The sequence below is a fragment of the Oncorhynchus masou genome, chromosome 22 (assembly GCF_036934945.1).
Source record: "Oncorhynchus masou masou isolate Uvic2021 chromosome 22, UVic_Omas_1.1, whole genome shotgun sequence".
Lineage (NCBI taxonomy): Eukaryota > Metazoa > Chordata > Actinopteri > Salmoniformes > Salmonidae > Oncorhynchus > Oncorhynchus masou.
Window position 1 is genome coordinate 17,027,777 of NC_088233.1, and position 288,358 is coordinate 17,316,134.

Sequence of the window (288,358 nt, forward strand, 5' to 3'; positions counted from 1 at the left end):
GGCTTAGGAAGTCCACCAAAAATTCTGAAATTTCCATCCCCAATTACAACATTTTCCGTCAAGATAGAACTGCTAAAGGGGCAGAGTTGCAATCTACTGTAGAGAGCCTGCAGTTCTGTTATACTATCGAGGTCTATGCCCAAACAGTTTGAGCTTCTACTTTTAAATATCCATCTCTCCAGAAATAAGTCCCTCACTGTTGCCGCTTGTTATAGACCCCCCTCAGCTCCCAGCTGTGCCCTGGACACCATATGTGAATTGATTGTCCCCCATCTATCGTCAGAGTTCCTACTGTTAGGTGACCTAAACTGGGATATGCTTAACACCCTGGCCATCCTACAATCTAAGCTAGATGCCCTCAATTTCACACAAATTATCATGGAACCTAACAGGTGCAACCCCAAATCCGTAAACATGGGCACCCTCATAGATATCATCCTGACCAACTTTCCCTCTAAATACACCTCTGCTGTTTTCAACCAGGATCTCAGCTATCACTGCCTCATTGCCTGCGTCCGTTATGGGTCCGCGGTCAAACGCTCCCTAAAACACTTCAGCGAGCAGGCCTTTCTAATCGACTTGGCCTGGGTATCCTCGAAGGATATTGACCTCATCCCATCAGTAGAGGATGTCTGGTTATTCTTTAAAAGTGCTTTCCTCACCATCTTAAATAAGCATGCCCCTTTCAAAAAATGTTGAACTAAGCCCTTGGTTCACTCCAGACTTGACTGCCCTTGACCAGCACAAAAACATCCTGTGGCGTACAGCACTAGCTTCAAATAGTCCCCGTGATATGCAACTTTTCAGGGAGGTCAGGAACCAATATACACAGTCAGTTAGGAAAGCTAAGGCTAGCTTTTTCAAATAGACATTTGCATCCTGCAGCACTAATTCCAAAAAGTCTTGGGACACTGTAAAGTCCATGGAGAATAAGAGCACCTCCTCCGAGCTGCCCACTGCACTGAGACTAGGAAACACCGTTACCACCGATAAATCCACGATAATCGAGAATTTCAATAAGCATTTCTCTACGGCTGGCCATGCTTTCCACCTGGCTACCCCAACCCCGGCCAACAGCTCTGCACCTCCCGCAGCAGCTTCTCCTTCACCCAAATCCAGAAAGCTGATGTTCTGATAGAGCTGCAAAATCTAGATCCCTATAAATCAGCTGGGATAGACAATCCGGACCCTCTCTTCCTAAAATTATCCACTGCCATTGTTGCAACCCCTATTACTAGTCTGTTCAACCTGCTGTGGGTGACTCTCTGATCCACCTCTACTGAGATGACACCATTCTGTATACATCTAGCCCCTCTTTGGTAACTGTGTTAACAAACCTCCAAACAAGCTTCAATGCCATACACACTCCTTCTGTGGCCTCCAACTGCTCTTAAATGCTAGTAAAAGGAAATACATATTCTTCAACTGATTGCTGCCCGCACCCGCCCGACTAGCATCACTACTCTGGAAGGTTCTGACCTAGAATATGTGGACAACTATAAATACCTAGGTGTCTGGCTAGACTGTAATCTCTCCTTCCAGACTCACATTAGGCATCTCCAATCCAAAATGAAATCTAGAATCGGTTTCTTATTTCGCAACAAAGCCTTTTTCACTCATGCTGCCAACATACCCTCGTAAAACTGACTATTCTATCGATCCCTGACTTCGGCGATGTAATTTACAAAATAGCCTCCAACAATCTACTCAGCAAATTGGATGCAGTCTGTCACAGTGCCATCTGTTTTGTCACCAAAACCCATATACTACCCACCACTGTGACCTGTATTCTCTCGTTGGCTGGTCCTTGCTATATATTCATCACAAAACCCACTGGCGACAGGTCATTTATAAGTCTTTGCTAGGTAAAGCTCCGCCTTGTCTCAACTCACTGGTCAGCATAGCAACACCCACCCATAGCACGCACTCCAGCAGGTATATTTCACTGGTCATCCCCAAAGCCATCACCTCTTTGGTCGCCTTTCCTTCCAGATCTCTGCTGGCAATGACTGGAATGAATTGCAAAAATCACTGAAGTTGGAGACTTATATCTCCCTCTCTAACTTTAAGCATCAGCTGACAGAGCAGCTTACTGATTGATGGAGCTGAACACAGCCCATCTGTAAATAGTCCATCCACCCAACTTCCTACCTCATCCCCATATTTGTTTTTGTTTTTCTGCTCTTTTGCACACCAGTATTTCTACTTGCACATCCTCATCTGCACATCTATCACTCCAGTGTTCATTTGCTAAATTGTAATTACTTAGCCACTATGGCTTATTTATTGCCTTACCTCCTTACTTCATTTGCACACACTGTATACAGATTTACTATTGTGTTATTGACTGTACGTTTGTTTATGTGTAACTCTGTGTTGTTGTTTTTGTCGCACTGCTTTTCTTTATCTTGGTCAGGTCGCAGTTGGAAATGAGAACTTGTTCTCAACTGGCCTACTTGGTTAAATAAAGGAGAAATAAAATATATATATACTCATTTCATACAGTCTTTTTTGCTCATCATTTTGGACTGTATACACACAGCTAAAGTGGGAAGTTTACATACACTTAGGTTGGAGTCATTAAAACTCATTTTTCAACCACTCCATAAAATTCTTGTTAACAAACTATAGTTTTGGCAAGTCGGTCAGGACATCTACTTTGTGCATGACACAAGTCATTTTTCAAAAAATGGTTTACAGACAGATTATTTAACTTATAATTCATTCATACACTAAGTTGACTGTGCCCTTAAACAGCTTGGAAAATTCCATAAAATGTCATGGCTTTAGAAGCTTCTGATAGGCTAATTGACGTAATTTGAGTGAATTGGAGGTGTACCTGTGGATGTATTTCAAGGCCTACCTTCAAACTCAGTGCCTCTTTGTTTGACATCATGGGAAAATCAAAAGAAATCAGCCAAAACCTCAAAAAAAATGTAGACCTTCACAAGTCAGGTTCATCCTTGAGGGCAATTTCAAAATGACTGAAGGTACCATGTTCATCTGTACAAACAATAGTACGCAAGTATAAACACCATGGGACCACGGAGCCGTCATACCTCTCAGGAAGGAGACGTGTTCTGTCTCCTAGAGATGAACATACTTTGGTGCGAAAAGTGCAAATCAATCCCAGAACAGCAGCAAAGGACCTTGTGAGGATGCTGGAGGAAACAGGTACAAAAGTATCTATATCCACAGTAAAACGAGTCACATATCGACATAACCTGAAAGGCTGCTTAGAAAGGAAGAAGCCACTGCTCCAAAACCGCCATAAAAAAGCCAGACAATGGTTTGCAACTGCACATGGGGACAAATATTGTACTTTTTGGAGAAATGTCCTTTGGTCTGATGAAACAAAAATAGAACTGTTTGGCCATAATGACCATCATTATGTTTGGAGGAAAAGGGGGAGGCTTGCAAGCCGAAGAACACCATCCCAACCATGAAGCACGGGGATGGCAGCATCGTGTTGTGGGGTGCTTTGCTGCAGGAGGGACTGTTGCACTTCACAAAATACATGGCATCATGGAGAGGGAAAATTATGTGGATATATTGAAGCAACATCTCAAGACATCAGTCAGGAAGTTAAAGCTTGGTCGCAAATGGGTCTTCCAAATGTACAATGACACCAAGCATACTTCCAAAGTTGTGGCAAAATGGCTTAAGGACAACAAATTCAAGGTATTGGAGTGGCCATCACAAAGCCCTGACCTCAATCTTATAGAAAATCTGTGGGCAGAACTGAAAAAGCATGTGTGAGCAAGGAGGTCTACAAACCTGACTTAGTTACACCAGCTCTGACAGCAGGAATGGGCCAAAATTCACCCAATTATTGTGGGATCCTTGAGGAAGACTACCCGAAAAGTTAAGCAATTTAAAGGCAATGCTACCAAATACTAATTGAGTGTATATAAACTTCTGACCCACTGGGAATGTGATGAAAGAAATAAAAGCTGAAATAAATAATTCTCTCTATTATTATTCAGACATAAAACATTCTTAAAATAAAGTGGAGATCCTAACTGACATAAGACAGGGAATTTTTACTCAGATTAAATGTCAGGAATTGTGAAAAACTTAGTTTAAATGTATTTTGCTATGGTGTATGTAAACATCCGACTTCAACTGTATATATACATATGTACGGTATGTGGGTGGTGTGACAGGGTCTACTTTCTCAGTACTGACGAGGGTTCTAGCAATGGTAGTGCAGGCCTCACATTGTAACTAACAATGACCTTCCAGCCACATGCACAGTCAAAGGCAGGAGCGATCTGTCAGTTTCCACGCAAGCATGCACGCACACACTGACACGCACATGCGCGCGTGCACACGCACACGCACACACACACGCACACATACATACATACAGTAGAAGAATGTAAGTCATTCTGCAGTCTTACATTCTGTCTTCAGTCAGCAGTCTTAGCAGTCTCTCCTTACAGTGTATGTCAGTGGTAGAAAAAACAACAAATTGTCATTCTTGAGTAAAAGTATATATACCTTAATAGAAAGTTACTCAAGTAAAAGTCAAAGTCACCCAGTAAAATACTACTTGAGTAATATTCTAAAAGTATTTGGTTCTAAATATACTTAAGTATCAAAAGGAAATGTATTCGCTAAAATATACTTAATTATCTAAAGTAAAAGCATAAATCATTTCAAATTCCTTCTATTACGTAAGCAAAGCAGGCAGCAACATTTTATTGTTTAAAAAATGTATGGATAGAAGGGGCACACTCCAACACTCAGACATCATCTACAAAAGATGCATTTGTGTCTGCACCGATTTGTAAGTCGCTCTGGATAAGAGCGTCTGCCAAATGACGTAAATGTAAATGTAAATGTAAATGTTTAGTGAGTCCGCCAGATCAGAAGTCAGAAGGGATGACCCTGTGCTGTCTTGATAAGTGTGTGAATTGGACCATTTTCCGGTCCTGCTAAGCATTCGAAATGTAACGAGTACTTTTGGGTGTCAGGTAAAATGTATGGAGTAAAATGTATATTATTTTTCTTTAGGAATGTAGTGAAGTAAAAGTAAAAGTAGTCAAAAATATACATAGTAAAGTAAAGTGCAGATACCCCAGCCCTGGTCAGGGCTCATCTGGATAATGCTGACTCAGATCGATACAAACCACTGTTTAATTGCATTTAATGAAGCCTGGCTCTATCAGGAGGGCTGTAGGTAGCACATAGCATATCAAACTTGTCGTTATGAAAACTGGTGTATTTTAACACCAATAAACCCATCCGTTTAAAAATGAATTCAGTATATGTCTATCTAGCAAACCAGGCAACTAAAAGCAACTTTCTAAACACTGTTTTGGTTAGCTAGCAACTTAGAGTTAGTTAGCTGGCTAGCCAGTCTAAATAATGACCATATCATATAGCTGACAACATCGAAGCTTTAGCTAATTTGTATTCATAAACGGAATAAATAAATAGGATCTTTATTTATAAGTTAATGGCGAGCTAATTACAGAAAATAGCTTACGGTTGTGAGTGTGACTATATAGAAACAGGGAATTCTACCAGAGAATTGTAGAACTTGGACACGGTCTCATTGGCTTAACGTTATATCCTAATTTGACTTTGGTGAAGGTCATGTTTTTCTTTTGTCTCTGGTCAACACACACTATATCAAATAAAATCTAAGTTTATTTGTCACATGCACAGGAAGGTGTAAACGGTTAATTGAAATGGCTACTTGCATAGTGGAGTCTTTTCGACTCCTTCCCCATATTTGCAATTAAACACCAGAATTTTCTCCATCTCCTTAGCTATCATACTCTGCTTCCACCGCACATTCCACTGATTTCAAAACTAAGTCCTCCAGAAAGTGGAGCGCATTAGCAACACTTTTGTAGTTCTTTGTGATATCTTTAAAAAAAGCAGAATTAGAAAAGATTACCTACACTAGCTCATGTTATAGACAGAAGCATGCTACATGGCAGACCAATCTAAACTCACCTATCGGCATGTCCAGCCTATCCATTATCTCAACCAATCATGGCTAGCGGGATCGTTTCTGTCTTTTTCTGTGTCTAAGCGATCTAAGCCCGTAATTTAACAATTGTATTCATATTTACAGATGGCATACATATTTGTTATTAAGGCACATGAACAGTCACAAGTTCCAGAAGTATTGATAAACAATACATTTTTATGTTCAAATGCCAAGAGTGTGCAAAGCTGTCATCAAGGCAAAGGGTGGCTACTGAAGAATCTCAGATGTAAAATAAATTTGGATTTGTTTAACACTTTTTTGGTTACTACATGATTCCATATGTGTTATTTCATAGTTTGTCTTCACTATTATTATTTAATGTAGAAAATAGTCAAAATAAAGAAAAACCCTTGAATGAGTAGGTGTCCAAACGTTTGACTGGTAGTGTATGTCGGCTATTCCTTTTGAAATACCATTTGGAATACGACTTGACATCTCCGCACAATGATTGCTGTCGCCACCGAAGAACTATATTCAATGTGTGTCAGGGGGAAGAAAAGTTAAAACGCCTTGTCAAAATGAGCTAACAAATTCAAAACGTTCCAGCCAGGGGATACATGACTGATTTGGTACTTTGGTTGCAATGCATCGCATCAAATGACACAAGACGCATCGCCCAGTCATTAATCTGACAGCTATACCTTTCCTCCTTTTATCCCTCTCTTCATATCTTTTATCCCTCTCTTTTATCTCTCGTTCATCTGGGAGGTCTAGCTACCACAGAGAGGCCTGCTGCTGTCACAGCTATTGGAGATGTAGAGGAGGAAGGAAATAGATACTGTGTCTGCTGGCAGAGAAAAACAGTCTAGATGGGCCTATTTGACCAGTCAAAATGTTGTTATAACCATGACAAGAGAGGAAGCTATGTCAGATGACTTCTTGGGAAATGTGCAACACAATGTCTATTTTCTATTTTAATGTCAATTGGGCAATTCTAGTGATTAGATTAATTGTCAGTTGTGGCATAGTGGCTGAAAGGTTATGCGCTACAACATTGAAACACAGGTTTGTCTAGTGGTTGTGAAAGAATTATGCAAAATATAGAAAATGCATGCGTTTGAGTTGACATACAGATCTTTGGTGGAACATTTACCACACTGAAGAGTGACGTATTGCTTTGTTGCTCCTTTGACATTTAGAGCTGTTTAAACGGAATCCGTCCTCCAAAGAGAATTCTTGAGGACTAGGCAGTAAAGAGTTGTACTGTGCTTCAGGGCTGTTGGTGATGTGTTTACCCATTACTTTTATTTTGGAGTTGAGAAACCTCAGAAATCAGGAGAGAAGGCTACTGTGTTCTAAGCATCTCAGTGGTGCGGTTCGACAAAGATTCATTTTGTTGTCTGCCACCTACTCTCCAGATAACAAGATCATACAATTTATATGTTGTTAAAGGAATAGTGGTTTAAAGCAATAATGGTAGGAGAAAGGCATAGCAAAGCTGGGATGTTGATGATCTATTAGGCTGCTATCGAGTCTTGCCAGTATTGTGTGATGTTTGAATCGCCTATAATGCAAGCACACAACAACTAAACAAAGTGACATAGCCACACAATGACCAATTCTGGGATTATAATCGTTAGTCATTATCAAGAATGAGAAATTGCCAAAAGTGAAAGACTAGCATTTAACAAATGCTTTGCTCTCCAATTAATGGGGGTAAATGGAAAGCCTGTGCAACTGAATAGACCTCGACCTGTGATAATTTATAACCATGGGCCTGAAGGTGACATGCATCTTCCATGTGTAATAAAGTGTGGAGAACCCCCCCCCCCAGGGGAAAGTTGACCGATGAGCTTTAATGCGCCTGACAGGCTACACAAGGAGGTCGGGCTGCAGGGATAAGAGCTAATATGATTCACTGCTCCTTAATTTCACATCGAACTTTATGTGTACAAAGCCATTTTTGCTGGGGCTGTCCGATGCCGGTCTGGTGTCCATCATAGGCTTAGGTTTGTGTCCAGTTTGGTGACTTTAGAGCTGTACTTTAGGCCTAGCTACTTTTACAGCTGCAGTTGCACTTCATTTTGATAGTCTCCCATTGATATATATATACTGTTCCTCTTATCTAATATGCACGATAAGATGTTATTTCACATTGAGAGATTTTTCACCTAGTCAGCTCAGGGATTTGAACCAGCAGCCTTTCGGTGACTGGCCAAACACTCCTAACCGCTAGGCTACCTGCCGTCCAGTCTGTCAAGACTAATTTTGGAGCTAGCCAGTTTTATTTGTCCTGTCTGCAAAGACTAACGCTGGAGCTAGACAGTTTAATTTGTCCTGTCTGCCAAGACTAACGCTGGAGCTAGACAGTTGTATTTGTCCTGTCTGCCAAGACTAATGGTGGAGCTAGACAGTTTAATTTGTCCTGTCTGCCAAGACTAACGCTGGAGCTAGACAGTTGTATTTGTCCTGTCTGCCAAGACTAATGGTGGAGCTAGACAGTTTAATTTGTCCTGTCTGCCAAGACTAACACTGGAGCTAGACAGTTGTATTTGTCCTGTCTGCCAAGAATTATGCTGGAGCTAGACAGTTATACTTGTGCTGTCTGCCAAGACTAATACTGGAGCTGGCCTGTTTCATTTGTCCTGTCTGTTAAGACTAATACTGGAGCTGGCCTGTTTTATTTGTCCTGTCTGTTAAGACTAATACTGGAGCTGGCCTGTTTCATTTGTCCTGTCTGTTAAGACTAATACTGGAGCTGGCCTGTTTCATTTGTCCTGTCTGTTAAGACTAATACTGGAGCTGGCCTGTTTTATTTGTCCTGTCTGTTAAGACTAATACTGGAGCTGGCCTGTTTTATTTGTCCTGTCTGTTAAGACTAATACTGGAGCTGGCCTGTTTTATTTGTCCTGTCTGTTAAGACTAATACTGGAGCTGGCCTGTTTCATTTGTCCTGTCTGTTAAGACTAATACTGGAGCTGGCCTGTTTTATTTGTCCTGTCTGTTAAGACTAATACTGGAGCTGGCCTGTTTTATTTGTCCTGTCTGTTAAGACTAATACTGGAGCTGGCCTGTTTTATTTGTCCTGTCTGTAAAGACTAATACTGGAGCTGGCCTGTTTCATTTGTCCTGTCTGTTAAGACTAATACTGGAGCTGGCCTGTTTCATTTGTCCTGTCTGTTAAGACTAATACTGGAGCTGGCCTGTTTTATTTGTCCTGTCTGTTAAGACTAATACTGGAGCTGGCCTGTTTTATTTGTCCTGTCTGTTAAGACTAATACTGGAGCTGGCCTGTTTTATTTGTCCTGTCTGTTAAGACTAATACTGGAGCTGGCCTGTTTTATTTGTCCTGTCTGTTAAGACTAATACTGGAGCTGGCCTGTTTTATTTGTCCTGTCTGTTAAGACTAATACTGGAGCTGGCCTGTTTTATTTGTCCTGTCTGTTAAGACTAATACTGGAGCTGGCCTGTTTTATTTGTCCTGTCTGTTAAGACTAATACTGGAGCTGGCCTGTTTTATTTGTCCTGTCTGTTAAGACTAATACTGGAGCTGGCCTGTTTTATTTGTCCTGTCTGTAAAGACTAATACTGGAGCTGGCCTGTTTTATTTGTCCTGTCTGTTAAGACTAATACTGGAGCTGGCCTGTTTTATTTGTCCTGTCTGTTAAGACTAATACTGGAGCTGGCCTGTTTTATTTGTCCTGTCTGTTAAGACTAATACTGGAGCTGGCCTGTTTTATTTGTCCTGTCTGTTAAGACTAATACTGGAGCTGGCCTGTTTCATTTGTCCTGTCTGTAAAGACTAATACTGGAGCTGGCCTGTTTTATTTGTCCTGTCTGTAAAGACTAATACTGGAGCTGGCCTGTTTTATTTGTCCTGTCTGTTAAGACTAATACTGGAGCTGGCCTGTTTTATTTGTCCTGTCTGTTAAGACTAATACTGGAGCTGGCCTGTTTTATTTGTCCTGTCTGTTAAGACTAATACTGGAGCTGGCCTGTTTTATTTGTCCTGTCTGTTAAGACTAATACTGGAGCTGGCCTGTTTTATTTGTCCTGTCTGTAAAGACTAATACTGGAGCTGGCCTGTTTTATTTGTCCTGTCTGTAAAGACTAATACTGGAGCTGGCCTGTTTTATTTGTCCTGTCTGTAAAGACTAATACTGGAGCTGGCCTGTTTTATTTGTCCTGTCTGTTAAGACTAATACTGGAGCTGGCCTGTTTTATTTGTCCTGTCTGTTAAGACTAATACTGGAGCTGGCCTGTTTTATTTGTCCTGTCTGTTAAGACTAATACTGGAGCTGGCCTGTTTTATTTGTCCTGTCTGTAAAGACTAATACTGGAGCTGGCCTGTTTTATTTGTCCTGTCTGTAAAGACTAATACTGGAGCTGGCCTGTTTTATTTGTCCTGTCTGTAAAGACTAATACTGGAGCTGGCCTGTTTTAAGACTAATACTGGAGCTGGCCTGTTTTATTTGTCCTGTCTGTTAAGACTAATACTGGAGCTGGCCTGTTTTATTTGTCCTGTCTGTTAAGACTAATACTGGAGCTGGCCTGTTTTATTTGTCCTGTCTGTAAAGACTAATACTGGAGCTGGCCTGTTTTATTTGTCCTGTCTGTAAAGACTAATACTGGAGCTGGCCTGTTTTATTTGTCCTGTCTGTTAAGACTAATACTGGAGCTGGCCTGTTTTATTTGTCCTGTCTGTTAAGACTAATACTGGAGCTGGCCTGTTTTAAAGACTAATACTGGAGCTGGCCTGTTTTATTTGTCCTGTCTGTAAAGACTAATACTGGAGCTGGCCTGTTTTATTTGTCCTGTCTGTAAAGACTAATACTGGAGCTGGCCTGTTTTATTTGTCCTGTCTGTAAAGACTAATACTGGAGCTGGCCTGTTTTATTTGTCCTGTCTGTTAAGACTAATACTGGAGCTGGCCTGTTTTATTTGTCCTGTCTGTTAAGACTAATACTGGAGCTGGCCTGTTTTATTTGTCCTGTCTGTAAAGACTAATACTGGAGCTGGCCTGTTTTATTTGTCCTGTCTTTTAAGACTAATACTGGAGCTGGCCTGTTTCATTTGTCCTGTCTGTTAAGACTAATACTGGAGCTGGCCTGTTTCATTTGTCCTGTCTGTTAAGACTAATACTGGAGCTGGCCTGTTTTATTTGTCCTGTCTGTTAAGACTAATACTGGAGCTGGCCTGTTTTATTTGTCCTGTCTGTTAAGACTAATACTGGAGCTGGCCTGTTTTATTTGTCCTGTCTGTTAAGACTAATACTGGAGCTGGCCTGTTTTATTTCCTGTCTGTTAAGACTGTCTGTTTTATTTGTCCTGTCTGTTAAGACTAATACTGGAGCTGGCCTGTTTTATTTGTCCTGTCTGTTAAGACTAATACTGGAGCTGGCCTGTTTTATTTGTCCTGTCTGTTAAGACTAATACTGGAGCTGGCCTGTTTTATTTGTCCTGTCTGTTAAGACTAATACTGGAGCTGGCCTGTTTTATTTGTCCTGTCTGTTAAGACTAATACTGGAGCTGGCCTGTTTTATTTGTCCTGTCTGTTAAGACTAATACTGGAGCTAAAGACTAATACTGGAGCTGGCCTGTTTTATTTGTCCTGTCTGTTAAGACTAATACTGGAGCTGGCCTGTTTTATTTGTCCTGTCTGTTAAGACTAATACTGGAGCTGGCCTGTTTTATTTGTCCTGTCTGTTAAGACTAATACTGGAGCTGGCCTGTTTTATTTGTCCTGTCTGTTAAGACTTTTAAGACTAATACTGGAGCTGGCCTGTTTCATTTGTCCTGTCTGTTAAGACTAATACTGGAGCTGGCCTGTTTCATTTGTCCTGTCTGTTAAGACTAATACTGGAGCTGGCCTGTTTTATTTGTCCTGTCTGTTAAGACTAATACTGGAGCTGGCCTGTTTTATTTGTCCTGTCTGTTAAGACTAATACTGGAGCTGGCCTGTTTTATTTGTCCTGTCTGTTAAGACTAATACTGGAGCTGGCCTGTTTTATTTGTCCTGTCTGTTAAGACTAATACTGGAGCTGGCCTGTTTTATTTGTCCTGTCTGTTAAGACTAATACTGGAGCTGGCCTGTTTTATTTGTCCTGTCTGTTAAGACTAATACTGGAGCTGGCCTGTTTTATTTGTCCTGTCTGTTAAGACTAATACTGGAGCTGGCCTGTTTTATTTGTCCTGTCTGTTAAGACTAATACTGGAGCTGGCCTGTTTTATTTGTCTAATACTGGAGCTGGCCTGTTTTATTTGTCCTGTCTGTAAAGACTAATACTGGAGCTGGCCTGTTTTATTTGTCCTGTCTGTTAAGACTAATACTGCCTGTTTTATTTGTCCTGTCTGTTAAGACTAATACTGGAGCTGGCCTGTTTTATTTGTCCTGTCTGTTAAGACTAATACTGGAGCTGGCCTGTTTTATTTGTCCTGTCTGTTAAGACTAATACTGGAGCTGGCCTGTTTTATTTGTCCTGTCTGTTAAGACTAATACTGGAGCTGGCCTGTTTTATTTGTCCTGTCTGTTAAGACTAATACTGGAGCTGGCCTGTTTTATTTGTCCTGTCTGTTAAGACTAATACTGGAGCTGGCCTGTTTTATTTGTCCTGTCTGTAAAGACTAATACTGGAGCTGGCCTGTTTTATTTGTCCTGTCTGTAAAGACTAATACTGGAGCTGGCCTGTTTTATTTGTCCTGTCTGTAAAGACTAATACTGGAGCTGGCCTGTTTTATTTGTCCTGTCTGTAAAGACTAATACTGGAGCTGGCCTGTTTTATTTGTCCTGTCTGTAAAGACTAATACTGGAGCTGGCCTGTTTTATTTGTCCTGTCTGTTAAGACTAATACTGGAGCTGGCCTGTTTTATTTGTCCTGTCTGTTAAGACTAATACTGGAGCTGGCCTGTTTTATTTGTCCTGTCTGTTAAGACTAATACTGGAGCTGGCCTGTTTCATTTGTCCTGTCTGTAAAGACTAATACTGGAGCTGGCCTGTTTTATTTGTCCTGTCTGTAAAGACTAATACTGGAGCTGGCCTGTTTTATTTGTCCTGTCTGTTAAGACTAATACTGGAGCTGGCCTGTTTTATTTGTCCTGTCTGTTAAGACTAATACTGGAGCTGGCCTGTTTTATTTGTCCTGTCTGTTAAGACTAATACTGGAGCTGGCCTGTCCTTTCTCCAACACTGCCAGGGTCGCATTTGCACAAGGCTGTAGACGAGGACTAAAACATCCAATATGGGTCTGGAGTTAGCGATAACATTCTTATACCTTGCACGACTTATCTGAAATCGCTATCGCTGAAGGTTTGGAAAGGTCAATGCTTCAATCTAAAATAAAACAATCGATTTACACCCTCTAACAGATAACATTTAGAAGCGGGATGAAACATAAACCATGTGGTCACAGGTGCAGAGTGGCAGACACTGATTACAGCATATTTGAGATTTGGCCGGTACCTCCGCAGTCTCTTTGAGAAGCATCAGCGAGCCCAGTCTAAGCCATAGAGCTGCAGGCAAAAGGTCTGAAAGATGGTGTGGTTAGTCTATGGGTCTACATGATGTATGGTCCTGTATCAACATCTGGCATCATTTGTAATATGTCATTCATCACAATAGTGTTTTGATTTTAGGATGATTCAGAGTTATTGCAGTCTCTTCTATGAAATAAAACACAATCCGTTCAAGTGAATTTACTCTATGATTGTACATGAATTATATAACCAAATTGAGTCATAACCATTGTTTAATTGTACACAAATCCAGCACAAAATGTTTCAGCAAAGTTAAAACTGCCTCTGTTCTCCGAGTGACATTTAAACAATGTCAGTAATTCATCACTCTTACGAAAATGCTTGTTACGAGAAACTACATGTGAATGAAATATTGATTTAAGCAGTTGAACCCTCAAGTACTTAAAAGTAAAATCCCAGCTAATACAGATTTATGGAGGGCACTGTGTCCGTTCCAGAAGTCAGGGAATAATGATGTCATGTTCTTTGCCAAGAAAGCCATCATCCAGATGGACTGGCAGCGTTTACTCAAACGTAGATTCTTGTAATCTCTGCGTATTATTGGAACTCGTTACAGTTTTCCGTGATAGTTTTCTATCAGTCACCAACAAATCCTTCATAAGTTAAACAGACTGGACAGTGTGGCCTTCAAAGGAAGATTCTTTTGTAGTCCCAGTACAGTGGCTGCATGGATAAAATCCCAACCACAATGACCTATCTGCAAACTTTGGTTCCCATTCTCTCTCCCACACACAGGTGTATATACATACAGCAGGGTCTGAAAAGATTGGCACCCCTGATGAAGATGATCAAAATGACTAGAAAATAAATCATACAAATACTGAGCTATAAACAAAACAAATGTTGAAAATTATATCATTTTATATTAATACGATTGCTTAGAGAAAAATATTTTTGTCACCCCCTGTTTTCAATACATATTTTCATGTCATCTGACCATTTCACGAGTTCCAATCCAAGTGCCAGTGAGGTTAAACAAACTCCAGACATTTATATTTGTTGGATGACATGAAAGACATGGATGACATGGCCACGGACACCAGTGGAAGCCTTAGCATCGAAATAAGGACGCATAAGCATGAAAATAACCCTTTACCCACTGTAAAAAATGGTGGTGGATCTGTTATGGGGCTATTTTTTCTCAGTGTCATTATCCTTGCAAGGTGAGAAATTAAACGATATTGATAACAGGGTGACAATATTCTGACTCCAATCTTCTTGAGAGAAAAACATATTACTTAAACAAAATCTATTTCTCAGAACAATTGTATTAGTATAAAATAATGTTGTTTCCAATTTTTCTGAGCATACAATATAGCTCAGTATTGTATTATTCATTTTATAGTATTTTTTGCTCATGTGCCAATAACTTCAGACCTAACTGTACATTCTGTACATCTCTGCCTGACTCATCATGCTACCAGCTTTTCTGCCTCTCAAAGGACTTCGGAAATATTCCCCCCCTCAAAATCCAATCCAATGCCAACTTTAGGAAAGTTTTGCACAGTTTTTTGTTCTGTTTGTCAGAATAACAGACAGGTTTCATTTATGTTCTTTCTCTCTTCTCAGTCTCCCTGAACTTGAAAGAACACGTTGCATGTGTTTTTATTTTTGGTTCGCATCACTCCTGAGAGAGAGAGAGAGAGAGGGAGAGAGAGTGGTTGTGTTTTGGTTGCATAAACCAGGCATACTTTAGAACTGATTATATACAGATGAACATTGTGAGGCAATTTAACTCACTGACGTTTAGCCATCACAATCAGATTGCATAATGTTGCAAAGTTCTTAGTTCCTGCCTTTACTTAACTGCTCGTTTTGTCGTGTGTGCCTCACTGAACACCCTGTGAGTAGAGGCCTAATCCTTCTTAGTTTTAGAGCAATTCTACGCAAGACTGGCTATGTCGGTTCATTTTTTCTGTGCATGTATGGGCCAGAAATGTATCTCTCTCTTCAGTCTCAACCATTGTGTTTCCTCTTTCTTTCAAGCCTATCTCATGATCCTTATACTGCACACAGTCCGTCATTTCAGAGTGGGTTGTAGTTTAGATAAGGAATACAACAAGGAAGGGATGATTCATCAAACGTGTTTTTCTTTGTTTTCAGACTGAAGCAGAACAAATCTGTTTATTTTAATTCCTTCTTAGTTTTTATTATAGTTTCCACAGATTACCCATGCGTGGGCTAAGTGATCTGAGAATGTTTGTTCAGAGTGTAGCAGTCTGGAGAAGTGCTGTGTACAGCAAGCATAGTTTGCTACGGAGATAGTGTGTGAACAGGGCATAGTGTGTATCACTGTATGTCAACTGGTGAGGTGAGTGTGAAACGATGCTCTCATTGCTGTAATTTAGTCTGAGTTCATGGACTTGATGCATCTCTCTAGTATGGTATCACCTTGCAGGGTCAGGTGGTTGCTGAGTGGGTGGAGGGATAGCCTGTCAATAGGTAGAAAACAGCCAGTGAGGGTGAGGTGGAGTAGGATGAAGGCTCTGGCGCTCACCCCTTTTTGGAATTGTGTGCATAAATCCGATAAACTCACTCTCTCACTTAAGTCCCTGCCAGCCAGGTCATGTTTTTAGAAGGCTGAAAATTAGCCTGATAATGAGTAGTAACGTGCTCATTTGAAACTGACATGGTGTAGGGAATTTGAATTCAAATTTATTCACTTTTGTTTTTCTTATTAAGTTATTTTCAATGTCTTTTTTAAACATATATGTTTTATATATATATTTTTATTTTACCCCTTTTTCTTCCCAATTTCGTGGTATCCAATTGTTTTAGTAGCTACTATCTTGTCTCATCGCTACAACTCCCGTACGGGCTCGGGAGAGACGAAGGTTGAAAGTCATGCGTCCTCCGATACACAACCCAACCAAGCCGCACTGCTTCTTAACACAGCACGCATCCAACCCGGAAGCCAGCTGCACCAATGTGTCAGAGGAAACACCGTGCACCTGGCAACCTTGGTTAGCACACACTGCGCCTGGCCCGCCACAGGAGTCGCTGGTGCGCGATGAGACAAGGACATCCCTACAGGCCAAGCCCTCCCTAACCCGGACGACGCTAGGCCAATTGTGCGTCGCCCCACAGACCTCCCAGTTGCGGCCGGTTACGACAGAGCCTGGGCGCAAACCCAGAGTCTCTGATGGCGCAGCTGGCGCTGCAGTACAGCGCCCTTAACCACTGCGCCACCCGGGAGGCTCCTGTTATTTTCAATGTCATGTAATATTTTCACTTGATTGACAGGCATGAACCATACATTTCTATCTATGTTTAGCAGCCAGTCTCACTTTGCAGGATTCTGTTTTCAAATCGGGAGAGAGACAGAGGGAGTCTGACAGATCCATGTGAAAGGATCCAGGTCACTGGGTTCACAGTTTGATAGTCCTGAAGCATTGCAGTTTGATAGTCCTGAAGCGCTACAGTTTGATAGTCCAGAAGCGCTACAGTTTGATAGTCCTGAAGCGCTACAGTTTGATAGTCCTGAAGCGCTACAGTTTGATAGTCCTGAAGCGCTACAGTTTGATAGTCCCGAAGCGATACAGTTTGATAGTCCTGAAGCACTACAGTTTGATAGTCCCGAAGCGATACAGTTTGATAGTCCTGAAGCGCTACAGTTTGATAGTCCTGAAGCGCTACAGTTTGATAGTCCTGAAGCGATACAGTTTGATAGTCCTGAAGCGATACAGTTTGATAGTCCTGAAGCGCTACAGTTTGATAGTCCTGAAGCGATACAGTTTGATAGTCCTGAAGCATTGCAGTTTGATAGTCCTGAAGCGCTACAGTTTGATAGTCCTGAAGCGATACAGTTTGATAGTCCTGAAGCATTGCAGTTTGATAGTCCTGAAGCGCTACAGTTTGATAGTCCTGAAGCGATACAGTTTGATAGTCCTGAAGCATTGCAGTTTGATAGTCCTGAAGCGCTACAGTTTGATAGTCCTGAAGCGATACAGTTTGATAGTCCTGATGCATTGCAGTTTGATAGTCCCGAAGCGATACAGTTTGATAGTCCTGAAGCGCTACAGTTTGATAGTCCTGAAGCGCTACAGTTTGATAGTCCTGAAGCGATACAGTTTGATAGTCCTGAAGCATTGCAGTTTGATAGTCCTGAAGCGCTACAGTTTGATAGTCCTGAAGCGCTACAGTTTGATAGTCCTGAAGCGCTACAGTTTGATAGTCCTGAAGCGCTACAGTTTGATAGTCCTGAAGCGCTACAGTTTGATAGTCCTGAAGCGCTACAGTTTGATAGTTCTGAAGCGCTACAGTTTGATAGTCCTGAAGCGCTACAGTTTGATAGTTCTGAAGCGCTACAGTTTGATAGTCCTGAAGCGCTACAGTTTGATAGTCCTGAAGCGCTACAGTTTGATAGTCCTGAAGCGCTACAGTTTGATAGTCCTGAAGCGCTACAGTTTGATAGTCCTGAAGCGCTACAGTTTGATAGTCCTGAAGCGCTACAGTTTGATAGTCCTGAAGCGCTACAGTTTGATAGTCCTGAAGCGCTACAGTTTGATAGTCCTGATGCGCTACAGTTTGATAGTCCTGAAGCGCTACAGTTTGATAGTCCTGAAGCGCTACAGTTTGATAGTCCTGAAGTGCTACAGTTTGATAGTCCTGAAGTGCTACAGTTTGATAGTCCTGAAGCGCTACAGTTTGATAGTCCTGAAGCGCTACAGTTTGATAGTCCTGAAGCGCTACAGTTTGATAGTCCTGATGCGCTACAGTTTGATAGTCCTGAAGCGCTACAGTTTGATAGTTCTGAAGCGCTACAGTTTGATAGTCCTGAAACGCTACAGTTTGATAGTCCTGAAGCGCTACAGTTTGATAGTCCTGAAGCGCTACAGTTTGATAGTCCTGAAGCGCTACAGTTTGATAGTCCTGAAGCGCTACAGTTTGATAGTCCTGAAGCGCTACAGTTTGATAGTCCTGAAGTGCTACAGTTTGATAGTCCTGAAGCGATACAGTTTGATAGTCCTGAAGCGCTACAGTTTCTTCCACAAAATCCTTTTTCCTTGATAGAGCAAAGCAATGAGGAGGGTGAGTGGAAAAGTAAGTGAATTATACATACTTGTGTTGTGGTTGCCTGAGCCAGTCTCATGGGAGCCAGTCTCATGGGAGCCAGTCTCATGGGAGCCAGTCTCATGGGAGCCAGTCTCATGGGAGCCAGTCTCATGGGGCCTCATAAGTGACCTAATGCCTTTCCGCCCCCCTAACAGGCTCTGATTGACGGTTGTCATTTGTTTCAGAGACCCTGTGTTATTACAGCTGTGTACTGTGAAAATAGCCCTGCGCCCGTTTGAGTTAGAAGGGGCCATAATTGTTGCCATGGAAATGAAACACACACATCTGTGCTAAATAAGAAGCGAGGGATTCAACAACTTGGCCTCTGGGTAAATCTGCCTGTCTCCGTTTTCAGACAGTAAAGAGAGAGTCCAGATATTTCCAGGCGATAGAGCTCACTTCATTCACATTGTTAAACAAAATAATAGATGGTAGGCCAACATTGTGATCTCCATTGTAGTATAAAGCAATTAAACATTTTTTCTGAATTATATGTGCTAAAAGCATTTTAATATATGACTGTTTAGAGAAGTATTTAAGGCCTACTGTACACACCTCCAATGAGCATGAGTTGGTGTGTTAGATATCCACCAGGCTGGGCTAACTGCACAGTAAAGTTTAAAGTCTACAAAGCCAATGTCTTGTTTCAGTGACAGCTTCATTTGTTCCGTCCTCACTAGTTTACACTAGTGACCATATCCCCCGCACATCCCGCAAAGGCGGAGGTGTTGCTAATATTTATGCCAGCAAATTTGGAAAAAAAAGACTTTTCTTCTTTCGATCTTCTAGTCATGAAATCTATGCAGCCTACTCAATCATGTGTTACTACTGTTTACGGGCCTCCTGGGTTGTATACAGCGTTCCTCACTGAGTTCTCGGAATTCCTACCGGACGTTGTAGACGTGGCAGATAAATACTCATATTTTTGGTGACTTTAATATTCACATGGAAAAGTCCACAGACCCACTCCAAAATACTTTCTGAGCCATCATCGAGTCAGTGGGTTTTGTCCAACATGTCTCCGGACCTACTCATTGCCACAGTCATACCCTGGATCTAGTTTTGTCCCATGGAATAAATATTGTGGATCTAAATATTTTTCCTCATAATCCTTGGTCTATTGGACCTCTTTGAATCTGCGTATTCCTCCAAAGCTCAGTTGTCCTGAGTCTGCATAGAACTGCCAGGACCTAGGATCAATGGAGAAACTTTTTTAATCCTGTATCTCTTGACACATTTGTGAAAATAGTCATTGTCTCTAAACCATCAATCAGCATGCTGGAACCTATTACAACTTAACTACTGAAAGAGCTATGCCCTCTTAGGTTGAACATAATAAATGGCTCCCTATCCACCGGATGTGTACCAAACTCACTAAAAGTGGCAGTAATAAAGCCTCTCTTGAAAAAGCCAAACCTTGACCTGGAAAATTCTAATCTCCCATTCCTTTCAAAAATTTCTGAAAAAGTTGTTGCGTAGCAACTCACGGCCTTCCTGAAGACAAAATAATGTATACAAAATGCTTCAGTCTGGTTTTAGACCCCATCATAGCACTGAGACTGCACCCGTGAAGGTGGTAAATTACCCTTTAATGGAGTCAGACCAAGACTCTGCATCTGTTCTCGTGCTCCCAGACCTTAGTGCTGCTTTTGACACCATCGATCTCCACATTCCTTTGGAGAGATTAGAAACCCTAATTGGTCTACACTGACAAGCTCTTGACTGGTTTAGATCTTACCTGTCAGCAAGACATCAGTTAGTCTCTGTAGATGGTTTGTCCTCTGACAAATCAGTTGTAAGCTTTGGCATTCCTCAATGTTCTGTTTTACTTAACACTATTATTTTCACTATATATTCTACCTCTAACAACTTTCACAGCTATGCAGATAACACTCAGCTGTACACTTTGATGAAACATGGTGAAGCCCCAAAATTGCCTACACTGGAAGCCTGTGTTTCAGAAGTGGATGGCGGCAAACAGAGATGCTAGTTTTATGTCCCAAGAAACAAAGAGATCTGCTGTTGGATCTGACAATTGATCTTGATGGTTGTACAGTCGTTTCAAATAAAACTAACTTCAGTTAGTGCTCAACACGGCTGCTAGGATCCTGACTAGAACCAAAATGTGATCATATTACTCCTGTGCTATCTGGCTTCCTGTTAAGGCTAGAGTTGATTTCAAGGTTTTACTTGCATACCTACGCGTACGCTACGTTCACAAGACCCCGGCGTCCTTATTGTCCCTAGAATTTCTAAGCAAACCATTTTTGTGGAATGGCCTGCCTATCCATGTGAGAGACGCAGACTCGGTCTCAACTTTTAAATTATTACTGAAAACTCATCTCTTCAGTAGGTCCAATGATTTTGTGTACTGTAGTCTGGCCCAGGGGTGCGAAGGTGAACGGCCTGGCCGACTCCCCTGTCACCACTGGGATTCTCTGCCTCTGACCCTATTACGTGGGCTTAGTCACTAGCTTACTAGTGCTCTTCCATACCATCCCTAGGAGGGGTGCGCCACCTCGGGCTCGTGGGTGGAGGAGATCTTCGTGGGCTATACTCAGCCTTGTCTCAGGCTAGTAAGTTGGTGGTCTATTGATATCACTCTAGTGGTGTGGGGGCTGTGCTTTGGCAAAGTGGTTGTGGTTATTTCCTGCCTGGTTGGCAGAGGAGGTATCGTCAGACGGGGCCACAGTGTCCCCTGACCTACCCCTGTCTCGGTCTTCAGTATCTATGCTGCAATATTCTATGTGCCGGGGGCTAGGGTCATTCTGTTATATTTGGTGCAATTCTCCTGTCTCTGGTGTCCTGTGTGAATTTAAGTGTGCACCCTCTTATCTCTCTCTCTCCCTCTCTTCCTCCCCTCCCGCAGGACCTGATCCCTAGGATCATGCCTCAGGACTACCTGGCCTGATTACTCCTGGCTGTCCCCAGTCCACCTGGTCGTACTGCTGTTCCAGTTTCAACTGTTCTGCCTGCCGCTAGGGAACCCGGACCAGCACCAGATGTGCTGCCTTGTCCCGCACCTGCTGTCTTGACCTCTGAATGCTCAACTATGAAAAGACATAAGACATTTAACCCTGTTGCACCCTCTACAACCACTGATTATTATTTGACCCTGTTGGTCATCTATGAACGCTTGAACATCTTGAAGAACAATCTGGCCTTAAATGGCAATGTACTCTTATAATCTCAACCCAGCACAGCCAGAAGAGGACGTGCCACCCCTCAGAGCCTGGTTCCTCTCTACCCAGCACAACCAGAAGAGGACTGGCCACCCACCAGAGCCTGGTTCCTCTCTACCCTGCACAGCCAGAAGAAGACTGGCCACTGCTCAGAGCCTTGTTCCTCTCTACCCAGCACAGCCAGAAGAGGACTGGTCACCCCTCAGAGCATGGTTCCTCTCTAGGTTTCTCCCTAGCCACACTGCTTCTACATCTGCATTGCTTGCCATTTGAAGGTTTAGGCTGGGATTATAATATACAATACAGAACTAAGATTGAATCGTACTACACCGGCTCCGACGCTCGTCGGATGTGACCGGGCCTGCAAACTATTACAGACTACAACGGGAAGCACAGCCACGAGCTGCCCAGTGACACAAGCCTACCAGACCTGCTAAATCACTTCTATGCTTGCTTCGAGGCAAGCAACACTGAGGCATGCATGAGAGCATCAGCTGTTCCAGATGACTGTGTGATCACGCTCTCCGTAGCCGACATGAGTAATACCTTCAACTTCTTGATGCACCCATCCTGTTAGCGGGATCATTTTCGTCAACATCCGCTGAATTGCAAAGCGCCAAATTCAAATTAAATTACTAAAAATATTTAATTTTCATGAAATCACAAGTGCAATATAGCAAAACACAGCTTAGCTTGTTGTTAATCCACCTGGCATGTCAGATTTCAAAAAAGCTTTTCGGCGAAGCATACCAAGCGTTTATGTAAGGACATCTCTCTCAGCAGACAAAACATTGCGAACAGCTAGCGGCCAAGTAGATTGGTCAAGAAAGTCATAAAAGCAATAAAATGAATCGCTTACCTTTGATGATCTTCGGATGTTTGCACTCACAAGACTCCCAGTTACACAATAAATGTTCCTTTTGTTCCACAAAGATTATTTTTATATCCAAAATACCTCCATTTGGTTGGCGCGTTACGTTCAGAAATGCACAGGCTCGAGCGGTCACGACCGGGCAGACGAAAATTCCAAATAGTATCCGTAAAGTTTGTAGAAACATGTCAAATGTTTTTTATAATCAATCCTCAGGTTGCTTTTACAATATATAATCGATAATATTTCAACCGGACTGTAGCTTCTTCAATAGGAGAGAGAGAGAAAATGTCTGCTCCAAGCTGTTGCGCATGCAAAATGCTGCTGGCACCCAGCGATGTGATCTTTCTCGCTCATTTTTTCAAAATAAAAGTCTGAAACTATGTCTAAAGACTGTTCACAACATGTGGAAGCCATAGGAAAGGAATCTGGTTGATATCCCTTTAAATGGAGTGAAGGCAGGAAATGGAACAGAGAGCTTTCAGGAAAAACAGCACCTCCGTGTTGGATTATCCTCAGGTTTACGCCTGCAATATCAGTTCTGTTATACTCAGACAATATTTTGACAGTTTTGGAAACTTTAGAGTGTTTTCCATCCTAATCTGACAATTATATGGATATTCTAGATTCTGGGCCTGAGAAATAAGCAGTTTTTCATCCAAACATATAATTACTTCCACCTACACTCAACAGGTTAAACAGGTCAACATTCACAAGGCCGCTGGGCCAGCCGGATTAACAGGACGTGTGCTCCGGGCATGTGCTGACCAACTGGCAGGTGTCTTCACTGACATTTTCAACATGTCCCTGATTAAGTCTGTAATACCAACATGTTTCAAGCAGACCACCATACTCCCTGTGCCCAAGAGCACTAAGGTAATCTGCCTAAATCACTACAGGCCCATAGCACTCGTGTCTATAGCCATTAAGTGCTGTGAAAGGCTGGTAATGGCTCATATTAACACTATTATCACAGAAAACCTAGACCCACTCCAATTTGCACACCGCTTAAACAGATCCACAAAGATGCAATCTCTATTGCACTCCACACTGCCCTTTCCCACCTGGACAAATGGAACACCTACGTGAGAATGCTATTAATTGACTACAGCTCAGTGTTCAACACCATAGTGCTCTCAAAGCTCGCTCTGCAACTGGATCCTGGACTTCCTGACGGGCCGCCCCCCCCCCCCCCCCACTAGTGAGGGTAGGTAGCAACAGATCTGCCACGCTGATCCTCAACACTGGAGCCCCTCAGGGGTGCGAGCTCAATCCCCTCCTGTTCTCCCTGTTCACCCACGACTGCATGGCCAGGCACGACTCCAACACCATCATTAAGTGTGCAGACGACACGACAGTGGTAGGCCTGATCACAGACAACAATGAGACAGCCTACAGGGAGGAGGTCAGAGACCTGGCCGGGTGGTGCCAGAATAACAACCTATCCCTCAACGTAATAATGACAAAGGAGATGATTGTGGACTAAAGGAAAAGGAGGACTGAGCATGCCCCCATTCTCATCGACAGGGCTGTAGTGGAGCAGATTGAGAGCTTCAACTTCCTTGGTGTCCACATCACCAACAAACTAGAATGGTCCAAACACACCAAGACAGTCGTGAAAAGGGCACGACAAAACCTATTCCTCCTCAGGAGACTGAAAAGATTTAGCATGGGTCCTGAGATCCTCAAAAGGTTCTACAGCTGCACCATCGAGAGCATACTGACTGGTTGCATCACTGCCTGGTACAACAACTGCTCGGCCTCCAACCGAAAGGCACTACAGAGGGTAGTGCATACGGTCCATATTGACACTGGGGCAAAGCTTACTGCCATCCAGGACCTCTACACCGGGCGGTGTCAGACAAAGGACCTAAAAATTGTCAAAGACCCCAGCCACCCCAGTCATAGACTGTTCTCTCTGCTACCGCATGGCAAGGGGTACCGAGGCGTCAAGTCTAGGACCAAAAGTATTTTACCCCCAAGCCATAAGACTCCTGAACAGGTAATCAAATGGCTACCCGGACTATTTGCATTGCATTGCAAGCGCTCCTGGACCATTTTCCTCTATTCACATACTATTGTATTTGAGTACGAGGTGATTGTTATGTATGCTTTGTGGCAGTGTGGCAGTGGCAGGGATCTTCTGATACTCATCTTCTGTCCCTATCATCACTCATCCGCAGGGACTTTCTGACGGAGAAAGAGTCATTCAGTCAGACCCCATGGAACACAGCTATTAAGATAGTGGTAAAAATGATAACTGTCAAAAAAATACTATTTCTATTATTTTTACAAAACAACAAAATGATTGTATTTACTGATGGAAAGCCAAGAGCCTCGATGTACCTTTACCTTAACAACTGTTGGAAGGGAATTTGCGAGCAGCTTTTAGAAATAGTGGATTGGAGACTTGGAGACATGCTTTACACAATCCTGGTGTGGAGCTACCTCAATTCCTATCTCATTAAAAAGCATGATTTTGCCATTTCATAAAACATTCTCTATTATGATGCAGTGTTGACCTGCTTAGATAGCTGATATCAAATCAAATTGTATATGGTACATTTGTCATATTTGCATTGCCTTATTCTCCATACCAAGCAATTTTTGAGTCCCCCCCTCCACAGATTAGCTATAAAGCTAAACATTTTTCTCTGTCTCATGGCAAAATGTGTAGAATAACAGGAAATTACTTTTAAAAATGCAAAATTCTCTGCACTTCATTGCAAAATGTATAGAATAGCATTATATTAGCTATAAAACTGCACATTTGTCTCTGCCCCATGGCAATATGTGTAGAAGAATTGCAGAAAATGTTGGTTAAAACAGCAACATTTTCTCTCAGCCTGTTAGCAAAATGTGTAGAATACCATGAGATCAGCTATAAAACTGCAAATTTTTATCTTTGCCCCATGGTCAAATGTGTAGAATTGTAGGAATTAGAAAGGGGCCCTTGCTCAGACCTTGCGCGGGTCCCCCGCGATTCTGCGTTACGCCACTGACAATAGTACAATTATAATAGAGTATTACTGTGGAATGTCCCTGTTTCAATATGTATATGAAGCATATATCAATGGTCACTAGTGGCAGAGCTACATGCGAAGTGAGTTTTAAAAAAGTAGCTGAAAGGTCAGGCTGACACAAACAATTACTGCTGAGACTGAGGCTGTCCTAATATGGACACCGTACACTCTGCCTGGGTCAATGTATCGCTAGATTATTGATCTCATAAAGTATTGATCTTGTCAATACCTGGGAATTGACATGGATCTGTAAACTTTCTCAAAGAGAACTGCTTTCCTTTGACTATATTTGCTCTCTACTCCACCTCTTATGAATCTATCTCAATATAAGGAAATGGGTCCTCTGTGATTGGTCTGTCCGCACAAGGTGGGGGTTTGGGGGGTGGGTAATCATTTCTTTATCGATTTATTAGGAAGAGTTTGGGACAGACTTGAAAATGCTGGCATTTCAGCGTTATAAGCCTTATGAATTTTTTAAACAATGGTGATTTTATCAGGGACTGGAATTCAATCAAATGTCAGAGCCACTCTCTCATAGCGACATGTCAAAGTAGTCAAAGGCTGGAAGGTTTTAAGTGAATTAACTTTTAGTTTCGGTTTGGCTCAGGAAATAGCTGTAGTGAATACATGATGTGGACACTCAATTTCATAGTACTGAGCATTGAGCATGGTGTAGATTTGAGTGGGAGTCTGTGGATTTAGTCTGTGGATTTTCTCAAAAGCATATTAAATCACAATAGAAAATTAATTAAAACCCTTTCCTGCAGTCAAATGACCAAATTGCCCCCCAGCGGCCTCATGGATGGAATGTTATTAATATTTTTCATCATGTACTCATTAAAAAATACTACTTCAAAAATCCTGCTTAAAATCCAGTGTTTCTATGTTAAAATAGATTTGTTTAAGACTACCAAGAAACGCTTAGTGTGACCTGATTTAGCCCACTGCAGTAAAAGGTTAATAGCACATTAATTCACAGGCACCCATTGAACTTTTATTCTTTATGAGACAGTAAAGAAGGCACTAGCTACCTACAATGTAATATCTATGCTTTTAATTTATTTATTTATTTGTACTCTACCGGTCAAAAGTTTTAGAACACCTACTCATTCAAGGGTTTTCTTTAATTTGACTATTTTCAACATTGTAGAATACATCAAAACTATGAAATAACACATACGGAATCGTGTAGTAACCAAAAAAGTGTTAAACAAATCAAAATATATTCTTCAAATAGCCACCTTTTGCCTTGATAACAGCTTAGCACACCTCTAGGACTGTGATGCAGTACCTTAGGCCACTGTGCCACTCGGGAGTCCTTTCTTTGGAACTTTGGAAGTGAAAAACAAATGTGATGAATTGGCTATGTATGCATTTGATAGATAAACAGGTCAAGTCCTCTAGTGTGTGTGCATTCAAGCGACTCATCAGAAGGCTCAGTTGGGTTCTCACCTTGATGCTGTCTTCTTCTCAGGCTATCAACATACAGGCCACAGCATGGAGCAGGAACCAATGTGAACAGGATATGACATCAGCACCACAGGCCAGGAGACACAAATGATAACACAGGTTTGATCTGTTTCTTTCAATACCATCCCAAAAATATAGCAAATCTTTTCACCTATGCAAAGACCATGTGAAGTATAGCATTGTGGTGAGTTAGCCAATGTTTTTCAATGGAGAAGGAAGTTCACCTAAAACAACGATAGACTGCATAAACATAGCTATGACAGGTTTGATTGAATATGGCAATGTGCCTTTACTTGCTGTGATCTTTTACATTCATTTTGAACTTGTCAGGCTTTAATTATGTAATTTAGATAAACCAGCGCACACCCAGCAATTTCCCTGAAAGTTTAAAAAGCCTAAGGGTTCCAGATGTATCTGTGGGGTTTTGGGATTGTGGGTCAGCAATCTTTTATAGCTGACAGAAAGCACATTCCCAGCCGCTAACCAAATCAACACATCATGACATTTACATTTCCCTTAATCAGTGGTGTAAAGTACTGTCACGGACATCGTAAGAAGTGGACCAAAGTGCAGCGTGGTGAGCGTACATATTCCTTTTATTTATAGATGTAGCCAACAAAACAAGGAAATGACCGTGAAGCTTAACTTCGGCATTAATGCCTCTAACAAAGTCAACTACCCACAAAACTAGGGAAAGAAGGCTGCCTAAGTATGATTCCCAATCAGAGACAACGATAGACAGCTGTCCCTGATTGAGAACCATACCCGGCCAAAACAGAGAAATACAAAAACATAGAAAATAGAACATAGAATGCCCACCCGAATCACACCCTGACCTAACCAAAATAGAGGCATTAAAAGGCTCTTTCGGGTCAAAGCGTGACAGTATCCCCCCCCCCCGCCCCAAAGGTGGGGACTCCGGCCGCAAAACCTGAACCTATAGGGGAGGGTCCGGGTGGGCATCTATCCGCGGTGGCGGCTCTGGTGCGGGACGTAGACGCCGCTCCACCTCTGGCTCACCCCACTTTGGTAGCGCCTCTGGTATGGTAACCCTCGCTGCGGGCCCCCGGACTGGGCACCTTCGCTGCGGGCCCCGGGCTGGGGGCCCGCAGAGAGGGTCTCCAGTCCGGGGTCGATAGCGAGGGTCCACACACCAAGTACTTACGTAAAAATACTTTAAAGTACTACTTCAGTAGTGTTTTGGGGTATCTTTACTTAACCTTTTATATTTTTGGTGACTTTTACTTTTACTTCACTACATTCCTAAAGAAAATAATGCACTTTTTACTCCATACATTTTCGCTGACACCCAAAAGAACTTGTTACATTTTGACAGGAAAATGGTCCAATTCACACACTTATCAAGTGAACATCCCTGGTCATCTGCCTCTGATCTGGCAGACTCAATAAACACAAATGATTTGTTCGTAAATTATGTCTGAGTGTTGCAAATGTGCCCTTGGCTATCTGTCAATAAAAAAAGCTAGAAAATTCTTGTCTGGTTTGTTGAAGTAACTTGAAAGGATTTATACTTTTACTTTTGAGACTTAAGTATATTTCAAACCAAATAATTTTAGAGTTTTACTCAAGTATTATTTTACTGGCTGACTTTCACTTTTACTTGAGTCATTTTCTATTAAAGGTGTCTTTAGTTTTACTCAAGTACGGCAAATGAGTACTTTTTCCACCACTGCCCATAATGATGCTTCACAGTGAACCCAAAATGGTTCTGTTATTGGACAAAAAAAGTATTTGGATAACTGGATGACTTTAGGGACCCTCCTTTAGGATTTCCTGTTTAGGATGGTTTTCCTTTCAGGAGATGAATAATGGTTTCAGCCCATGTTTCTGACACTACCTCAAATCTCCTATCTGTCTGGATCTGCCTGAGCTGATGGCTGTGACAGACTAATACCAATTGGATGCAGCTCAAGATTCCCTCGTTCCTTCTTAGTATAGCTGACCTTTCCTCTGGGATGGCTCCTGAGAAGAGCTGTGATGTAGCAGAAAGAACAGTCTATGAATATGTTGGCTAGGTTGGCTGGAGTCTTTGGTAATGTTTAGGGCCTTCCTCTGACACCGCCTGGTATAGAGGTTCTGGATGGCAGGAAGCTTAGCAGTGACGTACTGGGCCATACGCACTACCCTCTGTAGCGCCTTGTGGTCAGAGGCCGAACAGTTGCCATACCAGGTGGTGATGCTGTCGATGGTGCAGCTGTCAAACCTTTTCAGAATCTGAGAGCCCATGGCAAATCTTTTCAGTCTACTGAGGGGGAATAGACATTGTCGTGTCCTCTTCATGACTGTCTTGGTGTGTTTGGACCATGATAGTTGGTTGGTGATGTGGACACCAAGGAACTTGAAGCTCTTAACCTGCTCCACTACAGCCCTGTCGATGAGAATGGGGGTGTGCTCAGCCCTCCTTTTCCTGCAGTCCACGATCATCTACTTTGTCTTGATCACGTTCAGGAAGAGGTTGTGGGCCTGGCACCACACTGCCAGGTCTCTGACCTCCTCTCTATAGGCTGTCACATCGTTCTTGGTGATCAGCCCTACCACCATTGTGTCGTCGGAAAACGTAATGTGTTGGAGTCGAGCTTGGCCACGCAGTCATGTGTGAACATGGGGTACAGGAGGGGGCTGAGCACATAGCCCTGAGGGGCCAACGTATTGAGGATCAGCGTGGCAAATGTGTTGTTGCCTACCCTTACCACCTAGGGGTGGCCCGTCAGGCTGTCCAGGATCCAGTTGCAGAGGAAGGTGTTTAGTCCTAGAGTCCTTAGCCTAGTGATGAGCTTTGAGGGCATTATGGTGTTGAACACTGAGCTGTAGTCAATGAACAGCATTCTCACATAGGTGTTCCTTTTGTCCAGGTGGGAAAGTCCGTGTGGAGTGCAATAGAGATTGTGTCATCTGTGGATCTGTTTGGGCATAGCTATTACAGACTCTGTCAGGGATAGGTTGAAAATGTCAGTGAAGAAACTTGCCAGTTGGTCAGCGCATGCTCGGAGTACACGTCCTGGTAATCCGTATGGCCCTGCGGCCTCGTGATTGTTGCTCTGTTTAAAGGTCTTACTCACATCGGCTACGGAGGGCGTGATCACACAGTTGTCCGGAACAGCTGGTGCTCTCAGGTATGCTTCAGTGTTGCTTGACTCGAAGCGCACATATAAGTCATTTAGCTCATCTGGTAGACTCGTGTAACTGGGCAACTCGCGGCTGTGTTTCCCTTTGTAGTCCGTAATTGTTTGCAAGCCCTGCCACATCCGACGAGCGTCGGAGACTGTGTTGTAGGATTCAATCTTAGTCCTGTATTGACTCTTTGCCTGTTTTATGGTTTGTCACAGGGCATAGCGGGATTTCTTATAAGCTTCAGGGTCCCGCTCCTTGAAAGTGGCAGCTCTATCCTTTCGCTCAGTGCGGATGTTGCCTGTAGTCCATGACTTCTGATCATTCCTCTGAGATGGCTGCTGAAGGTCGTTTTGTGCTTCTGTATGTAATGGGGCAGATACTACATCCATATAAACAGAAATCGAATGACTTCTATGACCACACCACCCTACTGTAAGCTTGACCAAAGAGCATAGAGCTCTTTGATACTCATTACTTTTAGGCTACTTGATTGTGATTTCATTAGGATCTCTTGTAGTCCTCATTTTTTCATTAGCATCTATTTTAGTCCTCATTTTTCATTAGGATCTCTTTAAGTCCTCTCTTTTAGTCCCCTTTGTCCTCATTACTTATTACAGATAGACTTCCATTCAGCATTTCAGCACTTTTTTCTCAACACTATGTTTCCATGATCGTTATGACAGCTCAGTTATGAATTCATAAGCATTCATTTTTAGGAACAAAATGTACAATCTAAGAAAATATCTTCAACAAGTTCCAAGTGAGATTAATAATTTATTGCCCTCAGCTTTTATAGTTTCCAATTTACTGGCTCTTCTGTTGCCTGATATCATTAGTTTTTTGAAGCCAGAGGAGCACCTTACTACGATGAATAGGATGAAAATGTGATAGGTTAACAAATGTCAGAGATTCTCTGTGAAAAAACTGTCAGGTTACAATTGATTTTCTATTTATTTAGAGCGCTCTGTGGCTATATGGTAATTTACTGCACTTTGAAGATCAACATAGAATATTTCAAAGCACTGCTAAAAGTGAGAATATTGCTGTGATATCTGGAAAATTAACAGAATTCATCACTATTTGTCAAAGCAGCCTCGAGTGTTTGAAGGTAAAAGTGTTCTAAAAAAGCCTAAAACATTTTTTTATTTTAATTGCACTCAGGTACAAAGATGGTTCTTTCGATTCGTCATATCTTTGTCTACTTATACTACGCCACATCGTGTGAAACTACAGACTTAATCCTAAATTCGGATTTCACCCATATGCAAATCAATATTTTCTACATTTTCAATTTTAATCTGGTCATCAACAGATAAAGATCCCTTTCAATGCTCCAAGTAGATGTCTGTTTGTTTGGCAGGCTCACATGGTGATTGTTCCTACAGATAGAAACATCTATGTATACTTTACCCCTACCTACAGTATATGTACATATTATCTCAGTTACCTTGACTAACCTGTACCCCCGCACATTGACTCTGTACTGCTAACCCCTGTATAGCCTCATTATTAATATTTTATTGTGTACATTTATTACTTACATTAGTTTATTTTATTACTGGTATTTTTTTGATAAATGTTTTTTACTTTCAAAAAAATCTGCATTGTTGTTTAAGGGCTTGTAATTAAAGATTTATTCTGCGCATGTGACAAATGAAATTGGATGAGATTTGAAACAGAGGGTTGGCTTGGGCATACGAGCTGTTAGACATTTGCTCGCAGACTGTTCCTGCTGCACCTTTGCTTATCACTTCTCTTATTAATTAGAGTCCTAATGGACAGTTTCTCAGTTGTATTAGGTGCCAAAGAGCGTGGTAGACTAGCAGATAACAGTAGACGTTCTGGACTGTGTATCCTCCACCCCTATTCCTTATGGCGTACTCTCACTCACACAGTGGAAGCCAGTAATGCTTTTCTGATCTTACATTTAATCACTTCAATTGGGATTCTCCCTATTCAAGTAGTGGGTGCTTTAGGAATGGGAGGTTCGGGAGGATGGGGTTTAGCGGGGCAGATTAGAAAGCATGGAGAAATACATTAATTACTGATTGGAATTATTATACCCAATCGACCTTGGCAATGTTCAAGATGGTGAAGTGGCAATAATTAGAGCAGCGAACTATGGCGGATTCATCACAAGGATTATAAATCAAAATGGTGTATTTAATACATCCTGTAATAAAAGATGTTGGAGGCTTGTGCGACACGCCCAGTGGCTCCAAGATTAAAACTAATGTCAGAGGGTTGTGCAGGAAATGTAACAATCTGTGGCTGTTTCCTGTAACCTCTACCATACCAATTTAATTAGGTCATTAAAAAAACTATTAGATGCAACCACTCTATAATTTGTATCGCTGCAATAGGCTTATGCTTCACTCAAATTGCTTTTCCAAAGTAGCTTGCATCGCTAAGGGAACTGTGAGCAGGTTCAAAGACTGTATTGATGTTATTGATTCCCGGCCTGTTAGCCCTTCTGTTAGGTAACTGTTCACACAGCTGGCTCTGTTAGGTAACTGTTCACACAGCTGGCTCTGTTAGGTAACTGTTCACACAGCTGGCTCTGTTAGGAAACTGTTCACACAGCTGGCTTTGTTAGGTAACAGTTCACACAGCTGGCTCTGTTAGGTAACTGATCACCCAGCTGGCTCTGTTAGGTAACTGTTCACACAGCTGGCTCTGTTAGGTAACTGATCACCCAGCTGGCTCTGTTAGGTAACTGTTCACCCAGCTGGCTCTGTTAGGTAACTGATCACCCAGCTGGCTCTATTAGGTAGCTGATCACCCAGCTGGCTTTGTTAGGTAACTGTTCACACAGCTGGCTCTGTTAGGTAACTGTTCACACAGCTGGCTCTGTTAGGTAACTGATCACACAGCTGGCTTTGTTATGTAACTGTTCACACATCTGGCTCTGTTAGGTAACTGTTCACACAGCTGGCTGTGTGTGTCTCTGTTCTTTGTCTCTTAGTCTCAGGTAGTGGGAATGGAGCTGAAATGAGCAACAAGGTATCACAGCCTCATTTCAGTATTCAATGTTTGATGTGATAGCTACTCTTCCTGTGGTCCACTTAAAACATGATACATGACATAATACAGAACATTAATAGACAAGAACATCTTAAGGGTAGAACTACATGAATGTAAAAACTGCACACATAGCCTACATATCGATACACATAAAATATCTAGGTCAAATAGAGGAGAGGCGTTGTGCAGTGTGGTGTTGCTTTATCTGTTTTTTTTAAACCAGGTTTGCTGTTCATTTGAGCAACATGAGATGGAAGGGAGTTCCATGCAATAATGGCTCTATATAACACTCTACGTTTTCTTGAATTTGTTCTGGATATAGGGACTGTGAAAAGACCCCTGGTGGCATGTCTGGTGGGGTAAGTGTGTGTCGGAGCTGTGTGTTAGTTGATTATGCAAACATCTTGGAATTTTAAACACAATGTTTCTCATTAAAAGAAGAAGTGGGCCTCCCGGGTGGTGCAATGGTTTAAGGGCGCTGTACTGCAGTGCCAGCTGTGCCATCAGAGACCCTGGGTTCACGCCCAGGCTCTGTTGCAACCGGCCGCGACCGGGAGGTCCGTGGGGTGACGCACAATTGGCCTAGTGTCGTCCGGGTTAGGAAGGGCTTGGCCGGTAGGGATATCCTTGTCTCATCGTGCACCAGCGACTCCTGTGGCGGGCCGGGCGCAGTGCACGCTAACCAAGGTTGCCAGGTGAACAGTGTTTCCTCTGACACATTGGTGCGGCTGGCTTCCGGGTTGGATGCGTGCTGTGTTAAGAAGCAGTGCGGCTTGGTTGGGTTGTGTATCGGGGACGCATGACTTTCAACCTCTCCAGAGCCCGTACGGGAGTTGTAGCAATGAGACAAGATAGTAGCTACTAAAACAATTGGGTACCACGAAATTGGGGAGAAAAAGGGGTAAAATTAAATTTAAAAAAAAAAGAAGTGGTACAGTCTCTCTCCACAACTCTTAGTCAAGAGAGACAGGCATGCATAGTATTTATATCAGCCCTCTGATTACAATGAAGAGCAAGACGTGCCAATGTGTTCTGGGCCAGCTGCAGCCTAACTCGGTCTAGAGCTTAGGGAATGATGTGTGCCAAATGCAATGCTCTTCGTTTTTAGAGATGTTCAGGACCCGTTTCACCCATTCCAAAACTGACCACAACTGATTGTTAAGGGTTTCAGTGACTTGATAAGCTGTGGTTGCTGACACCGTACAGGTCAACGGTTTTAGAACACCTACTGAGTCAAGGGTTTTTCTTTATTTTTACTATTTTCTACATTGTCGAATAATACTGAAGACAGCACAACTATGAAATAGCATGTATGAAATCATGTAGTATCCCAAAAAGTGTCAAACAAATCAAAATATATTTATATTTGAGATTCTTCAAATAGCCACACTTTGCCTTGATGACAGTTTGCACAAGCTTGAGTCCAATGGCAGCGAGCTTTACACCACTCCAGCTGATGCTTGGCATTGCGCATGGTGATCTTAGGCTTGTGTGCAGCTGCTCGGCCATGGAAACCCCTCATTTCATGAAGCTCCCGACAAACAGTTATTGTGCTGACGTTGCTTCCAGAGACCGTTTGGAATTTGGTAGTAAGTATTGCAACCACTTCAGCTAAGCGTTTCAGCACTTGGCGTTCCCGTTCTGTGAGCTTGTGTGACTTACGACTTCGCAGCTGAGTCGTTACGACTTCGCAGCTGAGACGTTTCCACTTCACAATAACAGCATTTAAAGTTGACCTATGACGGTGCCACGTTGAAAGTCACTGAGCTCTTCAGTAAGGCCATTCTTCTGACAATGTTTGTCTATGGAGATTGCATGGCGGTGTGCTGCCCGAGCCGCCCGTCAGTCAGGAGATGCCAGAGCCGCCCTTCACTCCGGCGCTGCCAGAGTCGCCCTTCACTCCGGCGCTGCCAGAGTCGCCCTTCACTCCGGCGCTGCCAGAGTCGCCCTTCACTCCGGCGCTGCCAGAGTCGCCCTTCACTCCGGCGCTGCCAGAGTCGCCCTTCACTCCGGCGCTGCCAGAATCGCCATTCACTCCGCCGCTGCCAGAGTCTCCCGTCTATTCGGGGCCCGCTGAAAGGGTCCCCAGTCCGGGGTTGGCGGCGAGGGTCGCCCCTCCAAAGGCGCCACCTAAGTGGGCCCAGACTAAGGTGGAGTGGGGTCCACGTCCTACGCCAGAGCCGCCCCCGCGGACAGATGCCCACCCAGACCCTCCCCTATGGGTTTAGGTTTTGCGGCCGGAGTCCGCACCTTTGGAGGTGGGGGTACTGTCACATCCTGACCTTAGTTCCTTTTTTTATGTCTCTGTTTTGTTCTATGTTTGTATTTCTATGTGTTTGGCCTGGTATGGTTCCGAATCAGAGGCAGCTGAAAATCGTTGTCTCTGATTGAGAACCATACTTAGGCAGCCTGTTTTCCCACTATGATTTGTGGGTAGTTGTTTTCTGTCTCTGTGTCTGCACGAGACAGAACTGTATCGTGTTGGTCTATTTTTGTTATTTTGTTCTTAGTGTTCTGAGTTATAATAAATATGAACATGGAAAGTTACCACGCTGCATATTGGTCCGATCCTTCCTACTCCTCCTCAGACGAAGACAACAGTCGTTACAGTTCCCCTTTCCTTTGCTCAGCTCTTTGTCTGTACTATGTTTTATAATAAATGTTTTATGACTAAGAGTCCATATAAACTGAGCTCTCCCAGCATGAAGCATTAACATTCATTAATAAGCAGTCCTCCTAATGCATACAAATGGATACATCATGATCATGGAGTTTAAGTGAGGAATATGTCTTTCAGCTCTTTTCCAATTCCCACAGTTTATCAAGGACTACACTAGTGAGGATACTAAAGGTGTTGTTGATGATTAAAGTGGTGGTGATAATGACATAGGATGTTACTCTGTCCATTGATAAAAGCACACTTTCTCTCCTTCTCTCCACTAAAGGAGCGCTATGTCATCCCAGAGAGGGAAAGGTGGAGCCAGGCAGATGTTGACTTACTGCTCAGCATCTCCTGCCAGGGTGGCCCATTGCCAGAGAAAGGGATCAATCCCACATTCAATGTCTGTCTCTTCAGTAATAAAAAAAGAGAAATACGATGAGGTTGATTAATTAACATGAGTCCGTGAACTGCAACTCCTTTCATCCAACCTTTCTACAAGTCTTCCAGCAAACTTCATCAAAGTATAAGGATGTTCAGTGTCAACTTCAAAAGTATTTATTCATTTCGGGATGTGTGTGTGTGTATGTGAGTGCATGTGTGTGTGTGTGTGTATGTGTGTGACCGTACTTGTACAACAGTCGTTTGTACGACGCACACACGCACAGACACACATACACACACACATGCACACAAACACACACACTGCAAAGAGGATTAAACCATACCAGACATTTTCAAAGTGAGCCTGTGGGATTTCCATAGAAGCTTACTGCAATTCTTAAGATAAAGAGAGAATTTAATTGCCCTATTGGTTTCTAAGCTGGGAACCTGCTGGATTAGGAGAAGATACTCATAGCAGTGTTGAAATGTAGCGTCACTACAAAAACACAGACAACGCAGCTGAATCACGAAGCATGCTATCTGTCTCAACTTCGAATTTCACTGAATACCTCCCACCGGCTATAGAATTACAGAAAGATCTTCTTTGAAAAGTGATGACAATTACTCCAGGGAATGGGAAATTTCCCTTTACAAATAGGAAGTATCCCCAAGTTCTTTTTTTGGAAAGGTCCTTTAAATTGTATTACTTATTACTTTGGAAGTTGTTTTTGGTTTAGCCTTGTCACAGCCGGGCAGAAGCCTCAGACTGTGATCATGCTGGCCAAAGCTGCCAGAGCACAGTATTTACCCAACCAGGTGCTGCAAAGACACTCAGCCATCAACCAAGGTGGAGTTATCACCAATCACATGAGTAATGCCTGTTGGCACTACCTGAGAGGCGCTTTCAGACGAACCGTGTTCAGCTGCTTACAACAACCATCAATGTGCTGACTGTGCTCCCAAGCTGCAGGAGACTTAGGCTTATCAGGCCAGAACAACTCCCACTGGTTCACAGTGGCGTGATCAGGCACTCAGGGCTGGTTACTGCTACTTATCATTGTTTAAACAGCCAGTTCATTCAAGATTGACTTCGAAATTGCACGTCTGTCCATGTCTTGAGGACGTCGGGAAATGTATTTAAAACTGGCCACTAGGCGCAACAGTAAGCACTCTTAAATCAAATCATACGTTATTTGGTACATGCTCCGAATACAACAGGTGTAGACCTTACAGTGAAACCTTACAAGCCCTTAACAACAATGCATTTTCAAGAAAATCCCAAAAAAAAGTAAGAGAGAAGAATACCAAATAATTAAAGAGCAGCAGTAAATAACAGTAGTGGGGCTAAATACAGGGGGTACCGGTACAGAGACAATGTGCGGGGGGCACCAGTGTCGAGGTAATTATGTACATGTAGGTAGGGTTGTTAAAGTGATTATGCATAGATCATAACAGAGAGTAGCAGCAGTGGGTGGGGGGGTGGACAATGCAAAACGTCTGTGTAGCCATTTGATTAGCTGTTCAGGAGTCTTATGGCTTGGTGTAGAGGCCGAGCAGTTGCCATACCAGGCAGTGATGCAACCCATCAGGATGTTCTCAATGGTGCAGCTGTAGAACCTTTTGAGGATATGAGGACCTATGCCAAATCTTTTCAGTCTCCTGAGGGTGAATAGGTTTTGTCGTGCCCTCATCACAACTGTCTTGGTGTGCTTGGACCATGTTAGTTTGTTGGGGATGTGGATGCCAAGGAACTTGAAGCTCTCAACCTGCTTCACTACAGCCCCATGTGGGTGTGCTCGGTCTTCCTTTTCCTGTAGTCCACAATCATCTCCTTTGTCTCGATCACATTGAGGGAGAGGTTGTTGTCCTGGTACCACACTGTCAGGTCTAAGACCTCCTCCCTATAGGCTGTCTCATCGTTGTCGGTGATCAGGCCTACCACTGTTGTGTCGTCTGCAAACTTAATGATGATGTTGGAGTCGTGCCTGGCCGTGCAGTCATGAGTGAACAGGGAGTACAGGAGGGGACTGAGCACACACCCCAGAGGGGTCCCAGTGTTGAGGATCAGTGTGGCAGTTGTGTTGTTGCCTACCCTTACCACCTGGGCCCGTCAGGAAGTCCAGGATCCAGTTGCAGAGGGAGGTGTTTAGTGCCAGGGTCCTTACCTTAGTGATGAGATTTGAGGGAACTATGGTGTTGAACGCTGAGCTGCAGTCAATGAATAGCAATCTCACATAAGTGTTCCTATTGTCCAGGTGGAAAGGGCAGTGTGGAGTGCAACAGAGATTGCATCATCTGTGGATCTGTTGGTGTGGTATGCAAATTAAAGTGGGTCTAGTGTTTCTGTGATAATGGTGTTGATGTGAGCCATGAAAAGCATTTCAAAGCATTTCATGGCTACAGACGTGAGTGCTATGGGTCGGTAGTCCTTTTGCCGGGTTACGGGTTAGTGTTCTTGGGCATAGGGTGGTCTGCTTGAAACATGTTGGTATTACAGACTCTGACAGAGAGAGGTTAAAAATGTCAGTGAAGACACCTGCTAGTTGGTCAGCGCATGCTCGGAGTACACGTCCTGGCATTCCGTCTGGCCCTGCGGCCTTGTGAATGTTGACCTGTTTAAAGGTCTTACTCACATCGGCTGAGGAGAGCGTGATCACGCAGTCGTCCGGAACAGCTGATGCTCTCATGCGTGTTTCAGTGTTACTTGCCTCGAAGCGAACACAGACGTTATTTAGCTTGTGTCACTGGGCAGCTATTGGCTGTCTTCCCTTTGTAGTCTGTGAAAGTTTGCAAGCCCTGCAACATTCAAAGAGTCTCGGAGATGGTGTAGTACGATTCGATCTTAGTCCTGTTTTGACGCTTTGCCTGTTTGACGGTTCGTCTGAGGGATTAGCGAGATTTCTTGAAAGCTTCCAGGTGAGAGACCCGCTCCTTGAAAGTGGCAACTCTACCCTTTAGCTCAGTGCGAATGTTGCCTGTAATCAATGGTATCTGGTTGGAGTATGTCACTGTGCGGACAATGTCCACAATGCGCTTATTGATGAAGCCAGTGACTGATGTGGTGTACTCCTCAATGCCATCGTAGGAATCCTGGATCGTATTCCAGTCGGTCCTAGCAAAACAGTCCTGTAGCTTAGCATCTGCTTCAGAGCAGGAATCAGGATGATAGAATTATGGTCAGATTTGCCAAATGGGGGCGAGGGAGAGCTTTGTACACGTCTCTGTGTATGGAGTAAAAGTGGTCTAGAATTTCTTTCCCTCTGGTTGCACATTTACCATGCTGATAGAAATTAGGCAAAACGTATTTAAATTTCCCTACATTAAAGTCCCCAGCCACTAGGAACGTCGCCTCTGGATGAGCGTTTTCCTGTTTGATTTTGGTGGAATACAGCTCATTAAGTGCTGTTTTACTGCCAGCTTCGTTATGTGGTGGTATGTAGACAGCTACGAGAAATATAGATTAGAACTCTCTAGTTAGATAGTGTTGTCTACAGCTTATCATGAGATACTCTGAGACTTCCTTAGATATCGTGCACCAGCTATTGTTTACAAATATGCATAGGCCCCCGCCCCGTGTCTTACCAGAGGCTGCTGTTCTGTACTGCCGATAGGGTGTATAACCCACCAGCTGTATGTTATTAATGTCTTTGTTCAGCCACGACTCAGTGAAACATAAGATATTACAGTTTCTAATGTCCCGTTGGAAGGATATACGTGCTTTTGGTTCATCCCATTTATTTTACAGCAATTGAAAATTAGCTAGCAGTTCGGAAGGCAAGGGCAAATTAGCCACCTGTCGCCTGATCCTCACAAGGCATCCTGATCTATTACCTACGTTTCCCTTTTCAGCGAATCATGGGGATCTGGGCCTGTCCAGGTGTCCTTAGTATATCCCTCGCATCTGACTCATTGAAGAAGAGCACCTCATCCAATTTGAAGTGAGTCATAAGAGACGGTAGCAGCAACATTATGTACAAAACAAGTTACAAACAACGCAAAAAAACAAAAAAAATAGCACGGCTGGTTAAGATCCAATAAGATGGTAGGCCTACCCTCCGGCGCCATCTTCTTACCATCAAGTAGACTTGGGTTTTGCTAGGGAGTTGTGGACATGGGTGGCGGATGGGTGTAATCCCAGCCCGGACTCCGGATCTGAATGTTGCATGTACTTGATTTTTTTACCCCTTTTTTCTCCCCAATATCGATTTTGTCTCGTCGCTGCAACCGGCTCGGGAGGTGAAGGTCAAGTCATGCGTCCTCCGAAACATAACACACCAAACAGTGCATTTTAACACACCGCCCATTTAACACGGAAGCCAGCCACACCAATGTGTTGGAGGAAACAGGCTGACGACCAAGGTCAGCCTGCAGGTGCCCAGCCCGCCACAAAGAGTCACTAGAGCGCAATGAGCCAAGTAAATCTCCCTTGGCGAAACCCTCCCCTAAACCAGACGACGCTGGGCCCATTGCGCGCCTCCCTATGGAACTCCCAATCACGGCCGGTTTTGATACAGCCTGGAATCTAACCAGGATCTGTAGTGATGCCTCTAGCACTGCCTCTAGCTCCACTCGGGAGGCCCTAGTTGTTTTGTTTTAACCCTTAACTTAACAATTTGTAATGAATGCCTAAACTACATTGTTTAACACTAACACTAAGTAAATCATTTATTTTTGATGTAAATGTATTTTTTTAATTTTACCTTTATTTAACTTGGCAAGTCAGTTAAGAACAAATTCTTATTTACAATGACGGCTTACCCCAGCCAAACCCTAATCTGGATGACGCTGGGCCAATTGTGAGCAGCCCTATCGGACTCCCAATCATGGCTGGTTTTAATACAGCCTGGAATCGAACCAGGGTCTGTAATGATGTCTCTAGTACTGAGATGCAGTGCCTTAGACCAATGCGCCACTCGGCCTAGAATGGTCCAGACACTATGTGATTTGTCTTGGCTTTGAGAAACTTACACCAGCCACGATTCGATTCCCCATTGCTCGTTGTGCAGTATCAGGGCACTCAAAAGAAATGAACAAAAGCTTTAAAAAAACACCCAAATATGTACTTTAAAGAAGGAAAAGCTCTCAGTATAGTGATGTAGGTCTTTAGATGTTGTAGACATTTACATATATGTTTTTTTTATTTACTTCAGAAATAGGAAAATTCTCCTTTAACCCTTAAGCTTGTATGGTTGTGTAATATGTTCGCTCTCTTTTGTCAATCGACTAACAAAGCTCTGTATCACTGCCACACTTTTCCACTCTCAATTAAATGACCAGTTCTCTCTCTCTCTCTCCTCCTCTTTCTCATAAACACTGCAAGTGCATTGAGCAGTAGTTTCAAATGTTATCATTACCAAATGCATTAGGGTGAAATGCCCTACTAATGCACTCTCTCCATCTCTCCCTTGTCCCCTTCCTCCCCTCTCTGACATCTCTCTTGCTCTGTATAGAACTCACACACAACACATAAATACTCTCCCACAAACATACACAGATGGTTGGTTTAGATATGCTCTAAGTGAATTGGAAAGCATCAGCTGTAAGCAGAGTCATGTTGTATGAATCCTTGTAACAGGAAATGGGTGTGTGTGTGTGTGTGTGTGTGTGTGTGTGTGTGTGTGTGTGTGTGTGTGTGTGTGTGTGTGTGTGTGTGTGTGTGTGTGTGTGTGTGTGTGTGTGTGTGTGTGTGTGTGTGTGTGTGTGTGTGTGTGTGTGTGTGTGTGAGAGAATGGAGCAGGAACAACCCAGGGTGTAAAAAGCACTTCGAAATTTGACATTTGGAGCAACTTCGAAATTTGATGTTTGGACAAAAGTGCAAAAACGTATAATTCTGCAGTGTGACTGTGAGAGCTTGTGTGTGTGTTTAGAACAATTAATGTACTGAGTGGATCATTACATACCAGACTGGTGCTTCCACATGCCTACATCCCAACTTGTGTCTAACAGACTCTCTGTAGAGGATTGTCATTTTGGTAAAGAGGCTGGGCAAACAAATGCTTGGCTATGAGGAGTGCATGCAGCCAGCCTCCATCTGGTGGGTGTTTGCTTAGAGCCTCAGACACGCTGGTGTGGGACTCATTGGGGAACATGTGGAGAAGAGTGGGATGGATGAACCAGGAGAGAGTCTTCCTCCATACATGTATCAATGATACAACATTTTGTTTATTTTGTCTTCGGAATTAATTTTATCAAGTGCATATTACAGAGATAATGTTTGATTAAAAATAATAAAATAAAATTGTATTGGTCATGTTAATCATGTATACATATTTTGCAGATGTTATCGCAGGTGCAGTGGAATGCTTATGCTTCATGTGTCACGACTTCCGCCGAAGTTGGCTCTTCTGCCCATTCGGGTGGCGCTCGGCGGTCGTCGTCACCGTCCTATTAGCCACTACTGATCCTTTTTTCGTGTATCTGTTGGTTTTGTCTAATTGGTTTCACCTGTGTGTTGTTTAGTTAATTAGTATCTGTATTTATGTAGGTTGCCCCGCCCTTGTGTTTTGTGCGGGATTGTTATTTTGTCATTTCGTTTTGTCTGTCGGTGTTTGCTGTTTGTTTTTCTCCCGGTTATATCTTTTCCCTGTTTTGGAGTTTTTCACCCTGTCTTGCTTTTGGGTTGCCTGTTGTTTGTACACCGGAGAATAAACTTTATTATTCGCATTTCTGCTCTCTGCCCCTGATTCCACCCACCTTGACCAGACGTGACATCATGCTCCACCATTGCAGTAATACCGAACATTACAAAATAATTCGCAGAAAACTCCCAAAAAATGTAACAGAAAGAAATCAAGAAATACTAGAACGAGCGATGTCAGAGTCTGGAATATAAATATATGTGCATATGATGGTGTGTATACACAGTATGGACAGTATATGAATAGAAAAGGTGTGTACAGCAATAGTTATGGGATGAGCCATGACTAGAATATAGTATATACATATGATCAGTGGTGGGAAAAGCACTCAATTGTCATACTTGAGTAAAAGTAAAGATACCTTTATAGAAACGACTCAAGTAAAAGTGAAAGTTACCCAATAAAATACTACTTGAGTGAAAGTATAAAAGTATTTGGTTTTGAATATACTTAAGTATCAAAACTATCATAAATCCTTTCAAGTTCCTTATGCAAACCAGATGACACAATTTGTATTTTTTATTGACGGATAGCTATCGGGCACACTCCAACCCTCAGACATAATTTACAAACAAAGCATTTGTGTTTAGTGAGTCTGCCAGATCAGAGGCAGTAGAGATGACCAGGGATGTTCACTTGATAAGTGTGTGAATTGGACCATTTTCCTGTCAAAATGTAACAAGTACTTTTGGGTTTCGGGGAAAATGTATGGAGTAAAAAGTGCATTATTTTCTTTGGGAATGTAGTGAAGTAATGGTAAAAGTTGACAAAAATATAAAGTAAAGTACAGTAAAGTAAAGTACAGATACCCCAAAAAACTACTTAAGTAGTACTTTAAAGTATTTTTTACTTAAGTACTTTACACCACGGCATATGATGTGGGTAAACCACATCATTATAAAGATAATGTTTATGAAAATGCATCAACATTACAGAGATAATGTGTACCCGGTAAAGAAAATGTATCAACATTTCAGAGATAATGTTTACCTGATAAAGATAATGCATCAACATTACAGAGATAATGTATACCTGGTAAAGAAAATGCATCAACATTACAGAGATAATGTGTACCTGGTAAAGAAAATGCATCAACATTACAGAGATTATGTGTGCCTGGTAAAGATAATGTATCAACATTACAGAGATAATGTGTACCTGGTAAAGAAAATGCATCAACATTACAGAGATAACGTGTACCTGGTAAAGAAAATGCATCATGTCAGAGATAATGTTTACCAGGTAAAGATAATGTATCAACATTTCAGAGATAATGTTTACCTGGTAAAGAAAATGCATCAACACTACAGAGATAATGTGTACCTGGCAAAGAAAATGCATCAACAATACAGAGATAATGTGTACCCGGCAAAGAAAATGCATCAACATTACAGAGATAATGTGTACCTGGCAAAGAAAATGCATCAACATTACAGAGATAATGTGTACCCGGTAAAGAAAATGCATCAACATTACAGAGATAATGTTTACCCGGTAAAGAAAATGCATCAACATTTCAGAGATAATGTGTACCTGGCAAAGAAAATGCATCAACATTACAGAGATAATGTGTACCCGGTAAAGAAAATGCATCAACATTTCAGAGATAATGTGTACCTGGTAAAGATAATGCATCAACATTACGGAGATAATGTGTACCCGGTAAAGAAAATGCATCAACATTACAGAGATAATGTTTACCCGGTAAAGAAAATGCATCAACATTACAGAGATAATGTGTACCCGGTAAAGAAAATGCATCAACATTTCAGAGATAATGTTTACCCGGTAAAGATAATGTATCAACATTTCAGAGATAATGTTTACCTGGTAAAGATAATGTAACAATACTTTTTTCTGTATGAATACTTTCCTGTAATTTCCATCAAGGGATGAGTTAATGAAAGTTCACGATCCAAAAAAGCACTTTGTAATGCTTTGTTGATTTACACCACCATTACATACTCGAAGCAGTAGACTCCATCATATTCAAAATGAGACAATTCCCCCTCACCAAAAAAAAAAGAAAAGGGAATGAGATAAATGGTTTATTTCAATCAATAACTGTTCCCTCAATCTTCATTATAACTCCCTTTGAGATGAGGAGGTGCCATATTAACTTCATAAATTGCCTTGATTGTGGCCTTGATGTTCTTGCTGGTGAAATAGGCTTGCAGCTGCGAGTGTAGAAAATGAGCCCATTTTGGATAGTGATATAATAATTGTGAAATTGAGACTTGGTGGAATAATGGAGGAGCTAATCAGTCTGTATTCTGTTGCAAGACGAGGAATACCGACAGCCACCTTTCAGACAGACAATATAAGATCATTATGTCTTAGCCTCAGTTCCTGGGTGGACACATTGCAAGTGATGGAGATTGCGGTGATGTTGTCATGCAGAGATGTTGGGGAAGAAGATGAGTGGTCACACTGTCCCAGAGAAAACATGTTTTCTACCCAGATATTCCACTCACAGCCTGAGCCCAAAATATCCTGCATTATACATGCAAATGTATTGTTTGTGTTTATAGACAACAACAGCAAGCCTGGGAAGTAATGATAAAGTCTCCAAATACTCAAGTACTTTTTTCCTATTTGAGATGTGTTCTTTGATTTCCATTATTCCACACCACTCTCTGGAGTCCCAGTGGCTGACTGTTCCCACTGAATGGAAAGGCTGAGGTCATTCTGGCTCTAGTGGCAATTAGGTAAAACACCTATTTCAAACTAACACTTACTGGCATTTAGTTTTAAGGTATATTGATCGGTTTCTTTGTCATTTCCCCTGAAATTCATTAAATGCAAAGTCACGTCTCTAGATGCCCTTTATGTTCCTGTTGTCAACTCTGACAACAGACACTCATACATTCTTCACAGCAATGAGAGTTGTTTAAAACAAATACACTGCTTGAATTGCTATTCACAGTGAACGCATACTGAGCTGTGACCATAATTATGATGATATTACTGTAGTCAGGAGAGTATAAAACCATAATTTTAACATGTCATCTGACTCTCTGACCCCAATCATCATCTTTTATTGATATAGCATAGTGTGGCAACACTTTCACCTTTTAAGGTTTGTGAACAAACAGTATACTGGCCATGATTAGGAATTGAAATGACTTTAATTGGCAATGAGATACTTTTTAACCTGGTAAAGCTTTGTGGCACCTTTTTGTTTTATTTATTTATTTATTTCACCTTTATTTAACCAGGTAGGCTAGTTGAGAACAAGTTCTCATTTACAACTGCGACCTGGCCAAGATAAAGCATAGCAGTGTGAACAGACAACACAGAGTTACACATGGAGTAAACAATTAACAAGTCAATAACACAGTAGGAAAAAAGAAAAAAAGAGAGTCTATGTACATTGTGTGCAAATGGCATGAGGAGGTAGGCGAATAATTAAAATTTTGCAGATTAACACTGGAGTGATAAATGATTAGATGGTCATGTACAGGTAGAGATACTGGTGTGCAAAAGAGCAGAAAAGTAAATAAATATAAACAGTATGGGGATGAGGTAGGTAAAATTGGGTGGGCTATTTACCGATAGTCTATGTACAGCTGCAGCGATCGGTTAGCTGCTCAGATAGCAGATGTTTGAAGTTGGTGAGGGAGATAAAAGTCTCCAACTTCAGCGATTTTTGCAATTCGTTCCAGTCACAGGCAGCAGAGAACTGGAATGAAAGGCGGCCAAATGAGGTGTTCGCTTTAGGGATGAGCAGTGAGATACACCTGCTGGAGCGCGTACTATGGGTGGGTGTTGCCATCGTGACCAGTGAACTGAGATAAGGCGGAGCTTTACCTAGCATGGACTTGTAGATGACCTGGAGCCAGTGGGTCTGGCGGCGAATATGTAGCGAGGGCCAGCCGACTAGAGCATACAGGTCGCAGTGGTGGGTGGTATAAGGTGCTTTAGTAACAAAACGGATGGCACTGTGATAAACTGCATCCAGTTTGCTGAGTAAAGTATTGGAAGCTATTTTATGCAATTAAAATGCAATTTAATTACTTAAAAATCATACAATGTGATTTTCTGGATTTTTGTTTTAGATTCCGTCTCTCACAGTTGAAGTGTACCTATGATAACAACTACAGACCTCTACATGCTTTGTAAGTGGGAAAACCTGTAAAATCGGCAATGTAACAAATACTTGTTCTCCCCACTGTCTATGTTATCAATCATTTTATCCAAACTGCTCGCACGCGTCAATGAGTGTTTGCGTAGCCAGGCGTTAAAATAGAACTTGGAATAGAACTTGGATCTATTTGTGATGTTTGACACGCTGCAAGTCCAGCCTTTCCCATCTACTAATTGTTTTTTACAAGCATACTAACCCACGTGGGTGATTGAAAGACAAACAAGGTCCACAATCCAGTCCAGTTGGTGGCGGTAATGCACCTTAAAGTTGGTTGTCACCCGCCATGTAAAATCCACCAAAGAAAATCAATGTTGAACGAGGAGATATTGATAATAGAAAACTAAAAACTAACTCGGTTTCCCCTTTTTCTGTGGATTAGTTGTCGGAGTAGTGAACGCGCAATTTTGTATGACTCAAAATGGATAAAAAATTATACAAAGATCCAGCCAAAAAAGTACCATATGCATTTTACATAACATAACAACCAAATCTCTCAGGAAAAAAATGCTAGCAACAGCAAACTAGGTAAATGTCCATGAATGTTTAATGTGTGTTTTGACCTGTCCCAAAATGAATATAGTTGGTTCACAGTTTGTTTTGGTATTTTAATCAGTGTGCCGTGAACGTATCTGGTGGGTATAGACAACATGCGCACACACAGAGTCGGTTTTGTCAGCATGTTAGGGGTTAGATTTAGGGTTAGCAATAGGGTTAGTGTTAGAATTAGGGTTTGGTTTGGAGTTAGGGATTTGGGGTTAGGGTTAGGTTAAGGGTTAGGGTTAGGGTTAGTGTTAGGGTTAGGGGTTTGGTTTGGAGTTAGGGATTTGGGGTTAGGGTTAGGTTAAGGGTTAGGGTTAGGGTTAGGGTTAGGGTTAGGGTTAGGGTTAGGGGTTTGGTTTGGAGTTAGGGATTTGGGGTTAGGGTTAGGTTAAGGGTTACAGGCTAGGGAAAATAGGGTTTTGAATGGGATATACACTGAACATAAATATAAATGCAACATGCAACGTTACAGTTCATATCGCCCCTTTTGTATGAATTTCACATGACTGGGAATACCGATATATCGGTTGGTCACAGAAACATTAATAAAAAGGTAGGGGTGTGGATCAGAAAATCAGTCAGTATCTGGTGTGACCCCCATTTGCCTCATGCAATGCAACACGTCCTTCGAATGGAGTTGACCAGGCTGTTGTTTGTGGTCTGTGAAATGTTGTCCCACTCCTCTTCAATGGCTGTGCAAAGTTGCTGGATATTGGTGGGATCTGGAACATACTGTCGTACACATCGATCCAGAGCATCCCAAACATGCCATGTCTGGTGAGTTTGCAGGCCATTGAAAAACTGGCAAATGTTCAGCTTCCAGGAATTGTGTACACATCCTTATGACAGGGGGCTGTGCATTATCATGCTGAATCATGAAGTGATGGCGGCGGATGAATGGCACGACGATGGCCTCAGGATCTTGTCATGGTAACTCTGTGTATTAAAATTGCCATTGATAAAATGCAACCAAGATTCATCCGTGAAGAGCACACTTCTCCAGTGTGCCAGTGGCCATCGAAGGTGAGCATTTGCCCACTAAGGTCGGTTACAAGGCAAAACAGCAGTCAGGTCACGACCCTGGTGAGGACACCGAGTACGCAAATGAGCTTCCCTAAAACATTTGACAGTTTGTGTAGAAATTCTTCGGTTGTGCAAACCCACAATTTCATCAGCAGTCCAGGTTGCTAGTCTCAGACAATTGGGTGAAGAAGCCGGATGAGGTCCTGGGCTGGTCTGCGGTTGTGAGGCCGGTTGGACGTACAGCCAAATTCTCTAAAACAACGTTGGAGGTGGCTTATGAAGATACATTTAAATTCCATTCTCTGGCAACAGCTCTGGTGGACATTCCTGCAGTCAGCATGCTAATTGCACACTCCCTCAAAAATTGAGACATCTGTGTCATTGTCTTGTGTGACAAAATGGCACATTCTAGAGTGGCATTTTATTGTCCCCAGCACCTGTGTAATAATCATGCTGTTAAAGCAGCTTCTTGATATGCCAAACCTGTCAGGTGTAGACCTTACAGTGAAATGCTTACTTTCAGGCTCTAACGAATAGTGCAAAAAAAGGTATTAGGTGAACAATAGGTAGATACAGAAATAAAACAACAGTAAAAAGACAGGCTATATACAGTAGCGAGGCTTTAAAAGTAGCAAGGCTACATACAGACACCGGTTAGTCAGGCTGACTGAGGTAGTATGTACATGAATGTATAGTTAAAGTGACTATGCATATATGATAAACAGAGAGTAGCAGCAGCATAAAAAGAGGAGTTTTGGGGGGCACATAATGCAAATAGTCCGGGTAGCCATTTGATTACCTGTTCAGGAGTCTTATGGCATTGGGGTAAAAACTGTTGAGAAGCCTTTTGGTCCTAGACTTGACGCTCCTGTACCCCTTGCCATGCGGTAGTAGAGAGAACAGTCTATGACTTGGGCAGCTGGGGTCTTTGACAATTTTTAGGTCCTTCCTCTGACACCGCCTGGTGTAGACGTCGTGGATGGCAGGCAGCTTTGCCCCAGTGATGTACTGGGCCGTACGCACTACCCTCTGAAGTGCCTTGTGGTCGGAGGTCGAGCAATTGCCATACCAGGCAGTGATTCAACCAGTCAGGATGCTCTCGATGTTGCAGCTGTAGATCCTTTTGAGGATCTGAGGACCCATGTCAAATCTTTTTAGTTTCCTTAGAGGAATAGGCTTTGTCGTGTCCTCTTCACGACTGTCTTGGTGTGTTTGGACCATGATAGTTTGTTGGTGATGTGGACACCAAGGAACTTGAAGCTCTCAACCTGCTCCACTACAGCCCTGTCGATGAGAATAGGGGCATGCGCGGTCCTCCTTTTCCTGTAGTCCACAATCATCTCCTTAGTCTTGGTTACATTGAGGGATAGGTTGTTATTCTGGCACCACCCGGCCAGGTCTCTGACCTCCTCCCTATAGGCTGTCTCGTCGTTGTCGGTGATCAGGCCTACCACTGTTGTGTTGTCTGCAAACTTAATGATGGTGTTGGAGTCATGCCTGGCCATGCAGTCGTGGGTGAACAGGGAGTACAGGAGGGGACTGAGCACACACCCCTGTGGAGCTCCAGTGTTAAGGATCAGTGTGGCAGATGTGTTGCTACCTACCCTCACCACCTGGGGATGGCCGTCAGGAAGTCCAGGATCCAGTTGCAGAGGGAGGTGTTTATTCCCAGGATCCTTAGCTTAGTGATGAGCTTTGAGGGTACTATGGTGTTGAACGCTGAGCTGTAGTCAATGAATAGCAATCTCACGTAAATGTTCCTTTTGTCCAGGTGGGAAAGGGCAGTGTGGAGTACAATAGAGTTTGCATCAATCAATCAGGGACATTTTGAAAATGTCAGTGAAGACACCTGCCAGTTGGTCAGCACATGCCCGGAGCACACGTCCTGGTAATCTGTCTGGCCTCGCAGCCTTATATATGTTGTCCTGTTTAAACGTCTTACTCACGTCGGCTACGGAGAGTGTGGTCACAAAGTCGTCCGGAACAGCTGATGCTCTCATGCATGTCTCAGTGTTGCTTGCCTCGAAGCGAGCATAGAAATGATTTAGCTCGTCTGGAAGGCTTGTGTCACTGGGCAGCTCGCGGCTGTTCTTCCCTTTGTAGTCCGTAATAGTTTGCAAGCCCTGCCACATTCGACGAGCGTTGGAGCCAGTGTAGTATGTTTCAATCTTAGTCCTGTATTGGCGCTTTGCCTGTTTGATGGTTCGTCGGAGGGCCTAGCAGGATTTCTTGTAAGCTTCAGTTGTTAGAGTCCCGCACCTTGAAAGCGGCAGCGCTACCCTTTAGCTCAGTGCGAATGTTGCCTGTAATCCATGGCTTATGGTCTGTGATAGCAAAACAGTCCTGTGGTTTAGCATCTGCTTCATCTGATCACTTTTTTATAGACCGAGTCACTGGTGCTTCCTGCTTAAAGTTTTGCTTGTAAGCAGGAATCAGGAGGATAGAGTTGTGGTCGGATTTACCAAATGAAGGGCGAGGGAGAGCTTTGTACACGTCTCTGTGTGGAGTACAGGTAATCTAGATTGTTTTCCCTCTGGTTGCACATTTAACATGTTGATAGAAATTTGGTAGAACTGATTTAAGTTTCCCTGCATTAAAGTCTCCGGCCACTAGGAGCGCCGCCTCTGGGTGAGTGGTTTCCTGTTTGCTTATTTCCTTATACAGCTGACTGAGTGCAGTCTTAGTGCCAGCATCTGTCTGTGGTGGTAAATAAACAGCCACGAAAAGTATAGCTGAAAACTCTCTAGGCAAGTAGTGTGGCCTGCAATTTATCAGAATATACTCTACTTCAGGCAAGCAAAATCTAGAGACTTCCTTAGATTTCATACACCAGCTGTTGTTTACAAATACGCACAGACCAGCCCCACCCTCGTCTTACCGGAGTGTGCTGTTCTATCTTGCCGATGCAGCGTATATCCCCCAAGCTGAATATCCATCTCGCCATTCAGCCACGATTCCGTGAAACTTAAGATAATTCAGTTTTGATGTCCCGTTGGTAGGATATTAGTGATCGTACCTGATCTAGTTTATTGTCCATTGACTGCACGTTGGCGAGTAGTATTGATGGTAATGGCAGCTTTGCCACTCGCCTTTTCCGGGTCCTGACCAAGCATCTGGCTCTTTGTCCTCTGTACCTGTGTCGCTTCCTCTTGCAAATAACGGGGATGTTGGCCCTGTCGGGTTTTGGAGAATGTCCCGTGCGTCTTTTTTTTCCAAATCAAATTTTATTTGTCACATACACATGGTTAGCAGATGTTAATGTGAGTGTAGCGAAATGCTTGTGCTTCTAGTTCCGACAATGCAGTAATAACCAATGAGTAATCTAGCTAACAATTCCAAAACTACTAACTTATACACACAAGTGTAAAGGGATAAAGAATATGTACATAGAGATATATGAATGAGTGATGGTACAGAGCGGCATAGGCAAGATGCAGTAGATGGTATCGAGTACAGTATATACATATGAGATGAGTATGTAAACAAAGTGGCATAGTTTAATGTGGCTAGTGATACATGTATTACATAAAGATGCAGTAGATGATATAGAGTACAGTATATACGTATACATATGAAATAAATAATGTACGGTATGTAAACATTATACTAAGTAGCATTGTTTAAAGTGGCTAGTGATATATTTTACATCAATTCCCATCAATTCCCATTATTAAAGTGGCTGGAGTTGAGTCAGTGTGTTGGCAGCAGCCACTCAATGTTAGTGGTGGCTGTTTAAAACCTGTTAAGGCTCGGGACAATACTGCCCCCTTTGGCTGAATTGCGTGCCCATAGTAAACTGGAGAAAAATCTGTCCAAAATTGCTAATATATGCATATAATAATAATTATTGAATAGAAAACACTCTAAAGCTTCTAAAACCGTTTGAATTATGTATGTATGTATGTATGTATAGCAGAACTCACAGGGCAGCCAATCTCCCAAACTAGTTTTCTCATTCAGAAAGTTGGGCCAACTTTGACGTAATCGCCCCCACCCTTCCCAACAAGTGATGGATCTGGGAACAGTTTCTATGTCTTCCGCGAGATGTCTTCTTTCAGTAGAGCGTTTAATTGTGCGAATCCCGTGAGCTTTGATCCTTTGGCAGGCAAAATTCTGGGTGTCGCGAGAAAATAGATGCGCATTCTGGCGCAAATTGTACACAGTCATTCCTCCATTCCAGATTGTCTGAGAGGAATTGCTTTTGTCCGGTTGAATCGCCAATTGTTTTGTACGTTAATAACATGCTAAAGCTTGATTCTGCACTTAGTTTGACCAGTTTAGTCGACATATAATATGTAATTTTGAAGTTTTGATGCGCAACTGTTCGGGACCAGAAGTAATTTTGGATGCATTTCAGCTGGAACTTGTCGCATATGCTAATACAAAGACACACGACTTGAAACCAAACAATGTTTTGGGTAAGTATGACTCCTTCCACTACATTCTGTTCGAAGACCATCAAAGGCAAGGGAATATTTATGTTGTAATTTTGTGTTTCTGTTGACTCCAACATAGCGGAGAAATATTGCTTATGTCTGAGCGCCGTCTCAGATTATTGGATAGTAAACGATTTCTGTAACGTTAAAAAGAAATTTGACAAAGCGATTGCATTAGGAAGCAGTGTATCTTTCTAACTATATGTTGAACATGTATATTTAGTCAAAGTTTATGATGTGTATTGCTGTTATCTGGCATTATCTGGCGGAGTTATCTATAATTTCTCCGGACATTTTTTAGCATTGTCTGAACATGGCGTCAATGTAAACAGAGATTTATGGATATAAATTGCATATTATTGAAAAAAAACATATATGTACTGTGTAACATGTCCTATTACTGTCATCTGATGAAGATTTTCAAAAGGTTAATGAATTATTTTTCTTTTAATCCTGCGTTTGTGATTGAATCTTTTGTTCGACAAAATGGCTACATATCGTATGTGTCTTTATGGTGGTTTGACATACATATGTGCTATGTTTTTGCCGTAAAACATTTTAGAAATCTGACTCACTGGGTAGATGAACAAGGTGTTTATCTTTCATTTGAGCCATTGGACTTGTTAATGTGTGGAGGTTAAATATTTCTAAGAATATTTTTGCATTCTGTGCGCCACTTTTTGAGTTGAGGGGGTGGGTGCCCTTGGGGAACGTGTAGCCTGAACACGTTACAGTCTGATGGCCTTGAGATAGAAGCTGTTTTTCAGTCTCTCGGTCCCAGCTTTGATGCACCTGTACTGACCTCGCCTTCTGGATGATAGCGGGGTGAACAGGCAGTGGCTCGGGTGGTTGTTGTCCTTGATGATCTTTATGGCCTTCCTGTGACATTGGCTGGTGTAGGTGTCCTGGAGGACAGGTAGCTTGCCCCCGGTGATGCGTTGTGCAGATCTCACTACCCTCTGGAGAGCCTTACGGTTGTGGGCGGAGCAGTTGCCGTACCAGGCGGTGATACAGCCTTGTGATACAGTTTGTGAGTGCTTTTGGTGAGAAGCCAAATTTCTTCAGCCTCCTGAGGTTGAAGAGGCGCTGCTGCGCCTTCTTCACGATGCTGTCTGTGTGGGTGGACCAATTAAAACTTACTACCCTCTCCACTACTGTGGATAGGGGGGTGTTCCCTCTGCTGTTTCCTGAAGTCCACCATCATCTCCTTAGTTTTGTTGACGTTGAGTGTGAGGTTATTTTCCTGACACCACACTCCGAGGGCCCTCACCTTCTCCCTGTAGGCCGTCTCGTCATTGTTGGTAATCAAGCCTACCACTGTTGTGTCGTCCGCAAACTTGATGATTGAGTTGGAGGCGTGCATGGCCACGCAGTCGTGGGTGAACAGCGGGTACAGGAGAGGGCTCAGAACGCACCCTTGTGGGGCCGCAGTGTTGAGGATCATCGGGGTGGAGATGTTGTTACCTACCCTCACCACCTGGGGCGGCCCGTCAGGAAGTCCAGTACCCAGTTGCACAGGGCGGGGTCGAGACCCTCGAACTTGATGACGAGTTTGGAGGGTACTATGGTGTTAAATGCCAAGCTGTAGTCGATGAACAGCATTCTCACATAAGTATTCCTCTTGTCCAGATAGGTTAGGGCAGTGTGCAGTGTGGTTGAGGTTGCGTCGTCTGTGGACCTATTTGAGCGGTAAGCAAATTGGAGTGGGTCTAGGGTGTCAGGTAGGGTGGAGGTGATATGGTCCTTGACTATTCTCTCAAAGCACTTCATGATGAGGGAAGTCGACCCTGTAGCCGTTTAGCTCAGTTACCTTAGCTTTCTTGGGAACAGGAACAATGGTGGCCCTCTTGAAGCATGTGGGAACAGCAGACTGGGATAGGGATTGATTGAATATGTCCGTAAACACTCCAGCCAGTGTGTGAGAAAGATATACATATAGGGAGGAACATAATACTGTAACATAAGAGAAAGATACACTTAGAGTGCATTTGCCAATCTGGTAAAAATCATTGGCTATTGTATAGGACAGGAGGCCAGAGTAAGGCCATGAGAGCATAGGACAGCTGGACATACCAAGGTCAGAGGGACATACAAAGGAGGGGGTCAGCCAAATGACCAACTGATGGACTATAGACATAGGCCATATATTTTTAGGACATGAAGATGCTGAAGGAATGTCAGAAGAGACACATAGTCTACGAGTCCTAATAAGGACAGACAAACCAAAGAACACACCAGGCTGAACGTAAGGGGGCCCATAGCATAAGATGGGCATGTATTATTTTTGGGACATGATGAGGTCCTGTCACCATTATAACTTGACTGAAAGCAGATATGGGCGTTATCGAGCTGAACATGCAGGATGCACAGATTGGGATATAATGGTGGCAGATGGACTGAGGGAAGTAACTTCATTTGCATGTGGGATGGACTCATATGTTGTATGTGTATAAATCAGAGCCAGTGCTCTGGACAAGTGTGTGTTCCGCGGACCAGCTAGGCTTCTGATATGTTTGTATTAAAAGCCTATATTGAATTCACAAGTTCTTGTAAGTGTTACATTTTGTTAAGATTCTCCACGACACCAGCTGGTCTGCGCATGCTCCAAGGGCGCGGCTGGGGATGCCGTCTGGGCCTGCAGCCTTGCGAGGGTTAACACGTTTAAATGTTTTACTCATCTTGGCTGCAGTGAAGGAGAGTCTGCATGTTTTGGTTGCGGGCCGGGCCGTGTCAGTGGCAATGAATTGTCCTCAAAGCGGGCAAAAAAGTTATTTAGTCTGCCTGGGAGCAAGGCATCCTGGTCCGTGACTGGGCTGGTTTTCTTTTTGTAATCCGTGATTGACTGCAGACCCTGCCACATATCTCTTGTGTCTGAGCCGTTGAATTGCGATTCTACTTTGTCTCTATACTGACGCTTAGCTTGTTTGATTGCCTTTCGGAGGGAATAGTTACACTGTTTGTATTCGGTCATGTTTCCGGTCACCTTGCCCTGATTAAAGCATGTTGCTTGTTGAATAAAAAATCTTTGTCTAATCCAAGGTGAGTGATCGCTGTCCTGATATCCAGAAGCTCTTTTTTGCCATAAGGTACTGTTGCAGAAACATTATGGTAAAAATAAGTTACAAATAACGCAACAAAAACACATAATAGCACAACAATTGGTTGGGCGCCAGTAAAACTGCTGCCATTTCTTCCGGCACCAATTTGTGAACAAAATATGAGGGAAAGAATCTTTTTGTGCGTATGGAACATTTCTTGGATCTTTTATTTCAGCTTATGTTACATGGGACCAACACTTTATATTTTGCGTTCATATTTTTGTTCACTATTACTAGATATAGCCTTTATATACGTCCTGAGTTAGATGATGTGTTAGCCTTCAGACAGACTTAAACGAGTTCCCCACGAGGCACCAGCCATAGCCAATGTGTTTGCACGAGCAGTGGTGAGTTTGTTTCCGCTGCAACGTTCGCAAGAAAATATAACGAGTTGCAGTATTGCTTCGCTGTGTGTGAGTGCGTGCCTGTCTACACCGTGTGTTATTTAACCTCCTCATCCAGGTGGTCTACAAACATAGGAGTCACTGAACACACCAGAGTCATGTCTCATAGATCTGCAACACTCTGTGTCTGCCAGTGCCATGGGGCTACAAGCTTATAGACTGGGTCTGACCTGCACACATCATGTCACAATCTCCCATTGACTTCCCTTCACCCCTGGCATCTGTGATGTAGAGTCTGCCAGGGACTCCAACCGCCCAACCATTTGGACTAGCTAGTCATCGTTATGGATTCGCTTTCTCTTTTGTTACAAACCTGAATAGAGCTGAAACAGATTCAGGGGCCTGTTCAAAATGTTATAGTGATCGTCAAATTTTTCTGTGGATAATTGCATAGGCCTTTAAAAATCACATCTATAATTACTGTTTCAATGAAAGGGCTTTGACAGTGTATATATGTAAACAAATTACAGATCAGCATTGTGGTGTGTGTGTGAGAGAGAGAGGGGGCGAGAGAGAGAGAGCCCTGGACTGTGATCCTGTATGAGCAAGAATGTGAGATTGCCTTGCCGATGGATGACATCATAAAGCACAGGCCTCCATACGCCGCAATGCCACGCAGCACCACAATACATGTCTCTTTTGTTGGGTTGTTGGTTGGGATTGAGCTCTCACACAGATACGGCCCAGGCCAGATATCTGTTTCTCACCATGTCAGCACTTTCAAACCTGGTAATCTTCCTCCCAAAAACACAGCAAAGAGGTAGTATTTTATTATAGATGAAATACTCTGTCGATTAATATTTGTGGCGCTATCCCTTTTATTGAGCGGCTCACATCTCAATATAATGGGAATTTCTGCTATTCCAGCACTAATGTACAGTGTAACTCAAAGCCATGGCAGTCTCATTATTTTGGACAGAGTACATCATAGCTGGGAACTAAAGAGTCGAGGCTGGCCCAGACCATAAAGAACAAGGCCCATTAGACTTCTATTAGAGTGGATGTGTTCATCCTCTCACTGTGTTCAATCAGTGATGTGTTTAACCTGGGAACTTGGTCAGGGTTAACTCATTGAACAGTTTGTCTGTCCAATCAGCATCAGGCACCCTCAAAGCAGGCTAGGAAATATGGACCTATTTAGAATAATTACATTGGATTTATGGGCCTTGCAAATTGCTTGCAGCTGGTACATTGTGATCTGCAGTACCCTAAAAAGCATCGTTAAAGAATAACAAAAATAACATTGGACAGGAAGTCACATTTTGTGCTGTTTTTATTTCCTGATAGGAGCAGCTAATTGAATGTCTTAACTAGGCAGATGTGATTTCGTTATTTGTGGAAGAGTTTACATGTCAGTAATAGCACCACCCACTGTATATGTTTTTCTATTTATTTGTTCTGAAGGATGATGTCATAGTTTCAGCAAAGCATGGTCTTTCTTTCTTTCACTTCACTGTTTCCTTTCTATAACACAGTTTGACCTTCTACACATTAAGGATGCTTGCAAGCATATCTAGAGCTAATCGCTGGAAGATGTGTTGATAGCTGTTCCCAACGTGCCCTCAATAAACAGTCAAAAATAACATGTTGCATACAACATGGCCTACATAAACAAGTTAACAAGAAACAAGAAGTTTTACAACATGATCTATTTAATAACTGATTTAAATTAAATAACACAAATTAAATTGCACAAGAGTTCTTATTGACCTCTTTATTGCACAAGAGTTTTTCCAGCACCTCTTCTAACGTCAGGTCTTCAACTTGAAAACATTTGGCAGTGGAGGACCTCATTCCTCTTTGCTATTTAACTAATTGGATTGACCTTATCTAGTGCCCACATTGTACCTCTAGAAACCACTACTCACTTACTGGCTGAGTGCTATATTCATTAAAACATTCCTGTCAAACACTTAAGAAAAACAAAAAAAAGGACAAATGCATGCATCACCCTCTCTCGTAGTTGAGTGGAGAACTATTCTGGAAGCTTGGTGTGACCTCAACCTGTGAGAGGAGATGACACCTACAGATGTAGAATCTTAATTTGACCTTTATTGTCACATCAAAATAATCCTGCAGCAACAGGATTTGAATGTTTAGTCCATAATGTTGCTTGAACAGTGGTTATGGCTATTAGCTGGGTAAAAGTAGGATTCATGAAAAGTGCTCTTAATATAACCGTGGGTTAGTGTGGGTTTTCAGTGAATTTTTGTAAATCACGAAGCTCCTCTGCATTTCCTGCGATGCGGGAAACCTCTCAGCAACAAAAGAGTGATCAAATTCAGATATTACACATGTATGATGATATCGCTGTTTCCATGTCAGAAAGCGTTAGTCGAGGCCTCTCATACAGTTGAATGTGAAATAATCAGCCCTTTTTTACAAGCTGTAGGCAGGGGATAACACGTAGGTATTCATTCATTATGGTCCCTTGTCCCTGCTACCATCCATGTTCACTTATCAATCAGAAGACTATAACAGGCTACTGGGCTTGTTGATTGACTGAAGTGCGTGTCTTGATCTGTTTGTCTTTGACATCCCTCGCTGAGAGGTACACAAAGAAACAATCAGTCATCATTCTCCACAGCCAATTTCGCTGGTATGAATCACCAGCGAAAACATATGCACATGAAAGAACCTACACATGCAGCAAGGGTGTGGTCACACAAAATAATTATATTCTATTGAGTGTTTTTCATGGCTCATAAACAATCATTAATCAAGCTGTTTTTCAAAGGTAATTTCCTGTCACAGAGAGGGGCAAATTTCTTTGCTGTGTGGAGCATTCTTCTCTCTTAAGCACATGCACAGTCTCACATTGGAAGGAGTTTTCAATGTCCAATTATGAAATAGTTTCGACATGGATTTGTTTGCTTTGCTTGTCAGATCTCATCTCTGCTGAAGCTGGACCTTGCATGATTCAACAGGCACTGCAGGTAGAGTGGAATATATTTTACACATCCTACTACGTCATCATGATCACACAATACTACAGACACCTCTACACCATGTTTTAGGTCTATAACATCTTGTTAACCTGCTCATTCTTGCCCAGACAGTGTGTGTGAATAGGAGAGTTGACTCAACTGTTTCAAGATCAATATCTGGATTTGTCCAGATACACCGCTGTAGTGTCTATTTGGTCTCAAACAAACAACAAGTACAGATATGAGCCAGTCTCTGCAAGGTTTCCACATCATTTCAACCGAAGACATCTATGTGATGATGTTAAATCAACTTGAAAAACTGATTGGATTGCGAAAGTCATCAACTTAAAGGCGCAATCAGCAGTTGCTACATCCATTTTCGGACTTATAAATTAATGATATATATACCTATTTAAGAATATTACTTATCAATGACACATAAGCTTAGTTCAACTGTTGTACCCCATCAGAACCCAAAATACAAGCTTGATTTACTCCAATGTTTGTACATGTGAAGTACATGTAAACAAACAAAGGTATTGCATATTAAACATGCTTAAAACTACAATTTTGATATCATAGATGTTCAGTCCTAGCATCCATAGCTCTGTCTATGAATTTGAGTGTTTACATTTCTCCAGCCCCATCCCTTTGCTATATACCGAAACAGCGGTGGGGAAGACGCATTGTTAATGTTTATACTGCAGATTGACACTTTAAGGACATGTATTTTCTTTCCACCCAACATTTAACCTAAATCCAATGACATGGTGAAATGTTGCATTGAATTCACGTTAGCTGACAACTCAACAAAATATAAATCAGAACTAGTGGTTGTCCAGTGGGTACAGTCAGTGGACTGCACCATGAGAAAGAGAATGCAAGAGTAAGATGTATGACTCATCCATGTTGAAAAACTGTTGTTATTACATGCTATAGTGATTGTTATGTCCTCTCACTCGCCACACACTCTCAACCTTTATAAGAGAGGGCAGAGATGAGATGAGATGGGATGAGGAATGGAGGGATAGATGGGAGGAGGAGGGAGGAGGATAGAAACTTGAAGGAGAGGCTGATTTAAAAGAGTTGGAGGAGGTCAGGCAGAGAAAGGCTATTACAGGAGAAGGACAAGAGACTCCTCTATTCCTCTATATTTCATCTCTCTTTCACTCTCTCACTCTCTCACTCTCGCTTTCTCAGTGGTGTGAAGTACTTAAGCAAAAAATACTTTAAAGTACTACTCTTGAGTGTAGGGGGCAGCATTTTGATGTTTAGATGAAAAACGTACCAAAATGAAACTGCCTATTTCTCAGGATCAGAATCTAGAATATGCATATAAGTGTAAGATTAGGAAAGAAAACACTCTAATGTTTCCAAAACGGTCAAAATATTGTCTGTGAGTATAACAGAACTGATATTGCAGGCGAAAACCTGAGAAAAACACAACCAGGAAGTGCTGTTTTTCCTGAAACCTCTCTGTTCCATTGCATGCCTTCCCTCGATTTAAAGGGATATCAACCATATTCCTTTTTCCTATGGCTTCCACATGGTGTGAACAGTTTTTAGACATAGTTTCAGGATTTTATTCTGAAAAATTAGCGAGAAAGATCACATCGCGTCAGTGGATTGCTGGGTGCCAGCAGAGTTTTGCATGCGCGAGCAGCTGGGAGCAGACATTTTCTCTCTCAGTCCTATTGAAAAAGCTACAGTCCGGTTGAAATATTATTGATTATTTACTGTAAAAACAACCTGAGGAGTGATTGTGAAAAACTTTTGACATGTTTCTACGAACTTTACGGATACTATTTGAAATTTTGCCCCGTCGTGACCGCTTGAGCCTGTGGATTTCTGAACATAACACGCAAACCAAATTTAAGTATTTTGGATTTTAAAATAATCTTTATGGAACAAAAGGAACATTTATTGTGTAACTGGGAGTCTCGTGAGTGCAAACATCCGAAAATCATCAAAGGTAAGCGATTCATATTGTTGCTTTTCTGACTTTTGTGTCCAATCTACTTTGCTGCTAGCTGTTTGTAATGTTTTGTCTGCTGAGAGAGATGTCCTAACATCATTTGCCGAGAAGTTAAGTCTTTTTTGGGGTATCTGTACTTTACTTTGCTATTTATATTTTTTACAACTTTTACTTCACTACTTTCCCAATGAAAATAATGTACTTTTTACTCCTTACATTTGACCTGACACCCAAAAGTACTAGCAACATTTTGAATGCTTTGCAGGACAGGAAAATTCTCTCTCTCTCTCTCTCTCTCTCTCTCTCTCTCTCTCTCTCTCTCTCTCTCTCTCTCTCTCTCTCTCTCTCTCTCTCTCTCTCTCTCTCGTAGTAGTAGTAGTAGTAGTAGATGTGCTTTGTTCGAGCTCCGCTCTATTTTGAAACAAATTAGTATTTATCTTAACCTCTCATAAACTGTAACTTCAAACAAATATGACAAAGGGAAAAGGCACCAAAAAAGGGGGCGCTAAACAAGATAATTTGAATGAGATAGACAACGAACCAATTTCAACGTCGCCAACCCACGAGGAGTTAGCTGAAGAGGCTAGCTTCCAAGAGTACCCCACAGAGCCTACTCAAAGTGACATACTGGCTGCCATAAACTCACTAAGCAAGAAGGTGGACACAAGGTTGACTGATATCTCAAAGAGTATTGGGACTTTGGCCGAAACTGTGAAGGCAACTAAGGGAAGGGTGCATGAGGTTGAGCAGACGACAGTTGATCACGAGGCCAGGCTACAGGACATAGAGAAACAGTGCGCAACGTTCAAAAATGACAACAAAACCCTGAAAGCCCGACTGGAAATGCTCGAGTCGCATTCAAGACGCCAGAACATCCGAATATGTGGGATCCAGGAGGACACAGAGAAAGGGAAACCCACTGAATTTGTCTCGGAGCTGATACTGGCATTGCTGGGGAGTGAACACTTCAAAACGGCCATCCTGATCGACCTCGCACACAGATCTCAGCCAACGAGGCCGGCCAAGGGCGGGCCAGCAAGGCCATTCATTGTACGGCTGCATTATCCCCAGACCAGGGATCTCATCCTCAAGCTGGCTAGTCAAAGGTTCCCCCTTAACCTCAACGGAGCCAGGGTGGCTTTCTACCCAGATCTTACCTTGGAGGTGAGGAACCAACGGAAAGAGTATGATGAGGTACGCAACAAATGCAGGGCGGCCAACATCAGATATGGATTCCTCTTCCCAGCCCGGTTTAAGGTGACAGTCGAGGGATCAACACGTAGGTTTGACAACCCAAAAGAGGCCGATCTGTCCTTGACAAGCAAGCTCTCTGGCTGAGGATACAGAACGGCTGTGTCAGCCGGCTAATTGGCCAAATACAGGCCAGGAATGTGTTTGAATTTCCGGCCTATGTCTTTTCCATCAGAAGATCAGAATTTGGGACTTATATGATTGGTGAGATGTTCATCATGTTTTAGCGCCACTCACCCCCTAATGTGAGAGTTAAGTGTTATTTAATATTACTTTATATGCAGGGCATGTATAGACGACGAGTTAGTTCAAGCTGTATGTCTAGACACCCTAAGGTTTGTGTGTTAGCTAAGGAGTGCTTTGTTTGGGGAAGTCACTCAGTAAAGGGACGGGAGGGGCGATGGGGTCTGTGTTTTATGTTCACGTTTATTATTAGTACAGGTGGCATGACAAGCTCCCGCACGGCGGGACGTTCTTCTTCTGGGTTTTGTATGACAGCAACAATTTGCTCTAAAATAAGAAATGCCACATAGTGACAGAGCACAGAGTAGACCAGGTGGAATAAAGATAGTCAGCTGGAACTGTAATGGCTTAGGGCATGTGGTGAAACGAGCTAAGGCTTTTTCTCATCTTAAATCACTGGGTGCTGCTGACATAGTGCATCTTCAAGAAACTCATGTTAAACGCTCCGCTCAGGCCAAGCTACGAGTCGGCTGGATCGGTCAGATATACCAGTCTAACTTTGATGCAAAGCGAGAGGGGTAGCAATCCTGATAAGGAAAAACATTCCTTTTGTTTACTCATCCTCCATTTCAGATCCTAATTGTTGGTATATTATTGTGGCTGGTACACTGAATTCGAAACCAGTAACCTTGGTCAATTTATATGGACCCAACTTCGATGATCCATTATTTTTTCAAAGGGTATTTAAGGCCATACCAAATATCTCGGATACAAGTGTTATTGTGGGAGTGTCACGTTCTGACCTTTATTTCCTTTGTTTTGAATTTATTTAGTATGGTCAGGGCGTGAGTTGGGTGGGCAGTCTATGTTTGATTTTCTATGATTTGGGATTTCTATGTTTCGGCCTAGTATGGTTCTCAATCAGAGGCAGGTGTCATTAGTTGTCTCTGATTGAGAATCATACTTTGGTAGCCTGGGTTGCACTGTTTGTTTGTGGGTGATTGTCTATGTTAGTGGCTTGTGTCAGCACAGGTCTCATTTGTAGCGTCACGGTTGTATTTGGTTTGTTTTTTGTTACTCTTTTGTATAGTGTTCAGTGTTCTCTTTATTAAAATTCACAATGAACACATACCACGCCGCATATTGGTCCTCTGATCCTTCTCGCCTCTCCTCTTCAGATGAAGAGGAGGAAGACCGTGACAGGGAGGTGACTTTAACTGTACATTAGGTCCTCTTTTAGATAAACAGCTATCAAGGTCACTTCAACAATCAAATGCCAGTGTCTGTCTAAATACATTGATGACAAATCATAACATTGTCGATATTTGGAGACTGACGCACCCAGCAGACAGGGATTATTCTTTCTTTTCATCAGTTCATAAATCATATTCCAGAATTGACTATTTTTTTGTTGGACTCCAAACTAATTTCAGCAGCTGAGTCGGTTACCCATCACCCTATTTTAATTACGGACCACTCTCCTGTGTCCATGGTTCTGAAACTGAAACTCGACAATACGTCGACAGGTCGGCGACCGTGGCGCTTAGACGCATACCTGTTGAAAGATGAGGTTTTTTGTCAGTATTTGAAGGAGCAGATTGCCTTTTTCCTCTGAACTAACAACACGGGGGATGTTGACGACTCCACACTTTGGGAATCTCTAAAGGTTGTGATTAGAGGTTACATTATTTGTTATACATCAGAGAGGAAGAAACGCGCCAATACTAGGCTAAGAGAAATTGAAAGAGTTAGGGGAACAGGAGAACGTCTTTAGGACGAATTCCTCATATACAGTCCTTGAGAAGATCACAAAGTTAAAATATGAATACAAAACCATCCTTTCGAAACGGGTGGGCTCTTTACTTGCTAGAACGCAACAAAGTTATTTTGAACTGGGTGACAAATTATTAGCAAGACAGCTAAGGCATGTACCTCTTCAAGGAATACCTAGGATAGGATAAGTAATCCTTCTCACCACCCCCCCCCCCCCCTTAATGATTTAGATGCACTATTGTAAAGTGGCTGTTCCACTGGATGTCAGAAGGTGAATTCACCAATTTGTAAGTCGCTCTGGATAAGAGCGTCTGCTAAATGACTTAAATGTTAAATGTTAAATGTACAGGCATCTAGAGCTATTCACAAAATAAAAGACAAGAAGGGTAAAATAGTAACAGATCCGCAGGATATTAATAAATGCTTTGCGCAGTTTTACTCAGAGCTATACCAATCAAAATGCGATGCTACTGATCCACAAACTATGGAACGCTTTCTCGCTGAATGTGAACTTCCTAAACTAGACAGGGGGGCAGCTGCTGCACTCGATGCAGGGATAACTTTAGAGGAAATTAACACAGCGACAGCGCAATTTCCATACAGCAAGGCCCCTGGGCCCCGATGGATATGTAATAGAATTCTATAAGACTGGCGCAGTACTTCTATCTCCACTTATGTTGCGAATGTTGAAACACTCCAAAGAAAATGCCAAACTCCCACAAACACTGTCTGAGGCTACAATAGCACTGATCTTGAAAAAAAGATAGAGATTCCATGGAGATGTCGTCTTGTTGCCCGTGTCGTTACTCCCCATAGAAAACACGATGTTGACAAAGATATTGGCAAACCGATTGAAAATATATATTTCGACATCATACACCCTGACCAGACATGTTTTATCCCGGGCCGACATATATACTACAATTTGAGGCGCCTTTTCAACGTAATGTATCCTGATCATAAGGTTGAGGCAGTGGCAATAGCTCTTGATGCAGAGAAGGCGTTTGATCAGCTTGAGTGGAAGTATATGATGTCGGTTCTGGAGCACCTCGGGTTTGGAAAGGAATTTATTAATTGGATAATTATTTATGCACACCCAATAGCGTCCGTTGTAACCAGTCAGGAAATGTCGCAGTCATTCCGCCTGTTCAAGGGGAGCCGACAGGGGTGTCCTATTTTGCCTGCTCTCATCGCTATAGCCATGGAACCCCTTGCTACTCGCATTCGGGCATGTGCCGTTATAGCTTCTGTTAAAATAAAAGACACACAGCACAAAATGTCCCTATATGCAGACAATGTTCTTTTGTCTATGTCCACTTCTATTCCACCCTTACTTAACTTGATAAACACATTCGGCTCCTTCTCTGGCTACAAGATAAACTGGCAAAAAAGTGAGTTGATGCCAATATCACGGCCTGTGGATATGCAATTTCTGCAATCTACCCCGTTTAGAACAGTGAGGGACAAGTTCACAAGCCTCGGCATTGTCTTGACAAGAGACCTTGATCAGCTATTGAAAGCGAATTGGGACAAGAAAATATATCAGCTTAAACAAAATATAGATGTTTGGAAAACTCTACCTATTTCCTTGGTTGGTCGTATAAACGCTATTAAAATGGTTGTCCTACCCAGGTTTCTTTACCTCTTCCAAAGTCTACCCAATTTCATACCACAAAGCTATTTTAAGAAACTGGATTCAATAGTAACACCATGTTTATGGGATAACAAGGCAGCCAGAATTTCAAAGAAGCATTTATGCAAGTACAAGATAGAGGGGGGCTTTGGCCTTCCTCACTTTAAACTGTATTATTGGGCTGCTAATCTGAACATTGTGTCTTTCTGGAGGGAAAGTTCACCTGCAATGAGACAGAAGGATATGCCTGCATGGCTTTTGATTGAGCAGGCCTCCTGTCAACGTTCCTCACTCCCTGCACTTGTTAATAGTCCAGCATATGTGAAAAAAGACACTTATGACTCTAATCCAGTCATTTGTCATACTCTTAGGATCTGGAAACAGATGAGGTATTTTCTTAACATACCCACTGTATACATTGACAGCCCAATTTGCCCGAATCATGCTTTCCACCCCGCATTGGATGATGTGGTGTTTTCACAGTGGAGGGAGAAGGGGCTCACAACAATTGGTAATCTATACATAGATGGTCAGTTAGCTTCATTTCAACAATTACAGGGAAAGTTCAACATGGCAACACATTTTTTCAGATACCTCCAAATCAGGAATTTCGTATATATTTAAACCTACATAAATGTAGCATGTACAGTACTCTATATATTTAAACCTACGTAATTGTAGTGTGTACAGTACTCTATATATTTTGTACCAATTGAGAACTTTGGTCTAGTTTCCTGACATCTGGATCTTCTCTGGAAAATCATTATTTTAGTCTTTTTGGGGTTTACTGTCAGGGTCCAGGTCTGGCAGTACTGCTCTAGCAGGTCCAGGCTCTGCTGTAGGCCATGTGCTGTGGGTGACAGCAGGCATAGGTCCTATCTGCAAAGAGTAGGCACTGAGTAGGCAAAGAGTAGGCACTTCTGAATTGTGGAGACTAACACCAGGGGCTGAGGATTTTTCTAGATTAGTGGCCAATTCGTTAATGTAAATATTGAAGAGTGTAGGGCTCAGATTGCAACCCTGGCGAAGGCCCCACCCCTGGTTAAAGAATTCTGCTCTTTTCTTACCAATTTTAATGCTGCACGTATTGCCAGTATACATTGATTTAATTATGTCATATGTTTTACCCCCTACACCATTTTCAATAACTTTGTAGAACAGTCCTGTATACCAAATAGAATCAAATGCTTTTTGGAAGTCGATAAAGCAAGCGTATATTTTGGTATTATTTTGGTGGACATGTTTATCTATCAGGGTGTATGGTGTAAATATGATCAGCTGTGCGATGTTTTGGTATAAATCCAATTTGGGTTTTACTCAAGACTTTGTGCTTATTAAGGAAGTTTAGAACTCTTACATTTATAATACTACAGAAAACCTTCCTCAGGTTATTTTTCACACAAATGCCTCTTATTGTTAGGGTCAAATGAGTCTCCGTTCTTAAAGATTGGTGTTATGAGTCCTTGATTCCAAATAACCTACACTCAGGATCAAATTAAACAGTTTTAATATAGCCAATTGAAATTTTGCACTAGTGAGTTTGAGCATCTCATTTAGGATGCCATCAGGTCCGCATGCCTTTTTAAATTTGAGAGCCTGAAGTTTCTTATAAAGCTCCTGGTCAGTATTGGGGAGTCCAGTGGATTTTGATTGTCCTTTATAGCTTTTTCTAATCCATTCAACTTCTCATGAATTTGGCGTTGTTCTGTGTTTGTGTCAATTTGAACGGTGTTTTAAAATGGTCACCATTTTATGTCACCATTTTGTATCGCTAATTCCTCTTGTTTAGATTTTTTATTTTTTTTTATCCAATTTGCCAGAAGTTGTGTGTGTTTATGGACTCCTCAATTAGTGTCAGCTGCTTGCTGTTGTACTGTGCTTTTTTTGGTTCTGAGTGTACGTTTATAGAGTTTTAAAGTCTCACAGTAATGAAGGCGTAGTTCTCTGTGCTTTTGGTTGGATAGTGTTCTAAGATTTTACCCTATAATTTTAGTCTGCATCAAACCAGTTGTCATCTGTGGTCTTTTTTATTTTGTTTTTTTATCAATTTCGATTGTGCTTCTTTTGCAGTTTGCCTGAATATATAGTTGATGTTTTGTACTGCCAGATTGATGCCTTCTTTACTGTGAGTGAATGTGGTATCCAGAAAGTTATCTAAGAGTGTTTGGATATTTTGGTTCCAGGTTGCTTTCTGTGCTGTTTTGGGCGAGTCTGTATGAATTTCTGATCTTGTACAGCTTACTGGGCTGTGAATGTGTGGTTGTTTCCATGTCGTGCAGATGCTCTGGGTTGATTGTTGGGTGGTGAGCAACGTGTACGTTCGGGAATAGGCCACACCCTCTGGTGATGTCAGCTTTGACGTTCTGAATGGTACGGGGATGAAAGTCTTTGCGGGGCAGCAGAGTGGAGATGGTGATGTGGGAGTTGGGGAACCACTCAGAGGCCCTCTCTGCTACTCTGTTGGCCAATAATGTGGCCTGGTGTGCCAAAGTCAGGCTGGGACAGGATGTGGAGTGCATCCTGTGTTTTTGGGGAAGAGTTTATCATCTTGGATGAATTTCCCATTTGAGTCAATGAGGATGGCCACCTCAGTGGGTTTTACCAGAGTAGTGGGTTTACGGTCTGGGGCTGGAGTACACATGGTCTGTGTACATGGAGGGGTGTGTGTGGGGGTGTCAGGGGCGGGCAGAGAGCTTCTCTCTGTAGTAGGTGTCTCCATGTGAGCCTCCTTGTTGACTGGGGGTGTGGGTAAAGTGTTGCCGGTATGGGGGGGGGGGTTGTGGGTAAAGGTGGGTCAGTGGGGTTGTTAGGGGTGTTGAGGGGCTGCAGCTTCTCTCTGGGAGTCTCTACAGTCTTATCTGTGCTGTAGCATCCTCTTGATGACAGACAACTCCTTTGCCATCTCCTTTACCTGCACCAGCTCTCCTCCTCATGGTGGCCTTTACCTCCTCAAGCGCTGTGGTAAGGTTCTCTCTCAGCTCCTGGACAGAGTTCTTCAGCTGGGTCCTGCACTGGTTGATCTGGTCCTGTAGAAGCTCTGTGTCTGGGCTGGTGGTGCTGTAGCTGAGCTCCTTCAGCTCGGCAACCCATACCTCTATCACAGCCAGCCTGTCTCTCAGCAGGCTGCTGGTAGTGTGGTCTTGGCTCTGGTGGTTGTAGGCGGGCAGGGGAGACGATGGCCCTGCTGTTGGGGTGCCTGAGGTGAGGGGAGAGGTCGGGGTGCTGTCCTTTTCTTTTTTGCTTTCCGCCATCTTCGTTAGGGTGGGGAAGTCCTGCACATCAGAGCTGAGTGCAGCTTCACTGCCCTGGACCATGACAGTGCCGTTCTGATTTATGTTTACCGTCAGAAACCTGTTTTCCTGGTCCTTATCGCTGTCCACAAAATTGTGGATTTGCCTTCCCTTCCAGATGCCTTTCTTTGTGGTGTAGCTGAAATCCCCGGTTACAGCTGTATGCCAGGCAGTAGTGTGATCTGTGTAAAATAACAGGTTTGTAACAGTCCTGTTTTGTGACCAGTCGGCAAACAAAGTTTCTGGGTTTTCCCTCAGAATTCTGTGTTTAAAATGGATTCTTCCCTTCTCTGATTTGATTTCTGCTGGGTATTCAAAAAAAGGGGGGGAAAGTCTCTCAGTCTCTGCTGCTGCTGGCGCTGCATCAGTGGCCATGTTGCTATGGTTACCACCAGTAAACAGTTGGAGCTAGACGGTAAGCTAGCTGACAGATTTGAATTTGGCTAGCTAGCACAATGAAAATTGGTCTTTTAACTCACTCTCTTGTTGTCATATTGCATATTTATCATCCTAATGCATGCTTTACCTGCATGGAGCTGCTTCTCCCATAGGACAGCTGTGGTACTCCGGAGGGTGGAGGCCAGTTGGCTTCCCTCCTAGCCCTCCACCCCAGGCCCCTGGAAACCCACCCTGGCCTCCATCACAGGCCTCTGGGACCCACACTGGCAGACTGCGAGTGTCCCTCCACGGCCTCAGCCTTGAATTATAAATGAGTGAGCTCACCAGCACCCCGCGACACGATGACACCAACCGTTTGTCAGAGCTTTGGATCCAGCAACGATTAGAAAAACATTCAAATTTGACAAATCACATCGGACATTATCAGGTACAGAACAAACCCCAATGACCTGCAGATTTCCCCTGCTTTATCATTCTCTAATTTGTCACCTTACCATTAGTGTATTATTCCTTTGTTTTGATCTGATGTCTCTAATAGACTTTGGGGCTGGGTGAAGTGAGGTAAAGTGGGGTTGGGTATCTTGTACATTACCTGGCAATGTTACCATCGTCATTTATTAATCATTGGTTCTGATAATTATTTATTTACTTTAACTTTGAAATCCCTGGTTGTTGTCTTTAATCAGGACGGCACTACTTTACTTTTATCCTTCTGTTTTCATCTCTGGAGCCTCTGGAACTGACCCTGAGGGAGCAACCCAATGTTTGGCATTCCTCAGCAGGCCTGTAAGACACATCCTGTTGAGGTTGGACTATCTGAAGTCGAAATGAAGTGTCCATTAAAGAGAGGAGGAGGAGCTTCAGTCTATTTGCTTCAGCGGCTTCTCTCTCTCTTGTTTCTCTCTCTCTCTTGTCTCTCGTCTCTCGTTCGCCTTAGGGGTTAACAGAATTCACATCACTGTCCAACCATCACAGCAGCATATGGTTCTGTCTTACTAGTTCAGCTGATGTAATGCATGTTCTCATTAGAGTCCATGTAATCTCCTGTCCAGCCCAACTCCAATGATTTACAGACATTTACTATCCTCTTTCTTTGACCGACCCAGCTATCAGCAATCTTAATTTATTGTGAATCCTCCGAGAGAATGTGAGATTGATGATCAAAGAAACTCTATCAGGTCCAGGTCTTTGCAGGTCATCAGCTGGCACACATCATAACCTTACGGTGCATACCACTTTTCGGCTCACTTGTTTCATTGCTAAAAGAGCCATGAGGTATAAACATACCTTTATGTTCATATCGAGTGAGAATGGTGATGGTGAAAAGAAGTTCATCTGGAATTACCCCCACTGCTTTCAACTGACAAATCTTTGCTTGGTCAGCAAAAAAGTCCCTACCTTCTCTGTCAGATGTCAGTCAGGTTGGGGATTCACTAATCTCTGTGTGCTTCAACTCACATCCACCGCCTTAAGCAGCCAGCACAGGGAGCTGACAGTGGGTTGTTGCAAATGCTGAGCAGAAAATAAAAAGCCTGTAAAAATGGACATGTAAGAAACTTAGCTTAAATAATCTTCTTGGGCCCTCGGGTCCTCTAAGGTCCCGGACTCCATGTTCAGAGAAGTCTGCTGATGCTACAATACATTAACATATATATGAGAACGTTTTCCCACCTGAGATTTCACAGTGGGTAGAGTGAACTCGTAAAGGGAGACCATGGTAATGGGTTACTGAAATTAGATGTGGTGCCTCCTGTTTGTCTTCACTGTATTAGGGACAGAGATCCATTACTGCACAATCCTCACTCACAATACGAAAATAAATGCAACAAAAGGTGTGGCTCAGAGTGAACATTCAGCTGTTAGGGCATTTAATTTGATAAAAATGGCATCATGTAAAATAATTGTAACCATGATTTTAACCAAAATCATTTTAACCAAAATCAATTTATGGCCTGATCTAAAACTGTTCCCTCATGTTCTATACATCCCAGTACTCGAAAAGGCTACCTGAAACTGATGAGCACACTATCTGTACCAAAGGTAGGCCAACATGTAGCCAAACACACTGGGAATAGAGACAGAGCCAAGGGAAGGGAGAGTGCCCATTCAGCTGATAGTCAGCACACTAAGAGGGAGCCAGCCTCTGAGATTGTGTAACACACATCTTAAGGCAACTGTGAGATTGGTTCATTTAAAGGGATTGAACAGGATCTTAAGCACTTACAAATTCGTAACATATTGTACGAATATGAACTCATAATATATACGAATAGCAGGAACATGTATTTTGCATTTTTTGTTGCAGTACGTAACATAACATATGAAATGGATAACATTGCGCATAATTTTCACTGATCTGTTTTGGCTTGTGGGCGCTACTTTCAAAACGACTGGCTGCAATTATACAAAACCTTTGAAACACAGCTTTAAGTCTTCACTGCAGCCTAGACTTAAAGTGCTTTTTCTGTACTGATTTGTCTTTGTATCTACTGTAGGCCTATACCAGAGCACTGTGTGGGAACTATTTATTTATTCACCTTTATTCAACCAGGTAGGCCAGTTGAGAACAAGTTCTCATTTACATCTGTGATCTGACCAAGGTAAAGCAAAGCAGTGTGACAAAAACAACAACACAGAGTTACACATGGAATAAACAAACGTACAGTCAATAACACAATAGAAACATCTGTATACAGTGTGAGCAAATGAAGTAAGGAGGTAAGGCAATAAATAGGCCATAGTGGCGAAGTAATTACAATTTAGCAATTAACACTATAGTGATAGATTTGCAGTTAAGGATGTGCAAGTAGAGATACTGGTGTGCAAAAGAGCAGAAAAACAAATATGGGGATGAGGTAGTTAGTTGGTTGGTTGGATGGATGAACTATTTACAGATGGGCTGTGTACAGCTGCAGCGATCAGTAAGCTGCTCTGACAGCTGATGATTAAAGTTAGAGAGGGAGATATATAAGTCTCCAACTTCAGTGATTTTTGCAATTTGTTCCAGTCATTGGCAACAGAGAACTGGAAGGAAAGGCGGCCAAATGAGTTGCTGGATTTGGGGATGACCAGTGAAATTTACCTGCTGGAATGCGTGCTACGGGTGGGTGTTGCTATGGTGACTAGTGAGCTGAGATAAGGTGGAGCTTTACCTAGCAAAGACTTATAGATGACCTGGAGCCAGTGGGTTTGGCTACGAATATGTAGCGAGGACCAACCAACGAGAGCATACAGGTCGTAGTGGTGGGTAGTATATGGGGCTTTAATGATAAAACAGATGGCACTGTGATAAACTGCATCCAATTTGCTGAGTAGAATGTTGGAGGCTATTTTGTAAATGACATCACCTAAGTCGAGGATCGGTAGGATAGTCAGTTTTACTAGGGTAAGTTTGGCAGCATAAGTGAAGGAGGCTTTGTTGCGAAATAGGAAACCGATTCTAGATTTAATTTTGGATTGGAGATGCTTAATATGAGTCTGGAAGGAGAGATTACAGTCTAGCCAGACACCTAGGTATTTACAGTTGTCCACATATTCTAAGTCAGAACCGTCCAGAGTAGTGATGCTAGTCATGTGGGTGGGTGCAGGAAGCGATCGGTTGAAGAGCATGCACTTTGTTTTACTAGCATTTAAAATCATTCACCCCCTTGGCATTTTTCCTATTTTGTTGCCTTACAACCTGGAATTAAAAGAGATTTTTTGGGGGATTTGTATCATTTGATTTACACAACATGCCTACCACTTTGAAGATGCAAAATATTTTTTATTGTGAAACAAACAAGAAATATCTGTCATGTTCTGACCTTAGTTCCTTTGTTTTTGTCTTTGTTTTAGTATGGTCAGAGCGTGAGATGGGGTGAGCAGTCTGTTTGTTTTTCTATGTTGGTTTTTGAGTTCGGCCCAGTATGGTTCTCAATCAGAGGCAGCTGTCAATTGTTGTCCCTGATTGAGAATCATACTTAGGTAGCCTGGGTTTCACTTTTGGTTTGTGGGTGTTTGTTTCCGTGTGAGTGTTTGGGCCACACGGTACTGTTTCGGTTTTGGTAAATTCACGTTGTCATTTATTGTTTAGTCTTCTGAGTTTTAATTAAACATCATCATGAACATTTACCACGCTGCGCTTTTGTCCTCCTCTCTTTCTCCCGAAGACATCCCTTACAATAACACAAAAAACAGAAACCTTGAGCGTGCATAACTATTCACCCCCCCAAAGTCAATACTTTGTAAAGCCACCTTTTGCAGCATTTGCAGCTGCAAGTCTCTTGGGGTATGTCTCTATAAGCTTGGCACATCTAGCCACTGAGATTTTTGCCCATTCTTCAAGGCAAAACTGCTCCAGCTCCTTCAAGCTGAATGGGTTCCGCTGGTGTACAGCAATCTTCAAGTCATACCACTGATTCTCAATTGGACTGAGGTCTGGGCTTTGACTAGGCCATTCCAAGACATTTAAATGTTTCCCCTTAAACCACTCAAGTGTTGCTTTAACAATATAATTAGGGTCATTGGATGGAAGGTGAATCTCCGTACCAGTCTTAAATCCCAGACTGAAACAGGTTTCCCTCAAGAATTTCCCTGTATTTAGCACCATCCATCATTCCTTCAATTCTGACCAGTTTTCCAGTCCCTGCCAATGAAAAACATCCCCAGAGCATGATGCTGCCACCACCATGCTTCATTGTGGGGATGGTGTTCTTGGGGTGATGAGAGGTGTTGGGTTTGCACCAGACAGTTTTTTCCTTGATGGCCATAAAGCTCAATTTTAGTCTCATCTGACCAGAGTACAGTCTTCCATATGTTTGGGGAGTCTCCCACATGCCTTTTGGGGAACACAAAACATGTTTGCTTATTTTCTTCTTTAAGCAATGGCTTTTTTCTGGCCACTCTTCCGTAAAGCCCAGCTCTCTGGAGTGTACGGCTTTAAGTGGTCCTATGGACAGATACTTCAATCTCCGCTGTGGAGCTTTGCAGCTCCTTCATGGTTATCTTTGGTCTCTTTGTTGCCTCTCGGATTAATGCCCTCCTTGCCTGGTCCATTAGTGTTGGTGGGTGGCCCTCTTTTGGCATGTTTGTTGTGGTGCCATATTCTTTCCATTTTTTAATAATGGATTTAATGGTGCTCCGTGGGATGTTCAAAGGTTTGGAATGTTTTTTCTAACCCAACCCTGATCTGTACTTCTCCACAACTTTGTCCCTGACCTTATACAAACGTAAAACAAGAAGGGGTCTAGTCCCCCTTGAGGTTCTTGAGAGAGCAGCCAAGGAAGTGAGAGAAGGAAAAAGTCCATTAAGCAGCAGCAAGAGATGAAGAAATGGACTGAATGACACATGTACGTGTGTGAAAGCTTTCTAAACATATGCAGACTTTCTCCGACCAGTTTCATGGTGTCCCTTTTTTCTATATGCGAAGGAGAGTCAGACCAAAATGCGGCGTGGCTATTGAGATTCATGTTTAATGAAAAAACACACTAAACACAAACACTACAAAACAATAAACGTAACGAAAACCGAAACAGCCTAATACTGGTGCAAACTAATACACGACAGACATAAGGACAGGAAAAGGAACAAAAGGACAATCACCCACGAAACACTCAAAGAATATGGCTGCCTAAATATGGTTCCCAATCAGAGACAACGATAAACACCTGCCTCTGATTGAGAACCACTTCAGACAGCCATAGATTCACCTAGAACACCCCACTAAGCTACCATCCCAATACATTTGAAAAAACCCCAATACAAAACACACCACATACAAAAACCCATGCCACACCCTGGCCTGACCAAATAAATGAAGAAAACACAAAATACTAAGACCAGGGCATGACACATGGGCTTAGTAGCCTCAAATGCAGAGAACTTGGCTACGAATTGGTACATCGAAACAACATCCCTTTCCCAGACAACTGGCCAAGAAATGGAAGGGTAAGTGATATTGAACAGATACTGAAGTTATACAGTATATCTGAATGTAGGCATCCATAACCCACTGTCACAGGACACCATCACTCACTTAAACCCAAAGTGGCTCAATTTACCCCATACCCAGAGTAAATTCATCAAAATTTGATTATACCGCATCAGCAAAACAACAGTACAGTAACATTTTGTACCCCATGATTTGCATTTTTGTGTCCGAATGCCAAGTTACATAATTTTTGCAAAGTCATAACTTTGTATTCTATATTTTTCAAGAATACAGCACCTCATAGGTTTATGTGATTTTTAAAAAATTGAACACCTTACTGTTACTGCAATTCTACAGTGCCTTGCAAAAGTATTCATCTCCCTTGGCGTTTTTCCTATTTCGTTGCATTACAACCTATAATTTAAATGGATCTTTATTTGGATTTCATGTAAAATAGTCCAAATTGGTGAAGTGAAATGAAAAAATTACTTTTAAATTTAAAAAATTAAATTTAAGAAATGGAAAAGTGGTGCGTGCATAGGTATTCACCCACTTTACTATGAAGCCCCTAAATAAGATCTGGTGCAACCAATTACCTTCAGAAGTCACATAATTAGTTATTTAAAGTCCACCTGTGTGCAATCTAAGTGTCACATGATCTCAGTATATATACACCTGCTCCGAAAGGCCCCAGAGTCTGCAACACCACCAAGCAAGAGGCACCATGAAGACAAAGGAGCTCTCCAAACTTGAGTACATACGCATAACACATTGCAACTATGCAAACTATGCATAAAACTGACTAAATGTAATCATCATTTGTATGGGGTATTGTGGACATTGGCTCAACTTACAGTACCCCAAGGCAAACATTTTGACTATATTAGCCCACACAGCAACAAGGATGCACTTTCATGCTAGGTTTAGGATCTCATATTGTAGCTTATAGAGACCCGACTGATGTATACTGAACAAAAATATAAAACACAACATGCAACAATTTCAAAGATTTTACTGAGTTACAGTTCATAAAGAAATCAGTCTATTGAAATAAATTCATCAGGCTCTAATCTATGGATTTGACATGACTGGGAATACAGATATGCATATAGTGGCCACAGATACCTTTATAAAGTAGGGGCGTGACACATCTCCTTCACATACTGTTGATCAGCCTGTTGATTGTGGCCAGTGTAATGTTGTCCCACTCCTCTTCAATGGCTGTGCGAAGTTGCTGAACATTGGCGGGAATTGAAACAAGCTGTCATACACGTCAATCCAGATCATCCCAAACATGCTCAATGGGTGACATGTCTGGTGAGTATGCACACCATGGAAGAACTGAGACATTTTTAAGCTTCCAGGAATTGTGTACAGATCGTTGTGACATGGGGCTGTGCATTATCATGCTGAAATATGAGGTGATGGCGGTGGATGAATCGCACGACAATGGGCCTCAGGATCTCATCACGGTATCTCTGTGCATTCAAATTGCCATCGATAAAAGGCAACTGTGTTCGTTGTTCAAAGCTTATACCTACCCATACCATAACCCCACCGTCCCCATGGGGCACTCTGGTAACAACATTGACATCAGCAAACCGCTAAGCCCACATGTGTCATCAAATCAAATTTGACTTGATTTGATGACACCATACACATGGTCTGTGGTTGTGAGGCTGGTTGGTCATACTGCCAAATTATCTAAAAGAATGTTGGAGAGGTAGAGAAATTACATTCAATTCTCTGGCAAAAGCTCTGGTGGACATTCTTGCAGTCAGCATGCCAATTGCACGCTCCCTCAAAACTTGATACATCTGTGGCATTGTGTTGTGTGACAAAACTGCGCATTTTAAAGTAGCCTTTTATTGTCCTCAGCACAAGATGCACCTATGTAATGATAATGCTGTTTAATCAGCTTCTTGATATGCCACATCTGTCAGGTGGATGGATTATCTTGGCAAAGGAAAAATGATCGCTAACAGGGATGTAAACAGATTTGTACACAAAATTAGACAGAAATAAGCTTTTTTGAGCATATGGAACATTTTGGGGATCTTTTATTTGAGCTTATGTAACATGGGACCAACAATTTACATTTGTATTTTTTATATTTTATTTTTGTTCAGTGTATAAAACAATCTGGACCTAACTTGCTTACCACTTTTTCCATGTGGTTTCTTCCTTCCCACACTCCATGAAATGATGACCTCTTCCTAAATATTTGGTCACATTGATTAATTTTGTGTATGATTTTTTAGAAACAAAAGATGGCTCAACTAACCCTTTGGCTCAATTTACCCCACTCTCTCCTACTTCCCCTACTTTATCTCTCACTCAAATCTTAGAGACAGAATACCTGCAATACGAGACAACCATTAAGAAGAATTTCAAGACGTTGTCCATATTTGAATACCTTCGTCACTGACAAACAGTAACACTTTTGTTCACCCACGTCCATCCTTAAAGCTCTGACTATGATGCTTTGCTATAGAGCTTATGTTAGTGCTTGCATGTCCTCACAACCAGGATAGAATTGTACTCACCACCCAACACTCTACATTCACACACACACACACACTTCCTCCTCCTACCTAGGAGTGTGTTCTGATTATGTTTGATGTGAAGTGTTGATAGGCACATGTCAGATGCCGCTCCCCTTATCTACTCCCTGATAAGATAACTTCCGTTGGCTCCTGTGTTTGACAATGATGTCCTCAGGAAAGACATGACCACAATAGTTGGATTTCACCTACAGAGAGATAACAAATGAAACAGTGTTCAAGGAATGTAATAGAATTAGGTGATTCACACATGGTTACAGGCTTTTAGAAATCAATAATCAACATATTTCTCCTACCTTATTTACTGGAGCGATGGGTAGCTACAGCAATTTTTACCATTATCTATGACATACTACACTACTGTGCTCCCGAGTGGTGCAGCGGTCTAGAAGCATCACTATAGGCTGTATCACACCCGGCTGTGATACAGCCTGGAATCGAACCAGGGTCTATCACAACCGGCTGTGATTGGGAGTCCCATAGGGCGATGCACAATTTGCCCAGCGGGGTGGGCCGTCATTGTAAATAAGAATTTGTTCTTAAATGACTTGCCAGTTAAATAAAGGTTAAAGAAAAATAACAAAAATTAAATCAAATCAGCTAAGCATCACTGCATTAACATGGAGTATAATTGAAGGGTTATTTGGGGTATGATATCCTCTCAGTCAGCGAGAAACACCGCAACTACCTGGGGAAGCACATTTCGATTCAGAGTTGTCTGTCTTGACTCACTGTAATTGCATCTGATGGCCTCCAAATGTTCACGATATTTCAGCAGGGTGTTTAAATGGACAATCTGAACCGATTACCTCCCAACTTCCATCAAGGTGCACAAAGTACAGTTCTAGGGAAGCAGGTCAGACTGACACAACACATGCCTGCTGAGAGATAAACACTTTCTAGTCTACTACACATTATAAATAGATTTATATAAATAGATGTATACAGAACATGGTATATGATATTTACCATTTTCACACTATCGTGCCGACCCAAATCGAGCTGCGCAGGCTCAGATATATTTACAAATGGTCCTCTTCAGCACGGTTCCAGCGACCATGGGGGATACGTATCCAGGCCAGCTCACTACAGCTTGGTTCAGCTTGGCTCGGCTCAGTAGTGTGAACCACCATATATTATTGTTTATGTCCGGCACAACAGGTACGTTGGAAGGTTGAGACGTCCATGTAGACATCTGTGTGTTTATGAAGCAGTAAAATATAAATGTACCATTGGGAAATAGTATTGCCAGTAGTAAACAGCCACGCAGGCCGCTAGATGGGAAACAGCCCAAAGTACAGCGGTGGGCTTCCTCAGACAACGTCATGGTGGATGCAGAGTAACCACCTCCAGCCTCAGGTACTGTTCTCCTCTGTGTTGTTACCACTGCCACATGGGTCTCACTCCCAGTTCCACACCACCTTTCCCCTCCATTCAGACCAAACAACCACCATTATTCAATAATGCATGTGTAGTGATGTTTATTTGATCTTACTAGGGGAAATGTTTTCATAGCAGCGCATAGATTGGTTTGCTTCAATGGAGGTTTTAGTGAATGGCAGCTAGGAAGCATTTTGGCAGACATCCACACAGCTAATACACTCCTGTTGTCTTCAATACAGACCAGACCACCACAAACTCACATTGGCGGGCACAGTGTCCATACGATACAGAAGGATTTGCGTAGGTGGAAGACAGTGGATGGAGAGTGGTAGTGTGGAGAGTTTCAAATTCTATCCTTTTGAGCGGCTCATAAAAAAAGGTGGAATAAGTGAGACACTTTTCAGATGATGAAAGGATATGCCAATTGGTCTCAGATATGTTTATGCAAATATTTGAGGCACATTTACATAAAACAAATAAAACTGTTAGAAGATGACACAGTGAAACATCACAGTAGGCTGTCTCAATCAAAAGTGAGATTTCCTATAGTTTGTAATACTTTATTATACAATTTCATCAGTGTTTTAATATATTGGATATGGACCTTATAGACTTTATATGCTACTGTATATCTCATTAGTAAATATTTATTGATATGAAATGGAACAGTCTGCCTAAATGATTTATTACAGCTACCTCCATTGATTCACTTCCAGATAGCCTGTCTCACATGTGCTTTTTATGCATGAGGTGAATGTAATTCAATTACATCCCAGTACCCCCCAAAAAATCCTCCCATTTGCTATTTTCCACTTTCCTACGCCCAAGGCTATACATTCCTACCGCCAGCGGTCGAGTGGAGTTCGCCGTTCAAGACGTGATTTGCATCTCTGGCAGGTGTGACCCCCACTCATAGGAACTTATAAACCCTTGGCAGGCTGCTTTTGTATCTCTGGCATTTAGGCTCCACTCAGAGGACAGCTATAAGCCCTAGGCAAGCCATCTAGACATGAATTAATTTGAAAGACAATAGCAAGGAATTTCTCTAATCTCAAATTCATCCTGCCACCTTCTAGCTAACCACAGCCAGCCAGAGGCTGCAAGCTGTTTTTGCTGTTTCTATAAATAGCTTACATTTGTTGTGATTTGATTTACCAATGCAATAGTTATGTCACCTTACTCCACTACTAATGTATATGTTTCATATAATTATATGCTACTTTTGCACTTTATTCCACTCACTATGCACATGGCAAATAAGGTCCATACTATATCCTTATAGGCTATGTTTAAAAATCTTATTTTCATTTATATTTTATTTTATCTGCATGCCTATTGTACTTGATTTAGTTTATTTAGTATTTGTATTAGTACGTTGCACTGTAGATTTACAATGTAACTTCTTTGATTGCTTTCCTATGTTACTTATTTGTCACTTTTGTCACCATTGCACTGTGTGAGAAGCCTGCAAGTACATGACAATACATTTTGCTTAATTTCCTTACAAAAATAGGCATATTTTTCTGCATATCTAATACCTATAGAGCTGGTTATATCCTCCTGACCGTACCTTCTTTTTTTTAAAGAAACAAATTTATGCTTCTCTGCACCTCTGCTATAATCTGGGTAAAAGATTCAAAGAAATGTGAGTCTTATTCAGTACATTTAGTTATTACTTCCTTTTCTAAAGTCTACTAACCTTGCCAGCAGGCATGCCAGCTAAAATGGTTAGACAAGCTCGGTACTCAAACTTGATTGATAGTCTGAAATGGCTTCTTGGTAGCTCTTGAAAACTCTAGGCGTAATTCTGTTTCTCCATCCGAAGAAACTACATTTGCACTCCACTTCCTGAGTTACGCTTACACAGAGGTGTTCAGAGCATGCTAGATCGCTAATTAGCACAGATGGTTGCCTCTTCTTCCGTCTGTTTTCTGTAAACAAGCGTTGTAGCATGGAGATATTGCGGTGTGGTGGAACTAACCTTAACCCTATCAATTTAACATTTAGCTTTTTGAAAAGGATTTCTCGCTGATATGAATCAAATCAAACTATCAAAATCTGGGATTCAACTAAATAAGGTCCTTATGCTTCCTTATGACCTAGCACATTTATGAAGGTGGCTTTAGCCGAGATAGGTTAGCAATCTCCCAACCTCATACCTAGCTACCAAGAAGCTAACCTTTGATCATGACTCTCAGTTCCATTACATGATCATGACTCTCAGTTCCATTACATGATCATGACTCTCAGTTCCATTACATGATCATGACTCTCAGTTCCATTACATGATCATGACACTCAGTTCAAAAACATGATCATGACTCTCAGTTCCATTACATGATCATGACACTCAGTTCAAAAACATGATCATGACTCTCAGTTCCATTACATGATCATGACACTCAGTTCAAAAACATGATCAAGACTCTCAGTTCCATTACATGATCAAGACTCTCAGTTCCATTACATGATCAAGACTCTCAGTTCCATTACATGATCATGACACTCACTTCCATTACATGATCATGACTCTCAGTTCCATTACATGATTGAGACTCTCAGTTCCATTACATGATCAAGACTCTCAGTTCCATTACATGATCAAGACACTCAGTTCCATTACATGATCATGACACTCACTTCCATTACATGATCATGACTCTCAGTTCCATTACATGATTGAGACTCTCAGTTCCATTACATGATCGAGACTCTCAGTTCCATTACATGATCAAGACACTCAGTTCCATTACATGATTGAGACTCTCAGTTCCATTACATGATCATGACTCTCAGTTCCATTACATGATCGAGATTCTCAGTTCCATTACATGATCGAGACTCTCAGTTCCATTACATGATCATGACTCTCAGTTCCATTACATGATCGAGACTCTCAGTTCCATTACATGATCATGACACTCAGTTCCATTATGTTACGCAATGGAACTGAGAGTCATGATCAAGGGCTAGCTTGTTGGCAGCTAGTTATGAGGTTGGGAGATCAAATCGTATGAATCACATGCGCTGAATGAAACAGGTGTAGACCTTACTGATGAGCCCCTAACCAACAATGCAGTGAACAAAATGTTTAAATACAAATAAGAATAATAAATAAAAGTAACAAGTAATTAAAGAGCAGCAGTAAAATAACAATAGCGAGACTATATACAGAGGGGTACCGGTACAGTGGCAATGTGCTGGGGCACCGGTTAGTTGAGGTAATATGTACATATGTACAGAGTTATTAAAGTGACTATGCATAGATGATAACAGAGAGTAGCAGCGGTGTAAAAGAAGGGGGGGGCAATGCAAATAGTCTGGGTAGCCATTTGATTGGATGTTCAGGAGTCTTATGGCTTGGGGGTAGAAGCTGTTTAGATTGGGAACCTATCTGGGCTAAAAACAACTACAAAAATTACTAGGTGGTTAGTAATATTGCAGAGAAAAAACAACTACAAAAATTACATTAAAAAAAAAAAACATGACAAATCTAAGGGGACAAGTGTCCCTGTGCCCCCAATGGGCATGAAGACTGACAGGACTGACCTCATTATCTGATATATTTTGCACACATAATAACTTACAATACTTTTCCACAAACCTTTTTCAATGCCATCCAATGTATATTAAATAATAAAAATCAATAAACATATATTTTTTTTTAAAGTGGCGACAGGGAGTAGGCATGGCGCTGGCTTGACACAGAAACATATTATTACTTCCAATTGGCAGCTGTAGTGTCACAGGTCAGGAGAAGGACGAGTGGGCTGTGAGAGGAAAACGCCATGTGAGAACGACGGTCGCGGGAGTCCGGTGAATGCAGCTGGTGGGCAAAAAAGCTATCGCACCGCACTCCACCACTCTGGAGGGACGCCGGTCACTCATTGTTAATCGGGAAGAAAACGTCACGCAAATAATTTTGCACTATATAAACGGTAAAATTGTATAATCGTCAAAAGTAAATAATTGAGAATACACCAAACATTTGCTTTGCCATTACCATTAATACAAGAAAAGGCGCATTATTGTTATGAGCGCCCTGCTATATTCTAATTGACTTATGAAATAGCTGTGTAAACATTGGCTGACAGTTTTCCTGCGTCTCACCAAGAATGTCAAATGCACCTCTCGGTCACAGGGGTGATTAGGAATGTCTGGGTTTTGTTTATACTCTGCTGCCTTCATCGCTACAATCTAGTTATTCCCTAGTTGTCGGGGACAGCTGTGCTGCTGCGCTTCGCTATTTCCCGGACCCTGAGAATTACTCCGTTAACTCAACACTCAAGCTTCCTATCACCGCTTTCCTCTCAGATCAGTGTAACTGTATGCTGAAGCAGTGCCATCGAACTTCGAAACCCGCTCTGTCTGGGATGGATTCACCGCGGTTTCTCTCACCATTTATTACCAAGTGTCAGGGCTAATAGTTTGCAGGAATTCCGTAGTTGGGGACTGTGGGGAGATAATACATCCTCTATTTTGTTTCCTTTGTAGAGGTGGAATACAGAACTTCCCACCACACCATCAATAATGGGAATATATCTGAATTTGCTGCTTTTGCAGTATTTTGTCTCCAATTGTGTGTGCAATGCTCTCACGTTCGTCGAGGAACCAACAGATAAGCAAGCGAAGTCGGATGGATATTGCGGCAGGATTTTACGGGCACAGACACAGGGTACACGGAGAGATGGCTACAATGAGTTTCGGCTAAGAGTCGAGGGGGACCCAGAAAATTACCAACCTGCAAGCACATACAGAGGTATACAACAATAAGAGCACATTTTACGTATCGTTACTTGCTTGGCTTTGCATATATCAACCAAATTGGAGTGACTTTGAAAAGGACAACTCTCAGAAAGTATAACCTACTTCAGTTGTCTAACACACTAAGTCAAGTTTAGATTCCGTGCGCAAGTCACTTCCATTGCGTAATTGTGACAAATGTAGCTAACGAGAGCTACTAATCACACCTCAATATGACACCCGAAGACAAGTGCAATACTTGTATGAAAACAATTGCATCTGCACTGAACAAACATATTAGTGAAAGTAACACATTATGCGTTTGGCACTCTCAGGAAAGATGTCAATATGCCATGCACTCTTGGGGGAAAAAAGGTGCTATCTAGAGCCTAAAAGGGTTATTTGGCTGTCCCCATAGAATACCCCTTTGAAGAACCTTTTTAGTTCCAGGTAGAACCTTTTTGGGGTTAGAATCATTTCCACAGAGGGTTCTACATGGAAACCAGAAGGGTTCTACCTGGAACCAATAAGGGTGCTCCTATGGGGACAGCGAAGAACCAATTTTTTCTTAGAGAGAGAGAGAGAGAGAGAGAGGGGAGGGGGGGGGCGATTTATGCTGGTAAAGTCAAACGTCACAACACGTTCTACACCGCTTTGGTGACAAACATTGATTTCCTTGTTTCCATTCGTCCACATGGCTGTGCTTTGTTTACACCGAAAATAGCGTGAAGATTGCCCATTTACTTTATTTTTGTAAGGACCCAAAAAACAGAGGCAGTGGAATAACCTATTCAAGTAAGTAAATACATGTTTAAATGTTTTTTTTAAAACTGTATTATTAGCTAGCTAGCTATGTGGCTACCGTTCGCCACTTTGTATGCGAACTCAACTGAGCTGCTGGCCAAATGGCCAACATTGCACACCGTTTAGCTAAGTGAATTAAATGGCACCAGCTAGCTAATTTTCTATTTGCTAGAAATATTTGTGTAATCATTCTAAATTAAAAACAGTCTCCAAATACATTTGTAGATAACAGCCATGGAAAAGGGTGAAATTGCAGCTCGAGCTGTCAGTAAAGGGAGATTGTAGGCTACTAGATTGGGCATTTAATTTTGTGGGAGGACGACATGAAAATATTCTCCAGTTCCAGACCCAAGAGGGAAAAACCATAAGGCCAGAGATAATAGCAACATAATATTCAGTGCTGTCTAATTTTATTATAATGAAGTCTTTGTGAAAAAAAAGTTTTTTATTATAATGTTTCTTTGTGACGTTTTCTGTCCTCAGATATCGACAACTGAAAGCCTGTTTGCAGATTAAAAGAGGTCCCAATGAATGTCACATAAGACTAAGGGTATATCCTATATGCCATGGGTCATATGTGTAGGCCTGCTTATGTTGCCAAATACATAATACAGATAAACATCACACACAATGTATAAACCTATTACAATCAGAGCAGGCCAACCTTGCTGGAAGTCTGCTGGGTGTGCAGGGTTCTGTTTTAGCCCAGTAATAACACACTTCATTGAACTTATCAAATATAATGAGTTGACAATCAAGTGTGCTATTGTTGGGCTGGAATAGAAGTCTGCTCACCCAGTAGATCAGGGATCACTGGAGCAAGTTTGGCCACTGCTAGTATGGAGTTGTTTTTGTTCCCCTGAAATGATGATTTAGTAATAATAACGTACAATTATCTATTGATGTTTAGTCTAAGATGTCTAATCTTTACATACAGGTAATCTTATTTGTACATTTTGAAGTGACAAAGTGTTGATTCTTTGAAGTGAAGTTTTTAAACTTATTTTAATTATTAAACTATTATTCAAAATGAACTAGTATCAATGTTGATTAATCATATCACAATCCTGCAATAAAGAGAAGGAGTTCCGTGTCTGTGTTTCTGTAATGAACATTGCATTTTTGTGTAATTGTAAGATCTCAAGTCAGTTTTATTTGATTTTCACTCTCTCAGTATATCAGCTATGTGAATACATTTTGCAGCTTATTTTATTTATACCTTTATTTAACTAGGCAAGTCAGTTAAGAACAAATTCTTATTTTCAATGACGGCATAGGACGACAGGGGCAGAACGACAGATTTGTACCTTGTCAGCTCGCGGGTTTGAACTTGCAACCTTCGGGTTACTAGTCCAACGCTCTAACCACTAGGCTAGCCATTGCCAATGGAGTCACAGGCCTACAGTATGATGGCATTACTGGCCTTATGGGCACCTGAAGCAGAGCGTAACTCAACTCAGACATTGTTTAAACGTTGAGCTATATGTTCTCAATTTAAAATGATACCAGTAGACAATGTATGAGGGAAACCATATACCAGATTTTGTACATGCCTTTTAAGTGCTGACATAAAATTTTTAGTGCATATTCACTCCTTGTAAATTTAGGTACATTTAAAAAAATAGGTAGACCACAATTAGGCTACAGGAGATGATCATTACAGGTAACAATTAGGCTACAGGAGATGAGCATTACAGGTAACAATTAGGCTACAGGAGATGAGCATTACAGGTAACAATTAGGCTACAGGAGATGATCATTACAGGTAACAATTAGGCTACAGGAGATGAGCATTACAGGTAACAATTAGGCTACAGGTGGTGAGCATTACAGGTAACATTTTATGGGGTTCATTAGATTTTTCTTCATTCATTTTAGCAACGTTGCTTGCAAAATGACTGCAGTTGTCCCCATAGATAAACAGTACATGGTTGCCGTAAAATATTGACACGGCCAGCATTGTAGACCATTTCAGCAGCTTTTGCTCACCTTGAAATAACAGAGAAATGCTGTGAAAACCGGCGTGCTGCAAACGTTGTCAACTGTGCCTGTTTTGATGATATTTTTAGTCCTCACACACTGTTGCTCCTAGGGCACTAATCTGGTGAGCATCATTGTAGCTCCGCCCAAGCAAGGCATTTGATTGGTTTGATGTGTCAAATTCCACTCCTATTTAGTTGATTTCTGCCATGGAACTTTCCCAGGCTTCCTGTTAGCCTGTTTTTCGACGAGGCTTGGTATGCCATACCCCACCTCTAGACCAAACATTTTAAGTAGTCAAAAAAGTGGTCGAAAACGTACTCAATTGTTATACTTGAGTAAAAGTAAAGATACCTTAATAGAAAATGACTCAAGTAAAAGTGAAAGTCACCCAGTAAAATACTACCCGAGTGAAAGTCTATTTGGTTTTAAATATACTTAAGTGTTAAAAGTAAGTGGAATTGCAATTGTCTTTTTTTTTACATTTACAGATAGCCAGAGGCATACTCCAAAACTCAGTCATAATGTATAAACAAAGAATTTGAGTTGAGTGAGTCCGCCGGATCAGATGCAGTAGGAATGACCAGGGATGTTCTCTTGAGAAGTCTGTCAATTGGACCACTTTCTTGTCAAAATGTAAGGTGTGCTTTTGGGTGTCAGGGAAAATGTGTGGAGCAAAATTATTTAATTTAGGAATATAGTGAAGTGAAAGTAAACGTTGGCCTAAATATAGTTAAGTACAGAAATACCAAAAACTACTTAAGTAGTAGACTACTTCAAAGTATTTTGACTGAAGTACTTTACACCACTGGTAAAGAAACAAAAAACAAAAACAGACTAAATAATTCCAATCCCGATTGAAATACAACAGCTGTTTAGTGTACAGAGGAGGTGGCTTTAGGACCATGCGGAGCATCCCTCAGAGAGCAGCTGCCCACCTGCGTGCCTTTTGTCTCATTTTAGAAAGCAGAGTGCAGACAGTGCCAGTTTGCTTTGATGGTCAGAGAATCAGGCATTGAGTGGATTGCTTTGAATTTGATATAGGCATTTGAACTCGGCCTTGATTTCCTTGTTGTAATCTGATAACCAGGGGTTAATTGAATTGGGAAGTGGGGGAGCCTGCTTTTTTGGTGACCATTCTAAACCAAAAGCTGTTTTATTGCTATTAAAATATAGGTTGTGATAGCTGTATGCCTAATTTAAATGTTCATTCATTCGCCCAGTAGGCTAGCGCAATGTTTGTTTCATGTATTGGTATGAAAATAAACACAACTGAACAACTTGCTATTTATTTTTTTATTTAACCTTTATTTAACCAGGTAGGCCAGTTGAGAACAAGTTCTCATTTACAACTGCAAATGTAGAAGATTAGGGAGGCAAGGCAATAAATTGGACATAGAGGCGATATCATTTCAACTTAGCGTTATCACTGGAGTGATACATGTGCAGATGATGATGTGCAAGTTGAGAAATTGGGGTGCAAAAGAGCAAAAAGATAAATAACAATATGGGGATGAGGTAGTTGGGAGTGATATTTACAGATTGGCTGTGTACAGGTACAGTGATCGGTAAGCTGCAGCTTACAGCTGATGCTTAAAGTTAGAGAGGGAGATATAAGTCTCCAGCTTCAGTGATTTTTGCAATTCGTTCCAGTCATTGGCAACAGAGAACTGGAAGGAAAGGCGGTCAAGGGGGGTGCTGGCTTTGGGGATGACCAGTGAAATATACCTGCTGGAGCGTGTGATATGGGTAGGTGTTGCTATAGTGACCAGTGAGCTGAGATAAGGCGGGGCTTTACCTAACAAAGACTTATAGATGACCTGGAGCCAGTGGGTTTGGCGACGAATATGTAGCAAGGGCCAGCCAATGAGATCATACAGGTCGCAGGGGTGGGTAGTATATGGGGCTTTGGTCACAAAATGGATGGCACTGTGATAGACTACTTCCAGTTTGCGGAGTAGAGTATTGGAGGATATTTTGTAAATGATGAAGTCAAGAAAGTAAAGGATCGGTAGGATAGTCAGTTTTACGAGGGTATGTTTGGCAGCATGAGTGAATGAGGCTTTGTTGCGAAATTCTAGATTTAATTAATGAAGCCGATAAGAGATTTAATTTTGGATTGGATATGCTTAATGTGAGTCTGGAAGGAGAGTCTAAAGTCTAAACAGACACTGAGGTATTTGTAATTGTCCACATATTCTAAGTCAGAACCGTCTAGAGTAATGATGCTAGTCGGGCAGGCTGGTGCAGGCAGCAATCAGTTGAAGAGCATGCATTTAGTTTTACTAACATTTAAAAGCAGATGGGGGCCACAGAAGGAGTGTTGTATGGCATTGAAGCTTGTTTGGATGTTTGTTAACACAGTGTCCAAAGAAGGGCCAGATGTATACAGAATGGTATCGTCTGCGTGGAGGTGGGTCAGAGAATCACCAGCAGCAAGAGCGACATCATTGATATATACAGAGAAAAGAGTTGGCCAGAGAATTGAACTCTGTGGCACCCCCATAGAGACTTCCAGAGGTCTGGACAACAGGCCCTCCGATTTGACACACTGAACTCTATCTGAGAAGTAGTTGGTGAACCAGGCGTGGCAGTCATTTGAGAAACCAAGGCTATTGAGTGCTGATAAGAATACGGTGATTGACAGAGTCGAAAGCCTTGGCCAGGTCGATGAAGATGGCTGCACAGTACTGTCTTTTATTGATGGCGGTTATGATATCGTTTAGGACCTTGAGCGTGGTTGAGGTGCACCCATGACCAGCTCGGGAAACCAGATTGCGTAGTGGAGAAGGTACGGTGGGATTCGAAATGGTCGGTGATCTGTTTGTTAACTTGGCTTTAGAAGATTTTAGAAAGGCAGGGCAGGATGGATATGGGTCTATAACAGTTTGGGTCTAGAGTGTCTCCACCTTTGTAGACGGGGATGACTGCGGCAGGGCAAGTTGCTGCAGGGGGTGCAGAGCTGTTGGCCGGGGTAGGGGTAGCCAGGTGGAAAGCTTGGCCAGCCGTAGAAAAATGCTTTATTTATTGGTGGTGACAGTGTTTCCTAGCCTCAGTGCAGTGGGCAGCTGGGAGAAGGTGCTCAATGACTTTACAGTGTCCAAAAACTTTTTGGAATCGCGGGGGCTATTCGATGCTAATGCAAAACGCCACACGATGTTTTTGTGCTGGTCAAGGGCAGTTAGGACTGGAGAGAACCAAGGGCTATATCTGTTCTTAGTTCTACATTTTTTGAATGGGGCATTCTTATTTAAGTTGGTGAGGAAAGCACTTTTAAAGAGCAACCAGGCATTCTCTACTGACGGGATGAGGTCAATATCCTTCCAGGGTACCTGGGCCAGGTAGATTAGAAAGGCCTGCTCGCTAAAGAATTTAAGGAAGCATTTGACAGTGATGAGGGGTGGTCATTTGACCGCAGACCCATTACGGACACAGACAATGAGGCAGTGATCGCTGAGATCCTGGTTGAAGACAGTAGAGGTGTATTTAGAGGGAAAGTTGGTCAGGATGATATCTAAGAGGGTGCCCATGGCTACGGATTTAGGGTTGTACCTGGTATAATTTGTGTGAGATTGAGGGCACCTATCTTAGATCGTAGGACAGCCGGGGTGTTAATAAGCATATCCCAGTTTAGCTCACCTACTCTGAAGATATATGGCTGGCAATCAATTCACATATGGAGCCCAGGGCACAGCTGGGGGCTGAGGGGGGTGTATAACAAGTGGCAATGTTGAGAGACTTGTTTCTAGAATTATGGATTTTTAAAAGTAGATGCCCAAATTATTTGGGCACAGACCTGGATAGTGTGACAGAACTCTGCAGGCTATCTCTGCAGTAGATTGCAGATTGCAACTCCACCCCCTTTGGCAGTTCTATCTTGTCTGAAAATGTTGTAGTTGGGGATGGAAATTTCCAAATTTTTGGTGGCCTTCCTAAGCCAGGATTCAGACACGGCTCGGACATCAGGGTTGGCGGAGTGTGCTAAAGCCGTGAATAAAACAAGCTAAGGGAGGAGGATTCTGATGTTAACATGCATGAAACCAAGGCTTTTACGGTTACAGAAGTCATCAAAAGAGAGCGCCTGGGGAATAGGAGTGGTGCTGGGGGCTGCAGGGCCTGGGTTAACCTCTACATCACCAGAGGAACAGAGGTGGAGTAGGATAAGGGTACGGCTAAAGGCTATAAGAACTGGTCGTCTAGTGCGTACGGAACAGAGCGTAAAAGGAGCAGTTTTCTGGGCGTGGTAGAATCGATTCAAGGCATAATGTACAGACAAGGGTATGGTAGAATGTGAGTAGAGTGGAGGTAAACCTAGGCAATGAGTGACGATGAGAGAGGTTTTGTTATTAGAGGCACCAGTTAAGCCAGGTGAGGTCACCACGTGTGTGTTTTCGTCGTTCTTTAGTCGAGTTTGTTTGTCTTCTTGCGTACCTGTCGAGGCCTAAGTAAATCCTTTGATGTGTGCATTTTATTTCAATGCATGTGTAGGATTTATCTGGAATAGTTTGCATTCACGATCAGCTGTTTTATGCTCTGGTTACTTTCACATTAATGTCGGCATTTGAAGTCGGCCTTGTTGTGACTTGATAGATGCATGTATGAACTGTTCTACAAGTAAATTAGTCAATTTATGATATGGTGTAGTAGTGGTTGACATTGTACACATGGTCCACAGACCTTTAAACCTAATATTGTGGTGATAATTAATGGCAGGGCTCATTTTTGTATTTTTAAAAAGAGAAAATTGCCCACCCCACTTTGCTTAAAACAATGTTTATTAAAAAACATTTTTTTCACATTTTACAAACATAATAGATGAATGAATATAAATACAAATTTGTTTTAACACCCATACCCTAGGTTTAGCTGAACTGACACCCCTAGGGGGATGCAAGGTTATAACCTTCAGGTGTTCATTGGCCTGTGATAAGTGGCTCATTATCACATTATAATTCACTGTCGTGTGATTGTAAGCAGCATTTTTCCCCTTGGAAAAATAAACCAGGTGTGCTTTTGACTGAGCTATGCTGGTCAGTAGTGTGCAATTAGTAAATACAATTATATTATTACATTCTTCATAACTCTCTCATCAAAGTTTCCGATACAGGTGTCTGAATATCATATAACTGCTCCCAGTGACCCTACATTAATACTAATTATGTTCACTTAAAAATGAATTACATTATTATCTAACACGTGTAAATACATCTAACAATGTTTATCTTTTATAATGTACCCGATACAGCCCAAGGAGGATGCATTGTGTGTTGTCAGTTTTCAGGGAAACCATAAGCTAATATTGTTAGTAAAGCTGACTTTTCAAAGATAAATCTTTTACCACACGTTACATTTGACCCTGTTGAAATCACTGACTGGAAAACAATCAAACAGCAGGCAACTAATAATGAGCTGCTCGCAGCGCATACCTTTATACCACATTCTGTAGTAGGCTCCTCCAGCTGACTTTGTTGCTCTCTCAACAGTGCCTGGGATGGGGCTACATTACATTATCTTTCATCTTTGATAGGATCTTAATTTGATCACTTGTTTGATGCTGAGAATTTTCTTGCACCACAGGAAATTCAGATGAGCTTCACGATTTACATAAATTCTCAGAATCGTCTAGAATGTCATTGTATGCGGTAGCGTTAAGATTTAAGTGGCTAGCCTGAACCATGAAAAACATCCCCAGACCATTATGCCGGCTCCACCAAACTTTACAGGTGGCACTATACATTGGGGCAGGTAGCGTTCTTCTGGCATTTATCTGTCGGACTGCCAAATGGTCCGTGGGACTGCCAGATTGCCAGAATGCGTTTCCACTGCCCCAGAGTCCAATGGCGGTGAGCTTTACACCACTCCATCCTACACTTGGCATTGCGCATGGTGATCTTAGGCTTGTGTGCGGCTGCTCTGCCATGGAAACCCATTTCATGAAGCTCCCGACGAACAGTTCTTGTGCTGACGTTGCTTCCAGAGGCAGTTTGGAACTTGGTAGTTGGTGTTGCAACCGAAGACAGACGATTTTTATGCGCTTCAGCACTAGGTGGTGCCGTTCTGTGAGCTTGTGTGGCCTACCACTTACCGTTGACCGGGGCAGCTCTAGCATGGCAGACATTTGACGAACTGACTTGTTAGAAAGGTGGCATCCAATGACGAAGCCATGTTGAAAGTCACTGAGCTCTTCAGTAAGGCCATTCTACTACCAATATTTGTCTATGGAGATTGCATGGCTGTCAGCAACGGCGTGGCTGAAATAGCCAAATCTACTAATTTGAAGGCGTATCCACATACTTTTGTATATATAGTGTATATTGACAGTATTGTACTTTTCATGTAGCCTAATTTTGGCCAGGTAATAGCCTAACTACAGATCAAGCAACATTAACATTCAAATCCTGTTGAGCAGGATTATTTTGCTGCGGCAATACTGATCAAATTAAGATCTAACATCTGTATATTCCCTAAACTCCCCTCCTGTCCTGTTTCCAGTGACTCTGCACGCCTCCAGTCCCTCCTATTTCAGAGGCTTTACCCTTATCGCTCTGAAGGAGGGGAAGGAAGGAACCACAGATGACCACTACGCTGGCAAATTCCAGGTAATGTACTATGCATGTATATTGTGGCCATATTTCAGTAATTGTCTTCAAAATCACTTTCCTCAAGACTAAATGCGTATTCCCTAACGTCTCCATCAGAGCAGCTCCTTTGCTCAGCTCATGATAATAATACGCAACCTACTGTGTGAGAGTGCTCTACAGCAGTGAGAACACACTTCCTTACCTGACAATTACCTGACAACATAAAAAGGAATAAACACTCCCACAACCTGTCTGCCCAGCCTCAGCCCACACTTCGCGCTCTGCATCCTTCGGTTCCCAGAGTGTGTAACCCTTTTTTAGTCTCAAGATTCTCATCCTGTTTTCATTTGGCCTCTTCAAATTACCATTGTGTCACACATAATAGATAATCAAACACATTCAATATGCATTATGGTTCTGTTGTTAAGAACATGGTTATATTACAATGTCATTACTACTGTAGGTCTTTGTATTGTAAAGAGGGACTGATTGTCATCACTTAATTGGACAAATAATTGACAAATGATTCAATGAGATCAGAATGATACAGCTAAATTAAGAGAAAGAGACGGAGATATCGGGGATGTAGGTCGGGGTGCCTTGTAAGGATCCGACGGCGAGTGGGTAATCTGCCTGTACCATCAGTCCTATTAGCCAATGTACAATCGTTGGATAACAGTATAGATGAACTATGATCACATACAGTTGAAGTCGGAAGTTTACATACACTTAGGTTGGAGTCATTAAGACTCGTTTCTCAACCACTTCACACATTTCTTGTTAACAAACTATAGTTTTGGCAAGTCGGTTAGGACATCTACTTTGTGCATGACACAAGTAATTTTTCCAAAAATTGTTTACAGACAGATTATTTCACTTACAGTATAATTCACCGTATCACAATTCCAATGGGTCAGAAGTTTACATGCACTAAGTTGACTGTGCCTTTAAACAGCTTGGAAAATTCCATAAGATGATGTCATGGCTTTAGAAGCTTCTGATAGGCTAATTGATAGGCTAATTTGCGTCAATTGGAGGTGTACCTGTTTATGTATTTCAAGGCCTACCTTCAAACTCAGTGCCTCTTTGCTTGACATCATGGGAAAATCAAAAGAAATAAGCCAAGACCTCAGAAAACAAATTGTAGACCTCCACAAGTCTGGTTCATCCTTGGGAGCAATTTCAAAAGGCCTGAACGTACCACGTTCATCTGTACAAACAATAGTACGCAAGTATAAACACCATGGGACCACGCAGCCGTCATACCGCTCAGGAAGGAGATGTGTTCTGTCCCCTAGAGATTAACGTACTTTGGTGCAAAAAGTGCAAATCAATTCCAGAACAACAGCAAAGGATCTTGTGAAGATGCTGGAGGAAAGAGGTACAAAAGTATCTATATCTTTTGTACCTGTAAAACGAGTCCTATATCGACATAACCTGAAAGGCCGCTCAGCAAGGAAGAAGCCACTGCTCCAAAACCCCCATAACAAAGCCTGACTACGGTTTGCAACTGCACATGGGGACAAAGATCGTACTTTTTGGAGAAATGTCCTCTGGTCTGATGAAACAAAAATAGAACTGTTTGGCCATAATGACCATTGTAATTTTCTGAGGAAAAAGGCCTTGGCTTGCAAGCCGAAGAACTCAATCAAAACCGTGAAGCACGGGGTGGCAGCATCATGTTGTGGGGGTGCTTTGCTGCAGGAGGGACTGGTGGACTTCACAAAATAGATGTCATCATGAGGCTGAAAATTATGTGGATATATTGAAGCAACATCTCAAGACATCGGTCAGGAAGTTAAAGCTTGGTCGCAAATGGGTCTTCCAAATGGACAATGACCCCAAGCATGCTTCCAAAGTTGTGGCAAAATGGCTTAAGGACAACAAAGTCAAGGTATTTGAGTGGTCATCATAAGCCCTGACCTCAATCCTATAGAAAATGTGTGGGCAGAACTGAAAAAGCATGTGCGTGCAAGGACTCAGTTACACCAGCTCTTTCAGGAGGAATGGGCCAAAATTCACCCAACTTATTGTGGGAAGCTTGTGGAAGGGTACCCTTTAAACAACTTAAAGGCAATGCTACCAAATACTAATTGAATGTATGTAAACGTCTGACCCACTGGGAATGTGATGAAAGAAATAAAAGCTGAAATAAATAATTCTCTCTACTATTAGACTGTATGTATACACCCCAACCAGAAGCCATGGATTACAGCCAACATCCACACTGAGCTAAAGGGTAGAGCTGCCACTTTCAAGGAGTGGGACACTAACCCGGAAGCTTATAAGAAATCCCACTCTGTCCTCCGACGAACCATCAAACAGACAAATGTCAATACAACTCTAAGATTGAATCATACTACACCGGCTTCGATGCTTGTCGGATGTGGCAGGGCTTGCAAACTATTACAGACTACAAAGTCAAGCACACCCACGAGCTGCCCAGGGACATGAGCCTACCAGACAAGCTAAATTACTTCTATGCTCATTTCAGACAAGCAACACTGAAGCATGCATGAGAGCATTACACTGTGTGGTCATGCTCTCCGTAGCCGATGTGAGTAAGACCTTTAAACAGGTCAACATTCACAAGGCCGCAGGGCCAGATGGATTACCAGGACGTGTTCTCCGAGCATGTGCTGACCAACTGGTAAGTGTCTTCGCTGACATTTTCAACCTGTCCCTGACTGAGTCAGTAATACCAACATGTTTCAATCAGACCACCATATTCCCTGTGCCCAAGAACACTAAGGTAACCTGCCTAAATGACTATAGACCCATAGCACTCATGTCTGTAGCTATGAAGTGCTTTGAAATTATGGTCATGGCTCACATCAACACCATTATCACACTGCCCTCAATAGCTTCCTGGTTGCATCACTGCCTGGTATGGCAACCGCTCGGCCTTCAACTGCAAGGCACTACAGAGGGTAGTGTGTACGGCCCTGTACATCACTGGGACCAAGCTTCCTGCCATCTAGGACCTCTATACCATCTAGGACCTCTATACCAAAAATGGACAAAGACTCCAGCCACCCTAGTCATAGACTATTCTCTCTGCTACCAAACATCAAGCGGTAACGGAGCGCCAAGTCTAGGTCCAAAAGGCTTCTTAACAGCTTCTAACCCCAATCCATAAGACTCCTGAACAGCTAATCAAATGGCTACCTGGACTATTTGCATTGCCTCTCCCCATCCCTTTTTTACACTGCTGCTACTCTCTGTTTATTATCTATGCATAGTCACTTTAACTCTACCTACATGTACATATTATCTCAATTACCCCGACTAACCGGTGCCCCTGCACATTGACTGTGTACCAGTTCCCGTGTATGTAGCCTTACTGTAAGGTCTACACCTGTTGTATTCTGCGCATGTGACAAATACAATTTGATTTGATTTGACTAAGCCCAAAACATATGGGATGGCGTATCACTGCAGAATGCTGTGGTATCTGTGCTGGTTTAGTGTGCCTTCATTTCTTTATAAATCACTGACAGTGTCACCAGCAAGCCACCATCACACCTCCTCCTCCATGCTTTACGGTGGGAAATACACATGTGGAGATCATCCGTTCATCCACATCGCATTTTACAAAGACACGGTGGTTAGAACCAAAAATCTCCAATTTGTACTCCAGACCAAAGGACAGATTTCCACTGGTCTAATGTCCATTGCTCATGTTTCTTGGCCGAAGCAGGTCTCTTCTTCCTATTGGTGTCCTTTAGTAGTGGTTTCTTTGCAGCAATTTGACCATGAAGGCCTGATTCATGCAGTCTCCTCTGAACAGTTGATGCTGTGATGTGTCTGACACTTGAACTCTGTGAAACATTTATTTGGGCTGTAATTTCTGAGGCTAGTCACTCTAATTAACGTATCCTCTGCAGCAGAGGTAACTGGGTCTTTCATTTCTGTGACGGTTCTCATGAGAGCCAGTTTCATTATAGTGCTTGATGCTTGAAGAAACTTTCAAAGTTCTTGACATTTTCTGTATTGAATGACCTTCATGTCTTAAAGTAATGATGGACATTTCTTTTTGCTTATTTGAGCTGTTCTTGCCATATGGACTTGGTCTTTTACCAAATAGGGCTATCTTCTGTATTCTGAAATTCCACAAATTAACTTTTAAGAAGGCACACCTGTTAATTGAAATGCATTCCAGGTGACTACCTCATGAAGCTGGTTGAGAGAATGCCAAGAGTGTGCAAAGCTGTCATCAAGGTAAACGGTGGAAATTGAAAGTATATTTTGATTTGTTTAACACATTTTTTAATTACCACATGATTCCATATGTGTTATTTCATAGTTTTGATGTCTTCACTATTATTCTACAATGTAGAAAATAGTAAAATTAAAGAAAAACCCTTGAGTGAGTAGATGTTCTAAAACTTTTGACCTGTGGTGTATATATTCTTTATCCCCTTACACTGTGTATAAGACAGTAGATTAGGAATTGTTAGGTAGATTACTTGTTGGTTATTACTGCATTGTCGGAACTAGAAGCACAAGCATTTCGCTACACTCGCATTAACATCTGCTAACCATGTGTATGTGACAAATAAAATTTGATTTGATTTGATGTGCTGATTGTAACGGCGTTCTTCGTTTGTTGAAAGAGAGTCGGACCGAAATGCAGCGTGGTGGTTACTCATGTCTTTAATGTAGAAGATAGCGATACATGAAATAACTTAAATAAATACAAAACAACAAACGGAACGTGAAAACTAATTACAGCCTATCTGGTGAACACTACACAGAGACAGGAACAATCACCCACGAAATACAAAGTGAAACCCAGGCTACCTAAATACGGTTCCCAATCAGAGACAACGAGAATCACCTGACTCTGATTGAGAACCGCCTCAGGCAGCCAAGCCTATGCAACACCCCTACTCAGCCGCAATCCCAATAACTACAAAACCCCAATACGAAATACAACAACATAAACCCATGTCACACCCTGGCCTGACCAACTAATTAACGAAAAACACAAAATACTAAGACCAAGGCGTGACAGAACCCCCCCCTCCCTAAGGTGCGGACTCCCGGACGCACCTCAAAACCATAGGGAGGGTCCGGGTGGGCGTCTGTGCATGGTGGCGGTTCCGGTTCGGGACATGGACACCACTCCATAAATGTCATAGTTCCTCCCCTTCGCGTCCTAGGATTGTCCACCCTCGCCGCCGACCATGGCCTAGTAGTCCTCACCCAGAACCCTACTGGATAGAGGGGCAGCTCAAGGCAGCTCGGGGCAGAGGGGCAGCTCGGGGCAGAGGGGCAGCTCAGCACTGAGAGGAAGCCCAGCACTGAGAGGAAGCCCAGCACTGAGAGGAAGCCCAGCCAGGCAGTTGAATCCGGCAGATCCTGGCTGGCTGGCGGTTCTGGCAGATCCTGGCTGGCTGGCGGTTCCGGAAGAGTCTGGCTGACTGGCAGATCCGGAAGAGTCTGGCTGACTGGCAGATCCGGAAGAGTCTGGCTGACTGGCAGATCCAGAAGAGTCTGGCTGACTGGCAGATCCGGAAGAGTCTGGCTGACTGGCAGATCCGGAAGAGTCTGGCTGACTGGCAGATCCGGAAGAGTCTGGCTGACTGGCAGATCCGGAAGAGTCTGGCGGCTTCTTGCAGACTGACAGCTCTGGCTGCTCCATGCAGACTGACAGCTCTGGCAGCTCCTTGCAGACTGGCAGCTCCTTGCAGACTGGCAGCTCCTTGCAGACTGGCAGCTCCATGCAGACTGGCAGCTCCATGCAGACTGGCAGCTCCATGCAGACTGGCAGCTCCATGCAGACTGGCAGCTCTGGCTGCTCCATGCAGACTGGCAGCTCTGGCTGCTCCATGCAGACTGGCAGCTCTGGCTGCTCCATGCAGACTGGCAGCTCCTTGCAGACTGGTCGCTTAGGCTAATTTGCGTCAATTGGAGGTGTACCTGTGGATGTATTTCAAGGCCTACCTTCAAACTCAGTGCCTCTTTGCTTGACATCATGGGAAAATCAAAAGAAATAAGCCAAGACCTCAGAAAACAAATTGTAGACCTCCACAAGTCTGGTTCATCCTTGGGAGCAATTTCAAAAGGCCTGAACGTACCACGTTCATCTGTACAAACAATAGCTCCTTGCAGACTGGCAGCTTCTTGCAGACTGGCAGCTCCATGCAGACTGGCAGCTCTGGCTGCTCCATGCAGACTGGCAGCTCTGGCTGCTCCATGCAGACTGGCAGCTCCATGCAGACTGGCAGCTCCATGCAGACTGGCTGCTCCATGCAGACTGGCAGCTCTGGCTGCTCCATGCAGACTGGCAGCTCTGGCTGCTCCATGCAGACTGGCAGCTCTGGCTGCTCCATGCAGACTGGCAGCTCTGGCAGCTCCTTGCAGACTGGTAGCTCCTTGCAGACTGGCAGCTTCTTGCAGACTGGCAGCTCCATGCAGACTGGCAGCTCCATGCAGACTGGCAGCTCCATGCAGACTGGCAGCTCTGGCTGCTCCAAGCAGACTGGCAGCTCTGGCTGCTCCATGCAGACTGGCAGCTCTGGCTGCTCCATGCAGACTGGCAGCTCTGGCTGCTCCATGCAGACTGGCAGCTCTGGCTGCTTCATGCAGACTGGCAGCTCTGGCTGCTTCATGCAGACTGGCAGCTCTGGCTGCTCCATGCAGACTGGCAGCTCTGGCTGCTCCATGCAGACTGGCAGCTCTGGCTGCTCCATGCAGACTGGCAGCTCTGGCTGCTCCATGCAGACTGGCAGCTCTGGCTGCTCCATGCAGACTGGCAGCTCTGGCTGCGCTAAACGGGCAGGAGAATCCGGCAACGCTGTAGAGGCGGAAGGCTCTGGCAGCGCTAAACAGGCGGGAGACTCCGGCAGCGCAGAAGAGGAGGAAGGCTCCAACAGCGCTGAACAGGCGGGAGGCTCCGGGAGCGCAGGAGAGGCGAGGCGCACTGTAGGCCTGATGCGTGGTGCTGGCACTGATGGTACTGGGCCGAGGACACGCACAGGAAGCCTGGAGCGGGGAGCTGCCACCGGAGGGCTGGTGTGTGGAGGTGGCACAGGATGGGCTAGACCGTGATGGCGTACTGGAGATCTTGAGAGCAGTGTTGGCACAGGACGTGCAAGGCTAGGGATGTTCACAGGAGGCCTGGTGTGTGAGGCTGGCACCAACTTCACCAGCCGACTAACACGCACCTCAGGACGAGTATGGAGCGCTGACCCAGGTGCCATCAAATCCCTGACACGTTCCGTCGGGCGAATTCCATGCAAAAAGCACCAACACAGCAACTCCCTCATTTCTCTCTCTTCCAATTTCCCCATTAACTCCTTCACAGTCTCTGCTTCGCTCACCTCCAACACCGGTTCTGGTCTCCTCCTTGGCTCCTCACGATAAACAGGGAGAGTGAGCTCAGGTCCGACTCCTGACTCTGCCACACTCTCCCTGAGCCCCCCCCCCCCCCAATAAATTTTTGGGGCTAACTCTCGGGCTTCCATCCACGTCGCCGCGCTGCCTCCTCATACCAGCGCCTCTCCGCTTTAGCCGCCTCTAGTTCCTCCTTGGGGAGGCGATATTCACCAGGCTGAGCCCAGGGTCCTTTTCCGTTCAGTTCTTCCTCCCATGTCCAATTCTCCAAGTGGTGCAGCCTCTCCCACTGAAGCTGCTTCTGTTGCCTCTCCTGTGGCTCCCGCCTGTTAACACGCTGCTCGGTCCGTGTGTGGTGGGTGATTCTGTAACGGCGTTCTTCGTTTGTTGAAAGAGAGTCGGACCGAAATGCAGCGTGGTGGTTACTCATGTCTTTAATGTAGAAGATAGCGATACATGAAATAACTTAAATAAATACAAAACAACAAACGGAACGTGAAAACTAATTACAGCCTATCTGGTGAACACTACACAGAGACAGGAACAATCACCCACGAAATACAAAGTGAAACCCAGGCTACCTAAATACGGTTCCCAATCAGAGACAACGAGAATCACCTGACTCTGATTGAGAACCGCCTCAGGCAGCCAAGCCTATGCAACACCCCTACTCAGCCGCAATCCCAATAACTACAAAACCCCAATACGAAATACAACAACATAAACCCATGTCACACCCTGGCCTGACCAACTAATTAACGAAAAACACAAAATACTAAGACCAAGGCGTGACACTGATTGTAACGAGGTTCTTCTAACTCCTCCTCTGACGAAGAGGTGGAACAAGGATCGGACCAAAATGTAGCGTGGTTCGTTCGATACATCTTTAATGATGAAAAAACACGAACAATACAAAACAACAAACGTCCAAAACCGAAACAGCCCTGACTGGTGCAACAAACACAGAGACAGGAACAATCACCCACAAACACACAGTGAAACCCAGGCTACCTAAATATGGTTCCCAATCAGAGACAACGATAATCACCTGACTCTGATTGAGAACCGCCTCAGGCAGCCATAGACTAATCTATACACCCCACACAACCCCAAGACGAAACACACTACAAATAAACCCATGTCACACCCTGGCCTGACCCAATAAATGAAGATAACATAAATAAATATAGACCAGGTGTCACGCCTTGGTCTTAGTATTGTGTGTTTTAGTTTATTAGTTAGTCAGACCAGGGTGTGACATGGGGTTATTTTGTATTGTATTTTCTTATTGGGGTTTTGTAGTAGTTGGGATTGTAGCTGGTTAGGGGTGTGTGTGTGTGTGTGTTATTTAGGTTGGCTGCCTGAGGCGGTTCTCAATCAGAGTCAGGTGCTTCTCGTTGTCGCTGATTGGGAACCATATTTAGGTAGCCTGTTTTTCGCTTTGCATTTCGTGGGTGATTGTTCCTGTCTCTGTGTTAGTTTCACCAGTCAGGCTGTATTAGGTTTCGTTCTGTTTGTTGTTTCTTTTGTATTTATTAGTTATTCGTGTTAGTTCGTTTTGTCTTCAGTCAATAAACATGAGTAACTTACACGCTGCATTTCGGTCCGACTCTCCTTCAACTAAACAAGAACGCCGTTACAGAATCACCCACCAAACTCGGACCGAGCAGCGTGTCAACAGGCAGGAGCAGCGCAAAGAAGAGCCGCGCAAAGAGGAGCCTCGTTTTAAGGATTTCTGGACATGGGAGGAAATCCTGGACGGAAGAAGACCCTGGGCTAAACCAGAAGAGTGTAGCCGCCCTAAAGCGCAGCAGGCGAAGAGTAAACAGGAGCAGCGTGTCAACAGGCAGGAGCAGCGCGTCAACAGGCAGGAGCAGCGCAAACGGGAGCTACACGAGAAACAACAGAAGCAGCTTCAGTGGGAGAGGCTACACCATTTGGAGAATTGGACATGGGAGGAGGAACTGGACGGAAAAGGACCCTGGGCTCAGCCTGGTGATTATCGCCTCCCCAAGGAAGAATTAGAAGCGGCTAAAGCGGAGAGGCGCAAATATGAGGAGGCAGCACGGCGATGTGGATGGAAGCCCGAAAAGCAGCCCCAAATTTTTTTTGGGGGGCTATCAGGGGAGTGGCTGAGTCAGGAGATAGACCTGAGTCAACTCTCCTGTTTATTGTGAAGAGCCAAGGAGGAGGTCAGAACCAGTGTTGGAGGTGAGCGAAGCAGAGACTGTGAAGGAGTTAATGGGAAAATTGGAGGAGAGTCTAATGAGGGAGTTGCTAGTTTGGTGCTTTAGATATAATATTCGGCCGACGGAGCGTGTCGGGGATTTGATGGCACCTGGGTCAGCACTCCATACTAGTCCTGAGGTGCGTGTTAGTCGGCTGGTGGAAAGTGTGCCAGCCTCACGCACTAAGCCTCCTGAGTACCAGCCTAGCCTTGCACGTCCTGTGCCAGTCCTGCATTCAGGCTCTTCAGTACTCCTTCACGGTCCAGTCCATCCTGTGCCACCTTCACACACCAGTCCTCCGGTAGTAGCTCCTCACACCAGGCTTCCTGTGCCTGTCCTTTATCCAGAACCACCTCCACACCCCAGCCCTCCAGTAGCAGCTCCCCGCACTAGGCTTCCTGTGCGTGTCCTCGGCCAAATACCACCAGTGCCAGAACCACGCATCAGGCCTTCAGTGCGCCTCGCCTGTTCAGCGTTTTCTCCCTCTCCTGCGCTGTCGGAGTCTCCCGTTTATTCAGCGGTTCTAGAGCCTTCCTCCTCTACAGCGCTGCTGGAGTCTCCTGTCTGTTCAGCGCAGCCAGCGCTTTCTCCCTCTCCTGCGCTGTCGGAGTCTCCCGTCTGTTCAGCGGTTCTAGAGCCTTCCTCCTCTACAGCGCTGCTGGAGTCTCCTGTCTGTTCAGCGCAGCCAGCGCTTTCTCCTCTCCTGCGCTGTCGGAGTCTCCCGTCTGTTCAGCGGTTCTAGAGCCTTCCTCCTCTACAGCGCTGCCGGAGCCTCCTGTTTGTATAGAGCAGCCTGAGCTGCCAGTCTACATTAAGCAGCCAGAGCTGTCAGTTTGTATAGAGCAGCCTGAGCTGTCAGTCTACATTGAGCAGCCAGAGCTGTCAGTTTGCATAGAGCAGCCTGAGCTGCCAGTCTACCTTGAGCAGCCAGAGCTGTCAGTTTGCATAGATCAGCCTGAGCTGCTAGTCTGCATGGAGCAGCTAGTCTGCATGGAGCAGCCAGAGCTGCCAGTCTGCAAAGAGCTGCCAGTCTGCATGGAGTTGCCAGTCTGCATGGAGCTGCCAAGCTGCAAGAAGCCGCCAGAGCTGTCAATCTGCATGGAGCAGCCTGAGCCGTCAGTCAGCATGAAGCAGCCAGATCTGCCAGTCAGCCAGACTCTTCCAGATCTGCCAGTCAGCCAGACCATTCCAGTCAGCCAGACTCTTCCAGATCTGCCAGTCAACCAGACTCTTCCAGATCTGCCAGTCAACCAGACTCTTCCAGAACTGCCAGTCAGCCAGACTCTTCCAGATCTGCCAGTCATCCAGACTCTTCCAGATCTGCCAGTCATCCAGACTCTTCCAGATCTGCCAGTCATCCAGACTCTTCCAGATCTGCCAGTCAACCAGACCCTTCCAGATCTGCCAGTCAGCCAGACTCTTCCAGATCTGCCAGTCATCCAGACTCTTCCAGATCTGCCAGTCATCCAGACTCTTCCAGATCTGCCAGTCATCCAGACTCTTCCAGATCTGCTAGTCAGCCAGGATCCGCCAGTAAACCAGGATCTGCCAGTCAGCCAGGATCCGCCAGTAAACCAGGATCTGCCAGTCAGCCAGGATCTGCCAGTCAGCCAGGATCCGCCAGTCAGCCAGGATCCGCCAGTCAGCCAGGATCCGCCAGTCAGCCAGGATCCGCCAGTCAGCCAGGATCCGCCAGTCAGCCTGGATCTGCCGGATTCAACTTCCTGGCTGGGCTTCATCTCAGTACTGGGCTTTTTCTCAGTGATGGGCTGCCTCTCAGTGCTGAGCTGCCCCTCAGTGCTGAGCTGCCCCTCAGTCCTGAGCTGCCACTCTGTCCCGAGCTGCCCCTCTGTCCCGAGCTGCCCCTCTGTCCCGAGCTGCCCCTCTGTCCCGAGCTGCCCCTCAGTCCCGAGCTGTTCCTCAGTCGCGAGCTGCCTCAGTCCCGAGCTGCCCCTCAGTCACGAGCTGCTCTTCTATTATGTAGGGTTCTGGGTGAGGACTATTCGGCCATGGTCGGCGGTTAGGGTGGATTATCTATGGACGCGAAGGGGAAGAATATTGACATTTATGAAGTGGGGTCCACGTCCGGAGCCGGAACCGCCACCATGGACAGACGCCCACCCGGACCCTCCCTATGGTTTTGAGGTGCGTTCGGGAGTCCGCACCTTAGTGGGGGGGTTCTGTCACGCCTTGGTCTTAGTATTGTGTGTTTTAGTTTATTAGTTAGTCAGACCAGGGTGTGACATGGGGTTATTTTGAATTGTATTTTCTTATTGGGGTTTTGTAGTAGTTGGGATTGTAGCTGGTTAGGGGTGTGTGTGTGTGTTATTTAGGTTGGCTGCCTGAGGCGGTTCTCAATCAGAGTCAGGTGCTTCTCGTTGTCGCTGATTGGGAACCATATTTAGGTAGCCTGTTTTTCGCTTTGCATTTCGTGGGTGATTGTTCCTGTCTCTGTGTTAGTTTCACCAGTCAGGCTGTATTAGGTTTCGTTCTGTTTGTTGTTTCTTTTGTATTTATTAGTTATTCGTGTTAGTTCGTTTTGTCTTCAGTCAATAAACATGAGTAACTTACACGCTGCATTTCGGTCCGACTCTCCTTCAACTAAACAAGAACGCCGTTACAGAATCACCCACCAAACTCGGACCGAGCAGCGTGTCAACAGGCAGGAGCAGCGCAAAGAAGAGCCGCGCAAAGAGGAGCCTCGTTTTAAGGATTTCTGGACATGGGAGGAAATCCTGGACGGAAGAAGACCCTGGGCTAAACCAGAAGAGTGTAGCCGCCCTAAAGCGCAGCAGGCGAAGAGTAAACAGGAGCAGCGTGTCAACAGGCAGGAGCAGCGCGTCAACAGGCAGGAGCAGCGCAAACGGGAGCTACACGAGAAACAACAGAAGCAGCTTCAGTGGGAGAGGCTACACCATTTGGAGAATTGGACATGGGAGGAGGAACTGGACGGAAAAGGACCCTGGGCTCAGCCTGGTGATTATCGCCTCCCCAAGGAAGAATTAGAAGCGGCTAAAGCGGAGAGGCGCAAATATGAGGAGGCAGCACGGCGATGTGGATGGAAGCCCGAAAAGCAGCCCCAAATTTTTTTTTGGGGGGGGCTATCAGGGGGAGTGGCTGAGTCAGGAGATAGACCTGAGTCAACTCTCCCTGTTTATTGTGAAGAGCCAAGGAGGAGGTCAGAACCAGTGTTGGAGGTGAGCGAAGCAGAGACTGTGAAGGAGTTAATGGGAAAATTGGAGGAGAGTCTAATGAGGGAGTTGCTAGTTTGGTGCTTTAGATATAATATTCGGCCGACGGAGCGTGTCGGGGATTTGATGGCACCTGGGTCAGCACTCCATACTAGTCCTGAGGTGCGTGTTAGTCGGCTGGTGGAAAGTGTGCCAGCCTCACGCACTAAGCCTCCTGAGTACCAGCCTAGCCTTGCACGTCCTGTGCCAGTCCTGCATTCAGGCTCTTCAGTACTCCTTCACGGTCCAGTCCATCCTGTGCCACCTTCACACACCAGTCCTCCGGTAGTAGCTCCTCACACCAGGCTTCCTGTGCCTGTCCTTTATCCAGAACCACCTCCACACCCCAGCCCTCCAGTAGCAGCTCCCCGCACTAGGCTTCCTGTGCGTGTCCTCGGCCAAATACCACCAGTGCCAGAACCACGCATCAGGCCTTCAGTGCGCCTCGCCTGTTCAGCGTTTTCTCCCTCTCCTGCGCTGTCGGAGTCTCCCGTTTATTCAGCGGTTCTAGAGCCTTCCTCCTCTACAGCGCTGCTGGAGTCTCCTGTCTGTTCAGCGCAGCCAGCGCTTTCTCCCTCTCCTGCGCTGTCGGAGTCTCCCGTCTGTTCAGCGGTTCTAGAGCCTTCCTCCTCTACAGCGCTGCTGGAGTCTCCTGTCTGTTCAGCGCAGCCAGCGCTTTCTCCCTCTCCTGCGCTGTCGGAGTCTCCCGTCTGTTCAGCGGTTCTAGAGCCTTCCTCCTCTACAGCGCTGCCGGAGCCTCCTGTTTGTATAGAGCAGCCTGAGCTGCCAGTCTACATTAAGCAGCCAGAGCTGTCAGTTTGTATAGAGCAGCCTGAGCTGTCAGTCTACATTGAGCAGCCAGAGCTGTCAGTTTGCATAGAGCAGCCTGAGCTGCCAGTCTACCTTGAGCAGCCAGAGCTGTCAGTTTGCATAGATCAGCCTGAGCTGCTAGTCTGCATGGAGCAGCTAGTCTGCATGGAGCAGCCAGAGCTGCCAGTCTGCAAAGAGCTGCCAGTCTGCATGGAGTTGCCAGTCTGCATGGAGCTGCCAAGCTGCAAGAAGCCGCCAGAGCTGTCAATCTGCATGGAGCAGCCTGAGCCGTCAGTCAGCATGAAGCAGCCAGATCTGCCAGTCAGCCAGACTCTTCCAGATCTGCCAGTCAGCCAGACCATTCCAGTCAGCCAGACTCTTCCAGATCTGCCAGTCAACCAGACTCTTCCAGATCTGCCAGTCAACCAGACTCTTCCAGAACTGCCAGTCAGCCAGACTCTTCCAGATCTGCCAGTCATCCAGACTCTTCCAGATCTGCCAGTCATCCAGACTCTTCCAGATCTGCCAGTCATCCAGACTCTTCCAGATCTGCCAGTCATCCAGACCCTTCCAGATCTGCCAGTCAGCCAGACTCTTCCAGATCTGCCAGTCAGCCAGACTCTTCCAGATCTGCCAGTCATCCAGACTCTTCCAGATCTGCCAGTCATCCAGACTCTTCCAGATCTGCTAGTCAGCCAGGATCCGCCAGTAAACCAGGATCTGCCAGTCAGCCAGGATCCGCCAGTAAACCAGGATCTGCCAGTCAGCCAGGATCTGCCAGTCAGCCAGGATCCGCCAGTCAGCCAGGATCCGCCAGTCAGCCAGGATCCGCCAGTCAGCCAGGATCCGCCAGTCAGCCAGGATCCGCCAGTCAGCCAGGATCCGCCAGTCAGCCTGGATCTGCCGGATTCAACTTCCTGGCTGGGCTTCATCTCAGTACTGGGCTTTTTCTCAGTGATGGGCTGCCTCTCAGTGCTGAGCTGCCCCTCAGTGCTGAGCTGCCCCTCAGTCCTGAGCTGCCACTCTGTCCCGAGCTGCCCCTCTGTCCCGAGCTGCCCCTCTGTCCCGAGCTGCCCCTCTGTCCCGAGCTGCCCCTCTGTCCCGAGCTGCCCCTCAGTCCCGAGCTGTTCCTCAGTCGCGAGCTGCCTCAGTCCCGAGCTGCCCCTCAGTCACGAGCTGCTCTTCTATTATGTAGGGTTCTGGGTGAGGACTATTCGGCCATGGTCGGCGGTTAGGGTGGATTATCTATGGACGCGAAGGGGAAGAATATTGACATTTATGAAGTGGGGTCCACGTCCGGAGCCGGAACCGCCACCATGGACAGACGCCCACCCGGACCCTCCCTATGGTTTTGAGGTGCGTTCGGGAGTCCGCACCTTAGTGGGGGTTCTGTCACGCCTTGGTCTTAGTATTGTGTGTTTTAGTTTATTAGTTAGTCAGACCAGGGTGTGACATGGGGTTATTTTGAATTGTATTTTCTTATTGGGGTTTTGTAGTAGTTGGGATTGTAGCTGGTTAGGGGTGTGTGTGTGTGTTATTTAGGTTGGCTGCCTGAGGCGGTTCTCAATCAGAGTCAGGTGCTTCTCGTTGTCGCTGATTGGGAACCATATTTAGGTAGCCTGTTTTTCGCTTTGCATTTCGTGGGTGATTGTTCCTGTCTCTGTGTTAGTTTCACCAGTCAGGCTGTATTAGGTTTCGTTCTGTTTGTTGTTTCTTTTGTATTTATTAGTTATTCGTGTTAGTTCGTTCGTTTTGTCTTCACTCAATAAACATGAGTAACTTACACGCTGCATTTCGGTCCGACTCTCCTTCAACTAAACAAGAACGCCGTTACACCAGGGCGTGACACTGATAAAGTTTGCATAATACTTTTCCAAATGAAATGAAAGGATGATGGACATTTGAAGAAAAGATTTACTATAAAAATGAAGCGTGGTAAATGCACAATATCCTCCAGCAAATAATCCGTGTTGTTGGCTCCTCTCCTGGAATGTGCCTGGCGTCCATTTCTAAACATGTATAACCTCCAGGAGTCATACTGCTTTTATGTTTAGAACACATTGTCTTTCTCTTCACACGTTACCATGAGACCCCCATTTGTGCCTTTGGCCTCAGAGAAAGCCCCGCAGATTTTCTAACTCTCCTCATTCTTATTTATTTAGGCCAGAGACATGCTATTACCCAGGGAAGCAAACTAAGTTTATTTGGAGAGACAAGATGAGCCCAGATTAGATAGGATCTTGTGTTTACAGAGATTAAAAGCATCACTTTGTTTCTGGGTTGCCATGGATAGACAGACAAGCTGACTCGGTTAGATGTCTTCTCGTTAGGTCAATGGCTGCAAGTACATTAAACACAGCAGGGCAAATACAAATGAGTGGTGGATGATCTACAGAGGCTGACTTCTTAGAGAAGAGCTATTACATCACAGCAGGATATGACATGGTGAGGGGAGGTAGTCAACAGGTCAGGGGAAATATATGGAAACTTTGACCAAGTTTCAGTGACGTCATGACAGTGGCTTCTGCTTTAAGTCTGTTCTTGCTGTGTTGATTCTGATGTATTGAAAGACCACTCATATTCTCACATTTAAGAAGCAGAACTCAACTTCACACCTTTTAAAAGGCAAAACATCTGGCCTGGTTTCTTTACAGCGCCGTAATGTTAGTTCTTCACTCATTTTACGGCAGCTGCTCTTAAGAGTGTCTTTTCTATCCAAGTAATAGACATGTCTCCTGTGTAAAAGTTTTTCTCACTAACCCAGCGGGCGCTAAAAGCTTTCAGGGATTGGAACAGGAGGAGTGTCTTCCATGACTTCCTCTGGGATCTCAGCCCCTGTATACTGTATGTAAAGAGCACCGTTCATCATTGGCGTTTTTGTTTGGGCCAGAGATTGCCCGCGACAGTTATTTAGTAGCATCCTTGAGCTAGCTCTCCAGGCTGAAGCTCGCTGCAGCATTACAGACTAAAGGAAATGCCCAGGGAGGCTTGGACCTTTACTATAAATACTGTTAAGCCAAGAATGACCAAGTGATGTATGAAGAAGAAACATGGCAGTGGCTGTTACAGATATCTTGTTAAATAAAGCTAATGAACTATAGAAATGAATTATAGTTCATTGAGTTTTTAAAATGTAAAACCAATCTGTTAATGCAGTATATATTAATATAGACAGTATACATCCATATATGGATACTCTGAGGAAGAATAGCATACTCTTAGGATAACAGGATAACCTTATTGGTTCCAGGGAGAACCCTTTTAGGTTCCACGTAGAACCCTCTGTGGAAAGGGTCCTACATGGAACCCAAAAGGGTTCTACCTGGAACCAAAAAGGGTTCTTCAAAGGGTTCTCTAATGGGGACAGCCGAATAACAATTTTAGGTTCTAGACAGAAACAAAAGGTGCTAAGAGTGCAGATAATTTCACTGTTTGAAAAATATATAATAAGATTTAATATCAGAGATTTATATGGGTTTCTGTAGTAATACAATTATTTGATTGGTAGGAGGCTCAAGGCAAATGTTAGTGCTCTTGAGTCCAGAGATTTCCATTGAGATGGGAAGAAACCTGTTACTTTTAAATCACATGTTGATGTGACATTTGCGTCGTGTCAGAAAGTTACATCCGCCCCGAGTCTCTTGCCAAACTATCATCTATTCCATGTCTTGCTTTTCCAAGGGGGCTTCAAACTTCTACTCAGCCCAAAATAAATACTGTCCATCTGTGTCTCCTTGAAAATACACATTTACTTTAGCAGGCACTGCAAAACATCAGTGTTTGCTGTGTCACCAGGGAGAGAATGACTATGAAAACAGAAGTATTCAGCTGCTCCTCCAGACCCAGACCCTGCCTCCCAAGGCAGCCCCAGAGGAGCTCTGAGGAGAGCTGGGCCACTGAGCCAAGCCAAGCCAGGAGCCACAATTAAAACCAACGCTCCACTTTCCCAGCTCCTCCGTCCTCCTGACGGCTCTGCTGCTTGGCTGCAGTTCAACCCCGATCTGACAGCCACTTAGATTCTGTTTTGAGAGGAAACTACAGCGCTGGCCTCCCAGGGGGGGATAGTGGGTTTACAAGACAATGGACCTCCCTCCCTCCCTCCCTCCCTCGCTCCCTCGCTCCCTCGCTCCCTCGCTCCCTCCCTCCCACAGCGTGATAAAATAGATATGCGCTGGGTGTACTGTAAGAAATGCACAGTTTCCAAAGTAACTAAACTCCAAGTTCAGCCTCCTATCAATTGGTTGTTTTCCTGTGCACTGTCAGTTGTTTGCAGTTGTCTGTGACTGACAGGATATCAATGGTGAAGAGGCAAAAAAAAGTCATTATTTCAGTATGAGTATAATGAGGCCTAAGGTATTGTATGCAGGAACCCTGGTTGAGCAGGGAGCATATGAGTCAGAGAGAGAAGAAGAGAGAAAGCTAGAGATGGAGCCAAGTTACAGTGAGGGAAGAAATGTCTCACCAGGGTTCCTTAGACAATCATCAGCATCAATGAAGAGTCTTTTATTTTTCTAAAAGACCTCTACAGAAAATTCTTCCTCTTACTTTCTATCACGTGTGAAGCATCTGGCTGTTAGGTCAATGTTATGGTGGAGTCATAGCAGCTGGCAAACAGGGGGCCAGAGGTCATCTTTGTGTGAGGCTGCTGCTCGTCATGCCAGGTTGTCATTCCTCTCTCACAGCCATGAAATAGAGGGGGACTGGGCTGGACACGCCATGGACTCACAACACTTTTATTACACTGTCTCATTGCACAACGTGGAGTATTATTTTTGTTACAGTCCCACTTTACTGCGCCAAAGATAGGTGAAGGAACGTTATGCACTGTACAGTCAGCTCTCAATCAACCAGTCATGTGCAAAGAGATGAGGTGAAACAGAACTACAATGTCTTATTTTGAACTTAAGACATGTGTGAGTTTCATTCCGTTTTGAGAGGATCGTTCACATAACGTAGACAGAACTGTCTGCTATACTACATGTAATGACAGCATTGGCATCTGAAAAGGATTCCATTTGAAAACATTCCGCCACGTGTGACGTTGAAATACACTATTGATCCTGGTATTGGGAAGTACTAGTGGAGTGTGTCGCAGCAAAGAGGTGATTACAAAACACATATTACAGCCTGTCTCAGACACTAAACCATCGGTTTATTACAGGAGCCCTGAATTATAGCACCCATTAAATGCAACCAAACATGCATAGCAGAACATATTGCTCAGCAATGAAAATGAATCATAAGTCTCAGGCCAGAGTTGTGATAATTAAAAGTTGGCAGGCACCACGGTTGAAAGTTAGTATTTTCTCAAAAATGATTTTTTAACTATAAAAATAACAAAAAGTTAATTGACTCAATTACTTTCTTTCAGCTAATATGTGTTTGTTTTACAAAAAACTGAATTGTTTTTGCCAAAAAGTGAGGTTGGTGAGAAATTGTGTAGTTGTGACTGACTGGTTTTCTGTGTCTCCTAGATCATAGATGAGGAAGACACCCAGTTCATGACCAACTGTCCCCCGGCTGTGACGGAGAGCACCCCCCGCAGGAGGACCAGGATACAAGTGTTCTGGACAGCACCCTCTTCTGGAAGCGGCTGTGTCATCCTCAAGTGGGTACCTTTAATACTGCTGCTACTACCACTACTATAGCTATGGAAATATGGTTTGGGTTGGGGGGGGGGTGCTGAGGAGTATGTTTGTCCACTCACACAGGAGTAATAAAGCTCTACTTCACACAGGAGTAATAAAGCCCGGCTTCACACAGGAGTAATAAAGCTCGGCTTCACACAGGAGTAATAAAGCCCTCCTTCACACAGGAGTAATAAAGCCCTCCTTCACACAGGAGTAATAAAGCCCTACTTCACACAGGGGTAATAAAGCCCTACTTCACACAGGAGTAATAAAGCCCTAGTTCACACAGGAGTAATAAAGCCCTAGTTCACACAGGAGTAATAAAGCCCTAGTTCACACAGGGGTAATTAAGCCCTAGTTCACACAGGAGTAATAAAGCCCTAGTTCACACAGGAGTAATAAAGCCCTAATTCACACAGGAGTAATAAAGCCCGGCTTCACACAGGAGTAATAAAGCCCGGCTTCACACAGGCGTAATAAAGCCCTCCTTCACACAGGAGTAATAAAGCCCTACTTCACACAGGGGTAATAAAGCCCTACTTCACACAGGAGTAATAAAGCCCTAGTTCACACAGGAGTAATAAAGCCCTAGTTCACACAGGGGTAATTAAGCCCTAGTTCACACAGGAGTAATAAAGCCCTAGTTCACACAGGAGTAATAAAGCCCTAGTTCACACAGGAGTAATAAAGCCCTAATTCACACAGGAGTAATAAAGCCCTAATTCACACAGGAGTAATAAAGCCCTAGTTCACACAGGAGTAATAAAGCCCTAGTTCACACAGGAGTAATAAAGCCCTAGTTCACACAGGAGTAATAAAGCCCTAGTTCACACAGGAGTAATAAAGCCCTGCTTCACACAGGAGTAATAAAGCCCTGCTTCACACAGGAGTAATAAAGCCCGGCTTCACACAGGAGTAATAAAGCCCGGCTTCACACAGGAGTAATAAAGCCCTCCTTCACACAGGAGTAATAAAGCCCTACTTCACACAGGGGTAATAAAGCCCTACTTCACACAGGAGTAATAAAGCCCTAGTTCACACAGGAGTAATAAAGCCCTAGTTCACACAGGAGTAATAAAGCCCTAGTTCACACAGGGGTAATTAAGCCCTAGTTCACACAGGAGTAATAAAGCCATAGTTCACACAGGAGTAATAAAGCCCTAATTCACACAGGAGTAATAAAGCCCTAATTCACACAGGAGTAATAAAGCCCTAGTTCACACAGGAGTAATAAAGCCCTAATTCACACAGGAGTAATAAAGCCCTAGTTCACACAGGAGTAATAAAGCCCTACTTCACACGGGAGTAATAAAGCCCAAATTCACACGGGAGTAATAAAGCCCTAGTTCACACGGGAGTAATAAAGCCCTACTTCACACGGGAGTAATAAAGCCCTAGTTCACACAGGAGTAATAAAGCCCTACTTCACACAGGAGTATTAAAGCCCTACTTCACACGGGAGTATTAAAGCCCTAGTTCACACGGGAGTAATAAAGCCCAAATTCACACGGGAGTAATAAAGCCCTAGTTCACACGGGAGTAATAAAGTCCTACTTCACACGGGAGTAATAAAGCCCTAGTTCACACAGGAGTATTAAAGCCCTAGTTCACACAGGAGTAATAAAGCCCTACTTCACACGGGAGTATTAAAGCCCTACTCCACACGGGAGTATTAAAGCCCTAGTTCACACGGGAGTAATAAAGCCCTACTTCACACGGGAGTAATAAAGCCCTACTTCACACGGGAGTAATAAAGCCCTAGTTCACACGGGAGTAATAAAGCCCTACTTCACACGGGAGTATTAAAGCCCTAGTTCACACGGGAGTAATAAAGCCCTACTTCACACGGGAGTAATAAAGCCCTACTTCACACGGGAGTATTAAAGCCCTAGTTCACACAGGAGTAATAAAGCCCTAGTTCACACAGGAGTAATAAAGCCCTACTTCACACAGGAGTAATAAAGCCCTACTTCACACAGGAGCATTAAAGCCCTAGTTCACACAGGAGTAATAAAGCCCTACTTCACACAGGAGTAATAAAGCCCTAGTTCACACAGGAGTAATAAGTCCCTACTTCACACAGGAGTAATAAAGCCCTACTTCACACAGGAGTATTAAAGCCTAGTTCACACAGGAGTAATAAAGCCCTAGTTCACACAGGAGTAATAAAGCCCTAGTTCACACAGGAGTATTAAAGCCCTACTTCACACAGGAGTAATAAAGCCCTACTTCACACAGGAGTATTAAAGCCCTACTTCACACAGGAGTAATAAATTCCTACTTCACACAGGAGTATTAAAGCCCTAGTTCACACAGGAGTAATAAAGCCCTAGTTCACACAGGAGTAATAAAGCCCTACTTCACACAGGAGTAATAAAGCCCTACTTCACACAGGAGCATTAAAGCCCTAGTTCACACAGGAGTAATAAAGCCCTACTTCACACAGGAGTAATAAAGCCCTAGTTCACACAGGAGTAATAAGTCCCTACTTCACACAGGAGTAATAAAGCCCTAGTTCACACAGGAGTAATAAAGCCCTAGTTCACACAGGAGTAATAAAGCCCTGCTTCACACAGGAGTAATAAAGCCCGGCTTCACACAGGAGTAATAAAGCCCGGCTTCACACAGGAGTAATAAAGCCCTCCTTCACACAGGAGTAATAAAGCCCTACTTCACACAGGGGTAATAAAGCCCTACTTCACACAGGAGTAATAAAGCCCTAGTTCACACAGGAGTAATAAAGCCCTAGTTCACACAGGAGTAATAAAGCCCTAGTTCACACAGGGGTAATTAAGCCCTAGTTCACACAGGAGTAATAAAGCCCTAGTTCACACAGGAGTAATAAAGCCCTAATTCACACAGGAGTAATAAAGCCCTAATTCACACAGGAGTAATAAAGCCCTAGTTCACACAGGAGTAATAAAGCCCTAATTCACACAGGAGTAATAAAGCCCTAGTTCACACAGGAGTAATAAAGCCCTACTTCACACAGGAGTAATAAAGCCCAAATTCACACGGGAGTAATAAAGCCCTAGTTCACACGGGAGTAATAAAGCCCTACTTCACACGGGAGTAATAAAGCCCTAGTTCACACAGGAGTAATAAAGCCCTACTTCACACAGGAGTATTAAAGCCCTACTTCACACGGGAGTATTAAAGCCCTAGTTCACACGGGAGTAATAAAGCCCAAATTCACACGGGAGTAATAAAGCCCTAGTTCACACGGGAGTAATAAAGTCCTACTTCACACGGGAGTAATAAAGCCCTAGTTCACACAGGAGTATTAAAGCCCTAGTTCACACAGGAGTAATAAAGCCCTACTTCACACAGGAGTATTAAAGCCCTACTTCACACGGAGTATTAAAGCCCTAGTTCACACGGGAGTAATAAAGCCCTACTTCACACGGGAGTAATAAAGCCCTACTTCACACGGAGTAATAAAGCCCTAGTTCACACGGGAGTAATAAAGCCCTACTTCACACAGGAGTATTAAAGCCCTAGTTCACACGGGAGTAATAAAGCCCTACTTCACACGGGAGTAATAAAGCCCTACTTCACACGGGAGTATTAAAGCCCTAGTTCACACAGGAGTAATAAAGCCCTAGTTCACACAGGAGTAATAAAGCCCTACTTCACACAGGAGTAATAAAGCCCTACTTCACACAGGAGCATTAAAGCCCTAGTTCACACAGGAGTAATAAAGCCCTACTTCACACAGGAGTAATAAAGCCCTAGTTCACACAGGAGTAATAAGTCCCTACTTCACACAGGAGTAATAAAGCCCTACTTCACACAGGAGTATTAAAGCCCTAGTTCACACAGGAGTAATAAAGCCCTAGTTCACACAGGAGTAATAAAGCCCTAGTTCACACAGGAGTATTAAAGCCCTACTTCACACAGGAGTAATAAAGCCCTACTTCACACAGGAGTATTAAAGCCCTACTTCACACAGGAGTAATAAATTCCTACTTCACACAGGAGTATTAAAGCCCTAGTTCACACAGGAGTAATAAAGCCCTAGTTCACACAGGAGTAATAAAGCCCTACTTCACACAGGAGTAATAAAGCCCTACTTCACACAGGAGCATTAAAGCCCTAGTTCACACAGGAGTAATAAAGCCCTACTTCACACAGGAGTAATAAATCCCTAGTTCACACAGGAGTAATAAGTCCCTACTTCACACAGGAGTAATAAAGCCCTACTTCACACAGGAGTATTAAAGCCCTAGTTCACACAGGAGTAATAAAGCCCTAGTTCACACAGGAGTAATAAAGCCCTAGTTCACACAGGAGTATTAAAGCCCTACTTCACACAGGAGTAATAAAGCCCTACTTCACACAGGAGTATTAAAGCCCTAGTTCACACAGGAGTAATAAATTCCTACTTCACACAGGAGTATTAAAGCCCTAGTTCACACAGGAGTAATAAAGCCCTAGTTCACACAGGGGTAATAAAGCCCTAGTTCACACAGGAGTAATAAAGCCCTAGTTCACACAGGAGTAATAAAGCCCTAATTCACACAGGAGTAATAAAGCCCTAATTCACACAGGAGTAATAAAGCCCTAGTTCACACAGGAGTAATAAAGCCCTAGTTCACACAGGAGTAATAAAGCCCTAGTTCACACAGGAGTAATAAAGCCCTAGTTCACACAGGAGTAATAAAGCCCTGCTTCACACAGGAGTAATAAAGCCCGGCTTCACACAGGAGTAATAAAGCCCGGCTTCACACAGGAGTAATAAAGCCCTCCTTCACACAGGAGTAATAAAGCCCTACTTCACACAGGGGTAATAAAGCCCTACTTCACACAGGAGTAATAAAGCCCTAGTTCACACAGGAGTAATAAAGCCCTAGTTCACACAGGAGTAATAAAGCCCTAGTTCACACAGGGGTAATTAAGCCCTAGTTCACACAGGAGTAATAAAGCCCTAGTTCACACAGGAGTAATAAAGCCCTAATTCACACAGGAGTAATAAAGCCCTAATTCACACAGGAGTAATAAAGCCTAGTTCACACAGGAGTAATAAAGCCCTAATTCACACAGGAGTAATAAAGCCCTAGTTCACACAGGAGTAATAAAGCCCTACTTCACACAGGAGTAATAAAGCCCAAATTCACACGGAGTAATAAAGCCCTAGTTCACACGGGAGTAATAAAGCCCTACTTCACACGGGAGTAATAAAGCCCTAGTTCACACAGGAGTAATAAAGCCCTACTTCACACAGGAGTATTAAAGCCCTACTTCACACGGGAGTATTAAAGCCCTAGTTCACACGGGAGTAATAAAGCCCAAATTCACACGGGAGTAATAAAGCCCTAGTTCACACGGGAGTAATAAAGACCTACTTCACACGGGAGTAATAAAGCCCTAGTTCACACAGGAGTATTAAAGCCCTAGTTCACACAGGAGTAATAAAGCCCTACTTCACACAGGAGTATTAAAGCCCTACTTCACACGGGAGTATTAAAGCCCTAGTTCACACGGGAGTAATAAAGCCCTACTTCACACGGGAGTAATAAAGCCCTAGTTCACACAGGAGTAATAAAGCCCTACTTCACACAGGAGTATTAAAGCCCTACTTCACACGGGAGTATTAAAGCCCTAGTTCACACGGGAGTAATAAAGCCCAAATTCACACGGGAGTAATAAAGCCCTACTTCACACAGGAGTAATAAAGCCCTGCTTCACACAGGAGTAATAAAGCCCGGCTTCACACAGGAGTAATAAAGCCCGGCTTCACACAGGAGTAATAAAGCCCTCCTTCACACAGGAGTAATAAAGCCCTACTTCACACAGGGGTAATAAAGCCCTACTTCACACAGGGGTAATAAAGCCCTACTTCACACAGGAGTAATAAAGCCCTAGTTCACACAGGAGTAATAAAGCCCTAGTTCACACAGGGGTAATTAAGCCCTAGTTCACACAGGAGTAATAAAGCCCTAGTTCACACAGGAGTAATAAAGCCCTAATTCACACAGGAGTAATAAAGCCCGGCTTCACACAGGAGTAATAAAGCCCGGCTTCACACAGGCGTAATAAAGCCCTCCTTCACACAGGAGTAATAAAGCCCTACTTCACACAGGGGTAATAAAGCCCTACTTCACACAGGAGTAATAAAGCCCTAGTTCACACAGGAGTAATAAAGCCCTAGTTCACACAGGGGTAATAAAGCCCTAGTTCACACAGGAGTAATAAAGCCCTAATTCACACAGGAGTAATAAAGCCCTAATTCACACAGGATTAATAAAGCCCTAGTTCACACAGGAGTAATAAAGCCCTAGTTCACACAGGAGTAATAAAGCCCTAGTTCACACAGGAGTAATAAAGCCCTAGTTCACACAGGAGTAATAAAGCCCTAATTCACACAGGAGTAATAAAGCCCTAATTCACACAGGATTAATAAAGCCCTAGTTCACACAGGAGTAATAAAGCCCTAGTTCACACAGGAGTAATAAAGCCCTAGTTCACACAGGAGTATTAAAGCCCTAGTTCACACAGGAGTAATAAAGCCCTGCTTCACACAGGAGTAATAAAGCCCGGCTTCACACAGGAGTAATAAAGCCCGGCTTCACACAGGAGTAATAAAGCCCTCCTTCACACAGGAGTAATAAAGCCCTACTTCACACAGGGGTAATAAAGCCCTAGTTCACACAGGAGTAATAAAGCCCTAGTTCACACAGGAGTAATAAAGCCCTGCTTCACACAGGAGTAATAAAGCCCGGCTTCACACAGGAGTAATAAAGCCCGGCTTCACACAGGAGTAATAAAGCCCTCCTTCACACAGGGGTAATTAAGCCCTAGTTCACACAGGAGTAATAAGGCCCTACTTCACACAGGAGTAATAAATCCCTAATTCACACAGGAGTAATAAAGCCCTAGTTCACACAGGAGTAATAAAGCCCTAATTCACACAGGAGTAATAAAGCCCTAGTTCACACAGGAGTAATAAAGCCCTACTTCACACAGGAGTAATAAAGCCCAAATTCACACGGGAGTAATAAAGCCCTAGTTCACACGGGAGTAATAAAGCCCTACTTCACACGGGAGTAATAAAGCCCTAGTTCACACAGGAGTAATAAAGCCCTACTTCACACAGGAGTATTAAAGCCCTACTTCACACGGGAGTATTAAAGCCCTAGTTCACACGGGAGTAATAAAGCCCAAATTCACACGGGAGTAATAAAGCCCTAGTTCACACGGGAGTAATAAAGTCCTACTTCACACGGGAGTAATAAAGCCCTAGTTCACACAGGAGTATTAAAGCCCTAGTTCACACAGGAGTAATAAAGCCCTACTTCACACAGGAGTATTAAAGCCCTAGTTCACACGGGAGTATTAAAGCCCTAGTTCACACGGGAGTAATAAAGCCCTACTTCACACGGGAGTAATAAAGCCCTACTTCACACGGGAGTAATAAAGCCCTAGTTCACACGGGAGTAATAAAGCCCTACTTCACACAGGAGTATTAAAGCCCTACTTCACACAGGAGTAATAAAGCCCTAGTTCACACAGGAGTAATAAAGCCCTAGTTCACACAGGAGTATTAAAGCCCTAGTTCACACAGGAGTATTAAAGCCCTACTTCACACAGAAGTAATAAAGCCCTAGTTCACACAGGAGTAATAAAGCCCTAGTTCACACAGGAGTAATAAAGCCCTAGTTCACACAGGAGTAATAAAGCCCTAGTTCACACAGGAGTAATAAAGCCCTAGTTCACACAGGAGTAATAAAGCCCTGCTTCACACAGGAGTAATAAAGCCCGGCTTCACACAGGAGTAATAAAGCCCGGCTTCACACAGGAGTAATAAAGCCCGGCTTCACACAGGAGTAATAAAGCCCGGCTTCACACAGGAGTAATAAAGCCCTGCTTCACACGGGAGTAATAAAGCCCTGCTTCACACGGGAGTATTAAAGCCCTACTTCACATGGGAGTAATAAAGCCCTACTTCACACGGGAGTATTAAAGCCCTAGTTCACACGGGAGTAATAAAGCCCTACTTCACACGGGAGTAATAAAGCCCTACTTCACACAGGAGCATTAAAGCCCTAGTTCACACAGGAGTAATAAAGCCCTACTTCACACAGGAGTAATAAAGCCCTAGTTCACACAGGAGTAATAAGTCCCTACTTCACACAGGAGTAATAAAGCCCTACTTCACACAGGAGTATTAAAGCCCTAGTTCACACAGGAGTAATAAAGCCCTAGTTCACACAGGAGTAATAAAGCCCTAATTCACACAGGAGTAATAAAGCCCGGCTTCACACAGGAGTAATAAAGCCCGGCTTCACACAGGCGTAATAAAGCCCTCCTTCACACAGGAGTAATAAAGCCCTACTTCACACAGGGTAATAAAGCCCTACTTCACACAGGAGTAATAAAGCCCTAGTTCACACAGGAGTAATAAAGCCTAGTTCACACAGGGGTAATAAAGCCCTAGTTCACACAGGAGTAATAAAGCCCTAATTCACACAGGAGTAATAAAGCCCTAATTCACACAGGATTAATAAAGCCCTAGTTCACACAGGAGTAATAAAGCCCTAGTTCACACAGGAGTAATAAAGCCCTAGTTCACACAGGAGTAATAAAGCCCTAGTTCACACAGGAGTAATAAAGCCCTAATTCACACAGGAGTAATAAAGCCCTAATTCACACAGGATTAATAAAGCCCTAGTTCACACAGGAGTAATAAAGCCTAGTTCACACAGGAGTAATAAAGCCCTAGTTCACACAGGAGTAATAAAGCCCTAGTTCACACAGGAGTAATAAAGCCCTAGTTCACACGGGAGTAATAAAGCCCTACTTCACACGGGAGTAATAAAGCCCTAGTTCACACAGGAGTAATAAAGCCCTACTTCACACAGGAGTATTAAAGCCCTACTTCACACGGGAGTATTAAAGCCCTAGTTCACACGGGAGTAATAAAGCCCAAATTCACACGGGAGTAATAAAGCCCTAGTTCACACGGGAGTAATAAAGTCCTACTTCACACGGGAGTAATAAAGCCCTAGTTCACACAGGGGTAATAAAGCCCTAGTTCACACAGGAGTAATAAAGCCCTAGTTCACACAGGAGTAATAAAGCCCTAGTTCACACGGGAGTATTAAAGCCCTAGTTCACACGGGAGTAATAAAGCCCTACTTCACACGGGAGTAATAAAGCCCTACTTCACACGGGAGTAATAAAGCCCTAGTTCACACGGGAGTAATAAAGCCCTACTTCACACAGGAGTATTAAAGCCCTAGTTCACACAGGAGTAATAAAGCCCTAGTTCACACAGGAGTAATAAAGCCCTAGTTCACACAGGAGTATTAAAGCCCTAGTTCACACAGGAGTATTAAAGCCCTACTTCACACAGAAGTAATAAAGCCCTAGTTCACACAGAAGTAATAAAGCCCTAGTTCACACAGGAGTAATAAAGCCTAGTTCACACAGGAGTAATAAAGCCCTAGTTCACACAGGGGTAATAAAGCCCTAGTTCACACAGGAGTAATAAAGCCCTAGTTCACACAGGAGTAATAAAGCCCTGCTTCACACAGGAGTAATAAAGCCCGGCTTCACACAGGAGTAATAAAGCCCGGCTTCACACAGGAGTAATAAAGCCCGGCTTCACACAGGAGTAATAAAGCCCGGCTTCACACAGGAGTAATAAAGCCCTGCTTCACACGGGAGTAATAAAGCCCTGCTTCACACGGGAGTATTAAAGCCCTACTTCACATGGGAGTAATAAAGCCCTACTTCACACGGGAGTATTAAAGCCCTAGTTCACACGGGAGTAATAAAGCCCTACTTCACACGGGAGTAATAAAGCCCTACTTCACACAGGAGCATTAAAGCCCTAGTTCACACAGGAGTTCCCTACTTCACACAGGAGTAATAAAGCCCTAGTTCACACAGGAGTAATAAGTCCCTACTTCACACAGGAGTAATAAAGCCCTACTTCACACAGGAGTATTAAAGCCCTAGTTCACACAGGAGTAATAAAGCCCTAGTTCACACAGGAGTAATAAAGCCCTAATTCACACAGGAGTAATAAAGCCCGGCTTCACACAGGAGTAATAAAGCCCGGCTTCACACAGGCGTAATAAAGCCCTCCTTCACACAGGAGTAATAAAGCCCTACTTCACACAGGGGTAATAAAGCCCTACTTCACACAGGAGTAATAAAGCCCTAGTTCACACAGGAGTAATAAAGCCCTAGTTCACACAGGGTAATAAAGCCCTAGTTCACACAGGAGTAATAAAGCCCTAATTCACACAGGAGTAATAAAGCCCTAATTCACACAGGATTAATAAAGCCCTAGTTCACACAGGAGTAATAAAGCCCTAGTTCACACAGGAGTAATAAAGCCCTAGTTCACACAGGAGTAATAAAGCCCTAGTTCACACAGGAGTAATAAAGCCCTAATTCACACAGGAGTAATAAAGCCCTAATTCACACAGGATTAATAAAGCCCTAGTTCACACAGGAGTAATAAAGCCCTAGTTCACACAGGAGTAATAAAGCCCTAGTTCACACAGGAGTAATAAAGCCCTAGTTCACACAGGAGTAATAAAGCCCTGCTTCACACAGGAGTAATAATGCCCGGCTTCACACAGGAGTAATAAAGCCCGGCTTCACACAGGAGTAATAAAGCCCTCCTTCACACAGGAGTAATAAAGCCCTACTTCACACAGGGGTAATAAAGCCCTAGTTCACACAGGAGTAATAAAGCCCTAGTTCACACAGGAGTAATAAAGCCCTGCTTCACACAGGAGTAATAAAGCCCGGCTTCACACAGGAGTAATAAAGCCCGGCTTCACACAGGAGTAATAAAGCCCTCCTTCACACAGGGGTAATTAAGCCCTAGTTCACACAGGAGTAATAAGGCCCTACTTCACACAGGAGTAATAAAGCCCTAATTCACACAGGAGTAATAAAGCCCTAGTTCACACAGGAGTAATAAAGCCCTAATTCACACAGGAGTAATAAAGCCCTAGTTCACACAGGAGTAATAAAGCCCTACTTCACACAGGAGTAATAAAGCCCAAATTCACACGGGAGTAATAAAGCCCTAGTTCACACGGGAGTAATAAAGCCCTACTTCACACGGGAGTAATAAAGCCCTAGTTCACACAGGAGTAATAAAGCCCTACTTCACACAGGAGTATTAAAGCCCTACTTCACACGGGAGTATTAAAGCCCTAGTTCACACGGGAGTAATAAAGCCCAAATTCACACGGGAGTAATAAAGCCCTAGTTCACACGGGAGTAATAAAGTCCTACTTCACACGGGAGTAATAAAGCCCTAGTTCACACAGGAGTATTAAAGCCCTAGTTCACACAGGAGTAATAAAGCCCTACTTCACACAGGAGTATTAAAGCCCTACTTCACACGGGAGTATTAAAGCCCTAGTTCACACGGGAGTAATAAAGCCCTACTTCACACGGGAGTAATAAAGCCCTACTTCACACGGGAGTAATAAAGCCCTAGTTCACACGGGAGTAATAAAGCCCTACTTCACACAGGAGTATTAAAGCCCTACTTCACACAGGAGTAATAAAGCCCTAGTTCACACAGGAGTAATAAAGCCCTAGTTCACACAGGAGTATTAAAGCCCTAGTTCACACAGGAGTATTAAAGCCCTACTTCACACAGAAGTAATAAAGCCCTAGTTCACACAGGAGTAATAAAGCCCTAGTTCACACAGGAGTAATAAAGCCCTAGTTCACACAGGAGTAATAAAGCCCTAGTTCACACAGGAGTAATAAAGCCCTAGTTCACACAGGAGTAATAAAGCCCTGCTTCACACAGGAGTAATAAAGCCCGGCTTCACACAGGAGTAATAAAGCCCTACTTCACACAGGAGTAATAAAGCCCGGCTTCACACAGGAGTAATAAAGCCCGGCTTCACACAGGAGTAATAAAGCCCGGCTTCACACAGGAGTAATAAAGCCCGGCTTCACACAGGAGTAATAAAGCCCTGCTTCACACGGGAGTAATAAAGCCCTGCTTCACACGGGAGTATTAAAGCCCTACTTCACACGGGAGTAATAAAGCCCTACTTCACACGGGAGTATTAAAGCCCTAGTTCACACGGGAGTAATAAAGCCCTACTTCACACGGGAGTAATAAAGCCCTACTTCACACGGGAGTATTAAAGCCCTAGTTCACACAGGAGTAATAAAGCCCTAGTTCACACAGGAGTAATAAAGCCCTACTTCACACAGGAGTAATAAAGCCCTACTTCACACAGGAGCATTAAAGCCCTAGTTCACACAGGAGTAATAAAGCCCTACTTCACACAGGAGTAATAAAGCCCTAGTTCACACAGGAGTAATAAGTCCCTACTTCACACAGGAGTAATAAAGCCCTACTTCACACAGGAGTATTAAAGCCCTAGTTCACACAGGAGTAATAAAGCCTAGTTCACACAGGAGTAATAAAGCCCTAGTTCACACAGGAGTATTAAAGCCCTACTTCACACAGGAGTAATAAAGCCCTACTTCACACAGGAGTATTAAAGCCCTAGTTCACACAGGAGTAATAAATTCCTACTTCACACAGGAGTATTAAAGCCCTAGTTCACACAGGAGTAATAAAGCCCTACTTCACACAGGAGTAATAAAGCCCTAGTTCACACAGGAGTAATAAGGCCCTACTTCATACAGGAGTAATAAAGCCCTAGTTCACACAGGAGTAATAAAGCCCTAGTTCACACAGGAGTAATAAGGCCCTACTTCACACAGGAGTAATAAAGCCCTACTTCACACAGGAGTAATAAAGCCCTAGTTCACACAGGAGTAATAAAGCCCTACTTCACACAGGAGTATTAAAGCCCTAGTTCACACAGGAGTAATAAAGCCCTACTTCACACAGGAGTATTAAAGCCCTAGTTCACACAGGAGTAATAAAGCCCTAGTTCACACAATAATAAGGCCCTACTTCACACAGGAGTAATAAAGCCCTAGTTCACACAGGAGTAATAAAGCCCTACTTCACACAGGAGTAATAAAGCCCTAGTTCACACAGGAGTATTAAAGCCCTACTTCACACAGGAGTATTAAAGCCCTAGTTCACACAGGAATAATAAAGCCCTACTTCACACAGGAGTAATAAATCCATAGTTCACACAGGGGTAATAAAGCCCTACTTCACACAGGGGTAATAAAGCCCTACTTCACACAGGGGTAATAAAGCCCTACTTCACACAGGAGTAATAAAGCCCTACTTCACACAGGAGTAATAAAGCCCTAATTCACACATGAGCAATAAAGCCCTAGTTCATACAGGGGTAATAAAGCCCTAGTTCACACAGGAGTATTAAAGCCCTAGTTCACACAGGAGTAAGAAAGCCCTACTTCACACAGGGGTAATAAAGCCCTAGTTCACACAGGAGTAATAAAGCCCTACTTCACACAGGAGTAATAAAGCCCTACTTCACACAGGAGTAATAAAGCCCTAGTTCACACAGGGGTAATAAAGCCCTAGTTCACACAGGGGTAATAAAGCCCTACGTCACACAGGGGTAATAAAGCCCTACTTCACACTTGAGTAATAAAGCCCTACTTCACACAGGAGTATTAAAGCCCTACTTCACACAGGGGTAATAAAGCCCTACTTCACACAGGGGTAATAAAGCCCTACTTCACACAGGAGTAATAAAGCCCTACTTCACACAGGGGTAATAAAGCCCCACTTCACACAGGGGTAATAAAGCCCCACTTCACACAGGGGTAATAAAGCCCTACTTCACACAGGATTAATAAAGCCCTACTTCACACATGAGTAATAAAGCCCTACTTCACACAGGAGTAATAAAGCCCTACTTCACACAGGGGTAATAAAGCCCTGCTTCACACAGGGGTAATAAAGCCCTACTTCACACAGGGGTAATAAAGCCCTACTTCACGCAGGGGTAATAAAGCCCCACTTCACACAGGGATAATAAAGCCCTACTTCACACAGGAGTAATAAAGCCCTACTTCACACAGGAGTAATATAATTTTGTGATTTATATTATAACTTTTTTTATGTCTATTTATCAAAGGCACTGTCATAACCACTGTTACTGTAACTGTTAATGCTAACAATCATTTGTTTCTGAATACCATTTGTCATTATTGATACAGGTGTGGTTAAATATATTAGCACATATTCACTATTTCTTCTCAAATAAGATGAAATTGAAAAAACATTTGGTGTTCACATGTGTTCATTGTGTTTGATTCACAACCGCACTGGACCAAGAAGAAAAAGCTATCAAAACTGAAATTGAGATTTTTCACTTCAAAGTAAAGAAAAATGGGCTGATTTCTTCAACATTCAAATCTATTTGTTATTTAGGCAAGCTGTTCTAGGCACCATGTCTTTTCAGTGAACTACTTATGGGTTGCCAGAGAGCACGGTCATGCTGATTAGTGGTCTGAAGAAGCAGGTGTGACTACAGACCATAGCATTGTAATGTCCCAGATCAACACCCCTCCCTCCATGGTTATAGTACTGAATTTAGTCTTACGTGATAACATTGTTTAGGAAGTAGATTGGGAGTAAAGTTTTCATGATGATAAGCTTGGTGTAAAAGTTTTGGAGAATTTATAACCTTTTATGTAAAGTCTCACGACATAAAAAGTGTCAGGATTGTAAATAACATTGTGTTTCTTACTCCTGGCGAGGAGCGCTGATAGTCACCGATCAAGTTGAGTCGTCTTGCTCTGTTAGAGCGACGTGTGGGTTAAACTCATCCCAAGGCAAATCCTATTTGACTTTGATTGCTGCCCAAAGAAGTGAGCCCTGATGTGTCTGTGTAATTCCTTGACAGTCATGAAGCGTGAGACAAATTCATCCCAAAAGCTGCTCTTTGACAGGAATTGTAGCACTTCCAGAAGTGTTGGAATGAAACAAAATTGACAAACATTAACACACACAGGTAGACACAAACAATTGTTCGTTGTTGTGACAAAATCCTTGTACAATGTGTGGTCGACACACATACCATACTGTGAATGCGTGCCAGTGCGCACACACACCTGTACAAAGTTGCATGATTAGCATAAAATGGAGAATAGGCAGCTTGGCCCTAATAAATCTCAAAATTGGTTGCAATTGGGTGTTAAATAACTATTACAATGGCATATTGCTTGGTCACCTGAAAGCCATTTCTTATGTCAAGAAATGTGAAATTGAGGTGAGGTCGAATTTGGCAATGAATATTGAACAATTAAAGGTAGACTCAGCGAAAGGACGTTGCCACGGGCAGCACCTTAGATATTGAGATGAATGAAATGCAGTGAGATGAGTGAGATGAGTGAGATGCAGTGAGATGAGTGAGAAGCAGTGAGATGCAGTGAGATGCAGTGAGATGCAGTGAGATGAGTAAGATGCAGTGAGTTACACTGCACTCTGTTACATCTTGGTAGTCAGGGCACCAAAACAGTGAAGTTGAGCTTCGCACTTGAATGTTCTTAGTTGTTGCGTAAATTGACCCACAATGCTGTTTACTTTCTGCATCTACTTCATATCGCTGAGCCTGCCTTTAAGTTCTGCTATATACAGTGCCTTTGGAAAGTTTTCAGACCCCAATACTTTTTCCACATTTTGTTAGGTTACATGCTTATTCTAATATTTATTAAAATTGTTTTTTTCCCCTCATCAATCTACACACCATAATGACGAAGCAAAAACATTTTTTTAGGAATTTTTGCAAATTTATTAAGAATAAAAAAAACTGAAATATAACATTTACATAATTATTCAGACCCTTTACTTGGGCCTGTGCCCCCCAGCACTGAAGGATTTTATGAGGCGCGCCGACACTCAGGATGGGCTAGGTCGTGGCACACCACCACTGACATCCTCTCTTCCTCTGTTCACTGAAGTTTACAGAAGGAACGTAAGTAGCAGGAAGAGCCACTGACAAAGAATGCCAGTGGACCAAGAAGGAGTGGACGGTTTTAATGATCTGACCTCTGCAAGCGCAGGCTTATTTCAGTCTGTGACATTCAAAACAGCTGTAGGAGTAACATTAAATTCTATTCATCTTACTACTACCGCCGATTGTCCTCCTGCTGGTGCGTTAGTATATAATGAGGCCATGGCTTATCACTCTACTGGTCACTCCGGCAGCAATTGTGATTACCTAGCGTTTTCTGAGAGCTCAGTGCAATCTATCAACATAAGAGCCATGACAGCAAATCAATTAGAATAGGCCAAGGAGCCATGAGAGAGAGAGAAAGAGAGAGAACTAGGGTTTTACATGATTGTATTCCCAATTTTCTCTTTATGTAGATGAGCAAGAGGTGAAAAACCCATTGTGGTATTAAAAGTACTTTGTTGAAGCATCTTTGGCAGTGATTACAGCCTTGGATGGGGAGTGTTGCTGCACAGCTTTTTTCAGGTCTCCAGAGCTGTTAGATCGGGTTCAGGTCCGGGCTCTGGCTGAGCCGCTAAAGGAATTTCAGAGACTTGTCCCGAAGCCACTCATGCGTTTCTTGGCTGTGTGCTTAGGGTCGTTGTCCTGTTGGAAGGTGAACCTTCGCCCCAGTCTGAGGTCCTCAGTGCTCTGGAGCAGGTTTTCATCAAGGATCTCTCTGTACTTTGCTCCGTTCCTCTTTCCCTCAATCCTGACTAGTCTCCCCGTCCCTGCTGCTGAAAAACATCCCCACAGTATGATGCTGCCACCACCATGCTTCACCGTAAGGATGGTGGCAGGTTTCCTCCAGACGTGATGCTTGTCATTCAGGCCAAAGAGTTCAATCTTGGTTTCATCAGACCTGAGAATCTTGTTTCTCATGGTCTGAGAGTCTTTAGGTTCCTTTTGACAAACTCCAAACGGGCTCCTTTTAATGAGGAATAGCTTCCGTCTGGCCACTCTACAAGAAAGGCCTGATTGGTAGAGTGCTGCAGAGATGGTTGTCCTTCTGGAAGGTTCTCTCATCTCCACAGAGGAACTCTAGACATCTGTCAGAGTGACCATCAGGTTCTTGGTCACCTCCCTGACCAAGGCCCTTCTCCCCCGATTGCTCAGTTTGGCCGGGCGGACAGCTCTCGGAAGAGTCTTGGTGGTTCCAAACTTCTTCTGTGATCTTGGGGACCTTCAATGCTGCAGAAATGTTTTGGTACCCTTCCCAATAGACAGAATCCTGCCACAGAGCTCTATGGGCAATTCCTTCAACCTAATGGAATGGTTTGTGCTCTGACATACACTGTCAGCTGTGGGACCTTATATAGACAGATATGTGCCTTTCCAAATCATGTCCAATCAATTGAATTTACCACAGGTGGACTCCAATCAAGTTGTAGAAACATCTCAAGGATGCGCAATGGAAACAGGATGTACCTGAGCTCAATATCGAGTCTCATATCAAAGGGTCTGAATACTTATGTAAATGAGGTATTTCTGTTTTTTATTTGTAATACGTTTGCAAAAATGTCAAAATGTTTTCACTTTGTTATTATGGGGTATTGTGTGTAGATTGCTGAGGATTTTTATTATACAACATGTGGAAAAAGTCAAGGGGTCTGAATACTTTCCGAAGGCACTGTAGATATTTAAGAGATCCTTTTCCCTAACACATCAAATAAAATAAAATGTCTTTATAAAGCCCTTCTTACATCAGCTGATATATCAAAGTGCTGTACAGAAACCCAGCATAAAACCCTAAACAGCAAGCAATGCAGGTGTAGAAGCACGGTGGCTAGGAAAAACTCCAGAGAAAGGCCAAAACCTAGGAAGAAACCTAGAGAGGAACTAGGCTCTGAGGGGTGGCCAGTCCTCTTCTCGCTATGCCGGGTGGAGATTATAACAGAACATGGCCAAGATATTCAAATGTTCATAGATGACCAGCAGGGTCAAATAATAATAATCACAGTAGTTGTTGAGGGTGCAGTAAGTCAGCACCTCAGGAGTAAATGTCAGTTGGCTTTTCATAGCCGATCATTCAGAGTATCTCTATTGCTTCTACTGTCTCTAGATAGTTTAAAACAGCAGGTCTGGGACAGGTAGCACGTCCGGTGAACAGGTCAGGGTTCCATAGCCGCAGGCAGAACAGTTGAAACCGGAGTAGCAGCACGGCCAGGTGGACTGGGGACAGCAAGGAGTCATCAGGCCAGGTAGTCCTGAGGAATGGTCCAAGGGCTCAGGTCCTCCGAAAGAGAGAATTTAAAGAGAGAGCATACTTAAGTTCACCCAGGACACCGGATAAGACTGTCTCTCGTTCCACTGGCCTGTATTTACACAGAAAATAGTGCTGCCATTCACTGACTGAGTGCTGGATGTAACTCAGTCCACAATAGTAACTTTTAATTGATATTCCTGTCCCATACAACAGATAGCTTAAAGAGGTCCAAGTGTTATTCTAATAAATGTTGCGCTGAGAAACATCTGCTATGCAAATCTCACCGTATTGCTTTCACTTTGTCTTTGCCAGTCAAAGTAAAGATAGAGCTCTCTACCTTGTACCGGAGCAGGGGGCTGCCTGCCAGACAAAGTAAAGATAGAGCTCTCTACCTCGTACCGGAGCAGGGGGCTGCCTGCCAGACAAAGTAAAGATAGAGCTCTCTACCTCGTACCGGAGCAGGGGGCTGCCTGCCAGACAAAGTAAAGATAGAGCTCTCTACCTCGTACCGGAGCAGGGGGCTGCCTGCCAGACAAAGTAAAGATAGAGCTCTCTACCTCGTACCGGAGCAGGGGGCTGACTGCCAGACAAAGTAAAGATAGAGCTCTCTACCTCGTACCGGAGCAGGGGGCTGACTGCCAGACAAAGTAAAGATAGAGCTCTCTACCTCGTACCGGAGCAGGGGGCTGCCTGCCTGTCAAAGTAAAGATAGAGCTCTCTACCTCGTACCGGAGCAGGGAGCTGACTGCCAGACAAAGTAAATATAGAGCTCTCTACCTCGTACCGGAGCAGGGGGCTGCCTGCCAGACAAAGTAAAGATAGAGCTCTCTACCTCGTATCGGAGCAGGGGGCTGCCTGCCAGACAAAGGCCAATAAATACGGTTGCCAACTCTGTCCACCGAACATCAAATAAAACTCCAATTACTGCTAGGAGAGGTCTAATCATTCTCCCACTGAATCTCATAAAGGATATCACAGCAGAGATCCCAGAACGATGCTCCTCCTCCTACACTACAGAGTCCTGTCATTGGTGATACGTTATCTTCTATACTAAAGTGTCAAAGGCTGTTATGTCACAGGGCACTGCACGTAGAGCTCTTGGAGGTTTGAAGAGAATAGCAGAACTGGAGAGAGAATCTCAGAGTACACAAACACAAAAGACGCAGTGACTCATTGAGATGAAGAAGGTCGAAATGGAGCTCCTGCCCTCCATAGCCATCCTCTCCTGTGCTCTATAGCCATCCTCTCCTGTGCTCTATAGCCATCCTCTCCTGCTCTCCATAGCCATCCTCTCCTGCGCTCTATAGCCATCCTCTCCTGTGCTCTATAGCCATCCTCTCCTGTGCTCTATAGCCATCCTCTCCTGTGCTCTATAGCCATCCTCTCCTGCGCTCTATAGCCATCCTCTCCTGCGCTCTATAGCCATCCTCTCCTGTGCTCTATAGCCATCCTCTCCTGTGCGCTATAGCCATCCTCTCCTGCTCTCCATAGCCATCCTCTCCTGCGCTCTATAGCCATCATCTCCTGTGCTCTATAGCCATCCTCTCCTGCTCTCCATAGCCATCCTCCCCTGTGCGCTATAGCCATCCTCTCCTGTGGTCTATAGCCATCCTCTCCTGTGGTCTATAGCCATCCTATCCTGTGCTCTATAGCCATCCTCCCCTGTGCGCTATAGCCATCCTCTCCTGTGGTCTATAGCCATCCTCTCCTGTGCTCTATAGCCATCCTATCCTGTGCTCTATAGCCATCCTCCCTGTGCGCTATAGCCATCCTCTCCTGTGCTCTATAGCCATCCTCTCCTGTGCTCTATATTCATCCTCTCCTGTGCTCTATAGCCATCCTCTCCTGTGCTCTATAGCCATCCTATCCTGCTCTCTATAGCCATCCTCTCCTGTGCTCTATAGCCATCCTCTCCTGTGCTCTATAGCCATCCTCTCCTGTGCACTATAGCCATCCTCTCCTGCTCTCTATAGCCATCCTCTCCTGTGCTCTACAGCCATCCTCTCCTGTGCACTATAGCCATCCTCTCCTGCTCTCCATAGCCATCCTCTCCTGTGCTCTATAGCCATCATCTCCTGCGCTCTATAGCCATCATCTCCTGCGCTCTATAGCCATCATCTCCTGTGCTCTGTAGCCACCCTCTCCTGTGCTCTATAGCCATCCTCTCCTGCTCTCCATAGCCATCCTCTCCTGTGCGCTATAGACATCCTCTCCTGTGGTCTATAGCCATCCTCTCCTGCTCTCCATAGCCATCCTCTCCTGCTCTCCATAGCCATCATCTCCTGTGCTCTATAGCCATCCTCTCCTGCTCTCCATAGCCATCATCTCCTGTGCTCTATAGCCATCATCTCCTGCGCTCTATAGCCATCATCTCCTGCTCTCCATAGCCATCATCTCCTGTGCTCTATAGCCATCCTCTCCTGTGCTCTATAGCCATCATCTCCTGTGAATAATAATAAGGCAGAACAGTTGAAACTGGAGCAGCAGCACGGCCAGGTGGACTGGGGACAGCAAGGAGTCATCATGTCAGGTAGTCTTGGGGCATGGTCCTAGGGCTCAGGTCCTCCGGAAGAGAGAAAAAAAGAGAGAAGGAGAGAATTAGAGAACACACACTTAGATTCACACAGGACACCGAATAGGACAGGACAAGTACTACAGATATAACAAACTGACCCTAGCCCCCCAACACATAAACTACTGCAGCATAAATACTGGAGGCTGAGACAGGAGAGGTCAGGAGACACTGTGGACCCATCCAAGGACAACGCAGTAATAACCAACAAGTAATCTAACTAACAATTCCAAAACTACTGTCTTATACACACAAGTGTAAGGGGATGAAGAATATGTACATAAAGATATATGAATGAGTGATGGTACAGAACAGCAAAGGCAAGATACAGTAGATGGTATCGAGTACAGTATATACATATGAGATGAGTATGTAAACAAAGTGGCATAGTTAAAGTGGCTAGTGATACATGTATTACATAAAGATGCAGTAGATGATATAGAGTACAGTATATGCGTATACATATGAGATGATTAATGTAGGGTATGTAAACATTATATTAGGTAGCCACCCAGCCACCCACTCCTGTTCTCTATAGCCACCCTCTCTGGGCTTTCTATAGCCACCCTCTCCGGGCTCTCTATAGCCACCCTCTCATGCTCTCTATAGCCACCCTCTCATGCTCTCTATAGCCACCCTCCCCTGCTCTCTATAGCCACCCTCCCCTGCTTTCTATAGCCACCCTCTCATTCTCTCTATAGCCACCCTCCCCTGCTTTCTATAGCCACCCTCTAATGCTCTCTATAGCCACCCTCCCCTGCTTTCTATAGCCACCCTCCCATGCTCTCGATAGCCACCCTCCCCTGCTCTCTATAGCCACCCTCCCTGCTCTCTATAGCCACCCTCCCCTGCTTTCTGTAGCCACCCTCTCCTGCTCTCTATAGCCAGACTCCCCTGCTTTCTATAGCCACCCTCTCATGCTCTCTATAGCCACCCTCCCCTGCTCTCTATAGCCACCCTCCCCAGCTTTCTATAGCCACCCTCTCATGCTCTCAATAGCCACCCTCCCCTGCTTTCTATAGCCACCCTCTCATGCTCTCTATAGCCACCCTCCCCTGCTTTCTATAGCCACCCTCTCATGCTCTCTATAGCCACCAACCCTTGCTCTCTATAGCCACCCTCTCCTACTCTCTCTAGCCACCCTTTCCTATTCTCTATAGCCACCCTCTCATGCTCTCTATAGCCACCCTCCCCTGCTTTCTATAGCCACCCTCTCATGCTCTCTATAGCCACCAACCCTTGCTCTCTATAGCCACCCCCTCCTACTCTCTCTAGCCACCCTTTCCTACTCTCTATAGCCACCCTCTCCTGCACTCTATAGCCACCCTCTCCTGCTGTCTTCAGCCATCCTCTCCTGCTGTCTTTAAACATCTTCTCCTGCTCTCTATAGCCACCCGCTCCTTCTCTCTATAGCCACCCTCTCCTGCTCTCTATAGCCATCCTCTCCTGCTCTCTATAGCCACCCTATCCTGCTCTCTACAGCCATCCTCTCCTGCTCTTTGTTAGCATCCTCTCCTGCTCTCTACAGCCACCCTCTCCTGCTCTCTATAGCCACCCTCTCCTACTCTCTATAGCCACCCTCTCCTGCTCTCTATAGCCACCCTCTCCTGCTCTCTATAGCCACCCTCTCCTGCTCTCTATAGCCACCCTCTCCTGCTCTCTATAGCCACCCTCTCCTACTCTCTATAGCCACCCTCTCCTACTCTCTATAGCCACCCTCTCCTGCTCTCTATAGCCACCCTATCCTGTTCTTTATAGCCACCCTCTCCTGTTCTTTATAGCCACCCTCTCCTGTTCTTTATAGCCACCCTCTCCTGTTCTTTATAGCCACCCTCTCCTGTTCTTTATAGCCACCCTCTCCTGTTCTTTATAGCCACCCTCTCCTGTTCTTTATAGCCACCCTCTCCTGTTCTTTATAGCCACCCTCTCCTGTTCTTTATAGCCACCCTCTCCTGTTCTTTATAGCCACCCTCTCCTGTTCTTTATAGCCACCCTCTCCTGTTCTTTATAGCCACCCTCTCCTGTTCTTTATAGCCACCCTCTCCTGTTCTTTATAGCCACCCTCTCCTGTTCTTTATAGCCACCCTCTCCTGTTCTTTATAGCCACCCTCTCCTGTTCTTTATAGCCACCCTCTCCTGTTCTTTATAGCCACCCTCTCCTGTTCTTTATAGCCACCCTCTCCTGTTCTTTATAGCCACCCTCTCCTGTTCTTTATAGCCACCCTCTCCTGTTCTTTATAGCCACCCTCTCCTGTTCTTTATCGCCACCCTCTCCTGTTCTTTATCGCCACCCTCTCCTTCTCTCTATAGCCACCCTCTCCTGCTCTCTATAGCCATCCTCTCCTGCTCTCTATAGCCACCCTATCCTGCTCTCTACAGCGATCCTCTCCTGCTCTTTGTTAGCATCCTCTCCTGCTCTCTACAGCCATCCCTCTCCTGTTCTTTATAGCCACCCTCTCCTGTTCTTTATAGCCACCCTCTCCTGTTCTTTATAGCCACCCTCTCCTGCTCTCTATAGCCACCCTCTCCTGTTCTTTATAGCCACCCTCTCCTGCTCTCTATAGCCACCCTCTCCTGCTCTCTATAGCCACCCTCTCCTACTCTCTATAGCCACCCTCTCCTGTTCTTTATAGCCACCCTCTCCTGCTCTTTATAGCCACCCTCTCCTGCTCTCTATAGCCACCCTCTCCTGCTCTCTATAGCCACCCTCTCCTGCTCTTTATAGCCACCCTCTCCTGCTCTCTATAGCCACCCTCTCCTGTTCTTTATAGCCACCCTCTCCTGTTCTTTATAGCCACCCTCTCCTGTTCTTTATAGCCACCCTCTCCTGTTCTTTATAGCCACCCTCTCCTGTTCTTTATAGCCACCCTCTCCTGTTCTTTATAGCCACCCTCTCCCGTTCTTTATAGCCACCCTCTCCTGTTCTTTATCGCCACCCTCTCCTGTTCTTTATAGCCACCCTCTCCTGTTCTTTATAGCCACCCTCTCCTGTTCTTTATAGCCACCCTCTCCTGTTCTTTATAGCCACCCTCTCCTGTTCTATATAGCCACCCTCTCCTGTTCTTTATAGCCACCCTCTCCTGTTCTTTATAGCCTCCCTCTCCTGTTCTTTATAGCCACCCTCTCCTGTTCTTTATAGCCACCCTCTCCTGTTCTTTATAGCCACCCTCTCCTGTTCTTTATAGCCACCCTCTCCTGTTCTTTATAGCCACCCTCTCCTGTTCTTTATAGCCACCCTCTCCTGTTCTTTATAGCCACACTCTCCTGTTCTTTATAGCCACACTCTCCTGTTCTTTATAGCCACACTCTCCTGTTCTTTATAGCCACACTCTCCTGTTCTTTATAGCCACACTCTCCTGTTCTTTATAGCCACACTCTCCTGTTCTTTATAGCCACCCTCTCCTGTTCTTTATAGCCACCCTCTCCTGTTCTTTATAGCCACCCTCTCCTGTTCTTTATAGCCACCCTCTCCTGTTCTTTATAGCCACCCTCTCCTGTTCTTTATAGCCACCCTCTCCTGTTCTTTATAGCCACCCTCTCCTGTTCTTTATAGCCACCCTCTCCTGTTCTTTATAGCCACCCTCTCCTGTTCTTTATAGCCACCCTCTCCTGTTCTTTATAGCCACCCTCTCCTGTTCTATATAGCCACCCTCTCCTGTTCTTTATAGCCACCCTCTCCTGTTCTTTATAGCCACCCTCTCCTGTTCTTTATAGCCACCCTCTCCTGTTCTTTATAGCCACCCTCTCCTGTTCTTTATAGCCACCCTCTCCTGTTCTTTATAGCCACCCTCTCCTGTTCTTTATAGCCACCCTCTCCTGTTCTTTATAGCCACCCTCTCCTGTTCTTTATAGCCACCCTCTCCTGTTCTTTATAGCCACCCTCTCCTGTTCTTTATAGCCACCCTCTCCTGTTCTTTATAGCCACCCTCTCCTGTTCTTTATAGCCACCCTCTCCTGTTCTTTATAGCCACCCTCTCCTGTTCTTTATAGCCACCCTCTCCTGTTCTTTATAGCCACCCTCTCCTGTTCTTTATAGCCACCCTCTCCTGTTCTTTATAGCCACCCTCTCCTGTTCTCCCTGTTATAGCCACCACCCTCTCCTGTTCTTTATAGCCACACTCTCCTGTTCTTTATAGCCACCCTCTCCTGTTCTTTATAGCCACACTCTCCTGTTCTTTATAGCCACCCTCTCCTGTTCTTTATAGCCACCCTCTCCTGTTCTTTATAGCCACCCTCTCCTGTTCTTTATAGCCACCCTCTCCTGTTCTTTATAGCCACCCTCTCCTGTTCTTTATAGCCACCCTCTCCTGTTCTTTATAGCCACCCTCTCCTGTTCTTTATAGCCACCCTCTCCTGTTCTTTATAGCCACCCTCTCCTGTTCTTTATAGCCACCCTCTCCTGTTCTTTATAGCCACACTCTCCTGTTCTTTATAGCCACCCTCTCCTGTTCTTTATAGCCACCCTCTCCTGTTCTTTATAGCCACCCTCTCCTGTTCTTTATAGCCACCCTCTCCTGTTCTTTATAGCCACCCTCTCCTGTTCTTTATAGCCACCCTCTCCTGTTCTTTATAGCCACCCTCTCCTGTTCTTTATAGCCACCCTCTCCTGTTCTTTATAGCCACCCTCTCCTGTTCTTTATAGCCACCCTCTCCTGTTCTTTATATAGCCACCCTCTCCTGTTCTTTATCGCCACCCTCTCCTGTTCTTTATAGCCACCCTCTCCTGTTCTTTATAGCCACCCTCTCCTGTTCTTTATAGCCACCCTCTCCTGTTCTTTATAGCCACCCTCTCCTGTTCTTTATCGCCACCATCTCCTGTTCTTTATAGCCACCCTCTCCTGTTCTTTATAGCCACCCTCTCCTGTTCTTTATAGCCACCCTCTCCTGTTCTTTATAGCCACCCTCTCCTGTTCTTTATAGCCACCCTCTCCTGTTCTTTATAGCCACCCTCTCCTGTTCTTTATAGCCACCCTCTCCTTTTCTATATAGCCACCCTCTCCTGTTCTTTATAGCCACACTCACCTGTTCTTTATAGCCACACTCTCCTGTTCTTTATAGCCACCCTCTCCTGTTCTTTATAGCCACCCTCTCCTGTTCTTTATAGCCACCCTCTCCTGTTCTTTATAGCCACCCTCTCCTGTTCTTTATAGCCACCCTCTCCTGTTCTTTATAGCCACCCTCTCCTGTTCTTTATAGCCACCCTCTCCTGTTCTTTATAGCCACCCTCTCCTGTTCTTTATAGCCACCCTCTCCTGCTCTCTATAGCCACCCTCTCCTGCTCTCTATAGCCACCCTCTCCTGCTCTCTTTAAAACATCCTCTCCTGCTCTCTTTAAACATCCTCTCCTGCTCTTTATAACCATCCTCTCCTGCTCTCTACAGCCATCCTCTCCTGCTCTCTTTAAACATCCTCTCCTGCTCTCTACAGCCATCCTCTCCTGCTCTTTATAAACATCCTCCCCTGCTCTCTACAGCCATCCTCTCCTGCTCTCTTTAAACATCCTCTCCTGCTCTCTATAGCCATCCTCTCCTGCTCTCTTTAAACATCCTCTCCTGCTCTATTTAAACATCCTCTCCTGCTCTCTTTAAACATCCTCTCCTGCTCTATTTAAACATCCTCTCCTGCTCTCTTTAAACATCCTCCCCTGCTCTCTACAAACATCCTCTCCTGCTCTCTATAGCCATCCTCTCCTGCTCTCTTTAAACATCCTCTCCTGCTCTATTTAAACATCCTCTCCTGCTCTCTTTAAACATCCTCTCCTGCTCTCTTTAAACATCCTCTCCCGCTCTCTACAGACATCCTCTCCTGCTCTCTTTAAACATCCTCTCCTGCTCTCTACAGACATCCTCTCATGCTATCTTTAAACATCCACCTCTCCTGTTCTTTATAGCCATCATCTCCTGCTCTCTTTAAACATCCTCTCCTGTCTTTACAGCCATCCTCTCCTGCTCTTATAGCCACCCTCTCCTGCTCTCTTTAAACATCCTCTTCTGCTCACTTTTCTTTAAACATCCTCTCCTGCTCTCTACCGACATCCTCTCCTGCTCTCTTTAAACATCCTCTCCTGCTCTCTTTAAACATCCTCTCCTGCTCTCTACAGACATCCTCTCCTGCTCTCTTTAAACATCCTCTCCTGCTCTCTTTAAACATCCTCTCCTGCTCTCTACAGACATCCTCTCCTGCTCTCTTTAAACATCCTCTCCTGTTCTTTATAGCCACCCTCTCCTGTTCTTTATAGCCACCCTCTCCTGTTCTTTATCGCCACCCTCTCCTGTTCTTTATCGCCACCCTCTCCTGTTCTTTATAGCCACCCTCTCCTGTTCTTTATAACCACCCTCTCCTGTTCTTTATAGCCACCCTCTCCTGTTCTTTATCGCCACCATCTCCTGTTCTTTATAGCCACCCTCTCCTGTTCTTTATAGCCACCCTCTCCTGTTCTTTATAGCCACCCTATCCTGTTCTTTATAGCCACCCTCTCCTGTTCTTTATAGCCACCCTCTCCTGTTCTTTATAGCCACCCTCTCCTGTACTTTATAGCCACCCTCTCCTGTTCTTTATAGCCACCCTCTCCTGTTCTTTATAGCCACCCTCTCCTGTTCTTTATAGCCACCCTCTCCTGTTCGCTTCAGCCACCCTCTCCTGCTCTTTATAGCCACCCTCTCCTGCTCTCTACAGCCACCCTCTCCTGCTCTCTTTAAACATCCTCTCCTGCTCTCTTTAAACATCCTCTCCTGCTCTTTATAACCATCCTCTCCTGCTCTCTACAGCCATCCTCTCCTGCTCTCTTTAAACATCCTCTCCTGCTCTCTACAGCCATCCTCTCCTGCTCTTTATAAACATCCTCCCCTGCTCTCTACAGCCATCATCTCCTGCTCTCTTTAAACATCCTCTCCTGCTCTCTATAGCCATCCTCTCCTGCTCTCTTTAAACATCCTCTCCTGCTCTATTTAAACATCCTCTCCTGCTCTCTTTAAACATCCTCTCCTGCTCTATTTAAACATCCTCTCCTGCTCTCTTTAAACATCCTCTCCTGCTCTTTACAGCCATCCTTTCCTGCTCTCTTTAAACATCCTCTCCCGCTCTCTACAGCCATCCTCTCCTGCTCTCTTTAAACATCCTCTCCTGCTCTCTACAGCCATCCTCTCCTGCTCTTTATAAACATCCTCCCCTGCTCTCTACAAACATCCTCTCCTGCTCTCTATAGCCATCCTCTCCTGCTCTCTTTAAACATCCTCTCCTGCTCTATTTAAACATCCTCTCCTGCTCTCTTTAAACATCCTCTCCTGCTCTCTTTAAACATCCTCTCCCGCTCTCTACAGACATCCTCTCCTGCTCTCTTTAAACATCCTCTCCTGCTCTCTACAGACATCCTCTCCTGCTCTCTTTAAACATCCTCTCCTGCTCTCTATAGCCATCATCTCCTGCTCTCTTTAAACATCCTCTCCTGCTCTCTACAGCCATCCGCTCCTGCTCTCTATAGCCACCCTCTCCTGCTCTCTTTAAACATCCTCTTCTGCTCACTTTAAACATCCTCTCCTGCTCTCTACAGACATCCTCTCCTGCTCTCTTTAAACATCCTCTCCTGCTCTCTTTAAACATCCTCTCCTGCTCTCTACAGACATCCTCTCCTGCTCTCTTTAAACATCCTCTCCTGCTCTCTTTAAACATCCTCTCCTGCTCTATTTAAACATCCTCTCCTGCTCTCTTTAAACATCCTCTCCTGCTCTCTACAGCCATCCTCTCATGCTCTCTATAGCCACGCTCCCCTGCTTTCTATAGCCACCCTCTCATGCTCTCTATAGCCACCAACCCTTGCTCTCTATAGCCACCCCCTCCTACTCTCTCTAGCCACCCTTTCCTACTCTCTATAGCCACCCTCTCATGCTCTCTATAGCCACCCTCCCCTGCTTTCTATAGCCACCCTCTCATGCTCTCTATAGCCACCAACCCTTGCTCTCTATAGCCACCCCCTCCTACTCTCTCTAGCCACCCTTTCCTACTCTCTATAGCCACCCTCTCCTGCTCTCTATAGCCACCCTCTCCTGCTGTCTTCAGCCATCCTCTCCTGCTGTCTTTAAACATCTTCTCCTGCTCTCTACAGCCACCCTCTGCTACTCTATAGCCAACCTCTCCTGCTCTCTATAGCCACCCTCTCCTACTCTCTATAGCCACCCTCTCCTGCTCTCTATAGCCACCCTCTCCTGCTCTCTATAGCCACCCGCTCCTTCTCTCTATAGCCACCCTCTCCTGCTTTCTATAGCCATCCTCTCCTGCTCTCTATAGCCACCCTATCCTGCTCTCTACAGCCATCCTCTCCTGCTCTTTGTTAGCATCCTCTCCTGCTCTCTACAGCCATCCTCTCCTGCTCTCTATAGGCACCATCTCCTGCTCTCTATAGGCACCATCTCCTGCTCTCTACAGCCACCCTCTCCTGCTCTCTGTAGCCACCCTCTCCTGCTCTCTGTAGCCACCCTCTCCTGCTCTCTGTAGCCACCCTCTCCTGCTCTCTATAGCCACCCTCTCCTACTCTCTATAGCCACCCTCTCCTGCTCACTATAGGCACCGTCTCCTGCTCTCTACAGCCACCCTCTCCTGCTCTCTGTAGCCACCCTCTCCTGCTCTCTATAGCCACCCTCTCCTGCTCTCTATAGCCACCCTATCCTACTCTCTATAGCCACCCTCTCCTTCTCTCTATAGCCACCCTCTCCTGTTCTTTATAGCCACCCTCTCCTGTTCTTTATAGCCACCCTCTCCCGTTCTTTATAGCCACCCTCTCCCGTTCTTTATAGCCACCCTCTCCCGTTCTTTATAGCCACCCTCTCCTGTTCTTTATCGCCACCCTCTCCTGTTCTTTATCGCCACCCTCTCCTGTTCTTTATAGCCACCCTCTCCTGTTCTTTATAGCCACCCTCTCCTGTTCTTTATAGCCACCCTCTCCTGTTCTTTATAGCCACCCTCTCCTGTTCTTTATAGCCACCCTATCCTGTTCTTTATAGCCACCCTCTCCTGTTCTTTATAGCCACCCTCTCCTGTTCTTTATAGCCACCCTATCCTGTTCTTTATAGCCACCCTCTCCTGTTCTTTATAGCCACCCTCTCCTGTTCTTTATAGCCACCCTCTCCTGTTCTTTATAGCCACCCTCTCCTGTTCTTTATAGCCACCCTCTCCTGTTCTTTATAGCCACCCTCTCCTGTTCTTTATCGCCACCCTCTCCTGTTCTTTATAGCCACCCTCTCCTGTTCTTTATAGCCACCCTCTCCTGTTCTTTATAGCCACCCTCTCCTGTTCTTTATAGCCACCCTCTCCTGTTCTTTATAGCCACCCTCTCCTGTTCTTTATAGCCACCCTCTCCTGTTCTTTATAGCCACCCTCTCCTGTTCTTTATCGCCACCCTCTCCTGTTCTTTATAGCCACCCTCTCCTGTTCTTTATAGCCACCCTCTCCTGTTCTTTATAGCCACCCTCTCCTGTTCTTTATAGCCACCCTCTCCTGTTCTTTATAGCCACCCTCTCCTGTTCTTTATAGCCACCCTCTCCTGTTCTTTATAGCCACCCTCTCCTGTTCTTTATAGCCACCCTCTCCTGTTCTTTATAGCCACCACCCTCTCCTGTTCTTTATAGCCACCCTCTCCTGTTCTTTATAGCCACCCTCTCCTGTTCTTTATAGCCACCCTCTCCTGTTCTTTATAGCCACCCTCTCCTGTTCTTTATAGCCACCCTCTCCTGTTCTTTATAGCCACCCTCTCCTGTTCTTTATAGCCACCCTCTCCTGTTCTTTATAGCCACCCTCTCCTGTTCTTTATAGCCACCCTCTCCTGTTCTTTATAGCCACCCTCTCCTGTTCTTTATAGCCACCCTCTCCTGTTCTTTATAGCCACCCTCTCCTGTTCTTTATAGCCACCCTCTCCTGTTCTTTATAGCCACCCTCTCCTGTTCTTTATAGCCACCCTCTCCTGTTCTTTATAGCCACCCTCTCCTGTTCTTTATAGCCACCCTCTCCTGTTCTTTATAGCCACCCTCTCCTGTTCTTTATAGCCACCCTCTCCTGTTCTTTATAGCCACCCTCTCCTGTTCTTTATAGCCACCCTCTCCTGTTCTTTATAGCCACCCTCTCCTGTTCTTTATAGCCACCCTATCCTGTTCTTTATAGCCACCCTCTCCTGTTCTTTATAGCCACCCTCTCCTGTTCTTTATAGCCACCCTATCCTGTTCTTTATAGCCACCCTCTCCTGTTCTTTATAGCCACCCTCTCCTGTTCTTTATAGCCACCCTCTCCTGTTCTTTATAGCCACCCTCTCCTGTTCTTTATAGCCACCCTCTCCTGTTCTTTATAGCCACCCTCTCCTGTTCTTTATCGCCACCCTCTCCTGTTCTTTATAGCCACCCTCTCCTGTTCTTTATAGCCACCCTCTCCTGTTCTTTATAGCCACCCTCTCCTGTTCTTTATAGCCACCCTCTCCTGTTCTTTATAGCCACCCTCTCCTGTTCTTTATAGCCACCCTCTCCTGTTCTTTATCGCCACCCTCTCCTGTTCTTTATAGCCACCCTCTCCTGTTCTTTATAGCCACCCTCTCCTGTTCTTTATAGCCACCCTCTCCTGTTCTTTATCGCCACCCTCTCCTGTTCTTTATAGCCACCCTCTCCTGTTCGCTTCAGCCACCCTCTCCTGCTCTTTATAGCCACCCTCTCCTGCTCTCTACAGCCACCCTCTCCTGCTCTCTTTAAACATCCTCTCCTGCTCTCTTTAAACATCCTCTCCTGCTCTTTATAAACATCCTCCCCTGCTCTCTACAGCCATCCTCTCCTGCTCTCTTTAAACATCCTCTCCTGCTCTCTATAGCCATCCTCTCCTGCTCTCTTTAAACATCCTCTCCTGCTCTATTTAAACATCCTCTCCTGCTCTCTTTAAACATCCTCTCCTGCTCTTTACAGCCATCCTTTCCTGCTCTCTTTAAACATCCTCTCCTGCTCTCTACAGCCATCCTCTCCTGCTCTCTTTAAACATCCTCTCCTGCTCTCTACAGCCATCCTCTCCTGCTCTTTATAAACATCCTCCCCTGCTCTCTACAAACATCCTCTCCTGCTCTCTATAGCCATCCTCTCCTGCTCTCTTTAAACATCCTCTCCTCCTCTATTTAAACATCCTCTCCTGCTCTCTTTAAACATCCTCTCCTGCTCTCTTTAAACATCCTCTCCCGCTCTCTACAGACATCCTCTCCCGCTCTCTTTAAACATCCTCTCCTGCTGTCTACAGACATCCTCTCCTGCTCTCTTTAAACATCCTCTCCTGCTCTCTATAGCCATCATCTCCTGCTCTCTTTAAACATCCTCTCCTGCTCTCTACAGCCATCCACTCCTGCTCTCTATAGCCACCCTCTCCTGCTCTCTTTAAACATCCTCTTCTGCTCACTTTAAACATCCTCTCCTGCTCTCTACAGACATCCTCTCCTGCTCTCTTTAAACATCCTCTCCTGCTCTCTTTAAACATCCTCTCCTGCTCTCTACAGACATCCTCTCCTGCTCTCTTTAAACAACCTCTCCTGCTCTCTTTAAACATCCTCTCCTGCTCTCTACAGACATCCTCTCCTGCTCTCTTTAAACATCCTCTCCTGCTCTCTATAGCCATCCTCTCCTGCTCTCTTTAAACATCCTCTCCTGCTCTATTTAAACATCCTCTCCTGCTCTCTTTAAACATCCTCTCCTGCTCTATTTAAACATCCTCTCCTGCTCTTTATAGCCATCCTTTCCTGCTCTCTTTAAACATCCTCTCCTGTTCTTTATAGCCACCCTCTCCTGCTCTTTATACCCATCCTCTCCTGCTCTCTTTAAACATCCTCTCCTGCTCTCTATAGCCATCATCTCCTGCTCTCTTTAAACATCCTCTCCTGCTCTCTACAGCCATCCGCCCCTGCTCTTTATAACCATCCTCTCCTGCTTTCTACAGCCACCCTCTCCTGCTCTCTTTAAATATCCTCTCCTGTTCTTTATAGCCACCCTCTCCTGTTCGCTTCAGCCACCCTCTCCTGCTCTCTACAGCCACCCTCTCCTGCTCTCTTTAAACATCCTCTCCTGCTCTTTATAGCCATCCTTTCCTGCTCTCTTTAAACATCCTCTCCTGTTCTTTATAGCCACCCTCTCCTGCTCTTTATAGCCATCCTCTCCTGCTCTCTTTAAACATCCTCTCCTGCTCTCTATAGCCATCATCTCCTGCTCTCTTTAACTTCTTGAAACTCCCCATCCCGGATCCGGGATCGTGACTAAAGCCTCAGGCTCATTAGCATAACGCAACGTTAACGATTTCTGAAAATCGCAAATAAAATTAAAATAATGCGTCTGCTCTCAAGCTTAGCCTTTTCTTAACAACACTGTCCTCTCAGATTTTCAAAATATGCTTTTGAACCATAGAAATTGACTAATTTGTGTAAGAGTATGCAAAGCTAGCATAGCATTTTGTGTAGCATGTAGCACGCAACATTTTCACAAAAACCAGCCATCCTCTCCTGCTCTCTTTAAACATCCTCTCCTGCTCTCTTTAAACATCCTCTCCTGCTCTCTACAGCCATCCTCTCCTGCTTTTTAAACATCCTCCCCTGCTCTCTACAGCCATCCTCTCCTGCTCTCTTTAAACATCCTCTCCTGCTCTCTATAGCCATCCTCTCCTGCTCTCTTTAAACATCCTCTCCTGCTCTATTTAAACATCCTCTCCTGCTCTCTTTAAACATCCTCTCCTGCTCTATTTAAACATCCTCTCCTGCTCTCTTTAAACATCCTCTCCTGCTTTTTACAGCCATCCTTTCCTGCTCTCTTTAAACATCCTCTCCTGCTCTCTACAGCCATCCTCTCCTGCTCTCTTTAAACATCCTCTCCTGCTCTCTACAGCCATCCTCTCCTGCTCTTTATAAACATCCTCCCCTGCTCTCTACAAACATCCTCTCCTGCTCTCTATAGCCATCCTCTCCTGCTCTCTTTAAACATCCTCTCCTGCTCTATTTAAACATCCTCTCCTGCTCTCTTTAAACATCCTCTCCTGCTCTCTTTAAACATCCTCTTTATAGCCATCTTCTCTTTATAGCCATCCTTTCCTGCTCTCTTTAAACATCCTCTCCTGTTCTTTATAGCCACCCTCTCCTGCTCTTTATACCCATCCTCTCCTGCTCTCTTTAAACATCCTCTCCTGCTCTCTATAGCCATCATCTCCTGCTCTCTTTAAACATCCTCTCCTGCTCTCTACAGCCATCCACCCCTGCTCTTTATAACAATCCTCTCCTGCTTTCTACAGCCACCCTCTCCTGCTCTCTTTAAACATCCTCTCCTGTTCTTTATAGCCACCCTCTCCTGTTCTTTTCAGCCACCCTCTCCTGCTCTTTATAGCCACCCTCACCTGCTCTCTACAGCCACCCTCTCCTGCTCTCTTTAAACATCCTCTCCTGTTCTTTATAGCCACCCTCTCCTGCTCTTTATAGCCATCCTCTCCTGCTCTCTTTAAACATCCTCTCCTGCTCTCTATAGCCATCATCTCCTGCTCTCTTTAACTTCTTGAAACTCCCCATCCCGGATCCGGGATCGTGACTAAAGCCTCAGGCTCATTAGCATAATGCAACGTTAACGATTTCTGAAAATCGCAAATAAAATTAAAATAATGCGTCTGCTCTCAAGCTTAGCCTTTTCTTAACAACACTGTCCTCTCAGATTTTCAAAATATGCTTTTGAACCATAGAAATTGACTAATTTGTGTAAGAGTATGCAAAGCTAGCATAGCATTTTGTGTAGCATGTAGCACGCAACATTTTCACAAAAACCAGCCATCCTCTCCTGCTCTCTTTAAACATCCTCTCCTGCTCTCTTTAAACATCCTCTCCTGCTCTCTACAGCCATCCTCTCCTGCTTTTTATAAACATCCTCCCCTGCTCTCTACAGCCATCCTCTCCTGCTCTCTTTAAACATCCTCTCCTGCTCTCTATAGCCATCCTCTCCTGCTCTCTTTAAACATCCTCTCCTGCTCTATTTAAACATCCTCTCCTGCTCTCTTTAAACATCCTCTCCTGCTCTATTTAAACATCCTCTCCTGCTCTCTTTAAACATCCTCTCCTGCTTTTTACAGCCATCCTTTCCTGCTCTCTTTAAACATCCTCTCCTGCTCTCTACAGCCATCCTCTCCTGCTCTCTTTAAACATCCTCTCCTGCTCTCTACAGCCATCCTCTCCTGCTCTTTATAAACATCCTCCCCTGCTCTCTACAAACATCCTCTCCTGCTCTCTATAGCCATCCTCTCCTGCTCTCTTTAAACATCCTCTCCTGCTCTATTTAAACATCCTCTCCTGCTCTCTTTAAACATCCTCTCCTGCTCTCTTTAAACATCCTCTCCTTCTCTTTATAGCCATCCTTTCCTGCTCTCTTTAAACATCCTCTCCTGTTCTTTATAGCCACCCTCTCCTGCTCTTTATACCCATCCTCTCCTGCTCTCTTTAAACATCCTCTCCTGCTCTCTATAGCCATCATCTCCTGCTCTCTTTAAACATCCTCTCCTGCTCTCTACAGCCATCCACCCCTGCTCTTTATAACAATCCTCTCCTGCTTTCTACAGCCACCCTCTCCTGCTCTCTTTAAACATCCTCTCCTGTTCTTTATAGCCACCCTCTCCTGTTCGCTTCAGCCACCCTCTCCTGCTCTTTATAGCCACCCTCACCTGCTCTCTACAGCCACCCTCTCCTGCTCTCTTTAAACATCCTCTCCTGTTCTTTATAGCCACCCTCTCCTGCTCTTTATAGCCATCCTCTCCTGCTCTCTTTAAACATCCTCTCCTGCTCTCTATAGCCATCATCTCCTGCTCTCTTTAACTTCTTGAAACTCCCCATCCCGGATCCGGGATCGTGACTAAAGCCTCAGGCTCATTAGCATAACGCAACGTTAACGATTTCTGAAAATCGCAAATAAAATTAAAATAATGCGTCTGCTCTCAAGCTTAGCCTTTTCTTAACAACACTGTCATCTCAGATTTTCAAAATATGCTTTTGAACCATAGAAATTGACTAATTTGTGTAAGAGTATGCAAAGCTAGCATAGCATTTTGTGTAGCATGTAGCACGCAACATTTTCACAAAAACCAGCCATCCTCTCCTGCTCTCTTTAAACATCCTCTCCTGCTCTCTTTAAACATCCTCTCCTGCTCTCTACAGCCATCCTCTCCTGCTCTTTATAAACATCCTCCCCTGCTCTCTACAGCCATCCTCTCCTGCTCTCTTTAAACATCCTTTCCTGCTCTCTATAGCCATCCTCTCCTGCTCTCTTTAAACATCCTCTCCTGCTCTATTTAAACATCCTCTCCTGCTCTCTTTAAACATCCTCTCCTGCTCTATTTAAACATCCTCTCCTGCTCTCTTTAAACATCCTCTCCTGCTCTTTACAGCCATCCTTTCCTGCTCTCTTTAAACATCCTCTCCTGCTCTCTACAGCCATCCTCTCCTGCTCTCTTTAAACATCCCCTCCTGCTCTCTACAGCCATCCTCTCCTGCTCTTTATAAACATCCTCCCCTGCTCTCTACAAACATCCTCTCCTGCTCTCTATAGCCATCCTCTCCTGCTCTCTTTAAACATCCTCTCCTGCTCTATTTAAACATCCTCTCCTGCTCTCTTTAAACATCCTCTCCTGCTCTCTTTAAACATCCTCTCCCGCTCTCTACAGACATCCTCTCCTGCTCTCTTTAAACATCCTCTCCTGCTCTCTACAGACATCCTCTCCTGCTCTCTTTAAACATCCTCTCCTGCTCTCTATAGCCATCATCTCCTGCTCTCTTTAAACATCCTCTCCTGCTCTCTACAGCCATCCACTCCTGCTCTCTATAGCCACCCTCTCCTGCTCTCTTTAAACATCCTCTTCTGCTCACTTTAAACATCCTCTCCTGCTCTCTACAGACATCCTCTCCTGCTCTTTATAAACATCCTCCCCTGCTCTCTACAGCCATCCTCTCCTGCTCTCTTTAAACATCCTTTCCTGCTCTCTATAGCCATCCTCTCCTGCTCTCTTTAAACATCTTCTCCTGCTCTATTTAAACCCTCTCCTGCTCTCTTTAAACATCCTCTCCTGCTCTATTTAAACATCCTCTCCTGCTTCTTTAAACATCCTCTCCTGCATCCTTTCCTGCCTCTTTAAACATCCTCTCCTGCCTGCCATCTCTCCTGCTCTCTTTAAAGCTCATCCTCTCCTGCTCTTTATAAATCCTCTCCTGCTCTTTAACATCCTCTCCTGCTCTGCTCTTTATAGCCATCCTCTCCTGCTCTCTTTAAACATCCTCTCCTGCTCTCTTTAAACATCCTCTCCTGCTCTCTTTAAACATCCTCTCCTGCTCTCTATAGCCATCCATCTCTCCTGCTCTCTTTAAACATCCTCTCCTGCTCTATTTAAACATCCTCTCCTGCTCTCTTTAAACATCCTCTCCTGCTCTCTTTAAACATCCTCTCCCGCTCTACAGCATCTCTCCTGCTCTCTTTAAACATCCTCTCCTGCTCTCTACAGACATCCTCTCCTGCTCTCTTTAAACATCCTCTCCTGCTCTCTATAGCCATCATCTCCTGCTCTCTTTAAACATCCTCTCCTGCTCTCTACAGCCATCCACTCCTGCTCATAGCCACCCTCTCCTGCTCTCTTTAAACATCCTCTTCTGCTCACTTTAAACATCCTCTCCTGCTCTCTACAGACATCCTCTCCTGCTCTTTATAAACATCCTCCCCTGCTCTCTACAGCCATCCTCTCCTGCTCTCTTTAAACATCCTTTCCTGCTCTCTATAGCCATCCTCTCCTGCTCTCTTTAAACATCTTCTCCTGCTCTATTTAAACATCCTCTCCTGCTCTCTTTAAACATCCTCTCCTGCTCTATTTAAACATCCTCTCCTGCTCTCTTTAAACATCCTCTCCTGCTCTTTACAGCCATCCTTTCCTGCTCTCTTTAAACATCCTCTCCTGCTCTCTACAGCCATCCTCTCCTGCTCTCTTTAAACATCCCCTCCTGCTCTCTACAGCCATCCTCTCCTGCTCTTTATAAACATCCTCCCCTGCTCTCTACAAACATCCTCTCCTGCTCTCTATAGCCATCCTCTCCTGCTCTCTTTAAACATCCTCTCCTGCTCTATTTAAACATCCTCTCCTGCTCTCTTTAAACATCCTCTCCTGCTCTCTTTAAACATCCTCTCCCGCTCTCTACAGACATCCTCTCCTGCTCTCTTTAAACATCCTCTCCTGCTCTCTACAGACATCCTCTCCTGCTCTCTTTAAACATCCTCTCCTGCTCTCTACAGCCATCCACTCCTGCTCTCTATAGCCACCCTCTCCTGCTCTCTTTAAACATCCTCTTCTGCTCACTTTAAACATCCTCTCCTGCTCTCTACAGACATCCTCTCCTGCTCTCTTTAAACATCCTCTCCTGCTCTCTTTAAACATCCTCTCCTGCTCTCTACAGACATCCTCTCCTGCTCTCTTTAAACATCCTCTCCTGCTCTCTTTAAACATCCTCTCCTGCTCTCTACAGACATCCTCTCCTGCTCTCTTTAAACATCCTCTCCTGCTCTCTATAGCCATCCTCTCCTGCTCTCTTTAAAGATCCTCTCCTGCTCTATTTAAACATCCTCTCCTGCTCTCTTTAAACATCCTCTCCTGCTCTTTATAGCCATCCTTTCCTGCTCTCTTTAAACATCCTCTCCTGTTCTTTATAGCCACCCTCTCCTGCTCTTTATACCCATCCTCTCCTGCTCTCTTTAAACATCCTCTCCTGCTCTCTATAGCCATCATCTCCTGCTCTCTTTAAACATCCTCTCCTGCTCTCTACAGCCATCCGCCCCTGCTCTTTATAACCATCCTCTCCTGCTTTCTACAGCCACCCTCTCCTGCTCTCTTTAAACATCCTCTCCTGTTCTTTATAGCCACGCTCTCCTGTTCGCTTCAGCCACCCTCTCCTGCTCTTTATAGCCACCCTCTCCTGCTCTCTACAGCCACCCTCTCCTGCTCTCTTTAAACATCCTCTCCTGCTCTTTATAGCCATCCTTTCCTGCTCTCTTTAAACATCCTCTCCTGTTCTTTATAGCCACCCTCTCCTGCTCTTTATAGCCATCCTCTCCTGCTCTCTTTAAACATCCTCTCCTGCTCTCTATAGCCATCATCTCCTGCTCTCTTTAAACATCCTCTCCTGCTCTCTACAGCCATCCGCTCCTGCTCTCTATAGCCACCCTCTCCTGCTCTCTTTAAACATCCTCTCCTGCTCTCTTTAAACATCCTCTCCTGCTCTCTACAGCCATCCTCTCCTGCTCTCTATAGCCATCCTCTCCTGCTCTGTTTAAACATCCTCTTCTGCTCTCTTTAAACATCCTCTCCTGCTCTCTTTAAGCATCCTCTCCTGCTCTCTTTAAACATCCTCTCCTGCTCTTTATAGCCACCCTCTCCTGCTCTCTACAGCCATCCTCTCCTGCTCTTTATAACCATCCTCTCCTGCTTTCTACAGCCATCCTCTCCTGTTCTTTATAGCCACCCTCTCCTGCTCTCTTTAAACATCCTCTCATGTTCTTTATAGCCACCCTCTCCTGTTTGCTTCAGCCACCCTCTCCTGCTCTTTATAGCCACCCTCTCCTGCTCTCTACAGCCACCCTCTCCTGCTCTCTTTAAACATCCTCTCCTGCTCTCTACAGCCATCCTCTCCTGCTCTCTTTAAACATCCTCTCCTGTTCTTTATAGCCACCCTCTCCTGTTCTTTATAGCCATCGTCTCCTGCTCTCTTTAAACATCCTCTCCTGCTCTCTATAGCCATCATCTCCTGCTCTCTTTAAACATCCTCTCCTGCTCTCTACAGCCATCCGCTCCTGCTCTCTATAGCCACCCTCTCCTGCTCTCTTTAAACATCCTCTTCTGCTCACTTTAAACATCCTCTCCTGCTCTCTACAGACATCCTCTCCTGCTCTCTTTAAACATCCTCTCCTGCTCTTTATAACCATCCTCTCCTGCTTTCTACAGCCATCCTCTCCTGTTCTTTATAGCCACCCTCTCCTGCTCTCTTTAAACATCCTCTCATGTTCTTTATAGCCACCCTCTCCTGTTTGCTTCAGCCACCCTCTCCTGCTCTTTATAGCCACCCTCTCCTGCTCTCTACAGCCACCCTCTCCTGCTCTCTTTAAACATCCTCTCCTGCTCTCTTTAAACATCCTCTCCTGCTCTCTACAGCCATCCTCTCCTGCTCTCTTTAAACATCCTCTCCTGTTCTTTATAGCCACCCTCTCCTGTTCTTTATAGCCATCGTCTCCTGCTCTCTTTAAACATCCTCTCCTGCTCTCTATAGCCATCATCTCCTGCTCTCTTTAAACATCCTCTCCTGCTCTCTACAGCCATCCGCTCCTGCTCTCTATAGCCACCCTCTCCTGCTCTCTTTAAACATCCTCTTCTGCTCACTTTAAACATCCTCTCCTGCTCTCTACAGACATCCTCTCCTGCTCTCTTTAAACATCCTCTCCTGCTCTCTTTAAACATCCTCTCCCGCTCTCTACAGACATCCTCTCCTGCTCTCTTTAAACATCCTCTCCTGCTCTCTACAGACATCCTCTCCTGCTCTCTTTAAACATCCTCTCCTGCTCTCTATAGCCATCATCTCCTGCTCTCTTTAAACATCCTCTCCTGCTCTCTACAGCCATCCGCTCCTGCTCTCTATAGCCACCCTCTCCTGCTCTCTTTAAACATCCTCTTCTGCTCACTTTAAACATCCTCTCCTGCTCTCTACAGACATCCTCTCCTGCTCTCTTTAAACATCCTCTCCTGCTCTCTTTAAACATCCTCTCCTGCTCTCTACAGACATCCTCTCCTGCTCTCTTTAAACATCCTCTCCTGCTCTCTTTAAACATCCTCTCCTGCTCTCTACAGACATCCTCTCCTGCTCTCTTTAAACATCCTCTCCTGCTCTCTACAGACATCCTCTCCTGCTCTCTTTAAACATCCTCTCCTGCTCTCTATAGCCACCCTCTCCTGCTCTCTACAGACATCCTCTCCTGCTCTCTATAGCCACCCTCTCTCCTCAGCCTCACTGAGGTTGCAGGCTTGCAGCAGCACTGGAGACATGCAGCCCCAGCTCAAAGCCAGGGCCCATGTGCCTGGGTGTGGAACCACAACTAAAGGATCCTAAACTCTCCCACTGGAACTATTGGTCTGGACAGAAGCCTGGCCCAACCATTGGAGTGAAGAACATAACCATGGGAGAGAGCCATGCAAGTCATGGGTTAGTCAGGGATATTTTACCCAACTGCTACTGGATCCCATTGCTGAAAACAAATGTTAAGATTATTGACATTGGGTTAAACTGATCTTTTTACAGAGTTTGTCCTCATCTGAAACGTAATAACTTGATGCGTCTAATTTTAATCAATTACTGTGTCATATTTTAAAGTGAAATGATAAATGAAATGTATTATCAAGTTGCTTTATAACAAAGTCCCTGCTGAGCTCCATACAATGTAACTGAGGGCTTCAGAACAGCTGCATGGCTGAGGATGTATCCACAGCTTCCGTTTCCATCTACTGTGGAAAACAGTTTGGGCTGGACCTTGTCTATTTGGCTCCCGGTCACTTAGATCCGGCTGTTTGATGAGTCCAGCACCATTTGATATTTTATCTTCAACCCCCAGATGCCAATGTTCTTCCCTGGGAGATGAGCTTTAGAGAGTGCATTCATACTGGTCACCGTGTTGATGGGCTGTCCTGTGGATCAGTCTCAGTCTGGACTCCTGGCTCTCTGTACGTTGGTATTCTGCAGAGGTTGATGGGGAGCAGGTCTGGCAGTGCCTCTGGGGTGGTCTCTGACGGGGTGGTCTTACCACCTCTCCTCAGAGGAAACAGACACTCCTTACGCACTACAAGAGAGAGAAAGAGGAGCATTCTAATGGCCGGGCGTTGCTATTGGCACACAGTTTTTGTTGCGTGTACATGTTTATGGCTCTCGGCAGTGTGTGTGTCTGTGGATGCCCCTAGACGTTGTGTGCTAACACGAGTGCTGTATTTTTGTTGTGCTGTCAGTGAATAAAAGGACTGCTGTTCCTTCTCCTCTGCAGGGCCAGCATTGTGCAGAAGAGGATCATATACTTCCAGGATGAAGGCTCCCTTACCGTCAGATTGTGTGAGAAAGGTACAGCATATCTGTCCAATACCAATGTTACTTCTCACAGAACAGCCCTTTTCATATGACCTGTTACCGTAGATTATAATGGACATTCTGTATGGAGTCATATTCTTCAACTATTCTATTAGACCAAGCAACATCACCATTATTATCCATTCTTTGTGCGTGTGTGTGTGTATGCCTTTCAGAGGCTGTGTTTGGGGAGACCACAGAAAAGCCCCCTCTGGAATGCTGTGCCTGTGGGACGGCCAAGTACAGAGTCACCTTCTTTGGGAACTGGTCGGAGAAGATTCACCCTAAAGACTACCCCAGTAAGTCCCTGACTGGGGTCATACAGTATATCTACACTCCCACATGACTGTACAACCTCCCACCTGTTGCTCCTCTGTCCGTTTTCTATGGCGTGTGAAAGGATCTGCATTACAATAATGAAGCAAGACATTGTGGTTGGGGAAGAAACACAAGAAGGTGACATTTTACCCTGGACATATTTAGACTGTCTGTTGACTCGAGTAACATGCTTATATTTTAGCAGATACTCTTATCCAGAGCGACTCACAGTAGTGAGTGCATACATTTTTTATACTGGTCCCCCGTGGTAAATGAAACCCACAGTCCTGGCATTGCGAGGGCAACGCTCTACCAACTGAGCCACACAGGACATACTGCATGTCCTAAAGCAGCACACTGTGGTTTAGAGGATTCCTCTCCAATTCTTTGTGTTTTGTTGGGATTTAAACAAAGAATGTTCAGTCAACGTAGGTCAGTAAAACAGTATCAAAGCTGTTATGACACTGTGGCTCTTTGGAGCTGACGATCTGAACCACAGCCGTATTCCTTGCAGTCAGCGTTATGTAGAGTCACAGCTTACGAAAGGAATCTCTATAAATCATTTGAGACAGGAAGAGGCTGTTTTGGCAGGAAATAAGAAAACAGGTTTTGGTACATTATAGCACATCACAGGGCTTCGCTATGGGCCTGATGGGTTTAAACAGATGAACTGTATAGTTTGCCTTTCCCTCCAGCGGTATATAGAATCTTTCACAAATAGTTACGTATCATGGAAAAACATAATTACATTCAAGGGTTTCTGAGGAGAGCGCTGAGGGACCATAGTACCAAGCATCAATTGTCTTTTGATAGAGTTATATATACAGTACCGTACAGTCACGTCCAAAATGATTGGCACCCTTGGTCAAGAGTGTGTGCAACTGGTGAACTGGAGTCAGGTGCAGGAGAGCAGAGACGGGTGAACACACTTTATTTGGCAGAAGGAAAACAGTCGGACGCCGACTATAGTGAAAACGACACTCCCACCAAAGGCAAAAGCGAATAGCGCACAAATAATACCACGGGTTCCAAACAAGACCCGGCGAGAAACCAGCATGAAGTGTCACACATGACACGGAACGAACAATTACACACACAGACATGGGGGGGAACAGAGGATAATATACAAGTAGAGTAATGAGGGGATGTAAAACAGGTGTGCGGGAAAACAAGACAAAACAAATGGAAAATGAAAGGTGGAGCGGCGATGGCTTGAAGACCGGTGACGTCGACCGCCGAGCGCCGCCCGAACAAGGAGAGGAGCCGACCTTGGCGGGAGTCATGACACCCTTGATAAAGATGAGCAAAAAGACTGTATAAAATAATACAAATACTGAGCTATGCAAAAACAATGTAATACTAATACAATTGCTCACAAAAAAAATAATTTAATCACTATTTTTTTTCTTCTAAAAGATTGAGTCAAATTTATTGCCACCCCTGTTTTCTATACCCTTCAATATCTCACCTTGCGACGAGAAGGGCACTGAGCCTTTTTACTAAATGTTTTATGAGATTGAAAAACACATTGGGAGGGAGGGATCTTAGTCTTAATTATTTGTTTTTACTAGTTTTTACAAAATGTCTTTCTCTGAGCAATTGTATTAGTATAAAATAATACAATCATGTTTTTAAATATTGAGCATACAATATAGCTCATTGTATTATTGTTTTTATACAGTCTTTTTTGCTGATTTTTATCAAGGATGCTAATCATTTTGGACCTGAATGACCTGACTGTACACATATATATGTGGTGTGACAGGGTCTATTCCAGCCTCAACTCTCTCAGTAATGATGAGGGCTCCAGCAATGGTAGTGCAGGCCTCACATTGTAACTAACAATGACCTTCCAGCCACATGCACAGTCAAAAGCAGGAGCGATCTGTCAGCCTCTACACACGCTGGCACGCACGCACGCACGCACGTACACACACACACACACACACACACACACACACACACACACACACACACACACACACACACACACACACACACACACACACACACACACACACACACACACACACACACACACACACACACTTTATTTCTTTGTCAAATTGTCTCTTTGTTTCCCCCCCTATACAGGACGTGCCAATCATTGGTCAGCCCTCATCGGGGCGTCCCACTCCAGGAGCTATGTCCTGTGGGAGTACAGGGGCTTCGCCAGTGAAGGTGTGAAACAGGTGGCAGAGCTGGGGTCTCCAGTTAAGATGGAGGAAGAGATTAGACAGAAGGTGAGCTTGGTGAGACTATGATAGAAGAGAGATGCAGATTGTACAGTCAGGAGGTAAAACCAAACATCATGGATTCAGGCTACAGGAGGCCAGAGGGAGGAGCTATAGGAGAATGGTCTCATTATAATGGCTGGAGTGGGAGTCAAACCTGTGGTTTCCATATGTTTGATGTGTTTGAAACCATTCTATTTATTCCATTACAATGAGCCCATCCTTTAGAATCTCCTCCCACCAGCCTCCTCTGGTTCAGACCTGTTCATGTACGCTGATCAGCTATATCTCCAATCTCGGATGTCTTGATATTTCTATTCTTTCAGCTGAGTCTTTTCTGTGCAGACCTTCGTAGTCATATCTCCTACCTGTCTCCGCCTCTGAAACAGGATGTAAAAGGTTGATCAGCTAATGGAAGGTCCTCCCTGACATCTTAATGAAACACTTTAGTCTGTATATTGGCTGATCTGCACCACTCTGCTGTTTAACATTCATTTCCTGCTATTGGGTGACATGGCAACAATAGAGTGTTGAGCCCAGGGACAAATGAGATGCTGAGGGGCATTATGGGATGGCTGTGGAGGAGAGGGGGCATAGCTAATGGAGGGAGAAGTGAGAGAGGACGGCCACATCACAGAGAATCTTAAAGAAGAACTGAACTCGAGAACTAACTTCTCTCGTTGAAAACGGCAAATGAGACATTGAAATCAGTCTGAAGCATTTATTCCAGTGCTAAAATTGACCAAAAAAAGTGCAAGTAGGTTAATTTTGGTCGTAAAGTCAGTATCTTCCAGAACAGAGTTTCTTGAGATTTGAGTAAAAGAGTTCGTCATGACTTATTTGAGGGTTGGGTAATGAATTCGACAATGGCCACTTGCTCCCACTAACATGGGATAAACAGCTGAGGTGAATGTGTACAGCAGAACACAGTTGTACAGCAGAACACACTGACAGTGAGACAGACCTGCCCAGCAGCACAGCAGATTGGACTTTGTTTACATGCTGTCAGACAGCATGTGGCGTATTTCTTTACTTGAGAAATACTAAAACCTCCTTGGCAAATACATCTAAATGAAATACAGATTCCTTGAGTCATCTTAGATTCTGAATATTTTGAGGAAGTGATGCTGGCTTTGTTCCTATGGTGTCTCATGGTGTTACATGCCTCCTTGAAGGAGGGAGGTGCAGGAATCAGGAGCAGGAGAGCAAGGAAGTCCCAGTGGCACAATACTTCATTAGAAGTCCCAACTCAAACACAACATGGGGGGGAATATGCCCAAACGAGGTCGCCACACAGGGAAATAAATGTCGTACACGGAGGAGAAACCTCTACTCCTAAACACATACCAAAAACGGTACAACTGCCACGTGAAAGAAAACCCTGTGGTGCAGATACGCACCCCTAACAAAGCAACTACAGAAAACAATCCCGCACAAAGACTAGCAGGCAGCGGAGGTACATAAACCCACCGAAATCAACTACTAGGACCTCTGAGCACCGCCAGAACAGGGAGAGGAGCCCCCTTCGGTGGAAGTCGTGACACATGGGGGACAAACATCAGTAACTGCTACATCGAACCCCCTGAAACTTGAAACAATTTTATTCTTAATTAGCAACAGAAAAAAACCATGCAGAATCGGTGTGTTCAGGAAAAAGCTTGTAACCCACGTGGGATCCTTTGTCTTTCCTGCAATGCTGTGAGGGCTGACAGATCATAGGGAATGTTAACCCTTTTTCAGATGGATGATAGAGCGCTATGTTCTGTTCGACCTCTGTCACTTGTAAATATATGATTGGTTGTCACATATTCTGGATACGGGCCACAATCACCTGTGGCAGTGCTCCCACTTTCAACTCGCCTATTTTTATGTTTCAAACACTGAAACAAGTTGAATGATTGAATGTTGTTGTTGTAAGGCATGGGTGTGATATCAAAGTATAATTCAAACCACAGGAATGAGCATAAGTATTACGCTATTAGTATTAAAATCGAAACACTCTTGCAAAAGTTATATTACTCATTGAAATTAGTTATGAAACTAAATAGTGATAGAATTACATTGGACACAGATTAGTAATGGTCTTTACTGTATAGGATGCAGATGCTTCCAGAATTCAAAGAGCAGTCTGGTGGTGGTGCTATGACTGTTTGTGAATGTGACAGTGACCAGTGTTCTCACAGCCCCCTGTCATCCATCCACTGCAGTGCACTGGCCTGTCAACACACAGTCTACACCATTCATCACACCTGTCGTCCATCCACTGCAGTGCACTGGCCTGTCAACACACAGTCTACACCATTCATCACACCTGTCGTCCATCCACTGCAGTGCACTGGCCTGTCAACACACAGTCTACACCATTCATCACACCTGTCGTCCATCCACTGCAGTGCACTGGCCTGTCAACACACAGTCTACACCATTCATCACACCTGTCGTCCATCCACTGCAGTGCACTGGCCTGTCAACACACAGTCTACACCATTCATCACACCTGTCATCTGTTTGCTTTGGAATGCCGTCTCCTGTATTATAGACGGGTTGGTTGTTGAGCAACACAACCGGCTTAGATTGTTGTTAACATGTAAACTATATTTAGTCTCTAATGTTTTTAAAAACATCAATACACTTGTTGTCTCTCAAATATGTCGTTACAGTTGTTGGTTAGCTACCTAGTGAATCTTAGCCATGTTAGCATTTACATGAATCAGTTCATAAAAAACCTCAAAACAAGACATGGCATCAAGAACAAGATGAAACTGTCTGAAGCGAGTCACGATTCCCCACATGGAAGTTTATTATCATTGTTGGTAGCTATCTAGCGATCCAGAATCAACTTGTGCGCATCGTTTTCGTGATGTTGTCAGCTAACCAATTTATATCATACATCAATGTGGCCATCAGAGATATTGTTTTTTTATGTGTTCCTACGTAGGCCATTTATATAATGGCTTACATACTGCAAATATCTAACTATACATCCTTATCTATACACACCTGGTTTCACCTTGTGTTGAAGTGTCCATTTCTCTCTGAAGATGTGGACGTAACAGGGAGATATTTAGAGTGAAATCATAGATATGGCAGCAGTGTTTTGGCATCTGTGAGTGTCTCTCCGACAACATGACTGTTTGTGGGTTCCCTGTCACTCCTGCTATCTGGGCTTTGGAGCAGCTTTTTCTTGTCAGAGAGATTGTCAGTCTTTTCCACCTGCAAATTTGTATTTTTATAATCAGTATTTTGTATCCTGTGATTTAAAAGTCATTGCTAATAGAAAATAGAATGTAAAGTGGCTGCACACACATGCTTTCTTTGTCAAAGCTCACACAATCATTGATCAACTTCCTGATGTTTGCTCTTAAATAGGCAATCTACAGTTTTGGTAAACAGCTGAGGGATGGGCCTGGGGAAATGTAACCACTCGGAAATTCATAGACAGCGCTCTGGATGCAAGGACGGACCATCCATGGGATAAATAAATGACACTTTTAACCATGTTTTGAGACTATGAAGTGTTTGACTACAATTACATTGTTTTCAAACAATGGAGTACAACATGCTTACAGTTTTGTATTTATTATAGTAGCAATAGAGGATTGCCCCTTTTAGACAGCCAGGAATGCTTAATGCTGTATAGGGATAAATGCCGCTCTAAGCCACAGCAATTGCTTCTATTCTGTTGAATTGAGAAACTGGCTATTGGCTGTTGTAGTATGTGCTTTCATTCTCACATGATAAGGGTAGATTATAACATTGTCATCATCATTTGACAATGTCGCGGGAAGAAATATTGTCCAGTTTCGGCGGTGATTACATTCTCTAATTCTGCTGCTGACCTTGGGAAATGCTACTGAAGGAGCCCAGAATCCATTTCTAGCCAGGGAAGGGAAATAGTTTCTGCTGAACACTGAAGCACTGGTACATAACAGTAGACTCAAGATAAGGCAGGGAAAACATGGATTCATCTGAATTAACAGACACCATAGGACAGGAGCTCGAGGTGAAACTCAATGTTAATCTCCATGCTCTGGTATTTACATTAAGTAAAGACAGAATCTAAATAAATGGTTCTGAAGTCTTCATTACAATGTTACGCTGTACATTTCAATTTGTGTAAATAATAACTGAAGATTATTTCTCAACATAATATCATTCGTTGTTTTTAGTAATGAGCTGAATGAGCAAATTCTGATTTGTATCATTTGTATCGCCTTCTGTACACATAGAGAAGAGTTATTTGGCTGTCCCCATAGGAGAACCCTTTTTGGTTCCTTCTAGGTAGAACCCTTTTTGGTTCCAGGTAGAACTCATTTGGGTTCCATGTGGAATTCTCTTTGTAAAGGGTTCTACATGGAACCCTAAAGGGTTCTACCTGGAACCAAAGGGTTCTACCTGGAACAAAAAGGGTTCTTCAAAGGGTTATCCTATGTGGATGTCCGAATAACCCTTTTAGGTTCTAGATAGCACCTTTTTTCTAAGAGTGTCCTGTTATTCTGGAAGTTATTTTCAATGTTTATTAATGGTCCCATTCTGGCTCTGGTAGCCATGACTTATACAGGCATTTGTTGAAGTGCTGTGGACTGTGGAGATTATTGTCCTTGAGCTCAACCAACTGTCATCTTGTATAGAGGGGCTGTGGAACCGATGAGAGGACAATTGAAGAGAGTAAGGGTGTCAAACATGATGATTACATATTGATGAGGTTCAAGTGAGGGGGCCATACTCATAGCAAAGGTAGAAAGCAATACAGCATTTCAGTGAAGAAGTTATTGAAAAGATTGCCCCTTTAAGTAGTCTGTTCTTTTGAAAATGTACAGTAGGACCTTGGTACAGATGTAAGCTCCTTGCCAAGGATTTATATTCCAGATATAATTATTATTGGGTGTTTTATGATGATCCCCATCATGATAACATGTGTATTGTGCTAACTATTACCAATTCACAGTATGAAGTTAATGACAACTCGGCTTATGCTATAATGTTGTCCTCTAACCAAGGCGATGTGGTGAGTGCCTTCAGTGTTCTCTGATGTAACAGTGAATGTTGTCCTCTAACCAAGGCGATGTGGTGAGTGCCTTCAGTGTTCTCTGATGGAACAGTGAATGTTGTCCTCTAACCAAGGCGATGTGGTGAGTGCCTTCAGTGTTCTCTGATGGAACAGTGAATGTTGTCCTCTAACCAAGGCGATGTGGTGAGTGCCTTCAGTGTTCTCTGATGGAACAGTGAATGTTGTCCTCTAACCAAGGCGATGTGGTGAGTGCCTTCAGTGTTCTCTGATGGAACAGTGAATGTTGTCCTCTAACCAAGGCGATGTGGTGAGTGCCTTCAGTGTTCTCTGATGTAACAGTGAATGTTGTCCTCTAACCAAGGCGATGTGGTGAGTACCTTCAGTGTTCTCTGATGGAACAGTGAATGTTGTCCTCTAACCAAGGCGATGTGGTGAGTGCCTTCAGTGTTCTCTGATGGAACAGTGAATGTTGTCCTCTAACCAAGGCGATGTGGTGAGTGCCTTCAGTGTTCTCTGATGGAACAGTGAATGTTGTCCTCTAACCAAGGCGATGTGGTGAGTGCCTTCAGTGTTCTCTGATGGAACAGTGAATGTTGTCCTCTAACCAAGGCGATGTGGTGAGTGCCTTCAGTGTTCTCTGATGGAACAGTGAATGTTGTCCTCTAACCAAGGCGATGTGGTGAGTGCCTTCAGTGTTCTCTGATGGAACAGTGAATGTTGTCCTCTAACCAAGGCGATGTGGTGAGTGCCTTCAGTGTTCTCTGATGGAACAGTGAATGTTGTCCTCTAACCAAGGCGATGTGGTGAGTGCCTTCAGTGTTTTCTGATGGAACAGTGCTGTGAACTTTCCATTTCCTCTAACAGTATGGTGCATTCCATTTGCATACAATTGACATCCTTGGAATGCCTAACAACACAATCTCTCTCTGTCTCTCTGTGCGGGTGTGTGTGTGTGCGGGTGTGTGTGTGTGTGTGTGTGTGTGTGTGTGTGTGTGTGTGTGTGTGTGTGTGTGTGTGTGTGTGTGTGTGTGCATGCGTTGAATCACAAAGCAGCTAACACATTGAGATTAGACATGGGCAACACGCACTGAGTAATTCAACATTTACATGCATTATCAATGGCTCACATGATACACATTTAATGTAATGTCCGTAATGTAAGGACCCCCACAAACGCAGCAAATTGAAAACATGCAAATTTACATGTCACATTTCCAGGCTATAAGTTGTGAGGAAATGCTTGCCAGTTCGGAATCAGACTCGAATTAACATTTGGCAGGACATCACTGTCATACAGTGTATCCCTCTATATCTCCCTCTGTATCCCTCTATATCTCCCTCTGTATCCCTCTGTATCCCACCCTATATCCCTCTCTGGATATCCCTCTCTGTATCTCCCTCTATATCCCTCTCTGTATCCCTCTCTATTTCCCACCCAATATCCCCCTCTATATCGCTCTCTATATCCCCCTCTATATCCAACTCTATATCCCCCTCTATATCCCTCTCTGTATCCCTCTCTGTATCCCTCTCTGTATCTTCCTCTATATCCCCCTCTATATCCCTCTCTGTATCCCTCTCTGTATCCCTCACTATATCCCTCTCTGTATCCCGCTCTGTATCCCTCTCTGTATCTTCCTCTATATCCCCCTCTATATCCCTCTCTGTATCCCTCTCTGTATCCCTCTCTATATCCCTCTCTATATCCCTCTCTGTATCTCTCTCTGTATCCCTCTCTGTATCTTCCTCTATATCCCCCTCTATATCCCTCTCTGTATCCCTCTCTATTTCCCCCCCAATATCCCCCTCTATATCGCTCTCTGTATCCCCCTCTATATCCCTCTCTGTATCTCTCTCTGTATCCCTCTCTGTATCTTCCTCTATATCCCCCTCTATATCCCTCTCTGTATCCCTCTCTGTATCCCTCTCTATATCCCACTCTGTATCCCTCTCTGTATCCCTCTCTGTATCCCCCTCTATATCCCTCTCTGTATCCCTCTCTATATCCCTCTCTATATCCCTCTCTGTATCCCTCTCTATATCCCTCTCTATATCCCTCTCTATATCCCTCTCTGTATCTCTCTGTATCCCTCTCTGTATCTTCCTCTATATCCCTCTCTATATCCCTCTCTGTATCCCTCTCTGTATCCCCCTCTATATCCCTCTCTGTATCCCTCTCTGTATCCCTCTCTATATCCCTCTCTATATCCCTCTCTATATCCCTCTCTGTATCCCTCTCTATATCCCTCTCTATATCCCTCTCTATATCCCTCTCTGTATCTCTCTCTGTATCCCTCTCTGTATCTTCCTCTATATCCCTCTCTATATCCCTCTCTGTATCCCTCTCTGTATCCCCCCCAATATCCCCCTCTATATCGCTCTCTGTATCCCCCTCTATATCCCTCTCTGTATCTCTCTCTGTATCCCTCTCTGTATCTTCCTCTATATCCCCTCTATATCCCTCTCTGTATCCCTCTCTGTATCCCTCTCTGTATCCCTCTCTATATCCCACTCTGTATCCCTCTCTGTATCCCTCTCTGTATCCCCCTCTATATCCCTCTCTGTATCCCTCTCTATATCCCTCTCTATATCCCTCTCTGTATCCCTCTCTATATCCCTCTCTATATCCCTCTCTATATCCCTCTCTGTATCTCTCTCTGTATCCCTCTCTGTATCTTCCTCTATATCCCTCTCTATATCCCTCTCTGTATCCCTCTCTGTATCCCCCTCTATATCCCTCTCTGTATCCCTCTCTGTATCCCTCTCTATATCCCTCTCTATATCCCTCTCTATATCCCTCTCTGTATCCCTCTCTATATCCCTCTCTATATCCCTCTCTGTATCCCTCTCTGTATCTCTCTCTGTATCCCTCTCTGTATCTTCCTCTATATCCCTCTCTATATCCCTCTCTATATCCCTCTCTGTATCCCCCTCTATATCCCTCTCTGTATCTCTCTCTGTATCCCTCTCTGTATCTTCCTCTATATCCCCCTCTATATCCCTCTCTGTATCCCTCTCTGTATCCCTCTCTGTATCCCTCTCTATATCCCACTCTGTATCCCTCTCTGTATCCCTCTCTGTATCCCCCTCTATATCCCTCTCTGTATCCCTCTCTATATCCCTCTCTATATCCCTCTCTGTATCCCTCTCTGTATCCCTCTCTATATCCCTCTCTATATCCCTCTCTGTATCTCTCTCTGTATCCCTCTCTGTATCTTCCTCTATATCCCTCTCTATATCCCTCTCTGTATCCCTCTCTGTATCCCTCTCTATATCCCTCTCTGTATCCCTCTCTGTATCCCTCTCTATATCCCTCTCTATATCCCTCTCTGTATCCCTCTCTATATCCCTCTCTATATCCCTCTCTATATCCCTCTCTGTATCTCTCTCTGTATCCCTCTCTGTATCTTCCTCTATATCCCTCTCTGTATCCCTCTCTGTATCCCTCTCTGTATCCCCCTCTATATCCCTCTCTGTATCCCTCTCTATATCCCTCTCTATATCCCTCTCTGTATCCCTCTCTGTATCCCTCTCTGTATCCCTCTCTATATCCCTCTCTGTATCCCCCTCTATATCCCTCTCTGTATCCCTCTCTGTATCCCTCTCTGTATCCCTCTCTATATCCCTCTCTGTATCCCCCTCTATATCCCACTCTGTATCCCACTCTGTATCCCTCTCTGTATCCCTCTCTGTATCCCACTCTGTATCCCTCTCTGTATCCCTCTCTGTATCCCTCTCTGTATCCCTCTCTATATCCCCCTCTATATCCCCCTCTATATCTCCCTCTCTATATCTCCCTCTCTATATCCCCCTCTCTATATCTCCCTCTCTATATCCCCCTCTCTATCTCCCTCTATATCCTCCTCAAGAGGATTGGGTCAGCTCAATCTAGAGCTGGGGCAATTTAAAGTAAATGCGATCTCTGGAGAGCTCTGTCTGTCGGCCCGGCCTTTCCACCGCGCCTGCTAGCCCTAACAGTCCACACTATTGCCTAATGCTTTCTACAGACATTCTTAATCTTTCAGGGTTTTGGCCGCCACAGGATTCTTCACCGTGTGAATCTTCTGCTCGCTGGGCACGTGATTGTTTGAAAGGTGTTGCAGTAGTTTATCGAGGAACAATTGTCTAATTTCAACCAACTGGCAGTTTCTGGTTGCCTGTCAGCTCAGCTTTGTGATTTTTCACAGAGACATCAGTATTTGAAAGACAGGCCTAACCCCTCTCTTGGCTTGTGAGGCTGATCTTACAATAGACTTCCCTGTACAATAAAACCTGGCATAGTCTGATAAACAATGACTTGGCTTGAAACTGAATTGAATTGCCTTTTACTGAGGTATACATTTCTATTCCTTGTTTTATATGAACGTTTCCTCAACCAGCAATGATTGTTGCTTAGAGAATAGATATAAAACAGTGGATGCTGAGGGGAGGACAGCTCATAATAATGGCTGGAACTCAGAAAATGGAATGGCATCAAATACATGGAAACAATGTGCTTGATGTATTTGATACCATTCCACTTATTCCACCCCAGCCATTTCCACAAACCTGTCCTCCCCAATTAAGCTGCCACCAACCTCCTGTGATATAAAATTATACGGATTTCTGACTTCACTCACCATTGTCACGACAGAAAACTTTAATATACAGTATACAGACCAGGTAATTCCACATTCTGTTATAGACATCAGAAGCCCACCTTATGTTACAGAGAGAATGACATGACAGACCAATCAGAACTCATTTCTCTGCATTTCCAACCGCTCTATTATATCAGCCAATCATGAGTAGCCAGAACGGGTTCTGTCTCCTTGGCTAAACTAGGCTCGTAATTTACATTTTGAATTAATATTTACAGATTTCATACGAGTTTGTAATTAATGCACATTAAATGCTTTTTGTTATCGGCCTACTGTGAAAAAGGAACTATGGTCAAAAACCCACATTAAGGAATTTAGATACACAGTTATGCTGACGAATATTTTATCTGGTTTCTACAGAACTGTGGATCCCACTCATCTGTGTACAGTCTGGCCATAGTGGCTATACACATTCTATTTCAGCTGGTCAAACGTGTTTGTTTGTGCCCTCTACCCACTTGAAATGATTTGTCAGTGGATGAGAGAGGCTTTCCCTCCACTGTTAGGCTGCAGCCGAAGCACCATGTTTGACTCCGTCCCCTCTGCCAGTCTACTCTGTTGAGGCCTGGTGACCACCAATACACCAGGGGAGAAAGCCTGGTCCAGAGGCACACTGTTCATGGGCTCCAGTAAACCCGGGATTACAGGGGAATCTCAAACATCCAGCGGGGAATTAGCTCTCATAATATGGAGGACAAAGCCCAAGATTTCCTAACAAATCTCTAATCCTGGGCATGGAGGAGAGATATGCCTCACAGCACCCATAGGTGTGCATAGGGAAGCAATTTTGCTGGGGTTAATCCTACCGGTACTGTAGCTGGTAGAATACTCAGGTGAATATTGAAAGGAAATGTAGATTGTTTTGGTTGTATAGTTTTGCAGAGCTTGCAGACTTCCGTTAGTAGTAGAGCAGTATTTTAACAGTGTCATATGATATAGCACTGTATGGGTCTGGAGGTTATACGCAAATGTCATAGGCAACATGCACTAGCTATGCACACATAGGGTTTTTCCTTGGACAGAAACCTGTAAGTTAGTGTGCAAACATTTCAGACCAATTTTGCTGGAAACAAAGTTTAGAGTTTCTCGTCAGTTATCGTCAATCTGGAAATTGACGAAGTGCATCTGTATCATTTCCTCTCCAGACACTTCACATTCTCCCTTCCTTTCACCTGGAATGTCTGTCCTCTGTCTCATAAACACTTCACATTCTCCCTTCCTTTCAACTGGAATGTCTGTCCTCTGTCTCATAAACACTTCACAGCCTCCCTTCCTTTCAACTGGAATGTCTGTCCTCTGTCTCAGAAACACTTCACAGCCTCCCTTCCTTTCACCTGGAATGTCTGTCCTCTGTCTCATAAACACTTCACAGCCTCCCTTCCTTTCACCTGGAATGTCTGTCCTCTGTCTCATAAACACTTCACAGCCTCCCTTCCTTTCAACTGGAATGTCTGTCCTCTGTCTCAGAAACACTTCACATTCTCCCTTCCTTTCACCTGGAATGTCTGTCCTCTGTCTCAGAAACACTTCACAGCCTCCCTTCCTTTCACCTGGAATGTCTGTCCTCTGTCTCATAAACACTTCACAGCCTCCCTTCCTTTCAACTGGAATGTCTGTCCTCTGTCTCATAAACACTTCACAGCCTCCCTTCCTTTCATCTGGAATGTCTGTCCTCTGTCTCATAAACACTTCACAGCCTCCCTTCCTTTCAACTGGAATGTCTGTCCTCTGTCTCATAAACACTTCACAGCCTCCCTTCCTTTCACCTGGAATGTCTGTCCTCTGTCTCATAAACACTTCACAGCCTCCCTTCCTTTCACCTGGAATGTCTGTCCTCTGTCTCAGAAACACTTCACAGCCTCCCTTCCTTTCAACTGGAATGTCTGTCCTCTGTCTCATAAACACTTCACAGCCTCCCTTCCTTTCAACTGGAATGTCTGTCCTCTGTCTCATAAACACTTCACAGCCTCCCTTCCTTTCAACTGGAATGTCTGTCCTCTGTCTCAGAAACACTTCACAGCCTCCCTTCCTTTCAACTGGAATGTCTGTCCTCTGTCTCATAAACACTTCACAGCCTCCCTTCCTTTCACCTGGAATGTCTGTCCTCTGTCTCATAAACACTTCACAGCCTCCCTTCCTTTCACCTGGAATGTCTGTCCTCTGTCTCAGAAACACTTCACAGCCTCCCTTCCTTTCACCTGGAATGTCTGTCCTCTGTCTCATAAACACTTCACAGCCTCCCTTCCTTTCACCTGGAATGTCTGTCCTCTGTCTCATAAACACTTCACAGCCTCCCTTCCTTTCAACTGGAATGTCTGTCCTCTGTCTCAGAAACACTTCACAGCCTCCCTTCCTTTCATCTGGAATGTCTGTCCTCTGTCTCAGAAACACTTCACAGCCTCCCTTCCTTTCAACTGGAATGTCTGTCCTCTGTCTCATAAACACTTCACAGCCTCCCTTCCTTTCACCTGGAATGTCTGTCCTCTGTCTCATAAACACATCCTAAGCGTTTCTCTCTGGCTTTTTGACTATCTGTCTTTTTTTTCTGAAGGCTTAATTTCACTGAGATTGTCAGGGGAGGGTTGGGAGGAAGGGATGAAGGCAGGGGGCATGCCAGCCTGCATAGCTGTCCTTAACTTTCATCTGAATACTCGACTACTTCAGAAGAAATTGCTGCAGGCCTCTCCCTCAGCCAAACTCAGCCTTTATTGCCTCCCATACACATCCCAGTGAAGAGGAGGAAACCTGAAGTGTCCAGGCAGGGCCTGACCGCATCTCTTACAATCTGCTCACATCTTGACATTCCTAAAGCACATTAAAATAATGAACTGCTGCTTAGTAGAGCTCTCTTCAAAGGGAATCCCAAGTGTTTGTGCTTTGTCACCTCGTGACGACATCACTGTACTGCTAATGTCCAGGGAGCTCGAGACACTTGCAAGAACTGTGCACAACAATAACTGTTGTGTGGCTGACAGTGTGTGCTGAGGGTCAGTGTCCTAGGCTTTTGTAAGGCAGTGAGGGTTCACTTTGTGAGTTTTTGTTGTTGGAAACATTCCTGGTTCTTGGCTTGTGCCCCAGAGGGATTGTTCTGAATGTCACTGGCTCTAATAGCAGGATAAAAGTGTTCCCATATTAACATTCAGGCTATATCCCTCCAGCTCCTAAAGTCCTAACACAATAAAGGCACATTATGCTCAGAGCTTCTTTAATTCATGAGGGTCCCCTCATCAATCTGTTTTCAATAACAGCCCTTGGCGGCCATGTTTTTCCTATGCAAATTATCCCTGTTATCCAAAGGCCTTGTTGACAGTAATCTGCCCCTAATTTGCTCTGTGGATTCCTCCCTCCTGTGCCGCAGAGACATGCCTGACAGAATACACACACATTACACACAAAGAAAGATGACAGTCAACACACACACACATACACACACACACAGGTCTGGGTGACAGCCTGGACTTTCTCCCCTAAACACTAGACAATCTCTCCAAGGCAGCTATTGTCCCTTGGTACAGTAGGAATGTGAGAGTCCTTAACAAAAGCATTTCCAGGACAGTCTGTGTGGGCTTGTCAAACATTTCATTCCACTGAAAGTGCACAGTTCCTCACTCTCATACTCACCTATTTAATGTAGCAATACCGTTGAGAGTGAACATAGTCTATAGTACAGTTCATACATTATAATGTGGTTCTGTTTTTTGTTTATCAGATAATAATCAGTGGAAGGAATTGCTACAGTGGCAAGAAAAAGTATGTGAACCCTTTGGAAATCAAATTTGGTCTGATCTTCATCTAGGTCAACACAATAAACAAACATGGTGTGTTTAAACTAATAACACACAAATGATTGTATTTTTCTAGTCGTTTAAACATTCACAGTGTAGGTTGGAGAAAGTATGTGAACCCCTAGGCTAATGACTTCTCAAGTGTATTTTCATATTGTCTTAGAAAATTACAAACCTTAACTATCAAGTCTAATTTAAGAATACTTCTCACTTCAGTGTTGTTCTTTTTATGTGTTTGTCTGCCTGTTGGTATCCCTAGGTCAACCTCAGACTGTTATTGTGAAAGGCATATGCTGACGATTGAGTAGACTTGTTTCAGAGAGCACTGGTGAGGTGAACTGGAGTAAGATATCACTGACAGAGACATGGGAAAGTGGTTGTAAGTTGTTTGTGGGAGCAGATGAAGGCAGTGTTGTGTGTGTGTGTGTGGGGGGGGGGGATGTTGAGAGAGAGGATTTGAGAGAAGCACACACTTCTTAAACATGTGTCAGTGCTGTCTGGGTAATTTATAGAGTGGGGATAGGAGAAAGAGGAGAGAGAACACTGGCCTTCATACAGACCCCTAAGCTACCATCTCACTGACAGATAATGATGAGTTTCCAAAATGAGAGAACATTTGTCTTGCATTTTAATTAGGTTAAATTGACACCGGTTGGCGGTTTTGGTGACTTGCGTCAGCTGCAAGTCTTGAACATCATTCTCAGAATGTCTAAAACCGTTACCTAAAGACTCCAGCTATATCACCTCCTGTTCAGGACACCTTCATGCTGAAATTACAATATTTGCAGACTATCTCTCAACACAGCGCTCTCTGTCACGTCTGATGTCTGATGCCTTTGATAGCACACTTTGTAGTGGGATTCAATCTGACATCAATGCTTAGAGACTCAGACAGGCTCTCCTTGGCCCATGTATCCCTTACTCCTTTGTTATGGGAGTGGTGAGTGGAGGGTCAAACATTTCACCCATAATACAGATGTAGGATCCTAATTTGAGCCAGTTTGTTACAGCAGGAAAATAATCCTGCAGCAACAGGAAATGTGAATTATTATTTGGATTATAATTAATGTACTAATGTTTGTAGAGGGTTGATACTTTTTTTGTAAGAGTCAATCAAGTGTGACATTTCAAAGTGGAAATAACTAACTTCTGAATTATCAAATACACTACAAGTTTTACATTTTTTGCAACAGGGTGATCAAATTAAGATCCTACATCTCTCCTCTCTTTTAGTTGGCTGCTCTTGAAATACTTGAAGATGGCCTAAAGAGTGGCCATTTGTACTGTATGTATTGTATTGTTGTTTTAAAGAAAACAAATATATATAGAAATATTTAAATTAAAAATAAATTAAAAAGACGGCCTATAGATAACTTACAGATATTATTTGCTAATATCAACAGGACTTGCCACCAATCAAGTGTGTATTATTTCTAGGTGTAGCTTCTCTCTTTGATAAAGCACTGTTCAACTGCTGAATACAACCTGATTTCTCTGTTTTTGTTGTCGGAAGAGAAGGTCATGTTATTGATTATCCATATTTAGAAGTTATTCGAATTGAAGACAACTAATAAATGTATCCCATTCAAAAGTCTTGAAGCTCCCTGAATTTGGAATGAACTTTTTGATGAAAGAGTGTTGCTGCTGCACAGGGTGTCTGTCTGTTGGCCTCACTGAAGGTGAAGCTGAAATCCTCTGTCAGAAAATCATTTGTAAAGATCGGAGCAGGAGGAAGCTCTCTTTATTATGGTAACGGAGACAAGACGTTCTATCTCTTATCAGGGTATTATTGGACTCCACACATCTTTTGTTACAATATATTCTTGAGGAAGCTTGCAATATCAAAACTATTTTTGGTCGTAGCTGCAGCTCTGTCCTCCTATCAACCAGCCATAAAAGCCCCAATGATTAGAAGGAATATCTTGCCTGACAATGAGGAACAACTATGGTGGAAAAGCAGATCAGCGATTTGATCAGATATCGAAACTGGGTGGTCATTATAAGCCGAAGGATTGTCTTTGCAATGAGATAAACATTCTGAATTTGTATCACACAGCCCAGAAGGTAATTCATAAAAATGCTTTGGTATGTTAAGAATGTACTATAATAACCTCTTCCCTGACAGTCAGCTGAATGATAATATGCACACAACACCTTGAGTTTGTTCTCTTGACTGTGACCATTCCTTAGAATGAATAGCCAGACAGAACACAGTCCGTTTCATCTGTAACTAGAACTAGCTTATGAATCAGTGTGTGAACAGCTGAACCCCTTAGCGGGATGGATGGTTGGGCATTTCAACAAAACAAAACGATTTTTTAAAATGTGGATATAGATTGTGTTCTGTCCTAATTATTCTCTTGTATAATTGTGTAATCGAAAGAAGGGCCTAAGGTTTTGATGGAGAGGGATTTGATTCAGTTCAGGTTGAGGAACTTTCTATGAAGATGAGAGAGCAGGTAGCTAAACCCTCATGCTTGATGTCGAACAGATACTAATGAACGGCACAACAACAAACGACCAAAGGACTTTGATCTTAGCGCTGTAGCATGTTAGCAATCAATGAACAACGTGTGTGTTACTGTAGCCTTCATTCAGGAAGGTTCTGCTCAGGTTCAGGTTCTCTACTGTCACATTCATTAATGTAGTTCAGTGTTCCAATCTAGAGAAGACGAGCTCATTACCATTGAGTGGCTTAGGTGGTTATTACTGTCCTAACAGGCTGACTCACACATTTACATTTTACATTTAGCCATCTCCGATGGCGGTAGCTACAGCACCTGAGACCTGAATGTACAGTGCGTGGATGGTATGGTAATGCCTTCACCAGCAGTTTTACACTGGGGTAAAAAAAATGTGAAGCATGTCTCTACTGTTAGGATACATTTATTTTACATGTTTCTATGGATAAAAGCATATTTCTTAAAACATTTTTTAAAAGTGCTACAGAAAACTTGAAAGAAAGCCTATGACCAAAACCAGATAGAATCTTTACTGCGTCTCTTCCTACATTTAAAAGAAAAGTCAGATTCAAGCTTGGCTTATACCTGAATGCATGATAAGTCACTGTGTGTAGCACCCCCCCCCCCGGGCGATCACTGGGGTCAACATCCCTCCCAGTCAGGTGATTCCCTGCCGGCCTGCCTGGCCTGGCTGAGTAAAGTCAACTCAACTGAAGGTCAAAGCTAGTAACCAGACTCTCAGTTCTCCTCAACGCCCCTCAACCTCCAGGGGAATGGGAGGGAGGCTGTTCTGGTGTATAACCATTAGAATATGGATGGAACATGCTAGCTGGGTATTTGAATTGTCAAATTGCACCTGAATGCATGTTTGAAATGTCCATTGCTGGGTCAAAAAATGCTTTGAAAACTGACTTTGAAACTTTCACAACTTTAAAGACAAATATAGGGACACAGTATGTGTATTTCTATTCATGGTCATGTTAAATTGTTTGAAGTATGTTGAAAACATATGTCAAAGTTTTAAGGAACCAAACATCATCTTAAAAGTATCTGTCTTCTGCAAACTTTCAGCAACAAAATAACAGTGAAACCAAAACGATCGTACCGTTCGTACCGTTCCGTAGGCTACAAGAGATGTACAAAAACAAGATCCCACAACATAGGTGGGAATCATACTTAGGTAGCCTTTTTTCCCACCTATGTTGTGGGATCTTGTTGGCAGGCAGCCAGGCAGGCAGGCAGGCAGGCAGGCAGGCAGGCAGGCAGCTGATCGTAGTCTCCTCCTCTAAACTAAAATGAACAGTTTGTTTGCAGAGGTATTACCATCTGTATAGCCGCTTTGTGCTCGGCTAATTAGAGATTTGTCCAACTAATTTAGAATGTCACAGAAATAAACCAGTGTCTACACAAACTCAGCACTGTCAACTGAGTTTATTTTCAGCAAACTTAACATGTGTAAATATTTGTATGAACATAACAAGATTTAAGAACTGAGACATAAACTGAACAAGTTCCACAGACATGTGACTAACAGAAATGGAATAATGTGTCCCTAAACAAAGTGGGGGTCAAAATCAAAAGTAACAGTCAGTATCTGGTGTGGCCACCAGCTGCATTAAGTACTGCAGTGGATCTCCTCCTCATGGACTGCACCAGATTTGCCAGTTCTTGCTGTGAGATGTTACCCCACAATTCCACCAAGTCACCTGCAAGTTCCCGTACATTTCTGTGGGGAATGGCCCTAGCCCTCAACCTCCGATCCAACAGGTCCCAGGCATGCTCAATGGGATTGAGATCAGGGCTCTTCGCTGGCCATGGCAGAACACTGACATTCCTGCCTTGCAGGAAATCACACACAGAACGAGCAGTATGGCTGGTGGCATCATGCTGGAAGGTCATGTCAGGATTAGCCTGCAGGAAGGGTACCACATGAGGGAGGAGGATGTCTTCCCTGTAACACACAGCTTTGAGAATGCCTGCAATGACAACAAGCTCAGTCCAATGATGCTGTGACACACCGTCCCAGACCATGACGGACCCTCCACCTCCAAATCGATCCCGCTCCAGAGTACAGGCCTCGGTGTAACGCTCATCCCTTCAACGATAAACGTGAATCTGACCATCACCCCTGGTGAGACCGCGACTTGTCAGTGAAGAGCACTTTTTGCCAGTCCTGTCTGGTCCAGCGATGGTGGGTTTGTGCCCATAGGCAACGTTGTTACCGGTGATGTCTGCTGAGGACCTGCCTTACAACAGGCCTACAAGCCCTCAGTCCAGCCTCTATCAGCCTATTGCGGACAGTCTGAGCACTGATGGAGGGATTGTGCGTTCCTGGTGTAACTCAGGCAGTTGTTGCCATCCTGTACCTGTCCCGCAGGTGTGATGTTCGGATGTATCAATGCTGTGCAGGTGTTGTTACACGTGGGCTGCCACTGAGAAGACGATCAGCTGTCTCTCCAGTCTCCCTGTAGCGGCGTCTCACAGTACAGACATTGTAATCTATTACCCTGGCCACATCTGCAGTCCTCATGCCTCCTTGCAGCATGTCTAAGGCAAGTTCATGCAGATGAGCAGGGACCCTGGACATCTTTCTTTTGGTGTTTTTCAGAGTCAGTAGAAAGGCCTCTTTAGTGTCCTAAGGATTCATAACTGTGACCTTAATTGCCTAACATCTGTAAGCTGTTAGTGTCTTAACGACCGTTCCACAAGTGCATGTTCGTTAATTGTTTATGGTTCATTCAACAAGCATGGGAAACAGTGTTTAAACCCTTTACAATGAAGATCTGTGAAGTTATTTGGATTTTTACAAATTATCTTTGAAAGACAGGGTCCTGAAAAAGGGTTCACGTGAAAAGATTTTCTTCAATGATCTGTGGTTAAAAATACAAGACAAAAGTTCCTAAAAAAATGCTTCGCTGTGACATAGCGTGGTATAATTAAAAGTAAGAATATCAGTGATTTCCAAAACCTGCAATGACTTTCTAGCCTGAGGGAGGATATTTTCTTGCTCCCTACTGCAAATCTCATCGTGTTTGAACATCACTTTGGGTAGCCGCAGGCTTCACTGGTATACATTATACGGTGCATTCAGGAAGTATTCAGACCCCTTCCCTTTCTCCACATTTTCTTACATTACAGCCTTATTCTAAAATGGATTAAACAAACATCTCCACACAATACCCCATAATGACAAAGCAAAAACTTAAATTTAGCAACGTTATTAAAAAAAAACAACGAAATACATTATTTACATAAGGATTCAGACCCTTTTCTATGAGACTCAACATTCCATTGATCATCCTTGAGATGTTTCTACAACTTGATTGGAGTCCACCTGTGATTAATTCAATTGATTGGACATGATTTGCAAAGGTAAACACACCTGTCTATAAAAGGTCCCACAGTTGACAGTGCATGACAGAGCAAAAACAAAGCCATGAGGTCAAAGGAATTGTCTGTAGAGCTCCAAGACAGGATTGTGTTGAGACACAGATCTGGGGAAGGGTATCAAAACATTTCTGCAGCATTGAAGGTCCCCAAGAACACAATGGCCTCAATTTTTCTTAAATAGAAGTTTGGAACCACCAAGACTCTTCCTAGAGCTAGCCGCCAAAAGGCACCTAAATGACTGTCAGACCATGAGAAAGAAGATTATCTGGTCTGATGAAACAAAGATTTAACTTTTTGGCCTGAATGCCAAGCGTCACATCCGGAGGAACTGGGAGACTAGTCGTGCAAAAGATAAAGGGTGGGAAGATAAAGAGAGGTCCTTGATGAAAACCTGCTCCAGACCGCTCAGGACCTCAGAATTGGGCGAAGGGTCAACATCCAACAGGACAACGACCCTAAGCACACGCGAAGACAATGCAGGAGTGGCTTCGGGAAAAGTCTCTGAATGTCCTTGAGTGGCCCAGCCAGAGCCTGGACTTGAACCAGATCGAACATCTCTGGAGAGAACTGAAAATAGCTGTGCAGCGACGCTCCCCATCCGAGCTTGTGAGGATCTGCAGAAAAGAATGGGAGAAACTCCCCAAATACAGGTGTTTTTGCTTTGTCATTATGGGGTAATGTGTGTAGATTGATGATGGGGGGAAAAAACGATTTAATCAGTTTTAGATTAAGGCTGTAATGTCACAAAATGTGGAAAAAGTCAAAGGGTCTGAATACTTTCCGAATACACTGTATACTATGGGGACGGGACACCTTGTCAGTTGAAAAACTGAATGCATTCAACCGAAATGCGTCTTCCGAATTTAACCCAACACCTCTGAATCAGAGATGTGTGTGTGTGTGTGGGGGGGGGGGGGGGGGCTGCCTTAATTGACGTCCACGTCATCAAGAGTTGTTTTTGGGGACTGCCTTGCTCAAGGGCAGAACGGCAATTTTTTTAACTTGCCAGCTTGGGGATTTGAACCAGCGACCTTTTGGTTACTGGCCCAACGCTCTTAACCCTAGGTCTCAGACAACTTTATACCATGGTGTCCAGAGGGTCTGCTGGTAATGGTCATAGACATACTTTTACCTGTAGATCTATTCTTACTCATTTATTCCCCTGCTTTTAAACCCGAGCCAATACACTGAGATTATTAAATGGTCTGTGATTTACAGTATGTTTGACTCATGTAATCTCTTGTCAAGTAATACATAATGTAAATTCTGACATATGGATGATTTATCACTTGGCCCACCATGAAAACATCCTCCAGCACCCAAACATGACAAATGACCCTTCTCTGAAGCCAGAGATAACTTAGTCTTGATGCTTTTGCTGTTGTCGCAGTTATGTTATTGAAAGGCCATATTTAATCACCCTGTATTTTTCAACACAAGCCTTATTGGTCAGCTCCTGTCTCATGTTGCTAGGCATTAATTAATGTGCAAGCCACAGCACAGAGCTGTATGTGTATAAATGCTAGCCTCCGAAATGATTAGAGACCGTCTCAATTGATGAAGCAAATCGCTGATGTCACTCAATGACAACAGACGGTTTGATCATGGCATCTTTTCCACATAGGATGTGCTGATTATCAAACATGAATTAAAGGGAGAAAAGTTAGTTGCGGTCTATGTCAGACATAGGACATATTATATTAAAAATGCTGTTTATGCATAAGATCTAACCTTGCACTCAGTCTCAAATGAAAACAAAAACCTAAACCAATAATAATAGTAATAGTCCCATTTTCCTATTTTGGAAGTACAAAAATAAATGTAAAGACACCGCACACACATGCAAACACCTTGTTGTCTTGCATCCCAGAGATGAGAGTCTTGTGCATCATATAAGAGAGTTGTCATTATAATTCCACAGTGATTTGAAAATGCATCACACTGAACTGCAGGGCTGGGGTCAATTCGAATTGAAGGCAATCAATTCAGGAAGGGATTTTAATTTAACGTTACTGTTAAAATGGTAGTTTCTACTCAGTTTACTGAGGGTAATTGAAAACAGATTAAGTTCTTTCAAGTTTTGAATTATTATTTAAGTTTACTCCCTGAACTGACTGCATTCAATTCGAATTGACCCCAGCCCTGCTGTACATGCAGAAACCACAGTAAGTGTTACACTCAATATCCATATCCTTTGATGTTGCAATATTGAGCTGAGGGAGGAATCATGGAATCATATGCCTGTTGTATTGATTTTATTCATGTGTATTACATATATACACTGAACAAAAATAGAAATGCAACATGCAACAATGTCAACAATTTTACTGAGTTACAGTTCATATAAGGAAATCAGTCAATTGAAATAAATTCATTAGGTCCTAATCTATGGATTTCACATGAACTGGGCAGGGACGCAGCCATGGGAGGGCCTGGGAGGGCACAGGGCCAACCACTTGGGAGCCAGGCCCAGCCAATCAGAATGAGTTTTTCCCCACAAAAGGACTTTATTACAGACATAAATACTCCTCAGTTTAATCAGCTGTTCGATTGGCTGGTGTCAGACGATCCTGCAGGTGAAGAAGCCGGATGTGGAGGTCCTGGGTTGGCATGGTTACACGTGGTCTGAGGTTGTGGAGGTCCTGGGTTGGCATGGTTACACGTGGTCTGAGGTTGTGGAGGTCCTGGGCTGGCGTGGTTACACGTGGTCTGAGGTTGTGGAGGTCCTGGGTTGGCGTGGTTACACGTGGTCTGAGGTTGTGGAGGTCCTGGGTTGGCATGGTTACACGTGGTCTGAGGTTGTGGAGGTCCTGGGTTGGCGTGGTTACACGTGGTCTGAGGTTGTGGAGGTCCTGGGTTGGCGTGGTTACACGTGGTCTGAGGTTGTGAGGCCGGTTGGACATACTGCCAAATTCTCTAAAACGACATTGGAAGCAGTTTATGGTAGAGAAATTAACATTGAATTCTCTTGCAACAGCTCTGGTGGACATTCCTGCAGTCAGTATGCCATTTGCATGCTCCCTCAAAACTCAGACATCTGTGGCAATGCACATTTTAGAGTGACCTTTTATTTTCCGCAGCACAGGGTGCTGGGGACCATACTGTGTAATGACCATACTGTTTAATCAGCTTTTTGATATGCCACACCTGTCAGGTGGATGGATTATCTTGGCAAAAGGAGAAATGCTCAATAACAGGGATGTAAATAAATGAGTGCACAACATTGGAGAGAAATACACTTTCTGTGTACGGAACATTTCTGGGATCAAAAAAAATATATAATCTGGGATGTTTTTTTTCAGCTCATGAAACATGGGACCAACACATGTTGCGTTTATATTTCCTTCTAGGTCCTAGACTTGCTGTACCATATTCTGTGTGTGTCATTAAACCCTGGTTAAGTGCTCCCATTCTGTATTGATGTATTTCATATTCCCACATTTGACTTACAGATGTCGGATCTTAATTTGAGCCAGTTTGCTACAGCGGGAAAATAATCCTGCAGCAACAACAAATGTCAGTTATTATGTGGATTATAATTAATGGACATTTTTGTAGGGGTTGATACATTTTTCATAAGAGAAAATCAAGCCCAGCACCCTCGAGCGCCAGGGGGGGAGATAAGGAGCCGGAGTGACAACTACACTACAAGTTTGACATTTCTCCTGCAACAGGGTGCTCAAATTAAAATCATAAATCAGTACAGCACAGTCGTCAGGCCAACATTTCTCATACAGGGCATTCGGAAAGTATTCAGACCCCTTGATTTTTTTCTGCATTTTGTTAAGTTACAGCCTTTTTCTAAAATGTCTTAAATACGTGTTTTCTCCTCATCAATCTACACATAATAACCCATTATGACAAAGTGGAAACAGGTTTTTTTTAAACATTTTTGCAAATGTATTATATATAAAAACAGAAATACCTTATTTACATAAGTATTCAGACTTTTGTATGAGACTCAAAATTGAGATCAGATGCATCCAGTTTCCATTGATCATCCTTGAGATGTTTCTACAACTTGATTGGAGTCCACCTGTGGTAAATTCTATTGATTGGACATGATTTGAAAAGGAACACACCGGTCTATAAAAGGTCCCACATTTAACAGTGCATGTCAGAGCAAAAACCAAGCCATGAGGTCAAAGGAATTGTCGGTAGAGCTCCAAGCCTCGAGTCTTTAATCGCTCCCAAAGGTGCTTCAACAAAGTACTGAGTAAAGGGTCTGAATTCTTATGTAAATGTGATATTTGAGTTTTACATTTTTAATACATTTTTGCTTTGTCATTATGGGGTATTGTGTGTAGATTGATGTGGGGAAAAAAATGCATTCATTTTAGAATAAGGCTATAACGTAGCAAAATGTGGAAAATGTCAAGGGGTCTGAATACTTTCCGAATGTACTGTATATGTGAGAGTCAAGATCTGTAGATGAGAAACACAGACGAATGTCTTTGTTGATATCAAAGCTATAATCAATTTACAAATCAGTTCATTGTTCTTCAAATATGCCACATGACAGGCGATACTTAACTTGGAAAGTCAATGATATGTAAAGCTTTTCAACCAGCTCATATACTGTAATGTTACATACGTGTATCCTCTTAATTGGTGTGAAATCAAGCAACCTCTATCAACCCACACATAGGATTAGGGGAAGTTACAGTACACTGGTAATCTGGCAATAATGAAATAGGCAGGACACAAGGGATCGGCAGGAAGTCTAATTAAGAACAATGACCTTTTGCCTGTCTCATTTAAGGATTAAAGTTATAATAATTAACAGGAAGTTTTTAAAAATGATTTGCATTGAAATGAAAATTGAAAGGGCAGTTTATTAGAATGTCAGGAGAATGCAGAGGGTTTATTCTTTATTAGCTCTACACAGACGATCCCAGAGGCTCCCAGCTCATTTTACATGATCAACATTTAACAATATTAATCCCTCTGCTGTGCAAAGGATCCCTTGGCAAAGCCAATGTCTTTTGATTGTACTCGGGCACCAGACGGTCGCAGCGACGGCGGTGGCAGGAGTATGCTGCTGGGTACGTTGGGTACTAAGAGTGCCTAGCTGGCGCTCTAAGTACCCAACACCCGCCCGCCCGCCCGCCGCTGCCTGCCCGCCTGTCTCCGAGAAGGATGTGATTGGGCCGAGCAGCGTGGTAAGAGGGGGCTCATGGCCCTGCCACTCAGTTCCTCTCAGCCTGTGGGAGTGACTGACACCTCACTGAAATCAAATCAATTACTGAGCAACACTTTGGCCCAGACTCCTCTGTAGCTGGAGACAGACAGAGAGGGCCGTTTAGGGACTTGGGAGGATGGACACTGGACAAGACATCACATTGGGTCAGCATATAGGATTAACTTGACAAATCAATAAAAGAGAAAAACATTGTAAAGGGAACAGATAAGAGTGCTTGATTTTGGGGAGGACAAAGGTAAGAGAGAAGACTAAGACATTATTTGTTAAGAGTGCTATTGCTCAGAGAAACTCTGTCAAGAAAGGCTACAAAGAATGTTAAAAAGAAACCTAGCTACACTTTAGCTCTCATTCAGCAATAATTAATTAATTAATTAAATTAAAAAGTAAATGTGTTTGCTGAGACAAGTTAGAGATGAACTCTGAGTCTCTCGGTTTGTGTAGCAAAACTCCAGTACTTTGAAACCGTGGCATATGGAGAGGTGGTGGGACCTGGGACATTTCCCTCTGCAGCCTCTGACCGTGGCATATGGAGAGGTGGTGGGACCTGGGACATTTCCCTCTGCAGCCTCTGACCGTGGCATATGGAGAGGTGGTGGGACCTGGGACATTTCCCTCTGCAGCCTCTGACCGTGGCATATGGAGAGGTGGTGGGACCTGGGACATTTCTCTCTGCAGCCTCTGACCGTGGCATATGGAGAGGTGGTGGGACCTGGGACATTTCCCTCTGCAGCCTCTGACCGTGGCATATGGAGAGGTGGTGGGACCTGGGACATTTCCCTCTGCAGCCTCTGATCGTGGCATATGGAGAGGTGGTGGGACCTGGGACATTTCCCTCTGCAGCCTCTGACCGTGGCATATGGAGAGGTGGTGGGACCTGGGACATTTCCCTCTGCAGCCTCTGACCGTGGCATATGGAGAGGTGGTGGGACCTGGGACATTTCCCTCTGCAGCCTCTGACCGTGGCATATGGAGAGGTGGTGGGACCTGGGACATTTCCCTCTGCAGCCTCTGACCGTGGCATATGGAGAGGTGGTGGGACCTGGGACATTTCCCTCTGCAGCCTCTGACCGTGGCATATGGAGAGGTGGTGGGACCTGGGACATTTCCCTCTGCAGCCTCTGACCGTGGCATATGGAGAGGTGGTGGGACCTGGGACATTTCCCTCTGCAGCCTCTGACCGTGGCATATGGAGAGGTGGTGGGACCTGGGACATTTCTCTCTGCAGCCTCTGACCGTGGCATATGGAGAGGTGGTGGGACCTGGGACATTTCCCTCTGCAGCCTCTGACCGTGGCATATGGAGAGGTGGTGGGACCTGGGACATTTCCCTCTGCAGCCTCTGATCGTGGCATATGGAGAGGTGGTGGGACCTGGGACATTTCCCTCTGCAGCCTCTGACCGTGGCATATGGAGAGGTGGTGGGACCTGGGACATTTCCCTCTGCAGCCTCTGACCGTGGCATATGGAGAGGTGGTGGGACCTGGGACATTTCCCTCTGCAGCCTCTGACCGTGGCATATGGAGAGGTGGTGGGACCTGGGACATTTCCCTCTGCAGCCTCTGACCGTGGCATATGGAGAGGTGGTGGGACCTGGGACATTTCCCTCTGCAGCCTCTGACCGTGGCATATGGAGAGGTGGTGGGACCTGGGACATTTCCCTCTGCAGCCTCTGACCGTGGCATATGGAGAGGTGGTGGGACCTGGGACATTTCCCTCTGCAGCCTCTGACCGTGGCATATGGAGAGGTGGTGGGACCTGGGACATTTCCCTCTGCAGCCTCTGACCGTGGCATATGGAGAGGTGGTGGGACCTGGGACATTTCCCTCTGCAGCCTCTGACCGTGGCATATGGAGAGGTGGTGGGACCTGGGACATTTCCCTCTGCAGCCTCTGACCGTGGCATATGGAGAGGTGGTGGGACCTGGGACATTTCCCTCTGCAGCCTCTGACCGTGGCATATGGAGAGGTGGTGGGACCTGGGACATTTCCCTCTGCAGCCTCTGACCGTGGCATATGGAGAGGTGGTGGGACCTGGGACATTTCCCTCTGCAGCCTCTGACCGTGGCACTGTCTGCCCTGGGCGATGATGTAACCAATAGCCTCTTCTCCTCTTTTCATCCTGTCCTCCATCTCTCTCCCTCTGTACACAAAGCGGTCAGGGTCAGCATGGCAGGCAGCTGTGTGAAGTGTAAAACATCCCCCTTCGGTGCTGCAGCTGCTGCCTCCCACTGCCTTTTCATCCCCCTCCCCCTCCTCCTCCCTTAATAACACTCACGCCCTCTCCTTCAATAAATCCAATTTACCACTTCAATTATACTCAACAAAAATAGAAACGTAACATGTAAAGTGTTGGTCCCATGTTTCATGAGCTGAAATAAAAGATCACAGAAATGTTCTATACGCACAAAAAGCTTATTTCTCTCCAATTTTGAGCACACATTTGTTTACATCCCTGTTAGTGGGCATTTCTCCTTTGCCAAGATAATCCATCCACCTGACAGGTGTGGCATATCAAGAAACTGATTAAACAGCATTACACAGGTGCACCTTGTGCTGGGGACAATAAAAGGCTACTCTAAAATGTGATTTCTTTTCACACAACACAGTGTCAATGGCAAGATGGCGCCAGCATACATGGCAGCTCTGCTCCTAAGCAACTTTGCAGTATTTTTTTGTGTATCAAAAAAATACAAAGCATTTCGGCTAAATATGTGACCAATAAAATTTGATTTTGATTTGCCACAGATGTCTCATGTTTTCAGGGAGCATACAATTGGCATGTTGACTGCAGGAATGTCCATCAGAGCTGTTGCCTTTTCTCTACCATAAGCCGCCTCCAAGGTTCTTATAGAGAATTTGGCAGTACATCCAAACGGCCTCACAACCGCAGACCACATGTAACCACGCCGTTGTGTGGGTGAGTGGTTTGCTGATGTCAATGTTGTGAACAGAGTGTCCCATGGTGGCAGTGGGGTTATGGTATGAGCAGCCATAAACTACGGACAACGAATACAAATCTATTTTATCGATGGCAATTTGAATGCACAGAGATACCGTGATGAGATCCTGAGGCCCATTGTCGTGCCCTTCATCTGCTCCCATCACCTCATGTTTCAACATCATAATGCACAGCCCCATGTCGCAAGGATCTGTTCACAATTCCTGGAAGCTGAACATGTCCCACATTCAACAGCCTGATCAACTCTATGCGAAAGAGATGTGTCGTGCTGCATGAGGCAAATGGTGAACATACCAGATACTGACTGGTATTCTGATCCACGCCCCTACCTTTTTTTAATGGTATTTGTGACCAACAGATGCATATCTGTATTCTCAGTCATGTGAAATCCATAGATTAGGGCCTAATGTATGTATTTCAATTGACTGATTTCCTTATATGAACTGTAACTCAGTAAAATCTTTGAAATTGTTGCATGTTGCGTTTATATTTTTGTTCAGTGTACATACAAGACTGTAGGGAGGACTGGATCACAACAAGGTCTATATGGGCTGTATGCTGTATGGCTCTGCCTCTGAATATTCATCAAATGTGTTTGGATTTAACTATTCACAACACACAAACCTCCATGGAGAATGACATGATTTATCCTACTGTGATTCTCATGAATAGCAATGCTTCTGTTTAGAGTTAGTTCCACATGCAGACATGCAGTTCAATTTATGTGAGTCGATAGACTAACTTATGTCAGTAGATGGACTAACTTATGTCAGTAGATATGGACTCCCTTAGTCCTCAGGATGTGCAAAAAAATCCTCTTCAAGGTGGTTCTGTGAAGTAGAGACACCCGAGAACAAAAAATCAGGCCAGACAGACAGGTGATTATCCTCCCCACCAAGAGACATACAGTTCACATCATCATGATAGACAGCCAGACTGTAGTGTAGAAGGACGGTGACAAACATAAATCACAGGCATCTGATTTGAGCTTTTTGCTGGTATGAGACCATGACTATTCTCTAAAAATACTTTGAGCTTCAAATGAAGGCTGTGGGTCTCTTGAGTGTGGCCCAAAACTAGAAAGCTTGAAGAAGTAATTCAGAGGGCAAAAGCTGGTCAGCCCTGAGGTGCTCTGAGTAGAAATGGGAGACAGGCTTGTTTTCTATAGTAAGCCCCAAAAGAGAAGACTTTCAGGGCGATTGTGGAACCATCAGTCAACCATGAGTGTTGCTGTCCCAGAAGGGCACACTCCACTAGTGAGCTGGAAGTGGTTAGATCTTTTCAAAGTGAAAGAGTGAGTCTCATATCTAAACCTGTTTCTGTTTACGAAACGGTACAGTGTGTGTGTGTGTGTGTGTGTGTGTGTGTGTGTGTGTGTGTCTGCTCTGAAATGTGTGAACAAATCTGAACAAATCTCTACTGTGCTGTTTTTCCTTTTTTTCATGTCAGACACCAAAATGTCTCATAACGCTACAACAATTCCTACTTACTTCGACATCAAAGGGGTCTGTTTGCTACTGGCCCTTTAATTTTTCAGCAGGAGGTGACAATGCTGCCATGGTAACACACTGCTCCCCCAGACTGGCCAGCTCAGCTGAACTACTGTGAATTGTGTGATTCACAGTAGTTATCCTCTTGTGGAAAAACAGCCATTATAAAATAGCAGACACTTCTGGTCCCAAGATGCCCATTTTCACAGCTCTCAACTTTGTAAAATGTTTACATTTCAAAAGAAAGAGAGGAATGAACACTGTTTAGTATCTTTCTATGTTTTCCAGATTGTTTCTCTTATTTTACTAAAATACTATATCTCTCTCTCCACAGGGTGATGAAGTTCTGACTGTAATCAAAACCAAGGCGCAGTGGCCAGCATGGCAGCCCCTGAACGTGTGAGTACACAGTGATGTACAAGAGTACCCTCACCTTTCACAGGTTTATAATGTTCATTGTCTTTCAGAAAATATATACTTGTAGAGATGATCATTTGGATAACCATTAATTGAGAATTTAGATGTGAACAGAATATCTCATTCTACTAGGCTTCCTCCCAGCTGCCCACTGCACTGAGGCTAGGTAACACGGTCACCAACGATAAATCCATGATAATCGAAAACTTCAACAAGCATTTCTCAACGGCTGGCCATGCCTTCCCCCCCCCCCCCCCCGCAGCTACTCGCCCAAACCTCCCCAGATTCTCCTTTACCCAAATCCAGATAGCAGATGTTCTGAAAGAGCTACAAAACCTGGACCCGTACAAATCAGCTGGGCTTGACAATCTGGACCCTCTATTTCTGAAACTATCCGCCGCCATTGTCGCAACCCCTATTACCAGCCTGTTCAACCTCTCTTTCATATCGTCTGAGATCCCCAAGGATTGGAAAGCTGCCGCAGTCATCCCCCACTTCAAAGGGGGAGACACCCGGGACCCGAACTGTTACAGACCTATACCCATCCTGCCCTGCCTATCCAAGGTCTTCGAAAGCCAAGTCAACAAACAGGTCACTGACCATCTCGAATCCCACCGTACCTTCTCCGCTGTGCAATCTGGTTTCCGAGCTGGTCACGGGTGCACCTCAGCCACGCTCAAGGTACTAAACGATATCATAACCGCCATCGATAAAAGACATTACTGTGCAGCCATCTGCATTGACGGGCCAAGGCTTTCGACTCTGTCAATCACCATATTCTTATCGGCAGACTCAGTAGCCTTGGTTTTTCTAATGACTGCCTTGCCTGGTTCACCAACTACTTTGCAGACAGAGTTCAGTGTGTCAAATCGGAGGACATGTTGTCCGGTCCTCTGGCAGTCTCTATGGGGGTGCCACAGGGTTCAATTCTCGGGCCGACTCTTTTCTCTGTAAATATCAATGATGTTGCTCTTGCTGTGGGAGATTCTCTGATCCACCTCTACGCAGACGACACCATTCTGTATACGTCTGGCCCTTCCTTGGACACTGTGCTATCTAACCTCCAAACAAGCTTCAATGCCATGCAACACTCCTTCCGTGGCCTCCAACTGCTCTTAAACGCTAGTAAAACCAAATGCATACTTTTCAACCGTTCGCTGCCTGCACCCGCATGCCCGACTAGCATCACCACCCTGGATGGTTCCGACCTAGAATATGTGGACATCTATAAGTACCTAGGTGTCTGGCTTGACTGTAAACTCTCCTTCTAGACTCATATCAAACATCTCCAATCTAAAATCAAATCTAGAGTCGGCTTTCTATTCCGCAACAAAGCCTCCTTCACTCACGCCGCCAAACTTACCCTAGTAAAACGGACTATCCTACCGATCCTCGACTTCGGTGATGTCATCTACAAAATAGCTTCCAATACTCTACTCAGCAAACTGGATGCAGTTTATCACAGTGCCATCTGTTTTGTCACTAAAGCACCTTATACCACCCACCACTGCGACCTGTATGCTCTAGTCGGCTGGCCCTCGCTACATATTCGTGGCCAGACCCACTGGCTCCAGGTCATCTACAAGTCCATGCTAGGTAAAGCTCCGCCTTATCTCAGTTCACTGGTCACGATGGCAACACCCACCCGTAGCACGCGTTCCAGCAGGTGTATCTCACTGATCATCCCTAAAGCCAACACCCCATTTGGCCGCCTTTCGTTCCAGATCTCTGCTGCCTGTGACTGGAACAAATTGCAAATATCACTGAAGTTGGAGACTTTTATCTCCCTCACCAACTTTAAACATCTGCTATCTGAGCAGCTAACCGATCGCTGCAGCTGCACATAGTCCATCGGTAAATAGCCCACCCAATTGACCTACCTCATCCCCATACTGTTTTTATTTATTTACTTTTCTGCTCTTTTGCACACCAGTATCTCTACCTGCACATGACCATTTGATCATTTATCACTCCAGTGTTAATCTGCAAAATTGTAATTATTCGCCTACCTCCTCATGCCTTTTGCACACAATGTATATAGACTCTCTTTTTTATTTTATTTTTCTACTGTGTTATTGACTTGTTTATTGTTTACTCCATGTGTAACTCTGTGTTGTCTGTTCACCCTGCTATGCTTTATCTTGGTCAGGTCGCAGTTGTAAATGAGAACTTGTTCTCAACTAGCCTACCTGGTTAAATTAAGGTGAAATAAAAATAAAAAATATAAAAAATAAAAGGCTGAAGGAGGAGATAACCGCCCAGAATTCATTCACCAGCTACATGCTTGGCCTGTGGATGTTTTCTTAAATTCATTAATGATTGTGTACATGTTTCATGAGCTTTTTTGTTTGTGAAAAGAAGGCCCCTGTTTTGATGAGAGATGTGTTCCCTCGGGGTGTTTCTGAGATTAAGGTTAATAGCCTGTCTCCTGCTCCAATATATCAAGATGTTTCATTGACCTATTTTAAAATAAGCCTGTCAATTAAGCCAGGGAATGTTTGCTTTGTTGGAGGAGACATATTCATTGTTGATGTTAAAGGGGGTTGGAAAAACATCAACATTATAGATGTCTCATATATTGATGTGCATGTGGAATGTCAAAATTCTACACTGAACAAAAATATAAACGCAGCATGCAACAATTTCAAAGATTTTACTGAGTTACAGTTCAAATCAGGAAATCAGTCAATTTAAATAAATAAATTAGGCCCTAATCTATCGATTTCTATGACTGGGAATACATATATGCATCTGTTGGTAACAGAAACCTTTAAAAAAGGAAGGGGCGTGGATCAGAAAACCAGTCAGTATCTGGTGTGACCACCATTTGCATCATGCAGCGCGACACATCTCCTTCACATATAATTGATCAGGGTGTTGATTATGGCCTGTGGAAGGTTGTTCCACTCCTCTTCAAAGGCTGTGTGAAGTTGCTGGATAATGGCGGGAACTGGAACATACTGTCGTACACATCGATCCAGAGCATCCCAAACTTGCTCAATGGGTGACATGTCTGGTGAGTATGCAGGCCATGGAAGAACAAGCACGCAGATGAGCTTCCGTGAGACGGTTCCTGACAGTTTGTGCAGAAATTCTTTGGTTGTGCAAACCCACAGTTTCTTCAGCTGTCCAGGTGGTCTCCGACAATCCCGCAGGTGAGATGTGGTTACACGTGATCTGCGGTTGTGAGGCCGATTGGACGTACTGACAAATTCTCTATGACGATGTTGGAGGCGGCTTATGGTAGAGAAATTAATATTAGATTCTCTGGAAACAGCTCTGGTGGACATTCCTGCAGTCAGCATGCCAATTGCACACTCACTCAAAACTTGAGACATCAGTGGCATTGTGTTGTGTGACAAAACTGCACATTTAAGAGTGGCCTATTATTGTCCCAAGCACAAGGTGCACCTGTGTAATCAGATTTTTGATATGCGAAACTTGTCAGTTGGATGGATTATCTTGGCAAAGAACAAACGCTCACTAACAAGGATGTAAAGCTTTTTGTGCGTATCAAAAATTTCTGGCTCCTTTCTTTTCAGCTCATGTAAAGAGTTTTGTTGTTAATCACTTAATTATATAATATTTCTCCTTCTCATTTTTTTATGATCTCTTCACACCTCTTTCAGTAACTATTGAGATGTTACTGGATGTTCTTCTCCTCTTAGTGTTAGTGTATTGGCAATTAACACATAAACAGAGTCCCAAATGGCATCCTGTTCCCAATTTGTGCACTACCTTTGACCAGGGCCTATAGGGTCTGGTGAAAAGTAGTGCACTATATAGGGAATAGGGAGCTATTTGGGAAGGAATCATAATATCTTTCTTTAGCCTCCACACACATCCTCCAGCCTTAACAACATCTCCAACATAACATCTGTCTCATTAACACTTCTCGAATGCCTTCTGCTGTCTATGATACAACATTATTCCCTCTAATGAGTTCTAAATATAAACAAGTTATTATTTATTAATATGTTGAGCGGTTATGACAGAAATGTGTTATACTTCTTTGTTTGGACTTAAGATAGTGTAAGTGTTAATTTTGAATATTTATTGTACTAAACTTTATGAATAGACAGTGTTTTGAATATTTATTGTACTAAACTTTATGAATAGACAGTGTTTTGAATATTTATTGTACTAAACTTTATGAATAGACAGTGTTTTGAATATTTATTGTACTAAACTTTATGAATAGACAGTGTTTTGAAAATGTATTGTACTACACTATATGAATAGACAGTGTTTTGAAAAAGTATTGCCCCCTTTTCTCTACTTTTGCATATTTTTGATACTGAATTTTGATACTGAGATCTTCAAGCAAAACTTAATTTTAGATAAAGGGAATCTTAGTGAGCAAATAACACAAAAATGACAACTTATTTCATAAACAAAGTTATGCAAACACCCAAAGCCCCTGTGTGAAAAAACGTATTGCCACCTTACACTCAATAACGGGTTATGCCACCTTTAGCTGCAATTACTCCAAACACTTCCTGTAGTTGTTAATCAGTCTCTCGTGTCGCTGTGGAGGTATTTTGGCCCACTCTTCCATGCAGAACTGCTTTAACTCAGCAATGTTTGTGGGTTTTCAAGCATTCCAAGTCCTGCCACACATTTCAATTGTGATTAGGTCTGGACTTTGACTAGGCCATTCCAAAACTTTTTTTGCCATTTTCATGTAGACATGATTGTGTGTTTTGGATCATTGTCTTGCTGCATGACCCAGCTGCGCTAAAGCTTCAGCTCACAGACGGATGACCTGACATTCTCCTGTAGAATTCTCTGATACGGAGCAGAATTCATGGCTCCATCTATTAAGGTGAGTTGTCCAGGTCCTGAAGCATCCCCAAACCATTACACTACCACCACCATGCTTGACCGTTGGTATACTGTGCTTACTGTGGAATGCAGTGTTTGGTTTTCGCCAGGCATAATAGGACTCATGTCGTCCAAAAAGTTATACTTTTGACTCATCTGTCCATAGAACATTCCTCCAAGAGTCTTGATGATCATCCATGTGCTTTTTGGCAAACTTCAGTCAACATTTTGGAAGAGGGACTTCAGTCAACTTTTTGGAAGAGTGGGCCAAAATTTCTCCACAGCTTTGTGAGAGACTGATCAACAACTACAGGAAGCTTTTGGTTGCAGTCATTGCAGCTAAAGGTGGCACAAGTATTGATTGTGAGGGGGGCAATTACTTTTAAAAAGTAACACAATAAAATGTCCTAACAATAAAAAGGCTATATACAGGGAAATCCAGTACCGAGAAACACTTAAAGCACTTCATTGGTGCGGTATGCGCTGCATCTACAGTAACGCCACAGTTGTATATTGTATTAGCCTTCACCAGTCTTTAACATTGCCAATATTGTCAACCCTCTCTATCTATCAATACTAATGTATACATATTTATCTCATACTGTACTTGTAGAGCTTGCCACTTATGGAGCTGGCTGTCTCATGGAGCTATGTTGATCAATAAGATCAATCTGCACATTGGGGAGTATACGGTACATGTCTGTATATCACTTTGTCTTTCCAGTCGGGCAGCTCCCTCGGCTGAGTTCTCAGTGGACCGTACGCGTCACCTCATGTCCTTTCTGAGCATGCTGGGTCCCAGCCCTGACTGGAACGTGGGGCTGTCAGCAGAGGACCTTTGCACCAAGGAGTGTGGCTGGGTCCAGAGGCTGGACCAAGACCTCATCCCCTGGGACGCAGGCACTGACAGTGGAGTCACCTATGAGGTGAGGGTCCTGGGCCCCCCAGACAAGGGGTCAATATTTAATAAAAGGCTCTGGTTTCTTGGTCTGGTTCAGTTAACTTGTAAAATACCTCTGCCTTTCTGACTTTCAAAACCAGGCTTCTGTATTTTTCCATGAATCTGGAATGAAAGCTTTTGATCTATTTTCATTAATAGTGCAGGAGATTTGCTTTTTTATTTTTAGTTTATGGCTCATGAATATACAAATGACCCAACCTTGGCTGAAAAACGCACAAAACAGATTCAGCGAAAAACCTACTGCTAACATAAAGCAGCACATTCACTCTGTAGTCATTTTATTGAGGTGTGCCTATTTACCCAAGAGGCTGCCTCACAGACTAGTTGTCTCTACACTGTAAATATGTCTCCAACAAATCCTGCCCTGGAACTTATAATTACATTTTCTGCTGGCTTTAAAAGACACCGGGGAACGAAATGGAAAGACACTGCCATCTATAGGCCAGAAAAGACACTGAAGATAAAACCAGACTTCAATGTAGACCCACACAGCATACCATACATAAATCCACAATCTGTAAATACCATTTTATGTTTTCTTTGTAAAGAAAGCAGATGACAAATACATTCATCTACTCCATATGTGATTTAGTCATTTAGTTTCTGGCTAATTTTGGCTGCAGTACCAATGAATACATCTAAAAACTAAAAGTTAAAGTAGAAATGGCTTTTGTAGTTTTCTCTTCCCTGAAGTAACTGTTTTGGAACCGAATCATGAAAGGTGATTTACAAAGCACCTAGCAGGAAACATAAACATAAATCACTCATAAAATAAATATTACACATTTGATCAATTATGCATATTGAGATCAAACACTGAGTCCCCCAACAGATGGCAGCTGAACATGATGAGGTGCTCGCTCTCACTCAGCCCCGTGCCCACACTGTTTCACTAGCGCCCCTCCCTGTGCCCACACTACCCTGTGTTACAGTTACTATCAGCCCTGTGCCCCAGTGGCCATCTGTGCCAATTAAGATAAGGGAGGATGATTAAATCAAATTCATGAGCCTTATTTCTATTACAGCATTTTGGATGACTGTCATTCATATTTCATTCACCAAGCTCAATGTAACATCAATAGGTTTTAGATAATACGTGATACTCAAATTTTCCCTGTACCCATCATGTGGGTGCTACAATCTAGCCTATGAATGAAAATGTACAATGTAGGTGCACAGGTTGAGAGAATTTTGAGTAATCAAGGTGACAGACAGGGATGCACACTTTTGCCTGCATCTAGCTGATCTAGGGTGTAATCGTTAGTCCAACAGTTGCAAATGAGAGTTTCTATTCGACAAATTCAGGTAAATTTGTCCCAATTTCGTTCCGTTTGCCTCCGTTCAGCGCAATGAATACACCCCTGATAACATGCAAACACAGTTAACTTTCATACCAGACACGGACAAGCAGCTCGTTTAATATATAATTCCTTCTCGCATCAATCTGTGCTATCTAACCTCCAAACGAGCTTCAACGCCATACAACAGTCCTTCCGTGGCCTCCAACTGCTCTTAAACGCTAGTAAAACCAAATGCATGCTTTTCAACCGTTCGCTGCCTGCACCCGCACGCCCGACTAGCATCACCACCCTGGATGGTTCCGACCTAGAATATGTGGACATCTATAAGTACCTAGGTGTCTGGCTAGACTGTAAACTCTCCTTCCAGACTCATATCAAACATCTCCAATCTAAAATCAAATCTAGAGTCGGCTTTCAATTTCGCAACAAAGCCTCCTTCACTCACGCCGCCCATCTTACCCTCGTAAAACTGACTATCCTACCGATCCTCGACTTCGGTGATGTCATCTACAAAATAGCTTTCAATACTCTACTCAGCAAACTGGATGCAGTTTATCACAGTGCCATCCGTTTGTTACTAAAGCACCTTATACCACCCACCACTGCGACCTGTATGCTCTAGTCGGCTGGCCCTCGCTACATATTCGTCGCCAGACCCACTGGCTCCAGGTCATCTACAAGTCCATGCTAGGTAAAGCTCCGCCTTATCTCAGTTCACTGGTCACAATGGCAACACCCACCCGTAGCACGCGTTCCAGCAGGTGTATCTCACTGATCATCCTTAAAGCCAACACCTCATTTGGCCGCCTTTCTTTCCAGTTCTCTGCTGCCTGTGACTAGAATGAATTGCAAAAATTGCTGAAGTTGGAGACTTTTATCTCCCTCACCAACTTTAAACATCTGCTATCTGAGCAGCTAACCGATCGCTGCAGCTGTACATAGTCTATCGGTAATAGCCCACCCAATTGACCTACCTCATCCCCATACTGTTTATATTTATTTACTTTTCTGCTCTTTTGCACACCAGTATCTCTACCTGTACATGACCATCTGATCATTTATCACTCCAGTGTTAATCTGCAAAATTGTAATTATTCGCCTACCTCCTCATGCCTTTTGCATACAATGTATATATACTCTCTTTTTTTCTTTTCTTTTTCTACTGTGTTATTGACTTGTTAATTGTTTACTCCATGTGTGACTCTGTGTTGTCTGTTCACACTGCTATGCTTTATCTTGGCCAGGTCGCAGTTGTAAATTAGAACTTCTTCTCAACTAGCCTACCTGGTTAAATGAAGGTGAAATAAAAATAAAATAAAATGAAAAATCTATGTGCTCTCTTCCGCTCACCTTTTCCCTTCGCTTGTGGACTTCAGTGCAGAAAACATCAGTGGTTTGTGACCAGGCGGGAAAAACTTTTCAATCCAAACCTTCATATCATGACTGCTAACTGCTACACACAGCCTACAACGTTGTCACGTCATAGTCAACATAGGCATAGCTACTAGAACTAAGACGTTAGTAAACCTGCTACAATCATGCAGAACAGTGTAGTCAGCAGCAATCAGTTTAGCAGTTACACCGGCTGGCTACATTGGCAAAAATTAATAAAGCCAAAAGCGTACCTTTACTTGAAAGAGTTCTAGTGTTGGATAGCCACAGCCAGCTAGCTAACATAGCATCCCTCTCTGTTTGAGTAGGCTGCCTGCATTTGACACTAGCTAAGTAAGTGAAAGTGAAAAAAAATGATACCATTAAATATAGCTAGCTCTCTCTCTCGCTCTTACTTCTCCTTAATTTTGGAAGAAATTACTATTGCCTTTCTCTTTCTTTGTGTCAACTTCTCACCACAGTTTATGCACTGCAGTGCTAGCTAGTTGTAGCTTATGCTTTCAGTACTAGATTCATTCTCTGACAGCATGTCAGTTCATGCAGCAAGAGCTCTGATAGGTTGGAGGATGTCCTCCGGAAGTTGTCATAATTACTGTGTAAGTCTATGGAAGGGGGTGAGAACCATGAGCCTCTTAGGTTTTGAATTGAAGTCAATTTACCCAAAGGAGGACAGAAGCCAGCTCTTTTCCAGCTATACCATAGTGCTACCCTACAGAGTGCTTCTATCTCCATTGCAAAACAGTTTTAATAAATTATTTGGTAACATTCATATATTTTATATAGTTTCATCAAAAATTATAACTTTTTTAATGTTCCACTATTTTATTTTTATGAAATTCACTGAGGAGGATGGTCCTCCCCTTACTCCTCTGAGGACCTCCACTGGCGTCCCCATACTACCCTGTGTTAGTTATTACTGCCAACCCTGTGCCCATACTAACTCATGTTAGTATTACTGTTAGTACTGTTGTACTAACTCCCTTCCATGGACCTATATTACCCTGTGCTACAGTTACTCCTGGCCCTATGCCCATGTTGTATCACTCATACACCCTGTACCTTTACCATTCCAGTCTCCCAACAAGCCCACAATACCTCAGGAGAGGATCCGGTCCCTGACCAGCCTGGACCACCCCCAGAGCCCATTCTATGACACAGAGGGAGGCCCTATCACAGCCTTGGCCCGGGTAGTGGTGGAGAGGATAGCCCGAAAGGTAACTATAGCATATGCCTCATTCATTCAGCTCTCTGTCTGTGTCTGCTCCCTCTGAAGAGATGTGAATGTTCATGCAACATAACTCTCCTCACAGTCGCTATACATGTAATGTTGCTTTGGATACATAGCTCTTTGAATTGGCAGTATATTGCCATAGTGATCATAGCAAGTCTTTGAAAAACACAGAGAAAATTGACAGTGTGTTTGTCTCCTGACAACTGAAGCAAAAAAAACGAAATCTCTTTTAATCCAAAAACCAGATGTCATATTGACCTAAACTCCATTTTACTGAAGATTGCCTAGAAAATAAATACCCTTGTCTCCAATGAGAATATATGATATTAGATGGTAAATGTAACATTTTATCAGTGTTTGTGATGTTGAATCATCTTTCTTGCCCACAGGGAGAGCAGTGCAATATTGTCCCGGACACGGTGGACGATATCGTGGCAGATATTGGCCAGGAGGAGAAGGAGGAAGGTGAGTAATCACTTTATCTCAAACCAATTTGGGATGTTCAATTTAAAAGCCACACACTGTATCTGCTGGAGTCTTTAATGAAGCGTTTGCCTGGCAGCCTGTTTAAACCTCCAGATGTCTGTCTGCTGAAAAGCATGAACACGGCCAAGCAGCAGAAATGAACCTGATGGGGTTTCTAACCACACCCTGCAATTACATTCCAATACTACCTTTGAACCTCAACCAAATGATTTGTTCTCTCTACTCTCATTCTGTTGAGCACGACACTGTCTGTTTCCTAAACAGGACGGTCTCCAGTACATTACAATACACGTACTGTGGGTATTGTACAGTAACTATACACTGTGGTTAGAGCAAGAGATGAACTATATGAACTTGCATTGACTTTTATAGGCAATTAGTGCTTACCTATACAGCCCCAACACATTCTAAACCAGTGAAAATATAGGGTTACATACATGAACAGTGCATATGAATTCCCCCCTTCCCACCAACATGGTCTCATTAGAATATGCCAAAATAGTGACATTTAACCAATACAGTTATTGTCACCCAATTTCTCCGTCCAGACGACACTCCAGAGACGTGCATCTACTCCAACTGGTCTCCGTGGTCAGCCTGCAGCTCAGCCAGCTGTGACAAGGGCCGGAGGATGAGACAGAGGATGCTGAAGGCCCAGCTGGACCTTAGTGTGCCCTGCCCTCATACCCAGGACTTCAAGCCCTGCATGGGGCCTGGCTGCAGCGAGGAGGGTGAGGACTAATGACAGTGACACAGTCGGGGTCTCTAACTCTACTGTTTAGAGTTAGAATAGTAAAATACACAAGGTGCAATTTAGAAATTTGGTTGTGGATCAGCAGTTTTTCTCTTGTTATGTCAGTTGCTGACAGTCACTCAATTAGCCATGTCAGCTTACAATGTTTAGATTGGTAAGTAGGTCTAGCCAGCCATCTAATGTTGTAAACATGGCCAAATACTGACTGGGCACGCAGGGCATCTCCCTGGGGCCCTGACCTCCAGGGGGCCCCCATTGATTTTGTTCATCACTCTCACTCAGATATCATATTAACATGGCATAAGTCATGGCAAATAGTTAGAATTGCAGGAAATTAACTGTAAAACTGCAAAAAAATGTATCTGCCCCATGGCAAAATGTGTAGAATTGCAGGAAATATATTTTTTTATCTACGCCTTCAAGACGGGGGCCAGTTAAATGTTTTTCCCACCATGTGGGTGGGCCCCCAACCAAATTTTGCTTAGGTCCCCCAAATGCATTTACAGTGCTTTCGGAAAGTACCCAGAACCCTTGACTTTTTCCACAATTTTTTAGGTTACAGCCTTGTCCTAAATTGATTAAATCTACACACAATATCCCATAATGACAAAGCAAAAATATATATTTTAGATTTTTTTTTACATGAGTATTCAGACCCTTTACTCAGTACTTTGTTGAAGCACCTTTGGCAGCGATTACAGCCTCAGGTCTTCTTGGGTATGACGCAACAAGCTTGGCACACCTGTATTTGGAGAGTTTCTCGCATTCTTCTCTGTAGATCCTCTCAAGCTCTGTCAGGTTGGATGGGGAGCGTTGCTGTACAGCTATTTTCAGGTCTCTTCAGAGATGTTCGATCGGGGTGAAGTCCGGGCTCTGGCTGGGCCACTCATGGACATTCAGAGACTTGTCCCGAAGCCACTCCTGCGTTGTGTTGGCTGTGTGCTTAGGGTCCTTGTCCTGTTGGAAGGTGAACCTTTCACCCCGGTCTGAGGTCCTGGGCTCTCTGGAGCGGGTTTTAATCAAGGATCTCTCTGTACTTTGTTCCATTCATCTTTGCCTCGATCCTTACTAGTCTCCCAGTCCCTGCCGCTGAAAAACATCCCCACAGCATGATGCTGCCTTTGCCATGCTTCACCGTAGCGATAGTGCCAGATTTCCTCCAGAAGTGACTCTTGGAATTCAGGCAAAAGAGTTCAATCTTGGTTTCATCAGACCAGAGTGACTCCGTAGAAAAATGCTTATTGAAATGATTGATTATCGTAGTTTAATCGGTGGTGACATTGTTTCCTACCCTCACATATCCATGTGCAATCAGACCGAACTAAGGCCTAACATGGGAGAGGTCCCGTGTTCATGAGAACAGGAATTTGGGTTGAGATGGTGTCATGCTCCTCCTCCAACTTCTTAGCCAAGCACAAGAAGTAGGTCTTTATCAATAAAACATCACAATAAGGTGCAGAGTGTTGGATTAGCCTGCTGGTGGGCAAGGAGACCCTGCTCTGCTAAAACCATTTACAACTGTGTGATGTTTTCAAGGGATTGTTAAGTAAACTTTAACTATTTGGTTGTAATATCATCACCTCAGCACATTTAGCAGAGTTATACAGCAGCTAACTGCATGCTTTTCATGATCAATTGATCATGTAATTTTTAGCCTCACAATATCTCTAAATATTGGTCACCAATAATTGGATATTTGAGTGATATAAAATCAAAGTGAACTATACCTGACAAGTATGAGTGGTTTAGGTTGATTTCTCATTCTTTCTGGGCTCAGCCTGTCAAGCAGAAGGACACATTTGCGGATTAACTGTTAGATGATAATGTTTACATTGCAAGCTACCTGTAGAACAGTTGGCTAAACATATAGGCTAGTGGTAAATTGAATGAATGTACTTTCTTCTCCAACCAATGGAAGCCTACCTAGAAAAGTTAGCGAACATCCTCTTTTCAACATTGTTTTTAAGAGTGTTTGATTGCTGCTAACAGACACGGTTACATTGATTGATGGATCACGTCTAATTGACTAGCTAGCTAATAACAGATCAGGTCAATATGGCTAGTTAACAAGCTAACTTTCAGGGGATAAACTAGATGGCTATATGTAAATATTGTTTGATTTGCTTGCCATCTAGTGGTAATGACAGTATTCCGACTGATAACTTTATCAGGACGAGGACTTGCCAATGTCAAGCTCTTTCCAAAAGCCTAATCTCTGATGAAGAAAGCTAAATGACACTACATGCCAAATGGATAGGCTACCGTCACGTATCTAATACATGATCAATTGATGTGTACTGATCATGAAAAGCAAGCAGTTACTTGCTGTATAACTCCGATGATGCTCTGATGATGCTCTGATGATGACTATGCTCTTCAAGAGGTGATAATATTGAAACCAGCATTGATTTAAAACATTTATTTAACAATCCCTTGAAAATGGCACGTAGTTGTCAATGGTTTCAGTGGAGCTGGGGGTCTCCGTACCCTCCAGCAGTCAAATCGAACGCTCTAAACCGTATTATCGATAACGGCCTATATGGTGTTGGCCTTGTTTTCCCTTTCACGGTTTACGTGCTACCGAAGATGCATAATTAACACTGTTTTGTCCTTGGCATTCAAACACAGAAGCAAAGCTGGGACTTTTGAGTCTCATCAACTGCCGTAACCGGGTAGAGATCAAAACACATATGATTTTCAACAAGCACTTCTTCCTCCAGTAAACAAGGGAGGTCTGAAGGCTGTTCTATTCAGTCAGATTGGCATTAACTTTCTTTATCAGGAAGTAACTGACTCTTTGTCCAATTCTCATCAAAGTTGTCAATTAGGACCACTCTTCTTAAAGTCACATGATCAGTCATGCAGAGGTGTCTCTCTCTTTCTCCTTCCTCCCTACTTCCTACTATCTTTCTCTCTCCTACCTCCATTAATCTCTCTTGGGGCCCCAAATCTCAGCTTTGTCAGAGCTTGATGAGTGGGTTTGAATTGTTCAAGGCTATCTTTTCGCTCTAATGCACACTATTGATTAATAATACTGGCATTGCAAGCTTTTCCTCCTGCACGTTACTCCTTTGTTTTAATTTATCGCTCCGTCAACAGCCTGTAGTTGATTGATATTCCTGAAGCTGGCCAGGGCTTCATTGGGGCCACATTTGTTTACAGCTCTTATTAATGATTCACTTAGTTCTGCTTTATTAAGCTACACTCACCGCTGCTCCCAATCTGCAGCCAGGCAGTGGGGTGGACCAGATGAGAGACAAATCCATGTTAAAGTTCCCGAAAGTTCATCCATCCTCTCTGAAAAATATCTATTTACCTACTCTGTTCACAGATAATTGAAGAGAGCAGAGTGGATAATTTATGTTGGGTGTGTTACTTGTTACCAGATGAAGGGCGGTGGAATTCAGGTGTCAGCTATTAGTGATGTTTGTATGACTTATCAATGACCCTGCTCATCTTTGCTAGCCTGGTTAAACCAGACTGCACCCTGCACTCACCATGACACAATGGTGATCACAGAGTTCGGTCTGGTTTATCCAGGCTATGCCCTTGACTCTTGTTGTTCCCAGAAGTGTCTACCTGTATGATGTCAGAGTGGATCAGCTGGTCTCCATGCAGTGAGTCCTGTGGGATGGGGATGAGGTATCGGGAGCGCTACATCAAACAGTTCCCCGAGGATGGATCCATCTGCTCTCTGAACACTGAGGAGACAGAAAAGTGTGTGGTCAACGACGACTGCTGTGAGTCTCAGTGAAACATGGAGATGATCCCAATTGTGACATCAGGATCATGTTGTGGGTTCAGGCCTTTTGTGTTAAAGACTAAAACATTATGTTTTGTCTATAATATGATGGCATGATGACATATAGTTTTTAAAAAACAACACAAATCCTATGTTGAAAAGCTGCTATATGCCACCAGGCTTAATATTCAGTCAGTGTGTTAATGGAACATGGTTTCTCAAGTAAATGTTAAAAACAGTAATCGCAAGCTGCTATAACAAAGTCCCATCCCTGTGGATGAGTGTATATCTGTCCATGTAAATCCATCAGCCCCCAGTAGCTGTGTGGTGACAGAGTGGGGCGAGTGGGATCCCTGCAGCACCACCTGTGGGCTGGGTATGAAGCGGCGTGAGCGCATGGTGAAGATGCCCCCCTCAGACGGTTCCATGTGCAAGGCGGAGGTGGCAGAGGTGGAGAAGTGCATGATGCCTGAGTGCAGTGAGTAATTCCTCCAACACCCACTCAATAACTGTCTCAGCACTGTGACAGGTAGCCTTGTTCAGCCATCTGCCAAGGGGCCTTGTAGTTTCTCCCATATCTAGATCCAACCGGCTAGATACACACTCAAATCAACAGATCTCTTATAGGAGCGCATGCATGAGAATACATTCAAACAATAAGATCATTTCAAGTCCATTCAGCTATGAAAAAAACAGTAGCTGAAGATGGCGGAAATGAATGTTGTCATGTATGTTGAAACTATTGTTCTGAACAGCAGGGGACATTATTATGTATCATGTATTATGCCTGCCTGGTATATCCCTGCAGACACCATCCTGTGCATGCTGTCTCCGTGGTCGGACTGGAGCGTCTGTAGTGTAACGTGTGGGAAGGGCGTGAGGGCACGCCAGCGAATGCTCAAGTCTCCGGACCTAGGGGAGTGTACAGAGGAGCTGGAACAGGTGGAGCGGTGTATGCAGCCTGAGTGTCGTAAGTGTCATCATCAGATGTTGCCGTACTCTTTACCACTACCATCACCCCTAAATCACAGTCTGGCCACTGGGAACTTCATGCATAATACTTTCAATTCATATGCTTTTTTAGCACTATTATAGCTGGTCCCAGATATGTTTGTGCTGTATAGCTGACTCCTAGGGCTCTATTTGCAGCTGGCGTGAAGCCAGCGCAATTGTCAAACATACACTCGTTTGCAATATCAAACTGTTAAACCCTAACCCTCATTGCCAAACACACTGGCTCCAGGTCATCTATAAGTCTTTGCTAGGGTTTTAATGACTCCAACCTAAGTGTATGTAAACTTCCCAGTTCAGCTGTATGTGCCCATCATGGAATGAGAGATAATCTGGTTACACTCATGTTTAGAAACATTTAAGTTATTTTCTTCTAACAATTGCTTGTTTTCCATTTAATTTGATTAAAACACCCTTACCCTACTATAACTAATGCTGGTTCAACAGCAATGCATCTGGTGTCTTTCTTATCGTGGCCTTGCACAAGTAGCCTATCATTAAAGGTTTTTTTAATGGTCTACTCGTGAGGCTTTTCCATTATTCACAATTCACAAAGGCCTATCTCCAGTGCTCCATTTGGCTTGTATCTGTCCCCATCTCCAAAGAGAGCCTCTTGTCCAGTTACCAAAGACACACTCCTCCAGATGTAGGCTATTCAAAATGTTCTGTCCTATAACGCCATATCAACGGTAGGCCTAGGCTATAGCTTTGAGAACATGCCTCACACATACAATACAATTTACGTGGGCATAGTATTTTTTTATTTGAGGCAAAGTGCGATACGTAAAGGCCTAGAGGCTACTCATTGAAGCCAATTACAACTATGTTTACTGTGAACACTCCTCAATTTATTTTTACTGTTGCTTCCACTCGTTACTGAAGCAGCCTGTGCTATTTAATAAACTGTAGGATCAATCCACAATGGACTAAGAGGAGAATATTCCGTTCCCATGGCCAAGTTGGAGTTGATGGAAATGCAAAGACTGTAAATAACCAACAGAACTTGAGACACAAGCATGCAGTATTAAGCCATGGAACGCCTTGATTGGTCAGTGCAGTGAGTGTGCAAGTCCTCATCACACCTAGAATTGGTTTATTCCATAGACATTATGCGGCATTCAAAACAACTGGGAACACAGAAAAATACGAGGTCAAATCATGAAGTCAGTGATATTCAGGTTGGAAAGTCGGAGCTCAAGAAAGAGGTTGGGAAAAATATGTTTTTCCAAGTTCCCAGTTGTTTTGAACACACTGAAGTCGGAAGTCAGAGATTTCCCAGTTCCCAGTTGTTTTGAACACACTGAAGTCGGAAGTCAGAGATTTCCCAGTTCCCAGTTGTTTTGAACACACTGAAGTCGGAAGTCAGAGATTTCCCAGTTCCCAGTTCCCAGTTCCCAGTTGTTTTGAACACACTGAAGTCGGAAGTCAGAGATTTCCCAGTTCCCAGTTCCCAGTTGTTTTGAACACACTGAAGTCGGAAGTCAGAGATTTCCCAGTTCCCAGTTCCCAGTTGTTTTGAACACACTGTAATCGGAAGTCAGAGATTTCCCAGTTCCCAGTTCCTAGTTGTTTTGAACGCGGAATTAAAATCATCAGCGAAAGCACTTACATCATCCACGTAAATCCTATGGAAAACTCCCAATGGCACATGAAGCCGGAAGTATTTGAATTGAAGCGCGTTGCTGAATTGGGCTGAATGTAGGCTGAATGGCACCAACAAATAGCTAAGGATCATGGTGAAAGTGTCCGTAACTAGCAAAGGATCATGGTCGATTTAGTCATTTTCATCCTACCTGAGAGAGTCAACCAACCGGCCCCGAGCCTCTTCGTAGCCTGCCATCCCGGTATTGGTCTGTCAGCACATGGGCCTGTGTGACGACAAATGTAGTAGTCAAAATAGATCACTTTGGAGCGAACTTTAAAAGTTTTCACAGTGGGGATTGAACTTAATCATAATAAACCAATTTTGAGCCCAAAACGGACGTCTAAATTTGTTTTGTTTGGCCTTTCTGGCGACTGCAATTTCCATAGGCTTGCTAGGGCCATGGCTTTTGGCATTGCTATGTCATGACTTCACACTCCAGACAGGACATTGGGGGTTTATTCATCAGCCATTTCACACCACAGACAGCTATTGTGCTCATAATAACGGAAAATAGCAAAAATATTTTTTGCATACCCCTGGACCTATAGCGCTACCACCAACGCTTATTATTATGTTAGGTTTGTTAAAATATAGTCCCATATGTTTTGATACCATAACAATGACCACAGGAGCTGACTATACAGCACAATCAGACCTGGGACCAGGTTAGCACTGTCACATATATACAGTATGTCGACTGCTGTTACTACAGTGTAAACACACAAGTACAAACTGACAATTATATCAATGAATCCCACACAACCCAACTTTGCCAAACTGGCCTGTGAGTTGTCAAAAGTTGTTGAGGCTCATAGGATCACAGACAGAGGATTTGACTTTTTCTGTCTCCTTTTTTTTGTTGCATAAACTCTGTACTTGTACTTTGACATTTGAAATGGAGATCCCTGATTGGTCTTCTAATTGGGTTCCTTGCAAAGTAATAACAAATGTTCCGCAAAAATACACCATCGTATTATTTCCTGAAGGATGCAGTCAAATGTGAAAATGGATTATGAAAAGGATTGTTGAAACGAGAAATAGTTTTCTGGTTTTCAGCCAGACTGATATAGCATATGGAAAGATGAGTCCTTAACAATAAACAAAGCTTTCCTTTGCCAAGGCAGCAGCTACTCTTCCTGGGGTCCAGCAACATTTAGGCAGTTATATACAATTAAAAATATTACATGATATTACATTTCACAACACATTAAGTGTGTGCCCTCAAGCCACTACTCCACTACCACATACAGTGGGGCAAAAAAAGTATTTAGTCAGCCACCAATTGTACAAGTTCTCCCACTTACAAAGATGAGAGAGGCCTGTAATTTTCATCATAGGTACACTTCAACTATGACAGACAAAATGAGAAGAAAAAAAAATCCAGAAAATCATATTGTAGGATTTTTAATGAATTTATTTGCAAATTATGGTGGAAAATAAGTATTTGGTCACCTACAAACAAGCAAGATTTCTGGTTCTCACAGACCTGTAACTTCTTCTTTAAGAGGCTCCTCTGTCCTCCACTCGTTACCTAAATTAATGGCACCTGTTTGAACTTGTTATCAGTATAAAAGACACCTGTCCACAACCTCAAACAGTCACACTCCAAACTCCACTATGGCCAAGACCAAAGAGCTGTCAAAGGACACCAGAAACAAAATTGTAGACCTGCATCGGGCTGGGAAGACTGAATCTGCAATAGGTAAGCAGCTTGGTTTGAAGAAATCAACTGTGGGAGCAATTATTAGGAAATGGAAGACATACAAGACCACTGATAATCTCCCTCGATCTGGGGCTCCACGCAAGATCTCACCCAGTGGGGTCAAAATTATCACAAAAACGGTGAGCAAAAATCCCAGAACCACACGGGGAGACCTAGTGAATGACCTGCAGCGAGCTGGGACCAAAGTAACAAAGCCTACCATCAGTAACACACTACGCCGCCAGGGACTAAAATCCTACAGTGCCAGACGTGTCCCCTTGCTTAAGCCAGTACATGTCCAGGCCCGTCCAAAGTTTGCTAGAGAGCATTTGGATGATCCAGAAGAAGATTGGGAGAATGTCATATGGTTAGATGAAACCAAAATATAACTTTTTGGTAAAACTCAACTCGTCGTGTTTGGAGGACAAAGAATTCTGAGTTGCCTCCAAAGAACACCATACCTACTGTGAAGCATGGGGGTGGAAACATCATGCTTTGGGGCTGTTTTTCTGCAAAGGGACCAGGATGACTTATCCGTGTAAAGGAAAGAATGAATGGGGCCATGTATCGTGAGATTTTGAGTGAAAACCTCCTTCCATCAGCAAGGACATTGAAGATGAAATGTGGCTGGGTCTTTCAGCATGACAATGATCCCAAACACACCGCCCGGGCAATGAAGGAGTGGCTTCGTAAGAAGCATTTCAAGGCCCTGGAGTGGCCTAGCCAGTCTCCAGATCTCAACCCCATAGAAAATCTTTGGAGGCAGTTGAAAGTCTGTGTTGCCCAGCAACAGCCCCAAAACATCATTGCTCTAGAGGAGATCTGCATGGAGGAATGGGCCAAAATCCCAGAAGACTAACAGAAAACATTTGACCTCTGTCATTGCCAACAAAGGGTATATAACAAAGTATTTAGATAAACGTTTGTTATTGACCAAATTCTTATTTTCCACCATAATTGTCAAAAAATTAATTAAAAATCCTACAATGTGATTTTCTGGATTTTTTTCTCTCCATTTTGCCTGTCATAGTTGAACTGTACCTATGATGAAAATTACAGGCCTCTCTCATCTTTTTAAGTGGGAGAACTTGCACAATTGGTTGCTGACTAAATACGTTTTTTGCCCCACTGTATCTACAATACAACATCCATGTGTACGTGTGTAAAGTGCATGTGTTAGCATCTGTATGCATGTGTCTATGCCTGTGTGTGTGTTTGTCTCTTCAAAGTCCCTGCTGTTCCACAAGGTGTTCCATGTAGTCATGGCTCTATGTGCACTGGGCACCTCCCATAGTCTGTTCTGGACTTGGGGACTGTGAAGAGACCTCTGGTGGCATGTATTGTAAGGTATTTAAAAAAAAAAAAAATATTGAACCTTTATTTAAATTCTTATGGCTTGGGGGAAGTATTTCGACGTCTGGATGAGAAGCATGCCTAAAGTAAACTGATTGTTACTCAGGCCCAAAATCTAGGATATGCATATAATTGGTATATTTGGATAGATAACACTCTAAAGTTTAATAAATAATGTCTGTGAATATAACAGAACTGATATGGCAGGCGAAAACCTGTGGGATTTTTTGATGTGGGTATTTTCAATTGAATGCCTCTAGAGTATCTAATGGGTTAAACACTGTTTTCCATGCTTGTTCAATGAACCAAAAATAATTAATGAACATGCACTCCTGGGAACGGCCGTTAACAGCTTACAGACAGTAGGCAATTAAGGTCACATTTATGAAAACTTAGGACACTAAAGAGGCCTTTCTACTGACTCTGAAAAACACCCAAAAGAAAGATGCCCAGGGTCCCTGCTCATCTGCGTCTAGAGACAATATCTCTCTTCTTTACTCAATGCCTAGGTTTACCTCCAATGTACTCTCTTCCTACTATACCTTTGTCTGTACATTAAGCCTTGAATCTATGCTATCGTGCCCAGAAACCTGCTCCCTTTACTCTCTGTTCCGAATGTGCTAGTCGGCCAGTTCTTATAGCCTTTAGCCATACCCTTATCCTACTTATCCTCTGTTCCTCTGGTGATGTTGAGGTTAATCCAGGACCTGCAGTGCCTAGTTCCACTCCTACTCCCCAGGTGCTCTCATTTGTTGACTTCTGTAAAAGCCTTGGTTTAATGCATGTTAACATTAGAAGCCTACTCCCTAAGTTTGTTTTATTCACTGCTTTAGCACATTCTGTCAACCCGGATGTCTTAGCCGTGTCTGAATCCTGGCTTAGGAAAACCACCAAAAACCCTGAAATTTCCATCTCTAACTATAACATTTTCCACCAAGATAGAACTGCCAAAGGGGGCGGTGTTGCAATCTACTATAGAGATAGCCTGCAGAGGTCTATCTTACTATCCAGGTCTGTACCAAAACAATTCGAGCTTCTACTTCTAAAAGTCTCTCACCGATAACTCTTGAAATAGACCACCCTCTGCCCCAGCTGTACCCTGGACACCATATGTGAATTGATTGCTCCCCATCTATCTTCTGAGCTTGTGCTGCTAGGCGACCTAAACTGGGACATGCTTAACACCTCGGCCATCCTACAATCTAAGCTTGCTGCGCTCAATCTAACACAAACTATCAATGAACCTACCAGGTACAACCCCAAATCCGTAAACACTGGCACCCTCATAGATATCATCCTAACTAACTTGCCCTCCAAATACACATCTGCTGTTTTCAACCAAGATCTCAGCGATCACTGCCTCATTGCCTGCATCCGTAATGGGTCTGCGGTCAAACGACCACCCCTTATCACTGTCAAACGCTCCCTAAAACACTTCTGCGAACAGGCCTTTCTAATTGACCTGCCCGGGGTATCCTGTAATGACATTGGCCTCATCCTGTCAGTAGAGGATGCCTGGTTATTCTTTAAAAGTGCCTTCCTCGCCATCTTAAATAAGCATGCTCCATTCAAAAAATGTAGAACTAGGAATAGTTCTCTAGGAATAGGACTTCTCTGCCCTTGACCAGCACAAAAACATCCTGTGGCCTTCTGCATTTCCACAAATAGCCCCTGTGATATGCAACTTTTTTTTTGTAAAATTTTACACCGTTTTTGTGGTTTCCAATTGTTTAGTAGCTACTGTCTTGTCTCATCGCTACAACTCCCTTACAGGTTTGGGAGAGACGAAGGTTGAAAGTCATGCGTCCTCCGATACACAACTTCTTAACACAGCATGCATCCAACCCGGAAGCCAGCCGCACCAATGTGTCGGAGGAAACACCGTGCACATGGCAAACTTGGTTGGCGCGCACTGCGCCCGGCCCGCCACAGGAGTCGCTGGTGTGTGATGAGACAAGGATATCCCTACTGGCCAACCCCTCCCTAATCCAGACAACGCTAGGCCGACCTCCCGGTCGTGGCCAGTTACGACGGAGCATGGGCGCGAACCCAGGGTCTCTGGTGGCATGGCTGGCGCTGCAGCACAGTGCCCTTAACCACTGCGCCACCTGGGAGGCCCGATATGTAACTTTTTAGGAAAGTTAGGAACCAATATATACAGGCAGTTAGGAAAGCTAAGGCTAGCTTTTTCATACAGAAATTTGCATCCTGTAATACAAACTCAAACAAGTTCTGGGACACTGTAAAGTCCATGGAGAATAAAAGCACCTCCTTCCAGCTGCCCACTGCACTGAGGCTAGGAAACACTGTCACTACCAATAAATCCACAATAATTGAGAATTTCAATAAGCATTTTTCTATGGCTGGCCATGCTTTCCACCTGGCTACCCCTACCCCGGTCAAAAGCCCTGCACTCCCCACAGCAACTCGCCCAAACCTCCCGAACTTCTCCTTCACCCAAATCCAGATAGCTGATGTTCTGAAAGAGCTGCAAAATCTGGACCCCTACAAATCAGCCGAGTTAGACAATTTGGACTCTCTCTTTCAAAAATTATCTGCTGAAATTATTGCAACCCCTATAACTATCCTGTTCAACCTCTCTTTCGTATCATCTGAGATTCCCATAGATTGAAAAGCTGCCACAGTCATCCCCCTCTTCAAAGGGGGAGACACTCTAGACCCAAACTGCTACAGACCTATATCTATTCTACCGTGCCTTTCTAAGGTCTTTGAAAGCCAAGTTAACAAACAGATCACCAACCATTTCGAATCTCGCCGTACCTTCTCCGCTATGCAATCTGGTTTCAGAGCTGGTCATGGGTGCACCTCAGCCACGCTCAAGGTCCTAAATGATATCATAACTGCCATCGATAAGAGACATTACTGTGCAGCCGTATTCATCGACCTGGCTAAGGCTTTTGACTCTGTCAATCACAACATTCTTATTGGCAGACTCAACAGCCTTGGTTTCTAAAATGACTGCCTCGCTTGGTTCACCAACTACTTCTCCGAAAGAGTTCAGTATGTCAAATCAGAGGGCTTGTTGTCCGGACCTCTGGCAGTCTCTATGGGAGCCCCACAGGGTTCAATTCTTGGGCCAACTCTCCTCTCTTTTTACATCAATGATGTTGCTCTCGCTGCTGGTGATTCTTTGATCCACCTCTATGCAGACGACACCATTCTGTATACCTCTGGCTCTTCGTTGGACACTGTGTTAACCTCCAGATGAGCTTCAATGCCATACAACTCTCCATCCGTGGCCTCCAACTGCTCTTAAATGCAAGTAAAAATAAATGAATGCTCTTCAACCGATCGCTGCCCACACCTGACTTAGAATATGTGGACAACTACAAATGCCTAGGTGTCTGGTTAGACTGTAAACTCTCCTTCCAGACTCACATTAAACATCTCCAATCTAAAACTACATCTAGAATCGGCTTCCTATTTCGCAACAAAGCCTCCTTCACTCATGCTGCCAAACATACCCTCATAAAACTGACCATCCTACTGATCCTCGACTTTGGTGAAGTAATTTACCAAATAGCCTCCAACACACAGTTTATCATAGTGCCATCCGTATACTACCCACCACTATGACCTGTATGATCTCGTTGGCTGGCCCTCACTTCGTACTCGCCGCCAAACCCACTTGCTCCAGGTCATCTATAAGTCTCTGCTAGGTAAAGCCCCGCCTTATCTCAGCTCACTGGTCATCATAGCAGCACCCACCCATAGCATGCGCTCCAGCAGGTATATCTCACTGGTCACCCCCAAAGCCAAAGCTTCCTTTGGCCGCCTCTCCTTCCAGTTCTCTGCTGCCAATGGCTGGAATGAACTGCAAAAATCTCTGAAGCTGGAGATTCTTACCTCCCTCACTAGCTTTAAGCACCAGCTGTCAGAGCAGCTCACAGATCACTGCACCTGTACATAGCTCATCTGTAAATAGCCCATCCAATCTACCTCATCCCCATACTGTATTTATTTATTTATCTATCTATCTATCTTGCTCCTTTGCACCCCAGTATTCTCAACTTGCACATTCATCTTCTGCACATTCTACCATTCCAGTGTTTAATTGCTATATTGTAATTACTTTGCCACCATGGCCTATTTATTGCCTTACCTCTCTTATCCTACCTAATTTGCACATGCTGAATATAGATTTTTCTACTGTATTATTGATTATGTGTTTGTTTATTCCATGCGTAACTCTGTGTTGTTGTATATGTCGAACTGCTTTGCTTTATCTTGGCCAGGTCGCAGTTGCAAATGAGAACTTGTTCTCAACTAGGCTACCTGGTTAAATAAAGGTGAATTAAAAATAAATAAAAAGGAAGTGTATGCACATGCAGCACTGTAAGTATTTGTAAAATGATTCATGCCAATTGTTGACATGCACCTGTTAAAAAATCAACTGTGAGAACTGTTTGAGCCCCATGTATCGATGATGAATTGAAACATTTTGTAATCTTAAATGAATCATTGTTTATTATCAGCAAACTGGAGAGGCTCCAACAAACTCAATGCACCAAGTACACGTCATCGGGAGCTCTGCCAGGGCGGCCCCTTCAGTTCTCTTATTAACATGCTAACACTGACAAGTTATTAGGGATGCAGCGGTACCCAGCATGTTATCCAACCGTTTGGTACGCTCCCTATGGTTCAATACGCACACGTGAACCGCGGAATTACGGTATGCCTGTCATTTTCCTTTCATTTTTTTGTTTATTTCGCTGCAGACTACACGCATGTTGTATTTACATTCAGATCCACAGAACCAGATGCGCGGCTTGTGGTAGTGCGGGGGCTCCTGAGGGCTGACAAACTTTACTCCACAGCAATGTCTCAAAACGTGGCTACCGCAGTGACCGCAACCTCCTCCCACTTAAACAACCAATGGACAATTTGGAATGACATCTCAGTAGGAAACCTCCTCAAAGGGGTCCCGTGAAGAGGGGGGAAACTAAATCAGCTGTGAGGGATCATTTTGCATTCAGCGTTCAATACGATGATGAGGGTAAAAAGTCCATAAACATACAAAGTACAGTCTGCAAGCATTGCTTTGCCACTGTCGGCTACTCCAGTGGAAACACTTCTAACATGACGTGTCGTTTACGTCGCCATCACCCGGCCGTATCCCTTGCAGGTGGAGCTGGAGCAAGGAGAGTCCACTCGTTAGCCAAAACAATCTCTCGCTGCTGCCTTCCAACAACAATTTACAACAAATTCAGAAAATCATAAAGAAATAATGAAAGCAGTGGAAGTATTCATAGCCAAAGACTTGCAGCCCTATTCAGTGACTCTGGATTTCGTCAGCAGCAAAGTAATTCCCAAACTCTGAAACATCACAGAGAGAAATTGAAAGTGAATTGACACAGACACCCTATCTAGCTCTCTCCACTGATAGTTGGACCTCCAGAGCAACTCAAAGCTACCTCACTGTGACGGTTCACTATGTACTGGATTGGGAGATGAAGAGCTACAGGTTGTCAAAGCTAAGAAGCACTTTTAATTTTTGTGTTTTTCTCCCCTTGATTTCATACAGCAGAGACATAAACCAGGCCTAGTCAGTCATGCTGCCATTTTTCTGAATGTAAAGTTTTATTTGTCAAAAGACAAAATAAGAGTCAATTGTTTAATGGGTGATTTTATTTTTTTCTTAAATATAAAGATACCGAAACCGTACCATTACCATGGCCCACAAACCATGATACTGCAGTGGGCCCACTGTACCGTTGCATCTATACAAGTTATATTTGCATGATTTACATGATTCATTATTCATCATTATCATTGGTTCCTGCACGTGACTGACCAATACCTCTTAAGGCTTCTTCTCTCCAAGCTGAGACCTTGACACTGAGATACACCTTTCGGTTCTCAGAGCAATGTTCTGGGCATACTGCAAAATTGCTTATACTGATAGTGAGGATTCTTTCCATGCACCATCAGTCAGTGACTTGCATAAACCCAATTGGTTATGAGAAAAGAAGCATGTATGCTGAACACACGATCTGTGTACAATCTGATACACACACTGATAAAAATGTTCCGTCGCAATTGTATGTTTTAAAGAGGTGATGAAAAAGAGGTGGCAAACAAGTCAGGCTGCTCAGCTGATTGGTTGACATACTGTGAATTGAGACATTTTGTGACTAAATTAAAAAAAATAGGAAATATTACAAAACAAAGATAAATGACATACAAAACAATAGAAAAAGACTGTGGATTACCTTAAATGTTATAATGGGCAGAAAAGCCCAATTAATGTCCAGCGTTCATTGAAGTTAATGAGTTAGTTATAACAATCTTTTGATATTGCCAATCATTTCAATGACTATTTCACTAGTAATGTGATGATGGGAAACTATTGATGGGAAACTATTGAGAATGTTAGGATTGAGAATACAAATAACTTTATGAAATATTGGAGAAAGAAAACACAGTTTCATGAAAGGCAATAGCCCTAGCCTTTTGCAGTAATGTGGTAGAGCTTGTCCTCATTGCATTAATGGCTTTGCAGAAAGTAGAAGCGTTATTGTAATTACTTTGCCACCATGGCCTATTTATTGCCTTACCTCTCTTATCCTACCTCATTTGCAGATGCTGTATATAGATTTTTCTACTGTATTATTGATTGTATGTCTGTTTATTCCATGTGTAACTATTTGTTGTTGTATGTGTCTAACTGTATTGCCACCCCTGTTTGCTATATCTTAACCAAAGCCTAAAGGAGTGTGTTTGTTGACAGGCGTGGGAGGCAGCTAAAGTAATTCCACTGCCTAAAAATACTAAAGCACCCTTTGCTGGCCTTAACAGCCGCCCAATCAGTTTGCTGCCTGTTCTTAGTAAACTGATGGAGAGGATTGTGTTTGACCAAATACAATGCTATTTTTCCAAGAACAAGTTAACTACTGACTTTCAGCATGTATATAGAGAAGGGCACTGATTTGTATTGCACTGACTCAGATGACGGATGATTGGTTAAAATAAATGGATAATAATAAGATAGTTGGAGCTGTATTGTTAGATTTCAGTGCAGCCTTTGATGTTATTGATCATAAATTGTTATTGAAAAAACTAAATTGCTATTACATGACCTCCCATCACATGGTTGGATAGTTTTTTTATCCAATAGAACCCAGAGAGTGTTCTTCAATGGAAGCTTCTATAACATCAGATATGTAGAGTGCGGTGTCCCTCAGGGCAGTTGCCTTAGGCCGTTACTCTTCTCTATTTTTACAAATGATTTGCTGCTGGTCTTACACAAAGCGATGCACCCTGTATTTAGCCACTATAACTATGTATGCTGATGATTTCATACTCTACATGTCAGCAACCAAAGCCAGTGAGCTCACTGAAATTATAAATAAGGAGTAACAGTCAATAACAAAATGTGTGATCAACAATAAACTGGTCTTAAATATATCTAAAACAAAGTATTGTGTTTGTTTCAAAACATTCTCTAAGACCTAAACCTCAGTATCATGGTCAAGTCATATTGACAAAGTGGTTGTGAAGTTGGGGAGGGGTATGTCTGTTATAAAAACAAAAATCAACTGTGCTAGTTATTCAGGCTCTGGTATTGTCCCATCTTGATTGCTGTCCAGTAATATGGTTAAGTGCAGCAAAGAAAAACATAGCAAAACTGTAGCTGGCTCAGATCAGAACAGCACGCCTTGCCCTGAAATGCACATACAGAACTAACATCAACAACATGCATGCCAGTCTTTCCTGGTTGAGGGTTGATGTGAGATTAACTGATTTTTATTCTAGTTTTTATTTGAAATATTACTGTGACAAAAATTCCAGATTTTCTGCATAATCAAATAATATTCAACCTAGACACCCATACAAACCCCACAAGACATGCCACCAGGGGTCACTTCACAGTCCCCAAGTCCAAAACGGATTCACGGCAACCCACACTTTTATAGAGTACCATGATCTCATGGAACTCCCTTCCATCTCTAATTACTCAAACAAACAGCAAAATTACATTTAAAAAACAGATTAAACAATAACTCATGGGACGGCAGGGACTATGAGGACACACACACAAACACAAGCACACACAGACACACTAACACACATTATGTGTTATGTATTTTTGTTGTTGTAGTGTTTGTATATCATAGCCTTTTAAATGTGTGTGACTGTCTTGTCTCAGTGTTTTTCTACTTGTCATGTTTTGTGTTTTTTTTTTGGGCCCCAGGAAGAGTAGCTGCCACTCCTGCAAAAGCTAATGGGGATCTGAATAAACAAATAAGGTCAGAGTCAGTTACTTACACTTCATTCCCCCCCCCCCCACCCGATCTCTCCCTAGCTATGGACTGCATGGTGTCAGAGTGGACGGAGTGGTCCGAGTGTAATAAGTCCTGCGGCAAAGGCCACACCATCAGGACGCGCATGGTGAAGCTGGAGCCCCAGTTTGGAGGGGAGCCCTGCTCTGAGACGGTCCAGAGGAAGAAGTGTAAGATCAGGAAGTGCAAACGGGGCTCCAGGGCCAGCGAGGAGAAGAAGAGACGGAGGGGGGGAGAGGTGGGCGGCGGGAAGGAGAAGAGGAGGGGAATACAGCAAGAACGGGACACAGCAGTGGAGGAACAGCCAGGTCAGTCATCATCATCACCTGTGTGGCAAATATACTGTACATACACATTTTATATCTTCATCATCATCACCTGTGTGGTATATAGACTGTATATACACAGTTTATATCTTCATCATTATCACCTGTGTGGTATATATACTGTATATACACATTTTATATCTTCATCATTATCACCTGTGTGGTATATATACTGTATATACACATGTATACACATGTGGCATAAATACTGTATACACTGTATATACACATTTTATATCTTCATCATCATCATCACCTGTGGGTCATTAATACTGTACATACACATTTTAATACTTCATCATTATCACCTGTGTGGTATATATACTGTATATACACATGTTATATCTTCATCATTATCACCTGTGCGGTATATATACTGTATATACACATGTTATATCTTCATCATTATCACCTGTGTGGTATATATACTGTATATACACATGCATACACATGTGGCATAAATACTGTATATACTGTATATACACATTTTATATCTTCATCATCATCATCACATGTGCGGCATAAATACTGTATATACACATGTTATATCTTCATCATCATCACCTGTGTGGCATATATACTGTATATACACATTTTATATCTTCATCATTATCACCTGTGTGGTATATATACTGTATATACACATTTTATATCTTCATCCTTATCACCTGTGTGGTATATATACTGTATATACACATGTATACACATGTGGCATAAATACTGTATATACTGTATATACACATTTTATATCTTCATCATCATCACTTGTGTGGTATATATACTGTATATACACATGTATACACATCTGGCATAAATACTGTATATACTGTATATACACATTATATTTCTTCATCATCATCACCTGTGTGGTATACATACTGTCACGCACTGGTCTAAATATATTATGTTTATTCTTCATTTATTCGGTCAGTCCAGGGTGTGACATGGGTTATTGTGGTGTGTTTTTGTCTTGGGGTTTTGTGGGATGTCTAGCGTTAGTCTATGGCTGCCTGAGGCGGTTCTCAATCAGAGTCAGGTGATTATCGTTGTCTCTGATTGGGAACCATATTTAGGCAGCCATATTCTTTGTGTGTTTCCCATGGGTGATTGTCCTTAGTGTCCTTGTTCCTGTCTCTGTGTTAGTTTACACTAGTATAGGCTGTTTGTCTCTGGTTTTTACACTAGTTAGGCGTCCTTTTGTTTTGTAGTATTTGTATTGATTCGTGTTTACGTTTGTTCATTAAACATGGATCGCAATCTACACGCTGTATTTTGGTCCGACTCTCCTTCACCGCATGAAAACCGTTACAGAATCACCCACCACAAACGGACCAAGCAGCGTAAAAAGGACTTTTGGACTTGGGAGGAAACGCGGATGGAGGCCCGAGAGTCAGCCCCAAAAATTTCTTGGGGGGGGGGGGCTCAGGGAGAGTGTGGCAGAGTCAGGAGTCAGACCTGAGCCTACTCTCCCTGTTTATCGTGAGGAGCCAAGGAGGAAACCAGAACCAGAACCGGTGTTGGAGGTGAGCAAAGCAGAGACTGTGAAGGAGTTAATGGGGAAATTGGAGGAGAGAGAAATGAGGGAGTTGCTGTGTTGGTGCTTTTTGCATGGAATTCGCCCGACAGAACGTGTCAGGGATTTGATGGCACCTGGGTCAGTGCTCCATACTCATCCTGAGTTGCGTGTTAGTCGGCTGGTGAAGTTGGTACCAGCCTCACGCACCAGGCCTCCTGTGCACATCCCTAGCCTTGCACGTCCTGTGCCAACACTGCTCTCAAAATCTCCAGTATGCCTTCACGGTCTAGCCCATCCTGTGCCACCTCCACACACCAGCCCACCGGTGGCAGCTCTCGCACCAGGCTTCCTGTGCGTGTCCTCGGCCCAGTACCACCAGTGCCAGCACCACGCATCAGGCCTACAGTGCGCCTCGCCTCTCCAGCGCTACCGGAGCCTTTCTCCTCTCCTGCGCTGCCGGAGTCTCCCGTCTGTTTAGCGCAGCCAGAGCCTTCCTCCTCTCCTGCGCTGCCGGAGCCTCCCGCCTGTTCAGTGCTACCGGAGCCTTTCTCCTCTCCAGCGCTGCCGGAGTCTCCCGCCTGTTTAGCGCAGCCAGAGCCTTCCTCCTCTCCTGCGCTGCCGGAGCCTCCCGCCTGTTCAGCGCTGTCGGAGCCTTTCTCCTATCCTGCGCTGCTGGAGTCTCCCGCCTGTTTAGCGCAGCCAGAGCCTTCCTCCTCTCCTGCGCTGCTGGAGTCTCCCGCCTGTTTAGCGCAGCCCGAGCTGTCAGACTGCATGGAGCAGCCAGAGCTGTCAGTCTGCATGGAGCAGCCAGAGCTGTCAGTCTACATGGAGCAGCCAGAGCTGTCAGTCTACATGGAGCAGCCCGGGCTGTCAGTATACATGGAGCAGCCAGAGCTATCAGTCTACAAGGAGCAGCCAGAGCTGTCAGTCTCCATGGAGCAGCCGGAGCTGCCAGTCTGCAAGGAGCTGCCAGTCTGCATGAAGCAGCCAGAGCTGCCAGTCTGCAAGGAGCTGCCAGTCTGCAAGGAGCTGCCAGTCTGCAAGGAGCTGCCAGTCTGCACGGAGCTGCCAGTCTGCACGGAGCCGCCAGAGCTGCCAGTTTGTAAGAATCCGCCAGAGCAATCAGCCTACATGGAGCAGCCAGAGCCGCCAGTCAGTGTGGAGCAGCCAGAGCCGCCAGTCAGCATGGAGCAGCCAGATCCGTCAGTCTGCCAGGATCCGCCAGTCAGTCAGACTCTTCCAGATCCGCCAGTCAGCCAGACTCTTCCAGATCCGCCAGTCAGCCAGACTCTTCCAGATCTGCCAGTCAGCCAGACTCTTCCAGATCTGCCAGTCAGCCAGACTCTTCCAGATCTGCTAGTCAACCAGACTCTACCAGATCTGCCAGTCAACCAGACTCTTCCAGATCCACCAGTCAACCAGACTCTTCCAGATCCGCCAGCCAGCCAGGATCTGCCGGAGCCAACTACCTGCCTGAGCTTCCTCTCAGTGCTGAGCTTCCTCTCAGTGCTGAGCTTCCTCTCAGTGCTCGGCTTCCTCTCAGTGCTGGGCTTCCTCTCAGTGCTTGGCTTCCTCTCAGTGCTGAGCTTCCTCTCAGTGCTGAGCTTCCTCTCAGTGCTCGGCTTCCTCTCAGTGCTGGGCTTCCTCTCAGTGCTGGGCTTCCTCTCAGTCCCGAGCTTCCCCTCAGTGCTGAGCTGTCCCTGTCCCGAGCTGTCCCTGTCCCGAGCTGCCCCTCTGTCCCGAGCTGCCCCTCTGTCCCGAGCTGCCCCTCAGTCCCGAGCTGCCCCTCCGTCCCGAGCTGCCCCTCTGTCCCGAGCTGCCCCTCAGTCCCGAGCTGACCCTCAGTCCAGTGGGGTTCTGGGTGAGGACTACTAGGCCAAGGTGGACTTTCCTAGGACGCGAGGAGGGGGGACTAAGACATTTATAGAGTGGGGTCCACGGCCCGCGCCGGAGCCGGAGCCGCCACCATGGACAGACGCCCACCCGGACCCTCCCTATTGTTTTGGTGTGCGTCCGGGTGTCCGCACCTTAGGGGGTGGGGGGGTTCTGTCACGCCCTGGTCGAAATATATTATGTTTATTCTTCATTTATTCGGTCAGGCCAGGGTGTGACATGGGTTATTGTGGTGTGTTTTTGTCTTGGGGTTTTGTGGGATGTCTAGCGTTAGTCTATGGCTGCCTGAGGCGGTTCTCAATCAGAGTCAGGTGATTATCGTTGTCTCTGATTGGGAACAATATTTAGGCAGCCATATTCTTTGTGTGTTTCGTGGGTGATTGTCCTTAGTGTCCTTGTTCCTGTCTCTGTGTTAGTTTACACTAGTATAGGCTGTTTCGGTTTTCATTACGTTCTTTTGTTTTGTAGTATTTGTATTGATTCGTGTTTACGTTTGTTCATTAAACATGGATCGCAATCTACACGCTGCATTTTGGTCCGACTCTCCTTCACCGCATGAAAACCGTTACATATACTGTATATACACATTTTATATCTTCATCATTATCACCTGTGTGGTATATATACTGTATATACACATGTATACACATGTGGGATAAATACTGTATATACTGTATATACACATTTTATATCTTCATCATCATCACCTGTGTGGCATAAATACTGTATATACACATTTTATATCTTCATCATCATCATCACCTGTGTGGCATATGTACTGTACATACACATTTTATATCTTCATCATTATCACCTCTTTCATTCATATCATTGATACATGCTTTATCCACCACCTTGATGTGTCCTTTATATCCCAAATATAGGGTTAAATAAATCGGGCTTGTCACTGACGATGATTTCCCAGTCACTCATTATTCATTTGGATTTCCCATAAGTCCTGCTGAGGTATTGTTTGTATCTCAGAATGTAAATCAAATCAAATTTTATTTGTCACATGTGCCGAATACCACAGGTGTAGATCTTAGCGTGAAATGCTTACTTACAAGCCCTTAACCAACAATGCAGTGTTAAGAAAAAGAGTTAAGAAAAATATTTACTAAATAAACAAAAGTAAAAAATATAAAAATATAAGAGCAACAATAAAATAACAATAATGTGGCTATATACAGGGGGTACTGGTACAGAGTCAATGTGTGGGGGTACAGGTTAGTCAAGGTAATTGAGGTAATATGTACATGTTGGTAGGGGTAAAGTGACTATGCATATATAATAGATAATAAACAGCCAGTAGCAGCAGTGTATAAAAAAAGGTGGGGGGTCAATGCAAATAGTCTGGGTAGCCATTTGATTAGCTGTTCAGGAGTCTTATTGCTTGGGGGTAGAAGCTGTTAAGAAGCCTTTTGGACCTAGACTTGGAGCTCTGGTACCACTTGCTGTGCGGTAGCAAAGAGAACAGTCTATGATTAGGATGGCTGTAGTCTTTGGCAATTTTTAGGGCCTTCCTCTGACACCACCTGATATAGAGGTCCTGGATGGCAGGAAGCTTGGCCCCAGTAATATACTGGGCCATATGCACTACCCTCTGTAGCACCTTGCCGTCTGAGGCCAAGCAGTTACCATACCAGGCGGTGATGCAACCAGTCAGGATGCTCTCAATGGTCCAGCAGTAGAATTTTTTGAGGATCTGAGGACCCATGCCAAATCTTTTCAGTCTCCTGAGGGGGAATAGGTGTTGTCATGCCCTCTTCATGACTGTCTGTGTTTGGTGTGTTTGGACCATGATAATTTGTTGGTGATGTGGACACCAAGGAACTTGAAGCTCTCAACCTGCTCCACTACAGCCCTGTCGATGAGAATGAGGACGTGCTCTGCCCTCTGCCTCTGTCCTTTTCCTGTACATTTAACAGTTACATTTAAGTCATTTAGCAGACGCTCTTATCCAGAGCGACTTACAAATTGGTGAATTCACCTTCTGACATCCAGTGGAACAGCCACTTTACAATAGTGCATCTAAATCATTTAAGGGGGGTGAGAAGGATTACTTTATCCTATCCTAGGTATTCCTTGAAGAGGTGGGGTTTCAGGTGTCTCCGGAAGGTGGTGATTGACTCCGCTGTCCTGGCGTCGTGAGGGAGTTTGTTCCACCATTGGGGGGCCAGAGCAGCGAACAGTTTTGACTGGGCTGAGCGGGAACTGTACTTCCTCAGTGGTAGGGAGGCGAGCAGGCCAGAGGTGGATGAACGCAGTGCCCTTGTTTGGGTGTAGGGCCTGATCAGAGCCTGGAGGTACTGTGGTGCCGTTCCCCTCACAGCTCCGTAGGCAAGCACCATTTTTCCTGCCCCCTCCTGTAGTCCACGATCATCTCCTTCCTTTGTTTTGATCATGATGAGGGAGAGTTTGTTGTCCTGGCACCACACTTCCAGGTCTCTGACCTCCACCCTATAGGCTGTCTCCTCGTTGTCGGTGATCAGGCCTACCACTGTTGTGTAGTTGACAAACTTAATGGTGGTGTTGGAGTCGTGCTTGGCCACACAGTCATGGGTGAACAGGGAGTACATGTTGAGAATCAGCGTGGCAGATATGTTGTTGTCTACCCTTACCACCTGGGGGGTGGCCCGTCAGGAAGTTCAAGATCCTGTTGCAGAGGGAGGTTTAGTCACAGGGTACTTAGCTTAATGATGAGCTTTGAGGGCACTATGGTGTTGAACGCTGAGCTGTAGTCAATGAACAGCATTCTCACATAGGTGTTCCTTTTGTCCAGCTGGGAAGGGGCAGTGTTGCGTGCAATAGAGATTGTGCCATCTGTGGATCTGTTGGGGCGGTATGCAAATTGGTGTGGGTCTAAGGTTTCTGGGATGATGGTGTTGATGTGAGCCATGACCTGCCTTTCAAAGCACTTTATGGCTACAGACGTGAGTGCTATGGGTCAGTGGTCATTTAGGCAGGTTACCTTGGTGTTCTTGAGCCCTGGGACTATGATGGTCTGCTTGAAAAGTATTCATCCCCCCTTGGCGTTTTTCCTATTTTGTTGCATTAAAACTTGTAATTTAACTTGATTTTTATTTGGATTTCATGTAATAGACATACACAAAATATTCCAAATTAGTGAAGTGAAATTTTAAAAAATTCAAACAATTCGAAAAAAAAATGGTGGGGAAAAAAACCCACTTTGCTGTGAAGCCCCTAAATAAGATCTGGTGCAACCAATTACCTTCAGAAGTCACATAATTAGTTAAAGTCCACCTGTGTGCAATCTAAGTGTCACATGATCTCAGTATATATACACCTGTTCTGAAAGGCCCCAGAGTCTGCAACACCACTAAGCAATGGGCACCACCAAGCAACCGGCACCATGAATACCAAGGAACTCTCCAAACAGATCAGGGACAAATTTGTGGAGATGTACAGAAGAGTGGCCAGAAAAAAGCCATTGCTTAAAGAAAAAAATAAGTAAACACATTTGGTGTTTGCCAAAAGGCATGTGAGAGACTCCCCAAACATATGGAAGAAGGTACTCTGGTCAGATGAGACTAAAATTGAGCTTTTTGGCCATCAAGGAACATGCCATGTCTGGCGCAAACCCAACACCTCACATCACCCCGAGAACAACATCCCCACAGTGAAGCATGGTGGTGGCAGCAACAAGCTGTGGGGATGTTTTTTATCGGCAGGGACTGGGAAACTGGTCAGAATTGAAGGAATGATGGATGGTGCTAAATACAGGGAAATTCTTGAGGGAAACCTGTTTCAGTCTTCCAGAGATTTGAGACTGGGACAGAGGTTCACCTTCCAGCAGGACAATGACCATAAGCATACTGCTAAAGCAACACTTGAGTGGTTTAAGGGGAAACATTTAAATGTCTTGGAATGGCCTAGTCAAAGCCCAGACCTCAATCCAATTGAGAATCTGTGGTATGACTTAAAGATTGCTGTATACCAGCGGAACCCATCCAACTTGAAGGGGCTGGAGAAGTTTTACCTTGAAGAATGGACAAAAATCCCAGTGGCTAGATGTGCCAAGCTTCTAGAGACACACCCCAAGAGACTTGCAGCTGTAATTGCTGCAAAAGGTGGCTCTACAAAGTATTGATTTTGGGGGGGTGAAAAGTTATATGCACATTTTCTGTTGTTTTTTTTGTCTTATTTCCTTTTTTGTTTCGCAATAAAAAATATTTTTGCATCTTCAAAGTGGTAGGAATGTTGTATGAATCAAATGATACAAACCCCCCAAAAATTGATTTTAATTCCAGGTTGTAAGGTAACAAAATAGGAAAAATGCCAAGGGGGGGTCAAAACTTTCGCAAGCCACTGTAGATATTACAGACTCAACCTGCCAGTGACAGGTTGAAAACGGCAGTGAAGACACTTGCCAGTTGGTCAGCGCATGCTCGTAGTACATGTCCTGGTAATCCGTCTGGCCCTGTGGTCTTGTGAATGCTGACCTGTTTAAAGGTCTTACCCACATTGGCTACGTCGAGCGTGATCACAAAGTCGTCCGGCACAGCTGGTGCTCTTTTTCATGCTTCAGTGTTGCTTGCCTTGAAGCACGCATAGTCATTTAGCTCGTCTGGTAGGCTTGTGTCACTGGGCAGCTTGCATCTGGTCTTCCCTTTGTAGTCCATAATAGTTTGCAAGCCCTGCCACATCCGTCAAGCATCGGAGCCGGTGTAGTAGGATTCAATCTTAGTCCTGTATTTACGGTTTGCATGTTTGATGGTTTGTCTGAGGGCATAGCGGAATATCTAATAAGAGGGTTGGAGTTCCGCTCCTTGAAAGCGGCACCTCTACCCTTTAGCTCAGTCCGGACATGCCTCATGTCAAATTTCTCATGCAGCTCACTCTTAATCCATCCGCCCAAGTCCTGAGATGATCAATGCTGCCCTCTCCTCCCTCCCTCCCTCCCTCCCTGGCTGGCTGTGTTAAAGCTGCTACACTCAGTGCTGATCAGCCTTGTCAGGTTGATAAAGTGACTGGGCCTGCTCACAGATGGCCGTCATGATGCTCCCAGCGGGTAGAGGCAGAGCAGTCAGGGTGGGCTTTGGACTGTTGCCTCCCCACAGAGACAGGTTTCTTTAACCCGTGGCTAATGAGCTGGTGACGGTGACAAATACCCCCACAGATCTGGCTGGGGCTGGGAAGAATAGCCCTCCCCCTCCACCACCACAACTCACACCACCCACCAATCATCATCACTAATTAAGGGCGGTAGGGTGCGGACTGGGACTCCATGTTCTCAGTCTAATGTAAGGCTAAAAATGATTGGTCATGAAATTAAGGCTTGAACATTGCACATTTGATATGTCTCACTTGTGCTTGCTCACATTAATTAATATGTCATAATCAAGTAAAATATTTGGTGCATGATTGATTTGGCTTACTAAGTAAAGCCACTTGAAACCCAATCTGGTCTCAGAGCATGTTGTGTTATTCTAACCCCCTCTTTCGTCTCATTGACTTGTTCCCACAGGTTGTAAGATGAAGCCCTGGTCCAGTTGGACGGACTGTTCCAAGTACTGCGGTGGGGGGATCCAGGAGCGCTTAATGGCTGTGAAGAAGAGAGCCAAGAGTGCCCCTGCACAGGTCACCAGCTGCAAGGACAGGAAGGAGATCCGTGCCTGTAATGTCCAGCCCTGCTAGGGGGCTCTGCTGTCTATCTGTGTTTATCTTTGTTAGGGCTGGGGGGAGGAAGGAGAAGCAGACTGTCAGTGTTGATTTAGCCTGGGTTGGCAGTCAGTGTGATGGATACAGCACCTGTGTGTTGGAGGGAGATGAGAGATTCTCCAGAGACTCCATTACTGTGGATCACTGGGCTGAGGACGAGACCAGCGTCAGTCATTAGTCTTATAGTAGCCTCCTCACTCAGCAGGCCAATGTATTGCTATGTAACCAACACTATACAGTACACCACAACTTCACAATCACACACGTTTTTTTACAATCTTATTTTTGTCTTTATACTACAGTTGTATTGGCTTTACTAGCTAGCACTGATAACACTCTTTCACTCTTGCATGTCTAACGTTTCTCAGTCAGAAGACTTCACTGGTAGTGACCCTAGACTTCAAAATGTGGCCAAATGATGATGATAACCATGTTTTAAAGGGCACTTGCAGATCTTAGAAAGAGCCACTTCAGTCCAGGCCTCCAGTCTATGGCATCAAAAGGAATTTGCATTTGGCATTTTTCCTGCCCCCAATTTCTTTATCCGCATCTTAGAGTTGAGATTCACTCCAGCATTCATGTATCATTAAGGCAGGTTTCACTCCAGCATTCATGTATCATTAAGGCAGGTCTCCAAACTTCACTGTCCAGTTGATTTGAGCATTATAACCCTGCTGGTTGAACCACAATACTCCATACAGGTTGTACAAAGTAGCTCCGTATACACAGTAAGACTTTTTTAGAAAATCAGTGTTGATTGTTTTGAAACATTATTGAATGAAAATACCAACCAAGTAATTTATAGAAAATATTTTATCCTGTGTTTAGTTTGTTATTTTGACAATTCTATTCCAAGACAAAGCACAGGTGAACAATCATTCCAAGTTTTTGTATGCCTCAATACATTATTATTTTCAAGACACAAATCTGTTGTGACTTTTTATTCCATTGTAAGACATGTAGAGTCTTAAACACGCCTCGTTGAGCATAATTACATATTTTGTTTCTTTTGTCGTGGTATTTTGATAAGAATGTCAGACAAGACTCTTTCCAAAGTCATATGTAGATGTTCTCTCTGTCATTTTATCAGTCCTCTCTCTTTCTTCTTTTCCCTCTACACCATATTACTATTTTGGAATAAATCACCTTTACCATAAAAGTAAACGTGATAAATAATTTTGTGAACGTCTTTTTGCTCATCTCGTTTCTATAGACATGTACTGTCTTGTCCTGTCCAATGATTTGCCCATTTGTATAAAATGATCTAGTTCAATCATAAAGCACTTCTAGATGATTGTAGAAGCCATTGTTTCATATAGCTCTCAACAAAATAATCAAAATAAACCTGGAGCCATCTCACACATAGAGAGATGTGCCACCTCCCAGCTCCAGGTTTAGAGAGATGGGCCACTTCCCAGCTCCAGGTTTAGAGAGATGAGCCAGCTCCAGGTTTAGAGAGATGAGCCACCTCCCAGCTCCAGGTTTAGAGAGATGTGCCAGCTCCAGGTTTAGAGAGATGTGCCACCTCCCAGCTCCAGGTTTAGACAGATGGGCCACTTCCCAGCTCCAGGTTTAGAGAGATGAGCCAGCTCCAGGTTTAGAGAGATGTGCCAGCTCCCAGCTCCAGGTTTAGAGAGATGTGCCACCTCCCAGCTCCAGGTTTAGACAGATGTGCCAGCTCCCAGCTCCAGGTTTAGAGAGATGTGCCACCTCCCAGCTCCAGGTTTAGAGAGACGTGCCAGCTCCCAGCTCCAGGTTTAGAGAGATGTGCCACCTCCCAGCTCCAGGTTTAGAGAGATGTGCCAGCTCCCAGCTCCAGGTTTAGAGAGATGTGCCACCTCCCAGTTCCAGGTTTAGAGAGATGTGCCAGCTCCCAGCTCCAGGTTTAGAGAGATGTGCCACCTCCCAGCTCCAGGTTTAGACAGATAGGCCACTTCCCAGCTCCAGGTTTAGAGAGATGAGCCACCTCCCAGCTCCAGGTTTAGAGAGATGTGCCAGCTCCCAGCTCCAGGTTTAGAGAGATTAGCCACCTCCCAGCTCCAGGTTTAGAGAGATGAGCCAGCTCCCAGCTCCAAGTTTAGAGAGATGTGCCAGCTCCCAGCTCCAGGTTTAGAGAGATGTGCCACCTCCCAGCTCCAGGTTTAGAGAGATGGGCCTCCTCCCAGCTCCAGGTTTAGAGAGATGGGCCTCCTCCCTGCTCCAGGTTTAGAGAGATGAGCCACCTCCCAGCTCCAGGTTTAGAGAGATGGGCCTCCTCCCAGCTCCAGGTTTAGAGAGATGAGCCACATCCCATCTCCAGGTTTAGAGAGATGAGCCACCTCCCAGCTCCAGGTTTAGAGAGATGGGCCACTTCCCAGCTCCAGGTTTAGAGAGATGGGCCACTTCCCAGCTCCAGGTTTAGAGAGATGGGCCACCTCCCAGCTCCAGGTTTAGAGAGATGGGCCTCCTCACAGCTCCAGGTTTAGAGAGATGTGCCACCTACCAGCTCCAGGTTTAGAGAGATGGGCCACCTCCCAGCTCCAGGTTTAGAGAGATGTGCCACCTCCCAGCTCCAGGTTTAGAGAGATGGGCCACCTCCCAGCTCCAGGTTTAGAGAGATGGGCCACCTCCCAGCTCCAGGTTTAGAGAGATGGGCCACCTCCCAGCTCCAGGTTTAGAGAGATGGGCCACCTCCCAGCTCCAGGTTTAGAGAGATGGGCCGCCTCCCAGCTCCAGGTTTAGAGAGATGTGCCACCTCCCAGCTCCAGGTTTAGAGAGATGGGCCTCCTCCCAGCTCCAGGTTTAGAGAGATGGGCCTCCTCCCTGCTCCAGGTTTAGAGAGATGAGCCACCTCCCAGCTCCAGGTTTAGAGAGATGGGCCTCCTCCCAGCTCCAGGTTTAGAGAGATGAGCCACATCCCATCTCCAGGTTTAGAGAGATGAGCCACCTCCCAGCTCCAGGTTTAGAGAGATGGGCCACTTCCCAGCTCCAGGTTTAGAGAGATGGGCCACTTCCCAGCTCCAGGTTTAGAGAGATGGGCCACCTCCCAGCTCCAGGTTTAGAGAGATGGGCCTCCTCACAGCTCCAGGTTTAGAGAGATGTGCCACCTACCAGCTCCAGGTTTAGAGATGGGCCACCTCCCAGCTCCAGGTTTAGAGAGATGTGCCACCTCCCAGCTCCAGGTTTAGAGAGATGGGCCACCTCCCAGCTCCAGGTTTAGAGAGATGGGCCACCTCCCAGCTCCAGGTTTAGAGAGATGGGCCACCTCCCAGCTCCAGGTTTAGAGAGATGGGCCACCTCCCAGCTCCAGGTTTAGAGAGATGGGCCGCCTCCCAGCTCCAGGTTTAGAGAGATGTGCCACCTCCCAGCTCCAGGTTTAGAGAGATGGGCCACCTCCCAGCTCCAGGTTTAGAGAGATGGGCCTCCTCCCAGCTCCAGGTTTAGAGAGATGGGCCTCCTCCCAGCTCCAGGTTTAGAGAGATATGCCTCCTCACAGCTCCAGGTTTAGAGAGATGAGCCACCTCCCAGCTCCAGGTTTAGAGAGATGGGCCACCTCCCAGCTCCAGGTTTAGAGAGATGTGCCACCTCCCAGCTCCAGGTTTAGAGAGATGGGCCACCTCCCAGCTCCAGGTCTAGAGAGATGTGCCACCTCCCTGCTCCAGGTTTAGAGAGATGGGCCACCTCCCAGCTCCAGGTCTAGAGAGATGTGCCACCTCCCTGCTCCAGGTTTAGAGAGATGGGCCACCTCCCAGCTCCAGGTCTAGAGAGATGTGCCACCTCCCTGCTCCAGGTTTAGAGAGATGGGCCACCTCCCAGCTCAACCTGGTCTCAGAGCATTTTGTAATATTCTTGTAAATCTGAGACTCTTATTTTTTTATGTGTAACGTTTCGTCCGTTATGTATTCATTTGTGGATGTCCTTCACCCATTTCGTACGGTATGTATTCATTTGTGGATGTCCTTCACCCATTTCGTATGATATGTTCCAAATTCCAATTAGTATTAAATGTAACAAATTTGTAACATGTACAAATTTGCAAAAAGTACAATATTTAATGGATTTGAAAAAAACGCACATTATGTTATGAATATGCAAAATATTTGATATATTACAAATTCTAGCTCGGTGGCTAACATTAGCTCGTTGGCTAACGTTTGCTAGGCTAGGGCCTCCCGAATTGCTCAGTGGTCTAAGGCATTGCATCACAGTGCTAACTGTGCCACTAGAGATTCTGGGTTCATTCCATACTCTGTCGCAGCTGGCCGTGCCCGGGAGACCCATGGGGTGGTGCACGATTGGCCTAGCGTCGTCCGGGTTAGGGGAGGGTTTGGCCGGCAGGGATGTCTTTAACCCATTGAGCACTAGTGACACCTATAGCGGGCCTGGCGCAGTGCACGCTGACACGATCGCCACGTGTACGGGGTTTCGTCCAACACATTGGTGTGGCTGGCTTCCGGGTTAAGTGGGAATTGTGTCAAGAAGCAGTGCAGCTTGGTTGGGTTGTGTTTCGGAGGACGCACGGTTCTCGACCTTCGCCTCTCCTGAGTCCGTACGAGAGTTGCAGTGATGAGACAAGACCGTAATCAATTGGATACCACAAAATTGGGGATAAATAGGGGTAAAAAAAATACATTTTAAAAATACATTTTAAAAATGACATTATCTGGGTTAGGGTTAAGTTTAGGAGTTATGTTAAAGGTTTAGGAGAAGGGTTATCTAGCATGCTAAGTAGTTTAAAAGTTGTTTATGATGAGATTCGAACAAGCAACCTGTTAGACGTTTGCGTTATATGCCCACCCATCTAACCCAACCACACCAAACTTAACATACCGTCTCATACCAATTTAGGTGTTCAGGATGTACTTTTACTATGTTACGTCTAGTCTATGACACCAGGCTGCCCTTTCGAGATGAGCCATATTTCAGCTGCACTGTATCAGAACAGCCAACAGGGGGCGAAAGAGCCTTGATTATAAATGTTCCTCTGCCTCTGTCAATTCAGCCCTGTACCTGAGTTACTGTTCAGCCACAGGTTTACCAGGGATGTCATAGATTTAAGAGAACAAATAGCAGATAGACTTTCTTTGTTAAAGTATGGTTCAACCTCAAATGTAAATTAAATGTCAAAATACAAGAGTTGCATTCCTTTCTTGAATTTCAAAAGCGAAAGAACACTTGTATTTCAATAAGGTAAGCATACAATGCATGTCTTTATGAATTAGTCTTAGCTGTAGTGGTGATGCCGGCGTTATATCCTGCCGCTGGAGCCATGGTAACAAACACTGAGGCCTACATTGCACACTCATGAAAGATTTACTATGAATTGTGGGACAGACACTTGCCGATACAGACATTAAATATCCATGGTGGGGGTCTGAGCAAGGCATCCGCCGAGACAAACAGTGATAAATGGCAGAGTACACCACCCTGTGGATGAAGGGGACTGGGGGGGTGGTGGGGTTTAAACCGCTCTCTGTCTCCTGACCTTTTCTGCCTCTCTTCCTCTGTGTGACAGGCAAATGCCACGGTGTACCGCCAGGTACCACTCCAAGGTAGGGCTTCATCTCCCTGTCAGATCTAGCCTTTAAGCAGGGGTGTCCAACTCATTTTGCCCCAGGGGGAGCATTCGGTCTTCAACGAGGTCCGGAGGGCCGCACTGAAAATGAGTTATATTTCCTTGCCGTCAAAACATAGTCTTCTATCCATCGTTTTGGGAATTTTCAATACTCCCTGACTGTCTAGATTTCATTTCAGTGATTATTAGAGAGCTGGACACAGTCAATAAACTGTATGATTGTAGGTCCTTTATCATTTCTACACCGTTTAGATTTGGTTTTAGTCATTTAGTTGCATAGACCACATACATTTACAATGTTCAACACCTCTGCTTTAAAGTTTTGGTGTTGGAGCTACGGCTCTGAGATCACTGAAAATGTCACCAGGGCTATTTTCTACTAATACCCCAGCTATGAGTTAGTCTTTATTGCTATGCCTAGTCTTGTCTACCAGCTGACTCTAGCAGTGAGCCTAGAGACCAGGCTACTATTTGCCAAAGAGTAAAGGCTTTTAGAAGATGACACCTCCCTGTCTTTCATCACTTCTGCATTCTCCCCATAGTTCCCACTCCTTCCCTTCCCAAAGCCAGCTGAATGGCCTGCCTCCTGCACCTGGCTCTTCCTGTGTAGAGTCCTGTGTCATTAAAGACTGCTCTCAGTGCGTGCTGTTCTCCAGTCATCTTTAAACACTCAGCCTTCAGAGCTATAATGGCTGTGTTATGGGTAGGCTGCACATCATTGCCAAAACTCATGGACATGTAGATGAGCTTCGACTCTGGCCTTGTTGTGGCTCCTGTTTACATTCAGACCTGGCTTCATAAAGTGGCTCTATATTGTCTTTGTGCATTTCAAAAGGTCAAAAGCTGAAGCGTTACAGATTCCCCGATAGAAATGTAAAAGTAATTTCCAATTGAGGTGATATAAGCAGTGTTTACCAGGAATGTAGTCTCTCTCAGAGCTGGAACACTACCTTAACATTTCAATCATGCTGTAAAGCTGAATTTCCACAATGCGGATTGAATAGAGCCCATTCAGTGACAAAAGACCCTGTTTTTAGGAACTTTTAATAAGACACAGTAGGTGGTTGTTTTCTTCAGAGATTCACTACAAGAACAATACGCTAAGATAAAGGCTTGCCATTTACTATGATCTGAATATTCACAGTTTAAAAGATATTTAAGTATTTCTGTTGAATGATGTCTGATGATAATTTCTTGAATATGCAAATTAATCAGCATTCATAGTTTAATAATATAGCAGAGGAAATAGAAAAACCTTGATCATTTTGTGATTCATTTATACCATTATCACAATGAGACAATATTCCCCATCAATTTCTTCAGGCACAGGGCACTGGGATGCATTTTCCCATGTTCATTATGATTCACCCCACACACATGATATACAGGCCTACTTTTCTATTGCGTTTTGAACAATAGGTCCTGTTTGGCGTAGGAACTGTGGGTAGTGATCATGTTTGAGAGGTCTGAATCTGGTTACCATGGGTCCACTCAGTCAACTACCACCCTAGCATCTGACATGTCTCTGGTGCGTGTTCCATCCCCATGCAACCTTCTCTCCCTCTCACCTTGCCATCCTGTGATTGCTTCTGCACTATCGTATCCCGGTGGGCATAATTGTGTGACGCTAACCCATACAGAGCTGTGTTCGCCCTCATTGTAAACAGAAGCACAGCAGCTAGCGCTTTGAAGAAGGAATGGAGACGCTGCTGCTACTGAGGGAGTTGGTCTTTCTCAGGCCAGACAGGTTGTGAAGCACAGACCACAGTCTCCAGCAGGAACCTATCAGCAGGGGGGAAGAGGGAGAGTAAGTGTTGACATTATAAAACATAGTACATACACTTCTCCCATGCAACTTCAGGAGCTGGAGGCTGAGAAAAATATATTTAGTGAATTGACCGGAGACAAAAATTTAATTTGTAATACATATGACATGTGAACTTATTTTCCAATCGCCCTTTCAAATGTCTTTCCTACTGTATCACATTTGTTGAGCCTATAGGTCAGGGCTTTGTTGCTGCCATGATGGATGGTTAATAAGATATGTGAATTTCATAATGTAGCAAATCAATAGCAAGTCCAGACATAGAAAGGCCATGCTGCAAATCGCTAGACATGACTACTGCCTGTGCACACAGGGAGCTCAGGAAATGCCTCATCGTAAGGCTCTGTAAAACCATATGACAAGTGTCCAATCCAAGTACGACCAGTAATTGTTGACTTTAAAACAAAAATGCTGAAAGCTACTAATGATGAGGAATGTCATGACCAGTCCATAGGTTTACTTCAAAACAATATTTTTACACAGTTAAAATAGCACAGCAGAATTGATACAAAACTAAGTTGTTCTTCGACAAAAAGGAAACGAAAGCTGGGCCACTTTGCTCAAAGCAAATTAACTCATTAGAACATTGAATTCATTTGATGCATTTATTCATTTCTCTGCATGGTATTCTACTTTAATAGTCCTCCCAAATGCCCCAATTATTTCACAGTCCATACCACTGAGTAATATAATAATAATAATAATATTATACGCCTTTTAACAGACCCTTTTATCCAAAGCGTCTTAATTTCCTTTGGGACCTCACCTGATGATGATTATATTGGACCAATCAACTATTGTTCATTATTTTTGTGGTTTGTCCACTGTGTTTTCTGTTCTTTGAATGACTGTGTAAACAACAGGAAGGGAACTAGACGGTAGGCTCCTTCTCTAGAATACCAGAATAGGATTGTTGGTGTTGTTGTTGTTTTGTCAGAGGATTAGGTATAATAGGCATGTCCTCCTCTGTGGTGGGATCCTATAAGGCTCTACTGCAGGTTAGAGAGGAGTAGGAGATTCTGTTTCTAAATGATCTGTTCTCTCTCCCGAAGTCTGAACCAAGCAAACTGATTGTGTATTAGCCTGCTCTGAGTCTGTTCTATTCTGTTCTGTTCCATTCTGTTCTGTTCCGTTATGTTCGATTCTGTTCTGCAACGTTATGTTCTGCTCTGTTCCGTTCTGCTCTGTTCTGCTTTGTTCCGTTCTGTTCTTTTCCATTATTTTTTATTCTGTTCCATTCTGATCTTTTATGTTTTGTTCTGTTCCATTCAGTTCTGTTCTGTTCCCTTCTGATGTGTTCTGATCTTTTCTATTCTGTTCTGTTCCATTCTGATCTGTCATGTTCAATTCTCTTCTATTATGTTCCATTCTCTTCTGATCTGTGCAGAATGTGCCTTTATCGCATGTCTGAGGCTAACTATCTGACTGTGCTTTTCCTGTCAGTGTCTCGGTGAGCTGGTCTCTACAGTCTCCCCTCTACCTCTCCTCCCTAATAAGAGCACATCAATGTCTTGGCTGGGTTATTGCTCACTATTCCCCTTTATGAATCTTCAATCCTTATAATGGTGGTGATGAGGCCAGGGGCCTGGGGCCTACCGGCCCCTCAGAAGCTCCTCGTTACCTAGAGAGAAAGCAGCTCACTCCCCTATGGCCCCCAGGCTCCAACACATTAATATTTTAGTACGTTGACTTGGCAAAGTGTGCTGAATGGATAGCACACAGCCCATGGCCAGCAAAGGCACTGAAATGGGATCTAATGGGTTGAACTACGGGGAAATATGATGGCAAGCACAATAACCCGGTGACGTGAGGTTTAGGTGTGTTGGATGGAAAGCTAAGGATGCTGGTTAATGACTGTCATTCAATAAAAAAGACATGTATCTTGTTTGTTGAGATGCACTTTCAAAAGGACAGAAATTAAACACACTTCTCTCAAACTGGTTCAACCTCGCCTGAGCTAAAAGCCATATTCAATGGACTCCTTTTCCTTTGAAAGAACATCTTACGACACAACAGGGACTGTGAAGAGACACAGAACATTTTAATATATGTTGTATTGTATTGTGTATTGTATTATACATTGTATTATACATTGTGTTATGTGGTGTTATTATATTGTGTATTTTATTTGTTATTTTGTTTCCTGTGTGGACCCCAGGAAGAGTAGCAGCTGTCTTGGAAACAGTTCATGGGGATCCTAATAAAACACAAAATACTTCCATTCCCTGTGAGAACCAAATCCTTACTTCTACTCTCCAAATATACATTTCATGCCTAAATGCACAGTTGAGACATAAAACATGCAGTATAAGTATAAGGGCATAAATTTCAGAAACCCTCTGAACAGAAGATCTCTGAAGACATGCTGAATGAAGTATAAGCTGGGGCAGAAGCCCACCACGTCACAAAAAAGACTATAACAGCCACCACCACCATAGCTGTCACACTGGAGAGTGAGGCAGTGCTGAAAATAGGTTGGTCAGAAGAGTTACTGAGAGATACATACTGTATCTGAGCGATAAGTGAGTAAGAAGCAATTTCTATACAAATCCATATATCTTAACTCTCTCAGATCACAGAACACCCATACTAATTCATTTACTGACTAAGAGTGTTAACTAGTATGGAGTTTGAACGCTTGACATAGTGTATTGGACATACTGTAGTGTGGACCCATACTAATTCATTTACTGACTAAGAGTGTTAACTAGTATGGAGTTTGAACGCTTGACATAGTGTATTGGACATACTGTAGTGTGGACCCATACTAATTCATTTACTGACTAAGAGTGTTAACTAGTATGGAGTTTGAACGCTTGACATAGTGTATTGGACATACTGTAGTGTGGACCCATACTAATTCATTTACTGACTAAGAGTGTTGACATACAGTGTATGGGTCCTGTGTGGCTCAGTCGGTAGAGCATGGCGCTTGCAACGCCAAGCGTCGTGGGTTCGATTCCCGCTGAGGCCACCCATATGTAAAAGTAGTGGTCCCAGCCAACTTGTAAGTCGCTTTGGACAAAAGCGTCTGCTAAATGGGATATATTATATTATATATTATTGGACGAAGTGCAGCCCTTTCCTGCAGTCAACTGACCAAATCACCCTCTAATGGCCTCAAGATTGGAATTTTCAGAATTTCAGAATTAATAAACATAAAACATTGAAATAAATGAAAATAAGGTGTTTCTATGTCAAATGGTTTTGTTATATTTCAGTCTTCTGTGAGGTATATGAAGTGTAATATTGGGATGCAAACTCAACATGTAATACATTTCTATTCTATATCTGACATGCTACAGGTGTCTTCTTCTTTAAGGCCATAACCATGTGTGTGAGGTGGATACTTTTGTATACACCTCAAGTAGATTTATTTAAGACTTCCAAGAATCACTCTGTGTGGCCCTGATTTAGTCCACTGCAATAATTAAACCCTTTCCCTGTGGTTAACCCTGTGAAGTGTGGGATTCTCTCAATGGAGTCAACGGACATCTCTGGTCCCATTGTGAGAGAAACATAGTTGCCATGGATATGTAAAGTCAGTGTAAAAGGATGTGTGGGTGAGCCAATCCCCATGGAAGAATTACTGCGTTCTCCACCAGTATTCCCCATGGCTATGTCAACGTACACAAACACGCATTCAAATCGTTGTTTTAATGCTATTTATTGTGTCACCAAAATGTGACGTATACAGAAGGTTTTGTGCAGACAAGACATCTGAAAAGAACAGAAAGACCCGCACACTGAATATGCTCCCAATTATTGACAAGGAAGAAAACTGACTACGTTGACATGACATCTCCCAGATCCCCAAAATGCTGATACACTCGATGTCCATAATTAGCCTACAGTCTCAGAAACACAAGTCCTGTTGCTAAAGACATATTATACAGTCTGCCTTAATGAATTGGTTGTGTACGTGCACATTATAAATAGAAACTGAGAAAACACAAACTCCCAAAGCGCAGTGAATCTATCACACCACAGTAGAGTGCTGCTCTGATACCATACAGTGACCAAATGAATGGATTTAATAAGGGAATTATGCAGCATTAATCCCATTCTCATTCCCCTCCTGAATCTTTCTTACATAATTTTCCTCAATAAATATTCTAAACTCATTTCAATGTCTGGTCTTTAAAACTTGTGAAGTAAGCCAAACTGTTCAGACGCTACAGACGTTTTGGCGAGAAGACCGCAATTTCCCTCATTGTGAAGTGAAATTTGTAGCACTCAGATCCTAAATTCAGATTTCATTGCACCAGTTGACAACCACACTGGTCATTAAAATCTCCTGGAGTCAATTGACATACCAGTGGCTCAATCTAAGTAACAACAATTAACCATCAAAATCCGTCAATTTAAGCTCTGTTTTTTTGTATGGGCTGCATCTCAATCCATTACAGCCTCCTATTTCGGCCTTCCGTATCTGCAGTGGAAGGTGGCCGAGCTACAGAGGTGTTTGTCAGACCATGAGACATCCTGAAGATCGGTCTTCTCGCCAACATGTCTGTAGCGTCTTTTTGCCATGCAATGCATATCTATGGGCCAAATTCAATACTTTATAACATATTTTTTTAAATATTTGATTTGGATACCTAAAAGGGTCCTTTAATCTAATTGTAGCTTTTTAACACAACGGGGAAGAGAAGGCCATCAGTGCTTCAGGCGTACTGATTCTGCCCAAACGTTTTATTGATTGGTTAAAGTCATTATTTGGACAAATAGTCATTATAGATCAAAGGACTGGTTTCTGCAAGGCAGTAGGAAAGGGGGACACCTAGTCAGTTTTTTATTTTATTTTAATTTCACCTTTATTTAATCAGGTAGGTCAGTTGAGAACAAGTTCTCATTTACAACTGCTACCTGGCCAAGATAAAGCAAAGCAGTGTGACAAAAATAACAACACATAGTTACACATGGGATAAACAAACGTACAGTCAATAACACAATAGAAAAATCTATATACAGTGTGTGCAAATGAGTAGTAAGATTAGGGAGGTAAGTCAATAAATAGGCCATAGTGGTGAAATATTTACAATTTAGCATTAACACTGGAGTGATAGATGTGCAGATGATGATGTGGAAGTAGAGATAGTGGGGTGCAAAAGAGCAAAAATAAATAACAATACGGGGATGAGGTAGTTGGGTGGGCTATTTACAGATGGGCTAGTGAGTAGTTTGCAAGCGCTATGACGTAATCGTTTCAAGTTTACAACCAATGTTGGGAGAGTAGTCTGTCTGAAGAGCACCCTCCACGAACTGCCCAAGAAAATCTGTCATGATTCCCAAACCTAGTGCTGCTGGTCTGGGATTGCCGAGACCACTCGCTCTCTGAACTGATATGACCACAGAGTCCTGTGTGAACAGTAACCTTAGGCAGAACATAACTCTTCAGGTTGACTCTTAGACCTCCATATCACACAGAGCCAACCTCATGACCACCACCTCTCAGCTATTCATGCCCCCACTTAAGTGTACTACATCCCTGTGTGGTGCCCTTGAGCAAAGCACTTACAGTGGTTGTTACTCTGCTTTCCAAGGACGTCTAAGGGGGAGTTGAGATATGCAAAAAATATGTATATAATTCACACATGCTTATTAATACACACTTGAATGTGTGAAATAGAACAAATATGAGCACCAATCGAATAAAATTGTATTTGTCACATGCTTGGTTAACAACAGGTGTAGACTAACAGTGAAATGCTTACTTACAGGCCCTTCCCAACAATACAGAGAGAGAAATAATAGAAGCAATAATAAATGCACAATGAGTAGCAATAACCTGGCTATATACACAAGGAACAAGTACCGAGTCCATGTGCAGGGGTACGAGGTAGTTGAGGTAGATGGATAACTAGGAATAAAGTGACTAGTCAACAGGACAGGACAAATAAACAGCAGTGTATGGGATGAGTGAAAAAAGTTAGTACAAAAAAGGGTCAATGTAGATAGTTAAATATTTCACCAAATAACTAGCCGGACTATTTATCAGTCTTATGGCTGGGGGTATAGTCTGTTAACTGTCCTGTTGGTTCCAGACTTGGTGCATCGGTATCACTTACTGTAGCATAGAAAACAGGCTATGACTTGGGTGGTTGGAGTCGTTGACAATTTTGAAGGCCTTCCTCTGACACCACCTGGTATAGAGGTCCTGGATGGCAGTGGGTTCAGCCACAGTGATGTACTACGCACTACCCTCTATAGTGTCTAGCAGTCAGGTGCCAAGCAGCTGCCCTACCAAGCGATGATGCAGCCAGTTAAGATGCACTCAATGGTGAAGCCGTATAACTTTTTGAGGAGCTGAGGGCCCATGCCAAACTTTGTTGGTGCTCGCCTGTAAGTACATTTGTTTATTGTTGTTCATTTTCATGTTTCTGTAAAATATGAAGAATTTAGTTAGCTATTAGCTACTTTGCATCAGCTTCAGTGCTATTCTCCCTGGGGACACCTAGCTTAGCAATATCAAGCATACAGTTGCATTCTAATAACTTTATTTTATATTTGATTCGAGATTGAGTACTCATTCCTTAATTCATACATTTAGTGCAGTTATTGTGTAAGACATTCTGTGCTCTATGCTACTGTAACTGAAAACAGGTACTTTGTTTTTGTTGCAGTTTCAAACTGTGATTCAAGTCAACTTACAAAATGGCACCCTGCTTCTAAAATAATTATTTGAATGAGTGTTTAGCTAACTGGATAAGGGCTACTGTTAGCGAGTTTAGTACAGACGCATCAGACCCTCCGGTCTTGTCTCAAAGCACTATGATTACCTCCCCGTGCAGAAGGGGTGTGCATCCTTATTAGTCACAAAGGAAATACGTGTTTGCGGGAACACTAACGAGAGCTCCCTGTGTACTTTCATTAAACCACTGCCCCTCTATATGAATGCCATTCCTCACATCTCAGCCTTATGAGAAATATTACAGTATGATATACCTAACTCTTAGTTGATGTAGTGGCAGACAGTGTTTTATTTCTCAAATATCCAACCCCCTTTACCTTTACTCAATGATGGGGCGGCAGGGTAGCCTAGTGGTTAGAGCGTTGGACTAGTAACCGGAAGGTTGTGAGTTCAAACCCCCGAGGTGACAAGGAACAAATCTGTCGTTCTGCCCCTGAACAGGCAGTTAACCCACTGTTCCCAGGACGTCATTGAAAATAAGAATGTGTTCTTAACTGACTTGCCTGGTTAAATAAAGGTAAAGTTATTTATTTATTTTTTAAATGATGATTTGTATGGAATGGTCTGCCTACCCATGTGAGAGACGCAGACTCAGTTTCAACCTTTAAGTCTTTCCTGAAGACATCTCTTCAGTAGGTCCTATGATTGAGTGTAGTCTGGCCCAGGAGTGTGAAGGTGAATGGAAACCGTCATTTCTGTCTCTGCCTGGCTGGTTCCCCTCTCTCCACTTAAGTATGCTCTCTCTAATTCTCTCTTTCTTTCTCTCTCTCAAAGGACCTGAGCCCGAGGACCATGCCTCAGGACTACCTGGCATGATGACTCCTTGCTGTCCCCAGTCCACCTGGCCGTGCTGCTGCTCCAGTTTCAACTGTTCTGCCTGTGGCTATGGAACCCTGACCTCTTTACCAGACGTGCTACCTGTCCCAGACCTGCTGCTTTCAACTCTCGAGACACAGCAGGAGCGGTAGAGATACTCTCAATGATCAGCTATGAAAAGCCAACTGACATTTACTTCTGAGATGCTGACCTGTTGCATCCTCGACAGCTACTGTGATTATTATTATTTGACCATGCTGGTCATTTATCAACATTTGAACATCTTGGCCATGTTCTGTTATAATCTCCACCCGGCACAGCCAGAAGAGGACTGGCCACCCCTCATTGGGGCTGTGTAGCCTAGTGGTTAGAGTGTTGGACTAGTAACCAAAAGGTTGCAAGTTCAAACCCCAGACCTGACAAGGTACAAATCTGTCGTTCTGCCCCTGAACAGGCAGTTAACCCACTGTTCCTAGGCTGTCATTGAAAATAAGAAATTGTTCTTAACTGACTTGCCTAGTTAAATAAATGTTTAAAAAATAGCCTGCTTCCTCTCTAGGTTTCTTCCTAGGTTCTGGCCTTTCTAGGGAGTTTTTCCGAGCCACCGTGCTTCTACACCTTCATTGCTTGCTGTTTGGGGTTTTAGGCTGGGTTTCTGTACAGCACTTTGATATTTCAGCTGATGTAAGAAGGGCTATATAAATACATTTGATTTGATTTTATGATAACACTGACTTGATGAACACACACCAGCAATTGCCCACCATAGACCTATGTTAATTTTGGCAGGTATAATCATCATTATACTTAATCTAAACAGAACTAATTCATCTTCTAGAGACACACAAAGGATTGTTATGTGGAACATCCCCTGGATTCCTGTAAAAACCTATCCATCCTTTCTTCCTCCCTCCTTCTACAATGTCAGTACAACAGAGACACAAGCCAGCCATAACTCTGATCCATTATATTCACAATGGGACTCTGGGTGAAATGTAATGAAACCTGCCATAGCTAATAAATGTGTATGCAGTATCTTAGTCAGTACAACTGCTGCCTGCCAGAAATCACATCCTATCATGACAACGATAAGTACTGTGTATACTACCATAAGTTCCATGTTACAGTATACAGTACACACAGGTTTGATTGATCTGAGCCCATGCAGTCTCTGCACTAGCACTTTGACAAGCAGTTGACAAGCCTTCCGTTAAAGGAAAGATTGGAGTGTCTATTTTTGGACTTTTAAATAAATGACATACCCATTGATTCTTGATGTCTCACAAGCTTGGTAAAACTGTCGGACCCAAAATATACTCCATTCTTTGAAATATATGTAATTGTAAACAAATATTTTATAGCCTCAAAACATGGCTAAAACTATAGTTGTGATGTCATGGACGATCAGTTCTTGCATTACTTAGCTCTGTCTATGAATTTGAGAGTGGTTCCATTTCTTCAGCCCCATCCCTCAGCCATTTACCAAATCAGTGACCGGGTGACCCCTTAGGCTTTGTTTAAATAGCACATTACCACATTACAGTAAATGTATGGGTTTTGTACAAGATGGGCGCCTCATTCCTGTACTGTATGACTGGTTGCCTACATATGGTCTAGTTAGTTGGCACCATGCTGTGACGGTGAGACTCAGTGGCAGTCAGTGGGTCAAATCAGTGGGGAAGCCAGAAGAAAAAGCCATATTACAACCTGTTACTAAAGGCAGAGACAATAAGAAGACACAGTGGCAGAATAAATTTAACCACACCTTTGTTTCATCACAAAACCAGAGAGCAACCTCTTTCTGGTAAAGTCCACAAAGCATAATGCATGTAACAAACAGTAACATGACCTACAGCATGGTCAAGCAAGTTAATGTTTACGATATTTTCTGACAACTACACAACTATTGATTTAGAACCACAGAGAGTTACCGCAAGTCGTAAAGAAAACAGGAGCTGCCTCCACTATTCCAGCACCATTTCAACTTCGATATATCAGCATCATAAAAGGAACTCTGCTTAGTCTAATAGAGAGACAACTAAAATATATAAAAACAATTTAGTCCAATCAACGTAAGTTAAATATGATGTGGCTGTCCATGTTTCTGATGGCCAATGCCATCCTCCTGTCTTTCGTGATGACAAAACGGTCTATGACCGTCATACAGTACACACTGAGTTTTTGTTGTCTTAGGCTACCTGGCTATAATGCTTGCTTGCTAGCCAAATTTCCTTTCATGGTCAATGTCAGCTAATTAACATTAGCTTTATACAGTACATTTAGCTACAGTGGCTGTAGCATTTTTCCTATTTTGTTGCCTTACAACCTAGAATTAAAAATGATTTTTGGGTGGTTTGTATCATTTGATTTGTAAAACAACTGAAAACTTCAGCGTGCATAACTATTCACCCCCATAAAGTCAATAGTTTGTAGAGCCACCTTTTGCAGCAATTACAGCTGCAAGTATCTTGGGGTATGTCTCTGTAAACCTGGCACATCTAGCCACTGGGATTTTTGCCCATTATTCAAGGCAAAACTTCTCCACCTCCTTCAACTTAGATGGGTTCCGCTGGTGTAGAGCAATCTTCAAGTCAACATTGTGTCAATGTGATTACTCATATCAAAATCCTTAGCTGACATCTAGGTATTGGGTGTGTCTCGGCCTTTCCAAGGCATTTAAATGTTTCCCCTTAAACCACTCAAGTGTTGCTTTAGCAGTATGCTTAGGGTTATTATCCTGCTGGAAGGTGAACCTCTGTCCCAGTCTCAAATCTCTGGCAGACTGAAACAGGTTGACCTCAAAAATTTCTCTGTATTAGTACCATCCATCATTCCTTCAATTCTGACCATTTTCCCAGTCCCTGCCAATGAAAAACATCCCCACAGCTTGATGCTGCCACCATCATGCTTCAATGTGATTTTTGGGATTTTTTTTCTCATTTTGTCTGTCATAGTTGAAGTGTACCTATGATGAAAATTACAGGCCTCTCATCTTTTTAAGTGGGAGAACTTGCACAATTGGTGGCTGACTAAATATTTTTTTGCCCCACTGTATATACTGAGATCATGTGACAGATCATGTGACACTTACATGAAGTCCACCTGTGTGCAATCTAATTATGTGACTTCTGAAGGTAACTGGTTGCACCAGGTCTTATTTGGGGGCTTCATAGCAAAGGGGGTGAATACATATGCACACACCATTTTTACATTTTTTATTTTTAAGAATTCTTTTAAATAAGTCTTTTTTCCATTTCATTTCACCAATTTGGACAATTTTTTGTATGTCCATTCCAAATAAAAATCTGTTTAAATTACAGGTTGTAATGCAACAAAATAGGAAAAATGCCAAGGAGGATGAATACTTTTGCAAGGCACTGTACATATTGAACTTCCATCCTATCAGGCCAGGGGCACAATGTATGAATTAAGGGTTGGATCAGAATCTCCGTTATAATCATTGGCCAGTATGGAGAATTAAGTAAAACCACAAGTCCAAATCCCTATCTCCAACCATTGCTAATTTCAGAAAGGGTACGATTTTAACTAGCTAAAGTTGCAACATTTCAAGTTGTTTCTGTCAATGGCATATACTCTCGATTAGATTTGGTAGGAGTGATGCCAAATCCAACCTGGCTTCCATTGACACTTTGTTTCAGTGCACCAGGACCATTCACAGTTGAGCTCACTCAGTTTAGTTATATGCTCATTGGATATTTATTTATACTTTTTTTAATCAAGGGAGGCCAGATGCTCACTGGCTTCCCTTGCATTCAATGCTATGGGCTGCAACAATGCCATGCTCTTTTGGACCAGACAGCATCAACTAGATGGCCTAACCATACAGAAACAGAGGGGCACTGTTTTGCTCGCTCGGATGCAATCTCCGTTGAGATACAGTATATTCAGCCTCTTGCGAATTGAAGGAAAAGTATGAAACGCAGAGAAGATAAATTGTATATATATTTTTATTTGTTTTTTGGGGAAGCCTGGCTTCCCTTGGCATCCATGAATACACGTCAGTGGGGGGCAGAGACATAGAGAGGCCTCTGTACTGCACTGATTAGTCTTCATTCTATGACGAGAGAGGAGCAATCATCATGTGTGTCTAATGCTTTATTCCCCCTCTGATTTCTACTGCCTCTGAGAGACATCCATTGTTTATGTGAGAGCAACAAGGAGACTGGACGAGGGCTACGGGTCTTTTTTCTTCAGTCTGTTAGTTGCCATAGACGACAAGCAAGCAGACTCATATGGGGAATGGAAAAGCTATCCACTTTTTTCCCTCAGCATGTAGCCACAACTGTACTATTGGAGGGAACAATAGACAGCTGGGCATAGAGACATCTAAATTATCTTTCAAAATGTACAGTCTAAATTGCTCATCAAAAATACAATATAAAGAATCTCAAGTTATTTCTTGATGGCGATACAGGTGTTTGTATCCACTACCATTGCAGTCTATCAGTAAACAGCTGAAGATTCCAAAGACAAGGCACCAGTGATAGTACTCTGTATATATTCTACATACCAATGAAGCTTGTCTTTTCTTTCACTCACTTCCTGAACCCAAATGCCAAGAGTTTAAAAGGCTGCCTTGTTTAGGACTAAGCTCTCATCTCCTCTCATCTCTTTGGCCTGATCATCAAAAACCCTATCCACTTCTTACAGTCCTAAAAGGGTTTCTTCGGCTGTCTCCATAGGATAACCCTTTGAAGGACCCTTTTTTTCGAGGTTGAACCCTTTTGGTTCCAGGTAGATGTCTTTTGGGTTCCATGTAGAATCAAAAAGGATTCTCCTATGGGGACAGCCGAAGAACCCTGTTGGTTCCATGGAGATGTCTTTTGGGTTCCATGTAGAATCAAAAATGATTCTCCTATGGGGACAGCCGAAGAACCCTTTTGGTTCCATGGAGATGTCTTTTGGGTTCCATGTAGAATCAAAAAGGATTCTCCTATGGGGACAGCCGAAGAACCCTTTTGGAATTATTTTTTTGTAAGAGTGTATACATCTGTCATCAACATCAACTGAATCACTGAATCAGTGTTTTGTGCTGTTTGTTGTCATAATGGCTTAAGATCTTGAAGAACTTGGCCAAACTTTGAGAGTAGCCTCTCTATCACAACATCGACTGATTGACATATCCACAGTGAGGAGGAACAGATCCCCTTTGTTCCTGTAAGGCAGCTGGGAGAAGCTAAGCCTTCCGAAAATCCTTCCTAATGAACAAACACACATGCCAAAGGCTCCAGGGACCTCTGATTAATCACATCATAACGATCAGTGAATTTACTGTTAGCACGGCGCCATTAGACGACGGTAGGAACACTTAGAAAAAAGGGTTCTAAAATGGTTATTCGGCTGTACCCATAGGAAAAACCCTTTTGGTTCCAAGTAAAACACTTTTTGGTTCCAGATATAACCCTTTTGCGTTCCATGTACCAGAGGTGTGGACTCGAGTCACAAATTTGATGACTTGCAACTCGACTTGAACACCAATTACTCATGACTTGACTTGGACTTGAGCCTTGTGACTCGACCTGACTTGATACCCTCCACCCAAGCCCAAATATTAAAAATGATGCTATTAAGAAAATTACAGACAGAGGCGCAACAATTTCCAACTTTGTTCGACATTTGAAGCTGCACAAATAACATTAAGTCGTGGCAATTTTTTTTATTTTTTTATTTTACCTTTATTTTACTTGGCAAGTCCGTTAAGAACAAATTCTTATTTTCAATGACGGCCTAGGAACAGTGGGTTAACTGCCTAATATAGATGACAGCTATATATTTTATTACTTTACTAGTGTATTATGTAGGCTAACGTAACGTTAAATCAATGAGCCTCCACACAGTCAGTCAGTGCGGGAACGTGATCATTGCACCCAAGATTGAGCTACAACTGGCTAGGCAGTTGGTAGCCTAAATCCTGTCTGATGTTACTGCTGTTCTTCAAACCATTGACATAGAGTGTGTGTGTTAAGGTTGGGTGGTTGTGTACAAGCCTACATCGCCCGATTGCGCTCCATAGCGATCACTATGGGGGTTGTCTTATGGCTACCTTTGTATTTCCATGGAAATATAACGTTTATTTGGAAAGTAATAAATATATAGATATTTTTAAAAGCATTCATGATTTGCGTAAATGTAATATACTAACTATTACTCTTGTTAAAAATATGAAATGGTATTACATTTGGTGAAGTGCACATTATGACTTGTTTTGGACTTAAAACTCTAAGTTTAGGACTTGAGACTTGAGACTTGCCTGTCTTGACTTGGGACTTGAGTGCTAAGACTTGAGACTTACTTGTGACTTGTAAAACAATGACTTGGTCCCACCTCTGCCATGTACAGTAGAACCCTCTGTGGAAATGGGTTCTACAGTACATACACACGAACAGCTGGCACACACACACAAACATATTTTAAATACTTTATTTGAATCCACAAATCACATTCGAGTTAAAAGATTCAAACCATTCAAATGACAGATACAGTATGTTGACACTTATGGATACAGAAAGCACCTCTAGACAGATAGGCTGCCCATGACAGAGCAGTGCCTCGCTAGCTCCTTTGCCTTTGTCCTATGCAGGCCTGCAATCTGAAGGCCACGTAAAGTACTGTCAGCCTATGTACATGGCCGGGACTTCCTGAAATCAGCACCACAAGTTAGCATTGATAACCAAGGCTGTTGTTTTATTTAACCCCGGTTTCTCCCCAATTTCGTGGTATCCAATTGGTAGTTACAGTCTTGTCTCATTGCTGCAACTCCCATACGGACTCGGGAGAGGCGAAGGTCGAGAACCGTGCACCCTCCGAAATACAACCTACCAAGCCGTACTGCTTCTTGACACAATGCCCACTTAACCCGAAAGCCAGCCGCACCAATGTGTCAGATGAAACACTGTGCATCTGGCAACCTGTGTTTGCGTGCACTGTGCCTGGCCCGCCACAGGAGTCACTAGTGCGCAATGTGACAAGGGTATCCTTGCCGGCCAAACCCTCACCTAACCTAAACGAATTTGGTATAATTATGCGCCGCCCCGTGGGTCTCCAGGTCGTGGCTGGCTGCGACAGAGCCTGGACTCGAACCCAGAATCTCTAGTTAGCACTGATAACCAAGGCTTCTCGATAAAGTAGAATGTAGGCCTTTAGGAAAGTACAGTTCATGGGGAAAAAAAACATATAGCAGAGGGTGGAGAATGAAAAGCATATTTTCCTAGAAATGTATGACATTTTCGAAGTTAATACCTTTAATAGCTAGGGTACATGAAAAAGGCCTTAATTTACTAATTTACTTATTTTACAACCAGCTGACATTTACTGTCCTTTCCCCTAATTAGCTTAGAGACTAAAGGTCAGACATGGTGCTTTACAAAGTGACAAGTCAATGCTGGGATTACTGTGCAACTCAGAGGGAATAGAGTTGTGGGGTTTTTATATTTGTTAACCATTCTTGATCCATGTAAGTCCATTGAGAACAAAAACGTTTAATTGAAGGCCTTGTCAAGAGGCTTTAAACAAAGCAATAAGTTACCAACATTTTACATGGATTACAAACTGAGTTCTAAAGAATAAACTATTGGAGAAAGCATGAATCATAGCAGAATATAAACGTTTTTGCTTTAGGGATAAAGAACATACAAGAATGATGTAGACTGTAACAAAAAGACAAAGTGTCAGATGATCAAAGCTCTACTTGAAGACTTAACATTGAACGTATCCTTCATCACACTGAATATCCACGACTGAGCATTTAATAACAAAAAACCTTGAACGATTGATTTACCACAATGTCTGTGTTTGTATTGCTTGTTCCATCACTTGCTCTGCAGGAAACGATAGGACGGGCTGTAATGCGAGGACAATAGTGGGGGGTGGGTAGGCAGAACGGACATTCATTGTGCATTGAGAAATAATTGAGCACCGTCAAAGCCATTCATTCAAGACCTTGACGAGCGCAGCTCTGTATGTAATTCAGCACCACAGTCTAGTGAACAGCGCACAACGAAGGATCGCGAATGGCAGTGGATGGATTCAAACAGTGCCACAATATTTCCACACTTTATATTCAAACTAAAGTAATATTTCAGAGTAAAACTTAGTTGGATAAAGCTTTTCTCCACTCTCCGCTTGCGTGATGCCGGTGTATGCAAAAAGTGCTCTTTGGGATGACTCTCTGCTCCCGGCACCGGGGATCGGGGTCTAGATAGGCGTTAGGAGTGGTGTGGAGCTGCGGAAGAGCCCCTCCATTCAGAAGGATGCTGGTGGGAAATGCCTGGAGACAGAGAGGACGAGATTTGTCGAAAGGCTCTAGAACTGCTGTCGGATCTATGTTCTAGGGGCGAAGTGCAAAACGACAATTGTGTGGATTTCATATACTATTTCCGAGATCTTGCCAGACCGAGATACTCAGACTCAGGTATGTTGTGCAATAATGTGAAATACAACATTTTGATTTTGGTATAACATTGAGATTTTGTACAGGATGGAGAGATTTAAAACTTCTCAATTACTCAATCTCAGAATTTTTAATCATCCACACTTTTGAAAAGAGCGTTATAATAGCAAATTCGGCGGTTTTAAAACATTTTGCAAGACACTTTTTTCCAGTGAAAAGTGAGGTTTAGAAACGTGTTGCATAGTAGTCTATATCAATATTATCCAGAACTGGATAGCAGTCTATACTGCATTTCCATGTAAACAATGTAAACTACTTAGGCAAATGTCATACACTTAGGCTAGTGACTTCTCTGGTTAAATCAAAAATAAGTAGAATATCCTTCAATGGGTTGCCTGTGTTCATCAAGGCGTCTACAGCAGCACAAAAGGAACGTTTTATTTGTGTGTGTTTTGACAGAGTGGAGGGGATAGGAGCCCCACCCATTTACCACTGCCCAGATAACATAATGCTTGCTCCCTGGGTCACACAACCATCCAGTGACAGCAGCACTCGAAATTATTCTAAGTGTGTTATATTCTAAAGGTTAATTTGACTGTTTATTTATTATTTATTTCAGCTGTATATTGACTTAACAACTAAATTACCTTTAAGTGACAAATAGTGATGATTGATCAAATGGAAATGTTGTTGGTACCTCAGTCCAACCACCACACACTACAAAGTCACAGACCAGAGTGGTATGTGAGTTCTCTTGTTACACCGTAGGTTAGCGACTGGGCTTGACTGATGCGTTTATTAAACATGTTACAAATTCCATTAAACATGCATGATCCTACAGAAGTTCTGCTAACAGATCTTTTCCCGGTTACTCTGTGACCTATTTACTGCAGGTTGCTCCACATAAGCAACGTTTTATAGATGTAAAACTATTCAAACCGCCCAGGAAAGGGTGGGAACTAGTTTTGACCCTCCCATGTTGCCATCCATATCTGAATAATAGAGGACCACTATGAAACTTGATGCTTTGGTTTTGGTCAGGCCCACTTGTGGAAAGAGTCTAATCTGGTCTGGACAGTTACAAATAGGATTTTAGGTCAGAAAATAAGTGGCCATAAAGCTGCATAAACTGCTGGTATGAAATGCCTACTGGCAATGGACTGATGAGAAAAGTCCATATCACATCCTCTGGTAATTTACATCCAAATCCATCAAGGACAGAGATGAGGTTAAGGAAACTTCTCTGTCTGTGATTCTCACACAATCTTCTCGTGCTTAACAGAGCCTCTCTCTGTGGCAGTGGGATAGCATTGTCAGTAACCAGTAGCTTTCTGTGGATCCAACAATCTGTTACTGCAGCCCTTCTAGGGGAAAAACAATCAATCGGTTCTAAAGGTCACTCTCTCTCTAGTCTCTCAATCCCCCTTATCAAAATGACCTCTCACCTTTGCAATTGTGACTTATTGACATAATGTTGGTGGTGCTGCTGCTGTAGGTTTATTGAACCATGACAGTCAGTGTGCTTCCCTAGAGGAACTAGACAACTGTTTAATGAAAGGCCAAAACCTGGACCCCTCTCTATGGATGAGTAGCAGACTAATATAAACAACACAATGGGTCTAATGGGAGAGCCAATATGACCCACTGCCTACAGGCCTGTATGGTGTAGGAGTCTTCTATAATGAGACCACAAGGGGGCAGCTAGGACCCTCAGATGGCCATTTATCCCCAAAGTATCTCAACTTCATAAAAATCTAAACTTTAGTAGATCAAAACCTACTGAGTGTTGTGGATGTGTACAGATCTGTGAGGACGATGAATATTATAAAACATTATCTGGAACTAATGTGATCATTCAGTGATGAAATCGCTAGACTCCTGAAAAAAGGTGCTATCTAGAACCAGAAAGAGTTATTTGGCTGTCCCCATAGGAGTAAACATTGAAAAACCCCTTTGGGCTCCAGGTAGAACTCTTTCCACAGAGGGTTGTACATGGAACCCAAAAGAGTTCTACCTGTATCCAAAAAGGGTTTTACCTGGAACCAAAAAGCGTTCTCCTATGGGGACGGCCGCAGAACCCTTTTGGAACCCCTTTTTCCAAGAGTGTTCTCTCAACAGAATGAGGCACTCCAAGAAGCTTCTTAGGAACATGTTTATGTTCATGCCTGTCTCCTGTTTCTGTAGTGTGAGGCAGCTTGATGTACAAACACAAGCCCCTGGACAGGAAGCTTTTCTATCACAGGGCCTTACCCTCAATCTATTTCCTTAATGCTGAGTGCCAAGCAGAGAGGCACTTGGTCCCATTTTTACAGTCTTTTGTATGTCTCGGCTCGGGATCGAACTCCCAACCTTCTAATTTCAGGGCTCACAAGACCACTGAGTTGGTCTCCGTCTTCCGCATACGTCCTGCATAAAACTTCACGTCACAGTGGTTCTCAATCTAATCTTTCTTGCTAGAGCCCATGTAATGTTAGTGATAATCCAACATTTCTTCATCAAAATATCAGGATTAAATCAGAGGTTTGTCAGCTTGATTGTTACTTTAGCACCCACTGAATACAAGAAGTGAATGGTTTTGATGCAGCATCCATGTGAAGTGCCAAAGTATCAGTAATAATTGATCAATCAGTAAACATGTATTCCCTAACGGCAGGAGATACACTTGGACGCCACTGTTTTGGTAAAAGGCTGAGGGATGGGGCTGGAGTAGCTTCCTTGGAGGTATTGCAGTGCAAGACTGGGGCTGGAGAAATGTAGCCACTTTTAAATTCATAGACAGAGCTATGGATGCAAGGACTGAGCCTCCATGATATAAAAAAATACAGTTTAAACTATGTTTTGAGGCTGTGCAATGTTTGTTTACATTTACGTTGTTTAACCCTTCCTTTATGTTTCAGGTCAAATTGACCCAGAACAGAAATACTATTTTACGTAACTTTTTCCACTATGACCCTTCATCTACTTTCCGAAATATTGGTTCTCAAACTGGTAAAACAATTAATTAATTAATTAATTAATACAAAATTTGTGACATACATGATGTTCTGGGTAAATTTGACCCGCAATTTGACCCCCACAATTTTACCTTGACATTGTTCTACCGTATATAACCTTGGTCTAGAAACAAGCTGCTTTCTGCACAGGAATGGTGCTGATCACATATAAACTGTGATGAGCAACACTTCATCTGAAGTCATTTTGAAGTCAATTTGATCTTGACCTCAATCTTTGACCTTTATGCTTGAGACAAATGATCTTCTGTGCAATAAAGATCTATCCATGATGATCACAAGGATGTAAGTATGTTTTCCCTGTGATGTTCAGAGGCCGAGGGGACAGTGGCCTGAAGTTTGGCAAATAAATAGTAAAAAATGTCATGAATGTCATAAAATAGTTCCCAATACAGTATTTCTCAAGACTGTTGGTGCCTTTACATTTGATTGTTTTTACACACATAATTTATAAGCAGGGGTTGGAACCGGTTCAAGGAACAGAACCGAAAACCATAAAATAAAAATAGGAACAGAACTGGAACCAAGAACAAAAGTGATCTATACTGTTCCGGAACAGAAAAGGCATGGGAACTGGTGATAATGTTATTTTACAATCTAGGGATTTTTTTCTTTAAAAAACACAACAAAGCACCTATGCAAAGCACGGACTTTGTCACTCAGAAACTTATTCCAGTGTCTTCATGCCTGACAGCTGAAAATCTTTGCCAGTGTGTGTGTGTAGGCTACCTGACCCTCCCCATGTCCCTCCCTCAGAAGCATAGTCTGTGGGGGGTATTTTTGTAATAATAATGTATATTCTTTTTGTTTTTGCTCAATCTGAGTGGGAGGGCCCACCCATGCCTATGCCCCTGGTGCTACTCTGCACACACAAGCTTGTTAGTTAGCTAGCTAGCTCTAGTCTAGCTCTCGTCAGCTCTAGGTGGCATTATATGTAATGTAATGGAACTAAGAGTCATGTTAAAGGGCTTGCCCTGGTCAAAATGTTAGTTAAGCCAACTAAAAGACATCCAAAGTTCCTTCATAGAAGCACTCCTCTGTAGGTACAATTCTGTGGACCTAATCCAGATAATGCATGTCATAACAACAAGATGCCCAGTGCATCATGCACAGTGATCTCCTCACCCACAGATTTCAGTTGCATCTCTCATCCTACACTACACTTGCATGAAGATATCCTGCCCTGCTCCATAGAATCCTGCTCTATCCATTTGTGAAGTAATTTAATGTCGTGCTATGATTTCAGAGGTTTAAAAATTAACAGAAATAACAATATAAACTGTTACTTTTTTGGGGTTCGAATCTGTTCAGAACTGTATTTTTCTGGTCAGAACAGTGGAACTGAACAAAAAATGATGGTTGGTAAATAATTTTGGTTCAAACACCTGATTATAAAATATTGTATTGAAATATGTGAGAAAATGTGTGATTCCATAAACTGTCAGACACTAATTTGATAGTTTAGCAGACATACTGAAAATACATAATCTTTCACACATTATTTGACAGACTGTGGATCTTGAATTGTAGGAGTGTTTTTTGTCATTTTAACCTTGGCTTCTTTTAAAAGCTGTTTTCACACGTTGCTCTCATATCCTGTCTGAGCTTCTGCCTGTCTGAAATGGAACACAGGATCTATTATGCTTACAGTGTGAAATATCAGAGAGGTTCAATTCATTTATATGGATAGACCCTATCAAGGGCACCACATGTTGTTCCACCATAACGTGTTCTCTAATCCACAGTATGATTAAACGCAACCATAGCAGGGCTGCCAAATTAGTACATTATATCCCCTACACAGCACATTGAATACACATAGTCCTATACATACTGGATATACAATTATAAAAAAATGATTTGCACATGTGAAATCAGCATGTCCACACATTTGGTGTGTGTGTGTGTGTGTGTGTGTGTGTGTGTGTGTGTGTGTGTGTGTGTGTGTGTGTGTGTGTGTGTGTGTGTGTGTGTGTGTGTGTGCTAGTGTTGGGTGGTTGCTGGGTGGTTGATTAATACAATATTAATAATTAAAATAATTAAGCCAGTGCTAATTAAACATGTCAGTCAGTGTTCCTTTGAGAAAGTTTTTAACTTTAACCCTGTGTCGTGTTTGTAATGAATTGAGCTGCAGATTTAATTAGAGGCAGTGGTATTTAGAGCACATTATATTGATTGCACCTTGTCAGTTTTAGGATAGGAAGAGCAGATTTATCCCAGGAGGGCTGGGAGTTTGGTGGGACAACAACTTTCATACATTCAATTAGCAAGGGAAAGAGAAATTCTGCTTCCAAACTCCTCATATAGTGTCCTTGATTTCTTCTCTTTTTAGAACAGCCAAATTTAAACATACCAAAGATCGTCAAAATAGCAGACAACCAGATGAGTGAATCCTCAAAAAGTGGTCCCACAATGTCTGGGCATGCCATCTATCTATGGCTTAGTGCAGAAGCCCCAGTTGGTCTCCAGTGCAGTATGTGGGCCAGCCCAATGAGTCCATGGATCCCTGGCTGCACACTGTGAATGTGTACTGCAAGAGCTGCAAAGCCCAACCAGGATGGAGTGGTGGGAGGAATAACTCAACACCAAATGAGGCTCCATTTCCCTCCACTGCTCTAGATAATCAAAGGGAAGTATGGCCGAGAGACAGTGTACACATTAAATCTGATTGGAAGCTATGGTAGTTGCAGGACACTGACAGGGGCTTATTGACCAAAAGCCCTAGGTGTCTGCATAGCCTGATTCACAATGACTGGGGAGGGGAGACACTACATTAACATTTTAGTAGACGCTCTTATCCAGAGCAACTTACAGTAGTGTGTTCATACATTTTCTCGTACTGGTTCCCATTGAAATCGACCCCACAAACCCTGGCGTTGCAAGTGCCATGCTCTACCAACTGAGCCACAGGGGACCACACAGAGACAGGGTGAGCTCATTCATCAGGTAGTGAGATGCTCTTTCTGAGAACTGGAACGTATACTGACAGCCTGGTGTGTTCCATCTCAGACAAAAGCCTGTTCCCTTTCACTGTCTGTGAGAGGCCATTTGAGATGGGAGGACTTAATGATGAGTTCATGTTGACTGAGCAGGACTCTATAACCTGCTAACACCCATCTGAGTTTTTCATCCCTTGTTAATGCATACAATTGCAGGCCTCGTCTTAAAATCCAGAGGACAATATCCATCAAATTGTCCTTACGTCTTTCCTTACAGTGATGTTTATGATAAAGTACACATTTTTGTGCAATATCAAGATGAGGAAAAAATTGAGAGATATAAAGAAAAGTCAATAGCATAAATAATATGTTGATATCAATACAAAAAATATCTTTGTACTATCCCCTGACTTGCCCTAATTCCATCTCTCACAATGGTTCTGTCTGTCCAGATGTTTCGGTGAGCCTGCTGTCACTGTTGGTGACCGCCTGTGGCCTGGCTCTTTTCGGGGTCTCACTCTTCTTTTCATGGAAGCTGTGCTGGGTGCCATGGTGCGACCGTGGCCTTCCCGAGGGCTTGAAGGATGGCCAGGGGGACCAGCAGCCAGTCCTGATGGAGATGGATGGGGTGGAGAATGAATACAGTGAGGACTGTGTCAAGGAGCCCTCAGGCCTTTTAGCACCAGAGTCAGCCATGAAGATCAGCCACACGTCCCCAGACATCCCCCTGGAGGTCCAGTCCAAGCCCAAGGAGAACCACATCCGCCACATTGCCCGCGTGCAGCGCCAGATCACTGAACCCACCTCCTCTGTCCGGTCAGCCCCACAAAACAGAAACAATAACAAGGCAATTCAACTAACCCTGTTGCGTTAGGTCTATAGATAGCTAACTGGTTTCTCTACCCTCTGTAGGCACAACTCATTCCGGCGCCAGATGAACCTGTCCAACCCAGACTTCAACATGGGCCAGTTCCAGAGACAGGAGTCCCTGGCCACTCTGGGCCGGATCAAACCTGAGCTCTATAAGCAGCACTCCGTGGACACGGACGACGGCAGGAGGGCCGACAGCTGCGGCCGGATACACTTCATCCTCAAGTTCGACTGTGACCTGGAGCAGCTCATCATCAAGATCCACAAGGCCCAGGATTTACCGGCCAAGGACTTCACAGGAACCTCTGACCCTTATATCAAAATCTACCTGCTCCCCGACCGCAAGACCAAGCACCAGACCAAGGTTCACCGCAAGACCCTCAACCCCGTGTTCGATGAGGTCTTCCTGTTCCCTGTGGCCTACACTGAGCTGCCCACACGCAAACTGCACTTCAGTGTCTACGACTTTGACCGCTTCTCCCGCCACGACATCATTGGCCAGGTGGTGGTGGATAACTTCCTGGACCTAGCGGACTTCCCCAGAGAGACTAAACTCTGTAGGGACATCCAGTACGTCACCTCGGTAAGCTAACCTCTTTATGTCTCTCAATACACTTCATATTGTCTTAGGTACATAGACAAGCAACAATAAATGCACAATTGTGACTTAATGAATTAGTGAATAAGGAGACATTATCTAAGAGAGTTTAGTGGGGAGTCACTGTTCCCCAAGAACCACCCCCATGGTGTTAAAATAAGGCTAACATAAAAATATACTTAGATGGGTGAATAATACATGATCACACCAGGAAACACATGGGGTAGTGACCTACATTTCAGTTGGCAGTAAAGAGGCTGCTTTTACATGAGAGGATACAGAGCTTGAGATTGTCTAGATTATTCACATGGACTACATGGATTACTATAGGGAGTTGTAGCATACTGAAGGTTTCGCCTGTTCCATTGAATCTCACTGGACATGTTAGAAAGGCCCTAGAGGCTTCTACAGTCTCATTGGAGTCTCACTGAAGAAATAAGGACTATGGTGTCATTGAAGGATTGTAAATAGTCTGCAGTCTCAAGGAAGGACTGTAGTCTCAGTGAAATATATACAGCACCAGTCAAAAGTACTCATTCAAGGGGTTTTCTTTATTTTTACTATTTTCTACATTGTAGAATAATGGTGAAGACATCAAAACTATGAAATAACACATATGGAATCATGTAGTAAGCAAAAAAAGTGTTCAACAAATCAAAATATATTTTATATTTGAGATTCTTCAAAGTAGCCACCCTTTGCCTTGATGATAACTTTGCACACTCTTGGCATTCTCTCAACCAGTTCCATAAGGTAGTCACCTGGAATGCATTTCAGTTAACAGGTGTGCCTTGTTAAAAGTTCATTTTTAAAGTTAATTTGTAAAAGTATTTTTTTCTTCCTGTGGCAGTCCTCATGAGAGCTTGTTTCATAACAGCGCTTGATGGTTTTTGCGACTGCACTTGTTCTGGATTGACTGACCTTCATGTCTCAAATTAATGATGGACTGTCATTTATTTTTGCTTATTTGTGCTGTTCTTACCATAATTTGGACTTGGTCTTTTATCAAATAGGGCTATCTTCTGTACACCACCCCTACCTTGTTACAACACAACTGATTGGAGGCAGGGTAGCCTAGTGGTTAGAGCGTTGGACTAGTAACCGGAAGGTTGTGAGTTCAAACCCCCAAGCTGACAAGGTACAAATCTGTCGTTCTGCCCTTGAACAGGCAGTTAACCCACTGTTCCCAGGCCGTCATTGAAAATAAGAATTTGTTCTTAACTGACTTGCCTGGTTAAATAAAGGTAAAATAAAATAAAAACACATTAGGAAGGAAAGAAATTCCAAAAATGAACTTTTAACAAGACACACCTGTTATTTGAAATGCATTGCAGGTGACTACCGCATGAAGCTGGTTGAGAGAATGCCAAGAGTGTGCAAAGATGTCATCAAGGCAAAGGGTGTCTATTTGAAGAATCTCACATCTCAAATATATTTTCATTTGTTTAACACTTTTTTGGGTATTACATGATTCCATATGTGTTATTTCATAGTTTTAATGTCTTCACTATTATTCTACAATGTAGAAGACAGTGAAAATAAAGAAAAACCTTTGCATGAGTGGGGTGTGTCCAAACTTTTGACTGATACTGTATAGATATGTATATCACTGAGACTACTTACAATCCTTCAATGATACCATAGTCCTTCTTTCTTCAGTGAGACTCCAATGAGACTGTAGACTTCTATTGAAACAGACAATTGAGACTCGAGAGCCTTTCTGACATGTCAGTGACTCCAGTACTGTACTGTATATCTATCTACTGTCTGCCTGGAGGGCCATGCTCTTTTTTACATGTGTTAATATTCACTTCTGATAGAAGTCAGGATCCCATGATTTACCACCAGTGTAGGGATTTAATTTAATCAATAGTATGATTAGGCAATTCCTTAAGGACAATTAAGTCTAGGTACTTTCTATCACTGGCCCTACACAGGGCAAGATGCATTTTAATATAGATCTATAATTAGTACCCATGTAGATGAACAACCTGTACAAGTACAGTTGAAGTCGGAAGTTTACATACACTTATGTTGGAGTATGAAAGCTTGTTTTTCAACCCCTCCACAAATGTCTTGTTAACAAACTGTAGTTTTGGAAAGTTGGTTAAGACATCTACTTTGTACATGACACAAGTCATTTTTTCACATGACACAAGACAGATTATTTCACTTATAATTCACTGTATCACAATTCCAGTGTCATGGCTTTATAAGCTTCTGATAGGCTAATTGACATCATTGGAGTCAATTGGAGGTGTACCTGTGGATGTATTTCAAGGCCTACCTTCAAACTCAGTGCCTCTTTGCTTGACATCATGGGAAAATCAAAAGAAATCAGCCAAGACCTCAGAAAAACAATTGTAGACCTCCACAAGTCTGGTTCATCTTTGGGAGCAATTTCCAAACGCCTGAAGGTACCACGTTCACCTATACAAACAATAGTACGCAAGTATAAACCCCATGGAACCACACAGCCTTCATACTGCTCAGGAAGGAGACACGTTCTGTCTCCTAGAGATGAACGTACTTTGGTGCGGAAAGTACAAATCAATCCCAGAACAACAGCAAAGGACCTTGTGAAGATGTTGGAGGAAACAGTTACAAAAGTATCTATATCCACAGTAAAACAAGTCCTATATCGATATAACCTGAAAGGCCGCTCAGCAAGGAAGAAGCCACTGCTCCAAAACCAGCATAAAAAATCCAAACTACGGTTTGCAACTGCACATGGCGACAAAGATTGTACTTTTTGGAGAAATGTCCTCTGGTCTTAAAAAAAGAGAACTGTTTGGCCATAATGACCATCGATATGTTTGGAGGAAAAGGGGAAGCTTACAAGCCGAAGAACACCATCCCAACCTTGAAGAACGGGGGTGGCAGCATCATGTTGTGGGGGTGCTTTGCTGCAGGAGGGGCTGGTGCACTTCACAAAATAGATGGCATCATGATGTAGGAAAATTATGTGGATATATTGAAGCAACATCTCAAGACATCAGTTAGGAAGTTAAAGCTTGGTCGCAAAATGGGTCTTCCAAATGGACAATGACCCCAAGCATACTTCCAAAGTTGTGGCAAAATGGCTTAAGGACAACGAAGTCAAGGTATTGGAGCGGCCATCACAAAGCTCTGACCTCAGTCCTATAGAACATTTGTGGGCAGAACTGAAAAAGTGTGTGTGAGCAAGGAGGCCTACAAACCTGACTCAGTTACACCAGCTCTGTCAGGAGGAACGGGCCAAAATTCACCCAACTTATTGTGCGAATCTTGTGGAACGTTTGACCCAAGTTAAACAATTTGAAGGCAATGCTACCAAATACTAACTGGGTGTATGTAAACTTCTGACCCATCTGGGAATGTGATGAAAGAAATAAAAGCTGAAATAAATTATTCTCTCTACTATTATTATGGCATTTCACATTCTTAAAATAAAGTGGTGATCCTAACTGACCTAAGATAGGGAATTTTTACTGGGATTAAATGTCAGGAATTGTAAAAAATTGAGCGTAAATGTAGTTGGCTAAAGTGTATGTAAACATCTGACTTCAACTGTTCATATTTCTGAGCAGTTGGATTAGAAGTGCTAAAAGGTATGACGTGGAGAGGGTTAGTGGAAGATTGAAGGCACATTTTAAAGACAGATCTAAGAGCTATCAATCCATTCACAGCCAGTCACTTTAAATAAGGTCGGAGTAGATATTTTCACAGCTTTCCTCAGGTCAGACTTTCACATGTTGACTCTCAGAGAATGTCAAGCTTGGCGACTTCCTAGATAAAAAATAAATAAAAAACATCTACACCCTGTGTCATGCGGGTGAGCTCACTTGGGAGCCATAGGTTGGCCTTAAAGTGTAAGCAAGTACCCACACACAAACGGTACTCACACACACAGACATAATGTAGACAAACATAATGTACACAAATACACACGCGCACACACACAGCCACTCAGCCAACTGGGCCAGCCCCCCTGGGAACAGAGCATGGGACATCAGAAGTCCAAGCACTCGTCCATGCATAAATCATACCTCAGGGTGAAGTTGGGTTTCAAACATCCCATATGTAACATAAAAGCTGTAACCTGGCATCACATTTGGCCTTAAAGTGCTTCATCTCCATAAATAAAAACTGTAGGATCGCATGAAGAGTAAGGAGGTCAAGAATAGTGTTTGAAAATGTCACACACCACCTACTTCTTTGATAACATAAATTACAAGTAATGCTAAATGTTTGAAATGTTTTTTTTTTACCATATCCCACACCTTCCAGCGCCAGAGAGAGATACAAATACCTATACAAGTGCACCAGCTCCAAACCTTTTACTTGGTCTCTATAAGCCTCTAGGTCAGACAGCCACCTTTATGAGTGTTGAATTGAACCGTTAGACAGTAGAACAGGATCAATGGTGGTTTATCCTGTCAGGAAGATGAAGGATCTGGATCTGTACGGATGGAGGGACCTGTTGCTGTTTACCACTTTGGTAACACTATTAATGAGACACAGCTTAACTAATCTATTCTAGAACTCAGTAGAAGACCAATAGCCTCTTCAGGTTCACATTAATTGTCGGGCTGTTATAACAAAGATTACAAAGAGCGCAGTAATCTGTGTCCTTGCCACAACATTCAATAGTACTGATCTGAGCCAACTTGGGACATATTGTAATTAGATAAGATTTTTGATTAATAGAATGACTGTGTGGCATGATCCATTGCAGATGGTTTACTTTTAGTACTAGTTTCTTTGCAGAAATTCGACCATGAAGGCCTGATTCACGCAGTCTCCTCTGAACATCCTGAGATGTGTCTGTTACTTGAACTATGTGTGGCCGTGTGTGTGCCGGCTAAGGAGTATTGGTGTCTCTGAGGGGTCTTTGGCCTGGTTTGCTAACTACCTCTCTCAAGAGTGCTGTGTATTAAGTCAGAACATCTGCTGTCTCTGCCACTGCCTGTTACCAAGGGTGTACCCCAATGCTCGATCCTAGGCCCCACACTCTTCTTAATAGGACTAGGCTCCTTTTTTCGCCACTTACTGTCAGAATGACGTGCCCAAAGTAAACTGTCTGCAGCTCAGGCCCTGAAGCCAGGATATGCACATAATTGGTACCATTGGAAAGAAAACACTTAAGTGTGTAGAAATGTTAAAATAATGTAGGAGAAAATGAATACAATAGATATGGTAGGAGAAAATCCAAAGAAAAACCAACCAGAATTTTTTATTTTGAGAGACCATTCAAAAGAAAGGTAATATTGAAAATTAGCTCCCTGGATGCAATTCCTATGGCTTCCACAGGGTGTCAGCATGTTCAATGTTCTATGTTCAAGGCTTGTAACTTAAAAACAAATAAGAAATATCAGTTTTAGCAGAAGGATACAGTCTTGGAAATTTGTGTTTGCGCGCGCTATTAAGACTTTACACACCTGCTAAAATCGGTTTCCTATTGAACATACTTCTTTCCATAAGAAATATTATAGTTTGATTACATTTTAGGGTATCTGAGGAATAATTAGAAACCTATTTTGACTTGTTGAAACAAAGTTTAGGGGTAGATTTTCTCTGCATGTTGAACGAGTGGAATACTCAAATCGATGGTGCCAACTAAACAGACTTTTTGGGATATAAAGAAGGATTTTATCAAACAAATCAACACTAGAAGTTATAGCTGGGACCCTTTGGATGACAAATCAGAGGAAGATTTTCAAAAAGTAAGTGAATATTTAATCGTTATTGGTGAATGTATGAAACCTGTGCCGGTGGAAAAATATTTTAATGTGGGGCGCCGTCCTCAAACAATCACAGGGCATGTTTTCGCTGTAATAGCTACTGTAAATCGGACAGTGCAGTTAGATTAACAAGAATTTAAGCTTTGAGACGATATAAGACACTTATATGTACATAAATGTTTAAAATCCATATTATTTATGATTATTAATTTGAATTGCGCACACTCCAGTTTAACTGGAAGTTGTCCCACTAGCAGGACCCCTAGCCCTCAGAAGTTTTTACATCAACAACATAGCTCAGGCAGTAGGAAGCTCTCTCATCCATTTATATGCAGATGATACAGTCTTATACTCAACTGGCCCCTCCCTGGATTTTGTGTTTAATGCACTCCAAAAAAGCTTTCTTAAGTGTCCAACCAGCATTCTCTGCCCTCTATCTTGTTCTGAACACCTCCAAAACAAAAGTCATATGGTTTGGCAAGAAGACTACCTCGGAGGGTTTAGAGCTTGGGGTAGTCACCTCATACAAGTACTTGGGAGTATGGCTAGACGATACACTGTCCTTCTCTCAGCACATATCAAAGCTGCAGGCTAAAGTTAAATCTAGACTTGGTTTCCTCTATCGTAATCGCTCCTCGTTCACCCCAGCTGATGAACTAACCCTGATTCAGATGACGATCCTTCCCATGCTAGATTATGGAGACATAATTTATAGATCGGCAGGTAAGGGTGCTCGAGTGGCTACATGTTCTTTACCATTCAGCCATCAGATTTGCCACCAATGCTCCTTATGGGACTCATCAGTGCACTCTATACTCCTCTGCAAACTGGTCGTCCCTGTATATCCGTCGCAAGCCCCACTGGTTGTTGCTTATTTTAAAAATCCTCTTAGGACTCACTCCCCCCTATCTGAGATATCACTGCAGCCCTCATCCCCCACATACAACACCCGTTCTGCCAGTCACATTCTGTTAAAGGTCCCCAATGCACACACATCCCTAGGTCACTCGTCTTTTCAGTTCGCTGCAGGTAGCGACTGGAATGAGCTAGAAAAAAAACAGTGTTCATTGTTTGCAGTAACTTTACAAACGGACTTGGCAGTTTCACTATAATTTATTCCAGCTTTAAGGCATTATCTAGGCCTGAGAGAGTGATGCAGCTCTGCATTTGTTTTTTCAACTATTTTAAGGTATTAATAAATATATTCAGGCCCTATGTTCCTCCAGGAATGAAGATAATTAAGTAATATAAATATATTGAGGAGTAAAGTACGTAAAGGGCAATCCATTTATCAGGTTGAGAGAATGACAGAGGGAAGAGGAAAAGGTCAATCAGGATGATTTTCTAGGCCAACTGCTGAGAGAAGACCTGTCACCACTGTAAAGCAACACATCCAAATTTTGTTCTGTCACGTTCTGACCTTAGTTATTTTGTTATGTCTTTGTTTTAGTATGGTCAGGGTGTGAGTTGGGTGGGTTGTCTATGTTCTTTTTTCTATGATTTGGGATTTCTGTGTTTGGCCTGGTATGGCTCTCAATTAGAGGCAGCTCGTTGTCCCTGATTGAGAACCATACTTAGGTAGCCTGGTTTCACTTTTACGTTGTGGGTGCTTATTTCCTGTTTAGTGTTTTTGTCTTCCACCTTACGGGACTGTTCGTTTGTTATTTATTGTTTTGTTCAGTGTTCTAGTACTTCATTAAAAGCTATGAACACTTACCACGCTGCGCATTGGTCGTCCTCTCTTTCTCCCAATGACGAACGTTACAGGTTCACATTCCCACAAGCTTCATTGAGTATTAAAGGCCCAGTGCAGTCAAAATTCAGTTTTCTGTGTTTTATATAATATTGTACAGCTGATGAAACTAACACTATAAAAGCATTTGGTCACACTTAATTTGGATAGTCTATGTAGAAGCTCCACAGATGGTCATACTATCTTTATTTTTTATTTCACCTTTATTTAATTCTTAGGGATAGGCGTCCCGTTGTGCAGCGCCTTGTGTCACCATCGCAGATTTTAGAGAAACAACAAGTGTCGGTACATAAGTGTCTTATATCGGCTGAAAGCTTAAATTCTTGTTAATATAACTGCACTGTCCAATTTACAGACTTTACTATATCATTAGGGGTGTAGTATATCCTATAGGACACAAGATTTGTTCAGAGAGCAACTCCTTCATGGCCCGCAGATGATGCGGGCGGTCTTCACTTGATCGACTGTAGCTTTGTCAAATAAGCACCAAATCGGGGTCAAACAAAGCTAGCTAGATATCCAATGGGCTGGGCTTTATGGGAGTATCTGGAAACCCAGTATCTGTCGCAAAATGTAGCTGCTAACCTTGTGCGACATCAAGCCTTTTCATTTTGAACAAAAATTGTAAGAATATTCAGAGTTATGAAGTTATGAAAACTGGTTGTTTTGCAAATGTTGAACTTATAATATGGCTACTAATACTGGAAAAGCTAAATCAAAGTCCAAGTATACAGATTTGACGATATCCTAGCAGATAAATGTAATATGAATGTGAATGCCTCCTTCACGATTTGCCCAATTATACCTGGGTGACTTCACACTAAATGTCATGTAGTTTGCTCATACTTCAAGTTATCCATCTGAAACTTTGCACACACACTGCTGCCATCTTGTGGATAGATGTAGGACCTGTTCTGTTGCATTTCAAATATGGTGGTAGAAAAAAATAGTTGTTTTTTTCTTTTGTATTTTCTTCTACCAGATCCATTGTGTTATATTCTCCTACATTCAACTCTCATTTCCACAAACTTCAACGTGTTTTCTTTCAAATGGTACCAAGAATATATACAGATATATACAGAATATATATGTAAATATATACAGAATATTTACAGATGGGCTGTGTACAGCTGCAGCGATCGGTAAGCTGCTCTAAGAGCTGATGCCTAAAGTTAGAGAGGGAGATAAGTCTCCAGCGTCAGTGATTTTGTCACAGATTTCTGTAGGCAAAGGAGAGTCGGACCAAAATGCGGCGTGGCTATTGCGATCCATGTTGAATGAAAACGAAGTAAACATGAATCAACTACAAAAACAATAAACGTAACACAAAAACTGAAACAGACTAATACTGGTGCTAAGTAACACAGACAGAACAAGGACATAAGGTCACCCACGAAACACTCAAAGAATATGGCTGCCTAAATATGGTTCCCAATCAGAGATAACGATAAACACCTGCCTCTGATTGAGAACCACTTCAGACAGCCATAGACTAACCTAGAAAACCCCACTAAGCTACAATCCCAATACCTATGAAAAAACCCCAAGACAAAACACACCACATACAAAAACCCATGTCACACCCTGGCCTGACCAAAAGAAAACACAAAATACTAAGACCAGGGCGTGACAGAAACCCCCCCCCCCCCAAGGTGCAGACTCCCGGCCGCACACCAAAACCCATAGGGGAGGGTCCGGGTGGGCGTCTGTCCACGGTGGCGGCTGGCTGACTGGCGGATCTGGAAGAGTCTGGCTGACTGGCGGATCCTGGCTGACTGGCGGGTCTGGAAGAGTCTGGCTGACTGGCGGATCTGGAAGAGTCTGGCTGACTGGCGGATCCTGGCTGACTGGCGGGTCTGGAAGATCCTGGCTGACTGGCGGATCCTGGCAGACTGATGGCTCTGGCTGCTCCATGCTGACTGGCGGCTCTGGCTGCTCCATGCTTACTGGCAGCTCTGGCTGCTCCATGCTGACTGGCGGCTCTGGCTGCTCCATGCTGACTGACGGCTCTGGCTGCTCCATGCTGACTGGCGGCTCTGGCTGCTCCATGCAGACTGGCAGCTCTGGCGGCTTCATGCAGACTGGCAGCTCTGGCTGCTCCATGCAGACTGGCAGCTCTGGCTGCTCCATGCAGACTGGCAGCTCCTTGCAGACTGGCAGCTCCTTGCAGACTGGCAGCGCTGAACAGGCGGGAGACTCCGGCAGCGCTGTAGAGGAGGAAAGCTCTGGCAGCGCTAAACAGGCGGGAGACTCCGACAGCGCTGGAGAGGAGGAAGGCTCTGGCAGCGCTGGACAGACGGGAGCACCTGTACGGATGAGCCGGAGAGACAGCCTGGTGCGGGGGGCTGCCACCGGAGGACTGGTGCGTGGAGGTGGTGACGGATAGACCGGACCGTGCAGGCGCACTGGAGCTCTTGAGCACCGAGCCTGCCCAACCCTACCTGGTTGCATGCTCCCGGTCGCCCTGCCAGTGCGGCGAGGTGGAATAGCCCGCACTGGGCTATGCAGGCGAACCGGAGAAACCATGCGCAAGGCTGGTGCCATGTAAGCCGGCCCAAGGAGACGCACTGGGGACCAGATGCGTAGAGCCGGCTTCATGGCACTTGGCTCGATGCCCACTCTAGCCTGGCCGATACGCGGAGCTGGAATGTATCGCACCGGGCTATGCACCCGCACCAGGGACACCGTGCTCTTCACAGCATAACACGGTGCCTGCCCGGTCCCTCTAGCCCCCCGGTAAGCACAGGAAGATGGCGTAGGTCTCCTACCTAGCGTCGCCATACTCCTTGTGAACCCCCACCAAGAAATTTTTGGGGCTGACTCTCGGGCTTCCATCCGCGTCGCCATACTGCCTCCTCATACCAGCGCCTCTCCGCTTTTGTCGCCTCCAGTTCTTCTTTAGGGCGGCAATATTCTCCAGGCTGTACCCAGGGTCCTTTACCGTCCAACTCATCCTCCCATGTCCAGTCTTCCAAATAATCCAGACTCTCCCACTGCTGCTGCTGCCTGTTGTCACGCCGCTTGGTCCTGTTGTGGTGGGTGATTCTGTCACAGTTTTCTATATGCGAAGGAGAGTCGGACCAAAATGCGGCGTGGCTATTGCGATCTATGTTTAATGAAAACGAAGTAAACATGAATCAACTACAAAAACAATAAACGTAACACGAAAATCGAAAACGCCTAATACTGGTGCTAAGTAACACAGACAGAACAAGGACATAAGGACAATCACCCACGAAACACTCAAAAATATGGCTGCCTAAATATGGTTCCAAATCAGAGACAACGATAAACACCTGCCTCTGATTGAGAACCACTTCAGACAGCCATGGAGCTGGAGCCAGTGGGTTTGGCAACGAATATGTAGCGTTGATAAGAAACTGGTTGTTAAGGTTACGGTTAGGATTAGGTTTAGAATAAGGGTAAGTGTAGGGTTAGGATAATGGTTAAGTTTAGGGTTAGGATAAGGGTTAGTAGATAGTTAGTTGAAATGTTACTGATGTAGAGCATCTACATCTTCCCTAATAAAGTGTTACCAAAAATTGGATCAGTGTTATTTCCTGATAGTTGCTGGTTGAATATACAATCTACACAGGACCTTCTAATCAGCAGGTTTGCATGGGCGGAAGTTTTGGCTTTCCATAGTGGCGTCACCATGTGGTAAATTGGTTAATAGACCAACAACAAAGAGAGTGTTCAGTTTACTCCAGTTTTCCCCTCCCCATTATAAGTCATTTTTGCTCAATATAATTTTTGCCTACAATTACAGTAAAGTACTTCATTGTTACCCAGAAATTATTTGATATTGATATAAAACGCCTGCATTGGGCCTTTAAGAATATTTTATTCACAAGATGACAACAGAATCATCCCAAACTCTGTTACTGTTAACTAGTCAAACATGAGTACTACCTTAGGTGGTTCTAATGTGTTAGCTTACTCTGATTCTGTCAGTGTACATTTAGCAGATAGCAGCCAAGGGTAGCACAGCTAAAGTGGGGAATCATGTCATTCCACAGTGGGTCACAACTGCTGACTTACTGTCTGATGTTGTAATAAGATGACATGGTCTTACACACGCCGGCTATCGCAAAGCCATTTCCCCTCTCCATCTCCCTTTGTCTCCCTCGGTTTCTCTCTACTAACATGGTAGCAACACACCCTGTCTATTAAGAGGCCCTTTAAAAAGAGAGAGAGCGAGATCCGAGGGTGATGGATAATTATAGAAGATAGACTGCCAGTATTCTCACTCAGCCATATTGGGGGCCTTTAGAGCTCCAGTGTAATTTCATGGAAAGAGCACAAGTTACCATAATTCCACCACTGACTTGATTGAAGTGCTTCAACGAATAGAGAGGACTGTTATGCTATAGTCTGCAGATGGAAGTGGTTCATTTGATTATTTAGTCTGAGAGGGATGGGTTATATAGTTCCACCCCTAGTCTCTCCTCTGCGTGTGTGTGTGTGTGTGTGTGTGTGTGTGTGTGCGCGCGCGCAGAGGCCGAGCATGTCTGTGTGTGATTTGTACCACTTTATGATGGAAACCTCATGCTGTGCGTTCTGAGTGACCATGTCGGTATTGCAAAGTGTGGACTGATGATTATGTAGGTTAGAGGTCACTGTGGTTCCTTGCCCTATGTTGACAGCCTTGATAAATCAACTCCTTTGTTTGATTCAATTGATAGTGATATTGGACACGGGCCAGAGAGCAGTATTAGCGCACCCTAATGTTGTTTTGGATACAGTAGATTGCATTAGATCTGCCATTACAACCATCCAGAAAGAACACTTATTGATGCTTGAATGGATGTGCCAATTTGACATTTTCCACCATGGCACCTGACCTTTTTCAAACTCCCTATCAATGTCATAGTCTAAAAAATGTAAAGTCAACAACAACCTCCAAAATCATTCACATTCCTTGCAGGACAGGACATGAATTACAATGCACAAAGAACAAGACAATAAACAGCATACATTATTAGTGTCCTTAGCAACCATGTCCATTGATCTCTGGTGGATGTGATGCAAGGTGTTTTAGAGGCTTTGAAATGGAACATCAAAGTAATTAACTACCAGAGTTGAGACCCATTTATAGCAACATGCATTTTTCATATACAGCACATTAGAATAATGTAGCACATCAGACAGCATGTTATTCTTAAACTTTTAGCTTAACTTTTGAAGTCACATTTTGGGACACTATTCCTACAGACATTAATTTTCCAATTCAGGTCCGTCATCATTGAGTGAGCAATGAGCATAAATGGAGCTGTGTTTGCCTTTCAGTATATTCAAACTTCTGTTACTTCATCAGTGAACATATTCCCTTAGTAAAACCCATTCCATAGAGAACACAGTGTGCTATATGAGGAACTAAACCAAGTTGCCAATATTGACGATGGGCTTGTCAGAGCCATGACAGCCAGGCAGAGAAGCCGGATATCCCTGGCAACAGAGCTCCAGCAGAGTGTGAGCTAGCTAGCTTCTCAGGGAGGCTGTGTGTGTGTGATACTGGGACTGACCACTGACCAGGCAGGAGGTGACCAGGTCAGTCCTGATAATGAGCGCTTCTCTGTGGAGAGCTGGACTGACCTTTCCTGCTGATGCAGAATAATGGGGCTTCCCTCCCACTGAGCCCAGGGGCCTGCTGACAGGAACCTTCACACAGGGGGAATGATCTGTTATAACACGCCTGTAGAGCTAAGGGTTAAGGAGCACACTCGCACCAGTGGGGGCTGCTGAGGGGAGGACGGCTCATAATAATGGCTGGAATGGCATCAACCACATGGAAACCACATGTTTGATGTATTTCATATCTTTCCACCTATTCAGCTCCAGCCATTACCACGAGCCCGTCCTCCCCAACTAAGGTACCACCAACCTCGTGACACGCACACAAACACGCACTCACACAAAGCTTAATTCAGATGTCAGGCTAGTGCTAGCCAAGCCTGAAGATGCTGCTTATTTAGAGTGGGCTCCCAGCTTCTAAAACCTACAGGATTAACAGGGTTGTCACCATGGTGAGGTGCATGCCTCAACTGGAGGTGAGACTCGTGGCCTCCATATTCCCTGTCGGAAACTAACCTTGTGAGCGATGCTGGTGTCTGACGAACGCATCACTCTCTCACAGAAAATCTATTTTCAAAGGTGATAATTGGAGTGCTGCTCTTCCTGTTAACTCAAACACGGTTCACTGTGAACCAGCAGAATCTCTAACAGGGATGCCAGAGCTATAATGTATGGTGACATCGTGAGACATTCAGTTACTAAACATTTTTCACTGATGTTTTCATTGCTTTGTAGGACAATGTGGACTTGGGCGATCTCATGTTCTCCCTGTGTTACCTACCAACGGCTGGAAGGCTGACCATCACAATGATCAAGGCTAGGAACCTCAAAGCCATGGACATCACTGGAGCCTCAGGTAGGGTCAACCATGTGGGGACTGGGGCTCTAGTCTAATATGACAGGGTAATATATCAAATGGAATTGTAATTTCTGTCTCCCGGTCTTTTAATAACATTGGCCAATGAGCAGAAGGCACGACAAAACATATCAACGTAGCGTGACTGTTGAGGAGGCCATGTCTGCATCTGAAGTGGCATCATATTCCCTGTATAGTACAGTTCTTTTGACCAGAGGCCTAATGCGGACATACCCCATCTGTTACTCCATGGGTTTACCCTTTCCCTCCCTGTGTCCCAACTCTCTCTAGATCCCTATGTGAAGGTGTCTTTGATGTGTGAGGGACGGAGATTGAAGAAGAGGAAAACGTCCACCAAGCGAAACACTCTGAATCCAGTCTACAACGAAGCCATAGTATTTGATGTCCCTCCTGAGAACATTGATCAGATCAGTCTCCTAATAGCAGTGATGGACTACGATCGGTAAATACATGAAAACATTTTGCAAAGCTTCTATGAACTGAACCCCCCTATCGTTATGGCAGCAGTTTCTGTTTTATTTTCTGCAAATAGCCGACAAGTTTGTGGTGACTACGATACACTGACCAGAACCTGAGAAAACAGTATATTAGACATATCCAAACACATAGCTGAGCCTCCCTAAGTGTAACACGTTTTAGTTGTTCATGGGTTTGGAAAGCAGCTGGCATTCTGTTAAACCAGCTCAATGGAGAGAGAGTGAAAACAACATTAATAAAAAAAACGAAAAGGTTGACGAACAAGCCTGGAGAACACAGAGTACAGACTCCTTGCCTCCCGATGCTGTTCAGAGTAAATATTCAGAGTAAATATTTGAGGAGTTGATATAATCTGCCAAACATCACTATAATTATTACACCAAAGAACACGCTGTTGAACAGGACACCAAACCTACAGGGCTTTTTATTCTGTAAGACATACTTACGATATTATTTTTATTATCATTAAGTGAAAATGTGTAGACAGGCACAAATCCACATGATTTTAAACAAAAACATGAATGGGAGTGCATGTATGGAAACAGAAGGTTTTGATGAGACTGTATGTTTGATGTGACCCCCATCCCACAGTGTAGGTCACAACGAGATCATTGGAGTGTGTAGGGTGGGCAACGAGGCAGAGAGCCTGGGTCGAGGCCACTGGAACGAGATGCTGTCGTACCCCCGCAAGCCCATCGCCCACTGGCACCCCCTAGTAGAGGTACAGTTTTCTTATTTTACCTTTATTTAACCAGGCAAGTCAGTTAAGAACAAATTATTATTTTCAATGACGGCCTAGGAACAGTGGGTTAACTGCCTGTTCAGGGGCAGAACAACAGATTTGTACCTTGTCAGCTCGGGGGTTTGAACTTGCAACCTTCGGTTACTAGTCCAACGCTCCAACCACTTGGCTACCCTGTGTGTGTGTGTGTGTGTGTGTGTGTGTGTGTGTGTGTGTGTGTGTGTGTGTGTGTGTGTGTGTGTGTGTGTGTGTGTGTGTGTGTGTGTGTGTGTGTGTGTGTGTGTGTGTGTGTGTGTGTGCGTGCGTGCGGGCGTGGGCGTGTGCGCGTGCGTGCGAGTCAATCAATTAATACTGTATGTCCGCCCGTCCATCTTTCTATGGGAGTCAATGTGTATACTGATGGAAGAAAGACTCTTTTATCCTTGACATTATGACCACACATCTCAAAGGGAAGTAGACAACAAGCCATAGAGCTCTCCTTCTCCAGCGTGTATAGGGACAATAAAAGACAAGCGGGATTACATAACACAAATGTCTACTTGACTTGATGTGCCATAAACACAACAATCCATCCATGTGGCGGGAGAGGAAGAGGATTCATTCACTAAGCTATTTAGAAACACTACTCCTCCACCCTCATTAATTGACCAGAAACAGTTCATGGACTACGTAAATATTTACAGTCATGCAGGCAACACAGTGAAATAAATGAAGTGCCTGTCATTGACTAACATTGTAGCTGCACAGTCAGCCCTGGGGTGTATTCACTAGAACCAAACGGAAGCTTACTTAACCCATCAACCACACACACGCACACACGCACACACACACATACACACACGCACACACACTTGACTTTTCATTATTTCCCCCGGCGGCTGTTCATGCCTTGGTGTTTTGAAATCTTTGTGCAAGACTCGCTGACCCTCAAGACCACAGACAGTTGTCATCAATAATTCACATCCCAGGCCACACCCTCTTTATTAATATTCTCTCTAAAACAGCCATTTAAACTGTGCTCAAACCTGACCTCTCTCTCTCTCTCCATCCATCCATCCATCCATCCTTTTTAAGCTATTAAATGCCAGCTGGAAAATGCATGCTAGTTGTTAAAGGAACTGCAATTTGAATTGGAGGTCTTGTAAAAGTAGAAACATTGAATTAGTGTTGTTATGAAACGGAGCATGGGATTGCGGAGGCACAGTGCGTGACAATTGATTTGTGGACAGAGGCACAACAGAACGCAAAGGGGGGCCGGGCCGTACACACAGAGGACAATGTTTGTGTAAAACGAATGAAATCTTCAGAGTGCATTATGTGACTTCAGCCTCCTAGTTTCCATTTGCCGAAATTAGATTTCACTTCTGAATCTTTCCTCTTCGTGCAATTCAGCTTCCCATTGTATTCCTAGACCTTATATACTGTAGCCTGTTTGTTATGTTCATCTCTCTGACTGTGTTTCTGTCTCCTATCTTTGTGTTCTCAAGTGGGTGGGCCACGGGACTGCAGGTGGAAGTCAGGGCGGTTCCACCAACTCTCTGAAGACTCCTCCCTCACCATGATATTATTATTATTATTATTATTATTATGGAGAACACAGGGTGGTGAAGAAGAGGATCAACAGAGAGCCTCAGCATCAAAAGAGTAGGAGAGAGCATTAAGCTGATGGTAGATGTTACACTCAGTTTCCCCGACACAGATTTAGCTTAGTCCTGTACTAAGAAACATGCTACATAGAGAATCTCCATTTAACAGTGCTTTTGATCCAGGACCAGGCTTAAACCATGTCTGAGAAACCAGCCCTATGTGCTCCCACCGCAGTCTGTGCCTCCATGACATTCTTGCATGGGGGACCATATTTAGTAAACTGCATGTCCAGTGGCCATTCATTAGTACTACTTGTTTAAAATGCAACAAAGTGTTCCAGTTTCAGTTGGGAGGTAACTGTATAGTCTTGTTTATGTCTTGTTTATCACACATTGTTACAATGAATTGATATTTGTTCTTTGGGTACAGTGCATGGGTTCTTTCTTTTTCCCTGTAATATTGTCATTTCTAATGCTCTTTGGTTGATTACATGTGTAATACTAGCATACTGTAAACACAAATGTACCATGAAACTAAGACCTAGTATGTAAATTGTCCATTCAGGTGTTACTAAATAAATATTTCTATAGTAGTTCCAGTGATCATACTGAAGAATGCACATACTTGTAGAAAGCTTTGACACAACATGCTCTACAGAGAGTTTGTGGATAGTATGACCAGCATGCTAAGGCTACTGTGAGGGTTAGGTTTTTTTTACCTTTATTTAACCAGGTAGGCTAGTTGAGAACAAGTTCTCATCAGGTTTAGAATACGGGTAAAAGTTAAGGCTGGGGTCAGTGGATAGTTAGTCCGTAGAGCAACTACAGATGCAGATCTACAGACAATCCACAAAAAAAGTATTTAAGTTTACCACACAGGTGATTTTACAATCTCAACAGTGAATTGCTGTGTCAGGAAGAAAAAAGAAAATAGACACACAGGCCTTAGAGCCTGTCCTGAACACTTTTCCCCACAAACCCACTCTCTTCACACCTGTGGTTGGAGGGTTGGGGGTTATAAGTCCCCAACTGGCCACAGACATTGACAAACATGATGGATGCCAAGACTGTTGACAGCCAAACAAACAGTAACGAGGTGGGGTTGTGTCACACATGGAGCTAACAAAAATATATAGAAATGTCTGCTCTATCAAAAATGACAACCAACTGATTATAGCATTACCGCAACAATGGAGGTAAATCGAAGGGGGACATAGTCGACAGACAAGTTCCTTACCATTAAAGACCTAAATGTTTCATAATAATAATGACGTGAAAAATAAAAAGTATACCAGTTCCATTTAAAGACCAATAAATGTACAGCTTTGCCATACAGGCTGCTAAATAGTTGGGAAGAGATTTTTTCCGATGTGCTGATTCCATGGCACATGGTTTATGAACTGATACAAAGCAGCTAATGGGGATACTTAATAAATGCAAAAGAAAATACAAATACACAAAACAACGCCTGATTCAAAACTTTGAGTTGTATTATTTAAATGATTATACAAAATATTATGTTGTGTTTATGGGGAATACAATCATCCCAGCTCTGCAGATTTTGCTGTGAAGAGAGACTTATTAGCTCACTTGTTTTGAAACTGCCCAAATTATGTATCTTGTTTTGGGTCGCAGGTTCAGGAATGGCTGAACAATCTCAACATTTACTTAAAACTAGCACTGCTGGGTGATTTGAAAAGCCATAGTCAATCGATCAATAATACTCTTAGTAAAAATCTACATTTTTTGATTTAGAATCTGCAGGAACTATGAGAATGGAAAGGTTCAGAGCTTTTGTGAAACCTCACAGCCAGTTGAAAAATACAGTACCAGTCAAAAATGTGGACACACCTACTCATTCAAGGGTTTTAATTTATTTTTTACTATTTTCTACACTGTAGAATAATATTGAAGACATCACAACTATGAAATAACACATATGGAATCATGTAGTAGCCCCCCAAAAAAGTGAAACAAATGAAAATATATTTTAGATTTTAGATTCTTCAAAGTAGCCACCCTTTGCCTTGATGACAGTTGCACACTCTTGGCATTCTCTCGACCAGCTTCATGAGGTAGTCACCCGGAATACATTTAAATTAACAGGTGTACTTTGTGAAAAGTTCATTTGTGGAATTTCTTTCCTTCTTAATGAGTTTGTTGTGTTGTGACAATGTCGGGTTGGTACACAGAAGATAGCCCTATTTGGTATAAGAGTTATAAGTATATGGTATGTCCATATTATGGCAAGAACAGCTCAAATAAACAAAGAGAAACGACAGTCCATTACTTTCAGACATGAAGGTCAGTAGTCAATACAGAAAACTTCAAGAACTTTGAAAGTTTATTCAAGCTCAGTCGCAAAATCCAAGCGCTATGATGAAACTGGCTCTCAATGAGGACCACCACAGGAATGGAAGACCCAGAGTTACCTCTGCTGCAGAGGATACGTTCATTAGAGTTAACTGCACCTCAGAAATTACAGCTCAAATAAATGCTTCACAGAGTTCAAGTAACAGACACATCACAACATCAACTGTTCAGAGGAGACCACGTGAATCAATCCTTCATGGTCAAATTGCTGCAAAGAAATCCCTACTAAAGGACACCAATAGGAAGAAGAGACTTGCTTCGACCAAGAAACACGAGCAATGGACATTAGACCGGTGGAAATCTGTCCTTTGATCTGAGTCCAAATTTGAGATTTTTGGTCCCAACCGTCGTGTCTTTGTGAGACACAAAGTGGGTGAACGGATGATCTCCGCATGTGTGGTTCCCACCGTGAAGCATGGAGGAGGAGGTGTGATGGTGTGGGAGTGCTTTGCTGGTGACACTGTCTGTGATTTATTTTGAATTCAAGGCACACTTAACCAGCATGGTTACCACAGCATTCTGCAGCGATACGCCATCCCATCTGGTTTGCACTTAGTGGTACTATCATTTGTTTTTCAACAGAAGAATGACCCAAAACACACCTCCAAGCTCTGTAAGGGCTATTTGACCAAGAAGGAGAGTGATGGAGTGCTGCATCAGATGACCTGGCCTCCACAATCACCCAACCTCAACCCAACTGAGATTGTTTGGGATGAGTTGGACTGGGATGAGTTGGACTGCAAAGCATCCAACAAGTGCTCAGCATATGTGGGAACCAAGAGTGTGCAAAGTTGTCATCAAGGCAAAGGGTGTCTACTTTGAAGAATCTCTAATATATTTTGATTTTGACGTTTTTTTGGTTACTACATTATTCCATATCAGTTATTTCATAGTTGTGATGTCTTCACTATTATTCTACAATGTAGAAAATAATAAAAATAAAGAAAAACCCTTGAATGAGTAGGTGTGTCAACTTTTTACTGGTACTGCATATGGCAAGTAAAAATCAAAATGGGATAGTTTTCAGAGATACATGGGAGGTGTTGAGGGTAACTGAAGGGTTGGACTAAAGGGATAACAAAGGTCAAATGTACCGCGCCCGTAAAATGTAGAAGTAGAAGTGTAAGTATTGTTGTCCCTTACTTTACTCCAATTAGGGTAGGGGTGGTGGGTTTAGGGGAAATAAGAAAGGAAAATATGTTGAAAACATTTAAGAAAATATGGGGGATTGGAAATGCTGCAAACAATTACATTGATGTAAGCCACAATCTATCTGCAATACTAAAGCTGATCTACCCCCTAAATGTATTTAAAAAAAAAAACAGTAATGAGGTTGAGGCAGGGGGATGGAAGATGAAAAAATACGCAATATGTTTGGTGTGATTGAAGGCCAGTGGGGAGTGCTCCAATCATAGTGTTGGAGCTGCACACTGGGCTGATGATGGGAACACGACACGTACTGGAGCCGGTTCCATCTGCAGTGCTGGAGCCAGATTTAGAACCACTCCCCTCCCTCAGGGAAATCACATCAATCACCCAGCACTGTGCAGTCAGCAGGAAGTCATCAGGTGAACTCTGATGAGGAGAATGGGACCCCACCAGCAGCCAGATGGAGAGCTCAATTAATGATAGAGTTCCTAAACAACTAGATGTGCAGGAGTTACATTGCATCAACCAATGGTTGCATGCCACGTCATCGACTGTGCAGTCAGGCATCAGATTGTTATGTCACATGATGTAGTTAGATGATATGTTAATACCTATCCAGGCATTGTAAGCCCTGGCATTCGCTGGAATGTAGAACTGACGTGGGTTGGTGTCTGTGGTGTGCCTGCATTCTTACTAATCACGTACAGCATCCAGCCCCTATGCTCCCGTAATTAGTTAGAAAAATAAATAGTTTAAAACAGCAGGATTGCTCTGAAGTGCAAAGCAGTGGCAAAATGGGTTTGCTCTCATGACTGCTTCTTAACAGCACAGCCACCACCAGAGAGCAGAGGGGACCTGCTCTTTAGAACAGGGAAATGGAGGCAAAGAGGGAGTACGGACAAAGCATTTTATCCATGCATGAACGTTTTTCATCCCACTCTTTACCCTTCGGTCTAATCTTACTTTAATGAAAATATAATTTAATCTATCTAGCTCTTTTCCCCTCCCCTGGTCAGTCTTGGTTTGCCTAATGGTGAGTCAGAGCAACAGAGAGAATGTGGATGACAATCCCCCTGCAGACAGGAAGCGCCAGGTGATATGTTGGGAGACCTGCGGCGCTCCCAGGATGCTGTCTGCTCATAGCCAGGTGATATGTTGGGACACCTGAGGCGCTCCCAGGATGCTGTCTGCTCAGGTGAGCCAGGTGATATGTTGGTCTGACACCTGACACCTGAGGCGGTGATCCCAGGATGCTGTCTGCTCAGAGCCAGGTGATATGTTGGGACACCTGAGGCGCTCCCAGGATGCTGTCTGCTCATAGCCAGGTGATATGTTGGGACATCTGAGGCGCCCAGGATGCCCAGGATGCAGTCTGCTCAGGATGCCAGGTGATATGTTGGGACACCTGAGGCGACACCTTCCCAGGATGCTGTCTGCTCAGAGCCAGGTGATATGTTGGGACACCTGAGGCGCTCCCAGGATGCTGTCTGCTCAGAGCCAGGTGATATGTTGGGACACCTGAGGCGCTCCCAGGATGCAGTCTGCTCCCAGGATGCTGTCTGCTCATAGCCAGGTGATATGTTGGGACATCTGAGGCGCTCCCAGGATGCTGTCTGCTCATAGCCAGGTGATATGTTGGGACACCTGAGGCGCTCCCAGGATGCTGTCTGCTCAGAGCCAGGTGATATGTTGGGACACCTGAGGCGTTCCCAGGATGCTGTCTGCTCAGAGCCAGGTGATATGTTGGGACATCTGAGGCGCTCCCAGGATGCAGTCTGCTCAGAGCCAGGTGATATGTTGGGACATCTGAGGCGCTCCCAGGATGCAGTCTGCTCAGAGCCAGGTGATATGTTGGGACATCTGAGGCGCTCCCAGGATGCTGTCTGCTCAGAGCCAGGTGATATGTTGGGACACCTGAGGCGTTCCCAGGATGCTGTCTGCTCAGAGCCAGGTGATATGTTGGGACACCTGCGGCGCTCCCAGGATGCTGTCTGCTCCATGAGCATCAGGGATGATATGCCAGGTGATGGGACACCTGAGGCGCGGATGCTCCCAGGATGCTGTCTGCTCAGAGCCAGGTGATATGTTGGGAGACCTGAGGCGCTCCCAGGATGCTGTCTGCTCATAGCCAGGTGATATGTGCTGGGACACCTGAGGCGTCTCCCAGGATGCTGTCTGCTCAGAGCCAGGTGATATGTTGGGAGACATCTGAGGCGCTCCCAGGATGCTGTCTGCTCAGGAGCCAGGTGATATGTTGGGACACCTGAGGCGCTCCCAGGATGCTGTCTGCTCATAGCCAGGTGATATGTTGGGACATCGCTCCCAGGATGCTGTCTGCTCAGGCCAGGTGATATGTTGGGACACTCCCAGGATGCTGTCTGCTCATAGCCAGGTGATATGTTGGGACACCTGAGGCGCTCCCAGGATGCTGTCTGCTCATAGCCAGGTGATATGTTGGGACACCTGGAGGCGCTCCCAGGATGCTGTCTGCTCATAGCCAGGTGATATGTTGGGACATCTGAGCGCTCCCAGGATGCTGTCTGGGACACCTGAGGCTGCAGGTGATATGTTGGGACAGCCAGGTGATATGTTGGGACACCTGATATGGGGACATCTGCTCCCAGGATGCTGTCTGCTCATAGCCAGGTGATATGTTGGGACATCTGAGGCGCTCCCAGGATGCTGTCTGCTCATAGCCAGGTGATATGTTGGGACATCTGAGGCGCTCCCAGGATGCTGTCTGCTCATGCTGTCTGCTCAGCCAGGTGATATGTTGGGACATCTGCGGCGCTCCCAGGATGCTGTCTGCTCATAGCCAGGTGATATGTTGGGACACCTGAGGCGCTCCCAGGATGCTGTCTGCTGGGACATCTGAGGCGCTCCCAGGATGCTGTCTGCTCAGAGCCAGGTGATATGTGATATGTTGGGACATCTGCGGCGCTCCCAGGATGCAGTCTGCTCATAGCCAGGTGATATGTTGGGACACCTGAGGCGCTCCCAGGATGCTGTCTGCTCAGAGCCAGGATGTTGGGACACCTGTCTGGATGCTGTCTGCTCATAGCCAGGTGATATGTTGGGACACCTGAGGCGCTCCCAGGATGCTGTCTGCTCATAGCCAGGTGATATGTTGGGACACCTGGAGGCGCTCCCAGGATGCTGTCTGCTCATAGCCAGGTGATATGTTGGGACACCTGGATGGTCGCTCCCAGGATGCAGTCTGCTGTCAGAGCCAGGTGATATGTTGGGACACCTGCGCTCCCAGGATGCTGTCTGCTCAGAGCCAGGTGATATGCTGTCCCAGGATGCTGTCTGCTCATAGCCAGGTGATATGTTGGGACACCTGAGGCGCTCCCAGGATGCTGTCTGCTCATAGCCAGGTGATATGTTGGGACACCTGAGGCGCTCCCAGGATGCTGTCTGCTCATAGCCAGGTGATATGTTGGGACACCTGAGGCGCTCCCAGGATGCTGTCTGCTCATAGCCAGGTGATATGTTGGGACACCTGAGGCGCTCCCAGGATGCTGTCTGCTCATAGCCAGGTGATATGTTGGGACATCCTGAGGCGCTCCCAGGATGCAGTCTGTCTGCTCAGAGCCAGGTGATATGTTGGGACACCTGATATGTTGGGAGACGCTCCCAGGATGCAGTCTGTCTGCTCAGAGCCAGGTGATATGTTGGGACACCTGAGGCGCTCCCAGGATGCTGTCTGCTCATAGCCAGGTGATATGTTGGGACACCTGGATGGCGCTCCCAGGATGCTGTCTGCTCATAGCCAGGTGATATGTTGGGACACCTGGATGGCGCTCCCAGGATGCTGTCTGCTCATAGCCAGGTGATATGTTGGGACACCTGGATGCAGTCTGCTCCCAGGATGCAGTCTGCTCAGAGCCAGGTGATATGTTGGGACACCTGGATGCTGTCTGCTCCCAGGATGTTGGGACACCTGTCTGGATGCTCTGCTCATAGCCAGGTGATATGTTGGGACACCTGGAGGCGCTCCCAGGATGCAGTCTGCTCTGCTCATAGCCAGGTGATATGTTGGGACACCTGATGGCGCTCCCAGGATGCTGTCTGCTCATAGCCAGGTGATATGTTGGGAGGCGCTCCCAGGATGCCTGCGGCGCTCCCAGGATGCTGTCTGCTCATAGCCAGGTGATATGTTGGGACACCTGAGGCGCGCTCCCAGGATGCAGTCTGCTCATAGCCAGGTGATATGTTGGGACACCTGAGGCGCTCCCAGGATGCTGTCTGCTCATAGCCAGGTGATATGTTGGGACACCTGAGGCGCTCCCAGGATGCTGTCTGCTCATAGCCAGGTGATATGTTGGGACACCTGAGGCGCTCCCAGGATGCTGTCTGCTCATAGCCAGGTGATATGTTGGGACACCTGATATGTTGGGACGCTCCCAGGATGCAGTCTGCTCATAGCCAGGTGATATGTTGGGACACCTGAGGCGCTCCCAGGATGCAGTCTGCTCAGAGCCAGGTGATATGTTGGGACACCTGAGGCGCTCCCAGGATGCTGTCTGCTCATAGCCAGGTGATATGTTGGGACATCTGCGGTTCTCCCAGGATGCAGTCTGCTCATAGCCAGGTGATATGTTGGGACATCTTAGGCCTGGATGCTGTCTGCGCCAGGTGATATGTTGGGAGACCAGGATGCTGTCTGCTCATAGCCAGGTGATATGTTGGGACATCTGAGGCGCTCCCAGGATGCTGTCTGCTCATAGCCAGGTGATATGTTGGGAGACCTGCGGCGCTCCCAGGATGCTGTCTGCTCATAGCCAGGTGATATGTTGGGACATCTGAGGCGCTCCCAGGATGCTGTCTGCTCATAGCCAGGTGATATGTTGGGAGACCTGCAAATGCAGCCAATAAGCAACGCATAACTACTTATACAGATTCCCAACTTCGAGCAGTTGGTTCATCATGGTTTGAGTTTAACACCACCACAATCAAGTATAGTATGTCATTCTCAACAAACAGAAAATACATCCCTCCCTACTTCACCCCTCCCTACTTCATCCCTTCCTACTCCGTATTGAAGATACTAATGTCATAAAACTTTTTGGTGTTTTGTAATCGAATGGCCGTTGCATAGTTTGGATGCTGAAATTATAATAGAGTGGAGTGGATGAACATGCGCAGGTAGCCTACAGGAGACTTCTGAAGTAGCAGAATTAAAACATTGTGAATAGTTGGGCTTATGCCACACATAAAAGGTAAAAGGTAATGTACAGTATTTTAAAAGTTAAATTACAAATATTTTGGGTATATTGAAACGTTGGGTACTAAGTTGAGGAATAGCCGCTTGGATCAGAAAGGAGGCAGAACGCAGTGTTATGCTTTTCTGAATAACTGGGCCTGCTGGGAGCATAGGCCTCTGTGGCCTATTATATACATTACAGTATATAAGACGACTTGGGAGAATGATGATCGGCAACAGAAAGCACATCAGTATCAAAGTAAAAACACGTCCAGACTGGCCTGCTACTGTGCCTTCTTATCAGTTGAGAGTAGCCCCACAACTGATCCAAATGGAATGAAACATTCAAATAACGGGCTTTTGCGGCATTATTATTATTGAAATCACATTTTCACTACAGTTTACAGCCTAGAGTAGAATTGTACTCACTTGAAAACAATAGTGCAATTATTCATTGGAGTGTGGTGTGGTTAGCTAGTCTTGGTAGGATCATTTGTTTGTCCCTAAACAAGAGTCAAAACTAAACAAGGCTTCATTCCTCTACCTTGTGGATTTATATTGAACATTGGTGCAGGTATTAATGATTTTATGTATGGTATGATTGCTAGTTAACTATTGCAGATCTGGACAAACGATCCAACTCCCACTATTGTCACTATGACTAGAGGGCAGCACAGACAGTTGACTGGTAGACTGTATTGACCTGTGGTATAGTAACCGCACAAAAAAAGCATAGTGCATAAGAGAAGTACCAAAACACCTTGGTAGGGGAGGCGCATGAAAGGAGATGAGTAAATGTAGCTAAATGGAAGACATTATATAGTCAAACCTGCAGAACGGTAAATCAGGGAAAAAATGCACTACCCTCCCCTGTGCCCAATTTTTAAAAAGACAACCCTCTCCAAAGAAAAACATTTAGTTAGACAACAGTACCCTTTCTTGGACCTAAGTAAATTTACCTGTCATTTAAGGGCAGAAGACAAACAAGCATGTATAAAAAGCCATCCACGATAAGGATTTCACAGATGAGTCCTTACTTGCTTTCAGTTGGGCCACTTTCAACACACCAAAAATATGTTACTGTTGGACAAGTTAATGTCCTCTCTAAGGCAATAGATGTTTTCAGCTGAAGGCAGAAAATGTGGTATCCTTAGTGATTTGATTTATTTTTCAAGACACATTGTCAACAGAAACAGTACAGTGTGTGGGAGTGTATTTAAATTAGCTGATTGTCCTCCTACACAACAACAGCCTAGGAACAGTGGGTTAACTGCCTGTTCAGGGGCAGAACGACAGATTTGTACCTTGTCAGCTTGGGGATTTGAACTTGCAACCTTTCGGTTACTAGTCCAACACTCTAACCACTAGGCTAGCCTGCGACCCCTAACACAACAGTACAGTGCCGTGAAAAAGTATCTAGTTCTCTACTGTTGCATATTTTTGATACTGAACGTTATCAGATCTTAAAGGGAACCTGAGTGAACAAATAACAACAATTACATACACTATATATAATAAAAGCATGTGGACACCCCTTCAAATTAGTAGATTCGGCTATTCCAGCCACTCCCGTTGCTGACAGGTGTATAAAATCGAGCACACAACCATACCATCTCCATCGACAAACATTGGCACAAGAATGACCTTACTGAAGAGCTCAGTGACTTTCAATGTGGCACCATCATAGGATGTCATCATTGCAACAACCCGGTTCGTCAAATTTCTGCCCTGCTAAAGCTGCCTTTTTTATAGACTCTGTCTATAAAAAAGTGGTCAGATGAAGCAGATGCTAAATTACAGGACTGTTTTGCTATCACAGACTGGAACATGTTCCGGGATTGTTCCGGGATTCTTCCGGTGGCATTGAGGAGTACACCACATCAGTGCATTAAGGACGTCGTCCGCACAGTGACCGTATGTACATACCCCAACCAGAAGCCATGGATTACATGCAACATTCTCACCGAGCTAAAGGGCAGAGCTGCCACTTTCAAGGAGTGGGACTCTAACCCGGAAGCTTATAAGAAATCCTGCTATGCCCTCTGACAAACACATTGTCACATTGACTCTGAACCGGTACCCCCTGTATATAGCCCCACTGTTGTTATTTACTGTTGCTCCTTGATCATTTGTTTTTACTATCTCTTACTTTTTTTAAAGGATTTTCTTAAAACTGCATTGTTGGTTAAGGGCTTTTAAGTAAGCATTTCACTGTAAGGTCGACATCTGTTGTATTCGGCACATGTGACAAATACAATTTGATTTGACCATGCCCAAACCATATGGGATGGCATATCGCTGCAGAATGTTGTGGTAGCCATGCTGGTTAAGTGTGCCTTGATTTCTAAATAAATCACTGACAGTGTCACCAGAAAAGCACCCGCACACCATAACACCTCCACTTCCATGCTTTACGGTGGGAAATACACATGCCGAGATCATCCGTTCCCCCACACCGCGTCTCACAAAGACACGGTGGTTAGATCCAAAAATCACCAATTTGGACTCCAGACCAAAGGACACATTTCCACCGCTCTAATATCCATTACTTGTGTCTCTTGGCCCAAGCAAGTCTCTTATTATTATTGGTGTCCTTTAGTTGTGGCTTCCTTACAGCAATTCAGGCCTTGAAGGCCTGATTCACACAGTCTGCTAGGCACACGTGTTGTATTCGGAGCATGTGACAAATTAGAAATCAAATGTGATTTGAAGAGTGGGACACAATTCCTCCACAGCGATGTGAGAGACGGATGAACAACTACAGGAAGTGTTTGGTTGGAGTCATTGCAGCTAAAAGGTGGCAAAACCACAGAGTGTAAGGGGGCAATTACTTTTTCACACAGGCTAATTGGGTGTTTCCTAACTTTGTCATTTTATTTATAAATTAAGTATCCTTTTATCTAATATTATGTTTTGGTTAAAGATCTGATAACATTCAGTATAAAAAATATGCAAAAATAGAGAAAATCAGAAACGGGGCAAATACTTTTGTCCTTTTTATTCTGAACTCTTGGATAGCATCTGCCAGACTTATGTGACTTGCTTGTTACCTTTTCAACACAAAAAATTGTACTGTGCTCATGACTAATGTGACCTCTTGATTCACACCTGGCTTGCTATCCCAGCCTGTCTTTACAAATATATGACACATTTGCGCACGCATGCAGAAACACACAAATAGACCTCTCACACATTGCATAGCTGAGCAGCTGACCACCGTACTGTATGTTCTGATGTGCTCCTCTGATGTGCTTCACACACACCGTCCCCTTGGTAAAGCCTGACCTAAATGGCTACTTAGATTGCAATCCACATGTTCTATTTTCGATCCACAACACTGTCAGAGGCTTGGCTTTTAAGTATGAACTCTCTTACACACTACCTAATCTAGTCTCCTTGACGACATTCCCTGTACATATCTGTGCTTCATAGCTGGGTCTTTTCAAACAAGAAGCAACACCTTAAAATCCAATACTTCCCATGTTCATACCTCAGTAATACTCCAACTGCTAGCACAAAACACTACATGTGTCTTTACAGACAAATTGTTACTGATTGATAGGAAAACTGTTTTAATTGATAGCAACTGGGCAACAAAGGCTCAACTTCAAAAGAATGATGGTCTCGATTGTCAAACTCAAGACCCTTCACAGGATTAAACTGTAATGATCTGGGGTCCCTAAAAATACTCATAATGTTACGGTGGACTAGTCTAGACTCCCAGGGTGTTCTCTTAATGTGATGGTGGACTAGTCTAGACTCCCAGGGTGTTCTCTTAATGAGACGGTGGACTAGTCTAGCCTCCCAGGGTGTTCTCTTAATGTGACGGTGGACTAGTCTAGACTCCCAGGGTGTTCTCTTAATGTGACGGTGGACTAGTCTAGACTCCCAGGGTGTTCTCTTAATGTGACGGTGGACTAGTCTAGACTCCCAGGGTGTTCTCTTAATGTTACGGTGGACTAGTCTAGACTCCCAGGGTGTTCTCTTAATGTGACGGTGGACTAGTCTAGACTCCCAGGGTGTTCTCTTAATGTGACGGTGGACTAGTCTAGACTCCCAGGGTGTTCTCTTAATGTGATGGTGGACTAGTCTAGACTCCCAGGGTGTTCTCTTAATGTGACGGTGGACTAGTCTAGACTCCCAGGGTGTTCTCTTAATGTGACGGTGGACTAGTCTAGACTCCCAGGGTGTTCTCTTAATGTGACGGTGGACTAGTCTAGACTCCCAGGGTGTTCTCTTAATGTGACGGTGGACTAGTCTAGACTCCCAGGGTGTTCTCTTAATGTTACAGTGGACTAGTCTAGACTACCAGGGTGTTCTCTTAATGTGATGGTGGACTAGTCCAGACTCCCAGGGTGTTCTCTTAATGTTACGGTGGACTAGTCTAGACTCCCAGGGTGTTCTCTTAATGTTACGGTGGACTAGTCTAGACTCCCAGGGTGTTCTCTTAATGTTACGGTGGACTAGTCTAGACTCCCAGGGTGTTCTCTTAATGTGACGGTGGACTAGTCCAGACTCCCAGGGTGTTCTCTTAATGTGAGGGTGGACTAGTCTAGCCTCCCAGGGTGTTCTCTTAATGTGATGGTGGACTAGTCCAGACTCCCAGGGTGTTCTCTTAATGTTACGGTGGACTAGTCTAGACTCCCAGGGTGTTCTCTTAATGTGATGGTGGACTAGTCCAGACTCCCAGGGTGTTCTCTTAATTTTACGGTGGACTAGTCTAGACTCCCAGGGTGTTCTCTTAATGTTACGGTGGACTATTCTAGACTCCCAGGGTGTTCTCTTAATGTTATGGTGGACTAGTCTAGCCTCCCAGGGTGTTCTCTTAATGTTACGGTGGACTCGGCTAGACTCCCAGGGTGTTCTCTTAATGTTACAGTGGACTCGTCTAGACTCCCAGGGTGTTCTCTTAATGTGACGGTGGACTAGTCTAGACTCCCAGGGTGTTCTCTTAATGTTACGGTGGACTAGTCTAGACTCCCAGGGTGTTCTCTTAATGTTACGGTGGACTAGTCTAGCCTCCCAGGGTGTTCTCTTAATGTGACGGTGGACTAGTCTAGACTCCCAGGGTGTTCTCTTAATGTGACGGTGGACTAGTCTAGACTCCCAGGGTGTTCTCTTAATGTTACGGTGGACTAGTCTAGCCTCCCAGGGTGTTCTCTTAATGTTACGGTGGACTCGGCTAGACTCCCAGGGTGTTCTCTTAATGTTACGGTGGACTCGTCTAGACTCCCAGGGTGTTCTCTTAATGTTACGGTGGACTAGTCTAGCCTGCCAGGGTGTTCTCTTAATGTTACGGTGGACTAGTCTAGCCTCCCAGGGTGTTCTCTTAATGTGACGGTGGACTAGTCTAAACTCCCAGGGTGTTCTCTTAATGTGACGGTGGACTAGTCTCGACTCCCAGGGTGTTCTCTTAATGTGACGGTGGACTAGTCTAGACTCCCAGGGTGTTCTCTTAATGTTACGGTTGACTAGTCTAGCCTCCCAGGGTGTTCTCTTAATGTGACGGTGGACTAGTCTAGACTCCCAGGGTGTTCTCTTAATGTTACGGTGGACTAGTCTAGACTCCAGGGGTGTTCTCTTAATGTTACGGTGGACTAGTCTAGCCTCCCAGGGTGTTCTCTTAATGTGACGGTGGACTAGTCTAGACTCCCAGGGTGTTCTCTTAATGTGACGGTGGACTAGTCTAGACTCCCAGGGTGTTCTCTTAATGTGACGGTGGACTAGTCTAGACAACCAGGGTGTTCTCTTAATGTTACGGTGGACTAGTCTAAACTCCCAGGGTGTTCTCTTAATGTGACAGTGTACTAGTCTAGACTCCCAGGGTGTTCTCTTAATGTTACGGTGGACTAGTCTAGACTCCCAGGTTGTTCTCTTAATGTTACGGTGGACTAGTCTAGACTCCCAGGGTGTTCTCTTAATGTTACGGTGGACTAGTCTAGACTCCCAGGGTGTTCTCTTAATGTTACGGTGGACTAGTCTAGACTCCCAGGGTGTTCTCTTAATGTGACGGTGGACTAGTCTAGACTCCCAGGTTGTTCTCTTAATGTTACGGTGGACTAGTCTAGACTCCCAGGGTGTTCTCTTAATGTTACGGTGGACTAGTCTAGACTCCCAGGGTGTTCTCTTAATGTTACGGTGGACTAGTCTAGACTCCCAGGGTGTTCTCTTAATGTGACGGTGGACTAGTCTAGACTCCCAGGGTGTTCTCTTAATGTGACGGTGGACTAGTCTAGACTCCCAGGGTATTCTCTTAATGTTACGGTGGACTAGTCTAGACTCCCAGGGTGTTCTCTTAATGTGACGGTGGACTAGTCTAGACTCCCAGGGTGTTCTCTTAATGTGACGGTGGACTAGTCTAAACTCCCAGGGTGTTCTCTTAATGTGACGGTGGACTAGTCTAGACTCCCAGGGTGTTCTCTTAATGTTACGGTGGACTAATCTAGACTCCCTGTGTGTTCTCTTAATGTTACGGTGGACTAGTCTAGACTCCCAGGGTGTTCTCTTAATGTGACGGTGGACTAGTCTAGACTCCCAGGGTGTTCTCTTAATGTTACGGTGGACTAGTCTAGACTCCCAGGGTGTTCTCTTAATGTTATGGTGGACTAGTCTAGACTGCCAGGGTGTTCTCTTAATGTTATGGTGGAATAGTCTAGACTCCCAGGGTGTTCTCTTAATGTGACGGTGGACTAGTCTAGACTCCCAGGGTGTTCTCTTAATGTGACGGTGGACTAGTCTCGACTCCCAGGGTGTTCTCTTAATGTTACGGTGGACTAGTCTAGACTCCCAGGGTGTTCGCTTAATGTTATGGTGGACTAGTCTAGACTCCCGCGGTGTTCTCTTAATGTGACGGTGGACTAGTCTAGACTCCCAGGGTGTTATCTTAATGTTATGGTGGACTAGTCTAGACTGCCAGGGTGTTCTCTTAATGTTATGGTGGAATAGTCTAGACTCCCAGGGTGTTCTCTTAATGTGACGGTGGACTAGTCTAGACTCCCAGGGTGTTCTCTTAATGTGACGGTGGACTAGTCTAGACTCCCAGGGTGTTCTCTTAATGTTACGGTGGACTAGTCTAGACTCCCAGGGTGTTCTCTTAATGTGACGGTGGACTAGTCTAGACTCCCAGGGTGTTCTCTTA

The 288,358-nt window shown here is 43.9% G+C and overlaps 2 protein-coding genes and 1 long non-coding RNA gene across 3 annotated transcripts; all 3 read left to right on the forward strand.

Moving 5' to 3' along the window:
• The first annotated feature begins 84,018 nt into the window (after window positions 1–84,018).
• On the forward strand, window positions 84,019–226,232 carry LOC135509101 (spondin-1-like). The gene is made up of 16 exons (XM_064929436.1): window positions 84,019–84,610; window positions 93,871–93,977; window positions 113,043–113,176; window positions 154,935–155,008; window positions 155,191–155,313; window positions 157,427–157,575; window positions 186,839–186,903; window positions 192,470–192,671; window positions 196,473–196,613; window positions 197,020–197,095; window positions 197,665–197,847; window positions 201,440–201,610; window positions 201,923–202,090; window positions 202,421–202,582; window positions 215,650–215,934; window positions 224,850–226,232. Exons 1-16 carry the CDS (start codon window positions 84,382–84,384, stop codon window positions 225,017–225,019), a joined length of 2,439 nt encoding a protein of 812 aa, XP_064785508.1. The 5' UTR covers window positions 84,019–84,381; the 3' UTR covers window positions 225,020–226,232.
• LOC135508657 (uncharacterized) lies at window positions 85,272–86,491 on the forward strand. The gene is made up of 2 exons (XR_010450830.1): window positions 85,272–85,389; window positions 85,882–86,491. It is a non-coding gene; the product is annotated as an uncharacterized LOC135508657 (long non-coding RNA).
• A 21,673-nt stretch (window positions 226,233–247,905) lies between the features above and the next one.
• On the forward strand, window positions 247,906–273,095 carry syt9b (synaptotagmin IXb). The gene is made up of 7 exons (XM_064928896.1): window positions 247,906–248,363; window positions 254,745–255,108; window positions 255,205–255,745; window positions 269,546–269,666; window positions 269,958–270,129; window positions 270,756–270,885; window positions 272,394–273,095. The coding sequence occupies exons 1-7, from the start codon at window positions 248,216–248,218 to the stop codon at window positions 272,466–272,468; spliced, it is 1,551 nt and encodes a 516-aa protein (XP_064784968.1). The 5' UTR covers window positions 247,906–248,215; the 3' UTR covers window positions 272,469–273,095.
• The last annotated feature ends 15,263 nt before the right edge of the window (window positions 273,096–288,358 follow it).

Coding starts and splice junctions, on each gene's coding strand:
- LOC135509101 (XM_064929436.1), top strand. CDS start 84,382: ATGGGAATATATCTGAATTTGCTGCTTTTGCAGTATTTTGTCTCCAAT. Junction 113,177..154,934: donor AGCGGCTGTGTCATCCTCAA/GTGGGTACCTTT, acceptor TCTCCTCTGCAG/GGCCAGCATTGTGCAGAAGA. Junction 201,611..201,922: donor TGTGGTCAACGACGACTGCT/GTGAGTCTCAGT, acceptor TAAATCCATCAG/CCCCCAGTAGCTGTGTGGTG.
- syt9b (XM_064928896.1), top strand. CDS start 248,216: ATGCCTGGAGACAGAGAGGACGAGATTTGTCGAAAGGCTCTAGAACTG. Junction 255,746..269,545: donor ACATCCAGTACGTCACCTCG/GTAAGCTAACCT, acceptor ATTGCTTTGTAG/GACAATGTGGACTTGGGCGA. Junction 270,886..272,393: donor ACTGGCACCCCCTAGTAGAG/GTACAGTTTTCT, acceptor TGTGTTCTCAAG/TGGGTGGGCCACGGGACTGC.